The sequence below is a fragment of the Mixophyes fleayi genome, chromosome 3, assembly GCF_038048845.1.
Source record: "Mixophyes fleayi isolate aMixFle1 chromosome 3, aMixFle1.hap1, whole genome shotgun sequence".
NCBI lineage: Eukaryota > Metazoa > Chordata > Amphibia > Anura > Limnodynastidae > Mixophyes > Mixophyes fleayi.
This window is the reverse complement of record NC_134404.1, coordinates 197529538-197817895: the sequence shown is the minus strand read 5'-3', so window position 1 is coordinate 197817895 and position 288358 is coordinate 197529538. Positions and strand designations below refer to the sequence as shown.

General features: G+C 39.0%; 1 protein-coding gene across 1 annotated transcript; it reads left to right on the top strand.

Annotated features, from left to right (window-relative positions):
* The first annotated feature begins 96396 nt into the window (after positions 1-96396).
* MAN1A1 (mannosidase alpha class 1A member 1) lies at positions 96397-288143 on the top strand. Its single transcript, XM_075202996.1, has 12 exons — positions 96397-97364; positions 149148-149244; positions 179238-179353; positions 189136-189216; positions 226034-226128; positions 252366-252489; positions 254183-254276; positions 263159-263274; positions 271716-271935; positions 274371-274543; positions 280983-281098; positions 282622-288143. The coding sequence occupies exons 1-12, from the start codon at positions 96792-96794 to the stop codon at positions 282746-282748; spliced, it is 1932 nt and encodes a 643-aa protein (XP_075059097.1). The 5' UTR covers positions 96397-96791; the 3' UTR covers positions 282749-288143.
* The last annotated feature ends 215 nt before the right edge of the window (positions 288144-288358 follow it).

The following is a 288358-nucleotide window of genomic DNA, read 5'->3' as shown; positions in this document are numbered from 1 at the left end:
AGTTTCAAATTTTCCCAACAGCTTGCCATGAACTCACTTCAAATTGCATAACATGGATGAGGTTCTTAGATGGTTAAGGTCCCTACCTCTACTGAATGTGGCTTTACAAATGGCTAAACAACTGTTGTCAGGATTTGGGTAAAAATAATTCCACACATAAGAGGTGAATTTTTTGGTCTTATGCCCAGGCATGACAATGGTCTTCTTCTTATCATGTGCAAGAAATGCTTCCACTGGGGCAGGACTAACACAAACAACATCATCCTAATCAATATCCTCATTAGTGCCCTCATCAGCTACACAAATATCCCCCTGATCCTGTTGCAATTTTAAAGTGGCACGCTCAATTTGTTTATCACCGCCTACACTTGGGCTGTTCATGCACACATCTGCAGAAATGCTGAAAGGGGCCTTCTTTATGGGTACACTATCAGACAGGTCAGGATTACACATAGCACTTTTGGATAGACTCTCCTCAGGAATTTGTGTCATTTCTGAATCTGAACATACATTCTCCTCTAATGTCTTACTGTTTTCTTCGACCTCGGATTTTACAGGTAAAAGTATTTGGACACTAATTTTGGAGTCCGAATGACAAGGTCTTGCTTGGTCATGACTGACCTTACAAGTAGATGCCTCAGTGACAGTTCCAGAACTAGCACTTATAGAGAAAGGTGAAGGCCTCATTCTTTCCTTGCCACTGCATGTGTAGAATAGCATTTTGGCAATTTTATTTTTTCCTGCAGATAACTTTGCCTGGATTACAGATCTTATTTGCTTGACCAAGGTAAAAGGTGTTTTTTTACATTTTTGTTTCCCTGACTTAAAAACATTATGCACTTTACCATAGGCTTTAGCAGATGACATACAGGGATTACTATCTTCATGACTGATGCCAGCAGCTGCTTGCACCGATGAATCCCGGAGAAGCAGGAACACTGGGATGAAAAGCACAGGAGCTGTTCCCACAACAGTAGTCAGGAACTGACTGAGAGAACCAGCACAGGGTTCAGGTTAGAAGGCAAGATATAATGCAGTTCCAATTAGGCAGCCAATAGGGGGCAGCAGGAGGAAAGAAAAAAGGCTGACAGTTCTGCGCATGCACAGAACCGCCGAGGAGAGAGAGAGGCAGCGCTGGAGGACAAAACAGCGTGGAATCAGGTAAGGGCTTGGCGAGGAAGGAGCAGAGGAGCAGAGGGTGCACACACCGGCTCCCGGGGGAACACAGCGGGAGTCCGGCGTGTGACACAGGTCTTTTTTTTCTTGACAAAGGTGAAAGGTGGTTTTTTCGATTTTGGTTTCCCTGGCTTACAAACACTAGGAACTTTACCATAGGCTTTGCCAGATGACATAGAGGGATTACTATAATCATGACTGGTGCCAGCAGCTGCTTGGTGCTCCTGCTATTCTGTGTACTGCTGTGAATCCATTTTGATAACACCGTACACTTTGACTGCAAATTCAAAAGACCAAGCCTGACAGCCCTAGTATTTCTATTTCAGCATTGACAATTATCAATGAAACAATGGAGCTTTCCTCTTTGTATTTTACCTATGTAACACAGTACAATGTGACTGCAGATTTAGAAGACCAAGCCTGCAAGCCCTATTATTTATATTTCAGCATTGACAATTAGCAATGGAGCAATGGAGCTCTCCTCTTTGTATGTTACCTATATGACACAGTACAATGTGACTGCAGATTTAGAAGCCAAGCCTGCTAGCCCTATTATTTCTATTTCAGCAATGACAATTAGCAATGGAGCTCTCCTGAATGTCACTGGAGACTTTGAAGAACACTGCTACCACTCCTCTTTCTTTTCTACCTATGACGCTGGATCACCGTGGAGGGCGGTACTTATAGAATCTAAAACTCACAAGATCCAACAACGTAACAAAGACATTTTGCCTTGTTTTCAAGTCAGAGGGCGCGCGAAAGTACCGAGCCGGCTCTGCTAAGTTCGGGTGTGTTCAGTTCCCGAGCCTGAGCATCTCTAGTAAACATATATGTGCTCAGGAGCCGGCTGGGCTGGGGGGCAGAGGAGATTCTGCCCCCTGGGCTGGTCCCATAGTGGACTATCTTGGGCTGGGTCGCTGGGCTGCCTGCATTTTATTTTTCTTTTAAAATGTTCCTAATAGGCTGTTGAGCTGAGTCTTGCCCCCTGGTCTAAAATTTGTCAGCTCTCCCCTGGCTCAGATCGTAATTAGTGAGAAGATTCATGTAAAAGAAGCGTATGTATGTGCATATGTTCAGTTGGATGAATCCAAAGATGTTCCAGCTCAAAAATAGTGGCAATTGCACCAGGTGTATGTCAGGCATAAAAAGTGTGTAACCTTGCACTCTACGATCACATAGACATAGTGTAGAGATAGCATTGAAATGTGGCTTGACAGTGTTAGTAGCAAACGCTAAATTCACATTACCCAAATAATAATGTGAATTAATAATATTGTGTGTGTATGTGTATGTGTGTGTGTGTGTGTATGTTAGGGAACTTAGACTGTAAGTTCCAATAGGGCAGGGACTGATGTGAGTGAATTCTCTGTACAGCGCTGCGGAATTAGTGGCGCTATATAAATAACTGATGATGATGATGAATGAAGTATCACATACAAAGGAGAGAATAGTATCTGAACAGTTATTAATAAATGCAAAAAGTGATATTTTCAATAAGAACTATAATTTAATATAAACATAATTTAAATTAAATATAAATATATGTTGCTTTTGACTTAAAAAAAACAAAAAATGGGAATTTCTTTTCCTGCCATAGTCCCAAAGAAAATGCCAATTAAGTATTGCGTATAGGCAGATGCATCTTCATATATAGTATAGCTACATTGCTAATGATTTATGCAACAAGTTATCCAGAAACTCATTTTCTAGAAATACAAAAAAGCAAACAAGTAAATTATTGCTGTATTTCAGTAATTTTTCTTAATGCACAGACATCGCCAGGCGTGTCTTCCTATAGCTACCATAAGGAGCTCTGCTACACCATTTGATGAGTAGGGATGTCTGGGACCATGTGGTAAAAGACAGGAGACATTTATTTGTAATTTGATATATTATAGGTATGTTCTCACAGATAAACTCATTATCTAGAGAGCTACAAGACCCAAACATTATGGATAATTCATCTCATACCTGTACTTTTATTTTCAGAAGAAATTCCTTATAGCCTACATAATGATGCCCAAACAGCTTACAATATTTAAGTAACAAACTGTGATAATTTGAAACTGTTCAATAAGACTGTATCTTAATAGATGTATTTAGCACCAACTGTTGTTCTGCAAAAAGATCTGGCATGCTTTATATGAACTTTAATGCCTTTTGCCAATTGAGGCTTTCTGATTTCTTTCTTCTTAAATGTGCATGGTTATTTAGAATTACAATTGATATTTAAAGCTTTCTTATATCTTTTTGCCTTTAAGCATTGTCAGAGCAAGAGCCAGCATGGCTGGAGTCTGACATTCAGCAAATACTGTTGGGAAAGGTCAGCTCATGTCACTTTTTTATATCACAATTCAGAATTTAATTCAGAAATGCCATTATGTCACAATTGGTGCCCAATGGCAGAAACATGTCATGTAATCCACTGTTACCTGCACAATACAGACTTATCGTAATGAAGCAGGCTGACACACTTGTGAATGGGTGTTGTAATGCTAGCTGAGCATTTTACAAGTTGTGGTTGAAGCAAATAACATTGATAAGCACCATACTAGTATACAGAACCCCCACAATGGCAAAGCTTGACATCAGGTGCAAGCGCCAGGCTCTCGGCACTGACCTCATCTGTCTTATCTGCAAGTAAACAGTGGGCTAACCAAATAGAAACATGAACAGCTGTTACCCTTAATTCCTCTAGCATATATTTAAAATGTAACACTGATTCAGTACTAAAAACAATGAAATAGTGAGTTTATGATAAATAAGTACAAACATCTACTTTTAACACATTTTATTTTCATGCATACTCATACACAAACTATTTTGAGTGACCTTTATGTTTTGCAAAAACATAATATTATAAAAATGTAAATGTGAAAAAATAATAAATATTCTGGATTATATGGTTTAGTGTATACCAATTTTAACAACAATAGTTGAAAATTTGCATAATGCATGTCATGCTCCACTCAACAACCAATTGCAGTAACTAAAATACAAGGGTGTAAATACAGGGTATGCAGGGGATGTGGCCACTATGAGACTTGGAAGTGAGGGGGCCAGTGTCCCCAGGTCGCCCCCTTCAAGGCCACTGCCCCTCTTCTCTTGGGCCCCAATCCTGCTCTCACAATAGGAGACAGGAGGCCTTTTTTTAACTGAGCATACAGGGAGCTCGGAGGCTATTGCCCGGCCACTAACCAAATTTTGCAATGGGACCGGCGCTGCAGTGTTTTTCCCCTGATAAATTCTTACAATACCTGCAGATCATGGATAATGTATTTTATTTGATTTATAATCTAGCAAACTGTTACAGATGTTTGCTTCCAATCAGTGGCGGAACTACCGACTGTGTGTCCGATGCCAATAATGGGGCCCGCTGCCTCCACCTGCATCTATTATTAAAAGAAAATTATACTTACCAATCTAGCAGCGCCTAGGACCCGGGATCCTCTTTCCTGTTCTCTTCTCACTGTATGAGGAAACCAGCGGCACAGAGACGAGCCACAAGCATGAATAAAGAAGATAGAAGAGAAAGAGAAGAAGGCCAAGTACAAGGTAAGTAAAGGAATGGAGGCAGTGGGTACAGTGTAATTAAAGGGTAATCCTGTGCAGAAAAACTGTTAATACGGTAATTTACTCGCTGGAATTCGATGCAAGCTAAAATCCAGCTAGAGATTACCGTATTAACGGTAATAGTTTTTCCCAGCTCGAACCCGCGGACAATTGAATACCCCCCGAAGAATTAATGCCACAATAGCTGTTTCACTCAGCTGTATCAGAGCTGTAAATGATTATGCAATATATGGGCTGCATGGTGGTAGGTTAATTGGCTGCTGAAAAAATTTATCCTAGTCTGTTTCTATGTGTTTGGGAATTTAGGCTGTAAGCTCCAATGGGGCAGGGACTAATGTGAATGACAAATTCTCTTTGTACAGTGCTGCGGAATTGGTGGCACTATATAAATAAATGATGATAATGATATATGGCCTAAAAACTTGGCAATAACCACCATAAGCTGAGATGTCCACTGCTATATCTTATTGAAAATGCCATTTGCCACTGAAACGTCAATTCAAAAAACATAGTCATAATTATAATTATGTGCACTGCAATCATCTTTCTTGCTTATTGTAAACACATTTGAAAATAATGTGAACAACATATGAGAGGTGGTAAATGGCAGCCAGGACTTAGTGAATTTTGGACTAGAGGGTAAGAACAAAACATGTAATGACACGAATAAGTTCAAAGCTAGCACCTCGTGATGAACAAGCAGCAGTGCCCTCATTTGGGATAATCAAATCTATGAAAATAGTTAGGCAGGTAGGAATAATGAACCAGCAATAGAAAAACATAGGTAACAATGTCATAGGTAATGACTGCTTTCATGCAGATGGCAGTTGGAGATTGCCTAAAGCTTTGTTCCTTACCTTCCGTATAATCATCTTCTCAAATCTAAAACATTTCAAAGTTTGTGAAGGCAGTGGAAAATTACATAACATAGGGCCGTGTCATGACACCAACGACAGGTTTGACAGGAATATCTACTGACATACCATCTCAATTCAGATGCTGGACACAATGAGTTCAAATGTCATTGCTGATGCCATCTCTGTTCTTCCTTTGGTGATATCTGTAGCCGCCTTGGTGGTAGCAGCTGCCAGCACAATTTCTGTGAACATGGGGAGCAAGTACCCTGGCTTTGTGTCCTACAGTGAAAGTGATGGCAATGAAAAATACTGGACACACTGCTACTCCAAACTGGCAGATAACGACAAGAGCACAGCAGGAAAAAAGTGAAAGCCTTTTCCAGAATCAGAAGAGGAAGTAGGATTGGTTAACATAAATGGTAAATGACAGTCATGGCTATCAGCAGCGGACTGTCTTAGGATTTCTATAATGACTAATCTTACATGTCTATTTTCTACAGCAATGAAAAATACTGGACACACTGCTACTCCAAACTGGAAAAAAAAGACAATACATACCTTGCGGTCAGCTGGCGATCAGGCTCCCTCCATGGTCTCCTCCTCCATCGCACTCACAGTGCATGTCGGCGTGACGTCATCACGCCCGCCCGACATCCATTGCGGAGCCCGACGGAGGAAAAGACCATGGAGGGAGCCAGATCGCCAGCTGACCGGGTGTCTTTTTTTTCCCCAGGTTTTTGGGTTTTTTTGCTGCCTCCGACGGGCCCCCCTGGGCTGCAGGGCCCATATATATAATCATTTTATATATATATATATATATATATATATGTGTGTGTGTATATAGGGGCCCCGGTGGACTGCTGTGCCCGGAGGCCCAAGATGTTGTTAAGAGGGCCCTGGTCCCCTCAATGTATAGCACTGCTTAATATATGTTATCACTTTCCAAATAATAATAATAATAATAATAATAATAATAATAATATAATAATAATAATGGCTATAAATCTGCTGGTTTTAACACCAGGCCTCAATTCTTCCAACAATGCACATTTTACAGATATCACACATATATTAGTTAATGACTAACTCGTTCTAAAAGATCTGCATTTGCACTGGAGAAGAACTATCATTGTCATGGGGGTTAAGAGTATCATTGGGTCAAACCAGCATAAAAAGTATGAGTTTCTTGTTCCTCAGCCTATTTGATGTGTGAGTGAGAATAAGATCTTGCTATTTTCTTGTTAGAATTACATCAATTCTGAAACACTTGATAAACTGCCCCTGAAGGAGGTGGAAAGTGGGACAATAATTTACACAGGGCTTTCACAAGAGGGGTGCGGGGCCTGGGGCGAACGAGACTGTGCGGCCCCCTCTTTAACAAAGTGATACGTGAAATCATTCATGTTACAACAAACTTCATGGGCAATAGTTGCATGTTAATTACTGATAGGTAAAATGTACATTTATATTTATGTACCTCATTTGTCATCATATTCCTAAAAAGGAGCTTGATCCTTTTATCAGAAATCCTGTCTTGTGATGTCAGAAACAGGAGTCAGAAGTTCCTCCTGAAATAAATGCGCACAATTTTCAGGGACTTGTCAAAAAGATATTTTATATTTTTTCTTCTATGCACCCTGGACTTCTATTAAAATGATTAAAAAACATACCAAGCCAATCTTCCACATTTTTCTACCGCAATGGAAAAATGGGCCTGGTGAAAAATGTATGGGCGTAGCTTGCCTATTGTGGACATGGATTTATATGGCTATTGAAATATATGAAAACTTGTTTTGTCAAAGAACTATACCAGCTGTGTCTGACGGCTATCCAATGCAGACTATTGTAGTGACCTCTACACAGTACAGTCAGGGCCGGATTTACCGCTAGGCAACCTAGGCACGTGCCTAGGGCCTAGCGGCTGTCAGGGGGCCCAGATGGTGAGGACAAGAGACAATATTAAAAAAAAAAAATCGTGGCCCCTCCCCCGACTCGCGGCACCCGCCCCCCGCCCTCCCCACCCCGCGACTGGGGGGGGTGCTGCGAGTCAGGGGAGGGGGGGGGGTCGGGTGCCGCAAGTCAGGGGAGGGGCTAGTGTGGTGGCTGGTCTCCTCCCTCCCTCCTCTGTGTGGCCTGGTCTGTGAGAGGGAAGAATGCACAGCTGTGTATGCAATAAGGTAAGTTGTAGTATAGTGTGTCTGTGTGTCTGTGTTTTATATAATGTACAGGCATATATATTAGAATTTATCCCCCGCAAAACAAATTTTCTTAATGTGTTCTGTAATATACACAAGTAAAACGTTAAGATATTAATACTGCTAGGTGCTACTTCCAGTACTAATAAATTACATTAACTAATAGATAAATTATGTTCCATCAATAAAAACCTTGATAGTGTCTGAATTATAAGCATGAAATATTGAATGTATATATGAGGTTTAAACTACCAGCATAAAGTGTTGAGTCCTCACGAATATATACGTGACCTTATCATCATTATTATACTTCTGTATTATATCAATACATTTATTTTGAATCAATTAGCTTGTTCCAGACTCTGATATTTTAATATTTGGCATTTTTACCTATTATTTTTAGTGCATATCAATAAATATTTGTTTTTTTATGTGTGATGTCTATTTATTATCCACCTTAATGAACTCCTGTCTGATGTGGGATGTTTGTTTATCATTAGACTAATATCCATGTTTCTAGTGTGCCTTCCATTTAAGTAGTACCTTTTCTTTATTATGTGTATGTGAGGGGCCACTCTATGTGTGTGTGTGTGTGTGTGTGTGTGTGTGTGTGTGTGTGTGTGTGTGTGTGTGTGTGTGTGTGTGTGTGTGTGTGTATTACGTGTATGTGAGGGGCCACTGTGTGTGTGTATATGTGTATTATGTGTATGTGAGGGGCCACTGTGTGTGTGTGTGTATTATGTGTATGTGAGGGGCCACTGTGTGTGTGTGTGTGTGTGTGTGTGTGTGTATTATGTGTATGTGAGGGGCCACTGTGTGTGTATTATGTGTATGTGAGGGGCCACTGTGTGTGTATTATGTGTGTGAGGGGCCACAGTGTGTGTATTATGTGTGTGTGTGTGTGTGTGTGTGTATTATGTGTGTGTGTGAGGGGCCACTGTGTGTGTGTATTATGTGTGTGAGTGTGTGGGGGGGGCACTGTGTGTGTGTGTATTATGTGTGTGTGTGAGGGGCCACTGTGTGTGTGTATTATGTATGTATTAGGGGCCACTGTGTGTATTATGTGTGTGTGTGAGGGGCCACTGTGTGTCTATTATGTGTGTGTGAGGGGCCATTGTGTGTGTGTATTATGTGTGTGTGAGGGGCCACTGTGTGTATTATGTGTGTGAGGGGCCACTGTGTGTGTATTATCTGTGTGTGAGGGGCCACTGTGTGTGTGTATTATGTGTGCGTGAGGGGCCACTGTGTGCGTGAAGGGGGGGGCCCAAACCAATATCTTGCCTAGGGCCCCATGAGGTCTAAATCCGGCTCTGAGTACAGTGACCATTATTTTGCCCTATATACAATACAGAAAGCATCTTAGTGACCTTGAAACATTATAGAGAGCATCATAGTAACCAATATACAACAGAGAAAACGTTCTAGTGACAATTTAATATCTACCTTCCATTTACATTGTAGTCAGCATAGCTCTATAATTTTATTTCTTGCCTGACATATTTCTTGGATATAGCACCCTTCCCCCTTCAAACTTTTCTCCCACTTTTCCTTACTTTACTCACAAAAAAATTGGTTCAATGAATACTGCTAATGTTTGTACACACTATGATAGACGTCACTTGTCAAACAGAATATATGATTGTCTTATTTTTGATCTGTATATCTCTGATGAATATGAAATAAATAAAGTTTAAAAAAACACAGCAGATAACCTTGCTGTAAAGTAAACAAATACATTTACATCATTTTTTAGCATAACTTCGACTACTTATGTCTGGCAAGGCAGTACGGGGCACAGAAGGAACCGGCAAGTATAGGCTGAATAGAGTAAAGGAGTGTTCATGTATTTGCCACTCAATTAGACATGGACACATCCACATATATGCCTTTTTGGAGGCGTTTTTCTTGTGGGCTCTCGAGGGCTGGTGCAAATATACATACTGATGTTAATGATCAGCAGCAGCACTAGCTGGCTACCTATTGTTAGCCAAATCGGGATAGGCCTCTCCTGCCTACACCACTGAACACATTTGCATTGTGGCTATATTATATGAAATTGTAGCCATCTAATTGCATAACTTAATTGACACTTCCATTTTGACTACTGCGTGAAAGACGATTCTCATTTGATTTAGAAATGGGTATATTAGGGATGTTGGTTTTTGTTGTTTTTGTAAATTACATTACATATTAAAAATACTGCTTTCACAAGAGTGTAAATAGATTATTTTTCATGTAGATGTGATATTTTCTTTATACTATAATAAATAATACTGTCAATGCAAATAAAGGTGTATAACTTGTTTCTTGCAATTGTTGCATATACAAATAAACCTATAAACATACTATTATGTCGTATGGAAATGACTCTCCTGTGCAATTTAACAGTAAAACTGGTTAGTGCAGTGAGATATTTATGTGAAAATAGGCATGTGTCTGTGCTGCCTCATATAACATTTTTCTAAGCTGTTCATTAGAGCAGAACTGCTAAGTTACAGTACTAGAGAGTAAAGTAAAGTCAATATTTTTTAATCCTTTGTATAAAGTAACTTCCCCTGGAAGCAGAAGGCTTTTTTTCAACCACATGTATCATATATGCTGCAGGGATGTCATACATATATGTCTTAACTGTTTAGATATACTTACAAATAAATTATACTTGCTGAAGTGTGGAGCATGTCTTCAACATAAATGCCCTGTATTACTTCTTATAAGATTTGTTTTGCAGAGTTCACTCACACACACACACACACACACACACACACACACACACACACACACATCCTTACCCTGTTGTTTGCCTGACAATTAGATGAGATGCCAGTTCAGGCTCCCACCTCAGGTCATCATGGAAACTCTGAACATTGTGCAGAATGACCTTGAGTTTCAGATAGGCATTGGAACAGCAATACTACCGCTGACTATATTGTTGTTGTATTAAATTTCTGTGCATCTGCTCATTCCAGACCACAGTAACTGTGGTGGCAGGTTGTAAGAAAATTCTTGCTACTCATCTGGTCATTTGTTCATTTTGCACTGCACAAGACCCCAGTCTTGCCGATAAAACAGCAACTGTACAACACATCATAGGGGCATCAAGTAATCTTTTGCAACAAGAAACATTATCATTCCATATAATCACTGTCTTGGTGGAGGAGTTTTAAATTCCCTTAGACAGTTTAAGGAATTGGGGCGAGTAACTTTGCTATAGAGGAGCTTGTCCTCCTCACAAAATGTATTGACAGGTACTGTAACAATACTGGTGGTATTATTTGAAGCCCAATAGCCGAGTAGATATCCAGCAAGTAACCTGACGTTTGCCGGTTCGGTACACAAGAGGGTAGGCAGACGTTTGATGGGTCGGTACACAATCAGGTAGTCACAAATGCAAGGAAGTGTAGCAAGTGTAGCAGGAGCTGAACAAGCAGAATACTCAAGCACATGTCGGATCCAAGATGGTTTCTCCTTGATGGCATTCTGACCATCTTAGATAAGGGCAAATCTAAGTGCAAGTTACAAATACAGAGACCTCTAGTGGTCGGAGGTGCAAATATCAGAGAAATTTCTTAAAGTATTGCCACCTTTCAATAACGTACTCTGGAGGTGCTTTGCTGGGTTTCTCTGGGTATATTTGATAAAATTCACGCAACAATCGATGTACATGGACATTCTCTTCTGGTTCCCATGAATTTTCTTCTGGACCATATCCCAGCCATTGTATCAAATATTGAACTTTATTTCTAAATATTCGTGAATGTAATATTTTCTCTACTAGAAATTATTCATGTTCATCAATTTGAACAGGATTCGGAGGAGGCAAGGTGCAACCAGGAAAAGGATTTGAAATGACTGACTTCAGTAAAGAAACATGAAAGACAGGATGAACTTTCATAGATCCTGGAATTTCAAGTTGAAAGGCAGATGAAGTAACTTGTGCTATGGGCACCAGTGTGGCATAAACTCATAGAACAGGTAGAAGAGGTCTTCACCTTTAGCAGCCACCTTTTCCGTAGAGACTGGTTATGCTCCCAGGTACTCGGATGCCCCCAGGTCTTATGCTCAGAGTAGTATGAGTTTATGCTAACACGGCAGCGCATGGGTACAGGATGTAGCACACAGAGTAGCGGCAGGCCAGAGATCAGCGGACTGGACAGAGCACCAGAGAAAATGTCAGATACAGGCAGAAGGGTCAAGGTCACAGGCACAAGTTCAGGATCCAGGGACAGGCGATAGGTCAGGGTCACTAGCAGAGGTTCAGAATCCAGGAAGAGGCAAAGGTCATACACGTGTAATCAATCACAGGTTTCAACACCAAAGACAGGAACAGGAGCAGGCAGCAGTATTGGAACAGAACGCTATAACCGGCAGTGAGGCTCAGACCTCACTGCCTTAAATAGTACTAAGAGCCAATCAGGAAAGAGGAGGGCAGGGCTGACAATCAGCCTCAGGAGGCAGCGAATAATTACTAGCTAGAACTAGCATAGGTAATAACATAACCAGGAAGCATGTATAAAAATATAAATGAACCAGTTTAAATCATATGAGAGCTCCCCCTGGAGTTGGAGGATGTCCCTACACCCTCCTACATCTATGCCACAAGGATAATCCCAAAGAATAATAACAGAGCATAGAAACTAGAGAACGCACCCGGCTGCTAGATCATGCTAGGATGCGGCGTACCGCCACGGCTCGTGACAACTTGTGCCAAAATCTTAATGGGACCTATATATTTTGGTTCTAGTTTAGAAGTAGGCACGCTTACTTTTAGATTTTGTGTGGAAAGCCAAACATCGTCTGTTTAAAACTGGTGCAGCTTTACAATGCTTGTCTGCAATTCTCTTATAACTGTCTTGAGCATGTTGTAATGTCTCTCTTAATACTTCAAGATTATTTTGTAGTGACTCTAATCTGAAAGTAACAGCAGGAATGGAAGAATCCTGTGGAAAATTGGGTAGTAGATTTGGATGATACCCCAAATTGGCATAAAAAGGACTTTGTCTTGTGGATGAGTGTTGTGAGTTGCTGTTTGAAATCTCTGACATAGGCAGAACGTTAATCCAGTCTTCTTGCAGATGACAAATGTAGCACCGTAGGTATTGTTCCAGTGTCTGGTTTGTGCATTCTGTCTGTCCATTGGATTGGGGATGGAAGGCAGTTGATAATTTAATATTAACATTAAGAGCACTACAAAACTGCTTCCAAAAATGTGAAGTAAATTGCACTCCTTAGTCGGAAACCACTTCATCAGGAACTCCATGTAGATGAAAAAATTCCCTGATTAGTAATGCTGCTATTTCTTTTGCAAAAGGAAGTACACGGCAGGGCACAAAGTGAGCCATCTTTGTGAGTCGATCTACAACCACCAGAATTGTAGTCATACCCTTGGACGATGGTAAATCCACAATAAAATCCATGGATATTAAACCCCATGGACGAGAAGGGGTGTGCAAAGGCTGTAAAAGTCCAAGTAAAGCAGTGCATGGAGTCTTAAATCGGGCACAAATATTGCAGAACGATACAAATTTTTTAGCATCCTTCTTAGATTTCAGCCACCAAAAGTAACAAGAGAATAATTCCTCATTCCTCAGTCTTACAAACACCTTTCTGGCCTGCTAGTCTAGAGTCATGAACAAATTGCAATAGTTTTAAGCATGCTGCTGCTGGTACATACAAGCGTTGTTCATACTTCCATATGTTATCTCGATAGATTTTTGTGCAAATCTAAAGGGGGATTTAAAAGGATCGCATCTGTACTGTAAGCCTCCTTGATGTCAGAAAACAGCTACCCAGTGCCAATGGCTTCCAGGAAATTTGACTTGGAGAGGATTGTCTCTTCTGTCTCCACTTGTTTTGAGTCCTCCATGTATGCTCTGGATAGAGCATCAGTTTTCCCATTCTGGGATCCAGGTCTACAATAGATAATAAAGTGAAAATGGTTTCGGAATGGTTTCGGAATAAACTCCATCTGGCTTGACGAGGAGAAAGTCTGTTTGTAGATCGAACAAACTCTAGATTCCGGTGGTCAGTAAGCAAGGTAATTTGATGTGCAGCACCTTCAAGCAAATGTTTCCATTCATTAAATGTAGCAACAATGGCTAATAGTTCTTTATTCCTTACATTATAATTCTTTCTGAAGCAGTCATTTGACGAGAGAAAAAAGCACATGAATGTAATAGTATCTTCTCTCCATTTCTCTGTGACAAAAATGCCCCTACTGCTGAATCTGAAGCATCTACCTCGATGATAAAAGGAAGTTCTGGATTGGGATATATTAATATGGGATCTGTAATAAACTTTGATTTAAGCAAAGAGAAACTTTCAGCTTCTAGATGTTAGGAACTCCCAAGCCAGTACAGTGAAACTCGGGGACTACTCTGAAGGCCCGGTGTTCGCTGGAGGCCCTAGTGGTGGGGACAGACTTTGCTGCGTGCCGACCGAGGGTCGAGTAACGTGTACTGACTTAAAGGAGTACCCAGGAGTGGAGTGATTGGCGGGCTGTAGTGAAGAGGTATCCAAGGTCAAAGGTCACAAGCACAGACACAAAATCCAGGGACAAGCGAAGGGTCAGACACACACGCAAAGAAGCAAAATCCGGAATCCAGGCAAAAGGGTCAAGGTCAGAAGAGAAGGTTCTCAGGTCCAGGAACAAGCAGGGGTCAAAACACGGGTAGTCAATCCAAGGTAGCAATAACCAAACAGATAGAACAAGCAGGCAGCAGGACTGAGGGGAGACGCCTCTGCGGTATCCAGCATCGCTCCTCAGGGCCATAACCCTTCCAGTGCACCAGGAACTGAACTTGGCCTTGGACCCTCCTTGAGTCAAGGATTCTTTCAATGACATATTCCTGGTCTCCATTCACATCCAAAGGCCGAGGCCTGCTAGAGGAAGGCTGACTGAATCTGCTGGGAGCAGCGACTTTCTTCAGAAGCGAACAATGAGATGTCGAGGGTATTTTTAAAGACGGTGGGAGTTTTAGCCTGAAAGCCACTGGATTTACCTTTTTCTCAATTGAAAATGGTCCAATGTATCGGGGCCCCAGTTTCTTGCAAGGTTGCCTCAACTTGATGTTCCGTGTGGACAACCAAACCCGATCTCCCACCTTCAGAGAACATGGCACACGATGGCGGTTAGCGAAAGCCTTGGATTTTTGAGAGGCTTGATCCAGTGCAGAGTGCACCTTTTTCCAGATAGATCTCAACCTGGCCGTAAAAGCAGGTGTTCCAGAATCCCCACTGGGAACAGCAGTAGAGAAAGAGTTGGACTTCGGGTGAAATCCGAGGTTGCAGAAGAACGGGGATGTGTGTATTGTGGAATGGCAGGAATTGTTGTAAGCCAATTCCGCCCAGGGCAAGAGAGAGGACCAGTTATCGTGAAATTTTGAAACATAGATGCGTAAAAACTGTTCCAAGGACTGGTTGGTTCTTTCTGTCTGTCCATTCGACTGCGGGTGATACGCTGAGGACACACTGATACTGATCCCAAAGGACTTACAAAAAGATCTCCAAAATCGTGCAATAAACTGAGATCCTCGGTCCGAGACAATGTCTTCAGGAAGACCCTGGAGACGAAAGATATGGGTCAGAAACAAGGTAGCCAAGGTCCTGGCATCCGGTAGTTTGGGTAAGGATATAAAATGTGCCATCTTACTGAATCGGTCCACGACTACCCAAATGGTGTTATGGCCTGCAGATACTGGAAGGTCAACAATAAAATCCATCGAAAGATGGGACCAAGGCCTGCTTGGACTAGGCAAGGGTAGCAGTAGACCAGAAGGGCGGTTTCTAGCAGATTTATTTCTGGCACACTCAGGACAGGCACGGATGTAAGCCTCCACATCATCCGATAAGGTGGGCCACCAAAACCAGCGAGAAAGAATTTCGATAGTCCTACGAATTCCCGGATGACCAGCAGAGCGGTTGTTGTGACCCTCTATGAGGACAGGTTTCCTTAGATGAACCGGGACAAATAACTTGTTGAGAGGTGTCTGAACTGGAGCAATTTTTTGGAAGTGTTGTATAGTGGCTCCCAGATCCTGGGTGAGTCCGAGATGAATTGAAGTTGAAGGAATAATAGACTGCGAGTCAGGAGACTGAGGATAATGGGCCAAAAAACTTCGGGACAAAGAATCAGCCTTAATATTTTTTAAACCTGGACGAAATGTGATGATGAACCTAAATCTGGTGAAGAATAGGGCCCAGCGAGCCTGCCAGGGATTCAGAGTTTTTGCAGTCTGAATATATTGTAGGTTTTTATGGTCTGTGAAGATGGTAATGGTGTGTGCAGCTCCCTCCAACCAATGTCGCCATACTTCCAATGCCAACTTAATGGCCAATAATTCACGGTTTCCAACGTCATAATTACATTCCGCTGGCAGAAATTTTCTAGAGAAAAATGCACAATTATTGTAGCTTTTTACTCTGTGGGTCCTTCTGAGAGAGAATGGCACCAGCACAGACATCCGAAGCGTCCACCTCCACAATAAACGGAAGTCCTGGGTCAGGGTGTCTAAGGACTGGAGCGGAAATTAAGGCAGCTTTGAGAGCTGAGAAACTCGCCAATGCTTCTGCGGACCACTCCGCTGGGTTTGCTCCTTTTCGAGTGAGGGCAGTGATAGGAGCCACTAACGAGGAGAATGAGCCAATAAACCTTCGGTAATAATTGGCGAAGCCAAGGAATCTTTGGATCGCCTTCAAGTTAGTAGGTAGGACCCAATCTTGAATTGCCTGCACCTTGGCGTGATCCATAGCGAATCCTGATGAGGAGATCATATAACCCAGGAATGCCACTGTGGACACCTCAAATTCGCATTTCTCCCGTTTTGCGTACAGATGATGTTCTCGTAATCTCAATAAAACCTGGCGGACGTGCTGACGATGCTGAGATAAGGATTCAGAATAAATTAGGATGTCATCCAAATAAACAACAACTGTTTTTCCCAAGAACTCACGTAATACATCGTTAATCAGGTCCTGAAAGACTGCCGGAGCGTTGCATAAACGGAATGGCATTACGATATATTCGTAATGTCCCGAGTGGGTATTGAAGGCAGTCTTCCACTCATCCCCCTTCTTGATTCGGATAAGGTTGTAGGCCCCTCGGAAGCCAATCTTAGAGAATACAGTAGCTGATTTCAGTTGATCGAACAGGACAGAGAGCAAGGGTAAAGGATACATGTTCTTAATCGTGATGTTATTCAGTCCACGGAAATCGATGCAAGGCCTCAGGCTGCCATCTTTTTTGGAAACGAAAAAACAACCTGCGCCTACAGGAGACTTAGAAGGGCGGATGAACCCTTTCTTCAGGTTTTCTTTTACGTATAGTTCCATGGCCTGTGTTTCAGGAAGGGATAGTGAATATAAACGCCCTTTGGGCAACTTAGAACCGGGTACCAATTCAATTGCGCAGTCGTATTCCCGGTGTGGTGGAAGTGAATCAGCTTTCTTCTTGCAAAAAACATCACTAAAGTCCTGGTAGGGTACCGGCAACAATTCTGGACTAGGCTGTATAACTCTAAGAGGCAGGGTCAAGCAGGACGTAGAGCACCCAGGACTCCAACGGACAATCTTCCCTGTTTTCCAATCAATAAGGGGGTTATGACTGCGAAGCCACGGATACCCCAGAATCAATGGAGCAGAGGGACAGGTAATTAAGTAAAAGGAGAGTTCCTCGATATGGAGCGCTCCTACAGACAACCGAACCATTGGAGTCCTGGCAAGAATTATTCCCCCGGGCAAGGGGTTACCATCCAACCCACAGGTGGAAATGCTTGATCCAAGCTTGATATCTGGAATGTTGAGCTCACGAGCCAAATTTATGTCCAGGAAGTTGCCAGCCGCACCACTATTCAGAAATGCTGACAGATCCATGGATTTACCATGGAAGGCCAATCGTCCAGGCACTAACAAGGAATTCTCTGAAGAGATAATCTGAAGACCTAAGCACACCTCTTCACCTACACTTAGGCTTTGGAGTTTCCCGGCTTATTGGGACACAGACGTACTAAGTGGCCAGGTTGACCACAATACATACAGAGACCTAGTGAGCGTCTCCTGGAACGTTCATCTGGAGGTAAGCGGTAGGCTCCCACCTGCATGGGTTCAGGAGAGTCGGGCAGAGTGGCACAGGAGCTGAAGGATATATCAACAGGTACAGATGATTCCCGTTCAGTCTTCCTTTCTCTGATCTGCCGATCAATTTTAATAACGAGTTGCATCAACTCCTCCAGTGACTCGGATACCGGATACTGAACTAAGGAGTCCTTAATCTGCTCGGTAAGTCCCAAGCGAAATTGACTTCGCAATGCTGGATCGTTCCAGGCACTATCAACGGACCATCGCCGGAATTCCGCGCAATATTCCTCGGCAGAGCGACGTCCTTGCCTCAACGCTCGGAGATGTGACTCAGCTGAGGCTACCCTGTCTGGGTCATCGTACAACAAACCCAAAGCTTGGAAAAAGGCATCCACGGACTGCAAGGCTGGGCTGGTTGAAGGCAAGGAGAAGGCCCAAGACTGAGGGTCACCCTGGAGTAAAGAGATGATGATTCCTACCCTTTGTTGTTCAGAACCAGAGGAACGTGGTTTCAGGAGGAAGTACAGCTTGCAGCTCTGTTTGAAGTTACGGAAGGCTGTCCTGCTTCCAGAGAATCGGTCAGGCAAGTTCATTTTAGGCTCCGGTGTGTCACCAGCGGGAACTTGCTAGAGCTGCAGGTCTCTGGAAACCCCTTCTTGGGTTGCCAGGCGCTGGGCTAAATTCTGCACCACTTGAGAAATCGCCTGTATCTGATTTGCCAAGATCTGAGCTGGAGATAGGTTTGACTCGTCGTCATCCATGGCCGAATATTATTAATCTTCCTTGGCCGGTTATAATGTTAGGAACTCCCAAGCCAGTACAGTGAAACTCGGGGACTACTCTGAAGGCCCGGTGTTCGCTGGAGCCCCTAGTGGTGGGGACAGACTTGGCTGCGTGCCGACCGAGGGTCGAGTAACGTGTACTGACTTAAAGGAGTACCCAGGAGTGGAGTGATTGGCGGGCTGTAGTGAAGAGGTATCCAAGGTCAAAGGTCACAAGCACAGATACAAAATCCAGGGACAAGCGAAGGGTCAGACACACAGGCAAGGAAGCAAAATCCGGAATCCAGGCAAAAGGGTCAAGGTCAGAAGAGAAGGTTCTTAGGTCCAGGAACAAGCAGGGGTCAAACACGGGTAGTCAATCCAAGGTAGCAATAACCAAACAGATAGAACAAGCAGGCAGCAGGACTGAGGGCAGAACGCTATAACCGGCAGTGAGGCTGCAGACCTCACTGCCTTAAATACACAGAGGGGCCAATCAGGGCTTGCCCCTGAAGTATACACACTTGCAGGCTAATGCCTGCTAATTCAGCCCACAGGCTGAATCCAATAAATAATCTAGTGAATGCGCTTGCGCGCCCGGCTCTCTATACTGCCGGGACGCCGCGCTGCCTTAGCAACGGTCGGGTGCTGGGCGGAAGTGACGTCCCGGTCGTCAAGGTGACGGCCGGGACACCAGGGAGCGCAGGAAGCGAGCCGCGGCGGCTCGTAACACTAGAGACCAAATGAAAGATGATCCTTTCTTAGTTAGTTGAGTGATGTCACAATCTTGGACAAATCTTTAATGAAACCTTTGTACCTCTTTGACATTTATTGGGGCTGGCCAATCTACTATAGCCTTGACTTTGCTATGGTCCATTCCAGGCGCGGGCTGGGAGAGGCAAGCCCGGGGGGCTAACAGGCGGCCGCATCACAAGAAACGGGATGCGGCCGCGTCATCAATGACGCGGCCGCATCCCCTGTCATGTGATGCAGGGGATGAGGCCGCGGTGAAAATAGCCTATATTGCATCCGGGGGGGCGGCCGGCCTACCACCCGGCCCTAATAGCGGGCTGACTGAGCGGCCCAGGGGGGCCCTGCCCCCCTGCACCCCGGGCCAGCCCGCCCCTGGTCCATTCCCAAACTTTGAGGTAAGATGACATAGCCCAAGAACTGAATCTGTGTTTGGTGGAATTCACACTTTTCAACTTGATGTACAAATGGTGTCTGCGAAGACGTTCCAGTACAGTTCGAACCTGATGTTCCTCTTGGGAACAAATATTCAGCGGGTAGTCAGACGTTTGCCAGTTCGGTACAGAAGAGGCTAGTCAGTTGTTTGCAGGGTCGGTACACAAGCAGGTAGTCACAGTTGCAATGAAGTTTAGCAAATAGCAGGAGCTGAGCAAACAGAATACTCAAGCACATGTCTGATCCAGGAAGTGCCTATTATAGGCCCAAACAGGAAACAGAATCCAAGATGGTTTCTCCTTGATGCCATTCTGGCCATCTTGGATAAGTGCAAATCTAATGGCAAGTTACAAATACAGAGACCTATAGTGGTTGGAGGTGCACATATCCGAGTAATTCCTTACAGGTACTTTGCATGCCTCAAACAGCATGTCAAATCTGTCAAGTAACTCACCATTATGTGTTAGTCACCATGTGAACACAAAAGGGTTGTGCAGAAAAAAATCCACTCAACACTAGCAATTGCCAACTCCATTGGTGGTGAAACAATCTGAACCTATGCCAGCAGTACGAAGCTAAGGAAAGATATGTAATTTAAAACTAATGTTTGTTGAACAAACATTAAAAAAACCTCACAGATGTTTTATTTATGAAACTACTATTCCAATATAATTTAGTATTACAACATAATATGGATTTTAAAAATAGCTTAAAAAAATAACATGTTGAATACATTCAGCTGGCTACCCACAGTAATAATTCTTTATACTAGCGAGGGTAGTGTAGGCACTCATCTGAATGTGTTTACCATGTGGTGGTAGATGGCCAGTCACAATTTGAAAGAAATAAGCACTAGGAACATCAAGTATTAAAATACGATTGTAAGATACCAGGGTTTCAGGGAAGAAGCCCACATAGGTAAACCTGTAACTAGGGGTTCTAGATCACACTGGCAAAGAGAGTGGCAGACCAGGTGGGCACACCCACAAGCAGTTCCTGATTTAGCAGAATGTCTTCCAGGTAACAGTTTTGTGATCTGGTCATCCTTTATATCTTGTTAGTGACAGGACTCCAAACCCAGAAAAATCACCAACAAACCCTGAGTCCCCTCTTAAATAGACCATCTTTCCCATGACTGGGTAATCAAGGTTCATAGAAGATGTTTGACAGACAAGCTTTATTTTAATTTGAAAAATGTACGTTGCTTTAATTCAGTAGTTTCCTTGATTGTACATTATTTACTACACCATGAGCGCCCTTTCTTACTATATTTTTTGATCCTACATTTTGTCTGGAATAAAAGAAATGATGCTACCTTTCAGATTAAGACTGTTTAGCAGCAGTACAAAGGCAGCATTCATCTACCCTTTCTGACCTATCTGACAAAATAATCTCCAATTTTGAAACAGAAAACAAGGAATTTCCCTTTTGACATGATGTTAGATAATTAAATGAGGTACACCCTGTATTTTCTCATGCCAAGTAGATTAAAACAATTATAGAATCTGATTCCAAATGTACAATCACATCAGAGCCCTGCATGTGTATCATGAATTTCAATTCAATGTATCAGAAGTTTTAATGTTGTGAAAGATAAACATAAAGCTAACAAACCCCAAAACAAATTTTGATTTTATCTGATTGTGCAGAGCTGTGGACTCTGTGGCATCATATAGATAAAATAAGATGATGATGATGATGATGAAGCCAGACTGCCATAAAAGGTTAGGGAACCCCCAACCACAAAGATGTATTTATTGTGATATAGCTGGAGCTTGGCAGCAGAATGGCACAACTTGTCAAAGAGGTCATAATTGATTATGTGATGATCTCATCTTACCTTCAGCAGGGGTGGGTTGGGAACTTAATGTGGCCTTGAAAAGTTTTTTGAAAGTGGCCTCATGTAGGTGGGAACAAAACAACCATTGGCGAGGCCAACACAATGTAGGCAGGGTTAGTACACCATTAGCCATAGCCACAGTGGTGGTAAGCCAAAGTAACGCCTGAGATGGCGATAACAGAACAGGTATTGCGGTGGTACAAGTACCGCTGAGATACTTGTTAAATAGGCTTCCATTAAAGGTAATATTTCCACAGGCAGGGTTTACCGCCAGCAATAGCAGCATTGTCGTTTAAAACACGAAAGAAGCCTATTTATTTATTAATGGGACAGCCATTCCCAATACTCTGATTGATGAATGGAACATCAGGTCTGTGATTCTTCTGTGACACCTTGACCCCAATGGGCTTATGCTTACAGTGTTTCCACTTTCAATGAGCCTTCAGATGTACATCATACTCTATTTTCTCCTCCCTTCGCTTGAATATCACTTTGTTCTCCATGAAGTGTATAAAAAGCAAAACAGGAAGAATCTAGTGCAACACTTTTTTTACTTCTTATAAAAATATTCAAAACAATGATAAAAACAATAAATTTTCCATAAAAACAAGCTGTAAAATAATCCTGATACACATATATCAGGGACTCGTACCAGATGAAGGCAGAAAACAAGCATTGATTTCAAAAAGTCCGATTCTGTTTCCCATCCATCCAATCACACTGTGGAAGAGATGAGATAACCAAGCCTTCTTTTCGTTTTGGTTCAGGATATAAAAACTGCCTAAATTACATCTATGGAATCATACCAACCTTGACAAAGACTCAGAGAGAGTTGAAACGCGTTGGAGACCTCACTGGATGGGAAACAGATTCAGACTTTTTGATATCAATGTTTTCTGTGATATTCAAGTGAAGGGAGGAGGAAATAGAGTATGGTGTACATCTGAAGGCTCATTGAAAGTGGAAACACTGTAAGCATAACCCCATTGGGGTCAAGGTGTCACAGAAGAATCACAGACCTGATGTTTGCTTGTTTGGTGTTTGTTACATCATTATGTGACATGGTGTTGGAACATAGTCTTCATGGTTGATCACTGGGGACATTATGTGTTTTAAACATGTTACACTATGTTATATTCTTTTGAGTTTTAGCTAAAAAGAATATGCTTGCTGACTGTCTTTATACTGAAGAAAAGTAGCTTATATCTCTACTTATTGGTGCAGTGCCAGGATCTGCCTGCAAGCCCCTTGCAGTACATACTGCTTTGGTTGGCAGCTCCTGCTTTTTGACTTTATTAGTGTGTATTGCAGCAGTACCTCTGATCACCAGAGGTGTACTAGTATCTTGCTTTTCATGTTTGCATTAGGGGTTAACATTTTCTCCAATTATCCCATGCACCTGGGTGTGGTTTCTTTTCCCTTATATATACCTGTTCCTCCCAGCAGTTATTGCTGGTTATTGTTATCATCCTGATGTCATATCCTGTGGTTACACCCTGTGATTCTTCCTCCTGCATTGTTCCTGTGATTCTACTGCATTAGGAGCTCATCATTCATTCTGCTGACCTGTTTCATATGTGAACCTGGGACTTACCTGTGCATTTCCCTGTATCTGCTGCCTGGAATCTTCCCTCACCTTCCATTTACCTGCAACTGCTGTATATCTGGTAATTTCTGCAAACTTATGATTTCATCACCTGTTTATATTTGCCAGCAATAAACATTGTTTGTTCTTCACCTATTCATGGCTCTTTAGCTGTATATGTACGTTGTATCGTGACAGTAATCGTGACAGTATAACCAGCCCAAAAAACAGCTTAGGAGTCAGGTGAAAGTTTTTTATTTCTGGGACCTTTTCTCTGCAATCAAGTTTTCATTTGTTTTCTGCAACATGTCTGTTTTACCAAACTTGGAATTGCCACTGCTACAAACTTTACAGATGGACATTATCTTGCTTCGCTCCCAGCTGGCTAAATTTTCTACGTTGCTTTTGGACCCACTCAGGAGACTGTCAGATTCTGTCCCTCCCAATTCAGAAGCTGATGATCTGTCTCAATCCACCTTCTCTGCTGATGAACCTGTGCAAGCAGCACCTCTTAAAAGTGCTTCTACGAATTTGCTGTTTTCTAAGAACTATGGGGTAACAAATTCCCAGTTCACAGGTGGTCCACGCCCCCATCTGACCGAAGAGGAATGGCGTCGCAGAATAACAAACAAGTTGTGTCTCTACTGTGCCAGCAATGCACATTTCTTGCAGGACTGTCCCATCCGTAGACCACGTCAGCTTACTGAACCATCTCCTGTTGTTTCCTCTCTGCACTCCAAATCTGTTTATGCTCCAGCATTCCTGTTCTCTGCGAAGAGACCCAATCTGCCAGCTCCAGCCGCCTGTCCTGAGGCGCCAGCTCCAGCCGCCTGTCCTGAGGCGCCAGCTCCAGCCGCCTGTCCTGAGGCGCCAGCTCCAGCCTCCTGTCCTGAGGCGCCAGCTCCAGCCGCCTGTCCTGAGGCGCCAACTCCCTCTGTCTCCTGTGGCGAGGTGCCAGTCTCTGTCTCCTGTGGCGAGGTGCCAGCCTCTGTCTCCTGTCGCGAGGTGCCAGCCTCTGTCTCCTGTCGCGAGGTGCCAGCCTCTGTCTCCTGTCGCGAGGTGCCAGCCTCTGTCTCCTGTCGCGAGGTGCCAGCCTCTGTCTCCTGTCGCGAGGTGCCAGCCTCTGTCTCCTGTCGCGAGGTGCCAGCCTCTGTCTCCTGTCGCGAGGTGCCAGCATCTGCCTCCAGCTCTGAGGTCACATCATCTGCCTCCAGCTCTGAGGTCACATCATCTGCCTCCAGCTCTGAGGTCACATCATCTGCCTCCAGCTTTGAGTCTCCTGCCACTGTGTCCGGTCCTGAGTCTCCTGCCACTGTGTCCGGTCCTGAGTCTCCTGCCACTGTGTCCGGTCCTGAGTCTCCTGCCACTGTGTCCGGTCCTGAGTCTCCTGCCACTGTGTCCGGTCCTGAGTCTCCTGCCACTGTGTCCGGTCCTGAGTCTCCTGCCACTGTGTCCGGTCCTGAGTCTCCTGCCACTGTGTCCGGTCCTGAGTCTCCTGCCACTGTGTCCGGTCCTGAGTCTCCTGCCACTGTGTCCGGTCCTGAGTCTCCTGCCACTGTGTCCGGTCCTAAGTCTCCTGCCACTGTGTCCAGTCCTGAGTCTCTTGCCACTGTGTCCGGTCGTGAGCCTGCTGCCACTGTGTCCGGTCATGAGTCTCCTGCCACTGTGTCCGGTCCTGAGTCTCCTGCCACTGTGTCCGGTCCTGAGTCTCCTGCCACTGTATCCGGTCGTGAGCCTGCTGCCACTGTGTCCGGTCGTGAGCCTGCTGCCACTGTGTCCGGTCGTGAGCCTGCTGCCACTGTGTCCGGTCGTGAGCCTGCTGCCACTGTGTCCGGTCGTGAGCCTGCTGCCACTGTGTCCGGTCGTGAGCCTGCTGCCGCAGCTTCTGCACCCGAGTCTCCTGTTACCGTGCTATCCAGTGCCGAGTCTCCAGCCGCTGCCTCCAGTGCCGAGTCTCCAGCCGCTGCCTCCAGTGCCGAGTCTCCAGCCGCTGCCTCCAGTGCCGAGTCTCCAGCCGCTGCCTCCAGTGCCGAGTCTCCAGCCGCTGCCTCCAGTGCCGAGTCTCCAGCCGCTGCCTCCAGTGCCGAGTCTCCAGCCGCTGCCTCCAGTGCCGAGTCTCCAGCCGCTGCCTCCAGTGCCGAGTCTCCAGCCGCTGCCTCCAGTGCCGAGTCTCCAGCCGCTGCCTCCAGTGCCGAGTCTCCAGCCGCTGTCTCTCTTCCTGAGCTACAGCCTGCTCCAGAGGGGGCGCTGCCCTTAAAGCCTGCTCCAGAGGGGGCGCTGCCCTTAAAGTCTGCTCCAGAGGAGTTGCCAGTCCATGCGGTCCAGCCCGAGTTGCCAGTTCATGCGTTTCAGCCCGAGTAACCACTTGGTGCTGTCTGCCCTCAGGCTTCTCAAAGTGCTGTCTGCCCTCAGGCTTCTCAAAGTGCTGTCTGCCCTCAGGCTTCTCAAAGTGCTGTCCCTGCCAAGCCTGCCGCCCAGTCCGGGTCTCCTGTCAAGCCTGCTACCAAGCCTGCCGCCCAGTCCAGGTCTCCTGTCAAGCCTGCTGCCAAGCCTACCGCCCAGTCCGGGCCTGCTGCCAAGTCTGTCGCACAGTCCGGGCTTGCTGCCAAATCTGTCGCACAGTCCAGGCCTACTGCCAAGTGCAAGTCATCCTTTGTTGAGAGTGCCAAGCCTGAGCTGTTGCCTTTCTTTGAGGGGCACATTTCCCAACTTGGTGCCCTTCTGAGATTTGCTGCTTCTTATATTCCCTCCATACCTAAACTTGTTAACAACCCTAAGAGACAGGTACTGTTCCTAATTTCGTATTTTAGAGGGGAAGCTTTGGAATGGGCAAACCCATTTATTGAAACGGATCATCCCATCTTATCGGACTTACAATCCTTTTCTGAGGCAGTAATCAACAAGTTTGTAACTCCTCCCGCTATGCCATCTTGCGGGGCCTCTGCATTGTCAGCAATAGCACCTATCTCTCCTGGCCAAGAGATACCATTGTGCTCCTCCCAGTTGGCTCAGGTCTCAATCCCGAGGAAGTCCCGTAAAAGGGGAGGACGTAAAAAGAAAGGAGGTTCTGCAGTGCTTCAACTTCCATCTGGCATGGTCTCCTTTGCCTTTCCGCCCATGGACGAGGACTTTTCTGCCGGGCCCCCTATTGTGGACTATGACTCCGACGAATTTAGACATTTTTGGTAATCGGGCGTCTGGAATCCGCCCTAAGGGGGGGGGGGGGTACTGTCAGGATCTGCCTGCAAGACCCTTGCAGTACATACTGCTTTGCTTGGCAGCTCCTGCCTTTTGACTTTATTAGTGTGTATTGCAGCAGTAACTCTGATCACCAGAGGTGCTGCTATCTTGCTTTTCATGTTTGCATTAGGGGTTAACATTTTCTCCAATTATCCCATGCACCTGGGTGTGGTTTCTTTTCCCTTATATATACCTGTTCCTCCCAGCAGTTATTGCTGGTTATTGTTATCATCCTGATGTCATATCCTGTGGTTACACCCTGTGATTCTTCCTCCTGCATTGTTCCTGTGATTCTACTGCATTAGGAGCTCATCATTCATTCTGCTGACCTGTTTCATATGTGAACCTGGGACTTACCTGTGCATTTCCCTGTATCTGCTGCCTGGAATCTTCCCTCACCTTCCATTTACCTGCAACTGCTGAATATCTGGTATTTCTGCAAACTTATGATTTCATCACCTGTTTATATATGCCAGCAATAAACATTGTTTGTTCTTCACCTGTTCTTCACCTATTCATGGCTCTTTAGCTGTATCTCTACGTTGTATCGTGACAGTAATCGTGACATGCAGTACACCTTGTCTTACTAAAACTGTTCCAGCAATTGGAATCCACCAATCAGTATCTGTCGTACAAAGACCATAATTTCTCACAGAATAATCTAGACATAAAATTAATTTTACAGGAGCCAATCATAGCCGGATTAAGGGCGGGGCACGTGCCCCGGGCCCCCCTCTCTCCGAGGGCCCCCCGCCGCCGGCTGGTGTGTTCGGGGCTCCCTTCGTTGGTGGGGGGAGCAGTATAGTAAAAGAAAGAAAAAACAAAAAAAAAGATAATCACCTCACCGCGGCGCTGGCGTCCCCCCCCCTCCCTCTCTGCACTGTTAACACTGCATGGCAGACGTGACGTCATCAAGGCACACCTGTCATTCAGCGAGGAGCAGCGCAGAGAGGACCAGGAAAGAAACAAGAAGACAGAAGAGAAGGAAGAAGCTAAAAGAAAGGTAATTAAAAAAAAAAAGGGGGAGAAGAAAGGCACAGTATGGAGGAAAAAGGGGGAGAAGAGAGGCACAGTAAGGAAAAAAAGGGGGAGAAGAGAGGCACAGTATGGAGGAAAAAGGGGGAGAAGAGAGGCACAGTAAGGAAAAAAGGGGGAGAAGAGAGGCACAGTATGGAGGAAAAAGGGGGAGAGGAGAGGCACAGTTAGGAAAAAAGGGGGAGAAGAGAGGCACAGTATGGAGGAAAAAGGGGGAGAAGAGAGGCACAGTAAGGAAAAAAGGGGGAGAAGAGAGGCACAGTATGGAGGTAAAAGGGGGAGAAGAGAGGCACAGTAAGGAAAAAAGGGGGAGAAGAAAGGCACAGTAAGGAAAAAAGGGGGAGAAGAGAGGCACAGTAAGGAAAAAAGGGGGAGAAGAGAGGCACAGTATGGAGGAAAAAGGGGGAGAAGAGAGGCACAGTATGGAGGAAAAAGGGCGAGAAGAGGCACAGTAAGGAAAAAGGGGGAGAAGAGAGGCACAGTAAGGAAAAGGGGGAGAAGAGAGGCACAGTAAGGAAAAGGGGGAGAAGAGAGGCACAGTAAGGAAAAAAGGGCGAGAAGAGAGGCACAGTAAGGAAAAAAGGGGGAGAAGAGAGACACAGCATGAGGAAAAAGGGGAGAGAGGCACAATAGTGGGGACAATTAATTTAAGATGGGGTGGTTTGGGCGCTACTGAATGTGGGGGTGAGTTTGGGAAGAATGAGGTCCCTTTATTAAATGTGCCTATGAATTATTTAATGGTAGTGACGGTTGCGGGAAATAGGTATATTTCTGAAATGTAAATACTATTAATTTATTGCTGGGGCTGTTTGTAGGGAGGGAAATAGGTTTATTTATTAAATGTGAAGGCCTAATCATTAATCATGGGTGGTACTGATTTAATGCTGGGGGTGGCTGTAATTTTCTAAATGTACCCATTTTTTTTTTCCAAATAGGGCCCCTAACATTCCAGGATCCAGACAAGCAGCAACTAAAGAAACCTGCAACACAGGTGGAGAAAGTGAGAAGAACAGGTAGGAGAGAGCAGCAAAGTCTGTGAAATATTGTTATTGTAGTGGGACAATCCCAATTTTTGGTGACTGTTCAATGGTGTACACAACAATGCAGGTTTTTTGTCTGTAGGAGGGTGGCCTGGCCATGCCCAATGATGCATTATCAATGGTATTTTAATTTGCGGTATCATTGCTAGTTTTAGCGTGCGGTATCATTGCTAGTTTTAGTGTACGTTATCAATGGTATTTTTAATGTGTGATATCATTGCTACTTTTAATGTGTGGTGTCAATACCCATTTTAATGTGGTGTTTTGATGATTGTTTTAATGTACAGTATTTTAGTTTGTGGAAGCAATGATTTATCTTATGCAGACAACCTAAGCGAGCCCTCTGGGAGAGCTGTAAGTGTCATACTGTGGGCTGTAGGTGATGCAGGATGTGTCACTATGCCCTTAATTTTAGATCTTAGGGGCCCCCCTGTCTTAAGTGCCCCGGGCCCCCCGAAGCCTTAATCCAGCTCTGGAGCCAATAACCGGGAAACCTCATTAATTTAAATTACACTACAAATGAGGAGCAGATGATTCTGATGCAAGATAAATTGAATAAACTCCAGTTGACTAGTACAGGACCAGCCACTGAAAGACCTCCTGTTTAAGTTTTCCTCGAACCTGAACTCCATTTGGCTATGCAGGAGAATTTCGATGGCAAGCATGTACAATGTCACAAATTTATAGCTCAGTATCCTTTACTATTTAACATGAAGCCATGCTTTTATTTCCCAGATCTGCTAAAGATGGTAATGATACTCACCATCCTGAAAGGAGATGCTGGTATTATGCTGGTTCAGTGTAATACCAGCATTAACTGGGAAAGCAGAATTTTAAATTTCTCTTCACAGTGGTGTATGTTCAATTGTCTGTTTTTGGAAGAGCCATATGTTTCTCTTCCTTCTGCTATCTGTCCCACTCCACTTGAGCTGCCAGCGGCCTACCATGACTTCATGGACATATTCAGTAATTGGCAGGCTGAACAACAACCCATATGACTGCCTAATTGACCTCTTACCTGGCACTCAGATTCCTTATTTAATATTTAGATGAGAATCTGAAACAGGGATTTATTCTGCATTCCACTTTCCCAGTGAGGGTCCCTATCATTTTTTGAGGGAAAAACATGATTCTTTATGTTCCTGCAAAACTACTGTATCCTGAATTTGATCACAGTGTGGAACTGACTTCCACATTTATCCTAGAATTACTGCAACAATTAAGGACTGCTAATATCTTCACCAGGCTAGACCTTAGGAGGGCTTATAACTTGATAGGATGACCTGGAGACAAATGGAAGACAGCATTTCAGACCTGATAAGGCCATTATGAATAATGTGTCAGGACCTTTGACCTTTGTCAACACATCTGCTACTTTGAAATACTTTAGAACATGCTTAGGGATTTACTGGACCAGTTTAAAGTGGCATATTTGGAAGAGATCCTGGTTTACTCACAATCACTTTGCCAAGTTGAAAAAATATTGTTTCAAACAAACATGATTAAAATTATTTTTCACATTATTTATCAACAAGATTCAAATTGATCTTGTGAAAACTGTGAAGCCATTGATGACTATTGCCTAATGGCAAAAAGGCTGTGCAGCACTTTATTGGCGTCACCAAATATTTCCACTGCTTTATCCAGAATCTTTCTACAATTGTGGCTCAGATTACCACCTTGTCCTACAAGACTCATCCCTTCATATGGTCTCCAGATGCTCAATATACTTGCACTATTTTAAAGAAAGCATTTAGCACACCTCCGGTCATGGTTGATCTCAATCCTACTTTACTTTCTGTTGTAGACAAAGCCATAGGTGCCATTCTGACCCAAAGACAAGGAGGAAAGATGATTTTCCTACTATTCCCGTAAATTATAACTGGCTGAACAAAATTATGGAATTGGTAATAAAAGTCTTCTTTCTATGAAAGCTGATTTTAAAGAGTAACTTGTAACTTGTTAGAAGGAGCTTTAGTTTCCTTTACTGTCTTCACAAACCACAAAATTGTCAGGAACATTTTTGAACTCATGCAGGATTAGACCCCAGTTGCTGAGACCCTCTTCTTCTCTCACATCAAGTAGCCCCACACCGAGATAACAGTGGTTTAAAATGACAAACATTCAGGGCCTGATACATTAGGCCACGTATTCAGAGCGTAATTCGCACTTTGTATTTTACGTATGTATCCATGACTTCCGGACTCCTAAATTCATCAAGAAACAGATCTCAAGATACGTGTGCTGCTGAATTCGGGTGTAGGTCTGTTGTTCTACTACACAAGACACTGCATGATACGTCCAATACCTATGTTGATTATAAATTATCAAAAGAATGCACAAGAAATTAAAAATATTATAGAATTTATGTCACCTGATAATTATAAAGGCATTAAGGATAAAACAGTGGGGGAAGAAAAAAATTCTCCAAGAAATACATTTACTAGAACGTTGGTTGTCTACTGAACATACAAATACATTTTACAGTTGCTTGTGATTGCAAAATAATTTTACAGAATGTAAACAAGACTAGCCCGAGAGCTAGTGCTAAGGATACAGCAGAAAATCAAATCCATACAGCTTGATACGCTGTGACTGCGTGCGCTCATGTTTGGCACGCCCCTTTTGTACATTGAGTATAGCAAAACGCCACTTCCTGCCCACGTCCCTCCCCGAAGTCTGAAGCTGTAGTAAGTGCTCATTGCGCTCACTGTCTCACAAACATTGCTTGTGTACACATCCATATCTCTCTGTTTCTTGGCTGTATCTGTCTGTTCTGGGCATGCGCAGAGTAATACTGCATGCTATGTGCTCAATATCAGCAAATATGTGCCTTAATGAATCATGCACTTAGTCTTCAATTGGAATAGCAGATCATTTCCAATACTACTGGCATAAGATAGATCAGGATTGAAACTAAGTCAGAATCATAGTTAAATCACAGTGCATAGATTATAACTTATTACTTCCCAAGACAAACAAATAAATATATGCACAGTTCACATTATTAATAACATACTTGCCTACTCTCTCGGAATCCCCGGAGGCTCCCGAATTGAGAGTTTTCTGGCTGGTTTGAAAACTGGAGATGTTGCCTATAGCAACCAATCAGATTCTAGCTATCATTTTGTAAAATGTACTAAATAAATGATAGCTAGAATCTGATTGGTTTTTCAAACCCGCTGGAAAACTCTCAGATTGATACATTTACTCCTTGGTGTTTTGCTCTATTCTTTCAGGTTTGGGTGGATGCGCCACTCCCTCTTCTTTCCCAACTTCCCTCATTATTCTCTCCTAATTGGCCCTTATCTCCCTTAAATAACCTGACAATATAAGAAATCTGTTTGAATAATATTGGAAACTTTATATGTACATAATAATGTATATTTTGCTTCTCTAACTCTGCATTGTCACAATTAAAAAAAAAAGATTAATTAAAAGAACCTCCAATAATATCCAACTAAACACAAGAATGAGAGCATCATTCAAAATCTGTAATTTAGTAACTAGTGATTTAAGACGGCAATGTACCCCAGGCACTTGGTTTCAATTGTCCCCAGGGCACAAGTTTAGAAGTAAGGTTTGTGGTACAGAGATACTGGAGAAATATGTGGAGTCTATTTAGATGGTCCATCTCTTACAATGGACAGTAAATACTACTATTTTGTTCAGACATGCCGCCACATAATTTTGTTGATGGTGGTGTACCTGATCTATGAGTCGTTGGAAGAAAGCAGGGCACAATGGGATTCAAAGGGCATCATTATGAATTGTATCAAATCATTGGACTGCTAGAGGCCCTTCTCAATTTGCCAATATCCTTTTGTGAGTGCCAGGGTAGAAATATATCTAACAGAATGAAAATGGCGGTGGAGCTTGCCACCTGTGGTATAGGGTAGATTTCAAAAATGGAAACACTGTTTACCATGGGAAAGTCCACACTAAAGCTTGCACTTCCAACTTTCTTTAAGAAAAGCAAAATGGGGCTACACCATTCTTTTGTGGACTCAATGACCACCAGCCTCATCATTTCTTGAACAGCTTTCTTCCCTACACCATTTCCCTTCTGTGAACCTATCGGTTCTTTGATATACAGTCATGGCCAAAAGTTTTGAGAATGGCACAAGTATTGGTTTTTACAAAGTTTGCTGCTTCAGTGTTTTTAGACCTTTTTGTCAGATGTTGCTATGGTATACTGCAGCAAAATTACAAGCAGTTTGTAAGTGTCAAAGGCTTTTATTGACAATTACACTAAGTTTATGCAAAGAGTCAAAATTTGCAGTGTTGACCCTTCTTTTTGATGACCTCTGCAATTTGCCTTGACATGCTGTCAATCAACTTCTGGGCCACATACTGACTGATGACCGGCCAATCTTGCTTAATCAATTCTTGGAGTTTGACAGAATTTGTAGGTTTTTATTTGTCCACCCACCTCTTGAGCATTGACCACAAGTTATCAATGGGATTAAGGTCTGGGGAGTTTCCTGGCCATGGACTCAAAATTTCGATGTTTTGATCCCCGAGCCACTTAGTTATCACTTTTGCCTTATGGCAAGGTGCTCCATCATGCTGGAAAAGGCATTGTTTGTCACCAAACTGTTACTGGAAGAAGTTGCTCTTGGAGGATGTTTTGGTACCATTCTTTATTCATGGCTATGTTCTTAGGCAAAATTGTGAGTGAGCCCACTCCCGTGTATGATAAGTACACACATGAATTGTCTCAGGATGTTTTACTGCTGGCATGGCACAGGACTTATAGTAACGCTCACCTTTTCTTCTCCGGACAAGTGTTTTTACAGATGTCCCCAACAATCTGAAAGGGGATTCATCAGGGAAAAATTTTATCCTAGTCCTCAGCAGTCCAATCCCTGTACCTGTGCAGAATATCAGTCTGTCCCTGATGTTTTTCCTCGAGAGAAGTGGCTTTTTTGCTGGCCTTCTTGACACCAGGCCATCCTCCAAAAGTCTTTGCCTCATTGTGCATGCAGATGCACTCACGCCTGCCTGCTGCCATCCCTGAGCAAGCTCTGCACTTATAGTGTCCTGATCCCGCAGCTGAATCAACTTTAGAACACGGTCATGGTTCTTGCTGGATGTTTTTGGGTGCCCTGAAGCCTTCTTCACAATTATTGAACCTCTCTCTTCTTGAAGTTCTTGATGATCCGATAAATGGTTGCTTTAGGTGCAATCTTACTAGCAGCAATATCCTTGCCTGCGAAGCCCTTTTTGTGCAAAGCAGTGTTGACTACACATGTTTCCTTGCAAATAACCATGGTTAACAGAGGAAGAAAAATGATTTCAATAACCACTCTCCTTTTAAAGCTTCCAGTCTGTTATTATAATTTAATCAGCATGAGAGAGTGATCTCCAGCCTTGTCCTCATCAACACTCTCATCTGTGTTAATGAGAGAATCACTGACCTAATGTCAGCTGGTCGTTTTGTGGAAGTTCTGAAATGCAGTGGAAATTATGTTTTTGGAATAAAGTGCATTGTCATGGCAAAGAAGGACTTTGAAATTAATTGCAATTCATCTGATCACTCTTTATGACATTCTGAAGTATATGCAAATTGCCATCATAAAAACTGCGGCAGCAGACTTTGTGAAAAATAATGTTTGTGTCATTCTCCAAACTTTTGGCCATGACTGTAAAATGACCATTGACACCATAAAAATATTGTACCTTACTAGATTGAATCTTTCTGGATTTTCAGAAAATACATCTACAAACTCTGCAAACACACTTCTAAAGACTCTGGGGTAAATTTATCAAGCTGCCATTTTCCGGTGGGTTTGAAAAGTGGAGATGTTGTCTGTAGCAACCAATCAGATTCTAGCTATCATTTATTTAGTACGTTCTACAAAATGATAGCTAGAATATGACTGGTTGGTATAGACAACATCTCCACTTTTCAAACCCTGCCGGAAACTCGCAACTTGATAAATATAACCCTCTGTCTCCTAAGAGATAAAGTATGGCTCATAATGTACCCTGGGCTCTGATACTGAGTCTAAAGGAAGCTGATGATCAAGATCAACTTCACATCTAAGTAAGTGTACAAACAAAGCTTCGTACTCCTTCCAAGCCTTTAAAAGATTTACATTAAATATTTATCTTCCATCTTTGAATGTCAGACTGTAAAATCCCATAGACTACTTCTCCAAAATTACATATGTCTGTAAACTTATATGCCTATGAAGTTCGAACCCTTCTATCCTCTTCACCCCCCTCTGCATTTCCACTTGACCCCATCCCCTCTCACATGCTATGCTCCCTCTTCCTCTCAACTTGCCATCCATCTCAATCTATCCTTCTCATCTGGTACCATCCCATTCTCCTTCAAACATCCTATTGTCTCCCCCATACTCAAAAAAAATCCCCTTGACCCTTCCTCTCTCTCTCAAATTACCATCCTATGTCCCTTATTGTTTTTGCCTACAAATTCTCAAAGGGTTTGTGTGAACTGCCTCACCTCCTTTCTTTCATCTGACTCCAATGTTGACCAGCTCAAATCCGGATTTCGCTCCCTCCAAAACTGCTCTCACTAAGGTCACTTACAACTTTCTCCTCCCTAAATCTTACTAATACATCTCCCTTCTTATCCTTTTCGACTTCTCTGCTGCCTTTGTTACCGTTGACCACTTCCTCCTTTTGCAAACTTTACAATCTATAGGCCTCTGTGACACTGTCCTCTCCTGAGTTTCATCTTACCTCACCAACTGCTCCTTTTCTGTCTCTACACATCACTCAACTTCTCTCCCTCTTCACATACCTGTTGAGAGTTCATCAAAGATCTGCTTTTGCCCTCCTGCTCTTCTCCCTCTACACATGCTCCCTTGGTGCCATTACCAGCTCATTTGGCCAACTGTATAGTGATGACACCCAAATCTATCTTTTCTCCCCTTACCCCTCCTCTTCCCTTATGTCTCATGTCTCTTGTTAAACATGAGAGAAGGCTTTACTGCTGTTGTGTCTGTTAGTAATGACCTCCACAAAGGTACAGGCCATTTGGCTTAAGATTGTCCTCTACAGCTGCCACAGCTTAAAGCTGGAGTCCAGAAGATGAGGTGCAACATGCACAATGTAATAAGCAAGAAATGATTCTCAAACAAGCCCCTTCACCTAGGAAAGGAAACTGTATTATGCACATCTTTATGCACTATATTATCTCCTAGACAGGTGTCCCCCAACTCATACAGCAGTAGAGCTCTGATGTTCTGGAAAATATTTGTCTCATGTTGCCGTGAAATTTTGCACATTGAATTTGGCCTTATGACTTCCCAGTTCTACCCCAACCATGAAACACACAGCAGAACGAATTGACCATCATCATCCCAGCTCTACGGTTACAATATTTACACTATGGATGTGTAGTAATGCAGAAAATTAAATAACTTTAGAGAAACTGGTGACAGGTTCACATTAATACTGACTAATTCTCTGGTCCGTGGGGCAGGGGATTTGGCCCTTTCCTGTTGTATGTTTTTGCTTTATATAATAGAAATGTATTAAATTGGCCATCTATTGGGGGGCGTGGCCTGGACAAGCATGGAGTAGCAGGCATAAGTGCATGGTCTCTGGTCAGAATCTCCTGAACATACTTTTAGCTGAAGAGTGACCAAAATGTTTGCTGCCTGACTGGTGTTTTTGATATTTAAAATATATATATATACCAATGAATCGTGGTACAGAGCGCTGAATGAGGATTCGAGGCATATCCTGACTAAAATGTTTGGTACTTGACTGGCGTCTCAACATAAGGGGTTTAAATAATAAGGTAAAACAATCTTTGGGTATGTGCCAAATTAAGGAAAATGGAAAAGGAAAGATGCTTAAAGGCTATGCACCAAATTAAGGAAAAGAGATGCTCTGGCTCGGTTCCTCGGAAACCGAACACACCCTAACTTAGGGGATCCGAGTACCGAGCCGAGTCAGCTCAGTATTTTGCACTTTTTCGGATCCAAAACGAGGCAAAACGTCATGGTGACATCGTCGGATCTTGGATTTCACGAGTTTTGGAATCTATAAAGACCGCCCTCCACGGCGATCTAGCACCATTTGAGAGAGGGATACAGAAGGGGTAGAAAAGAGTGTAGAGCAGTTGGGAAGGCAAAGTTAGAGAATTGAAAGAGGAGGGTAATAGCAGAGTTAAACAACGTAATCAATGACATTCAGAAGAGCTCCATAGTCTAGTGTTAAATCTCATTGCAGAAAAATACAAATACTAGTGCTGCTGGCATAGTTGGTGTAATTCTGCAGTCCAATTCTACTGTGTTATATAGGTAACACACAGATAGCAGAGCTCCAGTGTTAAATCTCATTCCAGAAAAATACAAATAATAGTGCTTACAGGGTTGATGTAATTCTGCAGTCCAATTCTATTGTGTTATATAGGTAACACACAAAAAGGAGAGCTGCGTTGGTAATTCTCATTGCATAAAAATAAAAAAACTAGTGCTGTCAGGGTTGGTGTAATTCTGCAGTAAAATTCTACAGTGTTATATAGGTAACACAAAAAGGAGAGCTGCGTTGCTAATTGTCATTGCTGAAATACAAATAGTAGTCCTTGCAGGCTTTTCTTCTGAATTTGCACCAAAAAGTGTACGGTGCTATATACACCCAAAGACAAGAGCTCCATTGCTAATTGCCATTGCTGAAACACAAATACTAGTCCTTACAGGCGTTTCTTCTGAATTTGCAGTCAAATTCAGAAGTGTTATATAGGTAATAGACAAAGAGGAGTGCTCCATTGCTAAGAGTCATTGCTGAAATAGAAATTATAGGTCTGGCTGGCTTGGTCTAAATCTGCAGTTACATTTTACTGTACCATAGCTCACTCAGAAACAGGAGAGGTGGCAGGGTTCAGTGCTGAAACAGAAATGGTAATAATGGGGCTGTCTGAGTTTTTCAGTCTCCAGTGACATTGTATTGTGCCATAGCTCATACAGAAACAGGAGGGCTGACATTGTTGTTGTCACTCTCCAGTTTCAGTTATGATGATACTAAGCCCGCTACCTCATGTGCTATAGCCTATGTTCAAGTGCATAGTGGTTTTAAGTCAGGGAAACAAAAATGTAAATAAAAAGCTTGTACCTTTTTAAAGAAAAAAAGCCTCTCTAAAAAAGGTGAAAGTTTACTGTAGAAAAACCATTAAATTGCCAAGATACCATTCTGCCTAAAATATTACCAGGCATACCAGCATCATGTAGCTCCCTACTCTTAGCTAGATTTCAGCACCTGCAATCTACACTGTCATCATATTCACCCTCATCATTGTGTACATCTTCTTCAAATAATACTAATTCATCCCCCCTGAAATCCACCATCACAGAAGTCTGTCTACTTTGATATAATTGCCAATAATGGCCTTCCTCGTGGAATTTGTAGTTCATTTTATGGCAGAGCTGTCACGATATTTCGGCAATTCTTTTAGAGAAGAGCAAATGTCAAAATGTTTACTGACTCATCTGCATCACCACTGGGTCTCTTGGGAAAGCTAAGTATTTTCCAAGAAGCAGTTGCCAGAGAAACTGAAGGAGACATCATTACAAGATACTAGCTCTTGGATCCTGGCGAAGCGAATTAAGTCCTAGATCTACAATTACAATATAGTTAGCGAATTTTCCTACTTTTATTTCATCCTTCAATTTCTCTAGCTGCTTCCCAAAAAGTATAATTAAGGCAATCACTTGACTCAAGCTAACCGTGTCTGCACTCTCTTCACGGGTGACTACTTCACTGGACTAAAGTACATTCCTCCTCAAATTCTAGTATACTTGCAGCTGCTGTATTCTCCTACATGCTGTTGCAGAATCACAAAAATTACCCTAAATTTTTCAGGACACAGATAGCATCTCCAATTAAAAAGTTCTGTAACACCAAGTTGATTGTGTGAGCAAAACAAGAAATGTGATGGAATTCCCCCCGCTGTAATGCTCTAACAATATTGGTGGCATTATCAAAAATGACATATCCTCAGGAGAGTTCAAGCAGGATTAGCAATGTTGCAATGACATCCCTTAGCTTTTGTAACAGATTGTAAGCTGTATGCCTCTTAGTGAAGCCGCTGATACACAGAGTAGCCTACTTCTAAAAAATGTGATGCACTTGGGTACACGCTGCTGCTGTTCCTACTGGTGAAGGCGAATCACCAACCCAGTGGGCTGTCACAGTCATATAATCAGGGCCGGATTAACCCGGGGGCTTTCTGGGCTAAAGCCCAGGGGCCTCGGGTAGATGGGGGGGCCTTGGGTCGGGGACGCACTGTATTATAGGACAACCACCGCCAGCGGAGTCAACAGTCTCCTGTTGACTCAGTGGTCACGTGAGTAAACAATTCCGTGCGACTGCAAGTCAGTCATAATTTGGCGCGCTGCAAGTCGTGCAAACTTGTCTTTAGCTATTGGCCGGTAGCCAGTGTCAGATTATGGGTACATCACACACTTCATCCAATAAGCAGGGGAGGCTCAGTGTCACATGACTCTGCGCAGGCGGTGGTGACTGTTTCCTCAGTGACGGTGCTTGTGGGGGGTACTGTTACGTGTGTAATTCAAAGTCTACAGAAGTTGTGGTACTATAAGTCCCAGTATGCCAGCACTGAGCTGGGTATTTAACGGGCAGGCGTTGCTTGAACTTGTAGTTCTGCGGAAACTGAAAAGTCAGTTGTCAGGGTATGCTGTTACTTGTAGTTCCACAGCAGTTGCTGTGCAAACTGTTTGCTTAAGCTGCTAGAACTATACCCTGAAGCCAGCAAACTTGTTCTTAATAGATAGTTCCTTCATAGTTATATCATCCTCCCTACTCCTTTCATTGTACATATATGCCTGTGGTTATGGTGCTGTGTAGATGGTCTTTGTTATCTCCAGGGACTAGGATATTATGTTTAGAGTGGCACTTAAGTGTTGTAAGTTAATGGTAGTTCTTTATTGCATTTTGAAAACACTGTGTAGGGATATTAAAATGAACATTTATCAAGTGACTTATGCCAAATCTGATATTACTGGGGGCTCCCAATAATATCGGATTGGGCATAAGTCACTTGACAAATGGGGGCTTCGCAGTACCCGTAGCCCAGGGGCCTACAATGTCTTTATCCGGCCCTACATATAATCTTTAGTTTGTCCAGTTCCGCTTGTCCCCATATCTGTGGTTAAGTGTACAGTGGGTAGAAATGCATTTTGTAGCCCAATAATTACATTTTTGCAAACTTTCTGGTAGAGGTGAGGAATAGCTTTTCCAGTAAAATGGTGTCGTGATGGAACTTGGTAATAGGGACAGAAGACCTCAAGTAACTGTCTAAAACCAGCTGCATTAATTGTGGATATTGAATGCAGATCTAATACTAGCATAGTCCCCATGGCGCCTGTGATCCGCGAATGAGTGACAACTTTCTTACTTTCTTCCTCTAGCAAAGGATTGTTTAACAGTCAATTGTTGTAAACTACTAGTAGTATTCTTCTGGGTTGAAGATTGACCCCCAGCAGCAGCAGCAGCAGGTCTAACGCTTAATAATTCTTCAGAGGAATCATGGTTAGTGGAGGAGTCATCTAGCCTTGGATGCAGGACTAACTCCAATCACTTGTGAGGATATTGATGATGAAGGTGTTTGGAGTGTAGATTGCAGGTGCTGGGAGGGAGGTAGATGATGCTGGACTGCTTGTTGTTATTTTTTTAACATACATTTCTGCTTTCCATGAACTCGCTTCAAATGCCATAACATGGAGGAGGTTCCTAGATGGTTAAGGTCCCTACCTCTACTGACTGTGGCTTTACAAACTCTACAAATGGCTAGACAACTGTTGTCAGGATTTGTGTAAATATAATTCCACACATAAGAGGTGAATTTGTTGGTCTTATGCCCAGGCATGACAATGGCATTTTTCTTATCACTGGTAAGAACTGCTGCAATTTTTGTTTGAAAGTGTATGAAAATAATATTGTGACCTGTGAGGTGGTCAAAATTGACTGCAAATGACTTTAATTTAGTGTTAGTGAGGTTAATAATAATGTAGGATCAAAAAAAGAACAAAATGATGTGATTTTAGCATATTTTAGCAAATTGTCTAACAAAATACAGATCCAAAGCCAAAACACACAAGGGTGGTTTTGCTAAAACCAAAACCAAAGCACAAAGCTAATCCAGATCCACAACCAAAACCACTTCACAAGGGTCAGTGAGCATTTCTAATTAAGGCTAGATCTGAGTCTAGTTGGCGGATGTGGCAACTGGCACAAAAGGAATGGATTGACTATATATTTGATAAATTCAAATGTAAACTCCTTTTTTCTAAACATGTACAATATAAACAAGGTGATAGAAATGGCAGTTATCAGGCGCATCTGGTGGAAGTTGAAAAAGCTAGTGCCGCAGTTTCAGTCATAATGAATGTTAGAGGGTAAATGCAGTATATGATGCCTAATATTGGAGAGGTATTTTATGAATATTATCTCAGGTACACTATGACTTAAGTACTCTGCAAAACTATTTAGATTTGGTTTCTTTGCCAACACTCTCACTAGATAGCAGGGAATATTTAGATTCCCCATTTTCTTTTGAGGAAGTTGATGTAGTCCTTATGTTATTCCCTAACAGAAAGGCTACTGGAGTAGACGGGATTCTGGTTGAGCTGTATAAAAAGTATCGCTCTTTTTATGGACCTAGACTGTTGGATATGTTTAGTGATGTTAGCGAGGCTGGTTATACTGGAATTGTTACATGCCATTCAAACGGAATTTATGCCTGCTAAGTCAACCTCTATAAATCTCACTAAAGGTAAAGACTTTTTACCCTCCTCCAGATACGGTCACTCCCTAATACATCTGAGGTTGCGGTTTCTTTGGATGGTGCAAAAGCGTTCAACTCAGTGGAGTGGTCGTACTTGTGGGAGGTGTTGTCTTGCTTTGGTATTGTCCCTAAATTTGTCAATTGGATAAAATTGTTAAATTCACACCCTGTGGCACGGGTTTGTGTGAATGAGTACTTGTCACAAGCGATTCAGTTCAAAAAGGACACTAGGCAGTGATGCCCATTGTCCCCAGCTTTGCTTGCATTGGCAATAGAGCCTCTTGCTTGCCTGATCCACAATGATAGCTCTATAAAGGGTATTAGGTCAGAATATAGGGAGGATAAGGTAGTTTTATATGTGGTTGACATGTTGATATTTTTGTCAGATTATGATGTCTGTTTAAAAACTATGCTAGGGGTGGTAGATGAGTTTGGGGGCTTTTCTGGATTGAAAATCAACTGGAATAAGTCCAGTGTGCTACCAATTGCATGGGAAAGTTTGGTATCATCTTTGGGTGATCTATCGTTAAAATGGACATCTGAACTTAAGTACTTAGGAAAATGGGTTATGAATGCTTCTTCAGAGTATTTGAGATTAAATATACAGACACAAATAGATTACCTTAAATCTAAGATCCATGTTTGGGGAAAGCTACTGTTATCTGTATCTGGTAGAATTAATATGATAAAAATGGTTATACAACTAAGATTCTTGTATGTTTTACAACAATCACCTGTATTTATTTCTCCTTTGATTTTTCAACGTATTGATCTGTCTGGCGTCATTGTTTTGGGGAGGGAGAAGGGCGAAAGTTAAGTTTAGTACATTATGTAGGTCTAGGGGGTATATTTCCTAAACTGTGGGTATGAAAAAGTGGAGATGTGGAGATTAACAGCAACCAAACAGATTCTAGTTAGCATTTATTTAGTACATTCTACAAAATGACAACTAGAATCTGATTGGTTGCTATAGGCAACATCTCCAGTTTTCAAACCCGCAGCTTAGTAAATATACCCCCAGATCTCTTGATGGCTTGCACTTTCTAATTTGAATTTGTATTATTATGCTTCCCAGTTAGCACAGCTTAAATATTGGGTTTCCAATCCTGAATATCATGACCTTCATTGGGAACTGGTGAGGCAAATAAATTCTATATGTACACCAATGCAGGCGTTGTTATCGGGTTGGATCAATAGTAGTACCCCTCCATTATCAATACAGGCAATTAAGATATGAACGGCATGTAATAAGTTATTAGGATATGCAGATATAAATACGAGTACACCTATTTGAGGCACAGTTAAGTTGAGAGAAACGGATACAGTAGAGGGGAGTCTACTTTGGAACTGTAAGGGAGTGAAGACTATTGGCCAATTGTATGATGCAGGTACATTTAAATCATTTGAAATACTTTCTAGAGAGTATAATATACCGCAAACTATGTTCTTTTCATATCTACAATTAAGACATGCACTGATGACACAATTTGTTCGGAGCCATTGAATTTAATTATATCTCCTCTTAAAAAACATTTACAAGTTAGAAGTCATAAGAGGCTAACTTCATTTATATACTCTTACCTTTTATTTGAATCAACGGTTAGTGATCTGGATAACTTGAGAGATAAATGGGAGGGTGATATAAGCCCTCTAACTGACAAATAATGTGCTGTGGTTTTAGACAGATCTATACACTATACGGCATCTATAGGGTTTTAGCAAATATAGGTGTTTATACTGCACAGGGCATATTGACTCCGACTCATATAGTAAAATTCCTCCCTGAAGCGACTAGTTGCTGTCCAGGGTGTCACTCTGAAGATTGTAATTTATGGCACTTAATTTGGGACTATCCTCAAATACAAGTTTATTGAAATAAGAATTTTAGATGTATTCGAAAAACTGAAGTCGATATTCCTCTGCAGTCACCTGCCACTTGTTTCTTTGGGCTCCATATAGAGGATAAAGTAGACAGACTAACACAACTATGTATGATAGCTAAGAGTAGCTATCATACATAGCCTCAGCGAGCCCTACTCGCCCTACCCTAGGATCAGTTTCTCAGAAGGATCAGATGATTGATTCTGTAAGTATTAGGATTATTCTTAAAGTACTGAATACGTAGCAATATATATTGTCTGCAAAGGCAATAAGCTGGTATATATGTATGAATTGGTATACATAACCGTTTAATTATATATGTGTATCTGGATGCATATCGATATATATGTATAGAAGGTTGGGTTGTGAATAAAGGCTCTAAATTGTAAAATATAAGTAGATATCAACAGATATCAGGGTCAACAGGTTTTGAAGATATATGAAGTAGGAAAATTGGTTCCCCTTATGTATTAATATATAAGAGGTTAACAGTTTGAATGAACGAATCCGCGGGTACCTATGTTATGTTATTAGGATTGATATATGATATGTATAATATGTAGTGATGGTTGAAATATTATATGTATAAATATTTAACACATTGTATAGGTAGACTTCTATGTATGTTTAATTGATTGATATGGGACAATTCACAGTATATATAATAAGGTTAAAAATTCTATTTCTTGTATATAATTGATCAAATATGAAGGAAACACTAAATCACATTTATTTGTATTTTCCCGTCTTTATAGTTAAAGATAAAGATAACTTGTTTTAATATCTTTACTTTAAAGAATCACATGAAATTACACTATTCTGTTTGATCTGTCTCTGATTGAATATGATATATTGTTGTTATGTATTGAACTGGTATTTGCAATTGTCTATTGTCTTGTTTTATTTTGTATTTTTGTTTGAAACTTTATAATATAAATATATAAAAATATAGAAATGTATTAAATCAGAGCACATAAAATACAATAAAGTTCATCATGCCTAATGGTGATGGCATGTCCAATAGGTACAAGTACAATAGGACTACATTTATGCATATAAATAAGATTTAGGGATATTGCACTGGATGGATGCTTAAATATTTTTTTTTAAGTCAACTGCCTTAAATCAGATTAATCTCTTTTACTTACCACATGTGCACATTTTCATGCAAATTACACTGGCACAAAATGTGATGCAACCTAGTACTCATAGTACAGAGGAATTAATAAAGTGAATTGTCGCCTACCCATTAAACATTTATAATGATTTACAAATGCTTTAACTCCCAAAAAAGTTCATTAGACCATCATTGTAATGTGCAGTTGTTTGACTAACAAAAACACCCCTTTTTGCACTTATGTGACTTGGTGCAAAAAGGTTTGGGACTTTAAAGTTAAACAAGTGTATCTTACACTTATCTAATACTTAACAGTATTGGGGACAGCACAATTATATTATGTAATATACACAGATAAACTGCTACTATAAGTCAACCCAGGCACACAAAATGCTATGTGGGGATTATTTATAAAAACTATTCGGATTTTTTTTTTTAAATGTAAGACATTTTTGCTGAGTAATTATCTGCTGGACTGTATTTGCATTTCTATCTTAAGTGCCTGTTTTTTAAATGTCACTCGTTTTAGGTCCAAATAGCATGTAAGTAAATATATGCTAATTTTATTGCATTAATTACAGTTGCATATGCTTACCTTGCCTTTGTGGTAAATACTTTAGCCTTCTGCTGGGATATTTCCTAGTATCTCCATAATGAAAGATGTCACACGATCTTCCATGTCTCACTGAGCCCACCAAGCAAATCTAGCATACAAACTCTATATAGTGCAATTATCTGATTGTCTACCATGAAGTGAGTACAAGCCGAAGAGTTTGAGCCTGAGCCAGCCTTCATACAGGGAAAGGTTCCATAGCCAGGCAATGATAGCTTTTACTGGCATAGTTATATTTCCTCTATCAAACAGTATGAAACTAAATTAGATCAGGTAGGACACATATACCGTTTCATATAGTATTGTGCTGCAGTGGGATAGGGATAGGTAAGACAGTTAGCACAGCGTATCAGGCCAGGACAAGTCAGCATTCTTGTTAAAGTTGGTCTTTTGAGGGCACACAAAGTAAAGTGTGCAGGTAAAGAAAGTGTCTTGTGAGAGTATTGAAGTGTTCAAATAATTTTACCAATTTATAGTCTATTGCGACTTATAGAGCAAGGTGGAGAGGAGGCATTTTCAAGGGCACTCCTTCCCTGAGGAGAGCTCATTGCCATTTGCATTCTGAAAAACGACTTGAATTTTTCCTCCTTTGTTGTAGTGGAACCCATTTTGTTCCTGCGTGTTACTCTTCGGTAAAGAAACATAGATATTCTCAGGTACATTATTAGTAGAGATGTTCACTGACCCCCGTGTTTTGGTTTTGGTTTTGGTTTTGGATCTAGATTACCATCGTGTTTTGGTTTTAGTTTTGCCAAACCGCCATTGCGTGTTTTGGTTTTGGTTTTGTTTTATAATTTTTAAAAAAAAAAAAATTTGGCCTAAAATAACATAATTTAAGTATTATTTTGTACCTACATTATTATTAACCTCACTAACACTAATTTCCATTCATTTCCATTCAATTTTGACCACCTCCTAGGTCACAATATGATTTTCATACACTTTCAAAGAGAAATTGCTGCAGTTCTTGCCAGTGATAAGAAAAAGGCCATTGTCATGCCTGGGCATAAGACCAAAAATCCACCTCTTAAGTGTGGAATTATTTTTACACAAATCCTAACAACAGTTGTCTAGCCATTTGTAGCGTTTTTAACGCCACACTCAGTAGAGGTAGGGACCTTAACCATCTGGGATCCTGATCCATGTTACGGCATATTTCAGCGAGTTCTTGGAAAGCTGTTGGGAAAATCAGAAACTTAGGTTAAAAAAAATAACAACAAGCAGTCCAGTATCATCTGCCTCCCTTCTCTCATCTATATCCCACTACCTGCAATCTACCCCCCCCCCAACACCTTCATCATCAATATCCCCAGAACCAATAATTTACAGTTAAACAATCCTTTGCAAGACGAAGCAAGTATGAAATCTGTCACCCAGTCGCAAATCGGATCACAGACGCCATAAGGACTATGCTAGTATTAGATCTGCGTCCAATGTCCATTATTAATGCAGCTGGTTTTAGACAGTTACTTGAGGTCTTCTGTCCCTATTACCAAATTCCATGACTACACCATTTTACTCGAAAAGCTATTCCTCACCTCTACCAGAAAGTTATTAAAAATGTAATCATTGGGCTACAAAATGACATTCTACCCACTGTACACTTAACCACAGATATGTGGGCAAGCGGAACTGGGCAAAGTATAGATTATATGACTGTGACAGGCCACTGGGTTGGTCATTCCCCTTCACCAGCAGGGACAGCAGAAGCGTGTACCCAAGTACGTCACATTTTTCAGAAGTAGGCTACTTTGTGTATCAGCAACTTCACTAAGAGGCATACAGCTGACAATCTGTTCCAAAAACTAAGGGATGTCATTGAAAGATGGCTAATCCTGCTTGGACTCTCCTGAGGATATGTCATTTCTGATGACGACCCCAATATTGTTCAAGCATTACAGCGGGGTTGAATTCCATCACATACCCTGTTTTGCACACACAATCAACTTGGTGTTACAGAACTTTTAAAAAATGACATGCAGGAGATGCTGTTTTTGTCCGTAAAAATTTAGGAGCAATTTCAGTTTTCTGCAACAGCATGTAGGAGAATGCAGCAGCTGCAAGAAGACTAGCATTTGAGGGGAATGTACTTTAGTCCAGTGAAGTAGTCACCTGTGAAGAGAGTGCAGACACGGTTAGCTTGAGTCAAGTGATTGCCTTAATAATACATTTTGACAAGGAGCTACAGAAATTTAACGTGTGACAAAGTAAAGTAAAACAAAGTAAATGTGCTAACTATATTTAAATTGTAGACAAAATACTTAATTTGCTTCGCAAGGATCCAAGACCTATCGACATAAGGTTTTGACGTCTTCTCCTTCAGTTTCTCAGGCAACTGCTTGTTGTACAAAAAATTGCTTTCCCAAGACACCCAGTGGTGATGCAGATGATTCCGCACAACATTTAGATATTTGATCTGCTGTAAAAGAATTGGCCAAAAATCGTGACAGCTCTGCCCTAAAATGAACTAGTAATTCAATTTCAAAGGACATTATCGGTAATTACATCATAGTACACAGACTTCTATGATAGTGGTATGAATTAGTATTGTTTGAGGAAGATTAGCACTGAACCCTGCCACCTCTCCTGTTTCTGAGTGAGCTATGGTACAATAAAATGTAACTGCAGAGTGTCAGCCCTATTATTTCTATTTCAGCAATTACAATTAGCAATGGAGCAATGGAGGTCTTCTCTTTGGGTGTTACCTATAGACGCAGTAGAATTTGCCTGCAATTCTACAAACAAGCCTGCTTGTCTTCCTCTTCATCAATGACTCTTAGCAATTGACCACTCGACTTTGGGTGTATATTACACCCAAACCGTATTAGTGCAAATTAGGAAAAATACAGTTTAATCCCTGCTAGGCCCTCCATCATCCTTTGCATGTTAATAGTAGGATTGGTTGCAGTTATGGGCAAGGTCACACATTTTTTTGTCAAATCCTTCAAACCAGCCCAGATGTAAAACTGTTGTGGTCTGCCACCTGCGTCATCTCTGCTTGTGTTTGGAAAGTGCAAATTGGTGTCAGAACCTCACATGCCAGAACTGCTGCCACTGGTGCCACCCTGCTGCCACTGGCGCAGGACTTACACAATCAACCGCGCCCTCATCGGCTACCCAAATCTCCCCCTCATCCTCTTCTAATTCCAAAGTGTCATCCTCACTTGGTGTATCACAGGTTACACTCGGGCTGTTCAGGCACACATCAGCAGAACTGCTGACAGGGCCCTTCTTTATGTGTACATTATCAGAATGCTCACGATTAGACATACCACTGGTGGATGGACTCTCCACAGGGATTGGTGTCATTTCTGACTCTGAGCATACATTATCCTCTAATGCCTTACTGTTTTCTTGCAGCTCGGCTTTGACGCTTAACAGTAGTAGTGCACCACTTTTAGACTCCAAATTACTTGGTCTTAATTGCTCACGAGTGACCGTAAAAGAAGGCTTGGTAACATTTTTAGATCTGCCACTAATAGAGAAAGGCGAAGGCCTCATTCTTTCTTTGCCACTGCGTGTGTAGAATGGCATGTTGGCAATAAAAAAATTATCGGCACTTAACTTTTGCTCAGTTACACTTCTTTTTCGCTTCAACACGGTAATTTTTTTTTTGGGTGTGTGTTTTTTTGCCTGATTTCAAAAGGCTATGTAGTTTGACATCGCCTTTCCCAGATGACGTACTGGAAACACTACCATCAGGACTAGTGACAGAACCTGGTTGCTGATTCTGCTCATATGTGGACTGCTTTGAATCTATTATAATGAGGCCAAAGCACTTCTAGTGCGAAAAATTGTTTCTTATACTGCTGACAAATATGACTTTGACAGCCAGAAAAATTACAGTAAAACACTGGGGAATATGGGACACCCCAAAAACACTGGGAGTGCTAAAAATAGTTTTTTATACTGCTGACAAATAAGACATTTGACAGCCAGAAAAATTACAGTAAAACACTTGGGAATATTGGACACCCCAAAAGCACTTGGAGTGCTAAAAATTGTTTTTTATACTGCTGACAAATATGACTTTTAACAGCCAGAAAAATTAATGCAAAAGAGTGGGGAATAAGGGACACCCCAAAAACACTTGGAGTGCCAGAAATTGAAAAAAAAACCTCCTGTTACTGCTGTAACAATTGGTATTAAGATCAGAATTGTATTGAATAGAAACAATAATGTGTCCAATTACTGCTCTGTCCCTGCGCTGATATCACCTGTGACCTAACCCTGCTCTCTCCCTCTGTCAAATGGCGATGGATTGCTGTGGAGGCGGGTATTTATGCTTTTCAAATCTCGCGAGAACCGAGCTCAGAAATACGAATACGCCACGATGACGTTTTGCCTCGATTTCGATTCCGAATGGGCGGGAGAGGGCTCGGTACTCGGATAGGCTAAATTCGGATGGATTCGGATCTCGGGGAACCGAGCCCGCCCATCTCTAACTATTAGTAATGTAATAGCAGTATTCTCTTTCTTCTTTGTGGCGCCTCCGGATCTTCTTCCACCTGGCAGCATCCACTCCCAACTCTGGACTTCGGTGTCAGGGCCGGATTAACCATAGGGCAAACTGGGCTACAGCCCAGGGGCCTATGGCATCCAGGGAGCCCTTGAAAGTGCTCAGCAGCAGTATTGATCGGTCAGGGGTGGGCAGAGCCGGATTTAGACCTTATAGGGCCCTAGGCAGGATACTGTTTTTGGGCCCCCTCCCTGAAACAATCTATAGCACTATATTTTTGCAGCCTACCATATACCCCTATAGTTACGTAGAAGTGAAAGCATGTGCCGCCGCATGCCTACCATATACCCCTATAGTTAAGTAGTTATGAAAACATGTGCCGCTGCTGCGCGGCGGCACGCCGCCAAAGGAGGTGAGGGCGTGGCTTGCATCTTTGGGGGCGTATCTAACATGTGAAAAGAGCAAGGCCACCCTGCTGCAGAAAAAGGCACCCCTAAATAATTACCAAGCAGTGCCGTTTTTTTAAGTAGTTGGGTCAAAACAACTTAATAAATATTGAAGTCAGGGCAGAAATACTTACTTAAGTTGTTTGCAAAAATAATACGCATAAATCCAAGTATGTGCTCTTGTCACTTTTGTCCCTCTTTCATCACACTGTGCCCCTTCATTGTCAGTTTTGCCCCTTCACAATATCACATGTGCCCTTTCACCATCACCTCTGTGCGCATCACCACCTCTGTGCCCTTCACCATCACCACCTCTGTGCCCTTCACCATCACCACTTCTGTGCCAATCACCATCACCACCTCTGTGCCTCTTCACCATCACCACCTCTGTGCCCTTCACCATCACCACCTATGTGCCTATTACCACCTCTGTGCCCATTACCACCTCTGTGCCAATCACCAATTCTGTGCTCCTTCACCATCACAAATTCTGTGCCCCTTCACCATCACCACCTCTGTGCCCTTCACCATCACCACTTCTGTGCCCTTCACCATCACCACCTCTGTGCCAATCACTATCACCAATTCTGTGCCCCTTCACCATCACAACCTCTGTGCCCTTCACCATCACTACTTGTGTGCCAATCACCATCACCACCTCTGTGCCCTTCACCATCACCACCTCTGTGCCAATCACCACCTCTGTGACCATCACCATCACCACTTCTGTGCCTCCATTGTTTTACTTACCTTTCTATTGCCTTTCTTCTCCGGCGCGCTGCTCCTCCTCGGTCAGTCCAAACAGATTTTTAAAAAAAAGAGTCACGTGATCGCTCGTCGGGTCCCGGCAGCCTCTCCTCCTCTCTCTCTATCACTGAGACACTGAGAGGAGAAGAGACTGCCGGGACCCGATTCGCGGCACCCGACCCCCCCCCTCCCCCGATTCACGGCACTCGACCCCCCCTCCCCCGACTCGCGGTACCCCCCGCACGAGTCGCGGGGGGGGGGGGGGGTTCCGCGAGTCGGGGGGAGGGCCGAATTTTTTTTTTAATTATTATTTTTTTTAAATTGCTCCTGTCCCCCCCAGCTGTGCCCCCCCCAAAAGCCGCTACGCCCTAGACAGGTGCCTAGGTTGCCTACCGGTAAATCCGGCCCTGGGGGTGGGGGCGCCCCCGGTAGCGCCCCTGGCACGATCAATGCTGCTGAGCACTTTCACTGCTGTCCTTCCCCGGCGCGCTGTAGTCTCCTTACTGAGGAGATCTCGTGAGTCTCACTCTCACGAGATCTCATCAGTAAAGAGCGAACAGCGTGCCGGGGAAGGAGGTAAGTGCCGGATCACGGGGGGGGGGGCCCTCACGGGGGAATTGAGGTCCCCTTAGCCCAGTGGCCTCTATTCCCTTAATCCGGCACTGTTCGGTGTGCATGCGTGGTCACACATGCATGCCAGTCTATTATGAATCCAGTTACATGTCTGCTCCTGCCCCTGTCACGCTCTCTCTCTCTCTCGATATGCTATTTAAACTTGCTCTGTGCACCATTAGGGAGCCAGAGCGTTTTATCTTAAACCCCTCTAGTCAAGGCTTGTTACTGGCTTCCTGAAATTTTCCTACTGCAGTTCCATATTGCTGACAGCCTGGTGCTGTTCCCTGCTGGCTTACTTCTGGAGTCACTCCTTGATAGCATAAGCCTGGGGCTGTTCCCTGCTTAGGCTGTTTCCTGCTGACAATTATTATAGCATCTCATTCCACCAGAGTACTTCTGTATCTATATTCCAAAATGTCTTCATTGATAATATATATATATATATATATATATATATATATATATATATATATACTTCATTCCCGCACACAAATCACGCATAAGATCTGCCCCATGGGCCACAAACCTGCAGGGCACATGCAGCCATTTCCATCCTGCTTTGCAGTGGGCTCTGGAGAAGACCTGTGTCACGTTAGGAATAACGTTGGCAATAAGTAGCTCAAACTTGATCTGATTTCGGACCATATCCTCCGTGCTTCCTGATACACCTGTAAAAACAACATTTCCCATGCACACTCTGCTGAATAAAGCAAAAATAAATAAATAATTTATATTGCCCCCTTCCCAAATCTTCAGACTGTCCCACTTCTAGGCTGGTTTTCACCATAACACGGAGACCACAAGGTTGGCATCCCCCTACTGTAGTGAAAACTGTCCCCAGGTTGGCAAGTGCAGGACAATTACCTCTATGTGGCACTCAAAAATCAGCATGGCCTGGGGCTGGGGTAAAAAAAAGGATTGGTACCCCTGGAGTGGCAACTTTGCAACAAAGAAAATCCAGAATAATGGACAAGGAGTACCTATGATTCACCTTTACCAGCCAGACAATCACTTGGGGAAATGCTTCCGATTGGTTATCTGGTGCTCTAAATCAGTGTTCGTGTGTCAGACAGTGGGTCTTTTTGTATATTGGAATTTTTGTTTTTTTCATTGCACTACAATGGATCAGTAAAGAAGAAAATATGAGATTTTTATTTAATAAAGTGGTAAATGTTTGGTGAGTCTTTTATTCATTTAAAGCTCATATAAAATCGAATGAGACAGATCATCGTTACTCTAAGGGTCCTAATTTTGTTCATTACACCAGTCCCTGTAGCCTACGGGGTTGAAAGGAGCCTGAGCACTTTTCACATGGGAATGATAACCTTTGGGGGAAGTGCTCCTTGTCTCCCTGTTATGGTGGAAATGAACCGAGGCTGGCTAGCACTTGGGCTGGTAAAGGCATTGGGAAGGAAAGAGTGTTGCTGTTTTATTTATCTATTTTTCAATTTAAATAATGCCGGCCTGTGAAATCAAGACCGGCGTTGGGCTCATCTGATTCCATCTTCTGGAATAGTGGATTCAATTAAACCTATTTTGCAATTTTTTAGCCACTCTACAAGAAATGTTATGAAAAGCTTCACACACACAAATGACACGTTAATGAAAACGCTCCCTATTCAAGTGATAAATAAGTCAAAACCTATATTGGATAAAAAATGAAAAGTTGACTTAATTGAAAGCGGAGGTTCTAAATTGATAAGAGTTTGGACTTTGATGTGAAGTTTACGCCTTTGCATATTGCAGCTCTCAATATATATTTGCATCTCTGCAGACCATTATGTGGTGGTGAGGAAGTGTGCCTTTTAATGCGTACCTGGACAAACTAACAAGCCTCTCCAGTGCAAAATCAAACTGTTTGCCATGTAAACCTGGTATATTTCATAAATGATGTCTACTGTCAAAAGAATATCAATATAATCCATGTGTGACTAACAACACATACCCACTGGTGTATTTTAAAATGCATTTTACATATGTTTTTAACGCATATAACTCCATATTTTCCCTCTGGTTATCCCTGAATGTACCCTACATTCCTGCATGCCATTTTCACAAAACTTTAATTTTGCTAATAATTCTAATTAGTATGTGTTAAAAAAATGGTGGCAGGGAGTTGCCAATATTTTCAAAAAGAATTACATTAAATGACATTGTTAGATATTATCTTTTCTATGTGCATCACATTTAAAATACTCACATTTTACCTTTGATAAATCAGTCAGCTAACATATTCCTATATCCTAGGAGTTTATGTTATTTAAATTAATCATTTAAATTCATACCTAAATAGCTCTACTACTATTTAGACTGTCAGTACTTGGGGAAACTGTCACTACGGCCCTATATATACATTATCTCTGAGGAGACAAATATTTTGCCTCATACAGATATCTAGAATAATATAGTCAATTGCTACTTTTCAAAGGTTGGGTTTGTTTATTCACATACCGTATATACTCGTGTATAAGCCGAGTTTTTCAGCACATTTTTTGTGCTGAAAAAAGCCCCCCTCGGCTTATACTCGAGTCCCACTTACCTGGTCTCCGTTTTCCAGTCTCCCCCGCTCATCTGCAGGCATCTGCAGCCTCTGTGGATCACTGTCAGCCACCATTTTATTGTAGCCCGTTTTTGTGTGTTCATTGCACATGGAACAATAAAGTTAAATGAAAAGGAGCCTGTCAGTCAAAGCTAAAGACCGGGATATTTCCATCTAGCCCCGCTGGTCAGAGACACATGTGAGTACCCTGACTTGTTCACTGCAATTATTTGCAGCAGTTTTATAAAGTCCAATATTTTCATTTTTTGTCACCTATTAATAAGTGTCTGAAGATTCTTTTGCATAACTGTGAAATCATTGAAAAGTCTAAAAACATCCCAAACTTCAAGTATAAAAAGGGTTAAATCACACAAAGCAAATTGTATTGTTCTGTTAAAATGTTTCTTCCAGCAAAAAAAATCAAACTTATCTTTATCTGAGCTATTATATCAAATTCTTTTTAGTGTATGTGCAGCATCTTTTGCATTACTAAAGCCTAAATTACTGTACTGTTCTGAACACTTAGGAGTAACTGCTCATCACCTTCTAAAGGCGAATAAACTTAACTGGCACATGTATTTAGTATCCACAGACTGTCTCATTGATTTATATATTAATGATCTGAGTTGTCTTTAGTGAATGTTATTTATATCTGTGTTCACCTATTAGGCTTGATACCAAGTCCAGAGGATTTAGTTTAACCATTTGTGTACAATTTATTAGGATATGGGTATATATTATGTACTTATAAAATTTTATTGATGTTTAATAACAATAAATTTTGATATATTAATTTACAACCTCACGTTTGTATTATTGGGAGCCCAGTGTTAACGATATCCAGCACTGTTTTTATTTTTTAAAACTTACCAGTAGCTGCTGCATTTCCCACCCTAGGCTTATACTCGAGTCAATAAGTTTTCCCAGTTTTTTGTGGTAAAATTAAGTGCCTCGGCTTATATTCGGGTCGACTTATACTCGAGTATATACAGTATACATACATATACCCATAGTGTACAAAAAGTGGATGTATGAAGCCCCAAGTGCCATGTAAAGAAATGTGACATCTGTCAACAATGGATTTGTCTCAATGTTAATAGAACACAAATAAGTTATGCTGAATATAGCCAAAGACATTTCAAGGCATATATACTAATATTTCTTTTTTGAAATGGTCTTTGTAATCCTGTTCTATTTTTCAGATTAACAATGAGCAAGGGGGTGGGACAATAAACATATACTGTAAGTAATAAAAGTCAAAGAGGATAAAATATACGACCACCAATTACATGGTAGGGGCAGCACGGTGGTTTAGTGGTTAGCACTTCTGCCTCACAGCATTGGGGTCATGAGTTTGATTCCCATCCATGACCTTATCTGTGTGGAGTTTGTATTGTCTCCCCATGTGTGCATGGGTTTTCTCCGGGTTCTCCTATTTCCTCCCATACTTCAAAAACCTAATAGTAGGTTAATGGGCTGCTATTAAACTGACCTTAGTCTCTCTTGGTCTGCGTGTGTGTGTGTATGTTAGGAAATTTAGATTGTAAGCTCCAATTGGGCAGGGACTGATGTGAGTGAGTTCTCTGTACAGCGCTGCAGAATTAGTGTCCCTATATAAATAGATGATGATGATGATGATAAGTATGCAACAAACCTACATAAGAGAAAAGTTAATGTGTGCTTTGTAATAGATGTGTAGGTGGGTTTCACCACCAGCACAATGACAGGCTCTTGGAAAATAGTTTATTCAGTTTATCTGGCAATCTTTGCTAATTTAGAATTGCAGTCTTGAGACTTATCTCTAATTTCTGAAACAAAAACATTTTCAAATATTTTCTGCCATTGTTTCTTTGGCCAGATTGTGAAAAATTACTTCTACAGTTTCTTAGCAAAGTACAGCAGCGATTGCCCTGTGTCTGATAGTAGGTAATATAGCACAGAAATCATATGGAAGGCGAAAACACAAATTTGTTCTAAATCTGTGAGATCTCTAGAAATGTTTCACCTGGACTTGAATTTAAAATAGGTACAAAAAATATAACCACTCACGTTCCTATCTTAACAAAGATAATGTTTTTAGATCGCCATTACATGCTAACCCCTACTAGCACTATAAGATGAGAACCTGGAAATAATAGTATTAGAAATGTAATATGTTAGAACAAAATATGAAATAAATATAAATACAGCCTATAGATTGCTCAGATTAGAGGGAACATTGCCTATTAGTTGGAAAATCTGGATTTAGGCGGATTGGCATGAGATGGATCTGATATGTATGCAGATTTGTCTGATAATGTGATCTGCCCTGGAATCAGAGATCAGGCAAGTATGGATAAAAAAAAGAAACTTTCTTAAAAGTTAAGGGGGTATAGCTGCAAATTAATAATATTGGAGACACAATTGAATGTGTCTTTTACGATGAATATAAGTAGACAAACGTTTGTACTATCATAAATTGGTGATTTATGTAAGACTATAATTCATAAGTAGCCCCTTAAATTTAATATAATAATAAAGTAAATAGTCTATTAATAAGGCACCCCTGTCGGGCTTACATTTGTAAAAGCTTGAGAATAATTCATGTGTCCACTTATTTGACTTTTACCTTCCAAACAGGGGCAAATTTATAATTAGCAGGTCCGATTCCAGTGATACTAAGTTGCCCCAGAAATACTGCCCAGGAGTGGTAAGAGTTAACATGATTTATGTTAAAAAGAAAAGAAACAATTTTGCACTATAAGTAGAAAGTAGTGGAAAGTGCAATTAATTTTTTAGCAAACGCTTAGAACTTTTTAACTAGAAAATTTACCTAGAATATTTGCTAGCAACATTACTATGTTAACCTACTTCATTTTTTAACGTTAACTAATGCTGCAATTAGATTATTTTTTGTTATGTAACTCATACACCATTATATTTACGGTATGTCCTACTTGTGTATTGTGATGTATACAATTCTAATTAACTAACACTCACTATAATTATACTAATCTGTGGTGTACATCTTATAATTCATTACATTTACACTGTGTCCTACTTGTGTATTGCAATGTTACCTAATACTCATTGTAATGACTCTATTCTGATTTGTGCATCTCATACTTCACAACATTTACACTGTATCCTACTTGTTTATTTCAACATATGCAATTTTAGCTAGCGAACACCCACTTCATCACATTAAATTACATACACTGCATACTAATGTTATAATGTCAGCTAATTACTAAAGGTAATACATGTAAAATAATGCAATCAAATTGGTAATTAAACTCCAGCTTTTATTAACATAAAATAAATAAATGGCCTATGACTATGTATCAAAAAATAGACTGCAACCAGCCCTTTCAAAACAACCTCATTCAGTAATTCCTGCAAGTTGTGGGCTATGTAGCCACATTCATACTGTACTCCTAGGTGGCTTATTATTAGAGATGCTCACTGGATTACCTTCTAGTTTTGGTTTTGGTTTTGCCAAAACCGCCCTTGCGTGTTTTGGTTTTGGTTTTGTTTAGCCATTTTTTAAAAAAATTCAGTTTTTTGGGCTATAATCACATAATTTAGGTATTATTTTGTACCTACATTATTATTAACCTCACTAACACTAAATTCCAGTGATTTCCATTAAATTTTTACCATCTCACTGGTCACAATATGCTTTTCATACACTTTCAGCCAAATACTGCAGCAATTTGGCTGGATGGTAAGCGACAGAGCAATGACTCAAACACACGAGCGTTCCTAGCACATCTAGGACACATTGGCACAAATGTGGCAGAAAAGCAGTGGCAGAAAAGAAAAGTGGTGCAAGATGGAATTGTCCTTGGATCATGAAACCAGTTATGGTTCATTTGATCGCTCCACCTGTTTCTTGGATAAGTGAGGTAATTCTACAGTTAATACATGGCAACGAGCACTGACCCCACCAGGATGCGTGCTTTTATCAGACACACACCAATCCAGGGTGCCAGACAATGCACTAAAAGAGCCATTAAAATTCACAGCAAAAAGCCAGTTCATCAGTGAGCTTTGAATCAGCCCCAATTCCCACAAAATTATAATCTAGTTAGATACCTTTCATGTAAAGTGCTGATTACAAACACAACAAAACACGTGTGGGAGAATGTGGCCTCTAAGAGGCTGACTACTACACACAAAGACATTGCATGAATGGCTATCCAGGGATGTCTGCCTCTCAGGACATTCATGCACTCCCGGAACCTGTGCCGATATGTCCACTGCCACTTCTGTATCACCAGAAGCGAAACAGCACAGCGTATTTTTTGGGACTGCCCCACTGCACAGGCACTGTTGGATGCCTTGGAACATGAACATAAGGACAGTGTGCCCAGAACTTGCCTTTTATACCATTCAGTATTTTATGGATTATTTCCTGGAACCCACATCATTGGAGAAATCCAGGAGGCCTGGAGCCTAATGAACTGCTTTAAGGACGCTATTTGGCTTGCCGGGAATCACCTCATCTTGAAAAGGGAGAAGATGACCATCCAGGACTGTTGCAGGCTGATCCACAGCCTACGAAGTGACTATAACACCATTGACAGTCCTGAGTAAGAGGAAGATGATTAATTTTCTGTCTCCCTCTTCTCCTTCTCCCTCTATGTGTCTATTTATTCAATGTGACACTGTTGAATTTGCCTGCATATTCTACAGACAAGCCTGCTTGTCTTCCTCTTCATCACTGACTCTTAGCAAAGGAGCACTCGTCTTTGGGTGTATATTAGATCCTACACTTATTACTGCAAATTAAGAAAAAAAGCCTGCAAAGACTTGTAGATTAATAAAAATTACCAAAGCAGCTCTTCTATAAGGGTGTATATATTAGACCCTACACTTATTAGTGCAAATTCAGAAAAATACAGTTTAATCACTGCAAGGCCCTCCCTAAACAAGCTAACAATGGGCTTGTTAGAGTAATGGCAGAAACACACATCAGTGCCAGGAAAGATTAATGGTGCAAGATGGAATTGTCCTTGGGCCCTCCCACCCACCCATATGTTGGATCTTACAAAGGACATGCACACTTTTACAAACCAAGCACTTTAGCCACTTTTGTGGCTGAAGTGCTTGGTTTGTTTGGGCCCCCACTAAACCAGCTATCAATGCCCTAAAGGCATATTAGACCAACAGTGCTGTGAAATGAATTCTACACTGTCAAGCTGTTGTCATCATCATCTTCAGCATCATCCTCACACTCATCAGTGTGTACATCATCATCACAAACTATTAATTCATCACCGTTGGAATCCGCCAAGTGTCAGTTCTTGGTTGTATTTGCCGGTAAAGTCCTTCCTCGTGGAAGATGTAGTTCATTTTGATGAACATCATCTTTTCCACATTTTTAGGAAGTAACCTCCTACGTCGATCACTGACAAGGTTCCCGGCTGTGCTGAAAACTCTTTCTGAGTACACACTGGAGGGTGGGCAGCTTAAGTATTGCAAAGCAAATTTGTACATAGGTTTCCAAAATGGCTTGTTTTTCCTCCCAGTATAGAAGGGGACTGTCTGACATTTCGATTTCAATTAACTCTTGAAAATAATCTTCCACCATCCTTTGCAGAAAATACAGCTTTTTTATAAGGGGGTATATGAGACCCCAAACATTTTGTAGTGCAAATTCAGAAAAATACCCACCCTCCTATTTCTACTCTATCACTTTGCCTGCTCTATATTGTGACCTAACCCTTCTCTGTCCCTCTCTCAAATGGTGCTAGATCGCCGTGGAGGCGGGTATTATTGTTTCCAAAACTCGCGAGATCCGAAATCCGACAACGTCACAATGACATTTTGCCTCGTTTTAGAATCCGAATAGGCGCAAGAGTTCCGAGCCGGCTCGGCTCGGTACTCGGAACACCAAAGTTCGGGTGGGTTCGGTTTCAAGGAAACCGAGCCCGCTCATCTCTACTTATTATAGATCTTAGAATCTTACATTAATTTGTTGACCATCGTCCAGCACCTGTGTACACAATGAGATTAAATGTACAAATTTTCACAATATAGGCTGTGTAACATTGCTTGCTCTTTTCTTCTTTTTTATTTTTAAATAGTTTTTAATTCAGAGATTTTACAATAAAAGCAAACAAACATGGGAGGGTCTGGGGGACAAAAGGAGAAAAGAACCATCGAACCAAGTATTAGATATGCATACATAAAGTTAGGTTGCTACATATTATACAAAGAGAAAGAATACAAAACTGGATAGTACTGGATAGAAACATAGATTTGCAATATTTAGAAAATCAATAAGAAGACCAGGGAGGGGTAAAGTGGGGATGTGGGGTTAGAAAAGAGCTGAGGGGGGAGGGGTGAGAGTGTGTAAGATGCTCGGTCCTCAGGATATAGATGGAGAACAAGCTATAGCACGACAAGATCCTTAAGTGTCAAAGAATTCATTCTAAACAGACCAAAACTAATTGGGCCAGTCATGAATCAGGCTAGTGATGTGCTCAAGCTTAAACCTGCTAAACATAATTAATGAGAGGCAGGATTGTGTGTGTGGGGGGGGTCAGAATTATTCCAGTTCTGGGTGATCCGACATCTAGACACTGTGAGGGCATGACCGGCGCATTCCCAATTCTGCCTAAGTACCTCAGGGGAAGATGTTGAAGGAGATGGTAGGAAAGGTTTGCAGGGAGATGTATATGCGTGATTTTGAATATCAGTGCTTTGAAGATCTACATTTTTGGACAATTCCACTGAACATGAAACAGAGTACCCCAATCAATGCAGTTTTGTCAACAGCCCTCAGAAGTAGATGGGTACATTGCTTTGAGTCTGGAGGTGACCAGATACCTATCTAAATAAAAGCTTTAATCTGAGTACATATAAAAGATTTGGCAACTGTCCCGCAGACATGAGACCATTCTTCAAGGGCAAACATCTCGCACCTGTCCTCCTCCCATGAGACTCTGGATGGCAAGTCATGTCGGAGTACAAAGAATTAACAGTGGAGATAAGGCCTCTGGACTGAGCTCCACGCAGGCAAATAGCTCCTAGAGAGAAAGGTTGATATGGAGTTCCAGGATTTTTTTTACTATTATAACAATGATAGATCTGAAGGTGTTGATAAAAGGAGCCATGGGAAAGGTGAAGACGATCGTGGAGCTCAAGGAAAATCCTTGCTCTTTTCTTAACTACTCAACTTTACCATACTGAAAATAATATAAGGAAATAGGCAATATACAGCGCTCTAACTAATTGCTGCTTCTTATTCAATATGAATCACACACAAATTTTGAAAACACAATATGTACTATACAGAAGGTTGACTATCCAGCGCTATTAGTGTTAATCTCATAGAATAGTAAATAAATCAGTAAAATACTTATATTTTTCTAAAGTGTATGTTTTTCTTTCAATGATGTTGTTTTTTCAAGTTTTCAAATGATGTTTGCAATATATGAAAAACATAAAAACTTGACATAGTGTGATATTTGTTTACCAAACATTTGTTTACAAAAACACTTAAGTGAACTGATTATATTGCAATAAAAATATAAAATAAGAACAATTATATAAGAAAAATAAACATGTGAATTCTTCACTCCATTGTTGGTGTATTCTTTTCAAGACCACTGTTCCCTTATGAAAATCCCCTTACTAGTCATCTATTGTCATGTCAACCTTAATTTGTATCCACCATAATTGATACTGCTTAAATGTGGTAAGTGATATCCCTCTTCACCAGACGGGATGTCATCAGTTGTGCTTGCACTTACTACCAACAATCTTAATATAAAGCATTGTATGAGATTATTGTTGGTATATATTTTCCAGTTCATATATGATTTATACCACAAAAGTGTATTTCTTCAACATAACAAATACATATATATGATCCATCACCCTAACAATGGGTATATATATTACTTATTCCAAAAGTTGACACTGAAAGAAAATTGACATTCCTCTCTTTTAGTATAATGTTCCCTGGTTGCCATGGTGATCTATTTGTTTCCTAAGATGCAGTAATAATCCTTACTATAAAAGTATTATAGCCCATGAGATTTTACCCCGCTTGCAGAGCTGTGAGCTACATAAAAAAGGGGTCAAAGCTACAAGTGTGTGCTGGAGGTAAGCTACCCTGAGATTCCTGCATGTGTGTACTGGAAACAGAGGCTGAACTGTGAGTAGCTGTGGGACTACTGTGACCAGGAGAACCTGGCATATACTGTGATAACACCAGCAGTGTAAGATGGGTGCTTGAGGAGTAAGGAGATGGACTTGCAACCAAATTCATATTGCTCATTAAGAAATGTGCTGGAAAAAGTTAGGAGCAGTATATATTTCTTTATTGCTGCAACCATTATGATTATCGTGTTAGAGGAAGAGGAGTGTAAATAAAGAGTTCAATTTGTGATAAAGATGGTCTAACGCCCAAATTATTGTGACTTTTATTGCACTGCACCACAAAGTGACATCACCTGTGTCCCACTACTTACAAAGAAACACCTGCATTTGCAGGGACCCACTGGTCATTTACACCCATGCCCCTCAGCTAGCCAGGGCTTGAAAATGAGGTGCACTGTGTAACCTTTGCACCCCACACTAAACACAGTGACAGGGGGTTACATAACTTTCGTCTCAAAAGATTGTGACTCCATACACACTGTACAGATATATGCCGTCCTAACATCATTATGCTAAATTAATTTAAATAAAGGGTCCCCCCGAAAGCAGAACTAGGCCAAACAGCCAGGGTGAGGGTTACTATAGCAGGGGGACAGGGCTCCCCCAGCCATAATGACAAACCAACACCAGGCTGTTCAGCACGGAGCTGGATTCCCTAGGGAATGGGGTCTGTAAAGAAATTGTGCGAACCCCCCTCTATGAAGACCAAGCCCTGTGCTACAGCACAAAGCCTCTTCCTACACTCCTGGGTGGTGGGTGTAGGGTAATAAAATATAATGTAAGATAAAGTGAAAAATGACATCTTAGTTTGAGGAACTACAATTTCCAGCCAACCCGGGCTGCCATTAACAGTCTGTTCATAATGGTGCTTGTAGAACTATAAACACCAGCATACCCATAGCAGCCAGGGCATACTTGCAATTGGAGAACCAAAAGTGGTACCATACCCTGACACCCAGGGCCTGCTGAGACCTGTAGTACCACAAAGTAAAATGTAAATAAAACATAACACTCTCTTTCAAACCCCATTACTTTAATAACACCTCTTAAATAAAACACAAAACCCATGTTTAAGCCACATATATTTATTAAAAATAAAAAAAAACATCTGATGTCTTTATCTGTATGGGATCCAATCTTGTAAGCTTTCAATCCAATAAGGCTTGAAACTAGAGATGTTCACTGACCCCCGTGGTTTTGGATCTGGATTAGCTTCGTGTTTTGGCTTTCGTAAAACCGCCCTCGTGTGTTTTGGTTTTGGTTTTGGATCTGTATTTTTTTAGAAAAATTACTGAAATATGGTAAATTCACATAATGCTTTTTTTGATCCTACATTATTATTAACCTCAATAACTCTAATTTCAAGTAATTTGCAGTCAATTTTGACCACCTCACAGGTCACAATATTATTTTCATACACTTTCGGACAAATACTGCAGCGACCTGGCTGGATGCTAAGCGACAGAGCAATGACTCAAACACACAGATGTTCATAGCTGTTACGAGCCGCGGCGGTACTCACAGCTGCCGCGACTCGTTTCCTGGGCTCCCATGCGTCCCGGCCATCACCTTGACAACCGGGACGTCACTTCCGGCCAGGACCCGGCCATTGCCAAGGCAACGGTCTGACGCTTCCTCCTCAGCGTCGCGTCCCGGCAATGAAAGAAAGCCAGGCTCGTGTGCAAAGCCTCCCTACTAGCCTGCGGGCTAAATAATGTGTTTCCTGCTTGCTAGTGACCCCTGACTTTGGCTTTCGTCTGACCATTCCCTGCCATCTACACTGCTTCCTGGCCTGCCGCTATGGTTTTGTATCACAAACTCACACTACATCTGGAGATAAGTCCTGGGGGCATCTGAGTACCGGTGAGCATGTAAAGCTCTATGTGAAAGGCGGCTGCTAAAGGTGAAGACCTCTGCCAACTAGTTCTGTGAGTTTGTGTACTGACTGTCAGCGTAACACTAGCACATCTAGGACACATTGGCACACAGCAGTGGCAGAACAGATGGAATTGTCCTTGGGCCCTCCCACCTACCCTTATGTTGGATCTTAAAAAGGACATGCACACTTTAACAAACCAAGCACTTCAGCCACAAAGTGCCACTCCCTGTTGCTGAAGTGCTTGATTTGTTTGGGCCCCCACAAAACAAGGTAACAATGGGCTTAAGGCACCTAAGGTAACAGTGCTGTTAATGAACTCTACTGTGGCAATGTCACGGGCACTAGGAGTCTTGCCCAGGATTTCACCAGTTGACTATGCTTACCAGAGAGGCGGAGTTTGCACAGCGGTCCTCTGGCAGCAGGGTGAATAGTGGAACGTATATAACAGCAGATGGAGAGAGGATGCCAATGGAAATAATGATAGTCAGTGACTTGCAGCTATACTGGTAAATGAGTCAGCGACTTGCAGATATATTGGTAGATGAGTCAGCGACTTGCATCTATAGTGGAAAGGCAGGTTTGAACCACGGAGACCAGGTTGGAAGTGAGCAGGTGAAGGAAGGTAACAGGAGAGTCAGTGGTCTACGTACAGCAAGTTGTACCACTGCTATGGTGAGAAGACTTGTCCAGGTGCAGGTAGGTAGCGGGGAAGTCAGTGGTCTGCGTACAGCAAGTTGTACCACTGCTATGGTGAGAAGACTTGTCCAGGTGCAGGTAGGTAGCGGGGAAGTCAGTGGTCTGCGTACAGCAAGTTGTACTACTGCTAGTAAGTGAGGAGTAGTTCAGGTGCGGATGAGTGGAGGCATGCAAAGAGTTAATAACGGTATGAAGACACTGAGAGCACAGAAGAACTTGTTCCAAACAGATCTGCAGCGTTTACAGCTAATAGTCTATAACGGTATGTATACCGCTGCTGAGTAGAGAGGCTTGCACAGAGCAGATATGCGGGATAATAACTGATAGTCAATCACAAGTATGCATATCACTGCTGAGTAGAGAAGCTTGTTCCAAACAGATATGCAGCGTAACAACAAATAGTCTATAGCGGGTATGGATACCGCTGCTGAGTAGAAAGGCTTGTCCTAAGCGGATATGCAAGGTAACAGTTGATAGTCAATAACAAGTAAGCATACCGCTGATGAGTAGAGAAGCTTGTCCACGAGAATATGCAGGCACAGCAGGGACGCTGAACAGCTGTAGCGGGTATGGGAACCGCAGGTGAGCAGGGCAGGTAATCAGAAGCCAGCTGAGGACACGAGCAGGATACAGGAGTCTGTAGCGGGTATGAGAACCGCTGATGAGCAGAGCAGGTAATCCAGAAGCCAGCTGAGGACACGAGTAGGATACAGGAATCAGTAGCGGGTATGGAAACCACCGATGAGTAGCACAGGTAATCAGCAGGAAGCTGAAGACACTAGCAGGACACAGGAGATACCTTCAGAGACTCACAGGGAATGAGACTCAAGATCAGGCAAAGAGGTAATGAGCACAGGTGCCTTAAATAGGGAGAGGTGCCTGATCCACCAATGAGATTAAAAGCAAAGGTCATAAGTTCTTGGATGCTGCGCATGCGCAGTGCATCAAGATGGCGGACGGCCGCGGCTCAGGACAGGCACCGGCAGGAAGGCTAGGGGACCACGCACCAGTGCAGAGACACTCACGGTCCGGTGAGCGACAGGCAAAAAGTTGTTTTCATCATCTTCAGCCTCATCCTCACCCTCATCAGTTGTACATCATCCTCACACATCATCAATTCATCACCGCTGGGATCCACCATTACAAAAGTCTCAGTATTTTGATGTAATTGGTGGGAAAGGCCTTCCTCGTGGAACTTGGAAGTTAATTTCTCTGAACATCATCTTTTCCACATTTTGAGGAAGTATCCTCCTATGCCGATCGCTGACAAGGTTCCGGTTGTGCTGAAAACTCTTTCTGAGTACACATTGGAGGGTGGGCAGCTCAGGCAGTGCAAAACGAGTTGGTACATGGGTATCCAGATTCCCTTTTTTTCCCGCCAGTATGTAAAGGGACTGTCTGATGTGTCTATTTCTATGCTGTCATGAAAATAATCCTCCACATCCTTTGGATGCTGAGAGTAAGATCAGGTGGAGTTACGGTAGAGGTGTCACGTTATTTGGTCAATTCTTTTAGACCAGACCAAATGTCAAAATTTGTTGCTGAGTCATCTGCATCATCCCTGGGTCTCTTGGAAAAGCTATGTTTTTTCCTAGCAGCAGTTGAGTGAGAAACTGAAAGAGGAGACGCCGTCCTGGCACATAACATTTGAGCTGTCATCTTGCTCACCAGGAACTCCTTGCATCTCTTCAAATCTGGGTCAGTTGGAAACAAAGAGAAGACATAGCTCTTAAACAGAGGATCATCATCATCATCATCATCATTTATTTATATAGCGCCAACATATTCCGTAGCGCTTTACAATTGGGGACAAACGTAATAAACTAATAAACAAACTGGGTAAAACAGACAAAGAGGTGAGAAGGCCCTGCTCGCAAGCTTACAATCTATGGGACAATGGGAGATTGACACATGAGGTTAAGTATACATTTTGCATCTTGGCCCAGCCAGACTGCAAAGGTAGGGTGACTCATAAGCTATATGATCCTGTCAGACACAAATGTTGGTCCGGGGGTAGTTGTCTTGTGTGAAATTGTGTAACAGGCTAAAGGTAGTGAGGTTAAGATGGTGGTTGAGGAATATTATAAGCTTGTCTGAATAGGTAGGTTTTCAGAGAACGCTTGAAAGTTTGTAGAACAGAGGAGAGTCTTATTGTGCGAGGGAGAGAGTTCCATAGAGTGGGTGCAGCCCGAAAAAAGTCCTGTAACCGGGAATGGGAGGATGTAATGAGGGTGGATGAGAGACGCAGATCTTTTGCAGAACGGAGTTGCCGAGTTGGGAGATATTTTGAGACAAGAGAGGAGATGTATGTTGGTGCAGCTTTGTTGATGGCCTTGTAGGTTAGTAAAAGTATTTTATATTGGATTCGGTAGAAGACAGGCAGCCAGTGTAGAGACATACAGAGTGATTCAACAGAGGAATAGCTATTTGCAAGGAAAATCAGTCTTGCCGAAGCATGCAAAATAGATTTTAGGGGTTTGAGTCTGTTTTTGGGAAGACCAGTAAGGAGGGAATTGCAATAGTCAATGCGGGAGATGATTAGTGCATGAATTAAGGTTTTAGCAGTGTCTTGTGTGAGATATGTGCGGATTCTGGAAATGTTCTTTAGATGTATGTAACATGATTTAGATATAGAGTCAATGTGGGGAACAAAGGATAGGCGTGAATCAAGGATTACACCTAGGCAGCGAGCTTGTGGGGTGGGATTTATGGTCATGTTATCAACAGAGATAGAAATGTCAGGTATGCTCTTGTTGGCGGGTGGGAATATTATTAACTCTGTTTTAGAAAGATTAAGTTTGAGTTGACGAGAGGACATCCAAGATGAAATGGCAGAAAGACAGTCAGTTACACGGGACAACACAGATGTCGAGATATCAGGAGAGGATAGATAGATTTGGGTATCATCCGCATAGAGATGATACTGAAAGCCAAAGGAACTTATTAGATTTCCAAGAGAAGCGGTATAGATAGAGAACAGCAGAGGACCTAGCACCGAGCCTTGTGGTACTCCAACTGATAGGGGAAGCGGAGCAGATGTGGCTCCAGAGAAATTAACAGTGAAAGAGCGATTAGAGAGGTAAGATGAGAACCAGGATAGAACTGTGTCTTGAAGACCTAGGGATTGCAGCGTTTGTATGAGAAGAGAGTGGTCAACGGTGTCAAATGCAGCCGAGAGATCCAGGAGAATTAGGAGAGAGTAATGGCGTTCAGTCTTAGCAGTGATCAGATCATTAACAACCTTGGTCAGCGCAGTCTCTGTGGAGTGTTGAGAACGAAAGCCAGACTGAAGAGGATCCAACAGGTTGTTTGCGGAAAGAAAGCGTGTGAGGCGAGTGTAGGCAAGTCTCTCAAGCACAGTTGCCAAAATGTAGTGATCCGATTTCAGGATTTTGATAACTCTTGGATTCTGACGAAGTGAATAAATTACTTGATCTACATGTCCGACATACTTAGCGGAATTGCTTTGTTTAATCTCCTTCTTCAGTTTCACAAGCTGCTTTTTCAAAAGTCTAATTAAGGGAATCACTTCACTCAAGCTAGCAGTGTCTGAACTCACTTCACAGGTGACTACTTTGAATGGTTTCAGCACCTTGCACAACACGTAAAGTATTCTCCACTGCGCTTGACTAAGATACATCCCCCTCCTTTCCTAATGTCATGGCTTGTGGAGTAGGCGTTGATGGCTTTTCGCTGTTCCTCCATCCGCAGAAGCATATACAGGTGGAATTCCGCTTTGTCACCACCTCTTGCTTCAGTTGGTGGCAGGGCAAATTAAATTGCTCTTGTAGCTGCTGCAATCTCCTACACGTTGTTGCAGAATGCCTGAAATGTCTAGATATTTTACGGGCCACAGACAGCATCTCCTGCACATTCCTGTCATTTTTTAAAAAGCTCTGCACCACGAAGTTTATTGTGTGAGCAAAACAGGGAATGTGATGGAATTCACCCAGCTGTAATGCTCTCACAATATTGGTGGCGTTATCAGAAATGATATATCCTGAGGAGAGTCCAAGCGGGATAAGCCATGTTGCAATGACATCCCTTAGTTTTTGTAACAGATTGTCAGCTGTATGCCTCATAGTGAAGCTGGTAATACACAGAGTATCCTGCCTCTGACAAATGTGATGTTCTTGGGTACATGCTGCTGCTGTTCCTGCTGGTGAAGGCGAATCAATAACCCAGTGGACTGTCACAGGCATACAATCTTTAGTTTGCCCAGTTCCGCTTTTCCACATATCTGTGGTTAAGTGTACAGTGGGTAGAATGGCATTTTGAAGCCTAATAATTACATTTTTACAAACCTTCTGATGGAATTTGGTAACGGGGGCACAAGACCTTAAGTAACTGTCTAAAACCAGCTGCATTAATAGTGGATATTGGATGCAGATCTAATACTAGAATAGTCACCATGGCGTCTGTGATCCGCTTTGCGGCTGGGTGACAGCTTTCATACTTGCTTCCTTTTGCAAAGGATTGTTTAACAGTCAATTGTTGTAAACTACTAGTAGTCTTCTTCTTGGTCTGCTTCTGGAATGAAGATTCATCCACAACTGCTGCAGCAGTGGCAGTGGGACAAACGCTCAAGAATTTTTCTGAGGAATCCAGGATAGTGGAGGAGTCAACTAGCCTTAGCAACTTGGATGCAGCACTAACTCCAATCGCTACTGAGGATATTGATGAGGACAGTGTTGTGGGTGTAGATTGCAGGCGTTGGGATGTAGGTGAGAGAAGGGTCCTAGCTGATGTTGGACTGCTTGTTGTTATTTTTTTAGCATAAGTTTCTGATTTTCCCAACAGCTTGCCATGAACTCGCTTCAAATGACGTACCATGGATGAGGTTCCTAGATGGTTAAGGTCCCTACCTCGACTGACTGTGGCTTTACATACGCTACAAATGGCTAGACAACTGTTGTCAGGATTTGGGTAAAAATAATGGATTTAGCTAAGTTGGATGAAAAGGTGAGATAGGGCCACTCAAGAGGAGGCATTAGGCTTGAGAAGGGCATTCCTATCTTCCCTAAAAATCCATGGAGTCAATATTTTTGTAATAAAATCTGGTCTGTCATAGAAGTAATTTGGGATCTTTTCCATGTATGCGACATATCAAACACGCTTTTTAACTGCAGAAATGGAAGAGGAATCCAGTGGGAAGCAGAAGATGATTTGGCTGCAGCAAAAGTATGTGAAATTAATTTTGTGAAATGTCTATTTTGAGGATGAAATGAAGAGAGGAATAGCCATGGATTCTTGGGGATTGGGGCTCACATCATAGAGTTCGACAACTTGCTCCAAAATAGAGTTGAAGAAGTTGTTCCAAAATAAGGCTATCTTGGGGCAGGTTCACCAAATGTAGAGGAAAGTCCCCTCCTCTGGCTATAATTCCTCCAACAGTTTGGATCAACTATTGGAAACATTTTATTTAACTACTCAGGAATGTAATACCAATAGTAATACACTTTATATGCAGTTTCTATACTCAGACTGGATATTGAGGTGCAGAAAGCACTCTCTCTGATCTCCTGCCATGCCTCCTCTTCAGGCAATGGACCCAGATCCAATTCCTATTCTAATTCATGTCTACAGTGGGGACCAGATATGAGATCATGCCTGGTCCAAGAGGAGTTTGTAGACAAAGGTTTTTCGAATGGGGTAGTTGGGCGAAATTTGAAACTTGTCTTGAGTTTGGAGAGAGTGGGCAGAGTGCTCAAATTGAAGGAATTTTAAAAAGCCTCAGTTCCACCAAGGAGAATTTTTATTAGATAACTTCCAACTGAGCAAGGTATATATTATCATGAGAACTATACACAATACCCATGATGAACAACCACTTAGAGAACCCATGTGATTGCCTTGGAGGACATGGAGGGTTATCTCATATGGGAGTGATCAGGGAGATTGCGGTTGAGAGGCTAAATTTGAAAGAGCATATGTCCCACTCTTTAAGAACAAAACTGAGGGTTTGCAGAAGAATAGATCTAATGTTCTTACAGTGTCTAGAAAGACTAGAAAGACAAGGAAGATCAATTAGCAATTAATATTTTAGAGAACCTTAGAAGAGAAACTAATGATGAGGTGAGCATGTCAAAACCTATTTTTGATATTACAAGGAGAGAATTACAAATTATGATAAATAAGAAGCCATTAAAAAGGAAATCAGATTTTTTTCCTATTTCTGCAAGAAGTTCTAGCATTGAAGGTGTTTATAATTTAACCTTGAATGAATCTAAGAATATTTTCCAAAAACCAACACAATCATCATCATTTATTTATATAGCGCCAGCAAATGCCATAGCGCTTTACAATTGGGAACAAACATTAATAAAACAATACTGGGTAATACATACAGACAGAGAGGTAAGAGAACCCTACTCGCAAGCTTACAATCTATGGGATATCAGTCAACCCAAATTGAAAAGAAAGCGCTTAAAAATTTGAAAATGGATTTTTCTTTGGTGAGTAAGTCAGGTATTGTAATTCAAGACAGAAAAGATTACAAAAAAAGTATACTTTTAACTGATAAGAGGTTTTATGAAGCCCTCAAGACATATCCAACAGTAACATTTCAGCGTAAATGAAAATTTTTATTAGATGAGACATAGGGGAAAATATAATAACGAAAGAAGAATGGAAATTGTTTTTTCCATCTTATCCAGAGACAGCAATCTAGTATCACTTACCCAAATTACATAAAAATTTGACTATTCCACCAGGACACTTGATTATTTCAGGGACAGGATCACTACCTTCGACACTTTCTTTTATGTAGACACTTTTTTGCAGCCTAGGGTGTGTGCACTTAAATCTTATATTCGGGATTCTACACATTTACTAAACCTTTTGTTGAATATAAATTGACAAGAACATAATGCTTTCTTAACACCTGATGTTGAGATGCTTTTTAGTAATATACCCAATGAGAAGGGGCTAAATATAATTGAAAAAATGTTGAGGGTGGATTCTTTAATCACTTCTACACATCAGGACTTTTTGGTGAAATCCATACAATTCATCCTTATGCACAATTATTTTTTTGTTCGATCACTAATATTATTTACAGCTGATGGGAACGGCCATGGGGACTCTCTATGGTAACTGGTACGTGGGAGACTTTGAACAGACCCACGTGTGAGGCAGTGGATTTGGGGTGAATCTGGTCCTCTATGGCCATTATATTAAAAACATATTTATTATTTGAGTTGGAGGGAAGACTAGAGCACTTTCTTTTGTCACAGCACTTAAGAATGATTATAATCTAAAATGTACATATCAATATGATAATTTCTAGATTTACTTATTTCAGTTCATAATGGGTCAATTACTACCTCCATCTTTAAGAAAAAAGTGGATGCCAACAATTACTTACAATATAAAAGTGCCCATTATAAAACGAAAAATAACATCTCCTAGGGCCAATTGATTATTATTATTTATTATCTTGTATTTATGAGGCGCCACAAATGTTCAGTAGCGCCATACGTAGAGAAAACTGTACTGACAATTTTACATTTAACATCCAAGCAGAAGAAATGGAAGATCATGTTAAAAAAAAAAAAAGAGGTTATAGATAAAAGATTTTGGATAATGCTTTTATAGATGTACTTAAAATAAATAGACAAGAGTTACTAAAAATGAAAGAACAAAAAAGATCTAAACTGGAAATAAGACAAGTACTGAAGACCAATTTTGTTTTGATTTGGCTTTTGACAAAAGGTCATTTAATATTAAAAAAATATCCTATATTAACACAAGATTTGACTTAAGATAATTATTGCCAGACACTTCAAAGGTAGTATTCAAAAACACCAATTAAAAATATGTTGGCCCTGAGCCTGTTAAAACAGGAACCAAAATTACGTTACAAATATGCAGTGGCTTTCTAAAAAAACAGAGGGATGTTATAAATGTGGAAGCCTAAGGTGCATTACTTGTTCTCATATTGTAAATAAACTAAAAGAAATAACTAATGGAGATAAAATATATAAAATAAAAAACTTTATTAATTGCAATATAAATTATATAATATATGCTTTAAAATGCTGTTGTAATTTTATTTATATAGGACGAACAAAGATGGCATTAAAATGCAGATTTTTAGAACATAGACGTAACATAATCAATAGAGTAAAAAATCACAGTGGACACCAACATTTTTCTAGAATTCATAATGCAGATATTAATAGTTTGATAGTTTTTGGTTTAGAACATAAAAGAAATACAGAGAGGAGGAGATGTTTGATTTTTCAATGATGGCTTGCTTCACCGATAGTGACAGCTTTTTGGATCTCATATCGAGAGTCGACAGCAACAGATTCCAAATGCAAATGTCACACCTAGACTCAACTACAGACCTTTTACCTGCTTAATTGATGATGAAATAACAAGGGAATAGCCCACATATGTCCAGGAAATAGCTTTTGAGTCGATTGTCCCATTACTTTTTGTCCCTTAAAAAGTGGGAGGCACATATAGAAACCGTTGTAATTCCTACACCGTTCACCTAATTTGGATGTAAATACCCTCAAATTAAAGCTGAAAGTCTGCAGTTAAAGCACCTCTTGTTAGTTTCATTTCAAATCCATTGTGGTGGTGTATAGAGGCCAAAATATGAGAATTGTGTCGATGTCCCAATATTTATGGACTTGACTGTATGATCATAGGAAATGATTTGGTTAAGTAAAAATAAGTATTCATCTGCATATGATATTCATCACTAAGATATGCCCTAAATATGTGTGTCTATGATCATGTGGTCTTCATTTATTTGTAATATTAAAAGTTTAGAACTATATTTAATTTTTGAGGGGATGCTATAATCTGAGTTCTCTTTGTGAAAAATATAATTTGAGAAACAAAAATATCCCCTCTTGTCTGCATTCATTAGTTTTAAACTAAGTATATAATATTAATTTGTATGGTTTATTATTTTATTTACATGAACGATGTGTAGTTTCTTAATAGGTTTTTTTAAATATCCAGGCCAAATAATATAGAAAGACCTCCTCTGCTCTGTAATTATTAGCCATAAATTACAAATAAAATATTAATTCAAAGAAGTCTATTTATTAAGCTAGATTATAAATGATTGATGCATTTTCCTGTAATATGTCTTAACATCAGCGGGTTGAGGTGGTATGAAGCGTGTAAACAACCTGCATATGCAAGAAAAATATTGGAAATGGCGTTAAATGAATCCAACCATAGAAAACTTGCACATAGAATCGAGATATGTCTTTAGTGGGTTTTAACACTAGCGGGTTTTAGTGAGTAACAAGTGTGTCTAAGTCTAATCGCTGCACAAAACTAAATAATTTCTGAATAATGTCTTTTATCTAAATTATTTGATTTTAAGTTTCCTTACTAAAAAGCTATAGCAATATTTAATTAGTATGACACGCATTGTTTGCTTTAAAAGAAACCTAGCGCTAAGTCCTTGGAGGATGATCGACTTCTAATTATGTTTCTGAAAAAAGACTGCGATGCTGCCCAACAATGTCTTGTTCAATTTATTTATATTAAGAACAGGGTTTAAGACAAATAAAAAATGTTCTTGAAGCTTAAAGAGTTAATCATTAGTTCGAAAAAGAACAAAGTTTTCACTAATAATACCTGGTTATTTTTATGTCTCCTTACAAACAGAATTGCAATTGAGATAGATAAAAAGTATTTTTAAGTTGCGTTTGTCTTTTACAAAAAGAAGTTATGTGTTGAGAAATATTTTCATTTACTATTTTTTTTTTTTTTATAGAATAGTGTTTGTAGATTTTGTTTGGTTTATTTAATCTTACCTCTTTGTCTGTATTACACAGTATTGTTTATTACTGTGTTTGTTCTGAATTGTAAAGTGCTAACTAATTTGCTGGTGCTATATAAATAAATGTTGATGATAATGATTTGGCCATAGTTTTTCTAAGAAGCATGCAAACCTTTTGAGATATTTTTTCAGAGCAAAGTGTGGAACAATTATATCTATTCAGAAGAGACCGATGACAGGTGTGTACCGTGTTTAAAAGGTGTACTAAACAAACTTCATTCTCCTTACACATTTTTTACCTTGTTGGATGAAGGATCTTTATTATATTTTGTTTCACATTAAGTTTTTTCCTCTGATGAAGTCATTTCTAAGAGCAGAAACGTGTTAGGGATTGCTATAGATATTTGAACAGAGGGGGTCTGAAACATTAAGAAAGAATGGCAAAAAAAATAGTAAATTTTCTCCCGGAGAAATCATATTACAATAGAAGGGCTACAAATTGGTTTATTATTTTGCATTGACTGTTTTTCATGTAGCGCACAAATATTTGATAGCTTTATTTTTCCACTGAAATTTAAGTTGATCTAGGACCTGCCTTACCCCAACTATAAATCTGTCCCCAAATTTTAAATTTACCTCTCCCCCAATGCAACATGGTTTTGTCAAGATGCAAAGTTACTCCTTTTTTTTTTTCTTTGCTCTCCTTAATTACTCAGGCTCAGAATATATTATTTATACTCATTGGACTGAAAACAAGTCTTTCAGGAAACATTTTACCCAGTGAAGCAGGATTGATCCAGGACGGACAAACAATACACCACCCACTGGTATTCCGGAATGAGACTTTGCTTTTCTTCCTCCGAATCACTTCAAAGCTTTTATTTTAAGCAGTCAGAGCTACTGAAACACCTTTAACTAGAAGACACTAAAGATAAGTGCAATTATTCTTTCTCAGATGTGTTTGAGATTCTAAAGAGAAAGGTGCTTATTTGGAGTGCCCAGTGATAGAAATTTCTGACCAAGGAGAGGACAAGGCAATTTGGACTGATAAAAGAAAATTTTCAGAATTGGAATATAAGTGACAAGGAATTTATAACACATGCACGTGTATTTCTACTCATCTATATGAGACTGTGTATTTGTGGATCCTTTAGAGCATAACATAATTGGACTGGAAATGTAATTTTTAACGAATATTAATCATCTGAGTGCATTTTATAGTTAATTAATCTACGTATTTATGTTTATTTATTCTTAAATGTTATATTTGTTTTAATTTTAAGGGCTCAGTTTGATGGATAGCAGATCCGAGTACCGAGTCGAGCCGTTGCTCCATTGCTAATTGTCATTGCTGAATAGAAATAGGGCTGGAAGGCTTGGTCTTCTAAATCTGCAGCCACATTGTACTGAGTTATATAGGTAGCAGACAAAGAGGAGAGCTCCATTGCTCCATTGATAATTGTCATTGCTGAAATACAAATAATAGGGCTGGCAGTCTTGGTGTGAATCTGCAGTCACATTGTACTGTGTTATATAGGTAACAGACAAAGGGGAGAGCTCTATTGCTAATTGTCATTGCTGAAATACAAATAATAGGGCTGGCAGGCTCAGTCTTCTAAATCTGCAGTCAAATTGTATGGTGTATTATAGGTAACAGACAAAGAGGAGAGCTCCACTGTTCCACTGCTAATTGCCATTGCTGAAATAGAAGTAATAGGGCTAGCAGGCTCAGTCTTCTAAATTTGCAGTCAAATTGTACAGGGTTATATAGGTAACAGACAAAGAGGAGAGCTCCATTGCTCCATTGCTAATTGTCATTGCTGAAATAAAAATAATAGGGCTGACAGGTTTGGTCTTCTAAATTTGCAGTCACATTGTATTGTGTTATATAGATAATAGACAAAGAGGAGAGCTCCATTGCTAATTGTCATTGCTGAAATAGAAATAATAGGGCTGGCAGTCTTGGTCTAAATTTGAAGTTACATTTTACTGTACCATAGCTCACTCAGAAACAGGAGAGGTGGCAGGGTTCAGTGCTGAAACAGAAATTGTAATAATAGGGCTGTCAGTGTTCTTAAAAGTATCCAGTGACATTCTACTGTGCCAAAGCTCTACAGAAACAGGAGGTGTGGCATTGTTCTTGTCACTCTCCAGTCTCCGTCATGATGATACTATTCACACTACCTCATGTGCTAAAGCCTATGTTCAAGTGTTTAGTGGTTTTAAGTCAGGGAAACAAATGTAAGTAAAAAACATATACCTTTTTAAAGAAAAAAACACCTCTCTAATAAAGGTGAGTGTTTACTGTAGAAAAGCATAAAATTGCCAACATGCCATTCTACACAAAAAATAACTAAGCAGACTAGCATTCGCTAACTCCATTCTCTCAGCAAGATTTCAGCACCTGCAATCTACACTGTCATCATATTGACCCTCATCAATGTGTACATCATCCTCAAACAATACTAATTCATCCCCGTTGGAATCCACCATCACAGAAGTCTGTGTACTTTGATGTAATTGCTGGTAAAGGCCTTTCTCATGGAATTTGCAGTTCATTTTACGGAAGAGCTGTAACAATTTTTGGGCAATTCTTTTAGACCAGACCAAATGTCAAAATGTTGTACAGACTCATCTGCATCACCACCTGGTGTCTTGGGAAAACTTAGTTTTTTCCTAGCAGCAATGTCCAGAGAAACTGAAGGAGGAGACATCATTGTGTCATGTACCACTTGAGCTGTCAGCTTGCTGACCTGGAGCTCATTGCATCTCTTGAGATCTGGGTCAGTTGGAGAGAAAGAGAAGACATAGCTCTTAAACCTAGGATCAAGCATAGTTGGCAAAATGTAATGATCCGATTTCAAGATGTTGATAACTCTTGGATCCTGGTGAAGCAAATAAAGAACTTAATCTACAAGTCCAACATAATTAGCGGAATTGCTGTTTCATTTCCTCCTACAATTTCTTTTTCTGCTTTTCAAAAAATCTAATTAGGGGAATCACTTGACTGAAGCTAACAGTATCTGCACTCTCTTGACAGGTGACTACTTTGAATGGTTTCAGCACCTTGCACAACACGGAAAGCATTCTCCACTGCGTTGGACTAAAGTACATTCCCCTAAATTCTATTCTTCTTGTAGCTGCTGCATTCTCCTACATGCTGTTGCAGAATCCCGAAAATGACCCTAAATATTTCGGGACACAGACAGCATCTCCTGCATGTCACTGTCATTTTTTAAAAAGTTCTGTACCACCAAGTTGATTGTGTGAGCAAAACAGAGAATGTGATGGAATTCCCCCCGCTGTAATGCTCTAATGCCCGGGGGACAGATGCCCTCATGCCCCCCAGCCCAGCCTGCCCCTGCCACTGAGCTGTGCCTTGTATCGTCTCTGATAACCACCTCTCACCCCGCCTTCAAGACTTCTCCCATGCTGCTCTCCACTTGTTGAATTCCCTACCACGCTCAATCAGACTTTCCCACAACCTTCAAATCTTTAGATGCTCTTTGAAAACCCATCTCTTTTTTAGAGGTGACCTTATCCTCAATAACACTATTCACACTAATGCACCCTCACAACTATCCCAATCTCCACTCAGATCCACACGCGCTCCTCTTGTTTTGGCTGTGCCTTTTTCCTTTTAGAATGTAAGCTCTCTGATGAACAGGGTCCTCCATAACCTTTGTTTTCAGGTCTCCATTCATTTTGTCTGCCTTGTCTGTTCTTGTTTTACATATGTCTTGTTTTATGAATGTCCTTGTTTTCCCTACTGTACAATAATAATGATAATAATAATAATAACAATAATAATAATAATATGCCTCTTAGTGAAGCAGATGATACACAGAGTAGCCTGCCTCTGAAAAATGAAATGTTCTTGGGTACATGCTGCTACTGTTCCTGCTGGTGAAGGCGAATCACCAACGCAGTGGGCTGTCACAATCATATAATCTTTAGGTTGCCCAATTCCGCTTGTCCACATACATGTGATTAAGTGTACATTTTGTAGCCCAATCATTAAATGTTTACGAACCTTCTGGTAGAGGTGAGGAATAGCTTAACTAGTAAAATGGTGTCGTGATGGAATTTGGTAACAGGGACACAAGACCTCAAGTAACTGTCTAAAACCAGCAGTATTATTAGTGGATATTGGACGCAGATCTAATACTAGCATAGCCGCCATGGCGTCTGTGATCCACTTTGCGACTGGGTGACAGCTTTCATACTTGCTTCCTCTTTCTAAGTATTGTTTAACAGTCAATTGTTGTAAACCACTAGTAGTCTTCTTCTTGTTCTGCTTCTGGGTTGAAGATCCACCCGCAACAGCAGAAGCAGCAGCAGTGGGCCTAATGCTCAAGGATTCTTCTGAGGAGTCCTGGAAGGGGTGGATTCATCTAGCCTTAGAAACTTGGATGCAGTACTAACTCTGATCACTTGTGAGCATAATGATGATGATGGTGTTGGGGGTGTAGATTGTAGGTGCTGGGATCTGTCACACACCGGACCGGTGGACGGGTACCGGCTTTGTTACCTCTCTCTCATAAACGGTGACCACGGGATCCTGAACTCAGTTTTGCTTTACAGTCTCCATCTGGTCTTCTGTTCTGCGCATGTGTCAGCTACCACTCTCTCTTATGACCTCCTACCTGTTCCCATTGGCCCTGGCACTTTAGAGCGCTATTTAAACCTCCCAATTCCTGCTATCTGATGCCTGTTGTTCGAGTTACTCACTCTCATCAGTATTGGGCTTCCTTCCTTTGACTTACCTGTTGCTGCTTCGCATCACTACTCCGCAGTCGTGTCCTGTGTTCCCTGTTCGGGTCTACTGCTCCGGCTACATTGCTTCATTATTGGAACTCCAGCCTCATTAGGAACTCTCCACACCTGCTGCTCTGAATTACCATCTACGGATCAGCTAAGTTCCTCATCTTTACTGCTTATAAATGAACTGCCGCTGTACCAGGAATTTACCAGCTGTTGCTCTGTGTATTACCACCTACGGATCAGCTAAAGTTCCATTTCATCATTGTCTCCAACCGATCTGCCACTGCTTTAGTAAATCAACTACTATTGCTCCGAGTTACCAACTACGAATCAGCAAGTTCCTCATCGCTACTAGTCACGAATGACGTCCTGAGTTTCCTTTGTTATTTTTGCTTATATCTTCCTGGAGCCGCTCCGCTATCATCTCTGCCCAGCTTTATGTTCTGACCTTACCCATGTTGTTGCCTTCATTGTTATTCTGCTCTACCATCGCTCTCCCTCTAAATCAGGCTCTACCTACTGTTCTGCCATCACTCCTTCTGGGAACCGTGACCTGCAGTAATAGGTGCTGCAAATTCCATGCCCTCTCCTAAGGATCAATGGTGAATACCACCTACCGTTAGACTCCGCGCCCCAGATCGAGCATCAGTTATTGGCAGTTACACGGGACTCACTAAATATTCACCAGATTTCGTGACAGGATCTAACTGAGCCAAGGGAGGTAGCTGATGGTGGACTGCTTGTTGATATTTTTTAGCATAAGTTTCTGATTTTCAGAAAAGCTTTCCATGAACTCGCCTCAAATGGCGTAACATGGATGAGGTTCCTAGATGGTTAAGGTCCCTACCTCTACTGACTGTGGCTTTCCAATGCTACAAATGGCTAGACAACTAATATCAGGATTTGTGTAAAAAAAATTCCACACATAAGAGGTGGATTTATTGGTCTTATGCTCAGGCATGACAATTGCCTTGTTCTTATCATTGGCAAGAACTGCTGCAGTCTTTGTTTGAAAGTGTAGGAAAATAATATTGTGACCTGTGAGGTGGTCAAAATTGACTGCAAATGACTTTAAATTAGTGTTATTGAGGTGAAAAAAAAATAATTATGTGATTTTACAAAAAAAAATAGGGATCCAAAACCAAAACATGCAAGGGCGGTTTTCCCAAAACCAAGACACGAAGTTATTCCAGATCCAAAACATCAACGGGTGCAAAATTCGGGTAGACCAGAGTATATCCAAAATAAGGCTTTATTATGACAACACAGCACCGCAAGACATTCCCAGGATACACTGTAAATGGTAGCATGTATCCTCCAGCAGCCTCTTGCATTCAGCACTCCAAAGTAATAGTCTCAGTCTCTTTCAGAGTCTTGTCCTCCCGCAATATTACCACTTCCGTTTAGCTAGACAGTTACTATGTCGCCCAGCTTGGGATACTGGCTCAAACAGATGCTGTCCTGATAGGGTTTCCTCCAGCAGCACTGCAATGCCTGCCCAGAGTACTTTTCGCTGATATTTTGTACACCAGGATCCTCCAAACTAGACTAGCTCTCTTGGCATTCTGCTCTCCTTAGATTCTTGGCTGTATACACAGGGAGTAGGGTCAAATGTCTCAATCTTCCCCCTTTCAGCAGGGGTCTATCAGTGGATACTTTAATTGTTAGGCATACTGTCTTTGTTACCTTGATTATACAATGAATGACTTGACTAAAATTAGCTATTTGGCTGAATACACTAAACAAGGAGTTACAATATAACATCAAGGAATGACACTTCACGCTTGTGTGAAACAAGACATTTCACACATTGTATCTGCAACATTACACAATCTGAGTCTGTGATACATTTTGATACAATAACATTTATATTGATACATGTTAATACCTTTCCCAATGCTATTTCAACCATTATATTACTGTGGAGGCACATTGCATATCATCTAGAAGTTCTAACCTAATTACCTCTCAGATTACCTATTTGACCTAGCTAATTAACGTGGGCTGGCAGCTATTTATGTCATCACTCAAACATTGTTCTGATTACAAACCAGATCTAAGCAACACCTCATGACAATGGACATTTGAGACAAATGGTAATTACCTTAGCTAACACAAGTAAAATGACTTCTGCTGTCCTGATATTTTCACACAATATGGCAATATTCTTTCTATTTCTAATACATACAATATTACAGTTAATAGCCAGGGCAAAATGTACCTAATAACATGAAATAATAATACACATAATACACCTCAGGTGTACATGCTCAGGTGTATATACTTAGACTGCTCAAGGATTAAAAAGTACATTAAACTGGGAGAAACAGGTGATGAATAAAAAGTTCTCATTCCAGTAGCACCCCGTTTCCTCACAGTACAGATAGCCCATCCAAATTGGATAGGTAGAACAGTGGACCAGGGAGTCTGTTGTCAGTCATGATAAAAATATTGCCAGAAGTGAAAAGTTAATGACAGCTAGTATACAAGCTATCCAAAAGCAGAGCTTGTCACAACGAACACAGGATTATACAGTACAATGTTTTAACTGTGGGAGAGAAGGCCATTGTGCTAGAAGTTGCAGACAAGATAGAAAGCACTTTCATCTCTGTGCAAATAATTGGACACAGATCAATTGGTAAGGAATGAGCAATAGGATAGAGAGAGGCCAATATCAGGGATGTACTCATTCAGTATGGGCCACACCTGTAATATACAGACAGTTAAATTAACCAATATTCAGCACAGGGAACCAAAAGTAAAATTACTATATCTGGTATCTGTATGAACTTCACCTTTCAATTTGTCTATCACTAGGGAAACTGTTCCAGATGTATGAGTGACAGGGGAGGTTACTATTGGGTCATTGCATAATAAACATTCTTTTCTCCTAACTCCAGCCACCCCTACTAACATGCTTGGCTGATATTTATTATGTAAAATGGGATGTGTAATAAACTGTACTTTTGATGGTGTGTTCTTATATATTCCAGGAAAGCACACAAAAGAGGTACAAGATATACTGGAGGCTAATGTTGCAGTCCTCGGGTATAGAGACAAGTCCATCACAGTAAGCAGAAATGTTATCACAGATACTAGGTCCTTTATGGGCCAAAGATGGAAAGAACACTGGATTAATGGCTAATGTAGCTCCCGTAATGATTCATTTAAAATTGGTAGGCAAGCTCCAAAAATACCACAGAACCCATTAAAAGCTGAGGTAGAATTTGGGGTTTATCCTGTGATTGAAATGCTGCTGCAACAAGGTATTTTAATTCGCACAAATAACAGTCCAATTTCCCAGTGATAATAGGGGTAGGGGCTAAAGATTAGTACAAGATCAGTAAGGTAATCAAGAGCCAATTCCATGTAGAGCACAATCCAGCTGTCTTTTTGATGCATATTCCTCCTTCTGTAAGTTATTTCACAGTAATTGATCTTTGCTCTGCTTTCTTTTCTGCCCCTTTACATCCTGACTGTCAGTACCTCTTTGCTTCCTTCTATAAAAGGGTACAATATACATGGGCAAGATTTCTCCAGGGATTCATTTATAGTCCCAGTATCTTTTCTCAAGCCTTGCATGACTGTTTGCAATCTTTTCAACCGAGCAATGGGTTTGTTTTAATTAAGTATGCAAATGATTTATTGCTTTGTTCGGATTTGTTTATGTCATCAATGTTTGATACTAAACACTTGTTACTTCATCTCTCACAAACAGGACACAAGGTTGCAAAGGATAAATTACAATCCTGCCAGACAAAGGGAAAATACTTGGGGCACTGTCTCACCCAAGGACTAAGACATTTGACAACTGACAGGATTCAGGGTATACAGGACATGACACTGCCGCAGAACCAGGAACAGATTAGTATTTTCTTAGGGATATGTGGGTACTGTCGATTCTGGATACCAGGTTTTTCAAACTTGGCTTTACCATTGCAGGAATTAGTCTCATCCTCTAAACATGAGCTTGACTCACACACCGAGGAGTCAGAGCAAGCATTCTTTAACCTTAAAGAGAGTTTGACTCAAGCACCTGCCTTGGGAATACCCAAATATGAAAAACCTTTTGAGTTATACCTTACTGAAGCTGCTGGTTGTGCCGAAGGAGTCTTGACACAGAAACATGGTGCCGTTAGCAGACCAATAGCATACTACGGTGCACAATTGGACACTGTGGCAAGAACTCTGCCTACGTGTTTAAGATGTGTAGCAGCAACTACTCTTCTGGTTATTAAGAGCAAAGACGTAGTACTGAGACATGGTTCAACTATCTATTCACCACATGCGGTATCTGCCTTCCTAAATTCTGCCCAAACTAGGCATGTCTCATCAAGATTCACAAAATGGAAGTTAGCATAAATGAGATCTGCGAACATCACAATTAAGAGGTGTAATATGCTAAATCCAGCTACATACCTACCATATGTGCCTCAAGATGCACAAAGGGTGGAAGGAGGGGAGACTCTAGCTGAAGGTGAATTTGGCAAGTATGTAGATATTATGGAATGGAAAACCAGCGCAAATATACACCAGGGTAAATTGTACAAAAAATAAATAAAATTGAAATAAAAATAAAAATGTTTATGATATCACAGTTATCTGGAAAAAACAAACCGGCATATAAAAATAAAAAATATATAAAAATCAAATTGTACAAAAAATAAAAAAAAATGTGTATAATTTATCCTGGTGTATATTTGTGCTGGTATTCCATTCCATATTGTCTCTCATACAAGTGTGGGCCAACCATTCCCACTTCCAACTGTAGTGACTCCGGGTTTATTTATATCATATATCTTCAGCGCCTGAATATTGTTGTTTTTTTAGGTATGCAGATGTGCATGATTGTTTGAAATATTTGAATCAGACCTTTACAGCAAGATCTGACATACGTAACATCCCCTTAGAAAATGTACATTTTACATAGATGGAAATTGTCATAGACAGATGGACACAGGATAATTATGTACTCATTATGCTGTTGTAGATGATGGAGGTGTTACAGAAGCTGAACCCCTTGGCCCACCTCACTCAGCACAGATAGCTGAAATTGTAGCATTGAGAAAAGCATGTGAGTTGGCAGAGGATAAATCAGTTAATATATACATGGACGCTAGGTACGCTTTTGGGGTAGTGCACGACTTTGGGGCTCTCTGTCATCTTAGGAACTTTATACCAGTGGCAGGAACACCAGTAGTGCACTCACATCACATAAAAGGATTTCTGACCGCCATAAAACTATCTAAAGTTGTAGTCATTATCAAATGTGAAGCACACACATACGACAGGGACTGTATATCACTTGGTAATGACAGAGCAGATGAGGCTGCTAAGAGAGCAGCAGGCTCAATCATAAAAACAAATGTAACCAAATTAAAGACTTTTGAAGCTCTCAGTGGACAGAAATTAATAGAAATACAGGATTTGTGTCCCATACAGGAGAAGGCTGCCTAGAAGTCGAAGGGATGTGGTCAAGAGTCCTCTGAAAAGATGGACAAGTTAGGCCAGTAGCTCCCAAGGCATTACTTCCAATCTTAGCAGAGGCGGCACATGGTCTGACTCTCCTGGGTAAGCAGGGTATGTGCAAATTGGTAAGAGCATATTGGTGTGCAATGGGCTTCTCTTCACAGGCTGGTAAGAAAGCAATGTCTTGTTTTACCTGTCTGAGAAAGAATATGGGAAGAACAATACCAACAGAGCCATCCCACATTCATCCTACAGATAGACCTTTCCAGGTCATACAAATAGACGTCATCCATTTACAATCCTGCAGGAATCTCAAGTATGTATTAGTATGAATCAATGTTTTCTCTCTAACTGGGTAGAGGCTTATCAAGCTGCTTCTAATAATGCTGTTTTCACTGCTAAGCAAATTGTTCAGGAATTTGTTTCTAGGTTCAGTATCCCCATAATCATTGAAAGTGATTGGGGTACACATTTTACTGGGGATGTCTTTCAACTTGTGTGTAAACTAATGGGTATTGATAGTAAGCTACACACTTCTATAGGCCACAAGCCAGTGGGAACGCAGAGAGGGTAAAGGGTACTATCAAGAATAAATTGAGAAAGGTGATGGCTGAAACTGGATTGGCATGCCCTGAGGCTTTGCCACTATTTTTCCACAGCATCAGAACCACTCCTAGAACACCTCTTAACTTGTCACCTTTTGAAATACTTTTTGACAGACAGCCTTACTTGATGGTAGATCCCCAAGATGATTTAAAATGCAACAATGAAGTGATCGTTCAATATCTTATAAAGATGAGTATCAGCTGGTACAGCAACAAAAGAACCTAAAAATACCTTCTCCCGATATGCCAGACACTAACTGTCATGATGTTGAACCTGGGGACTACGTTATGATCCACACTTTCTTATGCACAGGTTGTTTAAGAGACAGGTGGGAAAGCCCGTATCAAACGTTGATGACTAGCACCACATCTTTGAAAGTAGCAGAAAGAGACACTTGGATCCATTTCCACTGCAGAAAATTCAACAATCCGGAGAAGGTTCAAGACAAGGCTGAGGCTGACACCACAACCCAGTCATGAGTACATCTGTTCCGTGAGACTTAAAACCACAACCAATAACACCTGAGGCATGGATTTCACAAGGTCATTTTTTCTGCTTTTCTTTTTCTAGTGTTTTTCTCATCCTTATTTTTTCAAGACAATCTATTTTAGCAATGGTGATCAGATGATAGAAACTTGTTTGGGTGATGATACTGATGTTGTGGAGATGAAGGAGAGTATGTTAGTATGATCAGTTTGAGCTAACACATTATTCAATTCTGGAGTTAAGAAAAGATCTGTGTCAGGCGTCGTCCCCACACGTCTGCTCAGTGCTGGGGACGGACACCTTCTTCTCTCAGTGCTCCATCACGACCCATTGACTAGCAACGGGATGTATCTACCCTTCTTGTCAACAGCCGGCAGGCGCATGCGCAGTAGGCATGTGTTCCCGTTGCCAGACAACGGGACGCTGGTTGTTTGGCAGTCAGCTGTTCTGCCTCCCAATTTACTGCTACCAATGAGATTCCATGTTTTTCTATTTAAAGGAGGCTCTGGCACCATTCTGTTGCCATCGTATCAAGGTCTCCTTGTGCTCCAGCATTCCAGATTGCTTTCCTGACTGATCCTTTGGTTCCAGACTTGGCTTTCCCTGACCTCCCTCTTGGATCTCCCTTTGACATATATAGATTTCCTGGCTTGACCTTCGGCTTCCTGACCATGCAACTGTTTGACCCTTCTGTACCATTCTGCTTGCACGGCCTGACCTCAGATTGCACAACCACGTTTGTTCTCCCTCTACTTTGCTGGTGGCTAACCAGGAGGGCTGCGACTTGCGCGTCTTCTGCAGTGAACTCCAAACTCCCAGGCGAAGAACAGAGTTATGTTTAGACTCCACGCCTCATAGTTTGCAGCACAAATACCAGTAAGTAGGCCTCAGTCTGTATTAATCCGTGACAGTATACTCTGGCCATGCCCACTGAAGGCACGGTTGAACCATCGACTTGTGATCTGTTACTCCATCTCACTCACCATGTTGATCAGGAGTCCGAACAGGCCCAACTACTTCAATGTTTTCAGGGAGAGGTTTCCCATCTGGATACCCTGCAGGCTTCAATAACGACCTCCCGGTCGGTGACTGTAACCACCTCAGAAGTGACGCAGTCTGTCTCTACTTCCGCTACAGCTTCCGCTACCACATTACAAATTCATCCACCTGAAAAATTTGATGAGGATCCTAAAAGGTGTTGTGGATTTCTGAATCAATGCTCAACTCAGCATCATTTCCTTCAGAGCATATCAAGGTGGCACTTATAATTTCTTTACTTTCCGGACAAGCCTTGGCCTGGGCTTCCCCCCTGTGGGAACAAGACGATCCCCTGTTATGGAACTTCTCTTCCTTTATTGAAGCCTTTCGCAAAGTATACGATGAGCCTGGGCGGGTCTGCTGCCGTTAGCCTCTTAAACTTGCGTCAGGGTACACAGACCGTGGATCAATATGCAGTTCTCTTTCGCACTTTTGCATCTGAATTAAAGTGGAACAACGAGACACTTGTGACAACCTTCTGGTAGGGGTAAGCAGACCGTATTAAAGATGAGTTCATCTCCCGTGAACTTCCTAATGATCTCGATGCCTTGATCTCACTCTGCAATCGTTTGGACCTACGTTTACAGGAACGCACTCAGGAAAGAGCTACCACTAGGCGTTTTTCTCCATGCCTAGTAACTGACTTTCAGAGCCCGTCTTCACCACCTGAAGAGCCTATGCAGATCGGGCGGTCTCGACTGTCACCTGAAGAACACAATAGACGCATCAAATAAAACCTTTGTTTGTATTGTGGGTAGTCTAAACGCGCCTCCTAGTTTGCAGTGCAAATACCAGTAAGTATGCCTCAGTCCCTACTAATCCATGACAATCTGCTAACCTTGGAGCTTGAAGACAGGGTGAGGGACTATTGTCTGAAGAATATTGTATTTGTATTGTATAATCAAAGAGAAGTGCATCCAACAATGTCAGTCTAATAATAATTTGAACCTGGGCGGACATCCATTAGATGATTATCATTCATTGGTGGGTAAAGTCCTAAACCCAACTGAATGCTGGGTGTGTTCTCACATCCCTCAGGGACAAAAAAAAAACGTAGCACTAGTAAAAACTTTCAGGGTGCAATTATATGTGGAGAAGTGAGATGGTATTGGGTGGTATACAGTGAGAGTTGAATCAATAAAATATGGTATTTATTCCCAATAAATCAAACACTGCAAATATTTTACACTCGTGGTGCATGTGCAAGATATTTCTCACCTCAGGACCCCCAGTGAAAGCAGCCCTCCATGACTCTGGAGAGGTAAGATGTGTTCCAGACTGGAAAACAGATGGGAGTATAATTATAATTAGGCTGCACCACTTCACAATTGTAACTTCCGTTACTTTTTATCTTTAAAAAGACTTTCTTGGGCACTCATAGCTAACCACCACCTTGGAGTTCCACATATGCTTGACATTATTATGGACTAAGTTTCAACAGACTTTATACCTACTTTAGACTGTTTCACTCCCGGTGTTACCCCATTTGATGACGTCAAGGAGCGAAACGCCAGGTTCCTTGTGATTTGATGGACCTACATTCTTATGATATCTGAGTCTGATTTCACATTACAATTGCAATTGTTACTGTACAATTTTGATCTTCCAATATTCGCTTCATGCACCACATGTACCAAGCTTTATGTTTGCATGAATTTGTGTTTACAAGCTAGTTTTACTGCCCAGAACTTTGAGCAATATCTTGTACATGCACCATAAATGTAAAATATTTTTCATTTTCTATTTATTGTGAATAAATAACATATGTTATTGATTCAACTCTCACTTTATACCACCCAATACCATCTCACATCTCCACATACAATTTTGCCCTGGAACTCTACTTTGCAATCTCCTTTCCTCTCAGGGGGTGGGGACCTCTCCCTCTTTCACTGGGTTCCACATAGTGGCTGCATATACATTCTCTAGGAAGCACTGTATTTCCACCACCTATCCACTAAATATATCTGAGTTTCTTGAGTTATAGGGGGGAGACCAGTAGAGGGGAGGTATAATATTACAAGGTCTAGTTTGACACTTCATTAATATTCGGTAGACAGGTTTTTGCTCTGTCTAAATCTTATGCACGTAAAGAAATTTGAGTATTGGGAAGCAGAACGGAACAATCAGACAATAGCTCGCTACACAAGTGTTGGTGAAAGACCCGTTGATAATGTTAAAGTAATCAAAAAAGGCTAAAGGGTTTCATAAGCAAGGCTATGTTAATAGATGTAAGTATTGGTTGGACAAGTTCCTTTGGTTTATTGTGTAAACACTATTTATGCTGAAACTTGTCTTAAACTGATAGACATGCTAGGCATGTGTAACTTTACCAAGAATTTGTGTAACATTATAACGGATCGTTTTGTACTTTATATACTTTCAGATGATGTATATTACATTTGCGCACAAAGGGCTTGCAAATGGTTAACTACGAGTTCCAAAGGAATATGTTTTCTAAGAAAGATAATAATGACTATTTCCCATGATAAAATGACTGATATTCACAGAACAATCTCATCTACAAACGTACACACACCATATGAACACAGATTCAAAAGAAATATGATTCCAGGGGAAGAACCCATAGCCACACATTAAATAATAGAATCCACAGGGTTTTAGATCATGATTACATTGGACCCCACCAATATTACTTGGGGAACCTTAAATTATAAATACATACAGGATCTGACTAAACTAATTGACAATATTAAAGAGATGTATGATGACACATTCATATATACAGGTAAGAAGCTGCAGACTAAACTACTGTTAAAATGGGAATTTTGTTAGGCCCACAATTTCTCTGTATATTAAATAGCGGAAAAGGTAGTAGGATGGATCTCATAAATAATATCCCTTTTCATACACCAAATAGTAAGTCCAGAGATGTCTTATTGGAACCAGTTTATACTGGCCACTTCAAGGAACAATGACCAGAGGAATCAACCAATGGCACATCGAGTTCTTGGCAGGTCATGACACATCGACCTATGAATGTGGACTTTAATACTGTAATTATGTATCTTTGTGATGTCACTGCTTTTTACAACTGTAGAGTGTATAAATTGTTTACCTCTGGCTCTGGAAACTAGAGCGTTCTGTTAGAAACTTCTGCTGGTGCCAACAGACACAGGCATATGCATGCCAAACTTTGTCTTATATTTTGCAAATAAAACCTTTTGTGCTTTGGAAACACAGCAATTGCATCGGAGAATCTTTATTGCAAACGATATATATGGTCATAACAGATGTATCAGGGCTTCCGATTTTGAAAAGTTAATCTTATATCCCGAGACTCTGCTGTAATCATCAATGATTTCAGACAAATTAGGGAGTGTAATACTCTGTTTTGTGATGGTGAGGAGAATATTGTCTGCAAAAAGGGATATCTTATAGTTAGAATTCCCACCTTCACTCCCTGAATATCTTGGGAGGCTCATATCATGACCACCAGGGGTTCTATTATTAAAGGCAAATACCAAGGGGGAGAGTGGACATCCCTATCTTGTGCATTATGAATTATAACTAAGTCTGAAGAAGAGTCCGTTATCAAAATTCCGGTTGCAAGGGAGGAGTATAGTGCTTTAATTCCCATAAGAAAATCAACAGTCAAGCCAAATCTTTTTAGAGTGTGGGTCAAAAATTGCCAAGAAACCTTGTAGAACCTCTCTTCAGCATCGAGCAAAAGGACAACTGCAGGGATTTTACCATTGTTAATAATTTAAATAAAATCTATTGTCGTTCTCGTATTATCCCTAACAAAGCCCACTTGATCATGGTATATTAGTGTGGGCAGGATAATATTGAAACGGTTGGTAGAATTTTGGAATAAAGCTCAAGATCAGTATTTAAATGAAAAATGTGTCTGTAACTGGCACAGTTATAAAGGTATACAAAAAGTCTGCAATTTTTTTGTAATATGCTGCCGAGAAGCCATTAGGGCCAGGAGCCTTACTAGATTTTTATTCCTTAATACTTAAGCTATATAATTTCCATACTTAACTGCATTGCTAATTGTTGGGAGATCTACTATTGATAAAAAGTTATTAATTAGATTCTCAATTGTGGAAGGGGGGGTTAGTATACTATTTATGAAATTACTCTCTAATGATCTTAGAATCGTGAGTGAGCCTATTGGAGGAAGTTTTGATGCCTAGAAGATTATGACTACACTGTCTGTATCTAAGCATAGATGCTAGAATTTTATAGACTCTGTCCCCTTTCTTGTAGGTTTGCCAAGGCCATTTAAGTTTGTAGGTTGTCTGTTCAGAGACTGTTACATTTAGTTCATACTTGCCTACTCTCCTGGAATTCCCAGGAGGCTCCCAAATTTCGCAGAGTCCTCCCAACAGGTAGGCAAACCACCGGGATTTGACGAAATTCACGGTATTGAATGGCGAGGGTGGTGCTTAATCGCATCATTAAGCTTCGCCCCCGCTATTCAATGCTGTGAATTACGGAATTTTACAGTGGAGGCGGTGCTATGGTGACGCGACAACGTCACCACGCCCCCTCCTACCCCGTCACATGACTTCTGCCCCTGGATGTCACGGGTGAGAAGTTTTCAAAGTTGGTGTGTATGATTGAGTTGCCAATTTACTGTCCTGGTCTAGTGCAGAATACCTGGGGCTTTTAACACATTTCTGACTTAAAAATGCATTGACAATCATATGTATTCAACACATTTCTGACTTAAAAATGCATTGACAATCATATGTATTCAATCAGAGATTGTTGTCAGTTTGACATATCATATTATGCATTGTATGGTAGGCAGGTTAACTAATAAGACCATGGCTGCCAACTGTCTCTAATTTGAGGGACAATCCAATGTCTTAAATAATTGCCATGGATGTTTTTTGTCATTGGACATATACCTATTTTTTTTAAAAAAATCTGTCCAACTGATTAACATAACTTCTTTAATTCTGTATAGCTAATGCAATTCTTACACTCTATTCTGTACATTTTACTTTTTTTCTCAACATATGTATTGATTTTGCATTTTAAATTCTTATTAGCCAAGTTTAGTAAACATGTTATGATGTGGATTGTAGGACAGCAGCACTGTATCCCTGGAAATCATTTTAAAATGTTGGCAACTATGTGATCACTACATGTGACATTATAAGAATTTCCTGCATGGTGTCAGTTGCACTACATGTAATATTGAAGATAATAGCAAAGTAGAGAATAGCATTCTAGCAAAGTAGCCAACTCTAATGTGTACCACACTGTGGAAGCCGCTATTTTGTGGGTTGAACCAATAATCAAGAGAATGTAACCAATCAACTTGTTAATAACTAGTGACATTGTAGGTATATTGGGGGTATAGAAGTTCCTTTCATAAACTAGATACACTGATCAGCCACAACATTAAAACCACTGACAAGTGAAGTGAATACCATTAACTTGTTACAATGGCACCTGGTAAAGATGGGATATATTAGGCAGCAAGTGAACCGTCAGTTCTTGAAGGAAAAATAGGCAAGCATAAGGATCTGAGTGACTTTGACAAGGGCCAAATTGTGATGTCTAGACGACTGTGTCAGACCGTCTCCAAATCTGTAAGTCTTGTCGGGTGTTCCAGGTACACAGTGGTTAGTACCTACTGAAAGTGATCTAAGGAAAGACAACCGGTGAACCAAAGACAGGGTCATGGGCACCCAAGGCTCAATGATGTGCGTGGAGAGTGAAGGTTAGCCTGTCTGGTCCATTTCCACAGATAAGCTACTATTGCACAAATTGCTGAAAAAGTCAATGCTGGATGTAAAAGAAAGGTGTCGGAACACAAGGTGCATTGCAGTGTAGCTGCAGACCCGTGCCTAAAAAGCCTACAATGGGCAAGTGAGAGCCAGTACTGGATCATAGAGCAATGGAAGAGGGTGGCCTGGTCTGAGGATTCACATTTTCTTTTACATCATGTGGAAGGCCAGGTGCGTAATTTACCTGAGGAAGAGATCAACAGGATACACCATGGGAAGAAGACAAGCCGGCGGAGGCAGTGTGATTCTCTGGGCAATGTACTGCTGGGGAATCTTGGGTCCTGACATTCATGTGGATGTTACTTTGATACGTACCACCTACCTAAACATTGTTGCAGACCAAGTCCACCCCTTTTTGGCAACGGTATTCCCTGATGGCAGTGTCCTCTTTCAGTAGTTTCATGCGCCCTGTCACACTGCAAAAATTGTTCAGGAATGGCTTGTGGAGAAAGACAATGAGTTCAAAGGGTTGACTTGGTCTCTAAATTCCCCAGATCTCAAACTGATTGAGTATCTGAGGGATGTGCTGGAAAAACAAGTCTGAGCCATGGAGGCCTCACCTCACAACTTACAGGACTTAGAGGATCTGCTGCTAACATCTACGTGCCAGATACCACAGGACACCTTCAGAGGTCTTGTTGGAGCAAGGTTCATTTGGACTTAAGGCGGAATACAGTAAGACGAACACACAGTATCATTGTGACCTTGGTTTCCAAATTTCCCAGGAAAAAAGTCATTCGCAGTATGCTGCTTCTTTCCCTAAACCTCTCAGAACTCAAAAGCTGTGGGAAACAGGTTCACAGTAATATCTCCCCTTACTTAACCCCTTTTTATGTTCTCAACCTTAAGCGACCCCGCACAAATTCTCCCCGTTATTACTGGGTCTCATTTTTTTATTGTCTCTAAAGATCACCTTCAAGAGTGGTGAACCTGCTTGCCTATAGGACATACGATTCTGTTTGGTGTGTGGTTTGTTGCTCCTATTTCTCAACCCTTTTTATTTCTCTTCTTCCCTGCTCCGGCCAATAAGTTACCTTGGTACTGCATTTTACTTCAGGTTTTTTCCATAAAATCTTTACTAAACAGACAATTTAAAAAGAAAAAGTAACTGTTTACCCATTTGTTATTCCATAATGAGATAAACAAACAACAAAGATTATGTTTTGTTAGGTACTGTTGTAACAATTTGTTGTCATTAAGGATAAAGGTTGTTACCTTGAGATAACCTCGTATATTGGTTTGTAGATGTTTTACTAAATACATACAAACAGTTGGTATTTTGTACTTCCTATGTATTAAGGGAAGGGTAAAGGGGATCATAATAATAATGAAAATGTTCCCAGGATACAGTTATATCAAGGTGCAAACAATTGTAGTATCAAATGATGGTGATAAAGGGAAAGGGAGGGGTAGTTTTTCCAGGGTGTAACCAGTGGTGTGTACAATACAATCAATTACGGCTAGTGAGTATCATCAGGAAAAGTACCACGTCATTCATTTCAGTCACTTAGTATGAGCAATATTCTAAACATATAAAGTATTTTAATGAGCAATAAGGTGTAACCGTAAATTGTTATAACAATACAGAAATGTTGCAGTCAAACATGATAAACCATTAAATACCAACAAATGGTGTTGAGAAGGTTAAGTATAGCGCAAATAGAATAGTATTGGTTCATGTATCAAGGTAGGATTGGTCGAGATGCATTATGAAAGGGCTTTTGCTGCAAAAGAGAAACTACTGCATGTAGCTACCCCCAACTCTGCATTGTGCTGAAAAGATAAACAGTCTAATAGTATGATACTCAAATAAGGACAGTGTCTCTTTACTTTTTTGGGGATGCTCCTACTCTGTGGAATTCCCTCCCTCATACAACACTTCCACTGGGCTCAATTCTTTAGACAAGCTTAACAAATTCCTGAATCCCCTTCTTACTTTTCCTAGCCTATTCTACCTGAACACCACACCTCTTCACAATTCACTCAAAGCTTGCATGTATTCCCTTTCTATACTCAAACAAGCTACTTCTTCCCAAACCCACATTGTTGTGTGATCGGATCATACAGCCCTATTTAACACTCTATCCATTGCAATCTAGCTGGACCAATATGCAATTTGTGACATGTAGCCTCATGTACCAAACTCCTATTTTCCAAGATTGTAAACTTGCAAGCAGGGCCTCTTAGTACCAATATATGTTTTATTACAATTTGCTCCCTATTGTAAAGCACAAAAGGGTGTGCTTACTTTCTCTGTACAAAATATATATATTAAAAAAAATATATAAATATCCTTTTGTACCATAGGGAACATGCTTAACACTCAGTTTTATGCTACAATGGGTATATATTCTCTTGCAAAGCAATGCATATCAGGTATATAGTTTTTCACTATGGCACAGTACACTACATCATTCTTTTTAGCATACGGACTATCCATTACTTTGTAGTCACACCCATATAGGCTCTGCATTACACAATGGTGAGCGGAATTTGGACTCCGCATTACACAGCAGTCAACTCGCTGTTAAATTGCTGCTTGCGATTGGTCCTGCTGCTCACACACTCCCTTACTCACCTAAATAAAAGTGGTGAACTAAACGGATTTGCTGGTTCAGATGTAGCAGCTCTGGGCCTCTGGTTAAGGGGAGGGGAATGTTAGTAAAATATTTGCCATAGAAAATGCAGCTTTCATATAGGCTCTTCCTTCTTCACTTTATCATGCTCCATGATATAGATTGTTTATGTTTTTCTGCCTGCTAAATTATTCGCTTTTCAGCTTACTGATTTTTCACTTTTCAACAGGTAACACCTGGCAAAGGTATTTATCTTTTTGGCCTGTTGCTATAGGTTGTCATGCTAATTTAAGGCTTCTTTGCAATGCTCCACCTGTCCAGACCTAACCAGGTCACGCATACACATATCACCTCAGACTGACCTGGCAAAGCAGTGACTTAACCCTTACAACTCCAGACCAGTATTACCGAGCCAGCTAAACATTATTATGGTAGAAACAGGCGAATTTCTATTGTTGCAATAGGAGAACACAACCTTACAGCTGCATATTAATACATACAGGTGGATGCCCCCACAACAGCCTGACACCTGAACAGTTCGACTCTGCAACATGACAAGGCTGAGAACTCCCATAGGGCAGAGCTCTAAAGCAGGCCTGTCCAACCTGCGGCCCTCCAGATGTTGTGAAACTACAAGTCCCAGCATGCCCTTCCAGCTATCAACAGGTTGTCTACTGGCAAAGCATGCTGGGGTTTGTAGTTTCACAACACCTGGAGGGCCGCAGGTTGGACAGGTCTGCTCTAAAGCTTCAGTAAAGAGGATAATGATACCTGCCTGGTGGTAGCAGCACCATTACATTTTAAGTGGAAATAAAATAATGTTGTACTGGTTGAATTGATACAGCCTGGTGTTCTATAGTATAGGAAAAGCAGATGTATATGTTTATAACAGCAGTATACGAAAGTGAAGTATATAGAGAACTAAAAAATACATGATGAGCACATATCTGGTGATTACAGGTACCAGGAATCGTCAATAAGTAAAATATGAGGAAACCCCATTGCACGGTGATGTCTATCACTGGACTGCCCTGTGTGAGAATCCTGCGCTTCCCCTGGTAGGAGTGACCGAAACCCACAATACAGCGTGAGCACAGTTTACCCAGCCCCAGCAGCCGCAGGACACTGTACAGGTACACTGGGTCTGCTCGGATGGAGACGTCAGTCACAGGGTTAACAGGTTTGGACGATGCCGGTATGAAAAATGCCCCTTGGTGTTAATCGGTGGTGAAGACTCCAGTAGGCGGCTTACGGCTCTGACATCCTCTATATAACGGAATGGGACCGTTACAATAAGTGACAACTCCGTTTAATAGAACGGCCAGTCAAGAGCAGCCAATCACACCGAGCTGTAACTGGAGCCGTGCAGCCAATGGGTGGCAGGCGTGGGCGTGGACTGTGGAGGTGGGCGTGGACTTCCTCTCCTCCCCTGTGCTGATTCTCCGGGCTTAGTCAGTGTCGGGGAAAAGCAGGAGAATGTCTGAATGTATGAGTATAGGGCGCGTGGTCACCTGCCAAATGTTCCCCGCCCCGGGGTTGGGGGAGTAAGCAGCCCAGCCTCCCCTGCTACCAGGAAGGGACTCCAACACACTAGGCACACCTCTCCCGCACACACTGCACTTCCCTCGCTCCTCCCCTCCGATAAACTGTGACAAACTGCCCGGGAAGTGGCAGCGAGACTCGGGACAGACTTGAGCCCTCAGGAACACCCATCTCCCGGCGCGGAGTTGGACGGCAGCGGCTCCTGAGTTGTGCGCGGCGCTAACCTAACGCTGTGATAAACTTTCTGCGCAGTCACCTGGGGAACTGTCATAGCTGCGCTCACTGCACATAGCGGTAATGCCGGTCGGCAGCCTGTTGCCATTCAGTGTGGCCCCGCTGGGGTCGGGGAGCGGAGCAGGGAGCGGGTCGGGCGTCTCGGCCCCCGGAGGTGGAGTGTCCGGGCTGCTCTGGTTGGGCCCCGCAGGGAGGAAACTGTCCGGGTTTCGACTCACCGAGAAGTTCGTGCTGCTGCTGGTGTTCAGCGGCTTCATCACTCTGTGCTTCGGGGCCATCTTCTTCTTGCCCGACTCACCTAAGCTGCTGAGCGGCGTCTTCTTCCAGCAGCCCCCGCCTCCCCCTCCGCAGAGGTCCCCGGCTGGTCCCGTATTGCAGGATGAGGAGGACGGGGGTCGTCTCGCTCGGATCCGTGAAGAGCACGAAAAGGCGCTGCGGGAAGCCAAGGACACACTGAACCGGCTCACTGAGGACATCAAGGGGGACATCAAACGGGACAAGGAACGGATAGTGGCGCAGGGCAGGGTGACTGTCGGGGGCAGACTCTCTCCCCGGCCCTTTAAAGAGCCCATAGGAGTGGTGGGGAAGGAGCCATCCGATCCCGATGTCAAGCAGAAGAGGGACAAAATCAAAGAGGTAAGAGTTGAGTTTTCTCGGGGCTGTCACTGGCATGTGGTGTGTGTAACTGTGTATGTAACAGGTGATATCTCACATGGGTGTCATCTACCTGTCTCCCGCAGCACCGCTTGTTTAATTACTCCTGATGTCACCTAGACTGCTCCGTGCCTGCTACACCCCCGGGCAATATGTTACCACCTTGTCAGGGAATTCCCTCTAGAGTGCACCTGCATTCTAGAGGGATTCCCTTGTCACACGGGGATTTATACAGCGCTGGATCTGTAAAATGATCCAAGATGGACTAGTGTAGCACATTGCAGGGCACAAAGTCCATCCCCGCCTCTCGCTGTGTACTTTACCCCGCAGAGAACTGGCTGCACCTCCGACATTGGAAGGATTACAGGTCACTGTCCTCTTTGCTACACACATTCCCACTAAGCATGGTGCAGAGGATGTGTCAAGCTGCCAATGTTAACAGTACACGCAGTTATATCAGATTAGTGCGGAAGCAGATGGACCTTCAGGCTTTCATTTTGGATGTTTATTCAGGAACGCGTTTGCTTGTTGTATGGTCGAATATTGTGATACCTTAAACAATATTTTTTGTATGTGTCTATTCAGGGCTATGTATCCAATTATACAATAGCCTCAGTTGTTTTCACTGTAATGATTGACATATTTCGTGTTATATTTCATAGTAATGTAATTTGACATCTAGGCAAGGATAAAATTATTAGTGAAAACCTTGATATCTAAGTTATACTCCTTGCGAGCTTACAAGGATATCATGAACATTTTCTGGAATACTCACTGTAAGTGGACTATAGGGGACCATCCTTTTAGGTCCCCTACGGACATTTTCATGTTCACTTTCCTCTAACTCTGTTCTCTATTGTATATCCATTAGCAAGCCCAGTGATGTGTGAAAACCTGATAGGGCCTCACTAACCCACAGCATGCCTACAATATTGGGAAGCTCCCTATGTAAATGTCCAAATCTGCTACCACTGTTCACAAGTCAAGTATTTTAGCTACTGCTTATTATTTCTTCACGGATTGGTTATATTTCTTTTTGCTGACATTATGTATACTTAGTAGATTGGGAAAATGTATTTGAGTTCAATAAGCTCACTTAGTAATAGCATGTATACAAGAATACCAGTAATATCTACATTCTATAATATAATAAAATCCTGTTTTATACTACACAAATTGGGCAATTGATATTTCATCTGCAATTTTGGTGACAAAAACGTGTACAACTTAGTTACATAAAGTGACCAAGTTGAACTCAACTGTTCTGCTTCCTTCATCTGGCTAAACAATAGGACATATGTTTTTATTTCTCACTTCATAACAAATCTAATAAAGAAATTGAGGACAATCTAATGCTATTGTCAATTTCTGATTTGAACAGTGTTGGGTCACCTCAACTACCTGTAATTACCTAACCAAACTTGTGTATTGGACACTTTCATAAACTATTTCCTGCATTGACATCAGGGCTGACACCCCTTTTTAGACAATTTTCTAAAATCTTTCATATATATATATATATATATATATATATATATATCTCACACTTGAAACTCACTGAAAGCAGATGGTTGTAAACAAGCTCTAATAGCACAGCATGAGTAAAATTGTAATAGCAATGTAAAGTTATTGATACACTTACAATTGAGGAGAAAATGTAACTGTAGTACAGTGAATTATTTAAATTCGCTGTTGATGATCGTAGAAGATCTCGTGTTGCTGAGCTCATGTGATCATTCAGAGATAATATGCTGTGCTTTGAGAAGCCAGCATTCAGTATGTTTCTCAGGTACATACTGAACGTGCTTCTTTCTGCCAGTACATGGGCAGTTTACACTCTAATACTCATGGATATGTATATTTACCCAGAAGATGGCTAATGTGATGCATACATGATAAAATATACTATAAAGCTGTAACGCAGTGTATATCCGCAATGTGTCTCGTGGCCGTTGCGGAGGCATATCGCACGGATATTTAGAGAATTGAATTTGCCCCAGTAAATTTAAATGTTCTGTGTTGTATGTTTAGTTATCTCCTTACTGTACAGCTGTATGTAGGTGACGGTCCATTTTAATTCCTAGGTCCCTGTTATGAACCATCCCTGTTGTGAACTACCCAAAAAACAAATTGCTCTGTATTGCAAGAATGTTTGGGATGGGACACGTCATGGACAATCCCACAGATGCATTCATTGTTTTATGTTTTTTTAAAATACATTTTTGTGCTTTTGCATTTTAATACCCCCTTGAGTTTTGTGTTCAATGGTCTTACAAATTAGCTGCTGCCATGATGATTTGCCTCAAATATATGCTTGTTAAATCATTCTAGTAGGAATATAAAACATGTCTTGTTTTCTGTTTGGAGATTGGGTGCTTGGCAAATAGGGCTGGTGTTGGACAGGTGATTTATCCTCTAAAACATTAGCATAATAGAAATGTGTACCTTATTGTGTGTGTTTAAATCTGTTTATCTTGGGGCTTGTCAAAATGTAGAATTAAGGAGCCATTTAGTGATCATTAGTTTAAACAACCAAGGAAAATATACATCTATTGAAATGAATAGACATAGCGACAAACTGGTACTCCTCATGTGATCTGAAATTAGTTCAGGCCATACACTTTGAACATTCATTCTAGTGGCTAATGGAATAGCTTCAGGATTTCTTCTTGTCAACTCTGTGTCAGAAGTGTGCACTATTGGTTAAAATGTTACACACACATAGTTGGATTGTAATTACTAGAAGTAGGGAGTGCATAGTCAACTTGTTAATATGAAGAAAATATTATTAATGTGATGCCAAATACAATTGTTAGCAAACCAACGTTTCGGTCCTCGTTGAATAACATTTTGGCATTACTGTGCCATCTATGGATTTTAATTGGTATTACAATTGTATCTTAAATAGAATTTACTATTGCTGTCATGGGGAACAAGTCTACTGTCTCTATGTCCCGCAGGGAGCATGAGGTCAAAGTAAAATACCTGGCACACTGCTAATGCAAACTGGCAGGTAACCACCAGAGCACAAAGCAAATGACTTTTTGCAGAACCAGGGAAAGTAGGTTCGATTAATGGTTGCCAGCAGCTGCCTGAAAAGTTATACAGTGACTTTCATGTCTCCATATTTTGCTGTCTCTCCTCATTCCAACCATACAGCGCTGCAGGTTGTTGCACAGAAGTGCCTGTCACTAATTACTGCTTTATTATTTGTGGCAAAGAATGCTGCTGCCCTGCAGTAGCTACATACACCTTCCCTCCAGCAGCTACAATTGTTATTACATTTACTTATGTGTCGGTTGTTCCTCACAGCTTAGATTGTAAGTTTTTTTTGGGCAGGGCTATATTTACCTTGTTATTTTGTTGTACCTAATTCGTTTGTATTATGAAACCTTCAGTGTGCAGCATTGCTGTCTGTTTATAAATGAGCAATCCTAAATAAGAATAGTTTGTCATAAGGAAGCAATATTCAAGTGCAGTTTGCTTGCATTGAACATGCAACCTCATTTATGAAGTGCAAGATCCTCTGGAGGTAGGCACGTTGACTATCGCAGGTGCGCACACATTTCCACTAAAGCACACAGGAGAAGCAGAAGTTTGTACCCGGTCAGTGGGATGGGTAGGGCAAATTGAGGGCATTCTTTTTAACATATGTAGTAAGTGTGCCCCCCCCCCCCCCCGCCCTCCCCCAGTTTTACTGCACAATGTGAAAAACAAGATTCCCATTTTCATAGTTATACCTTTCTGTGAGGTACAAGGCTATTTCCACTTAGCGAGGTTACATTTTTGTAATTGATCTGAGCTTCCGGTTGCACTTTGCTAAATGTGCCACAAATATAAAGACATTCCTGATGTCCCTGAGTGTCATTGTTCACGAAAGCCATAATTGAGGCTTGTTAAAGTCGGATTTATAATTGAATGAAGTCAATCGGATCAGCAATGAAATTTTAGTACAATTCAATGTTTGCAATTTTATGTTTTTTATATTTCACTGTTTATACTTTTACATAAGTAAAAAAAAACTGAAGTTACAAGAAGGTGATTCAAAAGAAGCGAGAAAGCTTTACATTTTTGTACCATTATCTTTAACCAATGACTCTCTGTACTATAGCCATATATGTATAAAATGTCAGGCCTGCTGTTGGTAATGGAGCATTCTGGATAGAAGTTCAATGCCGGTACTAGCAGCAAAATATTAGTGGTACTTTTGAAATTGCAAACCTTTGTGCCTTGACACCACAACCTGTTTGGACATCCGCTTATTTACCTTTTAATAAGCTAAACTGAGCAGTATTTTAGGCGAAATTGAAAAGTTTAATGTAATGAAAGGGAGGGGGGGGGGGGGGGGGGGGGAAGAAGGTTGAACTTTTGAAGCAACTTTTATATTTTTACAGCGTCTTTCAGTTATTTTTCACCACTCCCATTTCTAGTTTGCAGAGGCACCTTTGGAGAGCAGAAAATATTTACATACCTTGACGTGCAATAGGCAAACCATCGAGAAGCAGCTGTGCAGAATCAAGACCTCTGCACTGTGCATCTATTGTGTGGTTCATAATGGCTGTGCTCTTGGTGACAGCACACGTCTATCTCCTAATGGTATGACTATTGCTAAGGCAAATGTGAATAAGGCAGAACTGAATACAGGAAGTGAAGAGTAGAAAATTAAACTGAGAACAGTAAACAAATGATTATGAATCTTTTGTAACCGTAACTGAACTCCGATTTCTACAGCATACAATCATTGCTTGATGTAAAAAGGTATAAACTGAAACTGCTTGAGACATATTGAGAGTGCTATAAAAGCCTTACTCTCCAAGTAAGAGGTTGTTCTCCCACCCCTTTATCTCTACATTTCCTGAAAATAATCTCTTCATTTCAGACTTCTCCATTCGTTGAAGGCCCTCAAGTTGAGACGGCAGCTATATATATATATATATATATTAGTTATGTGTAAGCTACCCCTCCCAAATTTAGCAATGGCTCTACATTCTATTTGATGAAGAACGTAGTATACTTGTACTGTGCTATATATTCTCTATAATGCACGGTTATTCCCATTGATTTCTGAAATGTTCTCCTGACTTGGCTCACTTTGTACAGATATTTGTCTCTTGCGTTTTCTGTAAATGATTGTGATATTGCATTATCAGGGAGTTGTGGCTGTCTATGTAGTGTTCTTTACATTGAATAGTATTCCTTATAATGAATACTAATATTCCTTTTAAAAATTGTTACTTCATTCTATTTGTGTCTTACACTGTAGTAATTGCATGTGCTACACTGTGTTGAAAGACCAGCAGCCAATACCTCTGATAATATAATTGTAGGTAATGTATATACTTTATTTACTGTTAGTGTGATGGGTTGGTGATGATGTAATTTTTTTAACACCAAGTATAATTACATATAATTTTTTTGCTGTCTGCATGAATGCTTTTCTTGCATGTGCTCTATTTTATTACCTGAATTTCCAGGCTAAGTGTATTATGCAGGGTATTTAATCTAAATGAGATTTTAGAATTCATTTCACTGCATCCTGTGCGTTCTTTCTTTGTAATATTTAAGTTATCTGTGGCAGCGTGTGAGCTTCTGTGACCTTCCAGTATCTTTCTTGCCCCAGATATAGATATGATGAAGAGAATGCCACTCCAGGAAAGTTATTCAACTTTGCTAAATTACTCAGCGGTAATTCCATAAAGAATTTCAGCCTGCTGGTCGTTTTTTGGAAACTTCTATTTTCCTATGAAATTGACAGCTTGTTATCTGACCCTAAAGTCTGCTTTGGAAAACAAACCAGCTGGCTTACAATTAGAAATTGTGTTTTCCTCTGACTGTGTTCCAGAAGTATTGCTATAGTGCATGGATTCAAGAAAAGTCTTATGGCAATATAGAGTCTGACACTAAATGGGTTTTGGAGCAGGTTATGCAAGAGACATACTTACAGTTTTCTGCAGGCTAAATGGCAGGATGTCTTTTCTTTTCACTGCTGCAATCCCATTTATTATCTGTTTTGCAGATCAGTTTTATGGTCCCTTTTGCCCTGTTTGTTGACATGAATGTGCTATTTGGTTAGTGGTCATGTTTCCCTGACAAGCTCACCTTGACAAACCCATGAACATATTCAGGTTGCAGCTCTCTGCTCTAAAAGTTAAATTTTTTTCTGTACATGGAAAAATGTGAAGGAATAAAGCATTTTGTATAGACCTTTCTTTAGTTACATTATGGCATGTATTATTTTGAGTGGGAACGGTAAAGGCACCTATGATTTAAATTGGTGCAGTATCCAAGTCTCTGCCAAAATGATCTAAAATTCTTGCTAAAAGTTATCAGAAATTACATTTAAACAAAGCTTTTCTCAGATAAAATAAGCACTGCTTGTTTTGATTTCTGTTTACCATGTGTTTCACAAGGTTAAGAGCACCTTACTCTTTTCTGTGTTCATCTCATGATCGTCTAGTTTATGAGATCTAAAGTATCTTCACAAAATCATCGCATTTCAGCAGGACCTGTTTATCTAGTGGGGAAGCACAGACTGGTGGTGAGGAGAGGGCTATGTATGACAGGATCAATATCATGAAGTGAGTAGGGAAAAGGGCAGGTTCTCCGACAGCACAAAGTAGTAATGTGAGGCTTCTGTGATTCTGATGCCTAAAGTATTTTCTAGTTTTCTTTTTTCCTAGATGTTTTTTTGAAGATGTTTCTGGTATGAGATGATCCCACAAAAACTTTCAAGGAGACTAGTTCACATTTAAGTTGGTCCTAAATGCTATAATTTAGTCTCCCAATTTGGTAGCTTATGAAAAACCTAGTCTGATGTTGTAGCTTTTGGTTTCCAAACTTATCTGTCCAGTCAAATTTTGATGGCTGGTAATGTACCAATTTTAAAGTTAATTTTACTGTTGAATGTGTTTTGAAACACTATCTATCACTTAGTCTTTAAGTAGAAGCTCTAACTACATAATGCAGTTTAGCATCTGAAACCAATAACTAAGGCTAGAATTAGAGTTCTACTATATATATCAGAAGATATTCTAACATGTAGATCCGTAGTTTTATGATATGTAGCATAAGTATTTGCTAAATTAATGTCAGTGCTGCTTGTGATTTATATGCAGTCAGGGCTCCCAAATATTGTTTAATTTCCACCCCTCAATAAATCCTGTGCGTGCCTTTTCTGGAAATCTAAATAAAACACTGTACTGTACTATTCCAAATCTTGTGTATCTTGGAACATGACAATCTACAGTTCACATATATTTCCACTTATTTCTTTCAGGAGATATGTAGGCTGTTGTGTGAACATAAAATATACAAATGACAGACAAGGCAATTGTGAATCAACCCTTAATTAATAATTCAACAATTGCGGTGGCTTTGCCCATTCGGCTGCCTAACTAAACCTTTATTTATAAGGCAAACCTTGGTTTGCCTTATAAATAAAAGATGATGATACGTCTACCTTATCAATGACTTTAAAGGAACACTGTATGATGCCAACCTGCAGATGATCATGTCATGTCATTCAAACAAAAGCCCTATCTTTGTGAAGTTTGTATGTTCTCCCTACATCTACATGGCTTTGCCCTTGGTGCTTCAGTTTGCTTCCACAGTCCAAAAACTGGTAGGTTAATTGCTGACTAAATGGACCTGTGTGTGTGATATAGACTACAAGCTCCAAGGGGGCCGGGACTGCTCAACACACTACAAGAATATGTGATTTATTTTATTCAGCAAAAAAATAAATAAAAAAAAGTGCAGACAAATATACACACTAAGCTCCAGGTTTCCTGGCATGGAGCATATTCTTAGGAAATGCTATCATATCTATCTTGAATGTAATGACCAGGCCTTTTTGTTCTAGGAAGCAATGCTGAGGGGTCATTTTGTCAACCTTTCAGCTACTGCTGTTTTTCACCTAATATCCTGTTACTGGTATCCTGTTAAAGGGAGTTTCCTCTTCTTAATCCAGGTTTTAAAGCAGCAATCATACATAGAAAGTTTTTTTTTTTTTTTGGTTTTTTTAGTTGGTACCTTTTTTTTTTTTTTTAAGCATGCATCTGATAATCTTAAAATCTAATACATCTTTAATGGCTGCCTGAAGAAACAAACCATGGAAAAAAAATAAATAAATTCCAAGATTATCAGTGGTCTCCCCAGAAAATGTTGCCAGCTGGATGGCCTTAAGAAGTAGCTGGGTGGGGCAGTGTAATACTTTGCAATAATATTGAAAAATGTTGGAGGTTACTGCCCACACCTGCCAGGACTGGTGGTGGTCAGTGGTCCAACACACACTGCTGACTGTAGTCCTCACATAGTGCCTGTTAAAACAGGAGAAACAATGGTATATTCTATTATAATAGGACTATGATGGACTCCTAGAGCTGGGTGGGGCACCCATGAACATTGGTTATTCTTTTGGCCTTCCACAGAGCATTTATTAAAAAAACAAAAACAAAAAAACCCCACCTAATTGGTGTTGCTCCTTTCAGAGCACATGTGGTTAAAGCAAAATGACCAAACACTAATTAAGGCTGCGTACACACTGCAAAAAATTTCACCCAATGCCATATCGGTAACTATTTTACCAGCGACTGAGGAAAGATAAAGGTCCGATCAGCATGCAGCGTCATTTGTACACACTATACGTGTTTTACGTGACTTACCTTCAGATCTGTGCTCTTTATCTGTCATAACCATGGCCTGAAAAGATCATGACTCTATAAAATCTATTCAGATCCTGATCGTGAGTGCATACACACTGCAAGATTGGAATAACGTTGTTTCAGCAATGAACAAGTTTTTTTAGTCCGGTTTAAAAATATCATTCAACGATACAATGGGCTTTGGAACAATAAACTTTCATCGTTGCAATGTGCACATTGTGATATAAGGCCAATCAGTTGTTTATCTGATTGACACTGTAGCGCAGAGATCAGCAACCTTTTTCTATCCGTGTGCTGGCAAAAATCTCTTCAAGCCCAGGTGTATCAGTCATGTGTTAGTATATACAGTATATGTATGTGTATTTTTTTTTGCACTAACAGACACACCTTGTCTGCTGTGAGGAAGGAGCTTCCAAACCATGCATCCAGCTATTTGTCAGGATATGGAGAGTGTGTGACCTGATTCAGTATTCCTTTGGACATCTATATCTATAGATGAGCCTTAAAGACCTTAACTCTGGTACACACATATACACACAAGAGTGACTGATGTGATATTTGGACTAATCACTGCACTAAGATCTCTGGTTCACTTCTATACCCTTCTTTGGTGACAAGGATTAGCTGTATTTTGGACCTTTACTGGTCCTAATATGCGCTTTTGAAATTTCTACCACAATACTACATTATTGTGCGCCTTGTCCTCTTTTATCCTATCTATCTATATATATATATATATATATATATATATATATATATATATATATATATATATAATCTCACACTAATATCAAATAAGATGATGATAGTAATGGGACCAACAAATAAATGTTCATGATATGGCACACAATAGTGCCCCCAGTTCAGTTTATGCCGCAGTAATGCCCCCAATGAATGTTATGCCTCAAAGTGCGTCCAAATAATTTTAAGCCACACATATATGAAATAAACATTGGCCAAATGTATATGCAACTTACCTCTTGCAGGCGTGATCCCTTCCACTTCAGTGTCGGCAAGATGAGCTGACATGACAGCCGGTCTGCATGCCAGTATGCAGGGAGCTGCATGCCGGGGGTTGCCGACCCCTGCCGTAGTGTATTATCAGTATGTCATGTGTACATAAGTACAGATATGCTTTAAAACCTGGACTATTAAGGGAGCTTGTAGTTTCACAACACCTGGAGAGCTACAGGTTGTCCACGCCTACCCTAGGATCCATTTATGTCAGCAGTGAGTTTACCTACCAGTAGTTCCCCCCCCCCCCCCCCCTCTCTCCACTGGAGCACTCAAAGGAAACCAACGCTCACACAAGGAGCACATATAATGCTTAACACTGTCACCGGTGTTGCATTTGAATTAGTTACAGCAAGATTTACATATGAGGAATATCTTACTTTATTGTGTTATTTGCACACTAATGTGGAATCTAATCCCCACTAAATGTGGTTGTTAGGGGGATAAGTCTAGTCTTGAAGTAGATTTATGCATCCTTTTTAATAGCCTAATTCTCCTGTGTGTGAGATTATTGTTCTAACATTATATTTCACTGACAGACGTAACCACAGATTATGGCGGCGCGCTTTTCACCCTCACGCTCTGGCTACGTAACTGCATCCATTGCGTGGTTACCTACTGGCTCCAAAAATGAATCGAATATTTTTACTGCAGCATCAAAGATTGTTGATTAACTTAAACAATTGTGTGTCTCGTCTAAAAGGTATGAAGTTTTACTCTAGAATACTGCATAACTAAAATACTGCTCAAATAAATAATGTAGGATGATGACATAATAGAATGGATATAGATAGATACAGAAATGATACCTTGCTCCTCTGATTCTCTTCTTGTTTTCTCTTCACTGAGGAACCACCGTGCTTTAAATTAACAATGCTAGTAAACATTAATACAGCCCAAGACTGTTCTGGTGGCTAAAACAATGCGTAGCCCCTTTCTGATGGTTATTTATTAGGCTGCTGTTATCAGAGCTCACTTTTTCTCTTGTGTGTTTTATTTTTTATTTTTAAACATTTCCCTCTGTGGCAAAGCTGCTCTCAGACCACTGGTGTGTGTTTCTCGTCTCACACTTAATTCTAATGGAGGAATATATTTCAGTTCAATTTCCTGGACTGAGTTAAATCCTGTTAGTAATACAAGTGAGGAGGGGAAACCATAGGGGAAAATTGTTTTAGCAAAAATGTTGATGAGTGAGAAGAGGACAGTGCCATTGTGACCTGGTACTCATGATTTGTTGAGCCCTGCAAATGCCTTTTTATTTGTTTTTGTACATGTCCTCCAGCAAGTTTTACTAAATGTATGTTTGTTCTGTGCTTTATATTAGAGCCTTCTAGACAGTAGTTTAGTTTTTGGTGTGCTCAGAGCTGACCTGTGTGATAAATTATGTGCAACTAAAACAAATGGCTCTGTCTGGTAAAAAAAAAACAAAGAAATTTATTTAGTTGCAGCAGCGCATGTACAAATCAATAAATTAAATTTGTTTTTATTTGAATTAAAATGTGTTTATAGAGCCCAAACTAGAATGGTTTAAGAGATGTCAATTTACAGTAATAAATGTCCCCTTAGCTCGCAGGTTTGGGAGGTGACCAGGGGTTTCCTGCTTCTGGAGAATTTTCAGTTTTTGGTACTTACAGGCAGGAACAATAAATTAGACAGTTGCCACAGCTGTCCAGTTAGCATTTCCAACATGCACTATGTTAAGATATAATAGTAAATTGTCTAGCTCTCTACTAACTTATTGCTCAGTTATATTACTGGATCTAGAAGAGCCATGTCTATCCTAAGTGACTTGGGTCCTGGAAGTTGCCCCCTGCCATCTTGCTAGGTGAAAGGAAAGGTGGTTTAACACATTTGGTATTGGTAGATATATCCTTTTAAGAACAGCTACAAAATAGCTTACACTCAATGGGTGCTTGTAGCTGCCTGCAAAATGGTACTAATTTTTAATTTCTGCTTTTTTAAGAAACTAGAATTCATGTTGCAAATCCTGCACGTGGTCCTGGATGATTTCGCTGTTCTCATTATAACTTATTCATGTGTCTACCTGTTGTTGGCAACAGCTTTGGATAAGTGTTAAAGTGCTAAAAAGACAAGATTGCCAATTGCTGTAAAATAGAATGTATACTATTTGGTATGAATTACAAATAGGGAGATATCCTGATCGCTATGTTTGAAGATAAATGTCATTTAGAATATACTCAGTGACTTTAATTTTCATTTATAGTCTACACTCTTTAAACTAAACTATAAGCATTCCAGAGCGTGTCACTTTACACCAACATGAAGCCTAAAACCTGTTTCTATTTATAGTTAAATATGTAGTATGGTCACATAGTTGTAATACAAATATTTTTGCTATCCATATTTGTAAAGCTTTGAAAGGAGGAAAACATTTAATTAGGGCGTATTCAATTGTTAGCGGTAACGCTGATAAACGAGCGCTCCAAAAATATAATATTGCGCGCGAAAAGCGTTAATACGGTAGTTTACTCGCGAAATTTCAGCTCGCCGCTCGGGCCTGCGAGCTGAAATTCCGCGAGTAAATACCGTATTAACGGTAAGATTTCTTTGAGCGCTCGTTTATCAGCGTTACCACTAACAATTGAATACGCCCCTAGTGCTATTATCCATGCTTATTTAAAGCTAATATACATGCAATTTGAATAATTTTTTTTTTTTGCATTGTTTTGAAACCAATTATTTTCAGTGACACAGTGGTATGGTAAGTGATTTGATATTTTTGTTGCTATATACTGGATTTTCCACCCGTAAACATGTTCACTTTAAGCTTAAAGAGTACATAAAATCTATATTTTACTTCCTTTAACCATTGATTGCCCGCTGCCTGTGTATGTCGCTACAATTTGCACCATTTATGTACGTGTGGTACACGCTGATTGGTAATAGTAACAGCTCCACTGTGTCAGTGAGTAGAGAAAAACTGGTTTATTTGCTTTCAGGTAGCTTGAACACAGCGTTCATTATGAGCGCTGGGTTCAAAATGAGGAGCAGGAAGGGTCACTAAGAAATGGGGTAATGTCACTGTGACATCGCTGAGATTACTTTTGGATGAGGGGAATTTTTTAAAAGTGTAAGAGCAATCCTGGCACCGAAAATTTAAGATGTAGTGTTGCTTGGATTTTCATATACCCTTAACCCCATTTCCTATTCCACTAAATAATTTCTGACAGCATATGAGGATAATAAATTACTGGAGATTAACGTTTCACACTTAAACAAAGTAAAAATTGCTCCCCCAATTTGACAGTGTATTTATTATTGTTTATATAGAATTTATAATTCACATCAGTCCCTGCCCCATTGGAGCTTAGTCTTAATTCCCTAACACACACTAGGGTCCATTTTAGTAAGAAGCCAATTAACCTATTGGTATGTTCTTGGTTTGTTCCCTTGCGTTTCTTCTCTTTAGTTTTACTCACATCCCCACAACAGACTTTGACACATTCCAGCCCGTATGTATGTGTGTGTGTGTATATGTGTATATATATGTATATATATGTATATGTATGTGTGTGTGTGTGTATGTGTATATATATATGTATATATATATGTATATATATATATATATATATATGTATATATATATATATATATATGCATGCTTTGTTTTTGCCATTTCTTCAAATCTTTACTACTACACGGTTGCACTGAAATATTTATCTCAAATGAACATATCCTAGTTCCCTCCCATGTGTTCCTGTTGGATGTGACTGTAATGTCAGCCAGAGACTTAACACTTTCAGTGCCAAAACAAAATATGTCTATCCGTTTACACAGTAAAAGCACCATTAGATACACAGATCTCTACTGGGAAACTAGACTTCTTTTTCCCTAGTCTTCTCTATATAAACTGTATTTTTATCAAATGCCTAAGACACCCAGGGCTATATTTACTAAACTGTGGGTTTGAAAAAGTGGAGATGTTGCCTATAGCAACCAATCAGATTCTAGTTGGCATTTATTTAGTACATTATTACAAAGTGACAGCTGGAATCTGGTTGCTATAGGCAACATCTCCACTTTTTCAAACGCGCACTTTAGTAAATATACCCCCCAAGAATGTTGCTTGTTCTGTATATTAATTTAGCACTGTTAGTGTGTTCCTCTTTATCACAGTGATTCCAAACACATTTGAATGTTGTGATGCATGTGATAGAGATGTTCCAAGAATTTATGGTTAGGGGGAAAACTTGAAATAAGAAATAAAATATTGTGTAGTAATGAAAAAGATTAATCATGTAGTATCTGACAATAGGTGTCACAATGCCAAAAAGAGAACCATTGTGCTATAACCAAAATATTTTTTTTTTAAGCACAGCTCATAACTGTGTTCACTCTCCTCATCAACATGGGGTGTTGTAAAATGACACCAGGGGGGGTAAATGTATCAAGCTGAGAGTTTTCTGGCGAGTTTGAAAAGTGGAGATGTTGCCTATAGCAACCAATCAGATTCTAGCTGTCATTTTGTAGAATATACTAAATAAATGATAACTAGAATCTGATTGGTTTTTGAAATCCACCGGAAAACTCTCAGCTTGATACATTTACCCCCAGGAGATAGTTAGATAGCCCAATTTTAAATGATAGATTTGACTGTTTATTTTCATAGTATACCTAGTAATGGTTAATGGAACTGTGCTGATCACTTGCTACCTGGAACATGTTGTGTACAAGCGATTCTGAACCTGTCTGTGATATTATGGATTGTAGTGCATGTTTTTTGTAATTGCTTAAGGGTTTTTGCTGTATGTATCCTATCATTCATAACATAGAGCACTAAGTAAATGACAGTCCTGCATGGATTAATCATTTCTTGTGCATTGTAGCTGCATGACCTAGGATATTTGGGATACTTGTTAATTGCCACGCTGGCAACTTGCTTCTATCAGTGGTTAAACCGGTTTTAACATTGTGTAAGTTTTTTTAAATATACTGTTACTTTGCACTTTATCGAAGATAAATTGACACACATAGTTGTCCTTTCTGGGAAATATTATGCTTATGTTATTGTGATTTTATGCAAGATGCCAGGTTTGCTTCAAGGAAATGTGATGTGTTGGTTGATCATATGGGGGATAGCTTGTCTGCCTATAATATGCCTTATTATGTATATTGACAAGCGTATTTGGAGTAACCATTTTAGGACCAGAGATGACTACTAAAATACAAATCCTCCAGCAAGTTACATTACCTTCTCTAAATATGCTCCTTTTGTTAAACAACATACATCATGTTAAAGTATCATTCATATTTATTTTGCAGTTTACATTTTGAGCTATAGGACTATAATTGTGAAATGTATTTGCAGGCATCTTCTTCATCATAATCATCACCATTTATTTATATAGCGCCACTGATTCCGCAGCGCTGTACAGAGAACTCATTCACATAAGTCCCTGCTCCATTGGAGCTTAGTCTTAATTCCCTAACATACATACACAGACAGAGAGAGAGTGACTAGGGTCCATTTTTTTATTTTTTTGGTATCAGCCAATTAACCTACTAGTATGTTTTTGAAATGTGGGAGGAAACCGGAGCACCCGGAGGAAACCCACGCAAACATGTGGAGAACATACAAACTCCACACAGATAAGGCCATGGTCGGGAAATGAACTCATGACCCCAGCGCTGTGAGGCAGAAGTGCTAACCACTTAGCCACTGTGCTGCTCCTTAGTTCTGAAGCTTTTAATTTGTTTTATTCTAAATGTGTTAAGTTTTTGTGTGGTTATTCTCTTTATAGTGCTAGACAAGTTAATAAGGAGCAATCAAACTTTTCTTAGACGCAGCATTAGGGACAGCCATGGTCCAGCCAGCCACATCTAGTCATTGTAACTCATCACCCAGTCGGCGCATTCATATTTTGTTTTCACAACTGAGCATTGAGGTAGACGTGTTTAAATTAAGTTGTAAACTGCAGAAAATCTCTGTCACGTCACTTGAGAAAAATAAATATTTTTTTTTTGTAAGGCAGGTGGAAAAGCAAAGACTGCTTTTCACCTGTGTATGCAGAAAATCAGTTGTGGAAAGAACCTTACGGGTATGAATTTAGATAAATTGTCACAAATAGCATAAATGTTACATATCTGACATAAAGAAAAAGAGTATACATTATTGATGCACAAGCTTTTATAGCAATTGAAAAGCACTATCTGACAAGGAGCTGCTGAAGGTTAACTGTCCCTTTGGCATATTTCAGTCAGCTTAAATTTACAATTTATTTTCCGTGCCAAGTCCTTTTTTTTTTTTTTTTTTAGCTCTTTCAAAGGAAATATTCGCTGCACATATCTAGATGTGTTACAATGACTGCTTATGCTTTGCATTTTGCAAGGCTACAAGTTGATTGGTCTGTTTATTGAACGCACAGTTGCATTTTTCTAAAGGCAACAATGTGTTGTACTTACCTATATTGATCTGAGCATGAAGATTTTTAGGCTTAATGTGTTATAGAAAATGCTTGTCGCCTCATAGTAGACTGATTATTTTTAATAATACATTTGCTCTGTCTTTGCTTACGATTGTTGAAATGGTACCTCCCTTCCTCCACATGTTGTTTTATTGTGGCACCAATTGTAGCACCATATGTGTTATGAGGAGTGTTGTAGCACTCAACTGAGAATGGTGTGTTTTTGTACTACTAAAATAGTACTGAGAATATAAGGGATGCAAGAAGTGTATTTGCGAGCAGCTTGGTGTGCTTAGAAGTGTTGTAGTAATGTTAGTATTAACATTCAACTTGAAAGTTTTGAACCTTGATGTGTGCATATTATGAGCTTTCTAATCTTTATTTCAGGTCGTGGCTGAAATGACAAACTACTGTAGCTCTACAAGAGTAGTCTGTAAGACCAGAGTTTTATTTGTTTAATATAAAATCTTGCAAAAGGAAATTAGATGCACACAGTCTAAAGGTCAACAATACATAGAGCATTGAGCTCAGTAATTCTGGCATGAAGAAAATTCCTTAAGACATTGTTAAGATGTTGGCATTTCATTCTCTAATTTAGTTAGACAATGCAATTACTGTAGATATCTTCATTTTGTCATTTCTTTTGATGGATTATGGTACTGGAGATATGTGCATATTCCTGTGTAATACGGTTTTGTCTCTTTTGCTGCAACTTCCCATCTGTCTTTGGACAAACAATAGTAAAGCATGCAAACAGCAAATTTTGTAAATTCAAGGGTTCAGGACTTTCATGTTTTTACAAACCAATCCAATATAAAGCCAAGGGTTTGCCCACCAAGCCAGTGACACTTTTTTTTTTGTTTCTTATTTATTTATAAGGAGACTGATCTGACTTTAGTTGTATGGTATATATCTTCTGATTTAGTGATGGTGTCATTTCTCTTCATTCATTCAAAATCTATCAGCAATCCTTAAACTGATCTTGGAAGACAATATTCTCCATACACTTATTTCTACACCTAGTATTTGTAAAATGGTGAAAGTGCTTAAAGTTTTGCGGAATGACCAATGTGTGATACTCACAAACAGTCTGGTCAGTTCCTGTGTTTTACCTTGGCCAGCAGTCTAACTGGAGTAAATATTGTCTATCTTGAGTCCCTCTGAATGGGGAAGGAGGAGGTAATGCACAGAGGCCTGAAACATCATAGATGTTGTTGATGGGTAACAAAAATTCTGTCTACAGCTTAGTGGATCAGTTTACTGCACAAAAGAGAATTGCTGACATTGAGACCTCTGATCCCTATGCTGTACTATTTATTCACATGGCCATTGCCATAATTCTTCCTTTTCTATCCATGCTATGTCCATACTGCATTTGGCCCATGGGGCACCTGCATCATAGACTAGAAGGAAGGGAAATAGGAGAGAGCCATGTTAACTGAGGTCTGTAGATATTTGCAATTTATAGCAAATAACTGAGCTTTCTGCTGTTTTAAACTGAAGGCGAAAAGAATTACTCCATCACACTTCCCTTTTTGTATAATTTGCATGGAATATCTGATTAATATTATGCCTCTGTTTTTGGCATGGCTTTTGGCATGTTCGCTCTTGCTTGGAGAAGGGAATGAGGCATAATGTTTGAAGAGAAACTTGACATTCTAAGAAACCTGCTGTGTAGTTTATGGTTCATTTGCATTTTTAATTGTTCTTAAACAATGTAGCTTTACTGTTCAGTTAGAAATGTTTTAAATTACAGAATAGCAAAGATTTAGTGAAACATACCTGCTTAGTTTGATATACTGTAGATAGCCAATGCAAGTTCTTACCTGAATGACTAATGTATTTGAATGCTCTTAACTTGTATAGTTGTATTTTTGTTCAGACAAAAATAAATATCTAAGGGGTCTATTTAACAAGCAGTAAAGAGCCCAAATGCCTGTGTAAATGCTGGCAAAAGGCTTTTAGACACTTTTTGTTTAACAAAGGGTTAACACCAGAGAGATCAGATTTCTCAAACCTTAGGGTAAATTTATCAAGCTGTGAGTTTCCGGCAGGTTTGAAAAGTGGAAAGGTTGCCTATAGCAACTAATCAGATTCTAGCTATCATTTTGTAGAATGTACTAAATACGTGATAACATATATCTGGTTGCTATAGGCAACATTTCCACTTTTCAAACCCGCCGGAAACTCGCAGCTTGGTAAATTTACCCTCTAACCTAATTACCGGAGCTTACCGATATCCCCATAGAACTTTTTGTGTCTGTGGGGGGATAAGTGCTAGTAGGAAGAAATGTTTGTGGAGGAGGTACCAAGTAGCCTGCATGGTAAATAGCAGCATTATTTTATCTATGTATCGCTGTGGTTTGCACCAATACATAATGATAGTTATTGACCCATAAGCAAGAAAGTGGTGTATGAAGTCTGGAAGATTTGGAGGAAAAAAAGATGTGACATTGGTAAAGATCTAACAAGTGAGCGTGAGCCAAGTTACATATGTTAAAACCAGGTCTGCATCTAGACTGTATTCACACTAGCATATATATTCTGTCCTCTTTGGGATCATACTGGTATTTATAGCTTGAAACAATGAAAATAGAAAAACATATGGTACAGTATATGATTTTGCTGAGAAAGCGGTACTTGTCAGTAGACCTTTCTTCTTGGTTACACAAGTTTCGCATCAGAAGTCAGAACTTATCCTGACGATCTTCGATATTATTGAGGCATTCATCACAAATGTAAGCAGCATCCTTTAGACCGGTTACCAACTGGCGATGCATTTGCATCAAGAAACAAGTGCATTATGCACTTCAATGCTTTGTGTTTGTGCATGCATGTGATACAAGTGACTCACAGGAAATAATGACCCCACCTGCAAAGGACTGCGCAATCAGCTTTGCTCCTGCAGAATGTGAGATCTGGATGAGCGTACTTCTGCATTTCACATCAGTAGAGTTTAATTGAATCTGTTGATGCGACCAAAAACTTAACGCTGGGAAGCTCAATTCACTTCAGTTGCGTTTCTCAATGTGTAGTACACAACTCCATTACAATGGATTGTGAAAAATACAGCAAAACGCTCATTTAAACCGCTTGAATTAATTACTATGGTAGTGATGGGCAGTGATATTTTTTAAAGCTTGTAACACTTGTTCCAGGTGTCTTTTTATTTGATTAAATCTATTTTAATTTATTAGTGAGATTAAAGGTAATGTGCTTTCTTTTTTCACTCCCCTAATGTACTCCCATAGAGGTGAATGGCCTTTTGCAATTGCAAGTACACTGAAGCAAGAAGCATCCAAAAAATGTCCACAATGCAAATGCCTATATGAACCCACAGTGTAGGTTTTCATATTCACATGTGGTTTGTACTCTTTGTATTTTTGTTAGGCAACTTGCAATTTGGTGTCAACATAATTTCCTACAGAACCAATACTGATTTATTTATGTATCCTTCTAGGGCACTTTGTAAGTCACATGCAGAAATCTCTTTAATTCATAATTCTGATTTTTTTGAAGACCTGCTTCCACAATAGTATATTTTACATATGTGGATTTTCCCACAATATGATGGGAATTTTTCAATTTAATCAGTTTCATTCATTAAAAAAAAAAAAAATCATCAAATGGCTAAAAAAAAACCCTCCATATTTGAACTGCCTCTCCATATTTTCTGTTCGCACATAGTCTTAGCTTCTGTTGCTCTCACGCTGGTGGAAAGAAAAATCTTTTGAAATTGTAAAGAATGCTTGTTTGTTGTATCTGACCCATAAAAGTGTACATACTTATGCTATTCTTTGGGATTAAAAAGTTTCAGCTTTGTTCTGTTGGTGGCTAAATAGACCTGTCAACATCTTTGGTCTACTTAAGTGTGCGTTATACTACGCTTAATTGCATGGCATCTATATTATTTATATTGTAAACATTAGTTCAGCAGGAATTAAGCTGAGTGACGGTGATGCTTTTTGTAGCAGTTCAGTATGTATTTGTGTTTCTACTTTTGAACTGCACATATGAAGGAATGTGTTTTATTCATGGGTTTAGCGGAACTACCATTGACTTTGCAAGAAGTGCTGTGTTGCTTCTCCTTTTTTGTTTACTTGGCACTTTGATCTTGGTTTGTGCATCCAACTTGTCCAAACCTTTAGTTGCTGACTTGGCCCTTGTTAATAATACAGGGCCTATTTCATTATGGAAAGTAAGGCAAAAAATTGAGTAAGGTTTCTACTGGACAAATAAATTTAAAGTTGACCTAGGACATGCCCTACCCCAACTATAAATCTGTTCCCATGTTTTAAATTTACCTCCCCCCCCCCTACTCCCTCCAATGCAACACGGTTTTGCCAAGGTGCAAAGTTACTCTTTTTTTCTTCTTTACTTTCCTTAATGAATCAGGCCCACAGTGCCTATATACCTATAGTGTACAACCACACTCCTTTTATTTTTTTGAAATTGTTAAATGATGAAATGGGAAGGGAACAAAACGAACTCTGAAGGGAAAACACTGAGACAAATGAGAATATTTACGTTTGAGAAAAGCATTACGTCCACTCCCTTTTTTTTCTATCTTCCTTCAAAGTGTGAAATCTAAGGGACATGTTCCATTAAGTCTAGACATCGCGGATACACGCGGCTGTGCGTGCAAAGTGGCAATACGGTACCGCAACATTGTGGATTTCCCTTCCCAACCCTACGGCGCGCACATAGAAATCCGCCATGTTGCGGTAACGTGTTGTCAATGCGCTGTTTAGACCCAATTGAATATGGTCCTAATTGTGCCTTGCAGGCAAATGAATCCATTTCTAATTGGTCAATCTTCAGTTGCAGCATAGATTTGTGTAATATCCTTTATTCCTATGACATTGTGTACCTTGCTTTACAGTTGCTATATCAAAATTTATGAAAGTTGTTTGGGGTTTTTTGTATTCCCCCCCCCCCCCCCCCAAATGTCTTTGAGTAGCAGTCATTGAAATTTCAGCTGTTTTTAATTAATTCAGGCTGTTGCTGGCAATAAATGCTTGCAAGACTCAGATTTTTTATTTAATGCAGTGAAATCACTTTAACTTGGCTTTTTTTTTTATTATAAACTATGGGGTGGTCCAAGAAGGTTACATTTTAAGTCCTATTTTTAGTTTGTAGTGTCAAAACTATATTAGAAATTCACTGTTATAGTTATGTAAAAAAAAAAAAAAATTGTTGTAAAAGTTCTGCCCATATATTGTCTCAACACAAAGGTGTACCAACTGTTGAACCTGTCAGATTAAATGTTAATGTATAAACTGTTTATAATTTTTGTACTTTTAACACAAATTTCGTCACTTTAAAGACAATTTTTAATAAAACTAAGCACCTCTCGTACACATTGATTTTTCAGTTTTTGGTGAACAATTGAAAAATCCTTTCCATGACCATCAGTTACGTTTATACTAACATTTACCAGAGTTGTTTTATGATGATATTTACCAAAGTATTTCACATAAGAGAGAAAAAAAAACTAACGTACCAAATCCCATTGTCGGTACACTTGCTATGTAATACACACAATGCTCGGTTTATCACTTTACAAATGCCTACATGTTCAGTATCTGTCACTCTTTGTGTTTTGGACACTTTGGGGAGAATTCAATTCTCGGTAGTAATTTTTTTTTTTAACACCATCGTAAGTGATTTTAAAGCGTTTTTCACTTCTCTGGAGCGCATTAACTTTACCCCTTATTCAAATCAATTTTTTACGCACCGTTTTGTTGGTGAAAACGGTACAATATTTAATTTGTGTGTCGGTGTCCCCTTAAGTACACTTTGCAATTATGCACTGCAGTAACCATTTTCTCTATTCCTCTCACAAGTTAAGCTGGGTACTCACCTATGCAATGATTGTGCAGGACATACGATTCATAACAGTTTGGTCATATATTGCAATAGTGTTTTACCTCCCTCTTTTATCATACCAAAACACATCACATCTGCTAGTTTGATTTTATAAACTATAGTAAACATTTAGTTAAAAATAAGATAAGCATTTAAGTGCCAGGAGGGTTCTTTCTCAATGTTGTTTTTCTCTATGGCAAATACTTTGAATATCGATGATGGAATAATTTTGAAACCTAGCATTTAAATTTACTGCCTTTAGTCCAGCATCATAACATACATTTTTTTTATTTTAATAGGTGAAATTTTAAACAGATGTTTTTGTATGCTTTGTTTAGTGCACATTGAACCTAATTCCAGTGCTGGTTCTAGTACTCTGAGTATCAATTTGGAGTCCCTAGAATAATAGCTGGAATTATGTGGATAAAGGGAACAAAGCCATTTACTGAAGTAACAGCAACAGATTTTCCTGTGTTACTGTGCATACGTCTCCTATGTTAGACAGCATGAATGACTGTCATAAGACTAAGTAGAATTATTCATTGCTGCCTTTAAGGCACAAAATCACTTTCTGTAAATGGCTGCCAGTTGTATGAGCTCAAATGGGATTTTATCCTGTTTTCTTTGCCAAACACACTGTTTGGATCAGGCTGCTAGGTCTCTTTATATCCTTCCATCAAACTTTGGAGCGATGACTTCAAAGGCAGCTTCCTACTTTTCGAAGCCCACAAGGGAAATTGCACCTTTGCATCTGCATCAGTCAGTAGCTATAGGAATTATTTTTCTGTCTACAAACTAAAGTATTCAAAATGTTATGAAGAGGATGCAAGTGATCTACACATCCTTCTGCCACAGTGCATGTTTGGAGGTTTCTATACAGCTATAGGTATGTACAGTTTATGGTTCAGAGTTGGCAATCCAGAAGGGGAGTTTTTTTATTTGCTGTGCTTTATAAGTTATACCAGGCACGATGGCACGGTTATTTTAAATTAAAGCAACATGTGTTCATTGAACCTACACAGTTTTATGATTTTATTGATTCAAATACATTGATTATCGCATTAGTGTGTGTATGTTCCCACGTTCAACGATTGTTGTTTTAAAGCACATTTTATAGTTTGATTTTATAAACAAACTAAAAAATATCCTGTAAACGATGGAACGATGTCAATCGAAATTTGTGTATATGCACTCACGACCAGTAGTGTAGGCAAATCTCCATAGCGTTTAGAGTCGCGATCTTTTCAACCGATGGTTATGACAGATGAAGAGCACAGGTCTGGAGGTATAACTTTCAATTGTTGGTAAAATTCCTAACAATATTGCATCAGGAGATATTTTCTGTAGTGCGTACCCAGCCTAAGTGTGGGCCAGCCATAACCGTGAACCCTACAGCAATTGGCATTCAGCTGGTTACACAAGATTTTAACAGTATTTTTAGATGCAGTTCATGTCTGTTAGGATTGTACTATGCGGGACTCGCATTTGTCACTCTCCTGATTGTTGGTGTAAAAAGTTAATTGAGGTGGAAGCTACACCTATTGACACTGTTCTATTAAAATGGACATCCACCTTCATACTCAGTTGTGCAAATGTTTTGGTTATACAGTTCTGGAAGTTGGCAGATTGAGTAACCATGATGTGGGATTCATAGTAATTATTATTTTCACTTTTTAATTACTTTACAGTTTAGCCACATGTCCTTCTAGTCTATTAAAACTTAATTACCATGTAAATACACAATGCACAAGGGTGGTCAATTTAAATGGCTAAAGGACCTGTTTATGACATGGTACACAGGGTCAGGGAAGACTTCCTGGTGTTTGTAAATACAAGATAGAATATAATGTTATTACAGATTGCTTTCCTGTCCTCTGGATGCAGTATATATTTGATATATTTGGCATTCAGTATTTCCTGTTATTGCTGTACTCTTCTGGTTTCCTGTTCAACTCTCTGTTTCCAGACTCCGGATTCCCAGTTCCTGAATTCCCTTTTGTTTGTCTTAAACATTGTCCTTTCAATATTACTTTTGTCCCTTTTGCCTAGATCACCGCAAAGTAAAATTCCCTGCTCAAGTTGACTGTATAACTGCAAGTATATCATACTACACACACTTATTTTCACACCCAGACTTTTTGTTTTTTGAGTAATTAAATTGTAGTTTTTAATTTGACTTTTAACCATTTTTGTATTGCTTATATATCTAGGACATAATGACATTAAAGGCTTATCTTTTTAATAATAATAATATTATCATCCAGTCTTTTAATGTGTATTACATTATTTGAATAGAATTTCTTATCTGTTTATTGCTTTCACCTTTGAGTGAATACTGGATGGTTTTACAAATTATTCTACATCTAACCAATACTTTACATATTAAAATTAAGGAGTGGTAGCTCCCAGACAAATATGAGGGGAAGGAAGCTATTGCCAGTGCTGTCCCATGATATTATTATTTTTAGCCCCACACATCTCTCCTGCACAATAAAATTGCAGAAAAAGAAATCTGGATTCAACTGGACATATCCATGCGATTGAATATGAATCTTGCTACAATACCATTTGAGTTTAGCAAAATTCCAAACCAAATCTTACATTCAGTTCATCTTTACCATTAACTTAAAGCAGTTTACAGTACTTCAAAGTTGCCCAGGAAAGCTACTATGATGATTAAACAGCGATTGCAATAGTGAGGAATTCACATGTACAAGGGAAATTGTTATGTGTGATTAGAAACATCTTTTTAAATTTGACCATCAAGACATACATATGTGTGGCTATAAGAGGCTGAAGGAGGGCCCTTATCAATTGTAGTGCCTTACAAATAAGTCTTGGGTATGAAGGGACATTAAAATGTACCAGCCCTGATGTGTGTTTATATATCAGCATTGGTGATCAACTTATGAGATGGGAATATTGGTATAAATCACAGATGTTATAATTGACAAGTTTGTGTTATTTTTAGGTATTGATTTTGCATGATTTACCAAGTGACAGTGTAATGGAGAAAATCTGAAGGGATGTGACCGGATAGAGCTACAGAGAAAGGGAGAGAACAGTGACGGGAACGGAAAACTACAGAGAGAGGGAGAGAAAAGTGACGGGAAAGGAGAGGGGGGGGGAAATGGCGGGAAAGGAGAGGGAGGGGATGAGAAAAGTGGCGGGAAAGGAGAGGGAGGGGGAGAGAATTTGCTGAAATGGTACTGACAGAAAAACATGTAATAACACAGAATATAGAGTCAGTGAGGAAAAGCCCTCAGTGTTACAGGAGTACTTTGACAGATGGAGTGATTAGGCACAGACAAAACGGAGTAGGAAAATAAGCTCTCGCCAATCTCCTCTGAGGAAGGAAAAAGTGAATGTTCAGTAACATGCCACTAGTCTGTGATTCTAGTCATACAGATGATGGATATATGTGTATATATAGTTTATTATAGTGTAAGGCGCAAAGAGTATTGACAAGTTGAGGTAAAAGTAAATTTTTACGAAATTTGTAATTGGCAGCAAGTAAGGTTAAAATTATATGCATAGTTCTGTAAAGTTAAGTATAGTTCTCATTTTTCTTTTCCTGTGGTTGTCGCTTGGTATTGTCCTATTCGAGTGATTCTAATATAAATAGATAATCACTCTTTAAAATACATTTTATTCAAGTGTGTACTTTGGTGAGCTTAGTAGGTCAGTCAGAGCATATAACCCCCTACATGGAAACCCTAAGGCTAATGTCACAAAGGTACATTGTGCTCCTATGTTTTGCTTATAATGTATAAGAAAACGCCATGTTAGGTGTCTTTCTCCTCAAGTTTCGTAAAGTAGAATGATGGTTCTTTGTCAGGACCTAGATACTTACATTGTACAGAACAGTATAAGTGTCCTTGTGACAATCATTTTATGCAGAGAGGAAGAATTGCCTTCCTAACAATGAACACTTTCTTGGATATCTTCGGTTCTTATAAGCTCCCAAAACTCTTGAAGCAAAACTTAATATGATCTCCTTTTTATATAAAACAACACATTTTGGGGCTTAACTGGACTTTATATTGGCTGTAACCTCAAAAGCCATTTTGGTAATTATGCCTAGTACAGGGGAAAGTGTATACTAGACAGTTTTATGCTGTCTGTATTGGCTATGAACATCTCTTTTAAAGCAAAAGTATCACCTATACATAGTAGAGATTTTGTGGGCTGAACCAGTGTTTGGGTATGTGGTCTAGCAATTCACAGTGAACTAATGGCCAGACTGACACTGCAAGACTTGATTCACTACGAACAAGCACCTCGCAATTGTCAAACCACTTTAGTTCAGCACACAAATGTGTGCAGGTGAAGGGTGCTCTTTAAAGTTGTCCTCTACCTTTTTGCTTGCCTGTTGTTATCATGCACCACCCCTAGTTTAATATATGGAATAGGTTGGCTGTAATAGAGCCTATCACAGTACCTGGACACATTTTTACAGCCTTCTGTAAAAGAACAGAGAGCTGATTTAAAAGACACAGCACATATTCTACAGCTTCTAGATAATGTTCCTTGGAATAACAACTCTTGGCTAGTTACCTATGACGTAACATCTCTCTACACTGTCATCAAACATAATTTGGGGATCAGAACTACATTATACTTCCTAGAATTGCATCCCTAACTCAGTACAATTCAGACCGAATTCATTTTAGCCAATATAGAATTTATTTTAACACATTTTTGGTTTGAGGAACCCAGTTATGCTAATCTATATATGAGTTATTGGGAAGATCACCACGTTTGGGCCAACAACGACTGGGGGAGCAAACGTAGTGCTCTGGAAATGCTACAGCAACGATGTCATCATATGGGAAGGGTCAGAAAAATCACTGACTGTTTTTAAAATACATTAAGAACAATGAGTATGGATTATCCTTTACAGCACACGAAATTTAAAAATTCAACAGGTTTTTTTTTGGGTTTTTTTTTAAATTGTAGAAATGTTTTTAATAAAAGATGACAACATTGTGACCAGTACCTTCAAGAAACCTGTAGACATGAACAGTTCTATATTATCAGACAGTCACCACCAGTGACTGTCCGACAATATATTCACTCGGATCAGACGCAACTGCACATATATGAATGATTATATAGAACAAGAGAAATTAATGAAAACTCAATTTTTAGAGAAATATGACTAAGCAGTTGAAGTTTTTAACAAACTGATCAATGTAGATAGAAACACTCCTAAAATAAAAAACAAACATAAGGATTATACACATAGGGCTGAAGACACCAAAAGAGAGGGTATGAAGGTCAAAATGTATTTTGTATCTGAGTATTCAAGTGAGGCCCACCATTTAAAGCGAGTTCTTGGGAAATATTGGCATATTTTACAACAAGATGAGACCATAGGCCATATACTTACCAAGCACCTGGAAATCGTATTTAGGAAATCGCTAGTATCCAATCGCATCCACAACAACACAAATACTAAGAAAGAGAACTGGTTAAATAAGATGACCCAAACACCTGGTTTCCTTTATTGCGTTAATTGCAAAACATTGAACTGTAGAAGCAAAAAAAACCCATTTCTCGGTATCAATCAACATCTGACAATAAATTATACAAGATCAGAGAATTCATCACCTGTAGTTCTGATAATGTAATTTATTTGTTACAATGCCCTTGTGGAAAACAGTATATCCGTTGCACCATTAGAAAATTAAATATATGTGTAGGAGAGCATTTAAGAAATATAAAGTTTTGAAAATCACCATCTCGCAAGTCATTTTAAAACTATACATGAATATGACCCTGCATGCCTGACCTTCATCAACATAAAAAGTAACAGCCAGCTGGAGAGGTGGGGAACTAATTAAAAGAATTAATAGAGAGGAACCAAAAACTATATACATCATGAATACCTTAGTACACAAGGTTTGAATGTAGAATTCAACATATCATTATGAACCATAATCTATCTCATAAAAATGGGAGTGCATACACTATGGTCGTACCACCCTAGGAAGCCAAGCAGGGGGGAGCTAGGTAAGTAGCATGATGGGAGACCACCTGGTACATAAGATATACTGCCCCCATATGTCCGCCTAGAGGTTTCGCTAATGGACTCGTGCAGATTCAGTTCCCTAAATATCCATGCAAGGTGGCTCCGGAATGGCCTCGAGACACCTCGTGTGCAAGCAAAACGTAGTGTTACTTTTTACCGTAGTAAAGGAGGAAAAAAAACGAATTGGACAATTGAATCTGCCCCTAAAACTGAGTTCCTTAGGCCAGGAGATATAACATATCGGGTGAGTTGAGGGGGTCTTGAACTCCTAATAAAGATGAGGAGGTCTAATTAGCATCAGAGGTTGTATTATTTCCCCTTTAACTACAGCACTGTAGCAAAATCACGTTAGGAACAGTGACATTATCTACTGAAAATTACAAGAACGACTTACTTTCATATTGGCTCCAATCCTTTACACCCGGCTTTAAAAAACATTGTTTGCTGCCCACTGGTCAATAGATTGAGTGTGATACAATCCGCTGTTATACTATATTAAGTTAATTACTCCAATCAATCGCCCAAAAACACCATCGCAATTTGTTTGGTTTATTTTATTCTGTTTATTTAGTATACACTTCCACCTTGATATATATACCTCTGAATTCTATATATCAATTTTCTTAGTGGACAATTTATTATGAGCACTAATCCGCAATGTTTTGTTTTATTACCCCTGCATTTTTCTTTATCATAAGCAGTTTTAATGAACAAAAACATGCAATATGACTTGATCTTGTTGTTATGGATTAATATTGTTGGTCCAACTCACGCTGTGAAAAAAACATTCCATTGTTGTAGACGCTTTTGCAAGCTGTAAGGCTTAGTTTCATAATTTTGAGTCAAGCAATTAAATAACTGCTGATTGAAATTTGTAACTGCCTGGCTCTTGACTATACCAATGGTAAAGGAGAACCAGTCACAAACACTAATAAGAAATGAGTGATATAAATAGATGCTAAGTACCAGTATCCTAAAAGCACATCCCCGTGAAAAAGTCTGATGGACGAAACACGTTGGAACACTCCCCGAGTGTGACGTCATAACAAGAAATTGGAAACTGAACGTGTACCTCACATCTCCAAACAAGTGCTGGAATAGATGCACAGGACCGTGCCTACAATGGGTACCCGGAGAGTTAAGACAGCAAAAGCAAGAATTGCATACCTTTAATTTGGAACGTTAAAATGGAATGCCAATTCCTTGATATTTGGATTGGTGCACATAATCTGGGTGTTTGGGAGATGCTTCAGCTTAATTGAACGAAACTGATCACAGATGTATCATGTATTGATTATTGGTAGAGATGAGCGGGCTCGGATTCCGCTAATCCGAGCCCACCCGAACAGTGCGGATCCGAACGGGATCCGAGCACTGTTCGGATATTTCCGGCGGGCAAAAAATTTAACACGAGGCTCTGTCGTCCAAGTCTCGCGTTGAATCTCGCAAGGGGAGGGAGGGCCCAGAACAATTCCATCTTGTACCTCTTTTTTTTGGCATTATGTGCTCAAGCTACCTCGGTGCAACCTTTTGGCCTAAAAACAATATTGTGAGGTGTTCAGAATAGACTGGAAATTAGTGGAAATGATTGTTATTGAATGTTATTGAGGTTAATAATGGCGTAGGAGCACTTTTTATGCTTTTTTAAAAATAAATCAGAACCAAAACCTTTCGTCGGATGTTTTGGCAAAACAAATCAGAACCCAAAACACTAAAAGTGGCCGGTGCACACCCTTAATTATTGGTTGCTGCTAAACTTTTGGATCCCTGTATTGGACTATAATTGATCACAATTTAGCAACCTTTGGTATGGATTGCTGCTAGCCTTGTGAATTTGTTTTTTTATGATGATGCTTTCAAGCTATAACAGTTTTTTTTATGATATGAACTGTGCTTTTAAGAGGGGATCAGGCTATCCATTTTAAGACTAGGAGGTGTTGGTAATATATTAATATAGTTCATTTTATCTAGTTTATTTAGTGGCATTGCAATTGTTTAATTATGTATGATCATTAGAATGTTTAAGAAACTGGCCTGTTCATATTTATGTAAGGATTTATCACTTTGTATCAGTTATTAATATTATGTCCACATTGGTGAGTAAACAACACTTTATATTCATATGGTCATTCTAGTATTAAATCCACCAATTGAACTGGTCATCTGCAAAATACTTTCTTATATATAATTCATATAGCCCTATTAGCGTTGTCAGTTAAGTAGAGCTCAGTCATTATACCCCATCATCCGTAAGATAAGGTTACTAAAGACTGGTTTCTGACCGAACAGTCCAAACAATTATTTTTAACAACAAAATATTAACAGAAAGTTAATAGAATGCATAATTGCGACTGCCCGTTAAGTTGTATGGGAAATTTACACATGAATAAAATGGTCAGGAGTGCAATGGCAGACTAGATGACGATAGAGACAAAAAGAATGACACATGGCTTATGTGAACAAAGCCTGCTTGCAGGCTACTTCTTTCAAAGTGCTATTGTAAGTATATTATACATGTGTAAATATGTCCACCTTGACACAATAATTGTACAGTTGGGGGTCTCCATTTCTTCACATAAGTCCTCTTACATTGCATTGTAGCAGTTCCCAAAGACTGTGTGAGGGCTAGTTAGCATTCATCATATTTTTAAAGCAGTTTCATGTGTTAATTGCTGAAAAGTGTTACCTGCAGATGGGTGTGCTCTGTGATGGACACTATATGGAATATAGCCTTGACAAATATAGTTTCAGTTGTTGGGAAGAGTGCAAATCTTGAGTCGTGCGGGGCTGTTAAGATCCCTTGAACCTAATAGCTCTGACACATTACTTTTTAGGCTTCTATTCATGGACTTCAGGTGATACTCCCCCATTGTGTACCCAATTTCCTCTGCCCGACTCTTAATTAACATTTAATTTTCTGCTCTCCTATGTGAATGCGCCATAATTGTTGAGATATTTTTTTCCACCCCTGGCAATGAACACGATCTAGATGTGTGTAGTGCTTGTAAGTATCTACTGTAAGGTTGGGATATATATATATATATATATATATATATATATATATATATATATATATATATATATATATATATTTAAAATTTAATAAACCGTTTGTAGGAGTTCAGCCAGATACACGTCCTGTTCACTAGTGCTATTTGCTCTGCTTAATAATTGTTTGAGTAGAAGTACTGCTGCTTTGTTGCACAAATGTAATCTGTGTCTGACGACATAGAAATTTGACCAATATATCTTTAACTACCTTTTACTACGTTTCATTATTAGATTATGCTTTAATTAGAAATTGTATACAGTTATTGATGCAAATAAAAACAATCCCAATCCAAGATGAGCTGAGGCTTTCTATTCTATGCTAATGTTTCATCATTCACACATCTGTAATTCTTAGTGTTCAAATCTTTTTCTAGTAAGGATTCTTCCTATGGTATTTGTCATATTGTTTACATACATAAGCAGTTGGCAACCTGCTAACTCCATATGAATGTAGGCAGGCAACAAAGCGGATTTCTTGGCAGTATAGGTTTAACAATAAGGACATGCAATTCAGCATGCTGTAAAATATGGCGGTGTCTTTCTTTCTTTTTCTTTATGGTTTGACTTCAGGCTCTCAAAAATGTTGATGTGTTTTTATTTTATTTTTCTTTTATGCATTTGCTAGCAGCATTCGATTGTGTAGGTTTAATTTTATTGCATCTGAAACACCTCCGCTTTAGGGATAAATCCTACATAGAACACCAGCATTTACATAAAAACAATCCTGTCAAAATCCGCTTCACAAACCTTCCATTTCTGTCTGTCATCGGTGTACTTTACTGCATGCTGTAATATTGCTTTTCCTAGCAAACCTTAATGCAATCAACAAGAACAGTCTTTATCCCATGTTAATATGCTCTCTGTATGTCGTTTTCAATGAAACTTAGCACTGGTTAAAAATAGGGATGGGAATTGAAGAAGTTCTTTAAGTTTGCTGGGATATCTTATTTAAAAGTTAAGCTGGTTATCTCACAAAACGTAATGGTTCCCATATCCTGGCAGAAGCTAACAAGATTATATAATGTGTCAAACATCTTATGTACCTCACTAGTTGTTTTCCTGTTTATCACCTGTTTCAGACTTGCTGACAGCTATTGTACAGTGCCCAACTGGTGAACTGTGTGCAGTCCATTTTTATTCTACTTTAGTACTGTGGTGGCATTTCTGCATGTTAATTTTAGAAGTGGCATATTGGGCATTGCTACCACTGGATGCATATTTGCCATTATTACTGTATCTACCATATTATTGTGCTTTACTCCTATGAGTGGACATTACTTCCATTAGTTGTTTAAAGATGTCATTACTATTTATTTTTAGTTCTGTGCATCTTTTTTTTCTTTTTTTTTTTTTGCTATACTTCATGCAGTGTCTTTTATATTTGGAAAATACTATCTCTAAGTTTCAGTGCTACAATACAAATTGTCCCCTAATGCAAACACTGTGCACAGCAGTCTTCTAATTTACAATGACAGCAGCTAGTCACCCTCTCACTGGTTATCTTGACTCTTCTCTGGCTGTCTGTCTGTCTATCTGGCTGGCAGTCTCATTGAAAATAAAGACAAGCTGGTGGCATGGAAAAAAAAATCTTCAGTCTTGCTATACTTCGAATATTTCTATACTGCAAGTAACGCTTATATGATGTTGTAGAGGCAGTTGAATTGTTTTTCTTAAATAATTAGAGGAGACATTTGATTAAACAGGTCTTTTTGGGATAGCTCTGTAGGGCTGCATATAGAACAGATGTTATAATTTCTGAGATATCGGTCTACTTTTAATAATAAGAAAACTGTTATTAAAAAAATGAGAACAAAGCATATTCTGTGTTTTGCTACTATTTGCCAGCATGTAGTATATAAACGTATGTTTGTGTGTGTATAGATCTATATAGGCTTGTGCATATAATGTATGTATGTATGTATGTTAACCCATGCATGATACTCATGCATTCTAGTCAAATCAAGCTACTTAAGGTCTTAAAAAAGTTCTTGTCATGCATTTGGGCCTAGCCCAGGCCTCCTCAGGGGAAGAGCGTTACTTCCCGACGTAAGCGCCCTTTTTTTAACGTGGTTTTGTCCACGTCACCACCTCATCATTCTTCTCCATCACCTCATCCTTCATCTTCATCGCCACATCCTTAATCTCCATTCATTGTCCTCACTGCACTTCTTTAGTTGTTGCTTACATTTAACATCTTGCTGTCATTTAAGAGTAGGTAGATAAGACTATTGTTGATCCCTGGTGTCCTGGGCAAAGGACCATACATTAACTACGTGCAGCATGTAATTTTAAAGAAATGAAAGGCACCCAACCAAGACTAGATGCATATTTTCATTAATTGAAATGTATTGCTAGATAAGTAAATGGATGCAACAGTGAATATATGTCTGTCAATAGTACTTCCCAGTCACTGAGCTTGATAAGTCCTCTTAAAACGCATATGGCTAATGTCCTTTTCCTTCACGCACCTTACCAACCTTTGTACTTTAAAAGTGTTACTTAATCTAATGAAATAAAGACACAGACACGTATAGCTACTTTGGCAAAAGGTCGCAGTTTTTATTAATCATAAACCAATTAAATGAAAGTCACCTGGTGGTAGCGAGAGCAAACTGCAGTCAACTAAACAACTAATCATCTAACCAAATACTGCAATGCCCAAATGGCATTCAAACTAAACCAAGGAATACTCCCTTAACATTGGCCGGTGTTAAACAGGCGTCAGCATGACTGCTCCCCTCTGAACTCAACATTGACGGCCATGCAAAGCACGCCAAGGGATCCTCCACTCAGAAGGATCAAGAGTAATGTTACTTGAAAGGGGCAGTGACGTGCGGCCAAATATCCTAACCACCGTTGTGACTAGTCATTGACTGCACTGCTCTCCTACCATAGCTGGTACCCTTTAACGGGTTCCCAGCCCGCCACCACGAGCACAAAACCACGAACCTAATTGCTCATAGATCTCCCTGATGAAAAACCCCATCCCCTCTTTATTCAAATGAACACCGTCCGGCCGGAACAGGTGTGTATTATCCGCCTTAATGGATGGGTGGAAAATTTCTACCCCCCCCAATTCTCTAACCAGTTTCCCCGTAACACTATTAATTTTTCTTAATAATCTAGTAAGCGTAGAGGGGCGAATGGGAAACCTCCAGTATAAACGAGGGACAATGTTGGACCAACAAATCCCAATTGTAGGCCATCGTGCCCGAATAGCACGTAAATCTTCTCTAATGCTTATTATGAGGGCCAATGATTTAGTCTTCCCCACATCATTCCCCCCAAGATGCAAAACAATAATATCAGGATGTTGTGATTTTGCCAATTCCTCTTCTAACCAAGACAACAGGAATGGCCAGCAAAGGCCCCTCTTCCCCATCCATTTTATATCCACCGGGCATGGGAAATTAGACCACTCATTCGCCAAATGATGTTTTGAAGCCCAATACACAAATGAGTGTCCCATAATCCAAATGTTTATCTTCAGGCCTGTAAACCGAAGATAGAAAGAATTGGTGATCTGGAGTAGTAACAAATATTCCAAAATATTCCTGGAATATAAACCAGGGACAACACAGGCCCTGTAACCTTTACTTTTTTCCTCCTATATGCATACATAACACCAAGACACACCAGCTCTGAAGAGCAATGACCCTGACCCCTGCATACTTTAAACAAATTGTCCATATTTGCAACCAACCGCAAAGGTTTAATACCAACTTCGTATGAAAATGTGGGACAGGGGGGGGGGGGGGAGAATGGACCAACCAACCGGTTTATATGACTAAATATATGATAGAACTGCTTATCTAATAGCCCAGAAGACTAATATGGCCAATGATGAATAAAATTGCTTAAGCTAAAGAGAGGGGAACTACGTATGTGAGGCTATAAATGCCAACCTATTAGACTTATATTTTAAGGGGGAGGGGGCACTAATAACAGTATTACCTTTACCAATCTGATGAGGTGAATTGATGAATATATATGCTCAATGGGAATACGATATGACGCCTATACGTGCCTTGAAAACATACCAACCTTTAAAGGTTAAACAGGAGGTGGGAAATAAGTCATGGTTTACCGTATGTTACACCAACATGACAATATTTTACTTCTATGGTTCTATGCCCGACTACCAACCACTGCGTGATTTATGATACAGACATGCAAACATACCAACCAATCATGGTTTAACATAAGCTATGAGGTACCAACCCAAAACGATTTAACACCCCTAGGCGGGAAATGTCACCAACCTAAACAGGTTTAATCAGATAAGAAAGTAAAGGAACGGTAACCCAGATGAAGGTGAACCAACCCAAAAAACCCCGGAGGCTCACCACTAATCAGGCCTTAATCCGTAGGAGAAATTGGGAAAAAATCCCTCCATGCCCCCGTTGAACACGGCAAGCAGCTCTCGCCCTGGATTACCGAGGAAGGGGGGGGGGGTAAGAGTAAGGAGGAGGGGGGATAAGAACCAGAAAGATAAAAGTAAAGCAAGAGAACCAAGTATAGACAATAGAGAAATAACATATGCAAAACATGAGCATATAATTGCCTTAAGGTCTAATGTACCTTTTATAATTATCGGACTTCCATCGCCCCAACAATTTAATAACGGGTACGGAGGCCCCTCCCATGGCAGCAGCTGTAGCTGCTCCAATACGGAACGAGTGCGTTCCATAAAATTTTGGGTCTAACCCCACCTTTATCACTGCACTTTTAAAAATGGCATTAAACTAAAACTTGGACAAAGGAGACCCATCCATGTGTGCTAGCCAAGCCTCGCTATCCTTAGGCCTTATTCCTGAAAATTTATTACACCAAGCCACCGGACATATACTCGTATCATTGCAAGGGGACAAGGTGACCCAATGACCCCTACTAAACTGATCCGTTTTGGATCGTGCAATTTTTATGGAGACCTGCGTACTAGCAACTAAAGTATATTTTCCCAAAAGGGCTGTACCTAGGGAAACTCTCGATTTAGCCACAAGTTCGCTAATTCTAAATGCTCCGTGAAACGCCATAGAAAAAGCTGTGCTGAATAAAGTGGACTCATAGGAGCTAGAAGTGACCTCCGCAAGCGACATAATCAACTGCCTAAGCAAGGGAACCGTAATGGGACGCCTAGAGTCAGGAACCGAAGGGCGGGTTCTAGCCCACCCTTTCATAGCCTTGGAAATAATAAAACCTCTTGTGGGATCAACTTTTGAATGTAATTTGGCCATAAAAGAAATGCCTGCTAACGCTGAGGCCATAGCCGCCTTTTTAACACCCGTGTTATATCTTTCCCACATAAACTCTAAAATCTCCTCCGCCTGACCTGATGTACTTGGGGCCCTGGATTGTAAGAAAGCCTCCCACTGACTCCACGCTGACTGATACGCACGTCTTGTGGATTGCGCCAAGGATGACTCCGCCAACTCGATCGTTCCGACTCGACCCACTGCCATGCATAGAAAGGACAAGGGATGCCGGTTAATTGAGCCAAAGGAGCTAGCTCCCTAAAGCGGCGCCATTGGAAACGCGAAAGCGCATCTGCCACCTTATTCACCTCTCCGGGTACATGTCTGGCCCGGAAAATTATATCATTTTCCAAACATTTCAGAACAAGTCTACATAAAAGGTTCACTGCCGGCAATGACGTAGCGCTTTGGCGATTTATTGCCTGCACAACCCCAAGGTTATCACACCAGAAAACAACATTCTGGCCCGCTAACCTATGACACCATAGATCAATGGCTAAAACTATTGGGAATAACTCTAAAACCAGCAAATTTGCCACCAAACCGCTCTGACGCCACCCCTCAGGCCAAGGAGCTGCACACCACTCGTCCTGAAAAATGGCCCCAAAACCATTCGCCCCAGAGGCATCTGTGTGTAATTCCAACAAAACATTCGAGACTTGTCTCTTAGGCCATATCCGCACTCCATTGAAAGACTGCAAGAATTTGGCCCATACTCTCAAATCTCCCTTTATTTCCGCCGATAGGCGTACTCTGGCATGAGGCCTTTTTAAGCCTGATGTGGCCATTTGCAATTTTCTAGAAAAAATACGTCCCATCGGTATCACCCTGCATGCAAAATTGAGCGATCCGAGAAGAGACTGAACCTGACGCAAGGAGCTACCCTGTGAACTAATCGCCTCAGAAACCGCTGCCCCCAACTTGTTTATCTTTTCCTCAGGCAAACGACAACAACCTGCAATGGTGTCTATCTCTATGCCCAAGAATGACAAACATGTGTTAGGCCCTTCAGTCTTGTCATGCGCCACTGGGACCCCCATGATTTTGAACAATGCCGTAGCTGAAAAAAGCGTGTTTGCACACACTGCGGATGAAGGGGGACCTATAAACAAGAAATCATCCAAATAATGGGCGATTCCTTGATGACCCGTTCCTGCTTGTACGCACCAATGCAGGAACGAACTAAACTTTTCAAAAAGAGCTCATGACACTGAGCACCCCATGGGGAGACAGCGATCAATGTAGAAACCGTCCTGTAGCCTAAAGCCCATGAATCTAAAAGATTCTGGGTGAAGCGGCAGCAGTCTAAATGCCGATTCAATGTCTAACTTGGCCAATAAAGCCCCTTGCCCAAAGCCCCTAACTAAAGTCAAGGCCTCCTCAAAGGACTGGTAATTGACTGAACTGAAGCTAACATCTATTGCGTCGTTAACTGAAAAACCGGGAGGATGGGATAAATGCTGTATTAGACGGTATTTACCCGCAGCCTTCTTATGGACAACTCCTACAGGGGAAATTATCAAATCAGGAATTGGGGGGGAATCAAAAGGCCCAATCATACGACCCAAGCTAACCTCCTTCATAACCTTATCCTTCAACACATCAGGAAGCAAGACTGCTGACCTAAGATTCCTGCCCGATGACGACCTAATTTCTCCTACTACTGGAAGCTGAAAACCATGATGAAAGCCTTGGGATAGACACTGGGCTTGAACAACATCTGGGAAAAAACTAAGCCACTTATCTAGAACTTTTAAATCAATAGGGGATGGCCCCTTAGTTAGCACCTCCTGGCGCACCGCGGCCCCTACCCACTCCTGATGACTTCCTGGTACAATCCTTAGCTGGGTGACTGCCTCGGCATTTGGAGCATACGTGTCTATATCTACAAGAGTCACCCCTTCCGCACGAGGCATTGTTATACGCGAAACATCTGTTCTTACTGTTTTGGGGAGTACTACGCCTCCCCTGGCTCTGAAACCTAGGTACTACAGGAGGCATAGCATCTTCAGTTGGCAGCATCAGTGCCATCCATGACTCAACGTCCTTACACCCAAATGGGATAGTATGCATTTTGTTTGCCTTGCTACGAAAACTCTCATCGTAACGCCTCCAAATTGTACCACCCGCATTAATCCATAGATCATTAATCAGGTGTAGGTACCTCCACACATCCGCCCTGGTGTCCGGTCTAGACTCCACATAGATGGCAGAGAATATACAATACCCCCTCAACCAGTTTGAGAACGTTCTATAATTTTCTTCACCCATTCCTCCCTTACCACAGGCAGCCAGCAATTCTTTTTTGGCTGCAGAGGTGAGCATAAACAAATCGACATAGTACCCTTTGTCAATCCTATCCTTTGAACTGCGACGCACGCCTCTTAACAATGCTGTATTGTCGCATCGTACCATAGGACCGCCTAAAGCCGTGGGTGGAGCTATGCCTGAAGGGGTCACCCTAGCGGGCTTCGCTAAATGCTCTGTTAAGATTTTTAAAAGCTTACGCGGACCCTGACCTTCCTCATCTGATTCTTCACTAGTGGTAGCTAAAGGAGGACTGCGTGTATGTGGACGATGTGCCAAAATAGAATCACACTCACCACTTTGCGCAGATGTCCCTGGTAACGCAAGTGCTTGGGTTGATGTTTCTTCTCTTGAAGCCGAATCCCCTGCTGGCTCCGTCTGTAAGGCAGAGCTCCCCGTCACTGTGATAACTTCTGGCAATGGCGCGGCCGCCCCTCCGCCCGATACTGCCGTCACTGAAACAGAATGTATGTTAGCTACTTCAGACACAAACGACTGGTTAACCCTAACTCCTGAAATGCTGTTTAACGACTCTATTGGGACAGGCGTACCAAAGGAAAAACCTGGGGCTGGTGGGCGGGCCAGATCTTGGGAGGAACCAAACCCAAAGGGGGAGCTATTGAGATCAGGGACGGGTATATTTGTAATGCTTGCATTAGAAGCATGCTGATAACTTGAAACATAAGGAGGTGGATACGGTGCCATCCAATTCTGCATTGGCCGCTGGACCCTATCTGGATTAGGAGGAGGATACGGTAGTGACCAGGGAGGCAGGTTCCCGTGGGGCGCCTCCACCTGTGCTACTGCTGGTCTTGCCCATGGACTAAGCGTTGTGTTTGGGCTTTGCTGAAAGCTCCCAGACTGAACCAGCGCCGAGGGGTGACCCCCGACATTGATTGAATCGCTATATGGAAGCCTCTGCAGAGGAACATTAGCAGCTTGTATTGGAGATATGAAATTATACTGTATAGGGGGCCCAACCTGAGGTGGTGAGGGTGTGTGTAATTGAGAAGATAACATGGGCTGAAAACTTACATTATGAGCCATATGAGGGCGCACTCTACCCCTGATCCATCCCTGAGGCATAAGTGGGGGGATAATATTAATTTGAGGTATACTGTCACCACTGCTGCTGTGTAACCAGGGTCTGTGACTTGTGGCAGAAACAGAGACATGCCGTGACTCCAAATTTACCTCATTCACAGCTATCAGGTGATTACCAACGGGGGAACTGTAAGAGGAAGCCAGTGCCTGTAAGCTCCCCTCTCCCCCTGCTGCCCTGGGGGAGACCTGACCTGCCAAATTGGGAGGTGGAGAGCGAGGAGGAAGGGAGGACTGGCTGGACCTAGCAGAGGTAGGAGAAGGAGATCTCCTCCTCTGCTGACTATGCTGCACAGCAGCGCTGGCGTCCCCTGAGGCAGCCAGCGCCGCTGATCTCTCTGGAGCCCGGGACCTGCGAGCGCCGCCCCTCCCCCCCTGCCCAGATCTCCGTTGAGACCCAGCGACAGGGGAGTCCCCTGCAGCAATATTAACAGCGCTGGGATGCACGCTTTCAGGCAGCGCTCCCAGCGCTTCACTAGAGGGGGCAGAGCTGGATAAAGTAACAGACGGGCGCAGACTCCCGGCCGGGAGCTGTGACCCGTCTGACAGACGTGCAGGGGGGCCCGCTGATCTCCTAGGTCTGGACATTTTTGGCAAGGAGAAATACAGGGGAACAGAGAAAATTGAGAGAGGGGAGGAGAAGAATGAGGGAATGGGAAAAAAGGAGGGGGAGAAGGAAAAAAGAGAAAGAGGAGAAATAAATGAAGAAAAAGAAAAACGAGGGGGGTTAAAAGATAAGGTGAAGGATGAGATTAAACAGAAAAAGATGAAAACAGGGAGTTAGAAAAGATAGAAAGCTAAAGCAATAAAAACGATCTTATCTGTCTCCAGGGAGCTCCTGCATCAGTGAAATCACAGGAAGGAAAGGTCTAGAAGCCCATGGGAGTTTCTAATGAGGTGACTGAAACCACTCCCCATGGATTCTATTGGCTGGGACTAAAACAACTTTAACCCCTAATGGGTAAGGACCTGAAAAACATAATCCATGCATTTTAAGTGCCCTCAGCTAAAATGGCTTCACTTAACATTATGTTTGTTACGTTACCCAGGAACTAACGGCGGAACCTGGCTTCACCATTATCTGACCTCCTGCTCAGTACAGTACATCCAATCAGAGGAGGAGGGAGTGCAGTGTATTCTGCACCACATGTGCGCTCTCTCCTTCCTCTGTGGACTCTTAATTGGAGTGTTTTTAGTCTAAATTATCCAGTGATTGGGAGCGTGTGGAGTGATGTGGGTAGATTTGAGTGGCTTGTGAGGGCGATGTGGAATACTTGTGGCATCTCAGATGTTGTGGAAGTATATCTGGTTGCTCATCACTCTTACTAGTTGGGCACAAGGAGCCTCAAATAAAACAATGTGACCGTTACTCCTCAGCATAAACCACAGCAAGGGAGGAAAAGCATGTAAGGCTTAGGCAATGTCTCACTATCATTTAAGGAATTGTGGTTTTCTCGCCCAACCCCAATCTACAGCTTAATTACAATTTACATGATCCGGATGGATCCTGCTTTGAGAGCTGAACCCAGGAAAAGTATTGAGTAGTGCACTCATACAAAGTGTTATGCTTTGATTATATCAATAAAATTGCATAACACAGCTCACATGCTCATAATAGCTTACAGGCTAGCAGCATGTTAAGTTGTACTGGGGGAGGAACTCTATTTTCAACACGTAAGCCCATCCTATGACTATTATCCAAAAGGCTGACAGACGATAGAAGGCATCACAAAGTGCTTTTCATTCAGTTTATTCATTGCATTTATTTGGTTTGTTTCCAGAATGCAGGACAGAACACACTCCCATCATATGATTGATTTTGATTTTATTTTTTATTTAAATTGTATAACATTTTGAAGTCTGTCAAGTTTACTCCAAGCTGCCTGGGTTGGTTCCATTCCATTGTGATCTAAGGAATGACTGTGAATTGAAAACATTCTATTTAGAGTTGTACAACCATCTCTTGTCATCTAGAATTGAACTGTCTGCAGTCTAATCAAAGAAAAAAAAAAGTACAAAGATCTTTCCTCCTCTGGAGAGAGTGTCTGCTTTATGCTGTAATATTTTGCCATATTGCAAATAGCAATAATTTAATAGTATAAGATAATATTTTCTCTTTTTTAAGTTGAAGTTCGTGTGGGTATGTAGTAATTTAGATTGTGAGCTTCAATGGGGCAGGGGCTTATGTGACTAACTATTCCCTGTACAACGGAATGTGTGTGTATGTGTATATATAAATAAATATTTTCAGTTGTTTTAGACTAAATGGGTCTTCCCAAACCTGGTCCATAAAAGAGAGTGCATATTGCCACTGGAAATCTTCCCCCTCCCCACATCTATCTCTGTTACAGTATCTCATTTTTGAAATGCATGCATCATATATTTTTAGCTTTTCTGGACCTTTTATCTTTGAGTGACATTCAAACAGATTTTAATTTGAAGCATAAACTTTCAGTTGTAGACCTGAAGTCATTAATCCTACTTCAACAGTTGGTAAATGTCATTATCTGCATTGTGATCTTTCCTCGATATATGGTGACGGTGTCATGAGTTTCCTGAGCCTATTTGCTATATAGCTGCTTTATCGTGTTTAGTACAGGGGTAAAGGTACTGTTCCCGTATTTTACAAAATACAGAATGTAAGCTGTTAAAGATCCCGAACTTAAACCTTAATTGCACACGCTATCTTTGTATTCTGCTCCTGGATACGCTTGTTGCATAACCATACGCTCTTACACTTTCCCTCTTATGACACGCCTACTTCAGTCCTTTAAACCTAATTTACTGTGTCACAGATTTCTATAGGTAATATCTCCTGTATCAAGACATTATAAACAGGTGATAACCAGATTTTCACATGTAGGTTTAAACAGTCATTAACTGAAACAGTTGTGTAGGAGGCTTAAAACCGGATAAGGAACAGCCAAACTCTGCTGCAAAGGTGAGGTTTTGGAAGACAGTTGGATGTCACAGGTCATATATCATGGCAAGACTGAGCACAGCAACAAGACTCACGTTAGTGCTACTGCGAATACTTGTAAATATACATTAAAATGAAATGGTTAAAATCGACGCACATCAATTCTTTGTGACAGTTCAGCAAACGTTTTTCCGGTCTGAAATATAAAGTCGACATATCGACATATTATTTGTTATTGATTTGTGCATTAGAGTCGAAATATTACACTTGAGAAAATTTATTAGTGTTGCGAAGTACGGACATATATAGTTGAATATTCTGTGCCCATATCATTGGTTTTGTTATCTGACGCGCTGTCCTCAGCACCAATCGTATCATATGTGTTTACTTCGTCGTCGCTCTGCCACAGTGAGTCATCTTCAGATCAATCTACTGCATTCAAAATTTCCTTTTTTTTTGAAGCTTTTGACAACTGATTTGTGTGGTATAAGGTACCGACTCTACCCACGTGCATATACGTTCCAAGGACGTGTGCTTAATATTTCCAGCGGGTGTCAATTGGTGATCACAGCTCATGAGCCACTCATTGTAAAAACTGAGCATGTGGTCTTTTTTACACTTACATCCAGTGGCTGCAAGATAGTCATTCAACATCTATCTGAGTCTTATTTCCGTTGAGAAGTTGTCACTTCGCTCACTATGTGACTTCAGAAATCTAAAATATGCAGAGCCGGCTGTTTTAGTAGCACGCCCGATCTTCTGTTTCACACAGTTTTAATCCTATCCACCATGATTTCAAAGTCCATCTAACCCTTTGGTTGCACTTGTATATGAATTCCGTGGGGAAATTGTTTTGCTTTGGGCATTGTTTTCCTCTTGAAAATTTTGTAAGCCAATAACTTCCTTCCATCAGCTGTAACAACAAGCATTACTGTGCACTGTAATTTCTCATTACCACTGGTTTTTTAGAGATACAGTCAATGATCCTTTTAGTGCAATAGTGCTGTTGCGAAGCATATCGAAAAACACTGGAGTCTGATCAACATTATCGATTTGTGTATGAAGTTCCTGGTGCATGCGCAAGACAAATCGTTGAAAGCTTTTAACCTGGTTGGTGTAATCGGGTGGCAACTTTTGGCTTAGCCACAATTTTCCATGGTGATAATTAAAAATGGACAAATCATTCAGGTATTCAGGAAGCTTCCCAGATCAAAGTCTAGGTTCAGCCCCATTGGGGCCAGTGTACTTAAGTCAGAGCCTTTTCTTTAGAGATTTTGGATATAAAGTCTCCTCCTATCCAAGTTTTGTAACTTTCTTAATTCATATGAATTTTAAGCTTGAGAGGACTTTGTTGTGTTTTAAGGCCTAGTGGTTAGATACGCTATGTGTTTTAACTTTATTGGGTATGTTTCTTTTGTGTTCACCAAGCCATAGATTTAGGCTCCTTATGGTGCAGTCAATATACTGTAGTGCATATGGACATTCTAATAGGTAAATAATGTCAACAATGTCACAAGTGATCTTATCTTTAATTGGAAACTTCAATCCATTGGATTTGTATACTATTTCCACTGTTTTGGTGCTCCTAATGTCTGTTCTTTTTACAGGCTTGACAGTGGTTGCAGCTTTTAAAAACTTTTTTTGTTTTTTCATGGATTTTTTTTTCTTTTCTCATCCTTGAGAAAGATGGGCCAATGTTCACAGATCATATTCTGAATATCCTCTGCCTGATCAATATATTTTGTGATCCATTTTCTAAAAGAAAAACAGAGCTACCTGACAGTAATATGCTCACACTAGAACAATTAAATTGTATTTTGCAACAGCCTAGACATTGGGGCCCGATTCAAATAGACGCCATATTCCATAGGAACCTTGTACACTGTGTTCCTGAGCACCATTACCGCAGTTACTGTACAGAAACATTTCTCATTTTTACAGGCCATGACAAAGCCGTAGCATTTGATCAAATATATTTGCTGCTTAAACCATAACCAGCTTTGAAGAACTTTTTTTTAATACTGTTTGATGTCCACATAAATTTTACCAATGTAATAGTTTGAAGTAAGTCATATATGGTCACTATATACCACCTAAATATTTATTTATTTAAATAATAAAAAAAAAATCCTAATAACAGTGATGATTATGGTAGTAAGAGTGATCTAATAAAAGTAATTTTGGAATAAAATGATTTTTCTATACTCTGCAAGTCGATACGCAAAACGATAGATATTGAAATAATTCTTGACATCTGAAATACAAGAGACAGCAGTATCACACGGCAAATACATTAATACACTATCGTTCAACACCTTTCTGTAATTAGTCTTTTTACTGGTTTTTGTTTTTTTAACATTTATACACCTTAATAAACCTAAACAAAGAACTTTTTAAAATATTTTAATAAAAAGTATGTTTTAATAAGATAAGGAACTATAGAATGCAGTGCATCACAAACATATAGACTTCTCATCTCTGCACAGAATTCTGACCTGCTGTTTAATCAGATTCCTGTTTTAATTGCATTGCCTCTGATATTTTGACTCTACTTAGTGTGATGCCATCTTATCTTATCTGCAGTTTCCTCTAATTGTTATTTGTATCTGTGTATAAGATCTTAAGTCAAAGCTTTTCTTAGCTGGTGGTAATTGCAAAATGTATAGAAGCATGCTTGCATTAAGATGTAATTCAGTATTGGCAAGAAATTCCTGTATGGACTAGCCTATAATATAAGCAGCTTTAAATTAAATTAACAATTTGTATCTTGTAATGTTTTGAATCATGTTTTGACTTGAAAGAGCAAACTAGTTCATTTCCATTTTCGCACAGACCTTACCCTTTTTAATATACAGGTCAAAAACATAAAAAGAAATCACTGCATTCTTAGGTCCCGATTCAATTGGCCGCGTTATTCTAGTGCGCAGTATTACCGTTAGTACAGTAATTTTAACGTAGATTTTTGCTCCAAGTCCTGGGAGCCACAAGCAAAAATCTGTGTTAATTTTTGCTAACTGTCCCAATTGAATTTTCCCCCTTATAATCCATAGGCACCTACAACAAAGTATCCAAAAACACTTATGTTTATGGGAAATTTGCTTTGCAATTTTTTTTAATATTGCTAGTTTGGGTCAGTCTAGTTTCTGCCTTAGAGATTGTTCACGCAAATATGCTTTTTGTGCTCTTCACACAAGTTATTCTCTTTTGTGCAAATCATGGATTTTTGCTTTGGTGCTAGGTTTATTAATCTACAACACATGCATCGTATTCGTCAGACGGCTGACTAGGAGACCGATGTGCTGCTGAAAGGCAAATCACATTACTGAAATCTTCTGGTCACCCAAATTTCTTATAGTTACTCCGATTTAAGTTCTGCAGAACCTTCGCCTGTGAAATGTCAGGCTCTTTTCAAGGGGCAATTTTTCCATATTCCCAAAACATAGTAGTAGTGGTTTTTTTCACTATTTCCAGTGTATTCAGCAGTATGCATCACCTGCCACAATTTTTAACATGGAAACTGAAATATTTGTCCAGCTTTTACTTATAAGCCATTCTATTTGCTTTGTCTAAAATAAAGGAATAGCGTGCTCATGGTGTGGTCATTTAGATATCTTAATCGTATTAACAGACATTTTTGGGTTCCCCATGAGCATCTTATTGATGCTTGTGGGGAGTGAAAGCTAGACAGTCTGGTCCGATCTTACTGTTGCACAAATTGCTGTAAAAGTTAATGCTGGCTATGATAGAAAGGAGTCAGAACACCGTGCATCGCAGCTTTCTGCTTACAGGGCAGATCGGTTAGTGTGCCCTTGCTGACCCCTGTCCACCACCTACAATGGGCACATGTGCAGAGGCAATAGCACCAGGATGCACTATGGGAAGAAGGCAAGCTGGCTAATGCAGGGTGATGCTCTGGGCTATGGGATTCATGTGGATGTTACTTTTACACGTACCACCTACCTAAACATTGTTGCAGACCAAGTCCACCTTTTGATGGCACAGGTATTCTCTGATGACAGTGACCTCTATCAGCAGGATAATGAGCCCTGCCACACTGCAAAAATTGTTCGGGAATGGTTTCAGGAAGCCATTGACTTGGCCTCCAAATTCCTCAGATCTCAGTCCAATCGAGCATTTGTGAGATGTGATTGAAAAACAAGTCAGAGCCGTGGAGGTCCCACCTTGCAACTTACAGGATGTAAATGATCTGCTGCCAGCATCTTGGTGCCAAATACTACAGGACACCTTCAGAGGTCTTGTGGTGTAAATGCCTCAATGGCTTAGAGCTGTTTTGGCGGCACATGGGGGACCTACACAATATAAGGCAGTTGGTTTTAATGTAGGGGCTGATATGTATGTGTATATCTGTTTGTATGTGTATATCTGTTTGTATGTATACAGAGGGTGAAATAAGTATTGAACACATCAACATTTTTTCTCAGTAAATATATATTTAATGTGGCTATTGTAATGATATTTACACCAAATGTCAGCAACAACCCTTGCAATCCACACACGCAAAGAAATCAAACCATAGATGTCCATAAATTTAGTTTTGTGTAATAATGTGAAATGACACGGGAAAAAAGTATTGAACACATGAAGAATTGAGGTATATAAAGGCATGGAAAGCCAAGACACCAGCTGAAATCTATCAGTAATTAGAAAGCAATCCTGCCAGCTGGTTCAGCCACAACCGATGGCCTGTAAAAAGGTGTCTCATTACGAAGGTGTCGCACAAGAAACGGCTCATGATGGGTTAAAGCAAAGCGCGCTCTCAAGACCATTGCAACCTTATTGTTGCAAAACATACTGATGGCATTGGTCACAGAAGGATCTCTAAACTGCTGAATGTTCCAGTGAGAGCACTGTTGGACCCATAATCTGTAAGTGGAAAGAACATCATTTCACAGTGCTTGTAGTTTATCATAGTGCTTGTAGTTTATCACTATGTGATAAACTACATGCAGCAGGCTGTTCTGGTAATGTTGTAAAGCTATTTTATGACAAGCTATTGAAAAGTTGAGCAATTTGTAATCAGTATTGGGGGTAGGATTAAAGGGCAATATGTAGGATAATTATAAATGGATCCTCTACCAGCTATTCATATGTCTAATAATGTATGACACATCAAAAGCTGTCAAAAGGCATATGTGGATATTCCCAGTTCAGAGGCTTGAATATATGTAACAAAAAATGGCCCAGGTGCAATCACATGTGTGGTATGGAGAGTAAATATAATTGCACCAGCAGGGAGAAAGGAGTGTGCCAAGATTATATGTTAACACTAGTGATTAATACAATGGCACACTCACACTAATGGCAATCGGTCACACACACACTACTGACAGTCACATGAAGTAACACTAGGTGGTTTGTGAAAGACATTTATGGTGGGTGAAGGTGCTGACACCCTGGCGCTGATCAGCAGTGATGGATCAAGTGGCAAACACCTTACGCCCCCAAAAACCAAGTGTCCTATACTGCAGCGTAGTCAGCCTATATATTGTTTAATCAGGCACTGAACAAGCCATTAATTTGCTGTGTCTCTCAAAAAATGTTTTCCTTCTCTTTAACTGACATGCTTGTGTTTTGATTAAGGTAGAACTGATATATATTTTTCACACATTTATTTGGTTTGCAGAACAATAAAACTCAAAGCAGAAAAATTGAATGTTGGAGCTTAGTCCACACGGAAATTCTTAAACGGAACAGACAAAACCTTTTAAAAGTAGTTAGAAGTAATTAAATTTCAAGTACGTGAGTAGCAGGTGTCTGCAATATACAATTGACTCTTTAAACAAGTTTGAATAAAGAGGACTCCTTCTCTTTTGTGTCACTATATGTACCTTAGTGAGCATGGAGAAAAGAAAGGCGGGGGAAGTGTCCGATGAGCCTAAACAGAAGCTTGTCCATGCTTGGCTACAATATCAAGGCTCTACCAAGCATAATGTTGTTAGGGTGTTTAAGGCCCATAGCACTGTAGCCAGCCTCCCTGGAAAGAGACATAACTGAATTGTTCTAATGGTAGAGAGAACACCTTGGCATTGTGAAATCAGGAGATTACTAGCTCATTTCGGAGTGCAATGTTGAACCCAGTGTCAAAATGCTGGTTCTCCGTCATTGTCATTTGTCTTCCAGCAGGAAAATAACCCCAAACACGCTTGAAAGACCTAAATGTCCTAGGCCAACTGTGAAGAGATGAGAAAGCAACAGTTGGGAGAACTGGAGCAGTTTGTATACGTGTGGACCAAACTGACAGTACATAGGTGCAGAAAGCTCATCCATGGTTATAGGAAGTGGTTGATTGCAGATATTTTGACCAAAGTCTGTGCTACCAAATATTAAGTCTAAGGTGCCAATTTTTTTTCTTGTCATTACTTTCACTTTCTGATTTAAAAGGGTGCACAGTAATACATTTAGCATAAAATAGGTATTTCAAAAACAGAAATCTGTCAACGCACAGCAACATTGTTTGCGATGGTGAACAATTGTACCGTTAACAAATATTCTAAAACTTTAATTGCCTAGAAAAAATTAGAATATGCAGGGGAAATCGTGAATATTAAAAAGGCGTTCATTAGAGCTGCAATCTCTTGAAAACAAATTGGGTTTTTTATGTATATTACCAAGATACATTGTTGGTTTTTTTTGTTTGTTTTTTTGATTTCAAGCATTTACACTTTGATCAGTGTAATGCAACTACCATCTTGATCAGTCACATGGCACATGATGTAGGCTTTCAAATGGTATACTTATTCCAAGCACAGTCCCATCCCGCCGCCTTACCTCCCTCTGCCTTCATGTACATGGAGAGAGGGCAGGTGACCCTCTCTTGAGGAATGAGCTTTGAGTGTTGAAATTTAAATATGTTCCTGCAAAGAGACTCTGCTGCGATATCAGTCTCCTCAACAGAGATTTTGTGCTTTTCTATAAGGATATTTTCCCTATCCATCTATAAAAATGTTGGTTACACAAGTACAAAACATATTGTTAACTAGATCAACGAAAGTATTTCAGATTGCAGCTTTTTAGATAGTTTTGGAGGAACTGTTATTTAGAGCAATATAGAGCTTTTAAGTTTGTGGGAAAAAAAACATTAATTGGTTGAAAGTCGCAAAGCTTTGTGAATAACCTGGTTACATTACAACTCAGAGCAGTGTTTTCTTTTTAATTTTGCCTTTTATTAGGAAGCTATTTAAAGACAGAACGTATTGGTCACTAATAATGAAGACTTTGCTTATATTTAGGACCTGAGTTATTTCTGCATATTAAATGCTTTCCCATTCATTTTACGTGTTTTTACCTGGTGTTTTTGAGTATGCTTAAGCAGTAGGTGGATTTCTTCCACACTGACGTTCTTCATAATTGAGAGCATTTTAGCAATTAGTCTTTTATGTTTCTCTCCCCAGAATGTAGTGTATTGTGAACTTAGATTATTTGTGTGTTGCTGGTGGATTTTTTTTAAAATTACTTTCATAATGATTTTGTCTTCTAATGGCAAGGAAAAGAGAACTACAGGAACATTTGAGTTCCATTCTGTTACTAAATTGAAACAAAGAGAGGGCTAAATAAGTAACCCCTTGCATAAGTCCTGCAGTTTAGTTCATTCTGTTACATGGCTTGTTTCCATTTTTACTGGAGAAGTTAGGCAACACACAGCTTGTGCTGGGAGCATTTATAACAATAAAATATATCCTTTTAAATGCATCTAAAAATACAGCACTTTCACACAGACTTTTTTAAGCCTTGCTTAGATGAACTTACTGTGAAAGGAAAGTGAATTAGGCAAAATACTGTAACCCTTTCAACCTGTCTTGTATACCGAATTCTGCAAGTTTATCCATTTCTGCATTTTTCTGAATTAAATAGTACATTTAACATTCATAATAGATCACATGAAAATTGTTCAATTACAATATCAAATGGATTTAAAGATCCATCAAGAATAAGTGTTTTTTATACATGAAAAAGAATGTTTAACTCTCATGGATTAGGTCTACACCCCTTTTCCTATACATGGCAATTTTTAAGAAATCTAAAATTTTCAAACTTAATAGCTTACTGAGTATAGTCAGTCAGTTAATGGGTGCTAAATTATTTGCTGCAGTTCATTCCTACAGACTTTCACGGTTTGTGGGTGGGCATGGGGACCGGTCGGAGAATGTGTGGGTGGGCAGGGGGGCCGGTGGGTGTCTGTATCAGGATAGGAAGGGACAACATCTGGAGGTTCTTTCTTTCTCCTCCTCTTGGCTGTGACTTGAAGCTACCATAAATGTAACTGTAGGCCTTTTTTTTGCTGGCATGTTGCTTGGGTTTGCTGTGTACACAAGTATCCTACAGTGTAGTCATTGAAAGGTAGGCAGTCCTGTTTTACGTTGTGTGCTATTGGTCTCTGCAATAGCATGAAGACTCATCAGAAAATGTTTTACTTGTTTTCCAGGCCTGTTTGGTCCTACCTATTCAATTGTCATTTCATCTTGTTTAGCCATATATTTTTTTTATCAAAACATCCTTTTCAGTCACTCGCAACATTGCATCTGCAGATATTGAACAGTTAATGCTCTACGCCCTATGAAATTTTGGCAAATATATAGTAGTTGTAAGTACATCAATGCATTTAAAATGTTTTTTGCAAATATTTAAGTTTTATGCAGAAATACAAGACCTAAAAAGATAGGGAATCAGTAACTGAGAAAAATACTCTAACCCATAGCAAGCAATCATGTTTTACTTTATTTCCAAAACTACTAGAAAAAGTATTGGATCCGATGAACAGTTATGGAAGGCAGCTTTTTCTTTTCTTTTTTAGCTGTACAACTTTGTCAATTTTTCTTGTGGTTTTTATTGTTTTCCTTCCTTTTGTAATTACTAATATAAGAAGTATTTTAAATTATTATTGTCATTATTACACTGTCTTAGGTAACATTTTTAAAGTGAATGTCATAGCTATCTAATTTAGAATTTATATTTGCTCCCACTGGCAGAATATTTTAGCAGAGTTGCTACATGAAATCTGTCTTTTGTGCAATTTATTTTAGTATATTGAGAATTGCATAAAGCAACAGATTCTAATTTGACAAATTGTATTTTACTATTTTGTGACCCTATTTCCCTTTCCCTGCAGATGATGAAATTTTCCTGGGATAATTATAAACGATATGCATGGGGATTAAACGAACTGAAACCTGTACAAAAGCAAGGGCATTCAAGTAATTTATTTGGTAAGTAATGAATGATAATGAAAATTTTTATGTAATATCACTTCACACTTTACTACGGTTGAGATCCACATAAACACTGACCATTATGGGACCTAGGATGGTTTAAGGCTGCAAAATTCTCTTGCAAGTTGGCATTTTTTTTAGGCGTACGTATGTATGTTTGTGTATATGCTTTTGGGAAACGTTGTCCATGTTCTAGTTTGCCCGAAATGGTGAGTGCCTTCTCTCCTGTACTATATTTATGTGTTCATATTTAGTTACTGAGGAAATGCACCCCTGCAGTTGATACTCTGATATATATGTTTGTGTGTATGTATAAATCTGTTATGGGGCCACCTTTTTTTATTTTTATTTTTTGTCTTCAATGGACGCATGTAACAATTACAATTAATGTAATGATACAATAGGAAAAGAACTTACAGCACAGGGTCAATGATCAGGGGGGGAGGGGGTTAACACAGTGGGTGCTTGCGAATAGAGGAATGTGTGCACTATCACTGTGTATATAAAAAAATGTAGTTCAACATTGGACACCTTGAGATTTATAGCGTTTACTGGAGACTGATGAAATAAGCAGCATATATGAAAAAGGGGGGCACTCTCTATCTACAGTATCCTCTTCTTTTTTTTTTTTTTTAACACTTTGGTACTATTGTAGTCAATAGTGTTTATCCCTTGATATTTTCACTTGTAGTAGCACCAACACACCTTTCTTATTGTGTATATATATGTATATATATGTATATATATATATATATATATATATATATATATATATATATATATATATATATATATATATATATATTATACTTTACGACTTCTGTTGCACTGTATGCCTTATGTGCATTCCTCTTTCTGGGGGAGTCTTTAAAATGGTTAAATGCCTTTTGTATTTAGTATGTAAAGACCAAGGGCCTGAGTCATTAAGCCAAAAAAGGAGTAAATGTTCTCTGGGACAAACCATGTTACAATGTAAGGGGTGCAAATTAGTTTATTATTTTGCACATAAGATAAATACTGGCTGTTTTTTCATCTAACACACATACTTACTAGCTTTATTATTACACTGAAATTTAAAGTTGATCTAGGACATGCCCTAACCCAACTATAAATCTGTCCTCACATTTTAAATTTACCTCCCCTCCAATGCAACATGGTTTTACCCAGATGCAAATGTTACTCCTTTTTTATGCTTTGCTCTCCTTAATGACTCAGGCCCCAAGTGAAATGTTGTTAAGAAAGCGTGTGGGGAGTTGCACTATAGTACGGAGCAGCCTATATCTTGAAGTAGCATCTAGAAGCTTATTCTTTTATATAAATGAGGACTGTCAGCAAGGGTGGGGTTGGTAATGTTAGTTTTTTTTTTTTTGTTATTTATAAATATATATTGCCATCAGGTATATTTAAAAAAAGAGGCTATTGCCCGACTTGTCTCTTGATTCACAGATATTACTGTGTCACCAATGGCAAGGTCTGCCTTACTTAAAAATAATAATAATAAAAAAAAAATATCAGACTATAAAGCCATAAATTAGGATAGAAGAGGTTTTTTACTACATTGTACCTGTGGCTTCCAATTTTTGTTGTGAAAACTGAAAACGTTTGGAAAAACATTCTTGTCACTTGGATCTGTTTAGTCAGCCTCAGGGATGGCCAACTGTTTAGGCTGAATAATGATTAGAGACTGCAGATCTTACTTCCTTGCATGAAATTAATCTCGTTTTGGCTCTGGCTCCTTCCCGTATGAACACTGCAGACGGCATGGTTGTAAACTGGTTCCCTATCCTGATAAAATCATTCAAATCCAGAGTAGACTGTGTAGTGCTTTTCGTGGCAAGTGGTTACATTTTTGTGAGGGTATGGTCACTTCTTTATCCAGTGTATTCACTACAAATTGAATACAAAAAAATGGCTAAAAATAGAATCTGTTTACATTCTTACAGCAAATATATATTATATAAAACTGGTGTGAATTGACAATTATAAGCACTCAGTTAGGAACGTTGTTATGATCCAGCTGCCTCTCTTACTTTTAAAGTGCATATTTCATGTTTGCGTATATAAAATAGCCTACCCTGCCCTCAGCAATGCTATTCTCAATGTCAAACAGATACAAAAGATATAGTTGCTGCTATTGTATTGCACCCGCTATTTGAAAACTGGCGATTTGTCACGAAGTACTCTGACCTTGGTATTGTTAAATACAGTACTTAGGATTGCATACATTCTGTTAGTTTCCACAGTTCTGCATTGCCTTAGATAATACACTTTTAAAGTCGAAAAATGTATTTTCTAATTCAAGTGTAGTAATAGTAAACAAATCCTTAAAGAGCGATCGTGTGCATGTACAAAAGTTACTAAGGTAATGGAAATTTTACTGATCCAGGTATTCAGCAAGCAGGGCCAACAACTGTATTGGAAATATCCCAAGCAGTGTGGCCAGCAGATGTGGTCACAGATACTTGCAGGTTGCTTGTTGGCTGTTCCAGTCCCGGTGGTGAAAACTCAGTGGTTTATGAGACCATTTTGTTCCTGAACAATTGTTATTTTCTGGCCACACAGATAAAATAAAGGTGATGTCTATGAACCATGTGTATTGTAAAGCACAAGGAATTAATGTTTTGACTGCGTTCTGCTTGGGCAGCACGGTGGTGTAGTGGTTAGCACTTCTGCCTTACAGCACTGGGGTCATGAGTTCAGTTCCCGACCATGGCCTTATCTGCGGAGTGGAATTGAACGGGGAGTTTGTATGTTCTCCCCGTGTTTGCGTGGGTCTACTCTGGTTTCCTCCCACACTCCAAAAATATACTTGTAGGTTAATTGGCTGCTAATAAATTGACCCTAGTCTGTGGCTGTCTGTGTCTGTGTGTGTGTGAGGGAATTTAGACTGGAAGCCCAATGGGGCTGATGTGGGGGAACTGATGTGAGTCAGTTCTTTGTACAGCACTGCGGAATTAGTGGCGCTATATAAATAAATGGTGATGATGCTTTAGACTGCTTTTAAAGGTTTGGTATCTATACATTTGCATCTTCATTCTTTTTACCTATGTGACAAAAGAAAAATGTGAAGTTTACTGGTGATATTACATTTGGCAATTTTTAGAATTTTTACATGTTTATTATTCTGAAGAAATCATAATGACTAAACGTTTTTTTGTGGTTGTCATAATATGGAACATTCATCCATCAGTGTTCTGGAAGACCATGTTCCTGAAGCACTCACTGAATTGCACATTTCATTGATATAACAGGAAGGGACCACTGTTTGCAGATGTCTCTTCATGTTTACTGTTCCTTTGCCCTGAGGTTCTGTACTTGGAATACAACTTACTGGATTCCTTAAAAAAGGAAGCATACATTGTCTTCAGCAATGTGACACGTTTCAAGAGGCTCCTAACCATTTTCAACCCCACTCCATATTTTAAACTGGCAGGTGCACATTTTGTTATTTGGTTATTTGGTTAGCTGTGCAGCTGAATAAATTCTACTTCATAAGTGGAAGATAATGTGCAATCTTAAATGTTTTATGGGCTATGCTATCTCTGATCTTGTCTGCATCTGAAAATTTCTTCAAGGACCTCTGAATCTAAGATACAAGTTTTTTTGTTTTTTTTTTGGTTGTACAAGATTAATTCATAAATATGTATCGGTAGTAGGCAAAATAAATGGAGACGTCTAGTAAATGAAGAGCAACGAGCATATTTAAAGCAAGGACTTCCACACAGGAGTGGCTTGTGCTTTAATCAACAAATAATATCTGGGCATGAGTGAGTATTTTTGCACACAGCATAACTGCAGGAAGAGACCTGAGTGACTTTGAAACGAACGAGGACAACATGGGTTTTACGAGCAACAAGAATCTAAAGTCCTTTCACCCCGGATTATCCACCAAGGGTGTAAGTGCATAGTCTAGGATGGTGATATCCATGTTCTGCAACACAAAACAGGCAAGCAACTGCAGATCAACTAATTGAAAATTTCAACCTTGAACAGCCATGTTCCTTAAAATGTGTCCTACAAGTTCACAGAGCAGAATATCATAAAGTGCCTGTGACAGTATTTTCCACCACCATCACCCTTACCCTCACGTTTATGGTAGAATGGTGGCCAAACCTCCTGCACATTTTCAGTCATTGGCGCTCAATGCTGTGGTACACACAGACCATACTGGCCGCATGTGGTGGCCCAAAAATGTTATATTTGTCTGCTCATTATTTTTTTTATTTTTTTGACCAACTCTTTAATGTAAAAGTTCCCATGCTTTGACCAAACCTAAGATGTTTGCAAATTAGCAATCTTTGCTGTGCAGTTTTGTAACGGCTACTATTCATTTTCTGTTGAAGATGTCTAAAACTTCCTACAGTCTTCCCAGCACATGAAATGGGAACATGGTTACAGAGTGACCACACCACTCAGGAGTGTGTCACCCACCCAGAGGCTATGCCTAGCGCTTCTGAAATGGTAAGCCACCCTTTTCTCTCCTTTCACTGTATGTATTGCTCACTAAAGTGAGCAATAATACAGTTCTGGTCTACATTATTGGCACCCTTGATATTGTTTGTATAACCTGTACAATATGTTCAAAAATAGATTGAAATATACCAACTTTGTATCGTCAGAATATTTTAATAGGATGTCCAAAGTTATGAACCCAAAAAATTATTTTCAACATACATGTAGTAATGTCAAAGACTAAATATAAAATAGGACCTGGACAGTATTAAAGACACCCTTCCTTAATATTTGTCATAATTTTCCTAATTACAAATTTTAGCTCCCTCCAAAGATATTCAATTGGATTAAGGTCAGAACTCATTGCTGGCCAGTTTAAAACAGTCCATATTTCCTTTTTAACCATTGCTTTGTTCGTTTCGATTTGTTTTGAGTCTTTAACGTCCTGGAGAACCCATGTTCTTCGACCCAAAGCTAGTTTTCTTACACTGAGTTCCATATTTTGCTCTGAAATGCCTTGATAATCCTCTGATCTCAGGGTTTCTTGAATTTGGTCAATGCCTCCAGTACCAGAGGCAGCTAAGCAGCCCCACAACATCATGAATCCTTCACCATGGTTAACCATAGGTAGGGTTGAGTTCTCCTTAAAAGCTTAATTTTGTCACACACAAACCAAATGCTGGTTTGCATTGTCAAAGAGCTCTATTTTGTTTTCGTCTGTCCACAGAACATTTGCCAAAATATACCTAGACATACCACATTCTTCCTGGTGAAAGATCAGTCATTCCTTTTTATGTCTCGTTTCCCACCAGTGAGGTCATCCTTGTCTTTCACCTATAAAGCCCTTATTAGTTTAGTGCGCGGAGTGTAGTACAAGTTGAAACAATCCAGATTGTTCCAGGTCAGCCTTCAACTCTTTGGACGTTTTACGTTGTGTTTTTCCACAGTTCGTACCAACTTATCTCACAGATTTTCCTTTCCCCCACATCCACACATCCCTCTTCACAGTTCCATGAGTAGTAAACTTATTAATAACATTGCACATTATTGAAACTGTGATGCCAAGGTCTTTGGAGATGGCCTTGTACCCTTTTGAGGTCTTGTGTTTGGTGATAATAGCACATCTGATGTGCTCAGACAGCTCTCGTCTTCACTATTCTGACAAAGTAACGGATTAAAATATGACCTCTTTCAACATTAATGCTATCATTCATTGGTTAATTCAAGTCATTTGAGCACTGACAATTTATCAGGTGACTAATTTCTAATTTATCCTGCTTGAGTCTAATCTAGCCCTTTTTTTTTTTTAAAGTAAAATAAAAAAAGGTTTTGAATTGCTCAAAGGGGGCCAATAATTGTGTCATGGCAGTCTTTAAATTTATATAGTTTTTCCTGCTATGGCTTTTTAAAACTGTTATGGTTTTGTCTATAGACCAAAGCTCTTTCACGACATTCCTTTTTTCAGGCTATATTGTAAATGATGTACTTAAAATTCAGGGGTGGCAAAAATGTTGACATCAACAGGTCAGGGTAGTCCCCTCAAATCAGGACTTGATCGGGACAGTTGGGTGTTATGGGAGTGTGTGTTTCAGCATTTGTTTTAAATTTTCATCCAGGTTAAGTCGAATTTGAGTACATTGTGTACATAAAGGAATTTCAGGGACTCCTACAGTGATTATTGCAGTGAACTAAAAAGGTGTTTAAAAGACAGGTAATCTTGTCTCCTAAAATCTTACTGTAGAACAGGTGTTCGACAGTCTTGGAGATATGAAGAAGAATCTAAATTTCTAAGCAGAATAAACATGCTCCAATTTTCATTATGAAATCTACATCAACAAAGTTATCCTGTTATTAGTTTAATAAACATTGCAAGAAACATGCAAACTATTTAAAGCAAATCTATGTATATTCCAATGTATGTGAAATTAGAACATGTTTATCAAATAGAGTAGTGTATTATGCACACTGATATTTATGCTGCGTCTCCATACCTGGAAGCTGCCGTGGGAGTGGGATAGGTGATCCACACCTCCTTTAATATAGAAGCCATAATTATGCAGAAAGAACTTGGTGCTAATAGTGTTAATGTAAGATAGGTGATATGTTATGACCCAGCAAATGTGAATAGATTTCAAAAGAAATGTTTACATGGTGCAAAAAACATTTTAAACAATAATCATTCCAATAAAGAAATACATGAATTTATCTTTATATATTTGTACTATTAATGTGCTTATTAATTCCTTTTTGTGCAGATATGTCATTCAAATTTCAAATGATAAATTGTCCAAGTCCTGTGGTTGAAACACTGCAGTGTCTTAGTTACATAAAAGCCAATGACAGTGGGGGGAGGTACATGCCTCCCAGCATTGTCACAATATTGACAAATCTAGCTCTATGGTAACAATGTCCTAGGTGTTCTCAAAAAATGTATGTTCATGCAGTAATGTATTTATAGTTATGAATGCAAATATTTATGCAAATGTCTCAGGACTTCACATTTATTTTCCCAACTGGGGTATTGTTACAATTTTATGTCTGTAGTTCTGCAGTCTTTGTGTAAGTCTAAGGGGCATATTCCATTCCTTTTTTTTTTCCGCGCCGCGGAAAAACTATTACCGTTAATGCGGTAATGGATAGCTGGATTTCAGCTCAGGGAGCTGCGAGCTGAAATCCAGCGAGTAAATTACTGTATTAACAGTTTTTCCGCGCACGATTACCGCAATAACGGTAATCATGCGCGGGCCGCTAGATTTTCTGAGTTTCCGCCGACAATTGAATATGCCCCTAAATGTCATACACGTTGTTGTAGCACAGAATCACAGGTGGTGCTTACTATTATTGGTGGTCTTATCTAACTTTGCTGGCCCCCACTTTTCAATCTGCACTGTGTCCAGGTCAATGGTAATGTTGTAGCCACGGCACTGATTATTTTCCTATTTTTAAGTGATGGTCAACAGGTGGTCCAAGTGCTTGCATGCTGACCTCCAAGCCTTCATCGGCAGCCACCAGCTCCTTTCTGCTTTGTTGTCAGCTTTGTTTGTTGCAGCTTGTAACACTTGTTTTAAAATGTCTACTGATTTGTTATTACAAATTGGTGCCTATTTCTTTGGTTCAAAGGGGGGAATTCAGTTGGCTGCGTTACTCTAGAAAGTAGCACTGCCTGCTCACTATTACTGCTATGGTAATAGTGCGCATTATTACCCTTAGTACATTAATTTTTAACACTTAAATTTGCTTGCGGCTCAGGGAGCTACGAGCAGAAATTCAGATTAGCATTACTGTATGAATGTTAATATTGCGTAGGCAGCGCTACTTTCGAGAGTAACGCGGTCAATTGAACCCCCCACCTCAATTTATTCTTACATTTATTCACCCACTTCTTACTGAAATTAAGAGTAAAATGCGGCCCTTTTGAAAGTTGGAGGCCCAATGCGGCCCTTGAAGTATGTATCCGGTTGCCTTACAGTGTGAACATAAGGGTTATTGATGCCAGTAAAGACACTGTTGTCATAGACCTACAGTCAAGTCCATAAATATTGGGACATCGACACAATTCTCATATTTTGGGCTCGATTCACCACCACAATGGATTTGAAATGAAACAAACAAGATGTGCTTTAACTGCAGACTTTCAGCTTTAATTTGAGGGTATTTACATTCAAATCAGGTGAACAGTGTAGGAATTACAACGGTTTCTATATGTGCCTCCCACTTTTTAAGGGACCAAAAGTAATGGGACAAACTAAACAATTCTACATCAATCTTTAACTCTTTATTGCTTTGTTGCAAATCCTTTGCAGGCAATTACAGACTTAAGTCTGGAACACAGACATCACCAGACGCTGGGTTTCATCCCTGGTGATGCTCTGCCAGGCCTCTACTGCAAATGTCTTCAGTTCCTGCTTGTTCTTGGGGCTTTTTCCCTTCAGTTTTGCCTTCATCAAGTGAAATGCATGCTCAATCGGATTCAGGTCAGGTGATTGACTTGGCCATTGCATAACATTCCCCTTGTTAGCCTTAAAAAAAACTCTTTGGTTGCTTTTGCAGTATGCTTCGGGTCATTGTCCATCTGCACTGTGAAGCGCCGTCCAATGAGTTCTGAAGCATTTGACTGAATATGAGCAGATACTATTGCCTGAAACACTTCAGAATTCATCCTGCTGCTTTTATCAGCAGTCACATCATCAATAAATACAGGGGAACCAGTTCCATTGGCAGCCATACATGCCCACGCCATGACACTACCACCACCATGCTTCACTGAAGAGGTGGAATGTTTTGGATCATGAGCAGTTCCTTTACTTCTCCATAAGCTTCTCTTCCCATCACAAGTTGATATTTGTCATCTGTCCATAGGATGTTGTTCCAGAACTGTAATGGCTTTTTTTTAGATGTTTGCCAAACTCTAATCTGGTCTTCCTGTTTTTGTGGCTCACAAATGGTTTACATCTTGTGGTGAACCCTCTATATTCACTCTTGTGAAGTCTTCTCTTGATTGTTGACTTTGACACATATACACCTACCTCCTGGAGTGTTTATGATTTGACCAACTGTTGTGAATGGGTTTTTCTTCACCAGGGAAAAAATTCTTCTGTCATCCACCACAGTTGTTTTCCGTGGTCTTCCGGGTCTTTTGGTGTTGCTGAGCTCTCCGGTGCGTTCTTTCTTTTTAAGAATGTTCCAAACAGTTGATTTGGCCACACCTAATGCTTTTGCTATCTCTCTGATGGGTTTGTTTTGATTTTTCAGCCTAATGATGGCTTGCTTCACTGATAGTGACAGCTCTTTGGATCTCAAATTGAGAGTCGACAGCAACAGATTCCAAATGCAAATGTCACACCTAGAATCAACTCCAGACCTTTTACCTGCTTAATTTGATGAAATAACGAGGGAATAGCTCACACATTTGTCCCATTACTTTTGGTCCCTTAAAAAGTGGGAGGCACATATAGAAACCGTTGTAATTCCTACACTGTTCACCTGATTTGAATGTAAATACCCTCAAATTAAAGCTGAAAGTCTGCAGTTAAAGCACATCTTGTTTGTTTCATTTCAAATCCATTGTGGTGGTGTATATAGCCCAAAATATGACAATTGTGTTGGTCCCAATATTTATGGACTTGACTGTATATTTAGCTATGAAAAGACAGTATTGCCATAGATTTTTATTTGGCTATACAACTATAAGACAAAGTATAAGAACTTGTGAACAATTAAGCATTTGAATTTTGGATACATTTTTCGCATGAAAGGAGTTACGTGTATGACTATTACGAACATTTATATTTAACATGTCCTAATATACCGGTATATGAATTTTGTAGCAGTCAACATTCACATAAGGTGACTTATCTCAATCAGGAAGAGTAAGTGTGAAACTGGCTATATGCGTATTTGCATACTCTCCCGAAATTTGTCTAGTTTTCTTAGACGCCTGGGAGAACAAGCCTTTTCTCATGGATCCCACCCATTTCCTAGTGAAGTGGGCAGGACAGGGTTTTCCATGATCCAATTTGCCACAAATTGTGTAATTACTTAATCTGGCTTGTGGAAACAGTTCCTGTGTATATTTATATATGTTTAATATTGTTTGGTTACCCACACCGACACTGCAGATATTTATTCACAAAATTGATGGTTCCTAATTTTTGACTGTGACGTCTAGCTTTCAGGCCTGTTGTGAAAAAGAAATATATAGGATATATTTTCCCTTTCATTGTGCTCTGTTTATTCTGTACCATTAACAGTTGAGGCTTGTTCACCCAGTAGCTTGTCATATTTATCACATTGTTAAAACAATGGGCAGCTCTTGATGATCTCCTTTGAAATAATGTGTGTGTGTATATAATATATGTGTATGTGTGTGTGTATATGTGTGTATAATATATATATATATATGAGAGAGAGAGATATTTTGCATTGTAAACCCTGTTGCTTTTTAACAAGTTTTAGGAAGAACACTGTTGCATAACAAACACATTATTAATAATACAATAAGTAACTATGCCCCTGCTTTTCTTCTAACATGTTCCATTTATCACTTTCACACTTGTTTGCTATTGCTGTAATCTTTGTGATTAATAGATTTCATGGAAGTATCTAGTCAGCATTATTCATTAAAGCAGACCGCATGGTTTGCCAAACAAATCAAATTGTTGGAATAAACAAATTCAGGTTGAGTCTTGGGTCTTAGGAAATGGCAAAGGGTTTAATATTCTCAATTAATGTTAAGCAAGCATAGCCTTTTAGCCCTAAATACGACAAAGTACCAGTGTAAATAACCAAGTTAAAATGTCATTGCAATTTATTCATTAACCATGCTTCTCCTTTGTTTGTGAGATTTATCATACCGATTTATGCTTGGAATATTAACAACTGTTTAGACTTCAAGTAGTACGTGAATTAGTTAATTACTACTAATGTTAAACTTTGACTACTAAGGAAGAGTTGTTGTTGCCCTTGCCCTCTACATGCAACTCAGAACTGCGAAGGGCAAGTACTACTAACCCTGTGGATTGCCCTGTGGATAAAGTCGTCTAGAAAAATAAAATCTAGCAAAAATGGTTCAAATAGGCTGTTTAACTGCTGCCTGTAGCATACAGTATCACAAATAGTACAGCAAATGTGGTTTATATGCCTTCCCATTCTCTCTATGGTACAGCTATAGAAACTATACTGATTTTTCTCGTTATTTGGTACATGAATGATATCAGATTGCCTTCTTACTGGAATTGTAGAACTCTCTTCTGTTAGGTGTACACTTCTAAAAACATCGTTACACAAAATATCTCCAGTTTCTGTATGTAAAACAATGTCACATGTTCAATTGCTTCATGTCCCTTTTAAATGATAGTGCGTAGTAGTTTCAAGTAGACTGCTGATAATTTAATGTGCTGAATATGCAGTTGAATGTTGCTTTGTTGTCCTACTGTTACATCTTTATTTAAAAGTTTAAAAATTGCAAACATTAAGATTTGCTGAAGCAAACTAAATACAAATATATTTCCAAGCCTTCAATAGTGTAGGTAATCTACAGTATAATGTGTACTTTATATCTACTAACAAGTGGTAGTGAATGTATTTATAAAATACATTAACATATAAAAATGGACTTATACAGCAATGTTTTACTAAAGTGGCTGTATTACTGGAGTAGAGATTGCAAATTTATTTTACACTTTATTTAGAAAATGGATACATAACTCTGATTGTAGAAACATGAGATTAAAGAGAAACTGATTTAGCTTGCTTATTGGTCTGTTGGCTCAAGAACACTTATTTGTATATTTTAATATGAAAATTATTCAATTAGTAGCAAAGGCACAATATACAACTAAGAAATATATGTACTCCTCATAAGCGCTTTCAAAATCTAGGGTTGCTCCCTATACTCTACAAAGGTGTCACTGCTCCTAAAATAAACACTCATTCTAAAGCATGCACTGCCACAAACACACAAATTCAAGACCTTTTTCAAGGCAAACTATAATATATTGAGGTTTCCAAGATTTTATCCAAACTTTTTTCATGCTGCTACTGAGTGTGGAATTTTCCCAAAAGAAATGTTAGAGGTTTAAGTAGTCAAAATACACTGTAAATATTCGACCTATTGCTCTTTTAATCACTGATGTAAAATATTTTTGCCAAGTTTATAGCTAAAGAACTAAGCCATTTTATTCCACAATTAATCCAAAGACCTAGTATGGCTGGAATTAGGCATGCGTCTGATAATACCAGCAGGATCCTGAATTTGGTGGGGTTGTTTTCAAGGAGTCGTAACAAAATTATATTTTCCCTTGATGCTGTAAAAGCATTTAAAAGGCTGTATTAAAATGTTATGCAAACTTTATCTCTCATATTATAGTCACCCCTAAGCCCGGGAAAGATCCCTCTGACTGTAAAAATTATCGGCCTATAGCCCTCTTAAATACAGATATCAAGATTTTTGCGACGCTTATTGCCAATAGACTGTCCTCGGTTATACCCAAACTAATACATCCAGACCAAGTAGGCTTTGTACAAGGCGGACAACCCCCGGATAATTCGAGGCGTATATTCCATCTTATCGAACAATCCCACAAAACCAAAGAGGCTATGCTCTTACTCTCGCTTGACGCGGAAAAAGCGTTTGATAGACTCCATTGGCCCTATATGATAAAAGTCCTCGAACAATTTGGATTTAGGGGAGATATTATGAAAGCTATTCTAGCATTGTATTCCAACCCGTCTGCAAGAGTATTTAGCAACGGGTTCCTGTCCCCAAATTTTCCTATTCTTAATGGTACTAGGCAGGGCTGCCCCCCTGTCCCCCCTTATTTACCTTCTAGCAATAGAACCATTGTCAGTGAGAGTGAGAATGGAGCAAGAGTTTTAAGGGAGTGACTGTAGGTGGAGTGGTACATAAGTTATGCTTGTTTGCTGATGACATCATGCTATTTGTCGCAGAACCGAAGACTTCGTTGCCAGCAATCCATAACATTTTATCCCATTTAAGCAGAGCCTCCCTCTACAAGCTTAATACTACTAAAACGGAAGCCCTTCCAATTACTGTCCCTATAGAGAGGCTACGGCGGCTGAAAGACAAATTTAATTACATATGGAAATCTACGGAGATAACATACTTGGGTATACAGTTAACTCCGGGACTAGACTCAGTTATAGATAAGAATTTCTCTTTACTGCAGACACAATTGATATCTTTAACAACAACCTGGATGTGCTACAAGGTCTCCTGGTTGGGCAGAATCTCCATATTCAAGATGACGCTCCTCCCGAAACTATTGTATCTATTCCGCCTGTTGCCATTCCGCTTACCTACACAATTAATGAGCAAACTGATCTCAATCATGAAGTCATACATTTGGAGAGCTAGGCCTCCTTGTATGGCAATGCAACGCATGACTCGGGGGAAATCCCAGGGGGGCCTGGCCCTTCCAAACTTGAGAAATTACCAAGAAGCTTGTCTGTTGTCCCAGGTGAGAGACTGGTACCTGCCACAGGGCGAGAAGGCTTGGGTGGACCTGGAGCGCGCCTGCAACCCTGACTTTCCACTTGTAGATCTTCTATGGGTGCCCAAAGAATGGAGGCCCCCTGCTCACAGTTTTCTGGCCCTTACTAGGGACGCTTTAGTAGCGTGGGATCGACTATGCAGAAATACGGAGGGGTTGGTGTGCCCAACAGCTAACGTGTCCATTCAAGCGGCGGCTAAACAGATTCCTGACTTTAATCTGACAGGGTGGACAGCTAGAGGTATTCAGTCACTGGGCCACTTATTTGATGAAGGTAGACTCTTATCATTTACTCACCTATGTGATCTTTACCATTTGCCTAGAGGGGATTTCTACAAGTACTTGCAGATCAGACATTGGCTTGCAACCCCGCCTCTTAGTCAATTTAGAGTAGTATAGTACTATGGGCGGACCGATTAATCTGTTCCTAAGGGGAATAACAAAGCAGGCATAACGAGTTGGTATAATATTTTGCAGGCGCAAATTGACCCACCCAAGTCTAAGGTGCAGCTTCAGTGGGAGGCAGATCTCAGACTGGATCTCTCGGAGAAGGACTGGGAGCGTATCTTTTTGAATTCATTCAAAATGACCAAATGCCTCAACCACACAGAAATGTTAGTAAAACTTGTAAAACTACATAAAATATGGCCATCCACCCCCCCAACTTGTTGGCGTAATTGCTCGGAGAAGGGAGACATATTTCATATGTTCTGGTCCTGCCCGGTGCTGCAGCCCCTGTGGAATGAGGTATCCATACTCCTTAATAAAGTATTTAGATATCACGTACATTTTACCCCTGAATTGGTTCTTTTACACCACTACCCAGCTTCAATCCCGAAGTGGGATAGATACGTGATGGGGCAGATCTTTATAGCCGCTAGAGCGGCGATCGCCCAGTTGTGTAAACAGCCCCTCCCTCATCCAATGGCAAAAGTTATTTCTAAAACTAATTTTCGTTTTGAAATGGAAACGCTTGGTGTGCCTTATTCCACAGCGACTGCTTCACCTTTGGTGAAATGGCGGGTGTGGCATGTATATATGACAGATGGTGAGGGGGCACTGAAACGGGATGCACAGCAAAGTGCAAGAACTAAGGTCTTAAATATATAGATTAGGAAGGATTTGGAGAGTTCAAGAGTTAAAGTTGTGTATAATATATGCCTTTGGTTACTTGGATGATATTGGGTTGGGTCACCCAGTACATTCATGTGTCTAGTATAAAGCATTGAAAGGGTTTTTGATGTATCTTCTTTGGTTGAAAGCTTTTGATATATTGCTGTGTTCCTTACCCAATGTGTACCCTCTCCCCTCCCTTCTTACCCATTTGTTATTGTCCTTTCCGCCTCCCCCCTTTTTTTTTTTTTTTTTTTTTATTTCTTTTGTACCCCTCAAGGAAAATGTTTCAAAACTTAATAAAAACTTTTAAAGGAAAAAAAAAAAAACCTTATGCAAGAGTTCCTTATTGGGTTTGGTTTTCGAGACCATATATTGAGATCAATTCTGGCCTTATATAACGGACCTTTTTCCAGGGTTTTGAGCAACGGCTTTCTGTCTGATTCAATACAAATGACAAATAGTACTAGACAGGGATGCCGCCTTTCCCCTCTAATGTTTGTATTTGCTATTGAATCCCTTGCCCAGACAACAAAGTCTTCCCCTAGATTTACTCGTGTTACCTTGAAGGGCACCACACACAAGTTAGATGGGGTTTTTTTGCAGATGGTATACTGTTTGTGACTAACCCAGAGACCTCATAGTTGACTCATCATGACATTCTAGACCATTACAGTAGTGCCTTCCTGTATAAATTAAGTACCACAAAATCGGAAGCTCTCAAACTTAATATTATTACAACTACCTTAACCAACTTCAATCGAAATTTAATCCTATATGGAAAAAGAATTCTCACTCATTTAGGCATTCAGATCCCAGCCACTATCGAAAAAATATTTAAAGTCTGCTTTACCCCAATAATCCTACAATTTACTAACCTAATGAATCCCTGGTTTAACTAGGGAATCTTCAAAATTATGTTATTACGAAAGTTAATGTGTGTTTTTCGTACTGTCTCATACATTGCCCCTGAAAGATAGATGGATAAACTCCAAAAAGTAATCACACATTTGGAATCAAAAACCCTAAGTTTAGCATGCAAATTAATTAGTTCAGCATACAATTTAATGATTCTAACAAAAAAAAAATTTGAGACTTAACTCTCCCAAATCTGAAGTACCAAGCAGCTTGTATCCTAAAGCTGGGCACACACTACAGAACATTTCTCCTGATATATCTCTAATGATTTTACCAATGATTAAAAATCCCCATGAGCTTGCCAATTCAGGTGTACACACCTACACGATTTATCTTCAGATCTGTGCATCTCGTCTGTCATAACCATCTGCTGAAAAGATTGTGACTTTGTAAACTCAAAAGATTGTATAATGTCCTGCACAGAGCTAGGATATGCCTCAAAGTATATAGAAATCAGTCTACATAAATGAGGGGGTGCTCCCTACCATAATAGAACATAAAAAGGGATCAGAAAAAGAGGATTTGGAAGCACTCCTGTCCACATTGGAAGGGTAACTCAATAATTACCACTAAATAGTTACGGGCAAAAAGCCTTTATTATTAATAAATAGAAAACATATCCATCTAGATGATGGTATATAACCTCATTGGTAAAATATTAAAAAAAGATAGAATATGGTGAAAAGAAAATAGAGCAATGTGTATTAAAATTAAGGATAGTGGAGCCAGGTAATATGAAAATACATTTCTCTAGGTGTCCATATCTGATAATAGGACAGAGTAAATCATATATAATAACCTGGTATAGGCGCCTCAAATGACTGTGACAAATGCCTAGGATTGCCTAGCTAAGATATGTATAAAGCGCTCTTGCCAGGGATATCCTAAAGTGTCAGCCCCATACTAAATGATAATAATAAATGGGGATTGGCAAAAAACCCAAGTGAAAGAATATCACAGATCGATATGTGCCATAGGGTTAGAAGGCCCTGACTAATAACAGCGTTAATATAGTACCATCAATGTGAGTGTATTGACTGTTATAACGCATGCCATAGATTCCCTAGCCAAATATATATAAAGCGCTTAGTGAATTCAAAACAACAGACACACAGTCAGTAGTATCAGAGCGCTAGCGGCCGAACCGCTCGCTGGCTCCACTTCCGGGTATGACGTCAATGTTGACGTCAATTACCCATAACCTCAACGTACGTTTCACTTCAAAACAAGTTTCACTTCAAAACAGCGGGGCAGGCAGCCCCTCTGCCTGCCCCGCTGTGCCCCTCTGCCTGCCCCGCTGTGCCCCTCTGCCTGCCCCGCTGTCACGCTCCCTCTCACTCCTCTGCCGCGAGCCAGCCATAGGAAAAAACAAAGAGCACATAAACTTACCAATCCGCGCGGCGCCGGGACCCAGCAGACTCCTCTCTCTCCAGCAGCTGTCACTGACGTCGATATTCAGTGACTGCTGTGGGAGAGAGGAGTCTGCTGGGTCCCGGCGCCGCGCGTATTGGTAAGTTTATGTGCTCTTTGTTTTTTTTTCTATGGCTGGCTCGCGGCAGAGGAGTGATAGGGAGCGTGACAGCGGGGCAGGCAGAGGGGCACAGCGGGGCAGGCAGAGGGGCACAGCGGGGCAGGCAGAGGGGCACAGTGGGGCAGGCAGAGGGGCACAGCGGGGCAGGCAGAGGGGCACAGCGGGGCAGGCAGAGGGGCACAGCGGGGCAGGCAGAGGGGCACAGCGGGGCAGGCAGAGGGGCACATGTGTGTGACAGAGGGGCAGATGTGTGTGACAGAGGGGCAGATGTGTGTGACAGAGGGGCAGATGTGTGTGACAGAGGGGCAGACAGAGGGGCAGATGTGTGTGACAGCGGGGCAGACAGAGGGGCAGATGTGTGTGACAGCGGGGCAGACAGAGGGGCAGACGTGTGTGACAGCGGGGCAGACAGAGGGGCAGACGTGTGTGACAGCGGGGCAGACGTGTGTGACAGCGGGGCAGACGTGTGTGACAGCGGGGCAGACGTGTGTGACAGAGGAGTGTGACAGCGGGGCAGACGTGTGTGACAGAGGAGTGTGACAGCGGGGCAGACGTGTGTGACAGAAGGGCAGGCAGCGGGGCAGAGGAGTGTGACAGCGGGGCATTGGAGGGGGACACAGCGTGAGAGGGGCATTGGAGGGGGACACAGCTTGAGAGGGGCAGTGGAGGGGGACACAGGGTGAGAGGGGCAGTGGAGGGGGGACACCGAGGGCAGAGGAGGGGGGACACCGAGGGCAGAGGAGGGGGGACATTGTGAGAGAGGGCAGAGGAGGGGGGACATTGTGAGAGAGGGCAGAGGAGGGGGGATAGCGTGGCAGAGGGGGCAGTGTGAGAGAGGGCAATGTGTCTGGATGCAGGTTCTTGGGCTTTAACTTGTAGTTATAGGAATGCTACCTGCAATGGATGCTTTCCAATAAATACATATTATTACTGCCGGCAAGAAGATAAGAGTAATAATGTGGAACGAATGCTTTAAGCACACTATCAGAATGTGATGGAGTGCATTAAAAGACATAAACAACTAATAAAACAAAACAAGTAAACTTTCACCTCTCTGTAAAGTAACATGGGGTCACTTTTTTCGCTTTTTAGCCAGTAATGTTGTTTCACTCCGGGACAGTTTAGATATCGTTGGTGCTTTTGCTTGACTGCACTGCTGCCCTGCTCACCCACTTTAATGTGATGGTTATTACACAGGAACATGTCTCTGAAGATCTATTGTAAATCAATGGCTATAGCTTGAGCAGGTAGATTTTGCTTAATCTACAGCTACTGGGCAGGTGAAGTGTGCGACCTAACCTACACATTTGTTCTACCATTGGAATATTGTCCTACTTAGTCGAAGGTTGTGTCCTTTAAAACTTACTGACTTAATGTCTTTCTAATACAAATTTTACTCGTGCTTGGCGAGCATCAGTATTAAAATGACAAACTATTCTGTGAATGAGATATTTGCATAAAATGCATAGAATAGCTATATCAACCTTAGCTTAGTGATCATTGCTTTTGTAAGGAACATCTTCTTTTTTTCTTTTTTTTTTTTGTTTTCCAAGAAAGATGATAAATTAGATTGCTCTAAATTATCACTGTTCTCCCCAGGACTTACTTCCCAGGTTCTTGGAGTCTGACGGTGTTCTTTTATAATAGGCACAGTGTGAGCACTGCAGTCAGCAGTGTGTGTTAGATTACTGACCACCAGGCTGACCAGTTATGTATGGCAGGCAGAGCTCTGCAGCCAGCATAGAAAAATTAATCATTAAGGTAGGTTTGTTCCTGGGGCTCAGGATATAATCTATATTTTATAAAATACATGGGGTTGGTGGTACAGATAACAGTCTGGTATGGCAAATTGTTCTATACAAGTTAACCCGTGCATGATACTCATGCATTCTAGTCAAATCAAGCTACTTAAGGTGTTAAAAAGGTTCTTGTCATGCATTTGGGCCATAGCCTAGGCCTCAACCACCAACCACTCCCCACTGTCACCCCTGGCAACCACCAACCACTCCCCACTGTCACCCCCGGCAACCACCAACCACTCCCCACTGTCACCCCCGGCAACCACCAACCACTCCCCACTGTCACCCCTGGCAACCACCAACCACTCCCCACTGTCACCCCTGGCAACCACCAACCACTCCCAACTGTCACTTCTCCTTCAAGAAATATATATATATATATATATATATATATATATATATATATATATATATATATATATATATATATATATATATATATATAATTTTTTTTTTTTTACATCTTTATAAACACTTTTAACAATTAACAAATTAAATTAATTAAAAACATCTTAGTATACCAAATTTCAGCCCTTTCTGAATTTTTTTTTCCCACACACACTAAGAATTTAGTAGGTCAGTGTATAACTCCGCCCAGCAGGTGGCGCTGCAGCTTGGTTTTATTTTCTCCACACACAGACAGACTAACACACGCCACTAGACATTTATATTATAGATGCTTTTTGGAAACAATTGCATAATGGTAAAAGCACAACATACAGTGACAATCCAATTAAGAACCAAGATACTGTATACAAATCGGCATTGGTGTGTCCCTTATTTCTCATGGACAAAAGAGGATAATGGACTCATATGAGTACACATAGTGCCATAACACATTAGATTTAAACACAAAATAACCACGGGAAAAAATAAAAAAACATTCTAGCATAACGGTACCTTCTGATACAGAACACCGTCACACAGATAGCAGCAGACTGACTTACCACAGTGCAGGCTCAGCCAGAATGAACCTGTTGGTGCAGGTTGAAACATGCCCCAGCCCGCCTTGAGTGACATCACCTTTTGAGAATACTGACAGCTACTACTATTTCAAAAATTACAGAAAAGCAATCAAGATGGGGCAAGTGGGCCTTATAGGGTGATTTGTATGAGGAATTTAATGGTGGTGTTTAAAATTCCAAAAGGGAAAGACCTGGTGTTGAAAAATCATAACGAATTAATTTTTGTTTTTAAAGAGAAAATTTTAATGAAACATTTAAAAACTCATACAGACAATCAAAATCCCATCACTTTCCTTTTTAGACTTTTAAAGTACACTTTAAGGATCTTTTTTTCTTTTCTTCTTTTTTTAAAAAGGAAATGTTAACCCCTCTGCTTATTGAACACAAGAATAATTTTGTCTCCAAATATTCTTGATTTTTTTTTTAAAATAAATTTAACGATTCTGAGTCGGGCAAGATTGATAAAACTTTTTTGTCTGGAATCTCCATATTGTGAATCAGGAGTGGCATTTTTGAGCAATTATACATAACTTTGACTCCTTTATCTCAAACTATGAGGCCTTGGCAAGATAAATTTTACATGGGTTAGTAGATATGTGGTAGTATCAAGTGCACCAAGCTTCATGAAAATCTGAGTGTGGGTTTCATGGCATGGGTGAACTGACATAGAATGACCTGATAGACAGAAGGGTAAAGAAGGTCCTGCCCACAAGCTCCCAATCTATGGGATAAATGCAATGTAAACTACTTGACTTCTCAGTCTCCTCACCCAGAGTTTAATACCACTGGTGGCATAAAATAACATCCACTGTTCAAGTGGTGAAAAGAATGAGGCTCTGCTTGGTGTACTGCTCATCATATGAGGCACAATATACTAACAATCAGATGGGACACCAAATAGTTTCAGACATGAAAAGGGGCTCAGTATTGTATACTGCTCATCAAATGGGATTCTCATTATAGCTGTGTAATGTGTATAGGAGGACTATGTGTAATATATCCAGGAGCTGTGTATTCAGCCTCACTGCCAGGTTAGGTATAGAGATGACATCACAAAGCAGTACAATGCATCATAATAGCCACATGCAACGATGCAGCCCCCAGCCACCTGTATATAAAGGTCATTCCTGCTGCTGGTTTAGTTATTGATCAGAAAGATGAGTTTGATCTCAGTCTCTGGCTGAAGAACCAACACCAAATTCAGGAAGCTAAGGAACATGCTGCCATGAACAAGCATTCTGAACCGAGTTCCTCTAAATCCATTTTATACATTAATGGGAGTCATGTGTACTCAGAAGAGTGTGTTCCAAGGCCATCCCTGACAATAAAGGAAAAGAGATGAAATGTAGGCAGCTGGCTGACTTCTAAGCACATGAAGCGCAACAGAAATCAGCTAGCAATGGTCTGAAAATGTCAGTGACCGGAGAACAGCACGACAAGAAACAGGAGCAGGACCAACTTAAGCAACTTTTCCCTCCAGAGCAGTCAACACAATATGACCATCTAACTCACAAGGAGCTCATTCAAATGCTGCTGCAGTGTGACGCAGAGGTGAATGAGGAGGAGGGCCGTGTGCAGGAGTTGGAGGCGGACATCAATCAGCTTCTCTTACGTGTTATGGAAGAGGCACCTGCACTGCTGCAGGGCCAACCAGGTACAGATGCCAAAAATATCTTAAATTGTCTTTTATTTGATAGATTGATGTTTGCCAACTTAATGTTATATTGATATGTTACTTGTGATTGAGTTGTTTGGTTGATACGTGAATTTGGCCATCATCAACAAATATTTATATAGCGTTGGCAAATTCTGCAGCACTTCACAATTGGGAACAAACACAGTAATAAAACAATAGTATGTAATGGAGGTAAATATAATGAAATTGTCTAGATGGTGAAGGAAAATGAGGGTGTTCTCTCCTAAAGGTAAAGGGAGTGTCCACATTGTTTCCTTATTAGATGCTTTGTTATATTAGAATCTGTTCCATTTAGGGTTATATTAGTGATAAAATGATTGCAATCTTTGTGTAAATGGTAGAAGGTATCAGTGCTGAAAAGTGATTCCCAGATAGATGTTCCTGGAGAGAGTTGCAAAGATACCGGATTTTCTTGTCCAAATCTAACCACTTCACTCTGGCTGGCCATCCACGGGTGCCTTCCTAGGCCAAGGAAGCCTACCCAGTACTTTCTAAGGTTCCTATTAGTCACACAGGCAAATGCAGTTGGAAAAGTACAACAGTACATTTATTGTAACAAATACCATCACTAGAATATTATGTACACACAGTAAATAAATGGCAGGCAGCTTTACCATCTGTCCCTTACTAGTTAAAGTGTTATCAAACTCGTTTCGTCACAAGAGCACTTAATAGTCTGTTGAGTAAGTGAATTGTGCTCTAATGCATTTCTTTAACAGGCATTAATACACAGCCCGTATGCCAAGAAAATCAGGCGGGTGGTATGTATTTGGCACGAAGATGCATTTCTTACTCTCCAATGGTGTTGAATTCTCATTTATGATTTCCAGGCCATGTGTGGTAACCTCCTGAACATTGGCTCACAGGGGAGGAAATGGTGCCCGAATTTTTGGCAATCATTTGTGGTGTGGTGATTTGGCAGCCACCACAAAAGTTTCGTGCCCACATAGATTTTTATTTGTGTTCTCAGACCTTGTCCTCTTTGATGTTACTGCCGTCCTCTTTCAGTGGCGGATAGTCCCTGCTGCAATGCACCAAATTTTTGGGGAAAACACAAAAGTAGCCAAGCCAGCCAGCGATCAACCTCCAGAGTCTTTATAAATAGGTGTGGATAATAACCTCTTAACATTTTTCAATATTATTATTATTGCAAAGTATTAGACTACCCACATCCAGCTACTTCTTATTGCCACGTAGCTGGCAAAATGTTCTGGGAAGAACATTGGTTTATAATAATTATGCCTTTAATAAATTGTATTGTGAACCTAGTGTTAGTGAAGCGAAAACTGTGCTTGTGTTGATTTGTCAGTTGCTCTGTACTCAAATTAATTTATCAGAATAAATTCTGACCTCTGAGAGAGAAAGTTTTCTGTCTTTCGCGCTAATGTTTGTCTTTGAACTTCAATAAACCTGACATTTGTAGTCACAAGTTTGTGTCTAGCAGCCATCTCTGGAAAGCCATTTTATACTCCTAGAAACATCAGAACTTTGGTTGGAAGGCGGATTGTTTTTCATGCTATTTCATTGTGCTGTTAATGTGCCAGGGAACCTCTAGGGCAGTTGTTCTCAACTCCAGTCCTCAGGACCCACTAACAGTGCAGGATTGCCAGGTGACCAGTGAAATAATTATACCACCTGCTACATTGTGTCAGTCAGTAACGACTACACCTGTGCTCCAGCAAGGAGATATGGAAAACATGAACTCTGTATTGCAGAAAAACAAAAATTAATTTACACATGGCCTTCTAGCTTGAAAACCTATGAATTGAACAATAAAAGGATGTCATTTCTTATTCATAGTTTTTCTGTTTACGTGGGATGCAATATGTGACTCGTACAATCTGACAACTGAAAGAATGTGCATAGGAAGAGCAACAGATCATAAGGTTGAAAAATGTCAGTAGATTACGTGGAGAGTGTGTGTGTGTGTTGTTTTTTTTAAAAGAACCATAATGCTGATCTTCCCTGTCTAAAACTGGAATCAGATTATTCCTTTTAGATACTTGTTTAGTGGTAGACTTTCACATAAACACAAGACTTATTGATCTTAATACTTTGGTTCCCATTGGTATAAATCAGGGTTGTCCCAGCACACCTGTAAATGTTGCCCAGAAGGAGTTTTGGTTGTGGCAAGGGGGCAGCACTGTTAATGGAAAAAAAAAAATCCTGCAAAAAAAAGAAAAGAAAATACTTACCTTGTGGTCACGTCAGCTGGTACTACGGCTCCCTCCCTTGTCTCCTCCGTGCGGTGCTCGCAGTGAATGTTGGGCGTGATGTCATCACGCCCAACATCCATTGCGGAGCGCAGCAGAGGAGTCACCCGCGCGACAAGAACAATCAGCCGCACAGAATTGGTGAAGAGAAGAGGACAGGAGAACAAGCCGATTAAAAGGTAAGTTAAGGGGGATTTTTTTTCATTATTTCAAGGGACGCTGACCAGTGAATAAAAGTCACCTGGTCCTGGAGCATCATGGAGCTTATCTCCCTGCTACATACTTCTACTTGTAATACTAATGGGGCATTATATATTATTCTCTTTGGCCCATTATAAGTTTTTATCCCTTAACTAACATAGTAGTGTAATTAGCAAAACAGGTCACAATTTGGGGTCACAGTGATGTATATGTCAGGTACCGCAGGCCTGGTCAGGGCACCCTGATATACAATGCCTAGCTTAGATGCACTTTATTGATATTGCATCGAAACAATACATAAAGTGACTATAGTATAATAACTAGAGAGGATTTTTTGAACAGGGCGATTGAAAGGTAAGTATAGGGGGATTTGAAAAAAAAAAGAAGTGATTTTTATAGATATAGATATAGATATAGAGAGATAGAGAGATAGAGAGATAGAGATATGATATATATATGATATATATAATCACTTTTTTTCATATATATATATATATCACTTTTTTTCTCATATATATTATATATATGTGTGTATATATATATATATATATATAATGTATGTTAACTATGTTTTCTATAGTTTTTTGGATGATCAGCTATCGTTATTGTTAGTGTATCTTATGTGCGGCCCAAACCAACTCGTCGTCTTCCAATGTGGCCCAGGGAAGCTAAAAGGTTGGACACCCCTGGTATAAATGAATCTTTTGACTCTTGTAAGGTTGGGTACACACTTCACGTGTTTTATCCATTCATTGGACCGATTACACAATAAGCGACCATTAGTGCCTATGATATATTGGTGTGTACGCTCCAACGATCGTGTTTTCTCGTTCCAAAGCACATTGTATCGTTTGATATTATAAACTGTCTAAAAATCTCTATGAATGGTGCCGTGCCAATTCTGAAGTTTTTATGAAGATCTGCCTACACTGCTGGTCGTGAGTGCATAGTCCCGATCTTTTCAGCAGATGGTTATGAAAGAGTAAGAGCACATATTTGAAGGTAAATAGTGTAAAATCGTGTAAGTGTGTACTCATGAATCGGCATGCTGATTGGGACTTTTAGTCATTTGTAAAATCATTAACTATATCGCATATGGAGAAATTTTCTGTAGTGTGTACTTTGCTTTAGAGTAAATATGGTATTTCAATTCATCTTTATATTAACACTTAGGAATATTTTGTAATATCTGGTAATTTGGTTCTATCAATGTTATATATGCAATTATTATCCCTTCTCCTCTTTCACTGAAATACTGTTTAAAAAACATTTCATTATCAAATGTGCAAATAAATAGTACCAGGATGTGGCATTAAGTGCCTTATTAACAGCAGTCTTTTTTTTATTTTTTATTTTTTATTTGTTTGTATTGTTGAGTCAGAAGTACTACTTTCCTAAATGTTTTCCTTGATAGACTTTCTCTTGGTCCTTTCTCAATATTGTATTGATAAAATGCAGTGAAAGGTGATTTTTTTTCACTGCATAATACTAAATAGCGCCCTTAAGATATGTAGGTTGCGTCAGAAGCTTGATAAACGGCATACAACATTTTACGGGAAATAGAATCTCAGTTGCTTAAGTGACATCTTTTTGTTTACATTGTATATACATTTTAGGTAAAAAGCATTTTTGTGTTGCCTAATTAATAACCTAGCCTAACTAAGAACAAACCACCGTGGATGTAAATTGTTTATGCGGACATGTCTGTCTTTTTTTTGATGAGCCTCTTTATTTAAAACCATACCCTCCCACTCCAACAGCTGTGTACCCCATTGATACCATCCCCATCTTTCACTGGTCTTGTTGGAAGACCCAGCTGAGGTGTCCATTTCTGCACAGTCCTTAAAAATGACGTGTGACCCATTGTGTATGCATTTTCAGTACAATGTAATATGATTTTATCCTTTTATCTTGTAAACTTATTTGTCAATTGAAAAGAAGGTTTAATGTGTTATATAACACTTCTAAAAAAAAAAAAACCATAAGGATGATTTAGTCCTTTTGTCAATCATATCTGCTAAAAGGGAGGACTGCTGTCATTGCTCAATAAATCACCTGCAAGTTTCACAGTCTACCTGCAAATTTTAAATTGGATGTCAAATCTAATCCTCAGAAATGCATGATTCGAAGCTTTTGGACTATTTAGCTCCCAACCTTTGTCCAGCCTGATTTATACAATAGGAAAGGATGCAATTATCATGCTTTTTGGCCCTATATATTATATCATACAAATATACATGTCTAGGAATGGCGCATTGTGACACACACTGAACATGCTGACGTTATTGTGAACTTTTTTGTTTCCTTTAAATATTTGCTGTATTATGTTTTTGACAACATATTATAAAAGTTTTTACTTTTAAAATTTTGTTAGTTGTATACACCTTTTAAAAAAATATAAACATTGTGTTAGGATTACAGCTGCTTGACAGCTTCTTATAAGTATAAATGTAAACCAATGCTAATTAGGTGCAGCTAAAGAAAATATATAGTGTGCGACCTAAGGGACCACTCATTTTACTTCTGTATGAGATTTGGCAACAGTCATAAATATTAATGCAAAACTGCCTTGTCATGGCAAATTTTGTAGGAAGTGTTACCTGACTTGATTTGCTTCTTTTGAATTTGAATATCATAATGAACACTGTACAGCTCTCCAGTAAGTTACAAATGCTGCCAAATTAAACACAGATCTGTCTTAAAACCACAGAAAAGTGCACATATTGGGCCTGATTCATGTTTGGACGCAAGTTGCATTTTGAAAAAGCATGGACCTTGAGCATAGTTCCGACGGTATTCAAATCCTTACTGAACTCAAGATGCGTTCAATTTGAATCAGTCTGTATCTGTCTCTGGAAGGCATGTGCAACTAATGGTCACATCACAACGCGTAAAAAGATATATTATAAAATAAATTGTTACCCTATAATCATTAATATAGTTTTGTTTTTTTCACACATTGTATACATACATCAAGATGGTTTAAAAGCATACTGTACATGCAGTGCATTTATATAGTCCATCATACACCTTGTCTCTGCTAGCTAGTGGCATGCATATGTGTAGTTTGTAAAGCAACGGCAATATGCCATGTCAGTCAGCACTTACACCTGCCCTGTAGCTAGTGCAAATGATATGGCTGAAACCAAACCTACTTATAAGAAACCCTGGATTTAAATCTGCCACATCTACGTCAAACGCCCTCACTGTGCATTGCCTACTTTAGTCCGGTCCTTCCCTCCTCCATTACACCCTCTCAAGTCATAGACTGTTGTAAGTGTCATTTGTATTCCGGCATAAATTGCATGCAATTGCATTCATTGGGACAGATTTTAATTGACAGCGTTACTCTTGAGAGTTACGCGCCCTGCGCATGGTTACCGTTAATATGGTAACCCGGATTTCGATTAGAAAAGGCTTGTTCTCCCGGGCGTCTGAGAGAACTAAACAAAATTCGATAGTTATTTTAACCCTGATTGCACATTATTACCGCTAGTACGATAATTTCAACAATGATTTTTGCACTTTTACCGTAGTAACGGTAATAGTGCACAGGCCGGTATTACTCTCGAGAGTAACACGATCAGTTGAATCTGCTCCGTTGTGTCCATTTATGCCAAAAGATAGGCTACATAAATGGTCGGATGTCTGACCATGAGTCGGCCCATTGTGTATGGTAGACTGTTTTGTTTTTGTTTTTTTGTTTTTTTTTGTTTTTTTTATAGAATTCTGTTAAAATCTAACTTTCTTCCCCTTGTACACCATGGGGCATATTCAATTAGCTTTCCGGAAACATGCGCAGTATTGCCGGTAATACGGTACCGCAATAACGCAGATTTTCGTACGCAACCTATGGGCTGCGAACGAAAATCCACGTTATTGTGGTACCGTGACTTCGCGGGGCATTCCGGCACGATCCCTGAACCGGAAAGCTAATTGAATATGCCCCCATGTGTGGTAATAAGCAATTTAGTGTGTCAATGGTTTAATGCAATGTACATTCACTAGGCTTATGTTAAGCACCTCCTGGGAAGAACCATAATGTAGTGAACCCTTTGGGATCTTCTTTGTGGCCAAGTGCACACTTTACTAGTTAGTAAATTGAAGGCGAATACTAATCTGTACATCCAGACACTTTCATTTAAATGATTTATTGTAAATGTTCACATTACTTTATCCTGTACAGAGTAGAGTCGTACTATTTTTGCATAAAAATCAATACGTTGTCTGAATGTGTTTGGCGTGTTTATATTTTTAAAAAATAAAATTTTGTATAAAAATGTCTATTGTAATACGCACTTATTTGTTTTAGTAAGTGAATTAGTCTTTCAGTCCACATTTGTTCTTTACTCTGACAGCAGACATGTGGCAGCCTTAGCAGTTATCATTCTTGATTGCAGCATGCTTCTTATCTATGTGACAGTCCACCTACTTCTTGGCCTGTGACAGGACTGGCCTACTCTGCCACCCTCTCTCTCTCTCTCTCGTCAGTATCTTTGTTTTTACTGTTTTTGTCTTGGGGTTCTTTTTAACATAGGTGCTGTTACTAACCACTCCTACTGGTTTCTCTCAGTCAGACACTAGATGCTCATTGACTGAGTACTAACTACACACCAGCTGCCACCACTAGGCTTCTTCACTGGCACCTGGAACAATTTACATCCTACTGTTGCATACAGCTGCTACACCACATCTTTGCTGGTTACTTATCACTTATGGATCAGAATTGCAGGATAGCAGACAGTGTTGATTCGGATCATAGAGTTCAACGCAGAATAGCGGAGGAAAGAATTAGAGTTTTAGCTCTTATCTGTAGGTCACAGTAATGCAACAGGTAATAGGCGTTATGCATGATCTTGTAAGCATAATGGTGTTAATTGCTAATAAATAGTCCTTGCAAGGACTGTTACACATCAGTATGTGGTACTGATGAATTATCCAGAAGTACAAGATGCTACACACACAATACAGCAACACGTGATCTTTACATAAAGATAAAGTCGCCACATCTGCCAAAAATTCAAATAACCACTTGAAATACTGAACCAATCCTAGTGGATGTTTGAGCAGGGTGACCAAACTGTGAGAGGGAGTAGACTGCACTAAGGCAACCAATCCCTGATAGATTTATCTGGGACAGTGGGCAGAAGCTTTATGCTCATATGCAGTTCATTTTTCCCCGATCAGTCATGAGGAAACAGGACATCTTTCAATATAGTGATCATTACATAATAACGTTTTGCATCAGAAAATACCTCTGGTCTAGTAAATTATCTAAATTTGGGAATAAAACACAATACACAGTAATCTGTAATTGAACAAAGTATGCTTCATCACTGGGAAATTTCCCTATTAACGCTTAACACAAATACAGGAATCACCTGATGTGCATTCAAATAAAGGAAAGTGGTGGTCAAGCTAACCCCCTTACCTGGCTTCAGACCAGATGCTAATTAACATGTGATCTTATTGTCTGTTTTACACAACCAAATCAATATAATTTTTTGCATATATAGTATGCGGGTACGCTGTGTTGAAAAAAAAGTTGAATGAAGTTCTTCCCACTTTCTGTGTGAGGGAAGGTATCCAGCCACAGTTTATAACAGTGTTAATGATTTGGTCAGTCAGTTTTTGAAAGAGGAACACAAGGCTTGTCTTTGAGGTGGTGTGTGGGGTCATCAGTTGGCCTAAAGTGGAGGAGACAGCAGAGCAACCAGTTGAATAGTGCGATCTGGTTGCAGTGTGCACAGCAGCATGTGACACAATCCATTACAGAGTCGGCCATTTATCATTTGGGCAGATAGATTGTGTAATGCGGTCTTCTTGCTGCTGCAGAGATATGTTTAAATAGCACTTGTAAGTGGGTGTAGTTTTATAATGGAAGGCCTTAATTTCAGTCCCAGTTGCGGCTGTTTGTTCCATTTGATAAGTCCCCCGTTGTCCTGGACACAAAGATTGGTTTGCAATGGTGGGTTAGGCAGACCTCTAAAATCTTCATGTCATATAAAGTTGTCCATTCTATAAAGACAAGCATGATAGATTCTTATTTGTTCTTCACATCACGAAGTACCATGTTTATGTTTGATTTTAGGTAACATCCAAGGAGCAACAATTATAGATTCTCTTGACACATTATTCATCATGGATATGAAGGATGAATTCAAGGATGCTAAGGAGTGGGTGGATAAGAACCTAGAATTCAAAGTGGTGAGTGTTCAATAGTGTATAGTACATTTTAGTTTGATGGTATGATTGTATTAAGTCACAAGAACTATCTGCAGGGTAGATGCTCCAGATTTTATTTTATTTTTTACCACCTGTGCAGCTATTTCACATATACTTCCACATTGCCTATAGATCTAAATGGTAGTCGAAAATTATCTAACCTACTCGGACATGCAGTTCATTATGTAATATCTCATTGTTTCAGTTTTGTATTTAACGCCTTACCCATGTTCTAAACCTTCAATTTTCAATGCACTTTTCATGCATTCAGCATTTACCAGTACAATCCTTTAGTAATGGTAGCACACACATGAGAAATAGATTTTGCTTTATTGTAAAGCTTTTAGAGGGAATTCAATTCGGCACAAGGTCTGGCTCCACACACTGCTGGTTATTTTGGTAGAGAAAGCTTTGATAATTTTTCATTGCGCATCTATGAGCAGAGATTTCAACCCAGTCAGTGTCATAGCAGAAGGCTCTAAAGAGACCTCGCACTGAATTGAATTTCACCCTTAACATAGCGTTAACCATTTACAACACAGTGGTGGGAATGGTGCCTTTCATTATTTGTCCAATTTTTATTGCCTTTATCAATTTTGGAAACATGCAATAAAAGTAGATAGGAGACCTGAACAGAAACTTCAAATACATATCTTCATCCAGTGCTCTCTCCTGCCAGCAATTAGATGGCAAACAGATCCTAGTGAACCTGCATTCAGCATTTAATTGTTTCCCCTTATTTCTGTTTCACTATTCTGACTGCTTCTGAGAGCAGTGAAATAAAAAATTAAGGTCTTGAAGAGATCCTGGGGAACAGTGGAGGAGGAGGAAAATTGAATAAGTTGAAACTAGATAAAAATGTACTATAAGATATATATATATATATATATATATATATATATATATATATATATATATATATATATATATATATAATTAGAGAGAGATATCTAGAGATTTCTCGAGATATCGATATCATCCAGTTCCTGATGGGCATTTAGTTTGTAAATATTGAATGTTGTTTCTAGTTATTGTTTTGGTGAACTTTGCTTTTGAAACACTTCAAAGCAGCCTGGTTTTTAGAAAAATACATCGGTGCTCACGGGGGAATGCAATTCGCCCCGAATTAGTGCGGCGTTGAAACTACCGTAATAACGCTAATTAAGCGCATGATTATCGTAATAACTGCAATGCGCAGGCCATCTTACTTTTACCCGTAATGCGGCCAATTGAATTCCCCCTACAAAGTCTGCTGCCTCAGTTTCTAAGATGGCAATTTGCATATACTCCAGAATGTCATGAAGTGAGCAGATGAAGTGCAATTAATTTCAAAGTTCCTCTTTGCCATGACAATGAACTTTATCCCAAAAACAACATTTCCACTGCATTTCAGCCCTGCCACAAAAGGGCCGGCTGACGACAGGTCAGTGATTCTCTTGTTAACACAGGTGAGTGTGTTGACGAGGACAAGGCTGGAAATCACACTCTGTCATGCTGATTGAGTTAGAATAACAGACTGGAAGCTTTAAAAGGAGGGTGGTGCTTGCAATCCTTGTTCTTAAGATTGCACCTAAATCAACAATTTATTGGATCATCAAGAACTTCAAGGAGAGAGGTTCAATAGTTGTGAAGAAGGCTTCAGGGTGCCCAAGAACGTCCAGCAAGCGCCAGGACCGTCTGCTAAAGTTGATTCAAGCTTCGGGATCCGGACACCACCAGTGCAGAGCTTGCTCAGGAATGGCTGCAGGCAGGTGTGAGTGCATCTGCATGCACAGTGAGGCTAAGATTTTTGGAGGATGGCCTGGTGTCAAGCAGACCAGCAAAGAAGCCACTTTTCTCCAGGAAAAACATCAGGGACAGACTGATATTCTGCAAAGTGTACAGGGATTGGACTGCTGAGGACTGGGGTAAAGTAATTTTCTCTGATAAATCCCCTTTCAGATTGTTTGGGACTTCTGGAAAAACGCTTGTGCGGAGAAGGAAAGGTGAGCGCTACCATAGTCCTGTGTCATGCCAACAGTAAAGCATCCTGAGACCATTCATGTGTTGGGGTTGCTTCTCAGCCAAGGGAGTGGGCTCACTCACAATTTTGTCTAAGAACACAGCCATGAATAAAAAATGGTACCAGAACATCTTTCGAGAGCACTTTCTCCCAACCATCCAAGTACAGTTTGGTGACTAACAATGCCTTTTAAAGTGATAACTAAATGGCTCGGGGATGGAAACATCGATTTTAAAACGGCGTTTAATAAAATGTTTGTTTCATTATGACAAATCTAAACCTATTGTTTCTCAACTGTAAGTGTAAAGTAAACATGAAACATGTTGTGAATTTAGTTTTGTTTGTTTTGTTTAAAAAAACACCTTTTATCTGACATACTATATTCTGGACTTTAATGTGCAAATGCAATAGTAATACTGGCCAAGCTTGTGTAAATGACAAATCGGTCTGCAGCAGACCACCAGTTCAATATATGCAGCCTCATGGCATTGACTGACAAAAAATAATTTAGGTACAGACATTTTTTTTAAAATAAAAATCTGAATATGCATTTAATTGTCCTGGTTTAGTTACCCACTTGGTATTTCAATGTAAGCATTCAGATGGTTTGCGTAAGGCCACCTCAAAAAGAATGCATTTGTGTTAATACAGTAAGCAGAGTAATGTGCATTAACTTAGTTTCCAATCATGGGTGATTTTACCCATCATTCTAATATCTTCTGGCATGTAAGAGCTTCAAGCAGCTTTATAAATCAACTAAGAAATGTCTGCTGGTATAAAAATGATTGTGAAAACACTTCAGGAAAAGTTTATGTACAAACTGCAAATGGTAGTTTTGCAGACATATTTTTTTTTAAGAAATACATGGCTGCTTCTTTTGAATTCTAAAGATATGTTTAGTGCATATTTCATCTGACTTTTTAAAGAGCTGAGCACCTGAGATGGCCTAAGGCTTTGGAGGTCCAGGGGGGTATCATTTTAGGCACATTTTAGACAAATACACAAGCAATAATACTGTGTTTACTACTGTTAGGTGCACGCAGCTCTGCCTTCACAAGCTGTACAGAGTGAGGCTGGACATACCTCTCAACTGTCCTACCAGTCTAATCAAAACCTGACTAACAGAGAGTCGCCTAAATTCGGGACTGGCCTACCAGATTCAGGACAGTTGGCAGATTGTCCTTCTCTCTCCTACCTGTTCTTGTTACTTCCACTCCCTGTGGCTGCTGCTGTCTTTGTTTCTGCTTGTCTGGATCCTGGAATGTTGGAGGGCCTTTTTTGGGAAAAAATGGGTACATTTAATTTAGAAAACTCCAACCAACCCCAGGTTTAATCAGTTTAATAATGGGGCCTACCTCCAGCCCCAACATTAAAATAATAGTACACACATTTAACAAATAAACCTGTTTACCTCCCACCCCAGCAATAAATTAATTGCATTTACGTTTAATAAATATAACCATATCCCACAACCATTCCCAGCATTAAGTAATTCATAGTAATTCATATTCACATTTAATAAATAGTCGTCACATTATATTAAGACCCCTCCCATCCCTCGCATATTAGAGAAAGATTCCCACTTTCCTCACACCATGGTGGCTTAATGGTTAGCACTTATGCCTTACAGCACTAGGGTCATGAGTTTGATTATTGACAACATATAAACATACAATATGTTACATTTACTGTCAATGCGCCACAGTTGTTTTTTTTGTTCACCTTTATTCCTAACAAGATGATGGGCCGACATGTCTAAAGATTCTGAAGAGTATTAATGATAACATCCTATGTATAAACAGGCTCCCTTTACTCGTTATAAACTTTGTGACACCAATAAATTGTAGAAACTCTGCCAGGTTTGAGCTATTTACTCTAGATATCACATGAGATCAATGTCACAGGATCTTCAGCCCGTAGGATGGCTAATATAAATAATGCATTTTCTGTAAGGTCAAATGCCCTGTATTGTCAGTCATTGTAGGCAACAATAAGGCCCCCTTAATTGTGCTTCTTTAAAGTTGAACTGGCTAGACCAGTCTAAGTAATTGTATGGGAAGCCCCCTGTGACAAAATGTAGTATATCTAATGTTGTTTTCTGTTGGATTTATGTATAACAATGTGAATATTTTATGTAACCTTTCAACCTTTCAAAGTGTATTTTGTTAACTGACCTGAGTCTGACCTAGGCAAGTGTCAATGGTCTTATGAAAGATAATATCTCTGGGGGGAATTCAATTCCCCCTGAATTTCCGCTGCCTTAAAACTATTAACATTTTTACGGTAGTTTTAACCCGGCTTTCTGCTCGCAGCTCAGGGATCTGCGAGCAAAAAGCCGGTGTTGAAACTGCCGTAATAATGGTAATAAAGTTCATTATTAACGTAATGGTAATAATGTGTAGACCGCTTACTTACTTTTACCCGTAACACGGGCAATTGAATTCCCCCCTTTGAGTATTTTGTGTATGCAGAGGAGTTAGACTTGCCAGGCTGAATGAGCAGAGGTGAGAACTCAGGTCTTGTGAAATGCCAGCTCCAGGACATCTATAATTAACTTCAAAAGCCCTGTGTCATTTTGGGCATCCATCTAACTTAGGTGAAAATAAAATTCCTAAGGTGGGGGTTGAAGAGCCAACAAGAAATGATTTAAAATTTTATTTTTTTAAACTTATTTGTGCAATATATTGTAGATCTGTTTATTACCTTTTTGTAAATCAAAGCCTTAGAAATATTTTTCAGATTAAACATATTTGAATATAGCGTATTATCTGTGATTCTTTGTGGACTTAACGAAGCCCAGGGAGGCTCATGCTGCATGTATATGTGATAGAAGTGTTGGTGAACATAAGGACGCTATAGTAAATGCTTTGTGGTAGCAGAAAAGGTGTATTTATTGTTAAGTAACTAAGGTAACGCCAATCACCACCAGCTGTTCAGATTGCTGTATCTGAGACAGGCTGGGGTGTTCGTGACACCCCCTACAAAGCAAAAAAAAGTTCTGGAGAATGAGTTTTGTTTATATTCCCTTTCCATCCAATACTCAACAATGAATCAGATCATACCAAAGCTTGCTTATTTTTACTACAGTTCAATGCAGAATATTAAAGTTTGTTTACTTCAGTAGAGCTGTATGGAGTTAAGTAAAAGCTGGCAGCATTGAAACTAAGGCTATGTATACACTGAAGCATTTTCGTCCAATAATCAGCCAAATCAGCTGATATTCGGTCGGAAGTCGGGTTAGTGTGTATAGTGACATAATGGTCTAAAGTCGTGACAAAGTACTGATTGTCGTCTCTCTTGGTCGTACTGTTTAATATTTTCCGACCAATCCACCTAACGATCATGTAGTGTGTAATTTTCCAATCGATCCAAGAACAAACGTCGATGGTTCCTTGAGCTGCAACTCCTTTGGCGGCATATGTGTGTTTATTTCTGATGCCTGTACTAGTTTCACGTGATGTGGTGTCCGCACGTCACTCATTTTGTAATTAGGCGCTTCTAGTGGTAAAGCAGGTGTCTATTGCATTAATGCGTACAGCATATGTCTGCCAGTTTGTTTTAAGACTACACTAATAAGGCTTTATAATTAAAGTTTTATTTATGTGCATTGATTATGTCTGCCTTAATTATAGCTATATTTTCCTTCGTGTCTGTACTTGCATTCTTCTTGCCACAGTGAGCAGAAAAAGAGCAGTTGCTTGCCGTTCTTCAAAAGTATCCATATTGGTAAAAATAATTATCATTTTTTTTGCGGTTGAGAACGAATGTACAGTGTACACATGCTAGCGAATGTATGAAGAAAACTTGTTGCCGTCGCTTTTTTTTTTTTAATAAGGTTTGGGGTGGTTACTATTGAACATGATCTGTCCCTTAAATTTCTTGAGGGTATCGTTACATAGTCGTTTAAGTGATTTCTAATCTTTGCTCATGACAATATGGCGGTGAAAAGTCACTTCCCGGACAGTCGGTCTGTCGTTAATCATCTAAAACTTAACTAGTGTGTACACATTAATCGTCCGAGCGATCGTACCTTCAGTCAAAGGGAAAGTCGTTGTAGATAACACATTAGTTGGAAAATTCTTCAGTGTGTGCCTAGCGTAAGGTTGAGAACACACTTCAGAAATGTCCTCCCAATATGTTATCTAGAACGACTGATAAAGAAAAATGTTACGATGAGTGTGCTGCGTCATGTGTACATATTTTACAAGATCTACTTTCAGGTCTCTGCTCTTCATCTGTTATAACGATCGGCTGAAAAGATCATGTGACTGTAAACTCTAGGGGGATCTGTTTGTGAGTGCATTCACACAGCAGAATTGGAATGACATTGTTCCATCGTTGAAGAGGATTTTCAAGTCGGTTTGAAAATCTCGATCAGTGATTGCATGTGCTTTGGATTGATCGCTCATTATTCCAGGGTGTACACTACTGTGATATCGGGCCAATCGGCTGTTTATCGTCTTATTGGCCCGATTTTAATGTGCTGAAAACACTGTAGTGTGTATCTAGTCTTTGTATTTGGTTGTCTCACTGAAAGAAAGTGTGTACAGATCAGAGTTAGGAAGCTGGTGGCTTGAGGCTTAGGTAGTTTTAAGTCTGTTGTGCTGTTTAGCAATAATATTGCATGGTAGATGGTGTTATATGCATGCTTTGTGCTATAACTACCAGCACAATAGTCCTTTTTTTGGCCAAGAAATAGTTATGGTGCATCATGTTCAGAGTGTGGCTTAGGCAAAAAGGGGTTGTAGTTGAGCAGACAGAGGATATGACTTTGGTGCATTGGGACAGGACTTGGGCTGATTAGGTTGGGTGATTTTTGTTGAGCTTTTTCTTCTTGAAATTTTGGGAAGTGTGGCTATGCATATCTCTATAATGGCTTAGCTATAGAGGCCCTGAGCCTGGTACAAAATCTAAACGTCCCCCTTTCCCCTAGTCGCCTGCACCCTCTCTACTGCATAGTGTATAATACAGTCTGGGGCTGTAATACACTATATGGCTAAAATTATGTGGACTTCTCTTCTAATTAGTGTGGTTGGCCATTTAGGCCACACCCATTACTTACTGGAATGGGTCATGCTGAAGATCTCAGTGACTTTCAACATGACACTGTATAAGGATGCTACCTTTCCAAGTCAGTTTGTCAAACTTCTGCCTTGCTAAAGCTGCCCCAGCCAACTGTAAGTGATGTTATTGTACAGTGGAAACGTCTAAGAGCAACAACAGCTCAGCCATGGACTTCATGGATTGGCTTTCCATGGCCGAGTAGACACATACAGGCCTCTGATCACTATTCTTCAATTCCAAAGGTAAACTGTAGTGTTGTAAATACATCAGCATTGGAATCTGCAGCAGTGGAAATGTGTTCTCTGTAATGATGAATCCCAATTCAATTTATGTCGGTAGTCTGACTGGCAAATCTGTGTTTGGTGGATATCATGAGAACATTTCCTACCTGAATATGTGTTGTCAACTGTAAGGTTTGGTAGAGGAGCAGGTACCTTTACATGACTTTGCGGGCAATCTTCTAATTTATTTGCTAGTAATCCTGAGTGGAAACTGCAGTGTTTTTATACCACTTTAATGGTCAGGCTGAATTTCAATTACTTTTTTCAGTTGTAGATTTCAAATTCGACTTGTCCGTCTGATTACAAATTGTGGAAGTGCTATCTTAATGTCATACCATGATGGAGATCCCAGTAGTTCATCTTCAGTGTATGAGATTCCTTAATGCCTAGGTGAGCAGGGTAGATTATATTTTGACTTTCCGCCAAAGGAATTGCTGTAGTGCTTGTAGCACCTGAGCAGCACAGAGCTATAAGCTTTTAATTTGAACAGAATAAAATGCTTGAGATACAAAAATAAGTTTGTTATTTGCCATAGTGATAGCATCTATTAAAACTGCAGGGGAACAGTGATTTCGTGTCTGTATATCATTTCCTCAGTGTCACTGGGTTGTTCTGCTACATTAACATCTTTGTGATAATCCTGCTGTTTAACAATCCTGTCTCTCCCTAAACTTTTCAGTTTATCAATGCATTATGTTTTATAATTTAACTTTAGCATTGTTTGAGTATTGGCTTTCATAGAATATTTGTAAAAAAAGATGCAATATAAAAGTCACAATATATGTGCACATTTTAATTGGATTTCATTAGTATTTCATGTCTTTGGAAATCAAAGTACATTTTAATCATTGTGATCATGAGGCTGTACCAAAAACACACTTGTCCGCTCCCAGGTAATTGTATTCAGCCTATTCTTGTTTCATTGTAAGATTTGCTAACTGATAGTTAATTGTGCTGTCATTATCTTTTTAAAGACATATCCATTTTAAGGCTACAGAAGTATGCTAAAGCTTTGTGTTTTTCTTTTCCTAATCTTCAATAAATTTCAATTAACTTTGTATTTGGATTATCCTTCCCATTTTTTTTTTTCAGGCTTAAGAAGTAGAAAGACTTTCAGTATTACTATTGGAAATTGAAAAATGTTAATTATTCTTTGTTAAATGGGCTTTGAAACATCCTGATATTTTTCAGAGGAAAGCTAACATTTCACAATTGTGATGCCACAAGCCAGTCATTAGACAAGTAAAAAGAATGTGCGACTGGTTTACTCTGCCACACTGATCCACCACTCTTTTGGGGTTTTGCTGTCAGACTGCCATTGTTGCAGGTTTGCCAAACCAGACACACACTGATGCTGTAAACTGCACAACCACTGTGGTGGGCAATCGTTACCATCACCAGGCTACTTCACTGCCACTTGTAATCGCTCAGTTATTAGGCAGTGTGTGTTAGCTTAAAGTGTGTGTTTTAATTTGTTGGTTACAGGAACCAGTAGGTTGTTAATAGATATTGGTTGCCCCAGGTCTATTCATAGACTAGAAATTGCACTAAATGCAAATGAACAAATACGATGTGGAATGGGGCAGTGAAAGCGGAACTCAAAGGCTGTATCGCATACATTTTACACCATTGCGCTATGGACACATATATACGCATATATAAACTGAAATTGATATTTCTGCCACAAACGTTTTTGTATTTTTCTTTGTTTTGTTTTTTTTTTTACATGAAATACATATTTCAGGTGTTAATGCCTACGATACATAACATTTATTTTTACAGTTGCTCTTAATTGGAAGCACATATTCTAACATGCATACACCCTGTAACTAGTTCAAGTGATATAGCTAAAAATCATGTACCTGAGATGCCGAGTACTTGAATCTGAAAGATGCGTGTGCGCTCAATACTGGTACGCATTTACTGTACATTGACTACGTGCATACGTCTCTTCCCTCCCCTGATCTGCGCTTGAAAGGTAGGCTTTCAGAAGGGTCCTTTGAGTTTGAAGATTAATTGGATGTACTTGTTCACTGGTGTATAACCTGTTTCTGAGCATGCGCAAAGCAATTTTATGCAAAATGCAAATTGGGATTTATGTTCCTTAATGAATCGGGCCTCCTGTATTATTTTCTCAGATCAATGAGTTTATGATTTCTGCATGTGGAAAGTAATAATAACTACTGCTGGTTATTGTTGATAATATTTACAGTTGCTGGTAAACTTCTTCTAGCATAGCATTGTGTGCCCCACTTCTTTGAGGCCTTTTGTTTAGAAGTAGACATTTCTTTCTTTCTATTGATATTTAATTTTGCTTGTTTACCACTCATACATGATTGTTGACTTTACGAAGTCCATGGAAACTGAAGCCACATTGTCTATGTATCATACTATTTACTGCCTTTCTATTTCCACAGAATAGTGAGGTGTCGGTCTTTGAAGTGAATATCCGTTATGTTGGAGGTCTATTATCTGCGTATTATCTTTCTGGTGAAGAGGTAAGAATTTGTGCTTATTGCTTCAGAAACAAAGGGGGATTTGTTTTTTTTTTTGGTTTTTTTTTTTAATTTTGTGCTATGTGTGTCCATATTCCTGTGGTTCCTCTGGGTGCTCCAGTTTAATTTCAGTCCAAAAACATACTGGTGATTTTAGTGGCCCCTAAATAAATTGGATCCAGTATGTGTGTGTGCATGCATGTGCTTGCCTGTCCAATGGAATTGGCTCATCAGCTTCTTTGGGAAAGTGACTAATACGAATAAACATTCCCTGATTGTAAAGTGCTGTGTAATCTGCTGCTGCAAGTTTATCTGAAATGAGCAAAAGTCTTTACGCTGACTGTATAAGCAGGAATAGTTTTGACGCTCTACACATCAAATTGGCTTATGTTGGCCTGGTGTTGGGCTGCATGCTCTACCCCTTTGTCTGTTTCAACCCCCTAATACACAGGCTGAAGATTTTAATCAGTTCAGCTGCACTTAGATACAGTTTGCTAGACTGGAAAAAATATCTGTCCTTTTAAGTTTCATAGATGTTTTCTCTATTGAGCTTATTAATTATCTTCCATTATGGATACATTGGATAGAAGATGAATCAAAACCAAAGAATTGATCATGAATGTGCTGCCGGATCCTTCTGGTTATTTTCCACTCCCCTTATATTTAATCACTCACACATGCTTTTTTGGAAATCATGTATTTGCCATATGTTACATCAACTTGCATCATAGACCACAACTTTGATACTTTTATTTGTAAATTAGCTATGCCACAATTTACCATATAATCACTGCTATCATCATACCTTTCTTGTCTTCCTACTAAGTGCAACACGCACTGTTTGTGTTGCCATCCACCACACAACAATCCTTCCTTACTTTCGTGGCTTTCCACAAGCTCTCTCTGCAGTGCTAACTCATACACACTACAGCCCAATGCAGGCGCCATGCACCAGAGAGCGAACATTCAAAAGGGGAGAAGTAGCCAACATAGACAATAAGGGTGGAAGGGACAATGAGAAACTTACTGTATTTTTTCCTTAACTACTCTTACACTGAATTTAATGATTGATTTGTTTTTAATGTAGTTTTAGAAGGTAACTTTTTTTAACATTCAGGTTCACATTCATTGTTTATATCCAAGTTGTTTTCACTTAATGCTACTGTTTCATGATGTATCTGGTTAGTACGATCCTGTATAATGTATATACATTCTATTATGTTATTGTTTGATATATTGTGCTACATTTATTTGCACTTCCTGGGTGGGTTTTCCTATTTCTTCATGGCTGTAGGATAGCATTATGTTGTTCTCCAGCTGCCTTTAGAAGAAGTCCCACTTCAAAACGCATTTCAGGAAAGACATTTGCCATAGGTTAGCCAATTTATTGCTATACACATTAGAATCAGCACTTGTAAGTGCAATTTCATTTATTCTAATTAAGCATCTGACAGTACTTGATCTATTGAGGTTTTCTATTTCAACGCTCAGCCTCTCTGAATCCAGTCGCCCCTCACATTGATGTAACGGTGATCACTGGGGTTTAACCCTGCCTGTCATTTATTCAACTGACTTACTGATCCCAGATGGAACTTCTCTGGACAACTGCCATATGCTTAGGTGTAAACCATTTAATCCCTCCTCTATCTTATCATACTTTGCTGTAGTGCATCACCACAATACACCAAGACCCACTAGGAAACTTTTCGAACTAGGAAACTTACTCAAACTTGCTTAAACCCAACACTGGCACAACAACCAAGATATTATTTTGTACTCCTGAGTATGCTGGAGCTGTATTAATAAATATGATTGATAAATAATGCTCCTGCATGAATGAACACCATGTCACTGGCAAACCAAACATACCTTTAGATCTTGTCTGTCTGTTAACACGTTGCATTTCTGTATACTGCCCAGTCCAATTCAGTATCCACGAATATCTGATTTCAATGCTCTCCATATTTCTGATTCTTTAAAAACCAGAGAAAAAGAACTTAAAAAGATGGTAACAAACCGATGTTCTGTTAAAACCGAGGAACATTTCTTCTATTTCTCCTAGATATTTCATTTTTGTTTGACAATGTAGGCCATGCCTTCCTGTAACATATCATTTACTCTCTTGGCCTCTGATTCTTCTCCGGCTTTAGGTAATCAACTTTCACATCAATTAAATGTGTATTAAATACACATTTAATTGATGTCCAAATCTTACAAGATCATCGGAAAATATCCCTTCCTTACATGGGAATCTACTAAATTGATAAACCGCTATGTAATAATAAACTTCCTTAACTGCTGTAACCACATTTTAATTCTCGTTCCGCTCCAAAGACTAACATTTTATCCACTGTGTTCACAGTGCTGTCTCCAGGCTCATTCTGTACTGGACCAGTCCCTTTCTATACACTTATAACCTATTCTCCTTCTTTATTTGTATTGATCTTAAAATGGGCCTTGTACCTCACTGACCCTCATTAGATTCTCCCCCAAATTATCATGCTTTAATCACTACATTAAGACCCTATCTCATGTAATAGACAGATTCCCTACATCCCAGAATCATTTCTAATGTCATCTCTCCTATTCTACCTTCAACACCTTGTGTCTGGTCTACTCGTTTAGATTATAAACAACCTTTATGTGCCATTTGTGTCTATATTTTGTTTAGTATATATGTCATACTAATATTCCTATTATTCTTATTTATATAGTGCCAATCAAATTTTGCAGCCTTGTACAGATAATAGGTATTCATTCACGCCAGATTATAACTGTATTCACTGCAGAATGTCTGATGCTTTATAAATAAATGCTTGTTTTATAATATATAACCTGAGATTGTTTAGTTGCAGTGGCTTCTTTGTGATGAACTCTTCTACAAATTGAGACAAAGCAATGTAATGCATGTCCTTGCAATTCACAATAGTAGTGCAGAAACCCATGTGGGGGTGCTTGTCTTTTGAAGTTCATAGTTTTCCTTACAGACCTGAATTATGCTAATACCTTCATCATTTTAAATTTTTAAAGACAAAAACTAAAAATGTAATGACTGCAGGCTTGTATATATGTATGCATGTATGTGTATAGAAAAAAAGAGCAAATAGGGAAAAAGCATAAATGCTATCTTACCCTTTAGATGAGTTTTAGTGATGAGTGTGGATTTTGCATGTTTTTGTTTTTTTTTGTTTTTGTTTTTTTTGTTTTTCATGCATTGAGCATGAAAAACAAGCATTGAGCTTTTTACCAGTAAAATCTTTTGTAGTATGGATTCATGCATGAGAAATAGGGTATGCTGCACTGCACAATTTTCTAAAACAATAGTGGGAATAGCACCTTTGCCTCTTTATCATATTTTTAATACATGTTTTTATTTTATTTTTTTTCTACCTTGTGCAAAAAAATGTACAAAAAAGGGAGTGTAAAGGATTCCCGAAGGTTAGGATATTCAGACTGAAACATCTAAAATTCCTGAATAAACAATGTCCCTGGAAGGAGAAAAGAATTTATAACAAAACTTAATTTGAGTGGATCCAGCATGCTCGTAGTATGATAGTTTACTGGGCTAAATTTTAATTTTTAACAGTGTGGTGTATTAACTTTTTTTCCTTTTTATTATTTTTTTAATTTGCAGTCTAACATATTGGTAAATATTTTACTTCAGTGTATTTAGTAGGTTTTGCATTGTAATTATTATTTTCTTGTTTTATAATAGATTGTAAACTCGCTGACAAATGCCAGGACATAAATTTGTGGATTTTTTAGAATATTTTCTGTTAGATGATTGATAAATTAAGATATGTATTTTTCTACTTGTTTTAAAACTATAATAATTTTTAAAAAATCAAACTGCATAAAGGTTATTGTTTTGATCTTGACCAGTTTCAATGCCGCTGCAGTATTTGTAGCATTTTTGAAAATGTTCCTCATGTCAACATTTTTAGCATGAATGACAGACTGGATGAAGCTTATGGGAAATAGTTTGTCATCTGACATGACAGGAGTTGCATGAACAGATGTCAGCTCTCCCCGAAAGGGTCTATTGCAAGAGTCCGGAAGAACGGTTTTTAACTGGGCAGGCAAAAAAATCTGTTTTGTTTTGAAGCTGACAGATTTAACTGCACATGACAAAACCTAATTATGTGGGGTTAATTTCTCAATTACATCTCAAATCTACATGCTTTTGTGACTACACATCATTTCTACATTGCAAGCATAGTAGATTTATTTTTTGTATTAGCTGAAAATATCTATATGTAGCTTTTTGGTTTTTTTTCCCCCTTAAGTCCTCATATCATATAATTCTCGGTAGATGATGAGCATTGACAAAACAAGACATTGGTTACATTTTTACACCATTTTACCGATCTGTGTTTAATATTTTTCTTCCTCTTTACATAATTGGGCATTAAAGCAAGCACAGATCTGCCAAGCTTAGAATGAAATTAAATATATCTATAAAATCATTCACAAAAGGTAGGTGTATAATAAAACCATTTTTAAAAAAATTGCCACCAGCTTGCTTTGTCATTCAACTGTGACTGGATTACACCTATTGATATACTGTCCACTTTATTGATGACCTGCATGAGCTAGAATTCTATCTTCTAAAACCTGCTAGGATATAGCCAGATTTGTACTCGGACATTCACCTATCATTCATAAATTTGCTGTGCTGTTTCATTTGGGTCTCCGTCTGTTTTTTTCTTTTTCTATTTGGATAATGAGTTTCCTCACTTCTAGACATCATTTCAATGAATGGTTACATTTATTTTGTTTGCTCTGTGCATCCAAGCTGGGCAGCCTCTAACCAATAGGCTTTTTTCTATGTGAGTGTTTTTAACTAAACCCGAGCAAGAGATTACAAAATGAGAGAGAGACCTTCGCTTACAAAAGAGGAGAAAGCAAAGATCTGAATCGCATAATACCTGCAATACTGGGAGAGAGGGCACTATCTAGAGATTTATCTAATCAATCAGAGAGTATTGATTGGATTAAGCAGGCTGTAACACAGGAAGTTAAGTAGGCAGCTGCAGTACTTATGAAACAATCCATCTCCAACATGCATGGTTAAGTCTGTCTAAAGCTCAGTAAGTCAGTTAGCGGTTTAGGATTGAATAAGCGAAACAGGACACTCCTATTTAAAAGGGACAACCACACATGGGAGAATATTTAAAACTGGTCAATGTATCGCTAGCCACATATAAAGAGTTTATAGTTTGTCTTTATTGCTGATCAGCTAGAACTCCGTTCATTGTTAATGCATGCTTTGGTGGCTAATTGAATTTATCCACTTGTTTGGCAGTCATAATCAATATGTGTAAACCCCTGATTCCTAATAAGCTGCTAGTCTACCAGCAATACTGCTTGCTACTCTTTGACACAACAGTTAACAGTTCAAATCCATTAATTGACTACATGTTGGTTGCAGCCTATAATATTTTATATAGGCTTACACACGAGCATACAGGATGAGAAAATTTATTTTGAGGATAGTCCTGGTAATCCTAGACTGTGTATGTATATCTATCTATCTATCTATCTGTGTGTGTGTGTGTGTGTGTGTGTGTGTGTAGATGTATATATGTATGTGTTCTCTCTGTGCTTGGTTTTAGAGAAAACTTATCTGTGTAAGGTTCAGCTTGTGTCCCATCGGGGCAGGTGATCCACTCTCCTCACATTAGACCATCCATTCCTGCACTACTAAGTAAAGTACTAAACTGTGGAAGCCATTTCAAATGTGAAATGCCATTTATGCAGGGAAATGGCTTAGCGGTGAAGGCAGTGAGGACAAGGTTGGCCATTACTCTGTACATTTTCATCTTGATTAATCCAAGTCCTTTATCAACAATATTTTTACCATTTTCATACGAACATGTTTGCCGGAGAAGAGTTTCTCCCCAAACAATCATTATCTTCATTCGCTACTGTGTCAAGGTTGAAGCTTTTCCAACACCTGATCAGTTGTGGACTGCTGCCTCCCACACCTAGCCCTTGGGCTAAAAAGACTCCTCCTGTGTCCTGACTGGGGCTCCCCTCAACTCCGGTTCACTTTGCAGGGTTCTCTTGTTGGCACCCTCACTTGGTTCCACAGCCCTGCATCTCATCTTCCCTCTTACTAGCGGTTCTATGATAGGTGCCATAGGACCTTCAGAAGATCCATGTCCCAGCGATGCCTGTCAGCACCAGTGGTCATTGTGCAACACCTCTGTGACCTCCATGATTAACTTTGGCTATTTTCTGCACATCTAACGTTCCTACACCTTACCTAGTATCGTGATCTCTGGTGAGAAAAGCCCCTTAATTGTACTTTCCATGCCACTCGGCGTCACTGAACTTGATGATAGACCTACATCATTTGGCCTGAATACCTAGTAAAACAACTGTTATCAAGAGTCTGACTCCTCATTATTTTTTTTCTTCTCATATACATATATTTCAAGGCTCAGTCTAGACCAAGTGTCTCCTGGGAGCCATCTCACTATATCCGTCAGTGTGTTATATAGTGAAGTCAGAGTCCCCTGTAAAACAACCTCAAAGTACTGTGCAATAAAACATATACTGTGAAGAAATACAATCTTTATCTACAAGATACAAGATATATCGTTACCTTAAGTCTTTCCACCAAGTATACCTCGCCCAATATTATTCATGGGTCCAAAGAAATAAAAGCAGCATTTAATTATTTTCATTCTTCAACAAATCTCATCAATGCCACACATCATCCCACTGCTCTAAACAGACAGTCATTTGAGATCCTTCGCAAGAAATCACTATGCTTGCAATGTAGAAATGTGTGGTCACAAAAGCATGTAGATTTGGGATGTCATTGAGAAATTAACCCCACATAATTAGGTTTTGTCATGTTCTGAGGAAACACTAAAAGTGATTTACATGAGACCAAAAAGTCTCATGGTTGGCCCGGTGATCATTAAAAACAATGCTACAACTACTGTTGACACTAAAAGCTGACCTCACATCTGACCTTCGCTTTTTTTGAGCAAGGAGCGAAGACCGGGATTTCTGAAGAAAGAATGGACCATGTGGAGTCAAAGATGGAAGAGCTGCTGACCTCTCATCATGGGCCGATCACAGCTCATGAAAATCTCTAGGACGAGGTTAGCAATATGAAAGATAAGCTTATAAATCTGGAAGATAGATCCAGAAGGAACAATATAACAAAATCTGTATCATTCCAGAGTCTAGACAAAACCAGTCTCTACGAATTTACTACGTCCTTCTTTAAAAAATGTACCTACAGAGGTTGACTGACCTACACATAGATTGTATCCGCAAATTGCTAAAACCTATGCAAGCTCCAGCTGATCCGCCTAGAGAGATACTTTTGTCTTACTTTTGACTTATCTATAAAAAAAAAGTAATTAGGGGGCTAGATCATCTACGTCTGCAATTGTAGTCTTAGAGAATCTGTGCGCCCTCCTTCATCCCCCCCCCGCACACTGTGCGCCCTCCTTCATCCCCCCCCCCCCGCACACTGTGCGCCCTCCTTCATTCTTTTACCCCTCCATTGCGGTTTCCTATCACCATTCCCCTCCCCTTTCTTTACTTACCATACTTGACTTTCTTTCATCACGCCCAACATTCAGTGGCAAGCGGCAGGAGAGAGGATGCTGGGTCCCGGGCACCGCAGAGTTGGCAATTTTTTGGGGGTTTTTTTGGGGTTTTTTTGTTTCGTTTTTGTTTCTTTTTTCTCTTCTTGGCCACGGCACCCCTGAGAGCCGCGGCGCACACTTTGGGAACCGCGGGTCTATATACTGGCATTGGGGCCATTTTATAGAATACAGTTCTAAGTTTTAAGTTATTGGTTCTTGTTATCACTATCCCCTTTTAATTTTTGTATTTGCTATCGAAACACTAGTTGAGAAAATAAGTACCACACATGCTATCAAAAGATCCTAAATAAAATAATACACACACAAACGTATTTCTGTTTGCAGACAACAATTTGTTTGGTACTAGCCCTGAGACGTCTTTACCTGCCATACATGCAGAATGCAAGGAATATACTGCAGATTGTCAATATAAGCTCAATATTGCCAAATCAGAAGCACTTCCAATTAATATACATTCTTAAATACTTAGACATTGAAATTTAAATATATGTCTGGCAATCCAAATCCTTAAACAATTTATGCATAGAAATGCCTACATTAGCTGTGGATGTAATTACATGTCCTTATTCAACAGACTAAAAGATCTTACAGAATTTTAGATTAATTTCAAAATCACGTGGCTGGGAAGCATTGCTGCAATAAAGATGATGCTATAACCCTAAATCCTTTACCTGTTCAGGACAATACCATTAATTTTGCCTATTAAGGATATAAACAATTTTTATGTCAGACTGTTTCTGGAGAAATAAAAAAAAAAAAAACTCAATAGAGAACGTATTTTACTCCACAAAAAGGGTGGTGAAATGCGTCGCCTATAGTGGACCTACCCTGGTTAACTACTAAAGACAGACCCATCACTAAACTCACCTCTAAGACTACTATTGATGCTGTGTATGGGACAAAATAATTGATTATTTAGGTAATCTCATGTTACAATTATCTCTGAAAGGTCTATTGAAATTGATCCATGTCCTCAACCTAAGTTATTGGCATGATAATGGTATTATCACTTTTCAAATCCTCTCTCAAACTCAAAATAAATTTTAGATAGCCTCTCTCGCCACTGGTTAAGTTACATTCTGCACAAGTTAGTCCATCTGTCACCACCTTGATTGATGTTTAGATTAAATTCCCAATCCCACAAAGGAATATTCACATTCTGGTACAACTATATACTGCTCCCTACTCTATTAAACACATTTTCATCCCAATGTAAGTGGGATGCTTATCTAAGAATCTCCCTCTCAGAGTAAATGAAAAAGTATTTTTACTAACAGTCATCATATATCTAAATGTATGAACCACATAGAAACATTAATCAAGATGATACACAGAATGCATCAAATCCCTTCCATGTTAAATACAATCTTGTTTAGATATCATCAGATAAATTGTCGGATGAAAAAGTATCTGCTCAACATATTCTGGGACTGTTTAGTAGTTAAACCTTTATGGACAGAGGTCTCTGATCTTCATTTACATGTAACAGGTTCCAGCGTTGTACTGACCTTTCTAGTATATAACAAATATGTAATAGGGCATATACCTATTGCCATATGCACTCCAATAGCCCATCGCTGAAAAGATCCACATCCTCCTTATATGACCAAAATTATAGCTAAAGTGCAAAATAGATTTGAAATGGAGACTATCACCTGCAAGTACTCCACCTCTGCCTCTTCCCCTCAGGTTAAGTGGTGCTTCCACAATGCATAAATAGATGTCTAAGACTAAATGGTCCATTGGCAAATAGAAAGCAAAACAGTTTAACATCTCTTTATCGCCTTCCAGTCTATTGTGCCTTCATTATATTTTATAATTTTTGGATTATCTGCTTTGTAAATTCTACTTATTTTGCTGTATTTTAATCAGGAGTTTAACTTCTTTGCCAACTGCTGAATTTTCTCTTGATTGCCACTTTTTTTAAAAGGTTAAATATTTTGTTTTTGTTTCCTTAAAGTTACAAATTCCAGAAGTTTTACACTCTCAAAAATGTTTCAACTTTTTAACGTTTGAACCACAACATTCAGGTTTGAGGAAAGAATGAAAGTAATAAAACCGTGAATATATGGTAGGGCATAGACTTTTCTTTGAACATTTACTTGTTTGAAAATCTGTAAGAGTGCAGAGTATTTTCTGCATTGAGTATATAGCCATTAAAAGGCAATCCGTAAAATAATCCAACATTCTCTGCCGTTTTTTCCCATGTGGAGCCTCAATTACACACACTATATGGAAAAAAGAATTTGGCCACGCCTGTTAATTATTGAATTGTGGTGTTTCAATTAGACCCGTTGCCAGACATGTATAAAATCAAGCACCTAGCCATGCAGTCTCCATTTGCAAACATTTGTGATACAAAATGGGTCGTTGTGAAGAGCTTATTGACTTCAAGCGTGGTGGTATTGTGATAGGATGCCATCTTTGCAATAAGACTGTTCGTGAAATTTCATCCCTGCTAAATATTCCACAGTCAATTGTAAGTGATGTTTTTAGAAAGTGGAAGTATTTAGGAACAGCAGCAACTCGGCCACGAAGCGGAAGACCACGTAAAATCACAAAGGTCAACGACTGCTAAGGCACATGGTGCGTAAAGTCGCCAGCGTACAGCTGATTTCATAGCTGAAGAGTTCCGGACTTCCATTGGCATTAATGTAAGCACAAAAACTGTATTGCAGGAGCTTAATGGAATGGGTTTCCATGGCCAACCAGCTGCATGCAAGCCTCACATCAGCAAGACCAAGTGATGTAAAGCACACCAACACTGGACTGTGGAGTGACGAATCCCGCTTCTGTTTGGCAGTCAGATGGGCTTGGCGGATGCCGGGAGAATGTTGCCTGCATTATGCCAACTGTGAAGTTTAGTGGAGGAGGGATAATAGTATGGGGCTGTTTTTCAGAGCTTAAACTAGGCCTCCTATCGCCAGTGAAGGGCAATCTTAATGCTTCAGCATGCCAAGTCATTTTGGACAATGTTATGCTTCCAACTTTGTGGCAACAGTTTGGGGTAGGCCCTTTTCTATTTCAACATGACTGTGCCTCAGTGCACAAAGGAAGGACTACAAAGACATGGTTTGAGTTCGGTGTTGGAGAACTTGACTGGCCCGCACAGAGCCCTGACCTCAACCCCATCAAACACTTTTGGGATGAACGGGAATGGAGATTGCGAACCAGCCCTACTCATCCAACATCAGTGCCTGACCTCATAAATTGCCTTAGAGAATGAATGGGTACAAATTCCCACAGAAACACTCCCAACATCTTGTGGAAAACCTTCCAAGAAAAGTGGAAGCTGTTATCACTGCACAAGGGCGATCAACTCATATTAAAGTATATGTATTTGGATACAATGTCCTTACAGTCCCTGTGGGTGTAATGGTCAAACGTCCAAATACCTTTGTCCATATAGTGCAGAGGTAGGCAACCTGTGGCTCTCCAGGTGTTGTGAAACTACAAGTCCCAGCATGCTTTGGCAGTAGATAACCAGCAGATAGGTGGCAAGGCATTCTGGGATTTGTAGTTTCACAACACCTGGAGAGCCGCAGGTTGCCTACCCCTGATATAGTGTGTATATAAGGTAGGAGCAATGTTTGCTGCATCAGAGGTCACTGGATATTCTACAAATGTAGCAATGCTTATGATTACTGTGAGAAAAAAATAACAGCAAAACAAAACACAGAATCATTCAGTTGTTTTTTGTTTTTACACTAAATCTAGTTGCCTTACCTTGCAGCTTGGTCGCACATGTTCACACAGAATAAAGTATGACTAAAGTATGTCTCATTGGATAATTATATTATACCTTCATCTGATGTCTTGTTTGTTGTTTTAGGAAAATAAAGTTGCTAAATTAAAATATTTACATAAACTGTTAAATATATATTCCTGTTTAATTCTTCCATATAAATAGTCTTTAAGCTTCCGTGCCAAGATCCACTGCAGTGTTCTCCCCAGAAAATTTTACCAGCCAGGTAGCATTAAGAAGTAACCCGGTGGGGGCAGTTGTAATAATTTGCAATAATAATGAAAAATGTTGGAGGTTATTGCTGACACCTGCCTGGAGACTGGTCAGACTGGTGGTCAGTGGTATAACAAACTGCTGTCTGTAGTGCTCACATAGTACCTGTTGTTATAATAGGAGAAACAATGATTTATTCTATTATAATAGGTCTCTGTTGGGGCTCCAAGGGCTGGGTGGCAAGTAAAAACAGCCGGGTGGAGCACCTACTAAATAGTTGCTGGGGAGAACACTGCACTGAGTGCACTATATAATGTGCATGTATTATAATGTTGGTGAAAATGATTTGATTTAACAACTGATTTGAAATACATTAGGTTTTTTATGGTACTTGTTTGTATGTACAGTTTGAGGGGTAGATTTTCATTAAAATTCCTTTTTCATTTTTTTTTTTTCTTTCCAATTGCTTTCTAAAACATTTGTCAAAACAACTCAAATAGCAGGTCATACATTAAAAATAACAAAATCAGAGCAAATAATAACTAAAACAGAACAAACATTTATGATTAAAAAAAAATCAGGAAAAATAATAAAAAAAGATTCATATACCAGTAATAAAAAATATTAAAATTCATATTAGTGTACCTCTCCCAACACACCCCATCTAGACTGCTGAGTTGAGTCTTGCCCCCAGACTAAAATTTTCCACAACCTTTGGCTATGTAATCTAAACTAACAAATTGTTTTGTTTTTGGTGTTTAAGTTTTATTTTTTTATTCATAAAAAAAACTGTTACAGTAATTGGTCATATGCTCTTTAATTGTGAACACTTTAGTCACTATATATTACTGTTCCACCCACCAGCAACCCACTCTCTCATTTGAAAACATTCTCAGCGGAACACATTCTTCTATAGCATCTGTAAATTCCCAGGTATTGAAATGTTAATGTAGTAAAATGTGTTTTGATTTTATCCCCACTTCCAATCAGGTTTAGTTAATATTCCTTTGTAGTGAATATGAAATGGTATTCTAATCAATATGATATGGAAAACTGGGTTGTGCACTACATAACAAATAACGCATGTCTAAGCAGAAAATTTGAAGTCAAATATGTTGTTCAATAGTCTAAAGTCAACTGATAATTTTGAAGGTTATTTATATAGCAATAATTGTGGTACCAGACAAGACTGTGTTGGTAAATTTGACTTTGTATTATAGAAGTGCCATCTAGTGTTGCTTCTGCAAAATACAAAAAAATTCACACAGTACCAACAGCAAATCTCAGACGTTAAAGATTGCTATATTCTATGTGATTGAAAAATATTTACGGGTAGATTTATGAAAATAGGAAAAGTAGAGGTTATTGCCCATTGCAACCTGAATCTAGCTATGATTTTCTAGAACATACTAGATAAATGATAGCTAGAATCTTATTGTTCGCTATGGGCAACATCTCCACTTTTTCCTCCTTTTTTTTTTTTTTTTTTTGAGGGTTTTGCATATTTTCCCCTTTGTCTCTCTCTTACCATTTCTTCTTTTGCCCCTTCTGGAAATCTTTGTGGCTTAAAGGAGAAGATGGTACTTCTTTCTGATCTAGTTGTAGTTTGGAGCAGCCCTTCTCTCCATTAAAAGATCTTAAGATCTTGGTGATTCCAAAGAAGTAAAATACTTACAAAATAAATGGCAAAATAATCATTCAACTCTGTGATCAAACCAAGTTTTACATTTTTAGTCATTTGCCCATAATTGTTCAAAATTGACATTTTAGGGTTTATATTGTTGGAAAGGGTAAACAATAATCTTGCATCAAGTAAAGGTTCTTTTAAACCACCTCAGTGATTTTTTTTTTCTAAATGAATTGTTTGGTGCATTGTTCAAACATTTTAAAATTCATGACCTGTCTTACAGGAACAGCATTCATTTTGCTTAGTTTAGAGATCACTTCAGTGCAGCTTTCCTCATTTATGTGTCTAATTCATTGTGACAGTTTAGTTACATGGTTGCCTTATAATGGTTCCCTGATTTAATTTAACTTCATATTATGTTAAGAAGCACAGAGACAAAAAAATAAGAGAAACCTATACTTCATAGCAACTATTTGTGGATTGGTTAGAGGAAATAATTCAATTTAGTGAGTAGAGAATGGTACAAATATTCAGTTACCTGTTTCCATAAGCCAAGTATGTAAGTTTCCTTATGTACAAGATAGACCAAGATGAGGAGATAGCTATTAGAAGGTCACCTCCAACAGATTGAGCAGTGGGTAATGGATTCCTACATGAAGTCTCTTTAATACTCCTCTAGATAAACATATGGTTAGGAATTCTCAATACCACAGCTCTTTTGCTCCTTTGGAATCACCAAGATCTTCGTATCCTTTTATGGAGAAGGGCTGCTTCAAACTACAACTAGATTAGAAAGTTTTGCAAATCAAAGCAGAACACCTCCAAATTACTCTGCAGACAAAGATTCCAGAAGGGGCAAAATAATAAATGGTAAGGGATAAGCAGAGACTATGGGGTAGTCTCCAGAAACTGTCTTGTCCGATTACTAATCTAACAAATTATTCTTTCTAATTTGTGGGGAAGCTACTCTAACTTTACCTGTCACAAGCTGTACTTAGTGCACTTGTGACTTAGAAGTTACTGTAAGGGGGTAACAAAGGATTTCAGCACTCAGTTTGCACTCGCCTATCCTATATTCTACAGATCTAAATGGCTTCCTCTCCAACACAAGCACTCGCTTCCACACTCGCCTATAACTACCACCATCTACTGTAGAAGGCCAATAGAAGCCTGTATCTTAATTACTCATCTGCGCACACATCTGCGTTCAGATAGCTGTTAATACTTCACACTTGTATTGAAAGGGTTAACATAGCCAAGCAATCTCTCTCTTCTAAGCTGGCTATGGATTTGTTTAGACCAACAAGGACATCAACTTTTTAAATTGAAATTTAATATAAAAAGGGTTCAATGTTTACAGAATATAAAAACAATTAATAAAGAGGACATATAAAATATGCCAAAGCAATGAGAAAAATACAGAAAATGTTACTTAGGATCGGTTTTCTGTCTGCGGGGAGGGCATGAATAATGGGACTCTTCAATATGTAATTAACGCCCAAAAGTGAATAAATCTGTTAGATTTACAGAACATATTAAACATGCTGTAGGTATCGACAGCCTCCCTTTCATTGTGCTATCAGACCTAGAAATTCTGTAAATTTAAATTAGTTTTTTATCACCTCTTTTCAAACACCTTTCAAGTCAGGGTTTATTTACACTGGACTAATTTCTTACCAAAATGTTATACAAAGATGATAATACCTCAAAACAACAGGTAATTTACATACAGGACATGACTCCTGGTTGTATGACATTAAAGAAAATATCACATTTTCCTGTGTTCTTTTTCCCCTTCATCCAACTGCATTTACCCAGTTGTGATGTCCTGAGATATCCTAATCAACAAAAAATGTGAGGGGTCTGTTTTTGGGATATTGATATAACCTTAGAGAAATTTCAAGGCCTTTAGATTTTACGATCAATGCCATAAGTTTGTATTGGGCACTCATCTGGAACTCTGTCCATAAATATCTCATGGGTAGATCAGAAGAGCTGAAACCTAATCAAAGAAATAGTTATTTAGTCTCCCCTTTCAGGTTTTACCCCATGGCTGGGCACAGAGTTCATCTGAGCCACACCAAGCTAATGCTATGAACAAATACACATATTTCCAGTTTTATATGACTAGTAATAAGGTTGCATATGACCGTATTGAATTTACATCCGAGATTATACGAACTGGGACTGGCATGGAAAGATGGACAGCTTACAATTTGATTGTTTTGCCAAATACTGACAATGGCCTTTAGGTGACCTGCTCTTACAAAGACTGCTTCTCACCTTCCAACCTCCTTTTGATCTGGAGGTTTGTACACTTTTACAGTTCACTTTTTAATCCCCAATGCTTACAAGTAGCAGGTTTTTCTAGTTAGTGTCATACAAACCCAATTTTATCAAGAACCCATCCAGTATAAATTAACCAGCGTGAAAAAAATAAAATAAAAAAAACACACATACATATATATATATATATATATTTATATTTATATTTACACACACACACCAAATAGAGCTATGTGAAGTTGTTCAGTTCAGCTAATGCTCATTTCTTCCCATTCCCTGCATGACATACAGCTTTATTTGATGTAAGGGTTGCCATTCATTTTCCTATTTATGACTATGTTTGGTCACTACTAATATTGATTTATAGGAGTGTAATATATTTAAAGGGAATAATGATTTTCTTATGTAAGGTGTAGGAAACATCCGTGTGTTGTCAAGGGAGTATGTTTTCTTTGTGTTTGGTCACTGGTGCTCCAGTGCCGGGAGATGGCTCACTCCAGAAATTCTTTAAAGCTGCACTCTTCCCTCGATGTGACAGTTATATGTTAATTCCTCTGCATGCAAATACCCTGCTGTGTACTGGTACAGAGTGTCACAGAATAAACACGGGCCAGTGTACCTCTGTCTTCACGTTTTATACGTTCATATCCGTTTTATTAACTTGGAATTTGGTCGTTATTCCAACATGTAAAATTTATGAACCCTTCTAAAATGGAATATTTGCAATTTTTTTAAACATTTTTTTGGGGTATTTTGTGAAGCTCTCTCAGAAGCGATTTTCTTTTACTTGTGGTCCCAATATTTTATGGCTAGTTCAATTATGACCTATGGTCTAAATTCCAGATCTATTTTTACTGCTAGATTTGAAGTGCTGTCATGCGTATCTCTGTTTAGATCTGGTGGAAAGGCAATTTGAGAAAACTATGCAACTAATAGAAACCTAAACTATTGTAATTGAAAAAGGCAGATAAGAAGAAGTGGTACTCTTAGATGTGGCCTAGTATGTAGTGGAGTAATCAAAATGCCTACCAAAATTTTAAGTATAGATACAACTAATAGTTTTGTTTCCTAATTAAAAAGGAGTTCTGGGTAGAGGGTTGAAGGACGAGCTCCTAGTATTTGAGGAATATATAAATATTTATAAATATTTTATGAACAAATTTCTCAGGATTCCAGCATTCTATTATATATATTTTACAGATTAATTATCGTCCCAGGAAATGAGACAGTGACATGTATGATCATAAGAGTATGTGGATATTTATATGAAGATGTGTCAATTCTAGAATTATTTATAGAGGACACTGCTTTTTATACTAATGTTCAATGGATTTTAAAAGGGAAGTTATTTCACATGGTGTGCAGTGGATGTATAGCATTTTTACACTTCCATAAAGCATAAACTTTTTATTGCAGAAATGTTAGTATTATCTAAGTAATAGTAGTACTACGCATTGTCAGTACACTTTGATACTGGACTGTACAAAATTCAAACTGGATCCACAGCAACTTTTCCCAATCTATATTACCTACAATTTTATGGTACAGCAAGTGGAAGAATTTTTACCAAGTTATGCCATTTTGTTTATTATGGAATGAGGGGTACCAATGCATATTGAAAAGCAGGTTCTGTCACACAGTTGTGACTCGTGTGAGAATTAAGCAGATAACATGCCAACAATGTCAGGATCATGTATTATAATGCTGGTCTGCTCTGGTTGCCTTTACTAATGACTAGCATAACTGGCAAAACCTCAGACTTTGAAGCAAGGGTGATTGTTGGGCAGGAGCTTCAGTGAGCATGATTGCTCAACTCGTTAATTTTCTCAGGCAATAGTGTCTAAGGTGATGACCGCATGATACTCCAGTTGAAAAACCCATACACGAACAACATGCCAAAATTATATAGATACCCGGACGTCACATATTTTAGCATCATATTAAAACATGGGCATTAATGTGTAGTTGGTTCCTCCCCCCCACCCCTCCCTATTCCTGCTTTAACAGACTCCACTCTTCAGGGAAGACATTCCACTAAATTTTGGAACATGATTACAAGCATCCTTTCATCTACAAGAGCATTATTAATGTCAGGCACTGATGTTTGACGATATAGCAGTCTTCATTCTAATTAATTCCAAAGGTATTTGATGGGTTAGAGGTCAGGTCTCTGTGCAGTCCAAGTTCTTCCACACCAAGCTCTTAAAACAGGTTGGTTTATTTTTAATGAACCTTGCTTTGTGTTCATTAATGATGTATTGGTCTTCAGTAGATTTGAGTTATGGCTAGAATTAGTCGGTGTGCAAGCCAACCTCGCATTCATCATGCCAGAAAGGATTGAGTTGCAAGGATGTGCAGCCTTGCTGGTAAACTAAGTCGCTGTATACATGATACTATTCCATGTTGGCAGTCTTCGACAAAACCGCCTTTGGTGCTGATTTTCTACCAAAGCTTGGCTTGCAGAGCAAGATAGTGGCATTTGTAGAAGAGTGGAAGCTTGCATCAGTCAATGGAAGAAGTCTGTGCAGTTCTTTATACATTTCATTTTGCTGTGAGATTTTTTTTGAACTTGGAGAAGGCATTTTTAGGTGCATTATTTGTTGGAGGGGTGCCATTTCCATGCTACAAATGGACCTGATATTTGCACCAGCTGTCAGCTGGCAGACATGGGGTCTGTGTTTTGCAGAGCGCTTCCTAAACAAGGTCCTGTGTGTGTTAATTGCATAGGTATCGCAGTGTAGGCAACATTGATACATATCAGTCTTTTTTTCTAATTTCTAATCACATAGCAAAGTATGTAAGATCATTAACAGTACCCTTTAAAGTTTGTTATATCAATAGGTGAATGTTGTGTATTACGTGAAAACCGTCCTACATTGTATTTGTCAATCCTGTTGGCAGCTGTATGTTAAGTTTTAAACCATCACAGTGGTCGAAGTGAAAATTTAGAAGTGGTAGTATGAAAAGTGTATGTGAATGGAATCTTTTAAGGTTTTTATAATGAAGGCTATAGGCGACATGGCGGTATGGCATACCACCATATACCAGCCCACTTTGGCCACTGCATATACATGTAATCAACAGATTTTCTCAAGGAAAATGTACCAATCTATGTTCATTGCAATTCAGCATGCTCTGTCTCTCCACCCAAGGAAATGGAGGATTTGTATTGCCCACCATCCTGAACATTTTCGTTTTGGTAGTAATGGGGGACAGAGCTTCACTGACTGCAATGCTAGCTGTTCTCCTTTATGTACAGCATTATGGAATATGTTGGTGTGATTGTAAAATAAAATGTTTGTAATTGCAGACAATGTATCCATTTTATAAAACAAACTTTTCAAATATAACAAATACAACTGTACTATTAACAAATTAATAATTATATGCTATACAATTATTTACATATTGGTGTGATTGTAAATGTTAAAGAATTGCATAGCATGGTAAATGAAATAGTTGGGAAATACCACTATCTGTTCTATGCCACCCATTACATTTACAATTTAAGGCACTGAGCATATAATAGTTGTCTAGTTTGTATAGAGCAAGTAAACCTTGACATCTGTTGATTACCAGAGAGTAGACACATGATCCCTGAAAGCGAAGATCACAACCATCTTAAACTGAAAGCAATGATTTGCCAATGAGACTGGAATGATATTCGGAGCTGAGGACTTCACTGTTTCTTAGATTTACAATTAAATCAAAAGGAGGATGTAGTAAAAGATGAGCACAGCTAGCGTTGAGCAGGTGCAGTAAGAATCCATTGTTCTATAGTCCATTACTCATTCAATATTTTGTCAGACACCATTTCTACAATAGAAAAAGATTATGGACCTGAGTCATTAAGGAGAGCAAGGCAAAAAATTAGTAAATTTGATCCTGGACAAAGCATGTTTCAATGCAAGGGGTGTAAATTAGATTATTATTTTGCACATAAAGAAAATTCTGGATTTTTTGTAATGTAGCACATACATACTTGATAACCTTTATTTTTACACTGAAATTTAAAGTTGATATAGGACATGCCCTATCCCAACTATAAATCTGTCCCCACATTTAAAATTTACCTCTCCCTCCAATGCAACATGGTTTTGCCAAGTTACTCCAATTTTTTTTTCTTTGCTCTCCTTTCATAGCTCATGCCCTATGGCCGCACACCATTGTTGTTCAAAAAAAGTTATTTTGCTTTATAGTTCTATTCCCACTGCACATATTGGAGACTACTCACTACTTTGCAATTAAGCTAGTTAAGCATTTACTATATTCTCATAAGGATCACAAGACATTAAAAATGTTCTAAAGTATTGAATAATTCTGTAGATGCTAATCTGTAATAATACAGTACAATATAAATACCCCACAGTCCTAGCTCTCTAAACTAAAGCTGCTTGTTATTTTATCATGGAACACATTATTTTCTGCAGGTATTGAGACTGTTTGTAAGTCTTATACACTTTGATATTATAGCAACTTGCTTCATGGGTCACAATAAAGTAAAAAATTTGGAATAATAAAGTTGTGTGTCTGGGAGAAAAATTACCTTAAACAAATTGTAAATGCCTTTTTCGTTGAATCGGAATTTAATGCAAATACTGTATAAATACATACACAACAACAAAATTGTTCCCATTAAACAAACTTGGTTTTGAATTAATTTGAATGTAATGAACACTTTGTTTCCACTAATAGGATAAAGTTATGGAACATTTAATAGTGTGTTGTATTTCACAAAAATGGGTCACAAAATTCTAGAGTTGACAGTATTTACCATTTTGGTGAAACTTTACACCACAGTCTGGATAACAAAGCAACATTGCTCAATAAATATTTCTTTATGAAATATTTCATACATGCTGGAATAAGTCCTTGGGGTATATTTAGTAAACTAATCACATTCTAGCTGTCATACATTTAGTACAATGTTCAGAATGACAGCTAGAATATGATTGGTCGCTATAAGCAACTTGTCTACTTATTCAAACCCACAGTTTATTAAATATACCCCCTGGAGTGCTAAGATACTATAAGCAATGAAAGCATTTTAGCGGAAGATTGTGAAACAATGGTAATGATATTGTAGCTTTGTGGTTAAAGCTGCATTTACATGAGAAAATTGTTTTGTTTTTTAAATAACTCTGGTTTACTCTAAGACGACAGATAGTGGTGGTCTTTTTTTCTTTTTTTCCTGAAGCTTTTATTATTGGGAACAAGCTTGAGTGCTGAAATGCACATGTCTTCCAGGTGAGTAAGCCAAGTCTCCCCCACAGAGAGATTTTGGAAAGGGAAGACTGACTTATAGGAGGACATCCTATGTTAAACATGATGATTAAAGTTAGCTTTATTTAAAAAATATAATGAAAAGTAAAAAATAATGTGCAGCTTTATGCTTTAAAAATCATCTTTCATGTGCAAACCTGTGCCTGAAATGTGTACAACCTTAGCAGTTTTAGTACTGTTTAGACAATTTTGGGCCAGAAGTCGAGTAAATGTTACTTTGTGATGTAGTAATCTGTTAGAAGGAAAGTGTCATATTCCTGTTGGCTGAATCTCTCTACTGGTACTATAGTGTTTATTTGTCACTTTAGGAATCCCTGCCATTCCTTAGATATTGATTCACCATTCGATACATTCTGTTCACTTGCCCTCAAGCGCACAAGTTTTTTCACTGAATTGGCCAGTCATGTACATAGTGTGTGGGCAAACCTAGAAAATCCATCCTTCTGGCAATGGCGACAAACATCTGGCTCAATGAAACGATTGTAGAGGTTGGACGATGACTACATATAGTAGTTCACAGTTCATACTGACTAATATCAACTGTTGGTGCCCCAACGAATCTGTCTGTCCATACATGCTGCAAATTAGCGAAGTTGTATACAGAAAAAAGTCATGATACGTTTACTGCAAACTGTTTTCTCAATGTACAGTTACAACCTTCCTTCAGTTTAAGACTGCTTTGAGCGTGATGTGACATCATACAAATAGAGTGGAGCCAGAACAAAATGCTTTTTCTTGAATAAAAAATATACCAAAAGAAAAATGCTTTTTTTTTTTTTTCTTTAAACTGCCATTAATTATGTATAAGAGTGTTTCTCGACTATGGTAGTACTCACACCAAGGGGTAGATGTATGAATGTCCGATTTCTGCAAGTCGACGGAAATCGGCGACTTTGCAGTGAAAATTTAAAGGGGCGATGGCTTGTTAAGGCAAACTTGCATACATTCATACATTTACCCCCAAGTCTGTGTGTTAAGTTTGAAATCAATATTTGTCTCAAGACATCCAGTGAAAGAATGAGGTGTTTGTATTAGTTTAAATATCCTGTCTGGTTTTGTAAACTGTCTGTTTGGCAGCAAAGCTTTCATGTTTTTGTTAACCCTTTTTTTTTCTCAGAAAATTACATTCTAAATCAATTCAATATTTGGCATCAATACGTCAATTCTTCTAGGTAGACTTACAGTCAGGCCAAAAGTTTTGAGAATAAAACAAGTATTGTTTTTTGCAGAGTTTGCCGCTTCATTGTGTTTAGACCTTTTTGTCAGATGTTGCTATGTTATACTGAAGTAAATTACAAGCATTTCATAAGTGTCAAAGACTTTTATGGACAATTACATTAAGTTTATGCAAAAAAACAATATTTGCAATGTTGACCCTTTTTAAGGACCTCTGCAAATCGCCCTGGCATGCTGTCAATCAACTTCTGGGCCACATAATGACTGATGGCCGCCCATTTTTCTATAATCAATGCTTGGAATTCGTCAGAATTTGGTCCCTGAGCCACTTAGTTATCCCTTTTGTCTTATGGCAAGGTGCTCCATCATGCTGAAAAATGCATTGTTCGTCACCAAACTATTCTTGGATGGTTGGGAGAAGTTACTCTTGGAGGATGTTTTGAAACCATTTTTTTTATTCATGGCTGTGTTCTTAGGCAAAATTGTGGGCGACTCCATTCGCTGAGAAGCAACCCCACACATGAATGGTCTCAGGATACCTTACTGTTGGCATGACACAGGACTGATGGTGCTGCTCACCTTTCCTTCTCCAGATAAGCGTTTTTCCAGATGTCCCAAACAATCTGAAAGGGGTTTCATCATAGAAAATGACTTTATCCCAGTCCTCAGCAGTCCAATCCCTGTACCTTTTGCGGAATATCAGTCTGTTCCTGATGTCTTTCCTGGAGAAAAATGGCTTCTTTGCTGGCCCTCATGACACCAGGCCATCCTCCAAAAGTCTTTGCCTCACTGTGTGTGCAGATGCACTCTCACCTGCCTGCTTCCATTCCTGAGCAAGCTCTGCTCTGGTGGTGCCCTGATCACGCAGCTGAATCAACTTTAGGAGACTGTCCTGGCGTTTGCTTGGACGTTCATGGGCGCCCTGAAGCCTTCTTCACAATTATTGAACCTCTCTCCTTGAAGTTCTTGATGATCCGATAAATGGTTGATTTAGGTACAATCGTACCAGCTGCAATATCCTTGCCAGTTAAGCCCTTTTTGTACAAGGCAATGATGACTGCATGTGTTTTCTTGCAGATAGCCATTGTTAACCGAGGAAGATCAATAATTTCAAGCAACACTCTCCTTTTAAAGCTTCCAGTCTGTTGTTCTAAATCAGCATGACAAAGTGATCTCCAGCCTTGTCCTCATCAACACTCTCACCTGTCTTAATAAGAGAATCACTGACTTGATGTCAGCTGGTCCTTTTGTGGCAGGGCTGAAATGCATTGCAAATGTTGTTTTTGGGATAAAGTTCATTGTCATGGCAAATAGGGACTTTGAAATTAATTGCAATTTATTTAATCACTCTTCATGACCTTCTGAATTATATGCAAATTGGCATCATGAAAACTGAGGAAGCAGACTTTGTGGAAAATATTTGTGTCATTCTCCAAACTTTTAGTCATGACTGTACATATAGTTTTCGAAGGAATTCTGTAGGGAGCTTGTTCCAAACATCTTGGAGAACTAACCACAGATAATCTGTGGATGTAGGCTTGCTCAAGTTCTTCTGTCTCTTCATATAACCTCAGACAGACTCGATGTTGAGATCAGGGCTCCGTGTGGGCCATATCATCACTTCCAAGACTCCTTGTTGTTCTTTATGCTGAAGATAGTCCTTAATGACATTGGCTGTATGGTTGGGGTCCTTTTCCTGCTGCAGAATAAATTTGAAGCAGACACCTCCCTGATGGTATTGCATGATGGATATGATTGTTATGTACCTGCCTGTATTTCCCACTGTTGAGGACACCATTAATCTTTACCAAATCCCCAACTCCATTTCTTGAAATGCAACCCCAAACTTGCAGGGAACCTCTACCATGCTACACTGTTGCCTGCAGACATTCATTATTGTACCGCTCTCCAGTGAAGGGTTGCATGGTCACACCTTTGCGTCACCATAGCCCCATCCCGGTTTCCTGAGTTTACTTGAGGTTTTCTGCATTCTAACAGGGGGAGGGATTCCCCCCCCCCCCCCCTTACACTATCCCCGTTCTACGGCAGCCAATTCAGACCTACTGGATATTAGTGCAGATATTACCCCCATTGATATAGCCCCGTCCCTGACTAGTTGGGACGGGGCTTAATAGTGCAATCGCATCATTAAGCCCTGCCTCCACAGGTGTCCGGGAGGGTACATGCTTGTCCGAGAGCGTCCTGGAATTTCCAGGAGGCTCCCGGACAAGCAGGTATGATAGATATGTAGAGATAGATATAATATACTATAAAATCGCAATACCAAAACTGTCTCACTGCAGAATTGATTAGTGTTAAGGTCGCGGAGAAGGGCTAGTTTGCATTTTTACATAAACCCACCCAGTCAGTGATGCCAACAAGACTGTAGTAATAAGTAGTTGGCTAATCAAAGTTATTGCTGTATATTTGTAAATAAAAAGTGTCTGTCTAAAGGCCCACAGTAGGTATAAAAAGTTTCTTTCCCAGCCACAAGGCCAGGGTAAAGAAATAAAAAAAGTGGTATCCGAGTCAAGAAGCGCAGATACATGCACCTCACTCTGCAGTTGTGAAGATCCATTCTCACTCCACCAGTATGTTTTCAGGCACCTCTAGCCCAAACTACCGTGGGCACACACAGTGCCTCAGGCTCAGATGCTTTTGTCCTCAAGGTAGCCTTTCCACCCATCAGTTTTTTGACTTCTCAGGAATATGACACTTGATCTTCGCCAAAAGGCCGAGAAGCGATTTAAAGTTAGGCATAACCTGATTCTATGATATTCGTGCATGCAGAATTGTCAGAGCACTAACTTGTATCCTTTAGCCAGGTTTGATTGGTCAGGGGCAAGTGTCAAGGGGATCGGTTATCCCTGTGTCATCGGCAGTTTTTAGCCCATTTGTAAATTAGATAAACTCTTTTCAAATCTCTGAGTGAATAAACACTAAGTGATGCAGACATTAAACAGCTTTTAGCCTAGTGCATTTCTGGACACCAAGTATTTCTAGGTAGACACATGCAAATGAACAGGTTTCAGTTTATAATTAATATTCGTTAATCGCAGACCTGTAATCACGAGGCTCCTCTGTGATGTACAGATGAAGGGACCATATTATGCTCAGGGGCGCACGGAGGATTTTTCAAGGGGGGTTTCCTCCACCCCAGAAAAAAAAAATCCTCCGTTTCCGCTGCACTGTAGTATACAGCAGCCGCGGCGCTGTCTTTGAAGCGTCCGTGGCGGTGCTGTATACAATACACAGCACCACCGCGGACGCTTCTTAGACAGCGCCGCGGCTGCTGAATACTACAGTGCCAATATCTAGGGCACTTTTTAACGGAGGGGGGGGGGGTTCCAGAAACCCCCCCCCCTGCGTGCGCCACTGATGCTGTACATATGGATTGCTCTGCTCAGTATTAATACTTGCTGTGTGTGTATATGTGTATGTATGTGTGCTATTAAGGTGGGCCTAAATCAGGGGTGTTCAACCTTTTAGCTTCTCTGGGCCACATTGGAAGACGACGAGTTGGTTTGGGCCGCGCATAAGATACACTAACAATGACGATAGCAGATCATCCAAAAAACCATAGAAAACATAGTTAACATATATATATATATATATATATATATATATATATATATATATATATATATATATATATATATATATATATATATATATATATATATATATATATATATATATGAGAAAAAAGTGATATATATATATATATATATATATATATATATCTATACATACAGGGCTGCCATCAGGGGGGTACCGGGCCCGGGCGCACCAGGGGGCCCCGCGGCACACACTTACCAGGGGGCCCGCTGTCCTCCAGTCCTGGCGTCTCCGATGCTGTCTTCAGCCTGGCTGTCTCGGTGACAGCCATATCGGTAAGTATATTTTAAAGAACTGTTATTATCACCCTTTTTATGTTATTTTTCTGTTTATTTCAACTAATTATTAGAAAACATTTTGAATGCTACTGGCGTTGGTGGGGGCGGTTCATAGGGTGGGGTAATCGGGGGGGAGGTATTTCATGGGGAGAGGGGGGGTTCATCGGGGGGCCCTGTCTGCTTCATTTGTACTGGGCCCCACGTTTTCTGATGGTGGCCCTGTATGTATGTGTGTGTGTGTATGTATGTATGTATGTATGTATGTATGTATATGTATATATATATATATATATATGTATATATATGTATGTATATGTATATATATATATATATATATATATATATATATATGTATATATATGTGTATGTGTATGTATATGTGTATGTGTATGTGTATGTATATGTGTATGTGTATGTATATGTGTATGTGTATGTGTATGTATATGTATATATGTGTATGTATATGTATATATATATGTATGTATGTATATGTATATGTATATATATATGTATATGTATGTATATGTATATGTATATATATATATATATATATTAGGGATGTGCACCCGCCACTTTTGGTGTCTCGTGTTTTGTATTTGCTTGAGGTTTTGGGTTCGGATATGTTTCGCAAAACACCTGCCGAAAGGTTTTGGTTCGGATTTAAGGTTTTGGATTCGGATTTATTTTGAAAAAAACATAAAAAGTGCTAAAAACCAGTTTTGTGTTTTTTTTTCCCCCTTCTACGCTATTATTAACCTCAATAACAATCATATCCACTAATTTCCAGTCTATTCTGAACACCCCACAATATTGTTTTTAGGCCAAAAGGTTGCACAGAGGTAACTTGAGCACATAATGCCAAAAAAAAAAAAGGTACAAGATGGAATTGTTCTGGGCCCTCCCTCCCACCCCTCGCGAGATTCGACGCGAGACTTGGACAACAGAGCCTCGTTTTCAATGTTTTGCCCACCGGAAATATCCGAACAGTGCTCGGATCCCGTTCGGATCCGCACTGTTCGGGTGGGCTCGGATTAGCGGAATCCGAGCCCGCTTATCTCTAATATATATATATATATATATATATATATATATATATATATATATATATATATATAATCACTTTTTTTTCATTCCAAATCCCCCTATACTTACCTTTCAATCGCCCTGTTCAAAAAATCCTCACTAGTTATTATACTATAATCACTTTTTGTATTGTTTCGATGCAATATCAATAAAGTGCATTTAAGCCAGGCATTGTATATCAGGGTGCCCTGACCAGGCCTGCGGTGCCTGACATATACATCACTGTGACCCTAAATTGTGACCTGTTTTGCTAATTACACCACTATGTTAGCTAAGGGATAACTTATAATGGGCCAAAGAAAATAATATATAATGCCCCATTAGTATTACAAGTAGAAGTATGTAGCAGGGAGATAAGGTCCATGATGCTCCAGGACCAGGTGACTTTTATTCACTGGTCAGCGTCCCTTGAAATAATAAAAAAAATCCCCCTTAAGTTACCTTTTAATCGGCTTGTTCTCCTGTCCTCTTCTCTTCTTTTCTCCAATTCTGTGCTGCTGATTGTTCTTCTCGCGCGGGTGACTCCTCTGTGCTGCGCTCCGCAATGGATGTTGGGCGTGATGACATCACGCCCGACATTCACTGCGAGCACCGCACGGAGGAGGAGACCAGGGAGGGAGCCGGAGTACCAGCTGACGTGACTGCAAGGTAAGTATTTTCTTTTCTTTTCTTTTTTTTTTTGCAGGATTTTTTTTTTTCCATTAACAGTGCTGCCCCCTTGCCACAACCAAAACTCCTTCTGGGCCACATTTAAAGGCGTGTTGGGCAACCCTGGCCTAAATGGTCTTTTGCTCTGACAAAAATCAGGTGGAATTTTTATCAGGCTTTTATTATGCAAATAATGCAATGTTTTGATGATTGTGCCCTTTTAATACAAATTCAGTCAGCAGTTAAATGCAATTTAAATGTTGGGAAAGCCTGCAAAGCTTTAGTTCTAGTTGCTTGCTACCTGCCTCTATCTGTCCAAAACAAACATAGGTATAGAAGCAATTTGCTTAATGTGTCATGGCACGAAGTCACTAAATAGCATTAGAATTAAAAGTGTCAAATTTATGAGTGCAAGAATGTGCCTTCTGCGCGCAGTGTTTACTGTGATGAGCATCTAATTGCAGTTTCACATCCCAGCACCTATATGTTCTCTCCAGCAGCCTACTGCAAATCACTGCTCGCAAGTAGTCTGTTTCAGAGGATAGTTTATATGCAAAGTAGTGTTGTCTTGTTCATACCTCAGCTCACATTAATATAATGACAGCACTGTGTATGGAACAAAACCTAGAGCAGCAAAGTGTTATAGGAAAATTGGGAACCAGATGCTTGACGCTTAACACAGGGTATGGGATAAAAGATAGTTTTGATTACCAGTTGATGTAGGGAATTGTTCGTTGAAGAGGCAGCTGCGCTCTTCTGGAATAGTCTAAATATTGATCACCTTTTCTCTGTATTGTTTGCATACCGTGTAATTTCTCTGTGCCCACACCACCAAATCTGTGCATTTAATAAAAACAATAAGGGGCATATTCAATTGTCGGCGGCATTGCCGAAAATCCCGCAATCCGCGCACGATTACCGTTATTACGGTAATCGTGCACGGAAAAAGTTAATACGGTAATTTACTCGCTGGATTTCCGTTCGCAGCTCCCTGAGCCGCGAGCTAAAATCCAGCTACAAATTACTGTATTATCTGTATTAGTTTTTCCGCTGCGGGATTTTCCCGACAATTGAATATGCCTCTAAGTGTATTAAACGTGTATGCTTCACACGTGTTACTCCATACAATGATTGTGCCATAATACACACACATAAATAATCTCTGAAAGGTTAACTTCATACAAAATGAAATTAATTTTAGTTAAGTAAAATTATTACAATAAGTACCACAACTCAAATAATGCCTTAAAATCAAAATTGTCATTGAGAGACTCAGTACAATGCTGTTATTACTGTTTGGGAGATATGTGAATATCTTAAAATGTTGAACAATGTTTGTAACCATGGCAACAAAATATGTAACAAACTTGAGCAGCATTCCGCATTCCACATTTACCTGCTCTGCATGAGAGTAGTGAGTTCAATGTAAGTAGTTGTCAACACATCCAGAAATTCACCTCATCTGATGAGTGCTACATGTTTTTTTCTTTTTATCGGCATATGGTCATGCTCACTGACTTTCCTTGTCAGAGCATTGTCACCTCTTAGTGTTTGGCCTTCTATGATTTACAGGGTTATGTAATTGTAGCTGGTCCCTTATGATGATGTAATAATATGTGCACAATTAGTAAAAATATATATATATATATATATATATATATATATATATATATATATATATATATATATATATATATATATATATATTGGATTGTGTTGCTGCTGTAATACCAATAGAAATAGTTATTTGTTGTATTTTTAGGAAGATTAGAGTGCTGATTCATATTTTTTTACATGTAATGTTGAATTGCTTTAATTGTCCTGGAGCAACACTATTGACTTACCAATCAACCACAACATTAAAAACTCCTCCTTAATAATGTGTAGGTTCCCCTCATGCCGCCAAGGTGTGGGCTCCTCAAGACCTCTGAGATTTGCTGTGGTGTCTGATACCAAGACGTTGGTAGCAGATCTTTTAAGTCCTGTAAGTTGCAAGGTGGAGCCTCCATGGCTCTAACTTTTTTTTTTCAGCAAATCCCACAAATGCTCAATTGGATTGAGGTCTGTGAAATTTGGAGAACAAGTCAACACCTTGACTCTCTGCCATGTTCCTGGAACCATTTTTGCAGTGTGGAAGGGCACATTATACTGCTGAAAGCGGACACTGCCATCAGAAAAAACCATTGCTATGAAGGCATGTGCTTGGTCTGCAACAATGTTTAGGTAGGTGTACATGTCAGTGTAACATCCACATGCCAGGACCCAAGATTTCCCAGCACAGCATTGCCCAGAGCATCACACTTACTCCACCAACTTGCCTTCTTCCCCTAGTGCATACTGGTGCCATCTCTTCCCTAGGTCAACGACGCACGCACACCCTGTTGTCCACATGATTTAAAGAAAATGTGATTCATTAGACTGGGCCACCTTCTTCCATTGCTCCATTGTGCTGTTTTGGTGCTCACGTGCCTATGGTAGGTGCTTTCGGCAGTGTACATGGATAAGCATGGGTATTCGGACCAGTCTGCGGCTACACAGACTGGTCCAAATGCCCACTCTTTGTGGGCACAACAAAAAGTACCAGAAGTTCACACATGATAAAAAGTGGCAGAAGGTCATTGGCGCTTATATGAAGTCACTTCTGGGTCGTGCTGTATGAAGCTGCGGGTAATGCTGCAAAAGCTTTGCTACAGGACCTTTTAGTTTTCAACATAATTATTACAATATGGAACCTAAGCCCACCCCCAAAAGGTGTGATAAACTTTTATGTGAGGATTATGATCGGGCTTTGTTTGGATTGTATCCCTCAACCCAAAGAAGACATTGCTGAATCCCTGAAAAAATGATTTACTTTTCTGGCTGATGACAACTATGCAAGATAAGTGTGCCACAAAAGCGGATTTATGGAATATACAGATGCATAAGAAACCTACATCACGTAAGTATTTACATAGATGATGAACAACCTGATCCCTCGGGTGCAGGTGGGTCTCTGCGTTTTCTTATTGAGCTTGATTGGTCATCTAGCAGAGATGTTTAACCCCGGTGTGGTGAGTGTTCTATGTAAACATGTTATCAAAACCATGGGAATAGAAGATACCCCAGTCCTGGCCTATCTCCAGTATTCCCTTATTTCATGGTCTTAAAAGTAAAGCCATAGGGCGCAAGTTATTAAGGAGAACAAAGCAGAAAAAAAAAGTAACTTGCACCTTTGCAATACCATGTTGCATTGGAGGGGAGGTAAATTTAAAATGTGGGGACAGATTTATAGTTGGGGTAGAGCATGTCCTATATCAACTTTTAAATTTCAGTGTAAAAATAAATCTGTCAAGTATTTGTGTTCTACATTAAAAAGCAGCCAGTATTTTTCTTACATGCAAAATAATAGTCATTTGCATTCTTTGCATTGTAACATGGTTTGTCCAGGATCAAATGTACTACTTTTTTTGCCCTGACTCTCCTTAATGACTCAGGCCCGTAGTATTTATAGTACAGTTACTAAAGATATAATTAATAAAGAATTTGAACAGATGAGCGGGCATCAGTTTAATCCTAAAATAATTGATAGAAGCGTCTTCAACCTGAAAGGAGTACATACTAAGTGCTATAGAGTGGCAAAGTTAATACAGTTTTAGTCCGTTGTGTGCAACAATCACTAATCCATTAGAAGCATCCAATGGATAGAAAAAGGAAAGTCACTTTAAGAAACTTTAGTTTCTGTTAAAGAATACTTAAGACTAGAGTAGCTATGGCTTTAGCATCCAGGGCACTTAGTAGGACAGAGACCCTTCATAAGGAAAATCGGTAGACAGTAATCACTTAAAAGCATTGAAACTAGGCAAAAGGGAATTCATTTTCTTTGTGAAGCCTCATTGGATACAATCACTTTCTCATCTAGAAGCATGTCTTTAGCACTAGTCACCAGGAGAGCCTTATTGCTGCATCCATGGATGGCAGACCCACAGTGAAAGAAACATTTAACCACACTTTCATTTTTTTGGGAGCTTTTTTTTTGTGTGGAGACAACTGAATTCAATGGTTCAGAAAGTTAATGCAGGTAAATCATATAATTTGCCGCACTTCAGAGAAGCACAAACCAGTTGGCAAGGAAAGCAGCATTTTAGTCAGTTTGGCACCAGATTTAAGCCGCAATTTCATTCTTCAGGAAGAAAGAAGGCAAGTCTTCATGAATCCATTGGGTGCACAATTTCAAAGTATACAGAGACTTGGATGCTTACCACTCAAGATCACTGTAGTCTTGACATCAACAAAGGGTACGCAGATCGAGTACTCCTCTGTACACCGAAGGAATACATTTGTGAAATCCAGAGTCCCAAGGAACTGAATGCATTATGGATCAATATACACATATTGATGAAGAAAAAAGGAATGTCTCCTTTCCTTGCGAGGCAGAAATACACTTGTTTCTATTCCAAGCTTTTCCTGGTAAATAAAGCATCAAGAGGTTTCCAAACCATTCTAGATCTGAGGTAGCTCAGTCAATTCACTTACATACGTCATGTGTTCTGTATAATCCATTCTCCAATCTCTCAATAGATCTAAAAGATTCCTATCTCCACATTGCTATTATTCCTCAACATCATCAGTTTCTCAAATTCTTTGTATTGTGTCAGCACTTCCAGTTCATGTGTCTGGATCGTCCACTTCTCCAAAGACTTTCACCAGTGTGCTGTAGTCCTTATGACGGTAAATAAGGAATCACTATATGGCCTTACTTGGACGACATACTGGTAACAGGAAAGTTGGAACACATAGCCAGGCACAGAACAATCCAAGTGATGACATTCGTGAAAGGACATGGTTGGCTCATCGATACAGCGAAAAGTCATCTGATGCCTGCTAAACAGCTACAATTCCTAGTAGTGCAGATGGGCACAGCAGATGATTTTCTTGTTTTTTGTTATGCGAAAGACTTGTAAAAATGTAACATATAGCATACCAGTATCCTCAAAAGGTGCCAATAAGAAATTGTCTGTCTACTGTATTCATCCACCATATATGTTCCTTGGCAAGGTGGCATATGCATGACCTTCAACAGGTCATAGTAAATAGGATCACAGTCCAACTTCTCTAGATCAGTACATCAGGCTTACACATACTGCAAGGAAATATCTTGAATGGTGACAGAATCCAAGACTTAAAGATCAGGGAGTGTCTCTCTCAGACTTGGAATGAATTGTGCTCAACACAGACTCCAGCTTCCAAAGGCTGAGGCTTAAAAAGTGACACACACAGCCACACTCCACAGCAAAAAAAAAACGACTACATGCAAACATTCTATAAATTAGGGCAGTATGGTATGTGTTTCATTTGCTCTCACTACCCTAAATCTTCAGGAATCTGCACTTGTTGTTTTCCTGGAAAAAAAAAGACATCTGATGAACTTAATTGTCTGTCATTTTTTTCCCGGCAGTAAAAAAAAAAAAAATATATACATTGTATCAAGCCTTTTGTAGCACTTTGGGATCTTAATATGGTACCTTATGCTCTGATCTAAAACTTTTTCTCCTTCCTATAGGACCCAGTAATGGATAATGCTGATTTTTGGTGTAGTAATTCACACAGGCATGATCAAGTTTTTTTTGTTTTTTTCTAGTACCTACTTTCTAGCTTCTATACCAAACACGTTAATAAGATGAATAATATTTGGGGCAGTGTGGTGAAAGAGGTCTGTTTTACATTTAGTACATTTTAGGCATGGTATTCCCTATACATAGATAGATAATGTATTACACTGAACTGCCACAACATTAAAACCACTGACAAGTGACTAACATTCTCATTACAATGGCACCTGTCAAGTGATGGCATATATTAGGCAGCAAGTGAACAGTCAGTTGTGTTGAAAGCAGGACAAATGGGCAATAGTAGGATCTGAGCGACTTTGACAAGGGCCAAATTGTGATGGCTAGACAACTGGTTCAAAGTATCTTCAAAACGGAAAGTCTTGTGGGGTGTTCCTACTATGGTGTCGATAGTACCTACTAAAAGTGGTCCAAGGAAGGATGGCAGGGTTATTGGTGCCCAAGACACATTGATGCGCGTGGATAAAGTGCCTATTTCAGGCAATTCCGGCAGGGGTCAACATGGGCACGCTAATCTGTTTGCAGCTACGCACAAATTTGCGATGCATTATGTGTGTGTATATGTGTGTTTTATATGTGTGTATGTATATAGTATGCAGATGCCATTTTGTTTGACATTTACTGATTGTTATATGCAGACATTCCCTATATGCAATATAGTCTCCATAATTTTCAGATACACCACAAGTGTGAAAGTCTTCATAACACCATTTTTTTAAACTTAGATTTATGGTGATTGTATACAAAATAACTTGAAGGTTATCCGGTAAATTCCTTTTGTATTTGCTATCTTTTTTTTTTTTAGAGTGAGTAGAGGTGAACCCCAAACCCATGGAATCACTGATACTAAAGTATAATAAATAGTTATGAAAAATAACTTGACCGTCTATTCATTTTTCTTTCTTTATTGATAGCAAGATTCCTGTTGTGGTCTCATGGGTGTTTGTTCTGAACATTGCAAAACAAAATAATACATCTTGTTTAGTTTCATGTCTGGTCCCATCAGTTTGCCAGGTGCAGAACCTCAGACACGGTTTCTTTTTGACAGACTTAATAGATTACATCTTCATAATAAACAAATTCTTTTTTTTATGGGTTCTTATTTTATTATTGCCTGTTTGGGCTATGAGGCAACATGACAATTCCAGAACGACGATGTGTGCCATTTTGCATTGCAAACTAGGCTGATTTACTGTTAGAGCTTTGTACAGCGCTGCAAAATTAGTGACACTATATAAATAGCTGATGGTAATGATCTGTACACAGTACATAAATATGTTGATAGATCATGAAATGTATCTTTTGTCCGTCTGTTCAGAAATGTTCCAGTCATTTGGACTTGGTCAGATCAAAGTACTGCCTGTTATCACATTTTGGGGGGAGATTCAATTCCCATGTTCTTTAGAACACCGTTACTATGGTAATTGCTGTGCATTATTACCAGTATTACGGAAATTTCGATGCTGATTTTTGCTCGTAGCTCCCTGAGCAGAAATCGGTGTTAAAATTACTATAGTAACGGTAATAATGTGCGCCCCACGTTCTAAAGAACAAAATTAATTGAATCTACCCCTTGGATTTCTTTCTCTTATTAATGTCTGCTTTTGTTTCTTTTCCCTTAAGCTACTGTTCATTTTCTACTTAATTGGCTATTAAATAATTCAGAAAAGTAAGGGAGATATTGGCACAAGTGCCTTATACCCCATTCATACTGCACCAAAAACCCGGGTTTTTGCAGAGGCACGCTGAAAAACCCGGGTCTTGGTGCAGTATGAATAGTCCAACCATAAAATCCCAGGTCTAAAATCCCGGGACTTAGACCCGGGATTTTGCGAGGGGTAATTCCTGGGTTGGACCCCGCTCGCCTGCAGTATGAATGGTGCAACCCGTGTAATTCCCGGGTCTCACCATTCATACTGTAAAAAAAAAAAAAATGGCAAAGTGTAAAAAACTGTTTTAATTAAAAAAAAAAAATACATAACAAATGTTTACTTAACTTATTTTCAGCCAGCGGTGTCTCCGGTGCGTTGCCGGCTGTCAGGGGGACCTCTGGGTACTAAAATTACGTCATTTCTAATGGACTAGAAATGACGTCATTTTAGTACCCAGAGGTCCCCCTGACAGCCGGCAACGCACCGGAGAGAAATGACGTAATTTTAGTACCCAGAGGTCCCCCTGACAGCCGGCAACGCACCGGAGAGAAATGACGTAATTTTAGTACCCAGAGGTCCCCCTGACAGCCGGCAACGCACCGGAGACACCGCTGGCTGAAAATAAGTTAAGTAAACATTTGTTATGTATTTTTTTTTAATTAAAACATTTTTTTACACTTTTTTTTTCTAAAACCCGGGTCGGGCAGGTGCAGTATGAACCCGCCCGACCCGACAATATCCCGGGTTAACAACCCGGGATATTGCCGGGGCGGCAGTATGAAAGTGGTATTCATTGTAAGGCGTATGTATCGGACAATTTTATGCTATCCATCTGGACAGGTTATGCGCAAGCTTAAGGTAGTTTGTTGTACCTACTGTCATATGTTCCTCATACTCCTGGCCATACCCTTAATGATGGTATGCCAGAGGGGCTCTAAGGAGATAAAGGGATTTTGGAGAAGGCAGACAAACAATATCCGCTCCTACTGAATGTTAACCACTTTGTGTAAACTAGGCAACTTTTCCTATATTTGTATGAATGTCAATTTTAGATGACTGCATAAAAATGTTTAATTTATACAGCCATCTAATATTTACATTGGAAGGTATACAGGGGAAACTGAATGTTCAGTGCTTTTGACGTTTTTATAATGAAGACTGCACTCCCTTCCAACCCATACTCATCTACTCTGTAGCCCATCCAAGATTAAAGTTGTCCTTGCGCTTTGGTCTAAAGCATGTTTTTTTCACTACACATTATTATGTTGAGTACTATAGTTCTGCAAGAATGCTCTAATTTGATTAAATTAACTAAAGTTGATTTTTTTTTATCTTGATTTCTAGAAGGGTTTACTACAACATAGGTGCACAATTTGTTATGTACCCAAACTATTACAACATATTTATTTTGTATGTTTCTAGCCGCAGTCATAAGGACACCCGATATACTTACTGTGTGTATGACCAATATAAAATGAAATTCCTGTAGGCTCAAATAGAATAGTGCTCCATAGTGATCAGTGTGTCATTAACCCATATAATTGTTTAGGTTGTCCATGTAATAACTGTTGCAAAGCATTCCATGATATGGGACTCCCTCTTTAAGTCTAGTGAAAAGCAGAAATGAACAAGTGTCTGATATAAATAAAGGTGTGGTTTTCTGCTTTCTGGTCTTTCATAGGCTTATGCTGTTTATTACTGTGATTACTGCAGGATTGCATATTGTTGGGGTGTAAATTAATATTGGTGATTTTGGTTAGTCTGTAGTCAATTTGGAGAAAGTTGCCTAAATATCAAGATCTTGGACTGGTTCCAATCCACCATTTTTCTCAATGTGACTCTGCACAATAAACCCTTGTGAAACATGTTTGAAGTGTGTGGTCTTCTAAATATCACAAAGTGTCCTTTCCTGTTAAGCAAGTTTCTGTTGTTGCTATATGGACTGTGATTTTATGTTTTTATTATTTACAGATATTTCGAAAAAAAGCTATAGAACTGGGAGAGAAACTTTTGCCTGCTTTCAATACTCCAACTGGAATCCCTTGGGCGCTGTTAAATGTTAAGAGGTAAATTTGTTGTGGGCATTTTATTTTCATTTTGCTTTTTTATGGTACCTCATTTTCCATGTACATGACTAGGTTCCTTTGATCACTCTGTCATGCTATACACAGAGAGTTCAGAGGAGAGTTGTTCATTGATTTAAGCTCTGAGGCAGAGCTGTCACAGTGCCAGAAAATGTACCAAAGGCCTTCGGGCTACCCGCCAGTGGTAATTTCTTTTGTGTTGTCCAAGATGTTGAGTGACTTTTTGCACACTAAAACAAAGTCTGAAGCAACACTTATAATAAAGATGATATAAATCATGAGTAGTTGAGACATTTCCCTAGGTATTTATAAGCTGTATGCATGTGTACTATCTTCTACATGCAGATCTTGTTTGATATTAATCTGTTCCGATTAAATAATGCAAGCTGTTTTGTTGGTTAGTCTGTAGACATTATTTGTAGCCATGTGAAATAATGATACCTACAAGTATTAACATTGCTCTTGAAGATATTGCTGAACTGTAAAGTAGACATTAAAAAGCACATGTAAAATGTACTCTATATTTACCCCATTCACTGCCATTGCTTTGCCTGACTCATGCATTCAGTTTATTATGATGAATATACTAACTGTAATAAGAGCTGCAATGATTTTTTTCATTGCATTTATTTGATGTGATTTAGTTTCGTATCTATGGATCCGGTACTGTAAGTTCTTATGAGCACCAGATGAAATCAAAATACGTTTCATCCTCTTTGTTGCTGCTAGAATTTTGTATGTAGATTATAGCCAGGTCAGTTTTAAAAATATTTTGCTATAAATCAGTTTAGAAATACTCTGTTCCTCTTTATGGACAAAGTGTAAAGCTGTTTATTTTTCAGGACAATTTCCGTTCTTCATACATTACCTGGATTGAATTTCATATAGTTTCATTAGTTTTGATGCTATATTTTGTTTTTATATATTTGCTCGATTTGTGCAGGCAACTGTATAAAGTACTGTGAAGTAGTGTATATTTTAGAAGAATGGGCTCTTGAGAGAGTATACTGAAATCATATTTTTAGCTCCCATACCACTCACACCCAACCTGCCCCATGCCGTAGAGAATTTTAAAGTTTTTAAGTTCAAAACTTTGTTGCTAAAAGTTTGGGTAGAAAAATGTACTTACAATAAAAGTAATTACTCTAAACATTATTTGCAGATAAATATCTCCCAGGAACTGTGTGTACAAAATGACATGCGTTTGTTTAGGTATTTGTTGGTTTGGTAGTTTAAGCCTGTGATGGGCAGCCTGAACTATTTAGAGCCCCAAAATTGCCTCTGCACCCCCACATGTCCTTGCTTGCTCTAAAATTCCTCCACATGCCACTCAGACCCCACCCCCCCTCCATGTGCCAATAAATGCTTACACATGTACGCCAAGAGTCCCCCAACACCTCACCTCCCCTCCTCACATGACCGCTACATGGAGAGTCTAAAAATACTTGCACAGCTGAAGCCCGGAGAGGGTCGAGCAAGAGCATGTGGTGCAAAATACACTGCACGGTGAAAAGGCGGAGAGAGACTCGGATCTGGAGTCTGCAAGGGAAATCTCACTGTTTCACTCCACTGGTTTAAGTAGTAACTGAGTAGTTTCTGTGTCCGGAAAGTGGTAGTTACATGCTACAGGCTTTCTCAGAAATATGGCAACTTATGCAAGATGTTCTTAAAATGTTTTTTTCTGATATTTAAGGAATGAGTAGATAAAAATTTGTTTTTAATTTGGTTTAACTAACTTTAGTGTTGTGATTTAATATGTTAAATAGTTTTGATTTCTCAGTATTTAATTATTTCGAGTAGAGCAGCCTCTTCATCACATGTACAGCAAAGGTGCAAAACAAAATCTATTTTGAAGGGACTGTAACATCCAGTAATGTCTTAAATGTTTGTCTCTGATGAAACAGCCTATCACAGCTGAGAAACACGTCAGCTGACTTTCTACTGGGCTCTGTTCAAATTCATCACAGACTTTAAACCCCGGGGTTTGCTTAAACGCTAGCGTTTATGGTTATTGTCGAAAGGACTTCCATTGCCTCTAAATCTCCTACAGAAGTGAAGGACCACACAGCACATGAAGGATAATTAATCTCACCATCTTCTTTAGACCATTGCTGTGAATTGCTCCTATACTTTTGAAGGGTTCCATGTCCACAGCTTATGTCATTAACGGACTGATACTGCTCCTTATCCAATTAGTCCTATTTATCCTGCTTTCATCTATGGAGAAATTGTCTGAGGAACTTTCCTTTTACATTTAATAAGTCACATCGGATGTACTTTACACCACCTTTTATAGATTTAGTTACTGTGATGTTTTAAGTGTTGTTATATCAATATTATGAGTCCTTTCTTTCTAAATCAATATTTTTATTAAAGCATTTTGTATTTATCTTTATCTGGTTCCAGCACTCCACCATTTTTTATACTTGTACTTGATGTCTTAAATGTGCGTTGCACAGGGAGTGTTATTCCTCTCTGCAGATTTAAGGATTGGGGGGGGAGTGACAATTACCACTTTTAACATCCACTGCCCCACATTTCTCTTGTGGCCATGTCTTGTATTGAGAGGTTTATCACATGAACTGGAGAGCTCCTGGAGGCGATAAAGGGGGTTATGTTAAAAAGAAGTCAAACAATGGCTCCCTAACTGAATGGTGAACTCTGCAAGCAGACTTTTTAGCACTGCCACTGAAAATACATAAAGCCTTGCTAAAACAATCCCAAAACTGTATTGGTCTAATGTAAATATAAAGAAAATAACATAAAAAAAAAAAGCTAAAATAAACACAGCAACACTGCCAGTTAGACTGAAGATTAACTACTTCTGTTCTACACAGGGGCTCTTAGGTCCCTCACACTAACACACCCCTATCACAAGTATAAGCCCATCCCCCTAACACGCACACTCCCTTTTTACAGTGGTGAACTTAAAAGGTTGCATCATCAGGGTGGTAATGCAACTTTAAGCAGTCAAAGCTGTATAGCAAAGCAGCCACATATTTTCAAAACTCAGTTGCTCATTGGATATGTAATAAAGCAGCAATGCTTTTTGTGCATATATAAATAGTTTTTTGTAGTTTAGGCTCACATAATTTTTATGTATTTACTTTAAATGTAGGTACAGACTATTAGCTAGGTAGTTTGCATTTAGACATGCAATAATTTAATGAGAACAGCACTTTGTGTGTCTGTGAGTATGCTATAACCATACTCTTGTCTGTTACCCTTCATCTCTGTAACATAAATACCTTAAGCCAGTGGTTCCCAAACTGTGGGTGGGGTGCCACAATGATCTCACAGGGGTGCTGTGGCCAGGGCTGGTTGTTAGCAAGGCGGAGGACTACTTGGTAATTATTTTGGCTTGGGGTGAAGAATTATGGAGACCCTAAGGGTATCTCCAACTGAGAAAGTTTGGGATTATTTCTAATGTTTTAAGATGGCATGTCTCACTCCAGCATTCAAGATTTCTTCCATGCTGCCCCCTTATCTGGAATAATATCTTTCGTTCCATCAGGCTATCCCTAAGCCTGCAAATCTTCAAAAGAGCCCTTAAAACCCACCTGTTCAGGAAAGTTTACCCTTCCTCTGCCTAACTTCATCTATCCCATCCTCAACCTGCCTCTTCTTGATCCTTCTTCACTGTTTATAGTCCCTTTTCCTCTCAACCCCCTTTGTGTTTCCTGTGTAGTGTGCCCCTTTCCTTTTAGATTGTAGGGTCCCACAAGTAGGGCCCTCCTATTCTCGTGCCCTCCTCTTGTCTGCCTTCAGCACCCCAGCCCTTGATATCCTCTTTTCCCCTGCCTTTGCATCTCCTTCACAGGCTCTGACCCTGTTAGCTGCGCCCACAGTCCTAAGCACAGGATCAGCTTGCTTTGTTGCACTTTTAGTTTCTGTCCAGCTCTAGTACTTTCGCATCAGTAAAAGATTTTACAGCACACAGAACAGACGAAGCTCAGAGGGGTGGATGCAGCTGTGGTTGCCATCGTAGTCCATCACATCTCTATGTTCCTCCCACGCCCCGTAGGACAATACAGAGATATGGCTGCACAAGCACTTTGATTATGATATCAGAATTGAATATATTGGCACCTGTTTGTCTTCGGTTAGTTTAGCCAAATATAAAATGTTTTTTTAATGGGGTTTTTTTAGGCAACATTATATCCAGGCTAATGAATTTTTCTCAGATTTCAAAATATTGGTGGATATATTAATTACATATATAGTTATATACAAAAGTTTGGGCACCCCTGGTCAAATTGCATGTTATCTAAAGAAGTGTGCCCTCCATTCTGGGGAAAAAGGGAAGTTATGGTAAACTTGTCTAATCCAGATAAGATGTGGGAAGGTCTACTTGACTGGGGATGTTGAGTGTACCTGTGAAATGGAGTGATATTAGTTAAATGTATTAAGGGGGGTATTCAATTGTTCCACCGGGCGCCGCCGGAACGAGCGCGTTAAAACTATTACCGTTTATAGAGTTACTCGCTGCGCAGCTCAGGGAGCTGCGAGATGAAAGTAATTACCGTATAAACGGTAATCGTTTTAACGCGCTCATTCCGGCGGCGCCCCGAGGAACAATTGAATACCCCCCTAAATGTTGCATTTATCTACGTATTATTTTGCCCAGGCTCGGTTCCCCCGAGAACCGAACACACCCGAACTTAGCATATCTGAGTAGCGAGCCAAGCTGGCTCGGTACTTTCGCGCCCCCCTGGAATTGAAAACGAGGCAAAGCGTCATCGTTACATCGTCGTTGGATTCGAGAAGTACCGTCCTCCACGGCGATCCAGCGCCATTTCACATAGGGACACAGAAGTGGTAGCACAGTTCTTGGCAGTCTGTAGAGCAGTTGGGCAGCATCATAGGTAGAATAGAAAGAGGAGGGGTAGCAGTGTTCTTCAGTCTCCAGTGACATTCAGGAGAGCTCCATTGCTAATTGTCATTGCTGAAATACAAATACTAGGGCTGGCAGGCTTGGTCTTCTGAATTTGCAGTCAAAGTGTACGGTGTTATCAAAATGGATTCACAGCAGTGCACAGAAGAGCAGGAGCACCAAGCAGCTGCTGGTGCCAGTCATGATGATAGTAAACCCTCTACGTCATCTGGTAAAGTCTATGTTAAAGTGCCTAGTGTTTTTAAGTCAGGGAAACCAAAATGTAAAAAAATACCTTTCACCTTGGTCAAGAAAAAAAGACCTGTTATCCAGGCAAAGTTATTTGCAGAAGAAAAAAACTGCCAACGTGCCATTCTACACACGCAGTGGCAAGGAAAGAATGAGGCCTTCACCTTTCTCAGAGTGCTAGACCTTGTCATTCGGACTCCAAAATTGGTGTCCAAATACTTTTACGTGTAAAAGTCGAGCTGGAAGAAAACAGCAAGGCATTAGAGGAAAACATGTTCAGATTCAGAAATGACACAAATCCCTGAGGAGAGTCTATCCACGAGTGCTATGTGTAATCCTGACCTGTCTGATAGTGTACCCATTAAGAAGGCCCCTTTCAGCATTTCTGCAGATGTGTGCCTGAACAGCCCAAGTGTAGCCGGTGATACACAAATTGAGGATGCCACTTTGGAATTGCAACAGGATGAGGGGGACATTTCTGTAGCTGACGAGGACGCTAATGAGGATGTTGATGAGGATGATGTTGTTTGTGTAAGTCCTGCATCGGTGGAAGCTGTTCTGGCACGTGATAAGAAGGCAGCCATTGTCATGCCTGGACATAAGACCAAAAAATCCACCTCCTATGTGTGGAATTATTTTTTCCCAAATCCTGACAACAGTTGTCTAGCCATTTGAAGCATTTGTAAAGCCACAGTCAGTAGAGGTAGGGATCTTAACCATCTAGGAACTTCATCCATGTTACGCCATTTGAAGCGAGTTCATGGCAAGCTGTTGGGGAAATCAGAAACTTATGCTAAAAAAAAATAACAAATACAGAAGTTTGCTCAATCAATTTATAGGCTCATAGCAGGTGCCTGTAAGGGTGGGGTTATCCTAAAAGGACCAAACACACACAGAATTCCCCCAGCACACTGCTATAGCCAGCAAAAGACCTGCCATTTCTACTATAGATAAAAATGCAAAAGTCTTAGTTGCACACATTTGCAAGTGTATGTCAAAGCCACCGCCACTCCATGGCGCTTTTGCTAATAGGGTGGTCCTAACTAAACAGTGAGCGTCCCATATTTTTGGTCCATACATATGTGTTTTTAAATGGAAAGCTAACTTACCAAAGAGGTACCCCAGAAGCCTCCAAACAGCAATTTAGAGCCAGTACACCCGCTTGGCTACTGATACCAACATGCCTCTCAGACAAATACAGAAATGGAACCTGCTCAATCACTTTATAGGCTCAAAGCAGGTGCTTGAAAAGGTGGGGTTATCCTAAAAGGAACAAACACTAAAAAATAACAACACAGTCCATCAGCTAGTCCCCTTCTCACCTACATCCCAACGCATGTAATCTACCCCCACAACACCGTCCTCCTCAATATCCTCAGTAGAGATCGGAGTTACTCCTGCGTCCAAGTTGGTAAGGCTAGTTGACTCCTCCACTATCCTGGATTCCTCAGAAGAATTCTTGAGCGCTTGTGCTGCTGGGGGTGAATCTTCATCCCAGAAGCAGACCAAAAAGACGACTACTAGTAGTTTACAACAATTGACTGTTAAAAAATCCTTTTGCAAGATGAAGCAATTATGAAAGCTGTCACCCAGTTGCAAAGCGGATCACAGACGCCATGGCAACTATGCTAGTATTAGATCTGCGTCTAATTTTCACTATTAATACAGCTGGTTTTAGACAGTTACTTGAGGTCTTGTGTCCCCGTTACCAAATTCCATCACGACACCATTTCACTAGAAAAGCTATTCCTCACCTCTACCAGAAGGTTCGTAAAAATGTAATCATTGGCCTACAAAATGCTATTCTACTCACTGTACACTTAACCACAGATATGTGGACAAGCGGAACTGGGCAAACATTATATGACTGACAGCCCACTTGGTTGGTGATTCACCTTCACCAGCATGAACAGCAGCAGCATCTACCAAGTACGTCACATTTGTCAGAGGCAGGCTACTCTGTGTATCACCGGCTTCACTAAGAGGCATACAGCTGATAATCTGTTACAAAAACTAAGGGATGTCATTGCAACATGGCATATTTCGCTTGGACTCTCCTCAGGATATGTCATTTCTGATAACGCAACCAATATTGTGAGAGCATTACAGCTGGGTGAATTCCCTCGCATTCCCTGTTTTGCTCACACAATAAACCTGGTGGTGCAGAGGTTTTTGAAAAATGACAGGAACGTACAGGAGATGCAGTCTGTGGCCCGTAAAATATGTGGACATTTCTGACATTCGGCAACAGCGTGTAGGAGATTGCAGTAGCTACAAGAGCAATTTAATTTGCCCTGCCATCAACTGAAGCAAGAGGTGGTGACAAGGTGGAATTCCACTCTGTATATGCTTCTGCGTATGGAGGAATAGCAAAAAGCCATCTATGCTTTCTCCACAAGCCATGACATTGGAAAAGGGGGGGGGTGTATTTTAGTCACGTGCAGTGAAGTAAACTTTCCGTGTTGTGCAAGGTGCTGAAACCATTCAAAGTAGCCGGTGCTCGTTGCCATGTATTAGCTGTAGAATTACCCCATTTATCCAAGAAACGGGTGGAGCTCTCAAATGAACCATAACTTTTTTAATGATCCAAGCACAATTCCATCTTGCACCAGTTTGCTTTTCTGCCACTGCTGTGTGCCAATGTTTCCTACATGTGCTAGGAACTGCCGTGTGTCATTGTCGCTTGGCATCCAGTCAGGTCGCTGCGGTATTTGTCCGAAAGTGTATGAAAATAATATTGTGACCTGTGCTGTGAGGTGGTAAAAATTGACTGCAAATGACTTGAAATTAGTGTTACTGAGGTTAATAATAATGTAGGAACAAAAAAAATGCAATGTGATTTTAGCAATTTTTCTAAAAAATACAGATCCAAAACCAAAACACATGAGGGCGTTTTTACCAAAACACGAAGTTAATCCAGATCCAAAACTAGAACACGGGGGTCAGTGAACATCTCTAATATGTGTATCATACTTGCCAACTCTCAGGGAGACTTCCTGAAATAGGGGTGATCTCCCTCACTCCCAAAAGTGTATGACATTCGTCATTCTCCCTGATGCTGAGTCAGTACAAGACATGGTTGGCTTTGCCATCTGTGTCATGATGGCACAGTTCAGTAATTGTGTCCTATTTCCATGTTTTGATGTCTATGGAGGTGGCCATTTTCATGGAGACCAAGATTTAATCAAAGACTAACAGGTAAGACAACATGACTTCAGTAATGGAGACAGAAATGTAAAAGACACTTCAGTCTCTAGAGATTCATTAGCTGCTTTTCTTTAATGCATAGTTGCCTACTCTCCTGGAATGTCTGGGAGACTCCTGCATTTCTGGGAGAGCAGGGCAATCTCCCGGTTCTCGCCCCCCCAATAGGTAAGGGGCTTAATGATGCAAATATTGTCATCTTAGCCCCACCCCCTGCTGTAATTGGACAAAATTGTGACAATCATTTAGGGGCAGGACCAAAATGATACGATTCGTCAAGCCCAGCCCCCGCATGCCCACCTCCCCTGGGATCTCCCTGAAGCCAGTGAGGAAAAGTTTGAAGTATGATCTATATGCTTGAGAATTGTCTGGCTTCCATGGTTCAGATTAAATGGAGAATGTAGCAAACTAAATGTTAACAAGTCCTAGAAGCTAATGTCAAATATACTGTTCAGATATTGAAGCCAAAAAGAGGCTGGATATGTCAGAAAGACACTAATCTCAAACATACCTTTAAATCACCCGTGAAATATTCAGGTTATGGATTGGCCTTGACAGTCCCCAGTCTTGAATAATGTTATAAATGTGGTGAAGTCTCAAACATGCAGTGGATGGAATAAGACTTTGTAATATATCTGAGAGAAGATTTTTGCTTTAAGAATGTGTTCTCACTCTTCCCTGCAAAGTCTCTTAGCTGGCTACAAGAAATGTTTGGAAGCTTGAATTTTTGCCAAAGGAGGTATTTGTATGTACTGACTGACAGGGATCCCAAACATTGACACATGCTAGATTGACAGTTAAACTCAGAGGATAAAAAGTAATTGTGCATTAAAAAATGCAAATATGCTTAAGTTTAAACCCTGCGCAAAGGTTGTACTATCTTCTTAAAGATTCAGTGAAACATACAATTTGACCAGGGGGCGCCTAAACTTTTGCATACAATTTGTATATGAGTGTGTTCACATATAAGGCAATTGTTTTTGTAATTTGTTTCATGCTATCTGTATTTAGCTTAAGGTAAATGTGATGCACCGCTGATCTGCAGATATCGGTTCTATAAATACATTGCATGATTGAAATATACTTTAAAACTACTTATTGTTTGTCTTTTTACATTACTGCATGTATCGTTATAAATAGAAATCATTAAGTTCGCTATTATAATGGGATAAATTACACATTATTTGCTTTTAATATTTTTGCTTTCAGTTGTATGCAGTATTTTAAAGGCATTTTCTTTGTTTTAATAACTTATGTTTATGAAGAGATAATGTAAGAATATTTTCTTTAGTAAACTACTAAACAGAGAAGTTTAAAGTTGGAATTTAAAGCTTAAAGATGCAAGCACTTTATAAGTGCCCATGGTATAAGCGCCAACATGGTATGCTCTGCCTGAGATGCATTACCACACTGAGTGAACTCAGCATAACTTGCACTTCATATAGGGATCATTGAACACTATGTAAAACACATTGGCGGTATACACAAGCATTCATTGTGACGCTGGATCATCCACAGATACAAGACAATAAGACATTTTGCAATCTGTGGGGGGGGGGGGGGGGGGTTCACAATGAACATTCATATTTATACTGTTGGCATCTTCTGTATAGTACTTAATAATTCCAATTTGAAGTTCCTGTACACTGCATTCACAAAGTAGTGAGCACAGGTTAGACAGAAATTTGACATTGAACACGTCAAAATCAGCCTGGTTTATGTAAAACCCAAACTTTATCGTAGATTTATAGAGATAGGTAGGAAGTAAACTAGGAAAGAACTGTCATAATGGCCAATGGAGTGAAGGGTGTATAGGAGAAGAGGGTGATCATTAGTATCAAAGGAAGCAGAGAGGTCCAGGAGAATGAGTATGGAGAAATGACCCTTAGACTTTGCAGGAAGTAGATCATTGATCACTTTTGTGAGAGCAGTTTCAGTGGAATATTGTGGGCGGAAGCCTGATTGCAGAGACAAGAATGGAAAGACAGGAGAGAAAGTGAGACAGGTGATTGTACACTAATTGCTCAAGTAGTTTGGAGGCAAAGGGGAGAAGAGAAATAGGGTGGTGGTTGGAGAGAAAGGCGGGATCGAGAGATGGTTTCTAGGGGACAGGTCGTAGGGTGAGATGAAGAGGAGTGCAGAGATTTCGAATGGGGCTGAGCCTCTTCGCTAACTCTCTCTCCCCCCTTCCACCCTCCATCACTGCCACAGACTTTTTCCACCTTCTCCACCAAAATAGATTCTATCAGAAACGAGAAGTCTCCAACTTCTCTCACTGCCCATCATCCTTTGTGCTCCTTCCGCCCCATCTTGGGTGAGGAAGTTTTTCTCTGCTCACGTCCTCCCCTCCATCTACCCGCCCTCCTGATCCCATTCCCTCTCACCTCCTTAAATTCCTCTTGCCTACTGCCTGCTTACACCTTGCCCACTTCTTCAACTTATTCCTCTCCATTGGTATCTTCCCATCTTCCTTTAAAAATGCACTTGTCTGACCTAGCCATAAAAAAACGAATCTTGAACCCACCATCCTGTCCAAATACCGACCAGTCTTCTACCTTGTCTTCTCACCTGGCTGGCTCTAATCCTGTTAACTGCGTCCTCACTCTAGGGCACAGGTAAAGCTTACGTTCATCTCTCCCCTTGTTTGCTTTAGTTCTCTCCCTCTTCCACTCTCTAACTTCTTAGTATCCTGCCCTCTACTTAGGTCTCCTTAGTACTAGTGGATTGATTATTTACTGCGCTTTATTTCTACTGCCCTGTATGCCTTGTCCTGTTTTGTTCTCTACTGTACTGGGTTAATAGTTTACTGCACTTTGTTATTGTTATGCCCTGTAGGCTGTGTCCTGCTTTTTGTTTTGTTTTGCTTTCCCCATGCTCTATGTACAGCGCTGCGGACCCTTTGTGGCGCCTCATAAATAAAGAATGATAAATAAAAGAGTAGATTGGGGAGTGTAGGTAAAGGTGGGTGGAGTGAGTGGAATTTGGCATTAGGAAATATCTTGTTGAATGGTGTTGATTGTCTTTGAAATAAGTGGCAAAATCATGGGCTGTGAGAGAGGAAAGGGAGGAGGTGCAGGTGTGCAGAGAAGTGAGTTGAAGGTGGCAATGAGGGGACATGGGTTTGAAGACTGGGTGGATATTAGAGATTTGAAGAATGTTTGCTTGGCAATTGAAAGGGCAGCACTGAAAGATGAAAGGATGAATTTATAGTGTAGGAAATCGGGATAGGAATGAGATTTCCTCCAATGGTGATCTACAGTGCTGGAGCACTTTTGCAGGTAGCAGGTCTGTTGGATCATCGGAGACTGTATGTAGTAGCTGGAGCTGCATTGTCTAGGGCTGAAGTGAGTGTTTTGTTATAGAAAGAGGCAGCCTGGTAAGGACAGGGCAATGCAGTTATTGGAGAAAGTAGTTGTTTTAGGGAAAATGAGAAGTGGATTGGGTTAAGAGTACTTGGGTTTCGTTGTGTACATATGGATTTGGGAGCAGGGGGGAGAGCATGAGGTAAAGTAAGGCGGAAAAGAAATGAGGTTGTAGTTGGAGAATGGGAAGATTAAATTGGAGAAACTAGAGATGGAGCAGTAGCGAGAGAAGACGAGGTCAAGGGAGTGCCCATCATAGTAGGTGGGGGATGAGGTCCATTGGGAGAGACCAAAGGAGGAAGTAAGTGAAAGAAGTTTATTCGCAGAAAAGTCAGTTGGATTATCAATGGGAATGTTGTAATCTCTTAGTATGTGAGTAGGCAGGTCAAAGGATAGGAAATAAGTGAGCCAGGCCACACAGAATTGTGAAACTGGACCTATGGGGTGATAAATTACAACACAAAAGTGGAGAGAATAAAATATACTGTTAGTGTGGACTTCAAAGGAAGAGGATTGAGTGAGGGTTTAGAGGGTATGACTTGGAAGGTGCATCTTGGAGAAAGTAGAAAACCTACTCCACCACCTTGTCTGTTTCCTGGTCTGGGAGTGTGGCTGAAGGAGAGTACCCCATAGGAGAGAGAAACTTTATTATTAAAGGGGTGAGTTGGCCGTATGAAAAGGTCCTGATGGAATAACTGCATGACAGAATTACAAATTAGACCTTTTTTGTAGTTTTGCATACAAATCTTCTACCCCATCATTTATTGCTTGCAGGTCTGTCATGGACCACATATTTTTGCATTTTAAGGTGAATTGAAATTTTTAGAGTTATATTTGAAGTATTATTTTACACTGTCTTGCTATATTTAAGCTTAGCATTTGTGGTGGTCTTTTGGCATGTTGGCAATATACTCTTTCTTTGTACGGTAATAGAACTAAAGTAGAGCATTAGTGAAGTAGCATTTTGAGGTATTGGAAGTTAACATTTCAAAGCCATTATGCGAAGCAGAGACATTATTATTCTTCTCATTATGGGTCTGTCCCTTTTCCCACTTTCCTTTTGTTGGTTTAACTTGGGACGGAATACCTGGAATTCTGGTTTATCCCAGTATTTAAAATCAGAGAATCCCTGTCCACAAATAAAAACGGCCATTTAGAGTATTTCTGCTAAATGTTTCTTCTTTTTCAAGTATGAAAACAAGGTTAAGAAATGAATGTTAAAAAGTAAGGTGAAATTGGTCAAATCATTTGAAATGAAGAACCCAATAAATTTAAACTGCCATTTACAAAGCATGATTCGGATTTCGCAAATTGTGAGCTACCTTTTATATAAGACTTATATAAGCCTAGTTATCTTTATAGTGTGTCTATGTACCAGGGTACACTTCTTTTAATTTTATGACTAGATGTCATCTTGGAGTAATGGTCAGTGACAGGTGTGGTTAGAAAATACTCTGTGATCTCTTAAAGGATGACCATCTTATTAAATCATTAGTCCACTCCTTCAAAAAGGTGAAAACATCAATGAAAAGAAATATGCAAATAGGCCTGTTACTTTCAGAGTGCGGTTTTAGGCATGACGTAATGTTGTGCATGCATATTACATCATGTCTTTAGACATTTACATGCATTGTTCCCTGATGGTGTCTTGTGATTATGTTGGGTAAGAACAATCTGTGTTTAAAGTTATTTCTTTAGGTGCACAAAATGGTAATATTGTCACTAGATGAATTCTGTCAAGCAATATCTTTTAGGACAAAACACTCTTAGGCACTGCTATAGGACTTGCATTGTTTTTAGAATATATGTTTCTGTATAATTTTTAAATATATACCAAAATATCCCAACTAATCCAATGTTAGGGTTTAGATTTCTATTTGCAATTTAGTTCAAACCAGCAGCCAAATTTAATTTTGAACCACTTGAGAACATTATAAATTGGCATTGGCAGACAAGTTGGCAGTTATGTAAGCAATGCTATTAAATAAGCCAGTTTTTAAATGAATGTTTCACTTTGCTTTGCTCAATTTTACGCATTTCTAATCGCGTTTGTCCTCAAAACTCTTGAAACATCCATTATTAGCCATCTTAAAAAAAACACATTTCCTACCAACATTGCCTTAATTGTTTTCTGTAAATCTAGCAGTTCTGAATGCCTCAAGGTCAGTACATTACTGGGTGTAATTTGAAACACTGTGTTTAGTAGTGAAAATGCTACCCTAAAATGAATTACATTTCATTTTTAATTACAGATACAAGTGATTTTAATTAGAATTTCCGGTTAGCCCCAATAATTGCGTCCGTCTTCAGCATAAAAACCCAACCGCATTTGACTAATGCTTAAGGCTGTTGATAGTATACCCTCAATGTGGTTATGTTGTAAGATCTGCAGTAATCATTTACTGTGACAGCAATTAACAGCTTGTTCACCCTATATTCATGTGTTTTGCAATTGCAAAACAATTGTGATCTAAATAGAATATGGCATGTATTGGCATGAGTGTACATTGATTTTGTTAGTTCTGTGGATCCCAAACTTTCTCAGTTCGAGGCACCCTTAGGGTCTAAATAATTTTTTCAAGGCACCCCTAAGCCAAAATAATTACCAAGTAGTCGCCCGTCTTGCTTACCACCAGCCCTGTCTGCGGTACCCCTGTGAGATCGCTGAGGCACCCCAGGGAGCCATGGCAGACAGTTTGGGAACCACATAGTTATATTTTTTTGTATGAAGCACAGATATGCATTTCATTGCGTTAAACTGGCAACAACAGAAAAACATAGTATGCACAACAGTCACAGTTTACTGCTTTAGGAGAAACGCTACCGTCTTCTAAACAAAAGACGAGACTGCTTACAGCAAAGTGGTGTGGGAAACCTGCCTGGAAATCATTAGGTGAATATGTTTAGTAAGGTGGTGTGTGTTTACCCATAGACAAACCACTATCTCCAATGTTAGACTCTTGCAGCTACTGTTAGTTACACTTATACAGTTGATCCAATAGTCCACTCACATGGACATAAAAACAGTTGCAGGTTTAATAAATTAATGAGGGAAGGGCTATTTTTAAGTATTTATATATAAATATAGTATATTGCAATGTACTAGTGAATGATTATATACAGGTGGGGTGGGATATATTATCCAGAATGTTTGGAATATAAGGTATTCCGGATAATAGTCTTTCTATAGTTTGAGGAAAACAACATAAAATATGGTCTGTCACTCTTTAACAAACAATATACAAATCACTATGTGTCATCATATACATATGCAGGAGAATGTTGTGATCAATATATCTATATTAGGATGTGCTCACCTGCCAACGACAAGGCATTTTGGAAATGGAGGCTCAGGGAAGTTTTTAATTGTGACATCCTGAATATACTTTTGTTCAGTTGCTAAGGATGCACCTACAGGAGATGCCTTGAAGTTGGCAGTTGAGCTTATCCCAATGTAGCGATATTGTGCACCAAATTCTCCTCCTTATGTATATGCTGACACTGTGATTTGTATATCGTTTTTGTTAGAGCGCCACAATAAATTTTCTTTTTGCACATACAGAGTGGTCTTAATTGTACTGGCTGAACTTTTTCCAATGATTTTCTTCACTTTTACACATTTAATTAATTTAAAGAGTGTGAAGCACATTGCCTAAAGGATGCTCATATTAAACTTAAAAAGTGCCTGTTAAGCCCCCCGCCCCCCATCTTTCCGCACCCAATTAAACTTTTGAGCAGTTATCTTCATAGTGACTGTAGAAGGAAACATTTGGCGATTGTATCTGTGTATGTGTGTATGACCGTGTCATCAAGAGGCTGCAATTATTTGCCTTTTTCAAAATTTCTGGCGTTGGAGCCTGCTCAGTATATATTTGTATGTAGCCTATTTTTTATTGACAGTGTTTAAAATGTATCTAATTTAATTTATTTCTATTAATATGGAATGCAGGTCTAGACCCATGAAGCAGTGAAGTAGTTAATGGAGAATGTATATTTCTCAAGCACATTATACATAATAATTACTTCTGTTAAAATTGAGCTATATTTTAGTGTGTGAACATTTATCAGTTTGGCTTATACATTATGAAGGTTACACAGCCCCAGGCTTTCACATATTGGTGATTATGCAATGCTAGAACTCCTCTTGAGTTTACTAGGAGGCACACCATGCTGTTTTACTGGGATTTTTATACAGAAACAGGCTTTGTGTTTCTGTTTATAATGAATTGCTTTAATTTATTAGTAACCATTGTGCATGCTAGCTATGACTTATTCAAAATAAAACATTTCCTTTTCCAGGATCATCAGCGCGTGATCCATGTCCTAGATTTCCTTGTCATCTAATCATAAAATGTTTCGGAACAGATACTTTGAACATGTACTTTGAGTGTACAGCCTTAGCCCTATGCAAGTAAAATACATGTCAGTATAGTCATTCTTGATATTTTTAGTCAGATGTTGCCATTTGGGCCAATCTGATTATTTGTGGTCCACAATAGAGTGGCGGGTCCAAAGACCTAGTCTGCAATAACTACTTTGGCATGTGTGTGGGGTCATGAGCCCCTTGTGATAGCCTTCATGTTGGTGGTACACTTCTGGCTGTTTAAAAAAAAAAAAAAAAATCATCATCTGAGATTGCACCTTTTAAATATTCATAATACTCAAAACTGCTTAGCATTCCCAGACTTCATAAGGTTGTGATTGGTGAGTTTTCACCTTCGATGTAATAAACTTTCTTAATGCTACAAATTTGCATTCCACAATGACACTTTTGATGCTGAACAACGTAAATAACTGGGAATTGTTAACGATTGCAGCCCTAACTAGCTCACAGCTGGAAGATGACTCTAAAAATGCTCTGCAGCTTTTTTTTTTTTTTTTTTTTTTTGTCGGTTCGAGTTTAACAAGTTTTATCACACAGATTTCATGAAATCACTCATTTTCCTACTGAAATAATTTGCTTATTTTTGTCGCAATTAATGCAGCAGTATAACTTCTCGACAGGGGATATTCCTTTTGCATATTCTTAGAGATGGAGTCAGTTAGCTAATTAAAGGTGTATTTTTCTATGGAATGTTAAACAATGTACCACCAAACCTAAAATGTAAGTTAAATATATGAGTTAAATATCTTTTAAAACTGTCAAGACTATTGAAGGACACTGTATAGGGAAGTTTAAAATGACTGATAAATATCTGATGGTAATGTAGATGGCAAAGATACATACATACAACGTGGGAGCTCTTATCTTCTCAGGGTACCATAGGTCATTAAAATGTCACAGCAAAGCAGAAGTCCTAAATGCCAGATTTAATGTCACCTACATAGTGTAACAACTTATATTAGAGCTTGAGATTGTGTTGTTTTTTTTTAAAATGGTTACAGTTATATTTTAGGTTTAGTGACTTGCGTCCGAGTAGGCTGGTGGTAATTCCATAACTTGGGAACTTGTTGATTTGTCTTTTACTTTTCTCTCTTTTTTTAAGTTAAGATGGCCTAACAGGCTGCATTATTTGTGAGCTTCCGCAGTATTACATAGTGTAGCTTCAAAGCATGCCGCGTGATAAAATAGAAGTGATGAAATTACTGTTTTTAAATGTGGTTTGATGACTACTATCAGGCTGTGTGGTTTCCATTCATCTTCTGCATCCCAAAGAGCTGGATCTTGTCTAATTTAGCCACATACATGTGTTGTCAAATGTGACACTGGTTCTGTTGGCCATCAGTGTCAGCATACATATGAAATCATTATTAAAAATATAGGTCTCGTAAATAAAGTTTCATGATGCAAGAATCTTGCAAAATGTGCATTTCATGTACTTTCCACTGCAGTGATAGGTAACCCTACCTGAAGCCTTCAAGAGGGCTGCACATTACCCTTGATTTCAGAGTCTAGATTTACTAAGCTGCGGGTTTGAAAAAGTGGGGATGTTGCCTATAGCAACCAATCAGATTCTAGCTGTCATTTTGTAGAATGTACTAAATAATCTGATTGGTTGCTATAGGCAACATCCACTCTTTTTCAATCCTGCAGCTTAGTAACTCTAGCCCCAAGACTTTAAAACAGTCCCAAAAAGACCTTGGCACTCCCACATTACTCAACCCAAAATTCCCCCATATTTACCTCGCTTGCTCCAAAATTCCATTAAGTGCCACTTAGAAATTCCCACTTGCCATTACATTGCTGCCCTCATGCTACTTTGACTTTTCCCTCATGCCAATCTGACATCCCTAGAGAATAAGTCAGAGCTGGGCACAGACTTTGGGGCCTCAGGCAAAGACTTGCCAGGCCACTGCCAGTGTTTATTAACACAAGGATATTCAGCTTGTATAAATAAACCCTTATCAATAATTGTAGGTTATGAAAAATGTTTTAACTGTGGTGTGTTCCACTTTATGCAGTACTGCATATAAAATGATGTAATACAGTTTGCAGGTGCCATGCAGTCTGTCTCTGCTAGGAGTCTTATATGGTAGAGATACTGTTTGTACAGATAGACCCCAAATGATTCACTGAGCACATTACTGCATTTGAAGCCTCTTGTTATCTAATCACTCTGTGTGTCCCATTGCTATTTCGCTATGGCGCACAGGTGGCATTTTTCATGCTGTCACTATATTTACAAAACTGTTGCAAGCTTTACCAAATCAATTACATTGTCAATCTGTTGACATTTATGTAATAATTATTAGAATATATTACTGATTCATTAAATTGCGACAGCTTAAATAATAATGCAAACCGCCACTTGATGCTATTATGGTTAAACATGTTTGTAAATAAAGTGATACTACTCCCAACTAGCGCAGACACTACATTTATAGGACAATCTATACTCCATATAATTACCAGAAGCCATATACAGTGGCTGAGAAAATGAACTGCTCAGATTTTTATAAAGACCTCTTATGTATCAGTGGAAATATAAATAGATAAACCACAGCGTGTTTCCTATTGCCAGTCTGTCCAGTACAGTATCATCAAAGCACCATTTTGCACTCTCCTCTGCTTTTAGTGAGTCTGCAGAACACAGAATGCTGATCGCAGGTGCAATTTGCTTTCATTAAAAGTCACAATTTAACCATATTCAAAGCATAACTATCTTAAGATGCAAGTTGGTCTGCATCAGTACCATTTGTGTTGGGTTTACACTAGGCATATGTCACATATACTTACGCCCCACTTGTGCACATGTTTTTTTATCATTTATTTGTCACAAACGCATTCACTATTAGGCATTAATAGAACTACTAAAACCTCTCTATTACAGTAGAATCAACTTCCTGTCTTGTCTACAAAAAAAATGTTTTTCTTAAGCATGCTCACAAAAGCATATGACACTGCCTGGTGGTTTCTTTGTGTCTCAGGCATGTAAGTGGAGCTTTTGCAGCCAATCACAAGTGGTTCACTAGTGCTGGGGACTGTCATCATAATCATCCACTGTTTGCACCTATCCATGACCTCCCGCAAATATCTCGGGCACATATGCATCTTTGTCCCTGTCTGCTTCCATTCCCAAATGTGCGAGCACTCCGTTACTGTACTCTGCCTATTTTAGAAGGCTCCCATCCCACCTATCCAGGCACAAGCAGGTGTAAGTGGCAATCTGTATGGGCTTATATGTGTGTCCAATTTTCAGTGTTTGCCAATTTGCTGCATCTTGCATGTAATTACCCTGTGCATAGTTCTCACTCTGCATTAGCCCCTATAGAGTTGATGAGTAGCCTTTGCCACAGCGATTTAGTTTACTAATTTATAGTATTGGTGATTAGTGTCTATCTATATATTTACCTTGCCTTGCTGTTGGTAACATTAAATAAACCATTCTGTTAGAAACGCCATATCTGAAATGCAAAGCAGTCGCCAGAAGATATATAGTTGCAATCGATAAACAATTACAATTTGGTCACCGACAATTTTTGTAAGAAACAAGAAGTCTCCATATTTCTAATGTCGTCATTTGCTCCTTCTGACCAAAGTCTCAATTCAGTAAATCTGAATGGCAAGTTCATAAGACATGAAACTTCCATTATTGTACAATAATCTATTGCCTCTTGATGGCTTTTGAATTTAATTACAGATTCTTCCATGAAAAAGACGTGATGTATTGGCTTTCCTGATGGTAATGTCAGAATCAGCAGTGTTGTGCATGCATAGGCAAAGTATACTTAAAGGACCATTAAACCTATAAAAAAGAAAATTGTAATCTTCTAAAAATATTACTTTGTAACATTCACAAACACATAAGTACCTATTTCATGACAGAGATTGATGATTGACATTGCATTTATAAAGCCTTTGGAAAGCACTTTTCCAGCTAATACAGTACAGAAATCTCAGCTAATTTTTCCTTGCATCTCTGATACACAAAGGATGATGAGCGAAAACAGGCGCGATGTGTGACTGTTCCAGAGACACATTGTGTCACCTCGAGCCGAATTGAATCTGCCTCTCAGCATAACACTGACGTGGAGTTGCAGCAGACTCTAGCTTCACATAGAAGAAGCTGCTGGCTGCCTCTCGTTCATATCAGCAGCCGTGTTGGTGCGCCCTACGGAGGCCTTAAGAACGCTGGATAAGTGACACTCATTCAATGTGTTAGGTGTACCCTAGGCCACTTATTGGTAAAACCAGCCCTGCTAATATAGGAGAAAACTTGAGCAGTTGGCCACTACTGGAAATACAAAACGCTTCCAGTAACAAGAAATTCCAATAGAATCTTCTCTGAAATTAGTGACATTTTGGTTGTCAGCTTCTGTTTTTGTTTTGTTTTTTAGTGAGTCTTTTAGAAAACAGCTACTTTATTTTCACTTTTAAGTTTGTGTCAAATGTTGCAGACCTGTTTATGTTGAAACTTCACAGTATATTACATATCCATTGGAGTACTGTGAATCTGAATAGACATACAATTATAAAATAGTAGATGGCAAAGCTATTCTCTGCCAACAAACTTTTTTTTTTTTCTGCATTATGAGCAGGAGTTGCCATATTGATCTTAATGGTAAAATGAAATGTCAGTTAACCAGAAAACATTTTACACTTATACTAGCACTGGTAGCTATTACTATAATAAATACTTAAATGAAGGGTCCTTTACAGCATGTGTGTAAATTTACATTAATAAATGTAATCATTACTCATTTCATTAGGAAGTCTTCCTTTAAACAAGATGGCTACATATATATTTATATCCACAACAAATAAGGTTACTCGAGCAAATTTTTACTCTTCTATTACCATAATAAAGCAACAGAAAAATTAAGAACTGTGATATGAAAATAATTATATTGTCACCCGTGTGGGGGGCATTTTCTAGGTGTGCTAGTGAGTACCGTCATAATTTGTTGCAGCATCTCCTTATATAGTTACATAGATTTATGTGGGAGCAAAATAATTTCCCAAGAAGAGTTTGAAAACACAAGAAACCTCAAAAATATTCCTGTAGACGGCATTCTTAGACTATATACCTAAATTCAATTTTATTGGTATGTATTAAAATTCATAATCTATTACTTCTTACAGTGCCACCTATTGCTAAATGTGGCAAAATATTAAAACCATGAGGAGAGATAGTGATCAGTGAAAAGAATAAGATTTAAAACCATGATTTGTCAATTTTATTTACCAATTCTCTGTAACTTTCAGATTTATGTTAATGGCGGCAAGAAGTCTGCATATTAAAATAATTTCAATGGTTACATATCTAATAAATTGATCAAAATTGTATACTTATCTTCAATCTCGTGTATGGAGTTACTATAATTGTGTTTATCATTATGCAAGTTGTTATATTTAATTCCTTTATGGGAGTTTCAATTTAGCGTGATGTATCTCCAAAACGTCCACGGAGACACATTGCGCCAATGTTATGTCGGTAATCTCCAGTCATTTTTCCTCACCCCCATAGAGGGGCGCAGAACAATGCCAGTCATTACAGTAGGGATCTCTGGTCTATGCGCTGATGGACTTCGTGATGATGTCTGTGTGGCACATCACCAGCAATTGAATATCCTTAGTGTAAAATATTTCCAAGAAACTCCAGACTAATAATTATTAGTCATACTTAATAGTGCATTGGGAGTTTTTGTTATTGCAAGGTCATGCCTATATGTCACAAATTGACTCACATATATTGCTGGGTTAATTTCCCTAAGCATATCTCAAGTACCTCTCAATTCCCCCACATTTTAACCCAGAAACAAACCACTCCAATGCATTTTATCAAGAGTGTGACCCAAACAGTGATTGGTTAGAATAGACAATAATTGAAGCCATATCACTGTGCTCACTGTCTGCACAGGTATTTAAAATAATATTGTAGACAGCCAAGGTAATTAAGGTGGTTTCTTACCAGTTATAAATTCTCAAAACAAACCAACATTATTCTCCTACAGTCAGTCCCTATATAAAGTAACTTATACATGTGAGATTCTCGGTCCCTATGTATATTGTCAATAATAGAACGCCTCTATTTAATTTGTGAGTTTTCAGTTCTCAAAGGTAGTTCATGTGGTGAGTGAGATAATTTAGTCTCCATTCTCAGGCCTGTGTTTTATCCAGATCTTATTCCAATACATATATTAGAAATGTATAGTTTTTCTATGAAATCTTCATAAGGTCTATTATATTTTGGCTCAGCAATACTTGTATAATGAATTGATATCCAAAATTTTCATTAGCTGGGGATTATCTTAATTCAAATGTAATTGTTCTTTGATTCCTCAATACAATATTTTCCTCACTAAGTATATGCTGGCCTGTATACTTCTATTGTTACAGTTCTCTCCTCTCCTGTCTGAAGCTAAGTGGTATGTTCACCTGTGAGAGATCCGTACTATGTGTCTTGATATACACTGCCATTATATTATTAGCATCATTCTTTCAGCAGCCATTAATGATTCATATACTTTATTAATATTGACACATTTGAGGAGAACATATGAGAAGCACGCTGCGGTGTAGTGTAAGCCCCCCCTTGAGAAGTTCTAGTATATTATTAACTCAGCTGTTCTTGCATAACAAGCTAAGGACTATGCATTTATAAATTATTTCTTGGTCCTCCAATATATTATCCTCACTTGTACAAAGTATCTAAGTGGGAGATTCAATTGGTAAAAAAAACGCTCAAAAGTGTCATCAGAACGGCTGCGAAAAGACACTGCGTTTTTTTTTGTTTAGTGAAATTTCCGCTGATTTTTCCTTGCACCCCATAGTGGTCCAAGCAAAATGAGCATATGTCTTTACCGTTCTACCCACAAAAATACATAGCCGTGATGTTCTTGGGAACATCGCGGCTAATTGAAGCTGCCCATAGAGCACCTAAAAGCTTGCCTTTGTACTACAATCATTATGGTATTAACCGGTCTGTGGTTTAACAGCATTTACTTGTAAATGTTCGAGCCTGCGTCTATTAGTGTACACTAGCATTCATTTCTTAGCATCATTCTATCTACCATTTCTAATTCATTAGTTTTTTTTTAATATTGCCATATGTTTGACAAGATCATACAATAAGAGGCACGCCACAACATAGCATAAAGCCCCTCCGTCATTACACACTCTTTGCTATGTCATTTGATCAAAGGACAGACAAGAAGAGATTGGGCAGAACTTCATGGCTTTTATGACTGAGGGAAGAGATCCAATTGTGGCAAAGTGCCACAGTATCATCACATGATGTTACCGCATTATGTTTTTATAAAGATATTCGTTCTTTTTTTTCTTCTTAAATGTTAATTTCCGTAATTGATAGTAATGCGTGCATAACCATAGCCACAAGCTGTGGCTAATTGAATCTCCCCCTTGGTCTTGCGTTTTGAGACGTTTCCACGTCTGATGGTGTTCAAGCATGTTTTTCTGGCATATTTTTAATGGACTTGGCAGATGATCACCGTAAGACTGTGCATTACCACAATGGGACCCATTCTGAGGGTTGAGTGGCCGGTATGCTAAATTTGGTCACCCATGTTGGTGGCAGTATTAGAAATTGATCCAGTTGTCCATGCCGAGCAGCAGGGTTGGCAAGTTTGTAGTTAGCATTAGCACACAATGAGATCCAATCTTGACATAACTGACTACACAATAAAGTTTGTTTTGTTTATTGTTGTAAGAGAGGGGGTGGGGGTCTTTGTTTACCCTGGTTGTCTGTGCTTGCGATTGGGGAATCTGATGAGGTGGTTGCTGGGTACACACTACAGAAATTCCGACCAACTTTTTATGCAGAGCGATTTTACATGCGATCGATGATCCGATCGCTCGGTCCATGGACTGCATACACACTAGCCTTGTTTAGGACGATAAAGGGAAGAGCGGACGTCCCTTTAGCGACTTTTTAGAGCCATGTTGTCGTGAGCAATGACTGTAATTTCATACTCACTGTTGTGGATCGGTCGGAAGTTTATACACACTGCACAGCGGAAACGAGATTGGACCGAAAATATTAAACGGTACGACCAACCAAATGAGGCGATAATCGTCCATTTGGGCAGACTTTCGACCATCGTGTCACTGCACACACTGACCCGACTTTTAAACCATCGGTCGTATGTCGGCTGTTTGAGCCGATTATTGGATGAAAACAGTGTAGTGTGTACCCAGCTTAACAGAAGGAACAAGGGTTCTGGTTCCGTAGGTTACGATGTACTGGAATATTCTGTGGCACAGAGGAGAGCAGTGTTGCTGTGTTTGGTGTTGTTGGTTTGTGTGACGGTGGAGTTTCTGGTGATTACCTTCCTTGTTTTGTTGGGTGGGGTGTTGCTAGTGGATGAATCCTTTGGGTGGGCATTGCTGGTTATAATTCCTTGATGGTGATGCTTGAGTTCTGTGGAGAGAGGCTCACCTTTTGGATTGTTTATTGTTGTATATGATTAAATTTATCAATTTTTTTTTACCTTCAAATGTTATGATAATGAACAGATAAACTATACATTTTTTTGTTTCAACTCTGTTTAGCATTTGTCCTGTTGTTCTTAAATCAAGAAATGATTTAATATGCATGCGTTCCATGTGTCTGACATTGGTTTTTTTTGTTTGTTTTTAAGCTTATATGCTATTATGTGGCTCCCAGGATTCGGAAGAACTTATTTTTTTATTTTTACCATAATATTTCCTTCATAGCCTTACACCATGGTTATAACTGCAATAAAGATCCATAATGGTACATTTGGTCAAATTCAGAACAAATTAAACATATCAGGAATAACGCCTCATATTAATGAATGATTTTGGAACATTTACCTTTTTCCTGTGTTTCACAGTATTCTGAACTGAATCAGCAGGTGCTATAATCTCTGGTGTGTTCAGACTTTGTCATCATAGATGTTTCTCATCAAGTAGTTTTCGTTTTGGATGTAAGTCTGAAATTAGACTTTAGAGCTTTGCAGAGGTTCATTGGAATACATCAACTGCATTCAAAGCAACAAGTGATATGTTATAAGCTATTCTGAATATTTTATGTAATTTAAATTGGCCCATTTCCCAGTTCTGTAAGAATGAGTTTATAAGAGCAGATCAGTAGCAAAATACTGTAATCAAGCTTTTGTTCTGTTATCATACAAAGCAGTTGCATCATTGTGAAATTATATACTAGTACGCATGTGATCAGCAGGGTCCTTTTTGATAACATAAAATGAAGACATTGACTACTGTGGTATTGTTGCTGGTCTTTTGTATTAGGACTGAATTTTCAAGAATAACACCATTGCGATGCTTACTCACAAAAGCTTCATAGAAAAGTTGCAAGCATCAGATTTTTAGTCAAAATGTTTGTAATGTATATTTATTAACACAAGTGTAGCCCTTTATTTGCACTTATAAAACATGGATCATTGCTGGCGAAGCAAGTAAATATAATATACTTGTATAGAAATCGAATTATGCGGAAAAGGTATTTTTTGTAGCCAGATTTGCTTATGTGATCCATTTTCATCTTTTGTATATGTAGGGATTTGTACCAGTATTCTTGAAGCACAGATCTATCCAAGTACTAGGAGCTGCGTATCTTTCACTATTTATCATATTCTATCATCAAAGCTGTTGATCTGTATTCAGAGTGGGCAAATACCAGATGGCCAATACACATAAAAACTCATTTTGAATGAATATATGTATATCTTCCCTGGCCTCATTAACTATCCTGCTAGCTTTTAGATTTCACTGACTGGCTCACGTCTGAGTCCTGCCTGAGCCTCACTTGATTTGGGCTTGTGCTCACTTCGTATATTACAGTAAGTGAAAATCACGGATTTTTGTTTACACCCCTGAGGTGTGAGCAAAAGTCATTGATGTTTTAGTAGTGTACTGTAACGTGAGATTCTGACAGGACAATTGGATTCCAGCTTATTTCTCATGTTAAACAGACATTATTTTTTAACAATAAAGTTACATCTGAAGCCTTACTAATATTTACCGCATGTAGTTGTAATACACTTTATATGCTTGGTATCCAGAAGTCCTTGTTTCATGTTATGTGGCATGAGTTTATGTATTTTTATACTTCTAACTGTATAGTTCCCTTTTTGTTTTTATTCAGTGGCATTGGACGAAATTGGCCGTGGGCTTCAGGTGGCAGCAGTATCCTGGCTGAGTTCGGAACCTTACATTTGGAGTTTATCCATTTAACGCAAGTGTCTGGAAACCCAGTGTTTGCTGAAAAGGTTTGTAAATTATGCCTAATTTAAGAAATGCTGAAGCATGCTAAATTGCAACAAAAACACAAAAAAGGGAGCATCAACGAGTAAAGCCCATAACAGTGTTCATACTGGGTTTTGTAAAATTTCTCTTCACGGTTCTATAGAGGAGATGATTACTTAACATCACACCAAATTTCAGCTCCTCTGTTAAGGTTTTGTTTGTTTGTTTTTTAAAAATATGTAATTTTCCTCTGATATCTTGTTGGAATTTCCTGGGAAATGCCTGTCTTTTACCTGAATAACACTTTGCTACAACTCTGAAGATGAATACAAAATAACAGTGTGTTGACAATTGGAAAGCCTAGTGCCTGCTGAGATTTGTAATATACAAACAGCATGCTAGCACACCTTGATTAATGAATGATGTAGACTATTTGACTAGCAAACCAACAGGATAATATTAGCATTTAGTTTGTAGCCTCTCTGCACATGTCCTTTTTTTTGTATTTTGTGTTTTTTTGTGACTCTTCTGCAGTATTATTTTGGGGGCCTTTTCTTTCACTTTAACACTGATATGACTGCACAGTAATATACAGATAATATATTTGGCATTTTACCTTTAAAGCTAAGAACAAAGTTTAATTTTTTTTTCTGTTATATAGCTGTGCGGATCCAAAGGAAGACAAAACAAAGCCTCCAGCAGGCAAATGTCAATCTAATCTTCCAAGGGTGAAAAATCCAGGCAATCAGATTTATTACCTGTATTAATCACCCCACCTGTGTAAATAACTGGTTATGTCTAGGAATAAAATTTCTTGTAAGAAGGACTTCCAATCCTTTTTTAAAATCAATTTAGTGAATTTTCCATCACCACCTTTGGAATGACATAGTATAATTAGCCTTGCAGTGCATTTCTTTGACGGTTACATAAACAAATTGCCTCCAACCATGTGTAGCCAAATGCTTTCATGCAGGTGACTCCTAATATCCTTAATTAGTTTAGGGGTACATTATTTCTGCCATCAGTAACATAAGACTATGATACCCAGGTTGTATAGACACATACTGATACACAGCTAACACTCATACATACATTCACAGAAATTAATATATAGATAAATACATGCATGAACATACAGAAACCCAAATGCAAATACACACAGACTTATACATGTTAACATTCACAAAACTCGCAGAAATATTTCTCATAAAATTTCTTATACCTTCAGATAATATCCCCCTGGAAATCGGGGCCACTTTACTTGTAGACTCACACATGAGACATTCAGAGAAGCTTTTTAAACTTTTAAATATCTCATTGTGAATATTCAAATTAATTATTTTATATATGGCAATTTATATTAGGTTTTCTATATTTTGTGATGTTGTTGTGTTTTGGGTTTTTGTTTTTTTTTTGGTCTTGCATTGTTTATAGATCTTTACTGACATATCCAAAATTATGCATAATGTTCATCTGAAGCAGTCCTGACATAATATGCTTCGGAGCAGCAGCAGTCCTCGGTCACTTGTGATTTTAATGGCATTCACCCCCTAATACACGCTGTTTTTCCATAAAAGTTGCACTTTGTTTACAACTTTGTGTTGTAGCTATTTATTGTACCCTCTCCTGACTGGCAGTATTACTCACCTTGCCATTCACAGGGTGAATAATGGATTTAATTGCATCAGAAATGTAAATTGCATATGCTTATTTTAGGTTTTGAATATTCGAAAAGTGTTAAACCGATTGGATAAACCACAAGGGCTTTATCCCAACTACCTGAATCCAAACAGCGGCCAATGGGGACAACGTAAGTGTATTTGTTTCTTGGTTAAATTAGTTTATAAAAGTAGTTTTATAAGTTCACTGAATTACTAAAACTCTTTTTTTCAGGATGGCTAGGTTTTTTAGTTTCGTAGCATAATGGAATATATTTTATTATTAATATTGTAATTAGTTTTATTATTCTATTAACGGTCCTTTAAATCTAGTCACATTAGATATCGACCCCTGAGCTTCATGTACTTGACAAGACTTGATTGTAATGTTCCAGGTTGATGTGCTGAATCATACCGTAGTATCACACTTTGAGCCGTGCCTTGTGTGGATCAGAACAGATTTGCTTCTCCTCCATGCACTGCTTAGTCATGCTGCACTCGGAGGAGAGGGCTCAGTGTATGCTGCAGGAGAGAGCTCTGTAATTCTCTCTACTCTGACCCCTGATATCGGCACCTAATTGAATCCCCAGAATGCCGTGTGCAAGGTCTGGCATTCTGGAGCGCCAAATGTAAACTTGTTTAGAGGGGAGCTGTCCAAAGATCAGTTCATCTGTGATCAAGCAAGGTGCATGATAATTTTCAGAGGGCATCTGAAGCATGATCAGTTCCCCTCTGTGTCAATGCAGAGTCACAGCTGAGGGGGAAGGCGTTCATAATAGAGTGGCTAATAATAAAGAATGTGGTTAATGATCTAGTGAGTTAATGAAATTGTGGCAGGTTAATAAGGGAGATTGATAATGATAAAAAATGGTGGCATTACGGATGATTTATTGCACTGGTTAATGAGGTTAGTGATGAAGGGGGGGGGGTGGTTCAGTTTGCAAGGATGTAGTGTAAAATATCACATATGTAATAACTTTAGCAGCCTAAAGCCAGTTGACATTTTTTCAGATTGTTGTACTGGATTTTTAAATTTTATTTTAAATATTGAAATCTCTGTTTAATGCAAATCTTAAACCATTTATATTGAATTGTTTTCTTATTTGTTACATGCCAGTTAGTTGTAGAAGGTGTTGTTCATTCACCAGTATAAATAACACACATCATTATGTAATAAATTTGTGCATATTGAACTAGTCTAGGGCTGGGCAACTTAAAAATACATTCTGGAGGCAAGAAGGCTTTTAGGGGTATATTTACTAAACTGCGGGTTTGAAAAAGTGGAGATGTTGCCTATAGCAACCAATCAGATTCTAGCTTTCACTTTAGTGCATTTGCAAATTGACAGCTAGAATCTGATTGGTTGCTATAGGCAATCAATCAGATGATCTAACCTGACTGTTTGACCTACTGGTGCAGTTAAGTCCTGACTGCGGTTATGAGTAGCTGCCGGTTATATGAAAGATGGTGTCCTTGCACTAGTAATGTGAGTAGCATGAAGCAGTGTATACTGTTGTTGATCCTGCTCTCCATGGTGAGCCCATTGATCTCTGAGTCTGAGCTCTTGGAGTTGAATTGTGTGTAGCTAAGGATCTCCCTAGGGTCAACCCTGTGGAGGACAGAGGGGGGAATATCTGTCCTCCACAGGGCTCTTCTCCACCCTGGCTCCCCCCACTATCTTAATATTAATTATCTCACCTTGTCCTCTGCCACAACCTATACTTTGCCTACCTGTCACTGTTATCTTTGCTGCTGAAGGGAAACCAGAGTTTTATTCAATTTTGGGAAATGTATCTAGTCCAGAACTATGTAACTTTTTTTTATTGGGCTTTTCAAAGATAGTTTGAGAGGAGGTATGGGGGGGGTAGTTGTATGTAATGTATCTTGAATGTAAATGAACTTTAGGGGTCAGGAGAGTTGTATTTGGTAGAAAAAAAAGATCCTTAGATTCCCAGCCTGTAAAAACTACTTCCCTTGAATGATGTTCTTGAACAGTAACAAGAAATTCTAAAGCAATTCTGCCTGTATGTGCTCACAAATAATGAGTCACACATGGCACATCACTATAGAGGGCTTAAAAAATACAGAGCTTGAACAATACAACTTTTGTGCCCTTGTTCACTCTTTGTTTCTCTTAAATATATATCTCTATTCATAATACGGTTACCTCAGTAGAAATGCTTCTGTCTTCAGTCCAGTAACCAAGGGACAAATAGATGTTTTGTTTCTTAAACAAAACCGTTCCCAAACACTAGACTACTTGCTTAACATCAATATAGTCAGTATACTGTGTAAAATATTAATCACCTGAATGTCACTGTTTATCTGATGTCTAGTTATTGGCCCTTCACCTTTTTTTTTTTTTTTTTTTTAAGGATTTCATGTGGATTCTGTCCATGGTCATTCAAGTAAAGTGTGAATTTTGTGTTTAACAATTCTTGCATTTTTTGAATACAGAGTTCTACCTCCTGTTGAACTCAACTTTCCCAACATATCTATATGCACTAATTGTGTATGTTGTTTAAGAGCACATTTCCTAAGTGTCAGTTGGGTTGGTACTAAAGCAGCGCCTGCATTTTATATGCTGTTGTACGTCTAATAGAGCGAGAGGTGTGTATGTGTATGTATATGTGTGTGTGTGTATGTATGTATGTGTGTATGTGTATATATATATATATATATATATATATATATATATATATATATATATATATATATATATATATATATTATAATATATGTGTGTGTGTATAGATATATTGTGTGTGTGTATATACCATTATAGATCCACAATTGCAACGTAAATTAGAATAGACTAGCACAAGTCATGCAAAAATCTTTACCATTTTAATGAAAAAAGGAAAAAATACAGGCTATCACTTGCAACCAGGTGCTCCCGTTTGATCCGACTGCATCATTTGTGAATAATTGATCAAATCTTCTCCCTGGATGTTAAGAACAGGAGTATCAATCAAGAAAATGCCTCCTTTCTCACACAGCCTTACCCAAAATTCCCACCCCCCATCTTGGCAAGAGAGTCCTTATGGCAAAGTTTGTCTCATTTATACCTTCCCTTGAGTAATATATGTGTATGTATATGTGTGTGTGTGTGTGTGTGTGTGTGTGTGTGTCTGTGTATATGTATATACGTATGTATATATTATAACATTTGGCAAATATCTTCCACAGCTCTCAAGGTAAAGCTGCCAAGTATCGAAAAAGTAACCTATTAGACCACAGAGCGACAAATATTTAAAAATGTAAAACGTAATTTTTTTGGTTGTAAACAATTGTTTGGCTTTTGGAAACCTCGCCAGAAAGCGACAAAGCAACAAATCTTATTTTCTAAATAGCATAAAATCTATAAAAACTGCTACAAATTACAAATCCGACCTGCACAGTGCTTGGTGACCCTGCTAGTGTGTGTGTATGTATATGTATACAGCGGGTGAAATAAGTATTGAACACATCAACATTTTTCTCAGTAAATATATGTTTAATGTGGCTATTGTATGAAATTTACACCAAATGTCGGCAACATCCTTTGCAATCCAGACATGCTAAGAAATCAAACCCATAGATGTCCATAAATTAAGTTTTTTGTGTAATGTGAAATGACACAGGAAAAAAGTATTGAACAAGCTTCCTGAAATTTATTTAATACTTTGTACAAAAGCTTTTGTTGGTAATGACAGCTTCAAGACGCTTCCTGTATGGAGAAACTAGTCGCATGCATTGCTCAGGTGTGATTTTGCCCCATTCTTCAAGGCAAATGGTCTTCAAATCTTGAAGGTTCCGTGGGCTTCTTCTATGAACTCTTTAGCTCTTTCCATAGATTTTCAATTGGATTCAAGTCAGGTGATTGACTTGGCCATTCAAGCAGCTATATTTTGTTTGCCTGAAACCAATTTAGAGTGTCCTTGGCTGTGTGTTTGGGATCATTGTCTTGCTGAAATGTCCACCCTCGTTTCATCTTCAGCTTCCTGGTAGATGGCGGCAGATTTTTATTAAGAGTATGCCATGTGCACCTCCAAACTTCACTGTTGGTATGGTGGATTTGGGGGGATGTGCAGTGCCATTTCTCCTCCAAACATGGTGTGTATTATGGCATCCGAAAAATTTAATTTTCCTCTCATCTGACCACACTATATTCTCCCAGTGTTTCACAGGCTTGTCCAAAAGTTGTGCAGCAAACTTTAAACGAGCTTCAACATGTTTTTTTTTCAGCAAAGGAGTCTTGCATGGTGAGTGTGCATACAGGCCATGGCGGTTGAGTGCATTACTTATTGTTTTCTGTGAAACAGTTGTACCTGCTAATTCCAGGTCTTTCTGAAGCTCTCCACAAGTGGTCCTTTGTTATTGGACAACTTTTCTGATAATTTTTTCACTATTCTATCAGAAATCGTCATCATCTACTTATATAGCGCCACTAATTCTGCAGCGCTGTACAGAGAACTCACTCGCATCCTTGCAAAGTGCATCTGGTCGTGGCTGGTTTATGGTGAAATTATGTTCTTTACACTTTCGGATTATGGCCCTAACAGTGCTCACTGGAACATTCAGCAGTTTAGAGATCCTTCTGTAATCAATGCCATCAGTATGTTTTGCAACAATAAGGTTACAAAGGTCTTGAGAGAGCTCTTTGCTTTTACCTATCATGAGATGTTTCTTGTGTGACACTTTCGTAATGAGACACCTTTTTATAGGCCATCAGTTGTGGCTGAACCAGCTGGCAGGATTGCTTTCTAATTACTGATAGATTTCAGCTGGTCTCTTGGCTTTCTATGCCTTTATGCACCTCCCTTTCTTCATGTGTTCAATACTTTTTTTCCTGTGTCATTTCACATTATTGCACAAAACTTAATTTATAGACATATATGATTTGATTTCTTTGCATGTGCGGATTGCAAGGGTTGTTGCTGACATTTGGTGTAAATTTCATTACAATAGCCACATGAAATATATATTTACTAAGAATAATGTTGATGTTCAATACTTATTTCACCCGCAATACTTATTTCACCTGCTGTATATATGTATGCATATATATGTATATATATATATGTATATATATGTGTATATATATATGTATATATATGTATATGTATATATATATATATATATGTGTGTGTGTGTGTGTGTGTGTGTGTGTGTATCTATCTCTCTCTATATCTATATCATGCACACAGACAGAGACACACACACATAATCCTAGTCGGATGAGTATAGGCAGTAAAAACAGTTCATATCCCCATTAAGGGTTTTTTTCTCGTCTCCCGGGAGGAGAGGATCTGGAGGGTCCCATTGTTGCTTCCTTTGATTTGGCCACCGAGATAAGGGGTGACTTCCCTTGGCCCATTTCTCTTACCAAGGTAGTGATTTCTCACAGGTCAGCACAGTGTCAAAAAGTGATTGTCATTTTCAGTCCAGGTGCATAATGAACAAGTGACAGCACAAGGACTCTTCAGGTCTGCTCTGAAAAAGTACACAAGGGCCTGGTAATCCCTAGTAAGGGGTGCTTTTTTATTTTTAGTTTAGTTTGGTTCCTTATTCAGATTCTTAATCAGTACTGTTTCGGAGCCTTTGGAAAGAAAGAAAACTGCGATAATGCATAATCGCGCGTGTGTGTAACATGTGATAGACAACTAACATATGATTATATGGAAACATTGTGTGACTACATGTTCATATTGTTGACACCGTTAAATTGTCTACATTTAAAATGTGTACAGTGTTGTAAAGTAAACATTCAAAATGTCGACACTAGATTTAAAATGGCAATACCAGCCTAGACTGGTACTAGCAAATTTAAGGAAACCTTCAGCGTGGAGCCTCTCTGCCATAATCCCCAGGCTTGATTCCCTAGTGAGAAAAAATGCAGATCCTGCCCCCCTTCAAGAAGATCCATTTTGTCCCTGGTGTACTGCAGGTCTCAAGGTCTCTGCATGCCCAGGCTGCCAATAAGTCTTTGGGCATGCTAGCGCTTTTTGCGCTACTCGCTTCAGCATTCCCTGGCACCCGCTGGGACTTGTAGTGTACCAAGGAAAAAATTTAAATAAAACTCAGACACAAGTGTAAAAAATAATTTTTGGGGAAATAAAAACACCCTGCATGCTATTTTTTCTTTTTCTCCTTTTTTTTTTTTCTTTCCATAGAGGCACCAGCCTTGTGCTTATCAACCTGGGTTGGTACTGCTTTAACAGGGGGGTCCCATCCTCTGGAGTTGGTTAAGGAATTTGTAGGTGGAACCACATTGCCCAATTTTATTTTTAATTTGTGGATTCTCTCCTTCATTTCAGACTTCATTGAAATGATTGGTAAAAGGCCAGCGTATATCAACCCCCAGTGTAACAATAGCAATCTTTTAGCAAACAGATAGCATTTTATATGCCTTTTCACATGCGATTTGCAGATTGCTAATCGCCCTCAAGTTAAATTACATTTCTTCCAGGGACTGTTACACTCAGAATTTGCTCTGTGTTTTCCATCATCACAGCTGATTTAGTAGCTTTCTTTTATGTTTGTTTCATTTGCAATTGTGCTGCCATTCTATTGATTTTAATTTGTACCTGTTAAGTAATTCAAATTGGATGTCTGCTAATGATCGATTACTTTAATGTGTTTGTTTTAATTGTTTAAAAAAAATTAATGGATATGCTTAGAGTTGAACATTTGTCTTGCCAGGAACATGTAGTGACTTATTTAGGAACTTTTGATAGATTAAAAAAAAGTATTTGTTATGCAATTAATAATTTCTTAGCGCTGTTCAAAGGACATTTTGGGATTTGTAATTACCGTAGTGTAGTGCCCATAAGTTTATTACAGTAGGACAGTTTGTGATAAATTGCAGTTAAAATTATGTATTTATTTTGTACTTTGTGTTCTTTTCTCTGCGGTTGTGAAGAAGTGTATTCTTATGTTCGTGTGTTCTGAAACTGCTTACCTTTGTAGACTCTTGATCCATAGGATCACTGGAAATTAGTATTGTAATTTGTCAGCAATCACAACAGTCTGCCAAGTGTGACTGTATGCACTTTACTGCCAAATGAGTTCTTGTTTTTGCAGTATAATATAATAAAAAAAATTATACTTTAATGCTATCGACTTTCTTACAAAATTGTTTATGAAAATGACACATCCTGTAGTCTGTACTGTTTACACTGCCTTCTGCTGACAGTGTAGCCTTTTAAGGAAAACCTCTAAAACTATATCAGGTTTTGTTTTGTTTTTTACCAAAGCTCCCCAACATGCAGTAACAGTCTTATGCCACCTTCAACAGCAGAAGAATGTAATTGATCACAAAAGTAATGTATAAAATAAAACATTTTTTAAAAATCCAGCAATATATGGAAAGGACTTTTCATTTGGAAAACTGTTGTTCAGTCTTCAAATTTGAATTATATAAGCAAGTGAATAAAAATCAACTGCCATATTTTTGTGGACTGAGCCAGTATTCGTAGGAACTCATACTTAGGGGCATATTCAATTAGCTTTGCGGTACGTGATTACGCGTGGCTGCACGAGTCCCGATTCCGCAACATCGCAGATTTCCATGCTCACCCCATAGGGTTGCAAAGGGAAATCCGCGATGTTGCAGTACCATATTGTCACTTTATGCGCAAAGCCGTGGACCGCAAAGCTAATGGAATATGCCCCTTAATGTTATGTTCAGCTCTATGAATATTTGTTGAGAATTAAATCACAGACTCCTAGTGGATTTGCAGGCCGCATACTATTGAATGTGTGTAGGCAGTTTCTTTTAATGACAAAAATTAAAAAAGGGAACAAATAGCTAGAATGTAGCATCTTGCAGTTGTTTGACTGTATTGGCAGTGTTATAATAAGCATGTCGTACAATGTTATTAAGGGCAATGATGATCAAGAGGCTTACCAAATGAGTCTGCCATGATACTGTAGTCAGTCAATGAAGAAGCAACATTGTCCATCAATAAAAACATATACACGGCTTGTCGGTATTGCCACAGTAGTGCAGTTTAAATGACATGTTCTAGATTCCACAATAGGGTCTGTGGTTGAATACTCAAAGCTGCATTTGAAGTTCTCTAAGATGCATATGTTTGGAGCACTATCTGTACACATCAAAAGCACTTATAAAGCACAATCATATATATTTGCACAGTGTAATGAAGCAGCGAGTTTAGGCAAAGCCTTTGTTACATTTTTTATTTTAATAAGTCATTTCCAGAAGTGGAAAAGCTCAGCGATGCTCTGTTTGTTTAAATGGGCTTAATTCATAGCACAGTCATAAGTGGAAATTCACAGCCAATTTTTTGGAACTGCCCTAAGAAATCGATTTATGCCTAGTTTTGTGGGGTTGCGTATCTGTGTGGAAATTTGTACTTTGAAGATACTGATAACATCAAGTGACAGTTCATCCTGCCATTTTAGAACCACCCCCTTTACTGAGTAAGCTTTTCAGTTCTCCTATAATAAGGCTTTATTAGCCTCACTTATGTTTTGAATTAATTAATGAGTCTCTTCCTTCTTCCATATTTCACTATTGTGCTTTTGAATGATTTTTTTGCATTGGTTATAATAGACTTTTCTCCAAAACGGATGTCCCATTGAAAGAATAGGATGACTCCAGTGTACCATGACTTTACCTGTATTTCATCTCTCTATGTGGGGAGTAAAATGCTGGCGTCCTTCAAAACGGGGAACTTCCGCTATATATGTCTTCTCCACTTCTTAGAGATCATTTAAATCTCGTTCTGCAAAATAAAATCATGTTTTTGCATGAGGGTTCATAGGTAGGTGCATTCATACATTGAGCCTGCACTTAACAAGCAACACCCCCATACTTACTCAGTTACTCCCATCAAATGGTGCAAATTTTGGACTACTACACATATCTGTTTTTCCCCTTTTGCATGTTACTTTATCTGAGTGTACAGAAGCTGACATAACCCATAAATCTACAGGGTGGAAAGATGTTAGATTTCGTTTTTTTCAATTTAAGGGACTATTATAATTGTTTTGTCTTGCTGACCTTTATTTGCACTCTTTCTTTCAGATCATGTGTCCGTGGGAGGACTTGGAGATAGCTTCTATGAATACTTGCTAAAGGCATGGCTAATGTCAGACAAGACTGATGAAGAAGCCAAGAAGCTGTATTATGACGCTGTTCAGGTAAATAAAAACATCTTTTCCATAAAAAGCTGGTATTTTAATTTTGCTACATATAGTCTGTCCAATCAGATGTCAAGTAGCAAAAAAATAAACATTAAAAACAAAATTCAATACATAATAAAGGTGATATAATTAGGTATTACATAACTAAGTGTTTATTTACATTATTAATAAAATCAGGTGTGTAGATAGACATGTTTATGGCTAGTTCTGGAGTGAAAACGACATGTTTGATATGTGGTAGCGTACCCACGGTTAGTACATGCTGGTCGTATTCACATGCACTTGCTGCACAAAGCTTTTCCAATTTATTTCAATAGGATTTCCAGTATATAGAAACCCCATTGAAATTACTAATGTATTGAAATGAATAGGCAAAGGTCTGCTGGTAAGTAAATAGAACCAGCACTATACAGCCTGGTGTTACCCTTGTGAAGTTTGTCACACTATAACAGGTAAACTCACAACCTGTCATAGTGTGAGCCAACACCAGTATGGTCAGCACCAAAGCTCTATTTAACGCCGTAAGGCAGGCAAAAAAAAGCTATCTTTTTGGCGCTTCTGGGCTCTTGCTCCCTGGAGTAATAGAGAAAGTGAGAACCCACTGATTTGGCAATTTGGCCATCCTAGTGTTCTGAGTACAATGTTAAGTGGTCCCTAAAACCTCAGCCCATTTTACAAATATAGTATAAAATGTGAAGTATTATTAAATAAAGTACTCCCCAATACCCTGCCACAATCAATTGGGAGTTCTTGCAGATTTGTCCAAAAGGAAATTTGCTTAGTTTGTAACCCAGAAGGGAACGCCAAAACAGTTTTTTGTTTTGTTTTTGTTAATCCATAGCTGAATGCACAGGAAAATCTTATTTTAATCAACAGGATTTAAAAAAAAAAAAAATAGGCAAAACCAAAAGATGACACGAACTGCTTATTTTGCAGCACTGCTGCAGAAGGAGTAGGCTCAATTGACCAGGGCTCACCTTAGCTGCTCAACCAATCAAAGACAGTTTCCCCACACTAGCTGTGATGTGGTTTGCTGGCAGTGAAGGGGGGATCTCTGGGACTCCCAGCTGAATCTCTGATGTCAGGGAAAAACAATTACCACCTGTGTTGTGCAGCTCAATTGATGGTTATGGCTCATTCACATGCATACCACATTATATGAATGAGTGAACCAAAGCCATCAATGGGAACAGTACAGCAAATTATTATGTAAACCGCTGTTGAGTATGTACACAATGGGCCTTATTCATTAAGGAAAATAAAGCAAAAAAAAATGAGTGACTTTGGCAAAACCATGATATATTGGAGGGGGAGGAAAAGTTCAAATATGAGGACAGATTTATAATTGGGGTGGAGCATGTCCTAGATCAACCTTTAATATCAGTGTAAAACTAAAGCTATTAAGTATTTGCGTCCTACTTGAAAAAACAGCCAGTTTTTTCCTTGTGTAAAATAATAAACTCATTTGCCCCCCTTGCATTGTAACATGTTGTTGCCAAGGTTCAAAGTTACTCATTTTCTTGCTTTCTTTCTATAATGAATCAGGCCCAATGTGTTTCATAGACATGGATGGTTTTCTGCGAGCATGTTGACATGCTTTTGGACACAATGAAACGGTACAAGCAGTGTTCAAAACAAGTGACGCACCGATGCAAGTGTGAGCCCAAATTGGTATCGACACACAGAATAGAATGGGCTTTATTTTAACATAGTCTTATGTTTTTCATTGCGTCTGACATGCATTTTTAACTCCAGCGGGTAACTGCCTGAGGAAATTTTTGTAAAGTCACATTTTAAAATCTACTAGTTGGGCAAAATGGAAACAAATATAGTGTATGCATGTTGCCAAATTGTTCATCATCATAGATTTCATTTCAAAGTGTTGCACTAAGATTGAACGTGGGAATTAGCCCCTTGTCAGTCATTTAATAATATGTTTTGAATTAAGCTTTGTAGGAACTGGCTGTTGTTTTGAGCACATTTTTGGCCTATTCTATTTAACTTTTATTCCTTATATAGACACCAGAGAGAACCATATTTGTGATCTATGATTAGTTTATGCGCTTGACTTGCTTTAAACTAACCACCTTATGCAATCCTGTCTCTGAAATGGAAAACACACTGAAGTAATCATTTCAGATGTGTCGAAGTCCTCACTGTTGGGCACCAATATTCTATGAATTCTTTTAGATGGTTTTGGTTCGTTAAAGATCGTTCTGCTACTGAGTGGCTTCTATCTTTTATTCCTAGTGACGGGCTTAAATAGGATCTGACAGGCTTCATGGTTTGGCATTATTTTCCTTCATCCTTCTGCATTTTGTTTTCTTAAATGCTTGTCTTCAATATGCAGTATTTACCTGTCTGTATTTCCGGAAGCTTCTCAGTTATGTTTCATATCTGTAGTGAGTGTTGGAACTTGCTCACATTACCATACCTCAGAACATTTAGATTCCCAAAACCAGGACAAAATAAACCCAGTCACCAAACTCCGTCCACAAATGTACAGATTAAAATAAAACACAAAGAAAACTCCATCTACTTTTGCAGCCCTCAAATCCAGACAGTTGGGAGGTATACATTACAGGCTTTTTTTGTCTCGTATCATAGTTCTCATAGGTCAGTATTCTTTAACAAGTTGGAAGTAATAGTCATTGTATTGGCTCTAGGTTGATGTAGCGCCACCCTCTTCAAAAACATATTGCACTAGGAGGCACAAGAGATGAAGAATAGCAACAAAAAGCTGATTGAACCCTAGTCAAACTCCCCTTTTAAAAAAAAAAAAATGGTCAAAAATCACCCTATAGATTCTGTGCTGCTCCAAAATGATCTGATATTGGTCAATTTTTGAAACTTATGTACATTTGCTTGCAGAATAAGATATTGCTTGCTAGAATCTTTCATTCTGGTGCTATTCATAGTTTGACAAAACATTGCTTTTAATCTGCAGAAATTGATTACGGGGAAACTTTGTATTTTTTATTTTTTTTAAGGCGCATTCTATTATTTCCTTATAGGAATTGTTGTGATGAAGAAAGTTTTGCCACAATACCTTTTACTATATAACTGTTATTATTATTTTGTTTTGTTCTATTGTGCTCTTGTTTCTAGATTACTGTAAAAATAAAGATATAAATAAAGGTTAATAAAGTGGCTGTTCTTCATTGGGTTATGTGATATTTACACTTGTTTTTGCTCATTGCTGCAGAGCTGATAGATATAGCCATAAAACAATAAATTCCCACTGCAATAAAGAGAAAACTAAGTATTTTCTGCCTGCAGAATGTTGGAATGCTTCATTATAGGCTTTCATTAATGCCATATATCTGTTGTACGCTTACAATTATTGCACATAAAGACTGTCTACTTATCTCTCTACAACTTTCCTGGCTCATTTTCATTGTTGTTCGATAGGCAGATATATTTCTCCTGGAAGAACAAACATTATTAGACTTTTAAGTTAGCCCTTGAGAGTTCCCACAGGTTATCCCTCACGTAAGTTATGTTCACCTATTTAATGGCAGCCTATTGTAAGCACTTACATGGACTTGCCTACAATTAATCAAACCCAGTGACTTATTCTTTTATTTTTTATTTTTTTTTAGCATTTACTCAAGAAACTGAATTTTCTTTATCCTAACGTCCGAAGTCCAATAAAGTACATTAGGGGGGAATTCAATTGTAAAAAAAAAATCTGTGTGAGGTGCCTCCGGAAGAGCGACGAGACACCTAGCGCAGACTTTTTCCTTACAGAAATAATGGTAAAAATGCGCGACATTGTGGCCAATTGAATCTGTCCATAAGTGTTTAAGGTGTGTATTTTTCTTTTTTAAATTTGTTTATTCATTATATACGTTAATCCAAACACATATCTCCCCTATCCTTTCATATTATGTATGTTTAGTCATACACAGCAGTCCCTACCATAGTGAAAAGTAGTCTGATTTCTACTGCACAGACACGCACTAATATTAACCTAAGAAAAAGAGAGCACCTGACAATGCTAATAGAGAAATAGCAGGTCCTAACTCCTCCAACAAATGCAAGCTATTAACTGGGAATGATATATCCAGTATTAATATAAGTACATGAATATAAATAGTTAAAAATAAAAACATACGCATAGCATCGAAAGAGACTGGTCTCACAAGAAAATAAATCTAAAATAATATAAAATTAACATAACTGGTGAATAGTTAATCGGGACATTTGGAATATAGAGTGATACACTATACCACTCATTATTTATATATGTGTGACCATTACGGTATGACCAAGATCTGCCTGTCCATTCCTCTCAACCATTTGTGATGCTTTGTGAGATGACTTTTAATATCATCATTGGAGGATATTCTGTTCATACGATTGTTAAAAGCTCCTCTTTTCATTTGACTATCAAGCGTTACTAATAACATTTTCAAATCACTCATTGAGTGTGCTTATAGTGATGGATATTAGCCGACTCTGATTAACAACCTTCCCAAATACGGGTATTAAACTAAATTGGTCTACTTCAATACTAAATGACTATGTACATTTATCTGTAGATTACGACTCCTTTCTACTAGGACCATAATTGCAGCTTATATATCCTGTGATTCGCAGATTGCGGATCATTTTAGATTTCAGATCAAGAATATTCCTGTCTATATATTTTCGGATATTATTACAATGTATTGCTGCTGATTTTCTAATTCACCAGTTATGTTAATTGTATATTATTTTTGATTCATTTCCTTGTGAGACCGGTCTCTTTCGATGCAGTTTGCATGTTTTTATTTTTAACTATTTATGTTCATGTACTTATATTAAAACTGGATATACCATTCCCAGTTTATAGCTTGCATTTATTGGAGAAGTTAGCAGATCTTATTTGTCTATTAGCACTGTCAGGTGCTCTCTTTTTCTTTCTATAGTTTATATAAGGGTTCGGCATTAACCCTATACCTGACTCAGCTGCTCTTGTGATCTCATATTATCTATTGCTCAGCGCAGGAATATTGTTGTAGGTTAATATTCGTAGAAAACAACCAGTATTCTGCACATCCCAAATGTCTGTGGATATATTTGCAAGCATTAGTGTTGAATAAGACCTGTCTGAGAAACACACAAATAAAATGTTAGTTATACACTTCAGTGCAATGGGCAATTTTTTTATTGATAATTATAGGCTACTGACTTGCCTTGTTAAGCTGAAACAATGCCTTATTATTCAGACGGCCTTATTATTCAGACGACCTCCTCAAAGCAGATTGCTGCCACACTAGGTAGTGTTTTAGTCAGGACTGGACAAATCCCTGGAGCCAGGTAGCCTGCACGCCTATAAACATTACTGATGGCACCTACATTTCAGAAGGCATTTCTGTTGATGCCAATGGATACACATCTTCCCTGAAACATACATTTAAATGACTCCTGATTCCTATTTTGTCAGCCTAATGACCCTTTAATGTCGACATAAATGTCCATTGTCTGCATAGTAACTAAGCAACTGTGGAACAACTTTTATCAAAGTCAAGTTGATGATATATTTTTGATTTTACCGCTTTGACAGATGTCCCCAGCCATCTGTTTACCGTGATTTTATTTCATTGTAACGCCAGTGGTTTTACGATTGAGACAGTGAAGAAACACTGGGGACACCACCAGGGATAGGGGGAACGTTTGGACAGGAGCAAAAATTCCACTTGGGGAAACAAAACAGATAAGATTTTGAAGCTGGAGTGGGAAACGTGGTGATTTAGATTGTAATTTAGTTAGTCTGCATGTAGAAGCATATGTGGTGATACCATTCACACTTGTTAGAAATTACTCACTTTAAATTCTGTGTCACTCTGATCAGAGTCCTACAGTATACTGCAGCCACAGTCCTATTGTTTTTAAATTATATTGTAAGAAAGAAAATAAACTTTTTTTTTTCCAAACAAAAACAAGTGTGTAATGCCTTTTTAAAGTGATTTTAGATATATACAACACTGTATATACTCAGCTGATCACACGTACCACTTATATATTGTTTTTTGTACTCTAAAGCATTTTCCCCTTTCATATGCACAGTCTTATCACATCCTGGAAGTTGAGTTACAAATGTAATTGAATTAGTCAACATCTGAAACCTCCTTAGAAAAAGGACAGTGAGAGACAAATATTTCCTTATCGATCTCTGGCCAAGCTGGAAGAATTTAGCATGAAATAATTTGTTTTATCTTTGTAGCGTTATGTATTCATAGATGATGGTTTACCAAGATCTTGCAGATAATGCTGAGGACATTGCCAGACTTCCAGTATTGTCTACCTTAAATTCATTACAATTGAGAACCATTGCTCTACTCTTTTTTATGTTCTTTGATATTTTGTTTTCACCTGGTAGCTCAGTTCAGTAATCCATTGGAAACTAAACGGTAATAACTGTAGACTATATACTTAGTGATTGATCTCTCATGCTTCATTGCAATTAAGAAACCTATTTTGCAGTGGAAAGTGCAAAGCATATGGTTTTGTGGCCTAATCGAGTGTATGATTGGTTTAAAAAGAAGCAGGCTAGTATATCATTCATGCATGCTATGGAGTGTTGATCCATCCATTCTAAAGAAACTGTTCCTTTCTGCTCACATAACCCCATCTTTTGGAAGTGAGCAGGTTCTACAAACAGGATAAATAGCTACGATTATTCGGCAAGGTAATGGGCCTATATCTTCACGACACACGCTGTATGTGTTCATTAAGCAGTCATCATTCTTGGCACAGACTTTTTCTATAATGACAGTCCCTCATCAATATGCTCTAAAATCTGTGTCCAGCATGCGTCAATTAATTATGACATAAAGCCATGGTGACTCAGGAGGTAGCTGGTCTGTTTTAGTGTATTGTCTGGAACTGCTTGATATGCAAAACATAAATATTTGATTGCATTGTGTTTTTTGACAGCTTCATTTGTCATAACTGGTGCCAGAATATCTGGCTTTAGTGTAATGATTAGCATAGCACAGATGCTTGTCCCAATTTTCAATATGGTCCTTTTGTAGCAAACTTTTTTTATTATCAATACCATTTGCATTCAATTAAAGAGTCTACTGTTCTGTGATTACTTAAAGTAAAGGAGATATCATTGATTATATTAATGTACTTTCCTGTGCTAAACCACATTGCGAAAGAACAAGCTCCAGCATCTTTTCTAAATGTAAGCTGCTTAATCCTGAAACAAGTACATTTATCACAATTATTAACTTGCTATATGTATAATTGGTGTTTATTGCTTATTGCTGAATAAAATGCAGTCATTACACAGTAGTAATTTTGTTAAATCAACTGCAAATATATTTACTGCCATATATTTTGTTGTTATGCATAGCAGTAATTGATAGAATGTTAAACATGTCATTGTTTAGTAAAGAGGTTTTCTTTTCAACCGTCAACCCCAACAACAATCTCATATTGTCACAAACAGGAAAAATGTCAAATACAGTAGCAAGTATTTGTTTGTAGCAAGCTCACATGTCCCAGCATAAATCAATGGGAACTGAACTATTGGTCAACTTTACCCTTGTTCCTGACTATTCCTGTGTAGGAGATCCTCTTGGCTGTTCTCAGTGTTAACTGTTAGAGCAAACACTGAAGGCTCATTGCAGCAGCTGCACTTCCTCTTAGGAAATTTCCATTAAACACTCCTGAGTATGATATCAGAGTTCTTTAGTCCAACTCACAGGCCCTCTGCAGAGAGACAACGGCAATGTGAAACATTTAGGGTTGAGAGGAACATCGGAAACAATTGTCTGTTTTGGACAGTGATCCAATTCACAAGCTATTGTTAATTAGAACTTATGAGATTGGATTTTCTTGTATTTCCTGTTGGTTTTAATGTCCCTTTAAATTCAAATGTTAGCAGTGTTATGGGTCACTTATTTCTTGGTGCCGATAACTGAGCTGCCACCATTTTGGTCAGACTGCCTACATACTATAGTACTCTAGTTGCGCTTAATCATTTATATATAAAGCTATTAAAAGACCAAACGCAATTTGTTTTCTCTAGAAGAGCTACATTTATTTTGAAGTATATATTTTTTAAAAATCAGTATCACAATGATGTGCGTAGGAATAATCATGTTTTCATTCATTACGCCTACTGATAAATATTACAGATGAACCTCTCTGGCCTGGAATTGGACAGTGGTAGATAACAATTATATACCAGTTAAAAACATTTGCGCGTACATATAATATACTGCGTGTGTGCGTGTATATGTATATATATGTATGTATATATATATATATATATATATATATATATATATATATATATATATATATATATATATATATATATATATAAAAATTAGTTTACTATTATCTGTTTTGGGTAAATGGTCCCTTAACTTATGCCTGTTTTTCCCTTTTGCCTATCTACTTCTCTAAAAATGAATTGTCAATTCTACTTTCCACAGGCCATCGAGACTCATTTAATCCGTAAATCAAATAGTGGCTTGACATACATTGCTGAATGGAAAGGTGGTCTCTTAGAGCATAAAATGGGGCATCTAACATGCTTTGCTGGTGGAATGTTTGCTCTTGGGGCTGATGGAGCACCAAGTGATAAAACAGGGCATCATATAGAACTGGCTGCGGAGATTGCACGGACCTGCCATGAATCCTATGATCGTACAAGTAAGTCACTTCTTAATTTTTTCCATCTCTAGTTTTTCTTTAGTAAGCTCTATTCAAAGGAGTATACAAATAAAACAATTCCAGTTTCATTTCAAAACAATTGCTGAAATGTGTTCAGATCCAGTATATGCATATTTGCCCTAGTGCCACACAGTGAAACATAGCAAAGGGCAGGACTATGCAATTTGTTAACTCCTTCACTGCTGAGGCTTTTTTCACCCATGTACTGAACCTGTGTTGGAACTTTTGGACTGATCGCATGCCAACATCACTTATTGAAATGCCACAAAGTGGACTGCTAAAGGATCACTTTGTGGTTCTAGACTTGTAATCAATTCATGTTTCCAAAACAAAAGATCAGGATTCTACATATGAGTTTCACAGTAAGGCCAGCACTTGAAAATGATAAACCAACTTTTTTATTTTTGTTGTTTGCCATTTTATAGTTGAATGAAGTGCAGGAATAACAAGCATAGCCCAACAACTCATACCACTTGGAAAACTATACAACCTATTGCATCAAATGAGGGATCACTGACTATTCCTGAGTGTTCAGACTTGAGTGTATAGTACTTTCTGTAAAGTGGCATACTAGCAGAAAAATACATTTTCATTTATTAACAGTTGAAAGGGAGAGATTTTCAGACATTTCTCAATAGCTGCCAGTATTACAACAAGGATGGTACCCAAGTTGTAGGGGTTGACATAGCGTAGATGGTGCCAGGAGTACAAATATGCACATACCACTTTAATTTACTTTTAATGCGTTTATTTGTCTGGTGATCACAATTGACAAACATAAAATGGGGCAGCGCTGTTTGAAACAGGGAAAAATGAGTTGGAGGGAGATCTCCGGATCCCCCTATCCTGTCTACAGCAATGTTATTTATTGCCTGCTTATCAAAAACAATCAGCAAGTAATAAATAAGCATGGATTTAATTTTTTCAAGCAAGGCTGCCTAAAGTGCCAGAGCTAGGGAGATAGAGGCTCTAAATGAGCCTCTCTCCACTTGTGGCACTCTTTCCCTCTCTTCATGCATGCATGCACATGCCGCCACATCATAATGCTGGAGCAGCTCCTGTATTATTAGGTTTTCTTATTGCCCCATCACTGGAGGGCATGTGCCTATTCCCTCCTGGTCTTGGTGTAGAATGGAGGATGAGTTACACATATTCTTAGCAGCAATGAGTTTAAACAAAGACTAAGGCATTGGCAAGCAAGAGGTGGCTCTCCAGCTGTTGTGGAACTACAAGTCTTAGCATGTGCTATTGGCCACAAGCATAAGACCACACCTGACGTTGACAACATGAATGGTTAGGAAATGCCCCTGATCCTTCCATGCCATATCCCTGTCTAATCTAACATGAGGATTGTTACATAAAAATATGGGCTTTGGGGACTTATTATAATTTGCTTAAACTGAGTTTTTAACATTACTTAATTATACTTGATATCTTAAATGTTAAAATAAAGGGTTAATATTTTGTATATACGTGTTTCTCAAGAAATTTGGTTCCATTAAAACAAAATTGGCCAACATAAGAACGACAATAAATTGTTGCTCTCTTTCACACATTTCATCTTAATAAATAAAACTTAATGTAGTGGTTAGATCTGCAAAAAAAAAAAAAGCAGTTACAGCACTGTTTCATCTATTACTTTTCAAACCGATAATTTAAGCCTTATATTTTATGTTGCATTAGTCAGCCGATAAAAGCCTGGTAAGTGTATAGCAGTATTATTTGTTTAAAGTCGTAAAAAATAATAATTTTATTGTTAATGATTTTATTGGCTTGAGTCTCTAAAAGCCATTTTTATTCAGTTCCTGAAGAAAGTGCCACATGTTCTGCCTGCTTGGTTACGTACTTGGTTAATAGATACATCTAACAGTCCACACTGAGCTCAATAAAGTGGCATGAAAGCATAAATTAAGTAAAATACAAATTTATTGTGCCCTCTTGGCGTTCATAAAAAATTTCTTGCAAAATGTGTATTATCTACTAATGCAAGCGGAGTAGAGATATTGTATCAGAGTGCAGTCTTGCAGTTTTTTTAAACTACACTTTGAAGTGTTGAACTTATATATATGACATATTGTAAAAGTTTTAGCATTCTATTTCAGGTTTTTTTAAAAATAAAATGGTAATATCACACTTTCTGTACTAAATGTGTTTCCAATTAATTAGGACTATTCCCACACAGTGCTTACTGACCTTGCCAGTACAAATTGAATTTTGTGTTAATGAAGTTAGTAGGGTAGAAACATAAGATTATGGCAGACAATATACCTTTTCCAAGAAAGTGGTAACTCAACACTTAACTTCTAAGTCTACTTTTCTGCATATGTATGTTGTACCTGAACTCATCTTGCCATATTAGAATGATTTCACACCATTTTCTTTTCTTCTTCTTAAACCTTGCCTACAATAATCAGCAATGAAGCTGGGACCAGAAGCTTTCAGGTTTGATGGCGGTGTAGAAGCAATTGCTACAAGGCAAAATGAAAAATACTACATCTTGCGTCCAGAGGTGATCGAAACCTATATGTACATGTGGAGATTTACACATGACCCAAAATACCGGCAGTGGGGTTGGGAAGCAGTTGAGGTAAGCAGCATTTATATACAAGTGGGTTTTTTTGTTTGTTTTGTTTCAAATTGTACCACCCTAGTATTTTAATGTGTGTTCAAAAAGTGCTTTTCCATCACAAAACCATTGATCACATAATAGTTGTAAATAGTGAAATGTGTGCACAGATAAATTGAAAACAAACCATTTGTTCTGTTGCAGTGTTCCTTGTGGCATTTTTTTGGCATAATTGTCAGATTAACAGGTGGAACCATTTGGGTTTTTATCTTGTTGTACTTTACATTCAATCTTCAGTTTGCCCTTGTTGCAATCCCTGCCCCACGCCAGTTTTCTTTTTTTATTTTACGAGTGCCTTTATGTAGTTTATTTAAAGGACTCATTTAATACAACTTAAACTTCTGTTCTATTGTTGTGCTCCAATTTTTTTTAACTAGTGCCATCAACACCCCAACATTTTTATGCAATTTACAATGATTTATGCCACTCACCCAATACTTATTGGCACTGCTGAAATACCTATATTCCTACAAAGTTTTACATGACATCAGTGTTCAATTGGTAGGTCTGGTTTTATGGTTAAGGACAACTAGAAGCATCTGCTCAAGTAGGCAACTGACGAGAAACGTTGTCACACAACAGCTCAACAGCTATTCACTTCTGGCTTTCCATTACCAATTTCTTTACGTCGTCTTGTAACGGATCTGCTGTCAGAGAAGATGACTAGTTGCCAGAGGAATACAAAAGTGGAAGCTGCTCAAATCAATTTATAGGCCATAACAGGTGCTGAAAGGGTGGGGTTATCCTGCAAGGAACATACACACAACATTTTTTCCCCCAGCACACTGCTATAGCCAGCAACAGATCTGCCATTTCTACTGTAGATAAAAATGCAAAAGTCTTTGTTGCACACATTTGCAAATGTATGTTTAAGCCATCCTGCCACGCCAAGGCGCTTTTGCATATAGGATGGTCCTACTCTAAACAATGAGAGTCCCTATATTTGGGCCATACATATGTGTTTTTAAATTGAGAGCTAACTTACCAAAGAGGTACCCCAGAAGCCTCCAAATAGCAATCCAATGTCAGCACTCCCCCTCAGCTACTGACACCAACATGCCTCTCAGACAAATACAAAAGTGGAAGCTGCTCAAATCAATTTATAGGCCATAACAGGTGCTGAAAGGGTGGGGTTATCCTGCAAGGAACATACACACAACATTTTTTCCCCCAGCACACTGCTATAGCCAGCAACAGATCTGCCATTTCTACTGTAGATAAAAATGCAAAAGTCTTTGTTGCACACATTTGCAAATGTATGTTTAAGCCATCCTGCCACGCCAAGGCGCTTTTGCATATAGGATGGTCCTACTCTAAACAATGAGAGTCCCTATATTTGGGCCATACATATGTGTTTTTAAATTGAGAGCTAACTTACCAAAGAGGTACCCCAGAAGCCTCCAAATAGCAATCCAATGTCAGCACTCCCCCTCAGCTACTGACACCAACATGCCTCTCAGACAAATACAAAAGTACAAGTAGGCAACTGACGAGAAACGTTGTCACACAACAGCTCAACAGCTATTCACTTCTGGCTTTCCATTACCAATTTCTTTACGTCGTCTTGTAACGGATCTGCTGTCAGAGAAGATGACTAGTTGCCAGAGGAATCTGGAAAATTCTATCATCATCATCATTTATTTATATAGTGCCAGCAAATTCCGTAGCACTTTGCAATTGGGAACAGAGAGTAATAAAGCAATACTGGGTAAAACATAGACAGAGAGGTAAGAGGGCCCTGCTCACAAGCTTACAATCTATGGGACAATAGGAGTTTGATACACAAGGGCATGTGCTACATCATATTGCACATTGGTCCAGCTAGAATGCAAAGGTAAAAAGTATTGAGTTGTCAATGTTGGTCAGAGGGTTGTTGTATTGTTAGCTTTGTAGAGGGTGGTAATAGAGTTACCTAAGTTGATTAAGATGGTGGTTAAGGCATATTATAAGCTTCTCTGAAGAGGTGGCTTTTCAGAGAATGGTCAGAGCAGGCAGAAGTGGAGTATATTAAATAAGCTAATCAGTACACAGGTGATCATAATGTAGTCAAGAATAAGCCTGATTGGTACTATGGTAGAGTGAGATCACAGAAAGCCAGAAAATCAGGCAAAGAAAACAGGGAATATGCTAGGATTAGATAGCCTAGTGGCTTCTCTCCTTAGATTGGTCACTGATTAGGACAGATAAAGCTCATTGAGTTATCAGAAATCCTTTACAATAGTTTCTTAAGAAAGAACTGCATTTCAAAGTACAGTACAACTGTCTCACTTTCAGGCTAAAAAGGCCAAGTACCAGCAACACACAATGCAGAATTTTTGCTTTATAAATATATAAATGGTCTAGGCTTCCAATTCCTGTGAGCATGAAAGCCTGCTCATGCATGCGCAGAGGGACCATGCATTGCTTCTCCCCATAATGTGTAGTGCTGCGTTGGATGCATGCATGTAATGGTTGATATCATTTGAAGTTTCTTGCTGCATTCATTGAAACTAGTGTTGTGATATCAATGCAGGCTTAACCTTTCTTGCTCAGGCTGCATTTTGACACAATACAAAGCCAAAAAACTGTCCCTGGGATTCAGAATTATATAGAACATGTATTTTTTAGGTCACAAAAATTAAAGTAGAGACATATGGGCAAATATTAGGTTTATTACAGATCTAAGTTAAAGATGGAATTATGGTGCCCTCACACATAACATTTTCCATACCTGGCCACCCCAAATGTCCACATTGTAATACACTACTGGTATTGTACACTTTGGATTGTAACTTAGCATATTATTTTAAGGTTATATCACCAGTCCAACTATTTTTTAATCGAAAGTAAATAATGTGGTTTTATTTTTACAAATGGATCAAATACTGGGGCTTAATTTCTTATTGCAGTGGTAATGACAGTGGTTTACCATGCAGTATGAATGCATTAAGGAACAAAGGGTCACCAACTATATGAAAGTTTACATATATCTAGTGGACCTGTCTATATGTATTGCATGTGATAAATGGCCAGCACCCTGTTTGCAGGCACTAATGCAGCAGATGATTAAAGATTATTGATTGACTTTTTCTAGAGGTATACAATTATGGGCTCATGTTCCCCTTTGTAATGAACCTTTTAATAATGCATAAAATGGTAGGGAAAATAGATACTTAAATGTTATTGCTTTACAGCAGTTTACACCATCTGTCCCTTTCACAACAATAGCAATAGTTTTTGTTTTTGTAAATTTAATAATATCATTGGAGATGCAAGGACTTCAGCTGTTAATGAATTGCTGTACAGAAACAATACAATCAGTGTGTGTTGGCATTTAAGTGGAGCCACTGGCATAACGAAATCTTGACATCTAGTGAAAAATCTGAGCAAGGAAAGGACCTCACAGACTTGCCAAAGCACCACTGCAGATTTTGGGAACTCCATTGTTAAGTTCTAACTGCAATACTGTGCACTGGTGTCCTCACAAAGTACCTCTGATATTGAAAACTTCCTGATGAACCAATCGGCCCTATAACTGCATAGCCTATTAAGGTCACAGGGGGCATCTCAGAGCTGCACTGTTATGGTGCTGTTACTACAGCTGCTGCCCCTACTATGCTGCCACTGGATGGAGCTTTTCAAAGTAGGGAATCTTGGCGGCCTTCATTGTATGTTTCTGCCACAGTATCTTGCACGCCCTTATAATTTTGGCTTCCGTGATATTCAAGGTGGACTCTACTAAGTATGCCAGGGAACTCTTGGAATCTGCCATTATCGTAGTTTACTTTGTATCCTGAAAACCACCAACATTGGCTGCTTTTACAAAGTTGACATATGAATACTTTAGCACTGCTGGTTCAAGACAATAAAGATCCATATAACAATATTAATATATTATTTCTCGTGAAGACTTTATTATTGTAAAGCAATTCAGGGTCTCCTTGATATCCAATATGCATATAGGATCAGCATTTTGCTTTGATTATAGAAGTTGTGTTTGTAAAATTACCAATGTCATGAAAGACTGCTTTCAGTTGAGAAAATTGAATTTGATATACGGACGTATGAAAGGAGTGTTTAGCAATGTTATTATCGGAGAATGTAAGAAAGACATTGAGCGATACAGCATGCTCTCCCTGGTGCATGATAATCCCAGGTAGGAGACGTGTTAGTTGATCTCCTGCACTTCTCTTGTCTGTTCAAGTATTGATTGCTGGAAATTGCATCTTTATCATCAGCATTTTGCTTTTCTCATCATCCCTGTTTTAATGTGATGTGAAAATAATAAGATCCCATTCTCTGAATGTACGTTATGAGCCAAATGACAAGACCTCTGAACACTCAACTTTATTACTATAAAATCAATTCTCTGTAACTTTTCAATTAGATTTATTTAATCTAATTTCTAATTGAAAAGGCAACAAATCAAGAGCCTTCCTTTGGCTTAGTTAATATGTCATGCTGATTGGAAGTCTCACAATAAAAAGCTTCCTGCTGGATAAATTCTTTCCATTTTATCCCTTTAACTTATTCTTTGCAAGTTCCAGGGAAGGATTTTCGCCAACTACATTTTAGGAAAGCCATATTATTATTAATTTTCCAGACACCAAACTAAATTGTCAGTTGAGTAATATTTTTTTGTGTTTTTACTTCCATGTAAATTCTATAATGCCACTAACTAACTTATATGCTGTAGGTTCTACGGTAGACCTATCATCAGTTTATGCTCATGAAACGGAGATGGTGTCTTTAAAATGTTAGCATTTTTTTTTACAAGAAGAAAATAATTTTTCGGAGTTCTTTAAGTGGTGACAGCCGATTGGTCTATCACTTCCCTTCCTACATTCTAAACGAAGTCACACTTGTCACATAAATCCTGCTTCCAGTACAGATGCCAGCTAGAGCTTTTCAAGGATCTTCCAAAAAAAATTGTGTTTTTCACAAAATAAATGTTAAAAAGCTGACAATTATCACTGAGCAGCCACCACTTGCTCTGCTGCCAACACGTACTTAAGACCGCCAGGAGCAAGATATCATGTTCTGATAGAGGGGCTTCAGAGAAAAATACTGTATTAAAACTGTGTAACTAATGAAAAGCATTTCAAAGATCAGTTACATTTCATTTTAGATCATGTACATTGAAAAAATTTGGACACTTGGTTTGGTGCTAATTTAAGTTCTAAAGTCTTAACCTAACACCACTAACTTTACCAATAACACTATCCCTACCATGAAGCATTGCAGCAGTAGAATTACGATATGCGATGCTGATGAATACTTAGATCATCTTTATATATATATATATATATATATATATATATATAGATATAGATATAGATATAGATATAGATATATATAGCTATAGATATCTATATCTGTTAAAGTTTGTTTGAATATCTTCCACAGCTGTCAAACCAAAGCTGCCAAATCTTACATAGTTATTTAGTATCGACAAAGTAAGCTATTAGACCACAAAACAACAATGCAACAAAGTGACAAAGCAACATCTTGAAAACATCAATTTTTGGTTGTAAACAATTGTTTGATTGCTGGCAAAAAACCTTGCGACAACATGACATAACGACAACACGCCAAAGCAACAAATCTTATTTTCTAAATAGAAATTTTGGTCTATTTAACAAATAATATGCGAATATACAAAGATTGTTATACATTACAAATTGTACCCATGCAACCCTGGGTGACCCTGGTAGTTGTCTCCTACTTACATGAAAAAGCTTTAGGTTTTTTGTTTTATTTTTGTTTTATTTGACATTCGAGTATTTTGTGTTGATCAGTTATGAGAACTCCATGAAGTACTAATGTAAGCCAGTTATACTTGCATCAATTGTGGTTTAATTGGTTGGATGTTGAGTCATTTCCATTCGTACGCAAACACAATTTTCAATGAAGGGCCATAAAATATTTACCAATATTTATATCTGATATTTTTCCCATTTTTAGTTGTATAAGGCAATAAGTTTAAGTTTTGTTTTGCACAATTAAATTGTGCTTTGCTATGTACAGGGTAATGGAACATATTATATATCTACTAGCAAAATATATCATAATAGGGATATGCATAAGATGAGATTCAGTATTTTAAAATAAGGTTTTTTTAATAGGAATTTGCATGCGGCTCTGTGAATCTTATTATACTAATGCTCTAATATGTACAGATGTAAATCCAAAATGTCACTGAAACCTGGCGGTGTTAATTGACTTACTGCCCAAACTGAAGCAGCATACATCTTCTTCTTTTTCTTATCTGTCTTTGTAAATTGAAACCATGCCCATATGCTTTGCAACAAGGTGCTTTCAATTGGCAGAAATGTGAAAGGTAATTGGATTTTGCAGGCTAATCGAAACATTGACAGTAGATTCATGTGCTTGAGCGTGATTGTATTCTTGTGCTTGTCAGGCATTGGAAAAGTACTGCAGAGTGGAAGGAGGCTATTCTGGTGTCAGAGATGTTTACGCTGTCCACCCCAGTCACGATGATGTGCAGCAGAGTTTTTACCTTGCGGAGACACTCAAGTAAGTATGGACAGTGATTAAGAGGGCAATTAATGTTAAGCAGTAGCACAAGCCATTAACACTCTGACATTCTCATCATGTTTTATGACCCCTGAGCAGCAAACTTTTGAATAATATAAAGCAATTAGCCACATTGTACAGTTACTGCACACGTCGTATTTGGAATCATTTTAATTGGAGGTTAACTGTGTGATATCAGAAACGGTTTCTGAAATTTTGCCAACATGTTAGAAAACAATCGCTTACCATGTTCTTGAAAATATCTACACATGAACATTTAGTTAAAAAAAAAAAAAATTATTATAATTGCAAGATTGAAATACTTGCAAATTTGTTTTAATTCTACAGCCAAATGTTAGATTTAATTTAAAACGGTGAATCCAAAAGAACAATTAGGTTTTCTAAACAGAACATTTAAACTGAGCAATGTCAACATAGTGCACGTTTGTACGTTATGCTTAAAAATATGACACACTCTGTGCAGAGAAATGTGAAATTGTATCTGTACTGGGAATGTCTGATTACGCCTCAAATAGAAAGGTTCTTGGCCAACATCTATTGTGATTTGTTTCTCACTTATATTCAGGATTTACAAATGAGCGTTAACCACAATCTGCTTGTACATAATAACATTTAATATATTTTATTACTGTAACATAAATATATGCAATGGCTTTTTTGAAGTGGTTATCAGCTGATATTTTTACAAGTTTTCTTAGGTATGTGCTCGTGTCCAGTTGTATAGCCAATGGTGAAAGTAATGTTCTTCATTCATGGGCAAACTTTAAAATAATGTTCATTTGCTGTTTCGTGACACTATACAAAGGGTAGAAAGCTGATATTGTATGTAATGGACAACTGACATCAGGATGTAAATTATTGATACTTAACCTTTTTGATAGAATATACACAAAGCTTTAAATATATTTTCAGTATTGAATGTCTCTTTGGTGTAGTATGGGGTTAAAAGCATAGTTTCTCAAACCTCTACAAGCATACCCCAAAAGACTAGGTTTTGATAATGTGCAATTCTCCTTCATATAAAATGAAGCTAGGTACAGACTACAGAAAATTTTTCTCGGTGCAAAACCGTCCAGAATTTGCCCAACATCGTTCCATCATTTATAGAGATTTTTATTCCAGTTATAAGATCAAGGAAATGATACGATGTGCTTTGGTGCGATAAAACATGATCATGGGCGCATACACACTAATGCACTATCGGACCTAACAGTCGTTTATCATGTAATTGGCATGATGATCGGATGAAAAACCTGTAGTGTGTACCCAGCTTGAGAATGCAACCTGTGAATTTAGTAGGAACCAATATTTCATATTTGTCATGAAGTGCGTTGGTATTTTCACTGGTTTTTAGTAATTTGATTTAACCAAAAAATCATCATATTCATTTAGTTAATTATGATACTAGTCTACAAAAAAACTTCTAGACATATACAGCTATATCTATAGACTAAAAAAGTAAAACAGGGAATGATTTATTTTACTTTGCTTTAACTTTTCAGGTATCTGTACTTATTATTTTCGGATGATGACCTTCTTCCATTAGAACATTGGATTTTCAACACTGAGGCACATCCTTTGCCCATTATCCAAAAGGCTGACAGAACGATAGAAGGCGTAGTCAAGTAAAGGCGTCACAAATGGCTTATCACACAGTTGATTCACTGCATTCCTTCGAAAGTCTATTTCCAGAATCCAGGACAGAACACCCTTCATTCATGTGAAAAAAAAATCTGAAATTCTATAACAACATTTTGCAGTCTGTCATGTTTACTCCAAGATCCCTGGGTTGGTTCCATTCCATTCTGATTTAACTAATGACTGAATTTAAGCACCTTTCCAACCAGATATTCTATTTAGAGTTATACAACCATCTCTTGCCATATAGACTAGAACAGTCTGCACCGTTTGTTACTACTACTACTACGTTTTCCTTTCATTTGACTGCAAAGATCTTTCCTCCTCTGTGAGGAGATTATCTGCTTTATGCTGTAATATTTTGCCATGTTGCAAAAAGCCATAATGAATAGTATAAAAACTGTTTTTCTTTTCTTTCCAGTTGTATGTGAATCTGATTTGTCTGAAACTCATCTAAGACAAATTGTGTAACTGTGACATCTTCCTCTTATGCGGGTTTTCTTTGGTAAAATGGTCAGAAGTATTTTATTTCTAATGAAAGTGGCATAGAAATAAGTAAATAACTCAATCCCATGCAGGTGTAACTCTACTTTTCGGCAGTAATCCTGATTTTTTTTTTCTTTACCCTTTGTTAAATGAATAGCTATTTAAGCTATTCAATGAAGAGGCTTTTAAAATATTTTGATTAGAGAAATAAATAAATATATATATATATTCTCAAACAATCCAGGTTGTGCAAAATGTTAATTATTTTCCAAGGTTAATGTAGTGCTTGTCCATTATAATTGAAATATTTCAAGTGATTTACATATATTTCTTGAGCTTCAGATCTCCTTAGACCATTGAAAAATGTCAAAATGTGTAAAGTTTTTTTTGGGGTGTGGGGTTATTTATTTTTTATTCCATTTTAACCTCCCCTAATTATATCATGATCTTGTCAGGCTGTTAGTGGGTTACTAACTCCAGCTTTACTGGCCTTGGTTATTTTTTTCTGCTTGTATTAGGTCCATCAGTAAACTTTTTATCACACCTATGAACTTCTGCTCTAGTCATTGAGTCAGCACAAGAAATATTGATCTGCTTCCCATCACGCTGAATAAAAAGTATTTGTTCCAACCAGAAAACAGCAAACGGATGCCTTTATTGAAGCAGAGTACACACTTTATTCAGCACGTTTAGGTAGTAAAAGCCAGATAAGCTGTTGGTAGTTAATATGATTGAACCACTGCACTAATGGATTTATGTAAAATACAGGGTTATTATCTGCATGCAACAATGGAATTGTTGCCTGAAAACTCCACGTAGTGTTTGAAAAAGGAAAAAAGGCTAGCTAAAAAAAGCAAAGTTAAAATGCTGTACTTTGTTTCCAATGTAGAAAAGCATCCTGAATTTAATGGGTGGTCACAGAGTACTCTGTTGTACTTTACTGAGCGTTGACAATGTCACTGTTGTGAAGTGAGAGCTTGTGGGAAGGTGTATGTGTATACAGGTCGATTTGCTTGCAATATATTTGGGATTTTCAACCTCAAAGCGCATTTAATAGGCTTATGGTAAGTTAGAGCACATCTAATAGGGCTTTCATAATTTTGAAATATAAAATTAGACCACCCATGTTATATCTTTTTAGTGTCAGAAGCCATTAGTGTTCATATTTCAACTAGCTGCAGGAGTCCTAATTCTAGGACAATAATGCACTAATCAGCGTAAAATATTAATGTAGGAGAAAGAACCATTTAAAAAAAAAACAAAAAAAACGCTGTTTTCAAATTTTAATTTAAATGGTCAGATAATGATTTTTGATCTTACATTGTTAGCTTATTCTGAAGTCATTGTTTGTGTTTTCCTGCCAACCTGATAATTTCTGAACGCCAATCTAAACTTTTAGAAATAGAAGAAATTTATTAGAAATACTATATCGTAACATTTCAATATTTGTTTTTTAGCCAGGCCGATTTTTTTTTTTTCTTTCATTTTTATTATTTTCATTGTATAATCTTTTTATATGTAGCACTGCACAGAAGTACAAATGAACTGAACACCTATGAATTTCATATTCACTGTTGTCAAATGTATTACTTTGCCTATTGCTTCCTCTTTAGTAACTTTCTTTTTATGTTTTTGGTTAGGGCTTTCTGGAAAATTACTGACATAAGATATACTAATGTATTGCCTTGTTTACCTCCATTTACAATTTTAACAATAACCCATCATTAAAACTGGGTATCATTTGATTTATATTTAAAATATTATAAAACCATAGTTAACCAAGTACAAATCAGTGTGTGTGTTGTGTAATAAGTGTATATTACACTCTGATTGTGCCCTATGTATTCAAACATCTTCAATAAGTGCAAAGCAAGTGAATATATAAATGGTTGTGCATACTACACAAATAAAAAATGATACAAAGCAAATTAACAGTATTAACTGTTACGTGAGAAGATTAGATGGATCTCTTAGATATATGTGGCATATAACAAACACTGGTGCTGTTGGTGCTCTGTCATTATAGCAAAATGAGCATCATTGTGACACTAGTTAATACATCCTCATTATGTAAGTGACGGTTTCAGGAAATGGCAGTCCAGCAAAAATTAGTAACTTAAAAAATGGCAAACACTGATAAAACCACTTACTGAGTGAATATGCATTTAGGTTTAAAGTTGCTGTGGTGACTGAGACATTACATATTTACTTGTTATGACATTGTTATTGAAGGTGTTTATAATGCATTGGACCTTTATGTTCACTTTTTTGCACAATATAAACTTTATTGCATTTACATTACAGTACACATTGCTTGCTTATGTGAATGAGCAGGCATTTCAATGTAAACCTCTTATGTATGGTTGGTGTGCCTTCCTAATCCTTTCCATGTATATTCAACTGCTTTTCAAGTAATACTGGGACATTTACTGTGAGTCATAGACTCCCCCTACCCCCCTCCCATATAATTAAATATTGTAACTGTAACCGATGCAGTTCACCTCTATAAAGCGATTATTCAGTCTTGAACTGTATTCACTGTGCTGGCCAACAGTACTGTAGGTGGTCCTACCAGCTCAAGGCTTAACAACTTATTTAAACAAATTTGAATAGTTGTGCTTACTCTTTTCAGTGTGCAAAATAGTTATGGAATATTTTATTCAATAAGTTGATATGTTGATCCGTCATCTTAAAAGGGCTGACTAGAGATTCTAGTATGTCCTGAACGGAAAGTCCAGTAAGCTCTGTCTAGTTAAATTATACACAGTGTAATACAAATGGTGACTGGTGTAATAATGTAAAAGGAGAAGTCATGTTTTTATATAAGAGCACCAGCAGATTTAATGTCCCACATATTCTCTTGAATGTGTATATTATAAATTATTCTTGGTGATATCATCACCTCGGTATTCATTCTGAACACTTCTTTATAGAAGGAAGTAAAATAACCCTAATGTATGTTCACTGTAGGTTTCAGTCTCTGAAAGATGGTGCTTTGTAAAGAAGCCTCTGGCCTTGTAGCTTTATATATAATCACTGTCTTTGGTGGATAGACCTATATAGACTGTAGGGTAGTATGTATCTTATCCTGAAATCTCACACCTTGCATTTCGATTTCTGTAGATTTGTTTTCAACTTCTTCCAATTTTTCTATGGCACTCAGATCTTTACCACAAAGGAGACACAATTTCCCCTCATCTGAAAGTACCAGGACTCTTCTTAATAGAGCAAACAGGGAATCCCCAGAGAAACTTAAGTGGAGGTGTACAACCCATTTAGGAAGTAAATACATCTTCCATATGTTTGGGCTAATGTGATTGTTATTCTTAAAGATGTGTTCATATAAACTTAAATATAATGACATTTTTTTAAAAATGTCATACTCTTATCTGTTAGTTGGAATGCAGACCTTCCAGGTCCAGTTTCCACCAGGAAATTCTAAAGGAACACGATCTTAATTAGACTTTCAAGTTAGAACTTTCATTAATGTTGCTTTTCTGAGAATCTCCCCACTACCTCAGTTTATAGATTTTGATAATGTTAAATTGAAATGTTTAAACAGGGGTCAAATAGTCATACCTGATTGTTTTCACATTTTGGGAAACATAAATCCATACCTTAGTATTGCTGCAAAATAATTGCATGCTAGTTGGGCTGTGTAATTTGATATATGATCAGATTTTCCAGAAGTATTACATTGTGCTCATTTTCTGCAATAGCAACTATTTTGTAATTTTTTTTTAAAAAAAAAAATTTGTTTTGTAGCAGTTTCCATAAACTCCAAAAAAAATTTTTTATTTTTTTAGCCATGAAATCATTTTATTTTGGTAAGTAGTGACCCAACTAACAATTCATTGTGTTAGGTGTAACAGATTATTTTCATGTTTACAGCTGTTTGCACCACAATTTATCACCAGTGTGGGCTCTGTCTTTGGGTCTGAAAGTAGTCAGAAGTCAGTCCACACTGAGTATTTAGGCACCAGAGGGAGACCATGTAAAGGCATTACCACCTTCCCATTAATCACATTCCAGAAATAGTCCCTTCCACTGAACCAGTTGCCACATAACTATTATCTGAGCTAAATATTGCTCAATACTCTTTAAAGAGTATTGTATATGAAAGCATGAATGGGATACAATTACATCGGATCACATAAGATTGAGTTTTGTCATCTTTTTCTCATTTTTACTATCTAACACGAATACTCCCAATGCTGACAAAAAGCTTATATTGTATATTTATAATGTGTTTCCTTCACTGTATGCAGTTGCTGGCTTGATGTGTTATTGATCAGAATTTACATTCTAAATAGGGCCCACTTGCCACCAGTTGACCCTTAAATGCCATGTAGCGTCGTCTTCTCCCAGTGTTTTTGTTTGTTTTTTTTGGATGCTGTCTTCATAAAGATATATGTGGAGAATCAAAGTTTATTGGTCTTCTTTCCAGAGTGATGTTGCTACTGCTTTATCACAAAGCCATTGACAAGCACAAACAGCATTTCTTCATTTCTTACTTAACCTAAAATGTTGATTTGTTAAAATTTAAAATAATCTCTCAAATCCTAATCTCAGCACTTACAGGTTTTATTTTCTTTTTATGTTATAATTATAAATATAATCATTATGAACATTCCTGCTGAGAAGTCAAAGGATGCTTGCCAGTAAACATTTTTCAACAGGTTTGTGGAACAAATATCACAAGGGTGTCGTTAAAGTTTATTTAATTGATAAATCAATTTTTTAGTAATTCCATGTGTTTCTATGCATTTAAGTTTATTTTTACATTCCACCTTTATACGAATCGAAAACTTTAGAGTTATGTAATAGATTAAAATGCACAATTTATAAGAATTATATTTGTAAAATTCTACTGTGAATAAAGTCTTTTACTCTACATGAAGCAGTTGCAGTGAGTTGATTTCTAGTATTTTTAATGAACATTTTGACTTCATGTGATTTTTGTATAGGAAGGAAATAAAATGCCTTGAACAATAATATATTAAGTAATGTTTTTTTATACAGGTGTGGCATGCTGCTTATAAAAAATTATCCACTTAAAGCTAGTGATAAAAGTTCAACGTGGTTATTAACACATGGTAAGGTAGCCTGTACCAG

What these genes read in the sequence shown, in the direction of transcription:
- MAN1A1 (XM_075202996.1), top strand. Translation starts at nt 96,792, where the DNA reads ATGCCGGTCGGCAGCCTGTTGCCATTCAGTGTGGCCCCGCTGGGGTCG. An exon ending in GCGCTGTTAAATGTTAAGAG is followed by an intron (nt 226,129 to 252,365) that starts GTAAATTTGTTG and finishes GTTTTTATTCAG; the next exon opens with TGGCATTGGACGAAATTGGC. An exon ending in TGTATTATGACGCTGTTCAG is followed by an intron (nt 263,275 to 271,715) that starts GTAAATAAAAAC and finishes TACTTTCCACAG; the next exon opens with GCCATCGAGACTCATTTAAT.